Source organism: Callithrix jacchus, chromosome 7 (assembly GCF_049354715.1).
Source record: "Callithrix jacchus isolate 240 chromosome 7, calJac240_pri, whole genome shotgun sequence".
NCBI classification, from domain to species: Eukaryota; Metazoa; Chordata; class Mammalia; order Primates; family Cebidae; genus Callithrix; species Callithrix jacchus.
Window position 1 is genome coordinate 56,565,283 of NC_133508.1, and position 288,358 is coordinate 56,853,640.

Here is a 288,358-nt window from a genome sequence, read left to right on the forward strand (position 1 = left end):
CTACTAAAATTACAAAAAATTAGCCAGGCGTGGTGGCAGGTGCCTGTAATCCCAGCTACTTGGCAGGCTGAGGCAGGAGAATCACTTGAACCCAGGAGGCAGTGGTTGCAGTGAGCCAAGACTGTGCCATTGCACTCCAGCCTGGGTGACAAGAATCCATCTCAAAAAAAAAAAGAGTCGGAGTCTCACTCTGTCGCCCAGGCTGGAGTGCTGCAGCACAATCAAACTCACTGCAGCTTTGAACTCCTGGGCTCAGGCAATCCTCCTCCCTCAGCCTCTTGAGTGTTGACTGTGGCTAATTTTTTTTATTTTAATTTTTTTGTAGAGACCAGCTTTCGCTATGTTGTCCAGGCTGATTTCCAATTCCTGGCCTCAAGTGATCTCCCACTTTGGCCTCCCAAAGTGCTGAGACTACAGGCATAAGCCATAAATGTGTGTCGAATGAACAAATGAATATACATACACCTGAGCAGTGATCTGGCTCCCATGTTCCACAGCTCTCATTTCTGCTGCCCTCCTCCAACCTTCCCCAGAGCTTGTCAGTCCTTCCTCTGCCCAGACCTTGATTTCTCCATCTGCACAACAGGGGCGCATTATCTATGGCCTTGTCATTCAGAAATTGTGAGAGGAACAAAGAGGAAGGGTCTCATGGATGCAGACCCAGTGGCTTGGAGCTTGGACGCTGGAGTCTGACATATGGGGGCCTGGAATTTGGCTCCATCACTGACCAGCTGTATGGCCTTCAGCAGTTTACCTGATTTCTCTGAGCCTCAGTTTCCCCAAATATAAAACAAAGATAATTATAGTCCCGACCTCATAGAATTGCTGTGAAGGCCAAGTGACACAACCCACATAGCCACTTGGCATGTAGTACGCGCTCAAGAAGTGGTAGCTTATTATTATTTACTGCTGCTGTTATCCCCTCTGTTCCTGCTACAGGAAAGTCTTTCCCAGTAAACTTCATTCTTGTCCCCAGGCCTAATTCACAGCCATACCGAATGCAATTCCGCATGCACTCACCATGCTTTGTCACAGAGCTACCGTGGTGCATGTTGGGGGACCACACTCACATTGTGTCTGTGTGACTAATGTCCCTGGAACTGTACAGTGCGCAGCCTGCGTGGCTGTATGGGGCAGATCAGATTGGATCTCCTAAGAGCAGGAGTGAGCTGCCCACTTTTGCCTGTGCCTGCCCTGCTGCTGCCAGTTGATGGTGTCTGTCAGCTGGTGGGTAGCCCTGGCGTGTGGATGGAAGAGTAGGCAGGCACCTGGTTTTACTTAGTCCAGGGGAGAGGTGGCGTGGGAGCCTTGGGCCCCAGAGAGCCCTCTGGACCTCCCGATGGACAGCCAGACTCCAAAGCTGTGAGAAGTATAGAAAGCCCGAAGCTGGTTTCCAGTCCTGGGACTCTTAACTTGGGCTTGGCTGACTCTGCGGGTCTCTGATGAGGGGGCTACTGCTCCCTGCTGAGGCTCCTCTGGAGACAGGCAGCTTCCCCAGGGTGGGCATGTTCTATCCTCCAAATTCCCCTTACTTCCATTTCCTTTGCCTTTCAGTTCCAATTCCTTCAAATTAGGAGAGACCCGTGGAAACCCCGCACCTCCAGAGCTCCTGGGAGGAAGCCGAGGGTATGAGAGAGCTGCATATGGAGATCAGGGAAGACAGCTCAGGTCCCCCGCTGGGGTCATTCCAGCCCCGGGCTGGGGCCCTGGGTCTTGCAGGCACAACTGGGGCAGCCCAGTGGGTTGGGGTCCATGCCATGGTTGCAGATGTTGGGGCTTTCAGGGCTGGCAGCAGCAGGAAGGGAGGCCCCTTCAGACTGGTCCAGCCCTGCTGGCACCTGGGCTTGGCTGGGGTCCATGGACATGGCCAATTTGGAGGCATCTCTGGATGTGGGACCCTGGGTTTGCCCAACCTCGTGGGTGGTTTCGCCTGATGAGGGGGCTGCTGCCTGATGAGGCTCCTCGGGGGGCAGGCAGCCTGGGGCCAGCGAGAGCCCCTTCTCGTCCCAGCCTGGCTTGGTACTGATGCCCACGGCCTTCAGGATGGCGTCCATGTGCTTGGCATAGTCCAGGTGGCCGCTGACCTGCAGGAGACAGTGAGAGAGGGCCATGATGGGTGTGTGGAGCCCAGTCCTCCCCAGGGACCCCAGCCAAACTTCTGGGCCTCAGCCTTGCAAAGAAAGACTAAAGATGTTTCTCTAAAAAATCTGGATCCTCTGGGGGCAGGAAGGAATCTCCTGATAAGGAGAAAGGTGGGATAGAAGCTCTCATTCTTTGCATGAAATTTTTTTGTTTGTTTTTTGAGACAGGGCCTCACTGTGTTGCCCAGGCTGGAGTGCCAAGGAGCGATCTCAGCCCACTGCCATTTCTACCTCTTGGGTTCAAGTGATCCTCCTGCCTCAGCCTCCTGAGTAGCTGGGATTATAGGCATGTGCCACCATGCCACTAACTTTGTATCTTTAGTGGAAAAGGGGTTTCGCCATGTTGGCCACGCTGGTCTTGAACTCCTAGCCTCAAGTGACCCAGCAGCCTCAGCCTCCCAAAGTGCTGGGATTACAGGCATGAGCCACTGGGGCTGGCAGCTTTTCTTTCTTTTTTTTTTTTTTAAAGAATGGGCTTTTTATCAAAATAGCATGAGAAAAAAGAAAAACAAAAAAAAAAGAGAGAGATGAATTCTCTCTCTCTCATCCAGGCTGGAGTGTAGTAGTACAATCATAGCCCATTGTAGCCTTGACCTTCTGGGGTCTAGTGATCCTCCCACCTCAGCCTCCAGAGTAGCTGGGGCTACACGTGCATGCCACCATGCCTGGCTAAGTTTTAAATTTTCTGTAGTGATGGGGTCTCCTATGTTGCCCGGGTCTCGAACTCTTGGACTCAAGCAATCCTGCTGCCTCAGCCTCCCAAAGGGATTACAGGCCTGAGCCACTGAGCCCAGCCCATGCCTGCAGCTCTAGGCTATCCCAGAAGGGCTCTGCTGCTCACTAGTCATGACACCTTGGTCAGGGCCCTCTACCCCTCTGGCTCTCAGTTGCCTCCACTGTAAAAAGCAGAACACAAGGGTAGCATCACTAGAGGTTGGCTGTGAGGATTTTCCCTGGAAAAGTCCCCAAATTGGAAAGAAAGCTATGGCACAGACTACAAAGTACTGGCTACAACTCACTCTCCTGTTTCTCATTTAGTCACAAGGATCCAAATTTATAGCTGGGCACACTCCCCAGGCTTCCTTGCAGTTAGGAATAGCACTGTGAGTAGTTTTGGCCCATGAATTGAAGCAGTAGTGTTATGTGGTGTTCCTTGGAATTCTCTTTAAGAGGAGGAATGCTCTTCTTCCCTCGTGTCCTCTTTCCGGCTGGCTGGAATTCAGACAAGATGGCCAGAGCTTGAGCAGCCATCTTGGGCCATGAGTCAGCCCACTAAGGAAGGCAGAACAAAAAGCAAGAGGGAAATTTGGTCCCTGAAGACTGTGGAGTGGCACGCCAGCCCTAAATGGTTTATTCTGGTTTCTTTTATGTGACAGAATCAACCCTCATGTATTTAAGACAATTAGGCCAGGCACAGTGGCTCACCCCTATAATCCCAGCACTTAGGGAGGCCAAGATGGCAGAATCACTTGAGCCCAGGAGTTTGAGACCAGCCTGGGCAACATGGAGAAACCCTGTCTCTATAAAACATACCAAAATTAGCTGGGCATAGGAGTGTGTGCCTGTAATGCCAGTGACTAGGTAGGCTGGGGTGGGAGGATTGCTTGAGCCTGGGAGGTCACAGATGCAGTGAGCCACAATCTTGTCACTGCACTCCAGTTTGGGTGACAGAGCAAGATCCTGTCTCCAGAAAAAACAAAAACCAAAACAGAAAACATTAGCAGGGCCTCTGTTCTGTGGGCCTACATCTTAACTAAGTCAAAGGCCAAGAACTCAGAAGTGGCCGCCCCCTTTGTCAGTCATATGTCCATCCCATTTTTGTGCTGGGATGCGTTGGTGAGTGACAAGTGGGGGTGTGACTGAAATGCCTGATGCCTAGCTGTAAAATGGACAATGCCTGACACATAGTAGGTCCTTAATACATTGCACCAAATCAGCTTATTACATGTACTCCTTGGATAGGTGCCGGCTGCTAATTGTAGATGAAGAAATTGAGCCACAGAGAGGTAAAGTGACTTACCCAAGGTCATACAGCTGGAACACCTCAGGGCTGGGATTGAAATCCAGGCCTGTTTCTAAAGCCTATTCTCTTCAGAGAAAATCAGCTCGGGAAGGGATGTTCAAAATCATGCTCGTTTTACAGAGAACAGCAAAGCCCAGAGTGGGGTGGTGTGTCATTGCTTTATGACACACAGCGCATGAGCAGCAAAGCCAGGTGCTGAGCCTGAGATGCTGCCTGCAGAAGCTGCTGGGATCTGCCCCTGAGACGGAGCCTCGCATTCTCCCCAGCCAGTCGACGGGCCTGCTTTGGTGCCAAAGATGCGCACAAGACCGAACTTTCCTTTAAGGCCGAAGGGGAAGGCTTTCTTTTAAAAAAAGGATGGGAAAAACACCGGGGAGGCTTTTGTTGGGAATCTCAGAAAACAGCACAAAGACACTGCTGGTAATATCTGCATTTCCGTTTGAATCACAAATCACACTGCACTATTCAGATGATTTCTCAAAGACACAAAAAGACAATTCCCTGTACAGTTTTGTTATTTTCTCACTACTGGAATCTGTCTACCTCTTGTTCCTTCCCTCACAAATGCTTTTAAACAGATTCCAGTGAAAATACACACGTGTATTCACGCTTCTAAGTGGCTCCCAGGTCCCTGTCAAGGCAGAGCGAGAGCCCCTCTGCGGCAGGAGGTATATTTAGTGGCTGCAGGGCCTGAGAAGGAACCTAAGTTTGGACTTTCTGAGAAACTGGGGTGCCAGCCTTGGCTCTGTCTCTTACTAGTAACTGGGCCAGTCCTCACAATCTCCATCTGTAAAATGAGAGTCATGACCTTGAATGATTGCTGCAAGGAGTCCAAGGGCCTAGCACTCGGGAGCTCAGAGAATGCTGTCCTTTGATATTATGTTCCTAAATGATCCAAAACACTTTTTAAAACAATTTCTTTTTTTGTGATGGAGTCTCACTCCGTTGCCAGGCTGCAGTACAATGGCATGATCTCGGCTCACTGAAACCTCTGCCTCCCAGGTTCAAGCTATTTTCATGCCTCAGCCTCCCAAGTAGCTAGGATTACAGATGTGCACCACCACGCCTGGCTAATTTTTATATTTTAGTAGAGACCGGGTTTCATCATGTTGGCCAGGCAGGTCTCGCACTCCCAACCTCAGGTGATCCACAGGCCTTGGCCTCCCAAAGTGCTGGGATTACAGGCGTGAGCCACTGCACCTGGCCTTTTAAATGTTAAATGTAGAGATGGGGTCTTTATTGTCCAGGCTGATCTCAAACTCCTGGGCTTGAGAGATCCTCCTGCTTCAGCCTCCTAAAGTGCTCCTACAGGCATGAGCCACCATGCCCTGCCCCAAACACTTTTACAGAGACGTTATGCAATTTGAGTTAGTGATACCTACCTAAAGGAGTTGGTGGGAAGAAATAATACAAACCGTGATGCACAGTGCCTGGCACGCAGCGAGTACTCTGTAAATATGAGTTCCCTTACCTTAGTTTCCTAGAAGTGAGGGATGGAGAGTAGGGAGTTAGCTGGGCTGATCCATTTGGGAGCCCAAGATGGCTGCTCAAGCTCCAGCCATCATGTCTGAATTCTATCCAGCAGAAACTTCAGACCCACAGGGATGAACGATAACTGCCTCTCTAAGGACAAACAAGAACTGCCTCCTTGTACCTTTTAATGTTGTAGAGGACTGGGGCCAGTGCTGGGTAGAAACAGGCCAGGAAGGAAGGGAAGTGTTTGTGGCCACTGGCTGCAGCTGATACCAGATGGAAATTCCACTGAGCGCTATCCTAGAACACACAGCTCTAGCCCTCCTTGACTACAAGTTGGTCCAAGTCTCAGGCAACCCTAGTCACCGAGCCACCCCTCTGCAAAGACCCAGGGGAGCAGTTGCTAGGCAGAGGTTCTGTTTTACAGTTAGCTGGAGATGAGAAAAGAGGGGTGAGGTGGGTTGGGAAAGAGCTTCTCAGCACCAGCAAGTTCTGGCATCACTGATACTGGGTGAAGATTCAGCTCCTGACCGTCTCCCAGGCTGTCTGGATTGAATCTGCCAGCTGCCTGGATACACACTGGATGTGATGGGTGTGCAGAAGCCTTTCACGGCTTCCCGCGCTGGCAGGGGCCTCTGTGGACACCCTGCGACAGCACTCATAACCTGTCATCGTCCATAAGTTCATGAGGTTGCGTTCTCTGACAAACTGTGAGCACAGGGGAGCAGGGACCGCTTCTCACTCACCTCCGTGCCCCAGAGCCAGCCCTGCACATAGTGGGAGCTCAGTGGTGACCAAAGCCCCGCAGGTACGGATGGGGCCCAGCCCTTCCTGTTTCCTGCCTCACAAGACACCCCAACTTACCCAATCAGAAGCTGTTATCACCCCCCCCCCTGCCTGCACCAATGACTCCTTCCAAACCCATCAGGCCCCTTTGGGTGCTTGCACCTCTTGGACCTCAATTTCCTCATGTGTAAAATGGGGCTAATAAAGATAACTATACCACGTGGGCTGGCTGTGTGGCTTTGATGAGATAAAACATGTAACAGGCTTATTGGCGCAGGGTTAGAGGTCACTACCTGAAGCCTCAGAGCTGTGTGAATGGAGGCAGTACCCAGGGAGTGGTTAAGAGCCCAGGTTCAGCTGGCTCTACCACTCACATGCCATGATGCTGTCTGCAGCCTCAGTTTCCACATCGGTACAACAGGATACTATAACTATGCAGGATCTCTTTGAGGATCAAATGACTTATCCCCATAAAGCATGTGAACTGTTGGCTACTGTGGTTATTATCCAGTGCCTACTTCATGCCAAGCCTTTTGCCAAGTTCTAGGCCACCTGGCATTTCCTCTGGGACATGAAGAGTCTTGGCGTGGGCCAGGTCTCTGCACCCCAGAAGCCTCATGAGTTGGTCCCTGGAGTGGCAAATCCCCTGCCCACTGTAACTCAGTTCCTACAAGAAGAAACTGAAGGGCAGGAGGGCAGCTTCATTCACCTCAGAGGGGGATGTTCACAAAGGGCCCTGCTGCATGGTTGCCCCAGCAGGGATAAGACAGGTCCTGCAGGTGGTTCCTGTTGGGAGCAGAGGGTGGCCAGCGCTTTCCCATTTAACGGCAGTAATGAAACCTCCCTTGCCAGCAACTTCTCCAGCAAAGCGTTTTCAAGGAAAACAGGAGGCCAGCACAAAGGCAATGCTAATTACCTCTCATTACTCAGAATAGGAAAGCAATGCTTTTGGTGATGTGCTCCTAATGTGATAAAGAGCTATTATTAGGCAGAAGCTGGGAAGCTGCCACGGAGACAGTGTGAGGAGGGAGTGGAGTTTCCAAAGCTGCTGGTCCCAGAGGCAAACAAACAGGGGGTGGTGGCAGGGGCAGGCCAGGAGCGACTACAATTAAAGGAGGACCTACTGTGTGTCAAGCATCTTACATGCACTGCCCTGAAAGTTAGGCGTTTCCACCATTTCCTAGATGAGGACACAGACAGAGAAGTTAAGTAACTGGACCAAGTTCACACAGCCAGTAAACCAGAGGCAGAGCCAGTATTCTAAGCCAGGCCTCTCTGGTGTCAAAGGCTGTGCTCTTCCTACCATATTCCATTCCCAGTAGAAATCAGATCTTGCAAAGGCTTTGCAGCATTAAGAGCTACTTTCTTCCACAGATGCTTTTTATCTCTGATTCTTCCGGCAAAGGGAGACTCCTGGGGTGCTGAGGTGCAAAGTCCCTGCTCCCCTTCACCCCATTCATGGTACAGGGACCTTGAATAGGACACAGAGCCCCAGACACAGGTCAGGAGGCATCAGCTCTGAGTCCTGTTGATAGTGACAGGATGCAGTCAAATGCCTAGGCAGATGGGGCGGGTCACTGGTGAAACTCCACCTTCAAGCCAGAAACACAGCCTGAAGGCTAAAGACGGAACTGCTGATCCCAGATGAAAACCGCAACCCAGAGTGAGAACTTCTGTTCCTGTTTGCCCACCCTCTTCTGAGCACATAAAAGCCCCGAGCTCAGCACACTGGGGTGGCGGAGGCTTTCCTGCCTGTGGGTAGGAGAACCACTCCCACATCTCCACTCTGCAGAAAAGCTATTTGATCACTCAATAAAACTCCTGGCCTTGCCTAGTCTTCAATTGTCAGCGTATCCTCATTCTTCTTGGATGCTGGACAAGAGCTTGGGACCCACCAAGTGTGGGTACCCAGAAGGGCTGTCACCCTGGCCTTCTGCTTCTGCCCTCACCAGCTAAGGACAGCTGCCCCGCTCAATGGGGCCGGGGCCAATACATTACCATTCACTGGGCCGTGGATGGTGGAACTAAAACAGCTAATTAGCACACCAACACCCCCTCTGGGGTTTCAGGGTTGCCACATTCCCCTCGAGGCAACACACCTGGTCTGGCCACAGGCCCCATGGAGCTTGCTCCTGTGTCGGTGCTTGGTGTGGTCAGTCAGACCCCGCACTTGCTCGTTCACATGCTCCCTCCTGCAAGGGGCTGCATGTGGCGGGCTGAGTGGATGGGAGGCCCTGCTGCAAGTGTAGCAAAGGGGCTGAGAGAAAAATCCTGTGTCACTGTGGTTTGCTGGCCTTGCAACTCAGCTGACCTCATTCCCACAGGGAAGTGGAGAGCACAGCTTCCAACCTGGGTTCAGAGTCCAAACCCACAACTCTGGCTATGACTCCATGCTCCTGAGTCTCAGTTTCCCAATCTGTGATTTGGGAATGCTTGATACTTCCTCTAGGGAGTTGTGAGGTTTACGCATGTGAGCCAAGTCTATCTGGGATAAAGTTGGTCTGAAAGGCTTCCTGTGGCTCCGGGACAGACGCCCATACCTCTCCCGTGAAGACTCTAACTAGGAGCAACCAGTTTTATAAATGGATGAGTCTAGAAACGCCTCTTACTCTACCCCAGCTCCCAGTTAGGAAGGTTAGGAAGGCACAGGGTGGCTTCATTTGTGCTCCTCCGGTGGGGTAGGAATTATGTTTTAGGGCCCTGGGAGTTGTTAGGTTTTATTTGGCATGGAGTCTAGTTCTGTCACCCAGGCTGGAGTGCAGAGGCACCATCTTGGCTCACTGCAACCTCTGCCTCCCTAGTTTAAGCGATTCTGCTGTCTCAGCCTCCCAAGTAGCTGGGACTACAGGCGCCCACCACTACGCCCAGCTAATTTTTGTATTTTTAGTAGAGATGGGGTTTTGCCATCTCTGCCTCCTGGGTTCAAGTAATTCTCCTGCCTCAGCCTCCTGAGTAGCTGGGACTACAGGTGTGCAGCACCACATCTGGCTAACTTTTTGTATTTCAGTAGAGATGGGGTTTCACCATATTGGCCAGGCTGGTCTCGAACTCCTGACCTCATGATTTGCCTGCCTCAGCCTCCCAAAGTGCTGGGATTACAAGTGTGAGCCACGGTGGCTGCCAGGGCCCTGGGAGTTTAGGGGTGAAGATACAAGTAAGAATGAATTGGCCCCAGCGACCTGGTGTCAGGCTGAGTGAGAGGCCTGAATGATCTCTGGGCAGGGACATGGCTGATGGACTTCATGGGCAGCAGCACCTGGTGAAGTTTTGATTTTGTTTTTTGTGGAAGAATTCCCCCATGTTATCAAATGCTCAGTCAAGTCTCAAAAAACATGCAGCCTAGTGTGAGCCACCCTGGGGTGGGTCAGGTGCCCAGCTTCATTGGCCATTGAGATGCAGTGGCAGAGTGGTCAGAACAGGCAGCTGCTGATGCTGTACGGGGAAGCCAGAGTGCCCCTCAAGCCAGGGGACTTTTAGCTGCCTAGAAAGGAGTCTAGTCTGTCTTCAGGTAGGAGGTGCTCAAACTATCATTAATGGAAACTGGGTGATACGGTTTAGCTGTGTCCCCACTCAAATCTCAAGTTGAACTGTATTCCCACAAACCCCATGTGTTGTGGGAGGGACCCGGTGGGAGATAATGAAATCACAGGGTGGTTTTCGCCATACTGTTGTCGTGGTAGTGAATAAGTCTCCTGAGATCTGATGGCTTTATAAAGGGAAATCTCTTTTGCTTGGCTCTCATTCTCTCTTGTCTGCCACCATGTAAGATGTGCCTTTCATCTTCCACCATGATTGTGAGGCCTCCCCAGCTATGTGGAACCGTGAGTTTATTAAACCTCTTTTTCTTTATAAATTACCCAGTCTCAGGTATGTCTTTATCAGCAGCGTGAAAACAGACTAATACACAGATAACACTTGATAAATGGCAGCCAACAACATAATAACCACAAACCAAAGATTCTGTTCTCAGGATCCCTTGACACTGCAAGGGTTTGTATGGGCTGAAGTTGGCCTGTGCTTGTAGTTACAGCTTATTCCTGCCCACCCCCGTCCTCTCCCCCTGTGGGGCACCTGTCCCACTGTTTCTCATCCCTGCCTGGGCCGGGGCTACATTCTTTGGCTTCAGACCTGGGTTCGAGTCCTGCTTTGCCATGTTCCAGCAGTGTGACCCTGGAATGTCTCTAAGCCTCAGTGACCTTGTCTGCACAATGGGGACAGTAGTGACTGTAAAAGGCTTAGGGCAGGCTGGGAGCAGTGGTTCACACCTGTAATCCTAGCACTCTGGGAGGCTGAGGTCAGGAGTTTGAGAACAGCCTGACTAACATGGCGAAATCCTGCCCCTATTAAAAATACAAAAAAAAAAAAAAAAAATTAGCTGGGCGTGGTGGTGGGAGCCTGTAATCTCAGCTACTAGGGAGGCCTAGGCAGGAGGACTGCTTGAACCCGGGAGGTGGAGGTTGCAGTGAGCCGAGATTGCACCACTGCACTCCAGTCTGGGCAACAGAGTGAGACCCCATCTCAAAAAAAAAAAAAAAAAGAAAAGAAAAGAAAAGAAAAATTCAAGTGGGGTTTGTGTGGCTGCCCAGCAGGTGCCCTCCCACCCCATTCCCTGCAAGAATTCTTTCTGACCATCTGCCCCTGCACCCCAGCCTAGTTTTAGCTGCATGGCAACCCTCAGGGAGTATGTTTAAAATGTGGACTTATGGCTCTGCCCCTAGAGACTGATGTAGAAGTTTTGAGTAGTGGGACCCAGGGCTCTGCATTTTTTTTTCTTTTTTTTGAGACGGAGTTTCACTCTTGTTACCCAGGCTGGAGTGCAATGGCGCGATCTCGGCTCACCGCAACCTCCACCTCCTGGGTTCAGGCAATTCTCCTGCCTCAGCCTCCCGAGTAGCTGGGATTACAGGCACACGCCACCATGCCCAGCTAATTTTTTGTATTTTTAGTAGAGATGGGGTTTCACCATGTTGACCAGGAGGGTCTCCATCTCTTGACCTCGTGATCCACCCACCTGGGCCTCCCAAAGTGCTGGGATTACAGGCTTGAGCCACCGCGCCCGACCTGGGCTCTGCATTTTAAAGACATTCCCCAGATGCCCCGCTCTGCATCCCATCCTTCCACAGTCTAGGTGGGTGCTTCTGCTTTTGGTCTAGCCTAAAGGCCTCCATCTGTGTCCTCTGCTTGCTCCAGCTGCTTCTGGCGGAGACACACAGTCCTGACTAGTGAGCTGAGACGGGGCTGTTGGGGAGCCCTTGGTCGGGAGGACTCAGGAGTGGGGAATGGCAGAATTACAGGAGCAAGAGTGAGGGCTCTAGAGGTTCTAATCCAATCCTGGTCCTGTTAATTGCTAACTGTGTATCTGTGTGGTTTTTGTTTTTAGAGACAGGGTTGTGCTCTGATGCCCAGGCTGCAGTGTGGTGGCATGATCACGGCTCACTGTAGCCTCGATCTCCTAGACTCAAGTGATCCTCCCGCCTCAGCCTCCCGAGAGGCTAGTAGTACAGGCACATGCCACCATAACCAGCTAATTTAAAAAATTTTTTATAGAGATGGGGTTTTGCCATGTTGTCCAGGCTGGTCTCAAATTCCTGGGCTCAAGGGATCTGCCCTCCTGGGTCTCCCAAAGTGCCAGGGTTACAGGCATGAGCCAGTGCACCTGACTCCAAATGAATTCTTATGATCTCTGTCCTGTGGCGTGGAACAGGCTGGGGCCACTGTCTCCATGGGACAGGGGTGGCTGGGCTGGAGCAACTAAGCAAATGCAAAGCCCCAGGAGGGACAGGCTGATACTCACCACCGAGGTCAGGTCCACGTTCTCCACCCTCCTGTCCTGCAGCAGCACGGGCTGTAGGCCGGCGACGTGGAGCTGCACCGAGGATGTGCGGTACACGAAACTCAACAGCCAGTCTCCCCTGTGGGAGGGCAGAGAAGTGTGCAAACGTTAGCACCACCAGCCTCGGACAGCCCCAGGACAGGATGGGCCAGGCTGCCTCCTGGGGAGGCCTGGCGTGACTGGAGCTTGTGCGGGGAAAACAGGGCCCCCCTTTGCACGGTGGGGATGATGATGGTGGGCAGCAACAGCTGATGCTTTTGGAGTCTGGCCTGGGGGGCCAGGCATGGTGGCTAGGGCTTTGCACAAACACCAGGAAGCTCCATGAAGGCTGTTTGCTTTGTTCCCAGCTGGGTCTCCAGAGCTAGGAACAGTGTCTAGCATGCAATAGAGGAATATCTGTTGAATGAATGAATGATGAATCTGGATAAAGTTCTCAAAAAGTCAGCATGTGGCTCAGAAGAGCTGCTCTCAGCTTGGGAAAGGCGACTTGTCCAGGGCTCCCTGAAAAGCAGAGAAGGTCTGCCTATGAAGAGGGAGGAGCTCTGGGGTCTAGGTGACATATCTGTGTGCTGGAGGGACCAGCCTGGCCTTCCTAGGACAGGCTCAGCCCAGGCTGCAGGTCCTCCCTGCCCTCCGCCATCAGAGGAGGTGAGGGTAGTTGTCTCGGCAGTCACAGCGCTGTGAACATTCCTTTGCTTTCAGATGTGCTGTGACCCCCACTCCCTGAACCTGCCCCCAGCCAAACACTGCCCCTATGCTATCCAGAGGAAATGACTTTGGACCCTCTGCTGCCCATTTCTTCAGGTACAATGAGCACTATCTACAGAGGACATGGTCCGAGGAGCCCCTTGAGGCAGCCTTCCCTCGTAAACCCTTGAACTGTCTTGGGATGTAGCTGGGCCATCCCAGAGCCATGCCCTTGGCCTTGCCACTCAGCAAGTCTGAGCACAGGCAAGCTTCTGTTCTCCCCTCTGCACCCCAGACTCAGATCCAACTCAGCCCGTCCTGCTGTCTCTTATTTGGACTAATTCCGACTCTAGTTTGCATGGTGTTATTTTTGCACATTTGATCTGAAAGAAGGACCTCCCTCACTGCAGGGGGGTAAGAATGGCTGAGAGGTAGAAGGCCGGGGCTGGAGTCCCAGGGGCCCTGTTTATGCGCCCTGCTGTGTGACCACAGGCAAGTCCCCCACCTGTCTGGGATGCAAGGGGTGGTGGTTCTCTCTGGGCCTCTCCAAGTTCTGACCCTCTGTGGTCTCGGCACGTGGGTTCATGAGTGGGTACCACTCTGAAAACCCCTAGGAGGACTGGGTTCCTGAGTTGAAGAGTCCTCTACAGACTCTCCTTTTGTGTCCCAAAATGAGCTCACCCATCCCTAACTCCTGCCCCACTGTCATCTGCCCATTCCTTTAAGTAGAAACCCATGTCTTGGGTGCCTCCTCCCCACGGCCAACTTATCGGAGTTCCGCCAATTCTTCCTCCCCTGGCCCTTCTACTCCAGCCCTGAGAGCAGGCAATCCTCCCTCCCCACACCATTGATGAATGCAACGGCCTCCTCACCCGGCTCCCTGCTCCTGGCCTCACTTACCTTGAGCCACTGGGGCCTTTCTAAAACACCCATCTGACCACCGCTCTCCCTTAGAAGCAGACCATGGCTCTTCATTGCCTGTGGGCTTTCTCATCTAGAAAATTCCTTCACTCTCTCCAGAGAACAATGCTTTCAGGTCCTGATGATCATCTTACTATTGAGGTCCCAAGAACCACTGTCTAAGAATGGACAGTTGCAGGGCACAGCGGCTCATGCCTGTAATCCCAGAACTTTGGGGGGCTGAGGCGGGAGGATTGAGGATTGCTTGGGCCCAGGTGTTTGAGACAAGCCTAGGTAACATAGGGAGACCCCATCTCTACAAAACACACAACAATTAGCTGTGTGTGGTGGTGTGTGCCTCTGGTCCCAGCTACTTGGGAGGTTGAGGAAGGAGGACCACCTAACCCCAAGGCGGTTGGGGCTGCAGTGAGCCATGATTGTGCCACTGCACTTCAGCCTGGGCAACAGAGTGAGACCTTGTCTCCAAAAAAAACAAACAAAAAAAAGACTGGATGGCTAGAGGGAAAAAAGGAAAATCAATTCAAGTTGTTTTATTGAACTTTCCCTAAGAATCCAGAATATCAAATACTGGATATGAGGATGGTCGGGAAATGTCGCAATACAGCTGGGTATAAATGCGCAAAGACAGCGTCATCCCTCCAAAATTATTTGTTGTAATTATGACAACATTTTAGTTAACCTGTGAATTACATGTATTTGCACATGTGTAGGATGTAGGGACAGAGCAGGAACACAGGTTAGAAGGTTCTATACCCTCTCTCTGTGCTGAGCAAACCAGGGGCCTTTATTAGCATTTAAGACCTTCTCCATCCAGCTCTCGACCACACAGAGCCAGGTTCAATTACCCCCTTGTCAATTAGGAGCTGTGTGACCTTGGACAAGTTGCTTGACCTTTCTGAGCCTCAGTCTCATCAGGGTATCTTAGTTCCCAGTGTTGGTGGGAGCGTTACCTGAGGAGGTACATGTTACACACAGGTGCTCAGGGAGCCTCAGGCATGGCTATTAGTGCCTGTGCTGGGCCTGTGGGTGCTGTGCCGCCTCTCTCTGGCTCAGTCTGCGCTTCCAGCCTCTGATGAGTTTCTATATCCATCCTTTTAAAATTCACCTTGGACATCCCCTCCTCCAGGGAGTGCCCCTGGGCCTCTCCACCCAATACTATCTATTTTTTTTTGAGACAGGATCTTGCCCTGTTGCCCAGGCTGGAGTGCAGTGGCACAATCTTGCCTCATTGCAGCCTCTGCCTCCTGGGCTCAAGCCATCCTCCCACCTTAGCTTTCCAAGTAGCTGGGACTACAGGTGTGCACCACCATGCCTGCTAATTTTTATATTTTTTTTTGTAGAGACAGGGTTTTGCCATGTTGTTCAGGCTGGTCTTGAACTCCTTTCTGGGCTCAAGCGATCCTCCTGTCTCGGCCTCCCAAAGTGTGGGGATTAGAGGTGCAAGCCACTGCGCCTGGCCTCCATTCAAAATGATTATATGTTCACCCCTCGTGTGGCTGGTACTTGTTTCTTTTATGCTGTTTGCTACACATCCTCCTGTGTTTCCCCTTTTCTAGAAAGGCAGAGAGCTCCCTGAGGGCAGGCCTGTGCCTTAGTCATCCCTGTATCCTCAGCTGAACCGGGAACTCGCAGCTGCTCTCTCCCAGGCCCTCCAGGCGAAGCTGATATGCAAACTCACGCTGAACCACTGCCACCTGCTGAAGGCAGACATGGCTCACCTACCAGGCCTGGAGCCACCTGCAGGCAGGGGTCCTCCCTGCTCCTTCTTCTGCCATCCCCGCCACACATGGCACCTGCGGTCGAGCCCACAGGGTGGCCTCTTGTCCCTGGGCTCCAAGGAGCCCCGCTGAAGACTCAGAATGCAACCCTCTCACGGTGGGTGAGACAGGCCTGAGCTCATATCCTGGCTCTGCCTGTGGGACCCTGGGCGAGCCACTTGCTTCTCTTTGAGCTTCACTTCTTCAGGGATGTGACAGGCAGCAGTGCTATCACCCCAACTAGCTTCCAGAAGGTTCCTGAATAGCCCAGGTAAGTGAGTGGATTTACAAAGAGCTTTAATAATGTAAATCACACATGAGTAAACTTGTGTAGTTGGGTGGTGTTGGCCTGAATCCCCTTGCCTCTCACCCCCCACGTTTAAGTTCACAGCAACCAAAAGGCCTTTGGAGGCCAAGAATCTGAACTCCTGGCTGGTGCTTAATTTAACCAAGAAACTACAGTTGTTTTGATCTATACTCTCTCCCCTTCCCTCCTTCCCTTTCTTCTTCTTGCTCCTCCTCCTCCTTTCTCTCCATAGAGAGATGCCCCGGGTCTCATAAAATAATTGAAAACTGAGTGTATGCGCCTCAGTTCTCAGCAGAACAGATGAGTTTAATAAGATTTTGCCAAGTTCCCACTGCACACATGCAATTTTAATTCTTTCCCTTTGCTGTTTATAAAAAGTACTAAAAAATCATGTGCTAAGCAAGTATGCCAAGTAATCAACATGACAACTGTTATCATCTAACACCTATTAAGGTGGGCACCCACTAAGTGCCAGTTCTTCTGCTTCATAATGCCATTTAACCTTCCCAGGACCTCTGTACAGGAGGGACTATTATACTTATTTTATAGGTGGGGACACTGAATTCAGAGAAGTTGTTTGTCTAAACACACTCAAAAGGGAAATGGCAGAGGCAAGATTTTTTTTTTATTTTGGACAGAGTCTTGCTCTGTCACCAGACTGGAGTGCAGTGGCACCATCTCAGCTCACTGCAACCTTTACCTCCCAAGATCAAGTGATTCCTCTGCCTCAGCCTCCCGAGTAGCTGGGACTACAGGCACACACCACCAGGCCCAGCTAATTTTTTTTGTATTTTTGTAGAGACGAGTTTTCACCTTGTTGGCCAGGATGGTCTCTGTCTTCTGACCTTGTGATCCGCCTACCTTGGCCTCCTGAAGTGCTGGGATTACAGGTGTGAGCCACCACGCCCAGCCTCAGAGGCCAGATTTTAATCTAAGACTGCCTCACATCAAAGTCTTTGCCTATTCCTTTTATTTTTCTTAATTTTTATGTATATTTTTTGAGATGGAGTCTTGCTCTTGTTGCCCAGGCTGGAGTACAGTGGTGCTATCTCGGCTCACGGCAACCTCCGCCTCCCGGGTTCAAGTGATTGTCCTGCCTCAGCCTCCTACTACACTGCCTGGCCCAAGGTTGGTGCTCAGTGAGTTTGCTGAATGAATATCCCAAGTGACTGATGACGATGATTGAAAAAACTGGGAACATAACCTGTCATTCGCAAAGCATGTATGTACCATGCACACACATGCACATGTGCATGGTACATACACGCAAATACGCACACACGTGCAGCTCTGTAAATCCTTGAAGCATCATCACAGCTCTGAGGACAGTTGCTACCAGTATCCCTCTTTTACTGATGGAGAAACGAAGGCAGGTGTTAGAACCCAGGCCTGTGTGCTTCCAAATCACGAGCCTTAAACATCGCTGCTCTGAAAACACCTTTGCTTCATCCAGAGGCTGGATGCATGGGGCTTCTTAGGTTAGTCTTAAGAGGGCTCAGTTTTGGATTTCATCCTCCCTCCTGCCCCAAAGTCTGGGTCACAACTTTGGCTGAAACCCTGCACGTCCTCCTTCTTAAACCCCAAAAAAGGGTTGCTTCCTTTCCAGCCCCACAGCCGCCAGCCTCCATGGGCCCCCTCCTCTGTTTGGGTAGAGGCTCCTGCACGCCGTCAGCCTCCTGTTCTAGCACCCTCCCCTGCCGCCAAGGCAGCGCTCAGAAAGCTCAGCCTAAGCCCCCCAGGCCCTCCCTTCACTGCCACAGACTAACATAGCAGCCTCCTAGGCCTCGTTCAAAGACCTCCCCATCTTTGTTGTTCTGTCTGTGACTCACTCACCCATGTCCCTTCCCCCAGCTCCAACCAGGCCAAGCCGCCCCAGCCTCTCCAGTCATCCTGCTGCTCTCAGGCCTGACAAAAGAACATCTCAGCATCCCCCTGTTGTCTATCATCCTAGTGGAGAGATGCTGCCCAGATCAGATCACCTGGCCTGGGCCCGCTCCTCACAGGGCTGGTGCCCGACTGGTTCCTGGGATCTTCCAGGACACAGATTGGGGGCACTCAAATATGTATCTCCAACATAGGGCCTGGGCGTACTAAGTGCTCAGTAAGCACTATCACCTCCCGCGGGCACGAGGTTTGGACAGACCTGCAGTAGCCGTTGATGATCCTCCCAGACACCACCTTCCGGAAAGGCTCCCAGTGCTTGGCTTCTCCCTCCACAGGTGCGCCCAGCAGGACCACATCCTCGATGATCCCTTGGCAATCTGGCAAAGAGTCCAGCAAAGGCCATCAGTGTCCCTGGCCACAGAGGGTGCTAGGAGGGGCTCTCCAACAGCAATGGAGGAGACAAATGTCTCACACATACACATGCACACACATGAACATGGACAACCATGTGCATATGTGCACGCACACACGTGCAAACACGCAAACACAAGCATGCACAGGCATGGAGGTTGCTACCTACTGAGTTCCAGACCTTGAGTCAAGCTTCTTACATGCCTAATCTATTCATTCAAAGCTTCATTATCCCCATTTTATTTATTTACCTAATTAAAATTTTTTTTTTGAGATGGCATCTTGCTCTGTCACCCAGGTTGGAGTGCAATGGGGTGATCTCAGCTCACTGCAACCTCTGCGTCCCAGGTTCAAGCGATTCTCCTGCCTCAGCTTCCCGAATAGTTGGGATTACAGGCACGCACCACCACACCTGGTTAATTTTTTGTATGTTTTGGGGTTTCACCATGTTGGCCAGGCTGGTCTCAAACTCCAGACCTCAGGTGGTCCTCACACCTTGTTGGGATTACAGATGTGAGATACCACGCCCGGCTTCACTGTCACCATTTGAGAGTTAAGGAAAACCAAAGCCATCTGCAAGATCACATGGCTAAGTTCCAACACAACCGGAGCTGGAACCCAGGTCTCTCTCCACCATCCATGAAGCTTACACTAGCCGTGGACTATGGATGGATGTCTTCCTTCAGAAGAGACTAACAGGCCCTGCATCATCTTGCATGCCAGGTGGGAGAAATCAGTACCTTCCTCTGCAAAAGGGTCCCTGGGATCTGTGCAGACTGGGTGGGAGGAGGGGGGTAAAGAGGAGATGGTGTGAATAGGTCCCGGGGTCAGGGAGTGCATTCGTCAGCTGCATCAATCTAATGATTCAGGAACTATTCAAAGTGCAATCTGGGCTAGGGGTGGAGGCTCACCTAGTGTTGGTACCCCCAGCATTTTGCAAAGGTGAAGCATAAGGATCACTTCAGCCCAGGAAATCAAGACCAGCTTAGACAACATAGTGAGATCCCTGTCTTTACAAAAGAAAAGAAAAGACAAAAGGCCGAGGCCGGGTGCAGTGGTTTATGCCTGCAATCCCAGCATTTTGGGAAGCCAAGGCAAGTGGATCACTTAAGGCCAGGATTTAGAGATCAGCCTTGCCAGCAGGGCAAAACTCCATCTCTACTAAAAATATAAAAATTAGCTGGGTGTGGTGGCGGAAGCCCGTAATCCCAATTATTTGGGAAGCTGAGGCATGAAAATTGCTTGAACCTGGGAGGCAGAAGTTGTGGTGAGCTGAGATTGGGGCACGGCACTCCAGCTTGGGCCACAGAGTGAGAATCTGTCTCTCTCTCTCTCTCTCACACACACACACACACACACACACACACACACTAGCTGGGCATGGTGGTGCATACCCATAATCATAGCTACTTGGGAGGCTGAGGTAGGGAGATTGCTTGAGCCCAGGAGTTTGAGGCCACAATGAGCTATGATCACACCGCTGCACACCAGCCTGGGTGACAAAGCCAGACCTGGTCTCAAAACAAGCAAAAAAACACCAAAGTGCAATCCAATTGTTCTGTAAGTACAGAAATAGAGAAGCAGCCTGTCTTTTTAAATCCTGCTGCAGATTGGAAACCAGTAGTTCCCAGATGGGCATGTGGACCAGGCTCCAAGAAACGCTGCCCTGGACAAACAAGAAGTGCAAAGGTATCCCTCATCCAGTCTCTGTCCCGTCCTCTGCTTTATTTTTCTCCCTGTCACAGATCATTGTTGATCATCTGTCTCCTCCTCTAACATGGAGGTTCAATGAGGGCAGGGACTCCATCCAGTGCCTTATTCACAGCAGTGTGGCAGGGCCCAGAACAGCACCAGGTACAGATTTGGTGCTCAGTAAAGATTTGAATGAATGAATCAGTGAATAAACATCTCTCTCTATCAGAAAAACCAGTTTACAGGCTTTGACATCAGGTTCAAATCCCAGCTTAGCAACTTCTGAGCTATGTGACTTGAACCAAATCAGGTAATTTCTCCAAGCTTAAAAGAGGATGATGCTGCTAGCCTTGTAGGGTCTTTATGAGGATTAAGTCACGTGGCAAAAACCCCAGCATAGTGAATGCACAGTGGGAGTTCGTGCCCCCACTGGCCTGCCTGGCCCCCTGCCTCCCCCTTCTGGCTCTTTTCTTTTCTTTTTGGGATGCAGTCTCACTCTCACCTAGGCTGGAGTGCAGTGGTGCAATCTTGGCTCACTGCAACCTGCAATTTCCACCTCCCAGGTTCAAGCTATCCTCTTGCCTCAACCTCCCAAGTAGCTAAGACTACGGGTATGCACTACCAAGCCTGGCAATTTTTAAAATTTTAGTAGAGATGGGATTTCACCATTTTGGCCAGGCTGGTCTCAAACTCCTGACCTCAGGTGATCTGCCCACCTCGGCCTCCCAAAGTGTTGGCATTATAGGTGCGAGCCACTGCACCTGGCTGGCTCTTCCTAATGGTCTGAGTTATTTCACACACTGGGAAGCCGCATGCTCAATTCATTTTTGGAAAATGTGCTTGGCTGGGGCAGCTTTGACCATCTCTGCTAATCTTTTGCTGAGTGACACAGGACAAACGGCTTCCTCTCTCTGGGCTCCAACTTCTAACCACAGTGCTTCCCATGGTTTTCCATTCAGGCTTCCACGTCAGAGTTTGTCTGAATACAGGGCTGCAGGCTAATAAGAGTTTGAAAACCCTTGTACCAAGTTCTCTGAGTTCTTCTCTGGCTCTGAGGTTAAAAGACTCCATAGCACAGAATTCTGATTTCACTCCTTTTGTTTCCAGGATGATGATAATCTGGCAGAAGAATATACAACTTCAGTAAGCTGACAGTTTGTAGCGAACAGCAAGGATGGCTCAGATACCCTCCAACATAAGGGATATTTCAGGTGCTTTTGTTGTTGGCAAGGCTGTTGCTAAAAAGGCCCTTAGAGATTAACACTATTTCCCTTGGAAGATGAGGAAACAGGTTCAGAGAGGGGATGAGGCTTGCCCAAGGTCACACAGCCAGTGAGAATGAGCCTGGGACCAGAACCCAGACTGCACCCAGAGCGGCTGGCCTTTCTCTCTGCTGTCTGCAATAACAACGTGCACAGGGATCATACGCGGGTTATCGTAGCTCCCACAGTGCCAAATGGTGTGGACCCAGGGCTAACCATGAACTCAGCAGCTTTCTCTGGGGGCCGGCCATTCAGGACCCCTTCTCTGCCAAGCAGGCTTGCCTGCTAAGAGCTGGGGCTGCTTTTCAAGCCTTGGTGCTGCTGCCTGCGGGGCTGGGACCCCTTGTGGCAAGCGGCAGTAATAGCAGCATTCCTGAGCCATAGTCGGGATCCAGGGACAGCTGTCAGGAAAACCTAAAAAGGGAGTTGCCTGCGATTTTAAACTGAGACTTTTAGTAGAACCACATAAAATAGTCCTGAGGCTGGGTGAGTTGGCTCACGCCTGTAATCCCAGAACTTTGGGAGGCTGAGGCAGAAGAATCGCTTGAATCCAGGAGGCAGAGGTTGCAATGAGCCAAGATCATGCCATTGCACTCCAGTCTGTGTGACAAGAGCCAAACTCCTCAAAAGAAAAAAAAAAAAAAAAGTCCTGAACAGCCAAACCAAGCTGGCAACACATTTACCCATCTCTGAAGCCGGACTGACTGCTGCCGAGCTGGGCCCCTCCCCCTTTCCTCCTTAGACTGCTGCCATGCCCAGATGTAGCCTTAGATTTTAAAGATTTGCTCCCTTCGTGGCTGCAGACCTGGAGATAAGCTATGTGGCAGCCTCTCAGTAATGCATGGTGTTAGCTAAGGGCAGTTGGCAAGAATCACCTTAGACTAGGTTGTCCAATCTTTTGGCTTCCGTTCGCCACGCTGGAAGAATTGTCTTGAGCCACACGTAAAATACACTAACAATAGCTGATGAGCTAAAAAAACCTCATGGTGGCTGAAGCCGGTAATCCCAGCACTTTGTGAGGCCGAGGCAGGGTGGATCACAAGGTCAGGAGTTCAAGACCAGCCTGGCCAACGTGATGAAACCCCATCTCTACTAAACATACAAAAATTAGCTGGGTGTGGTGGCGGGTGCCTGTAATCCCAGCTACTCAGGAGGCTGAGGCAGAGAATTCCCACCCAGGAGGCGGAGTTTGCAGTGAGCTGAGATCTTGCCATTGCACTCTAGCCTGGGTGACAGAGCAAGACTCCATCTTGAAAAAAGAAGAAAATCTCATGATGTTTTGAGAAAGTTTACTAGTTTGTGTTGAGCTGCATTCAAAGCCGTCCTGGGTGCATGCGGCCAGCACGCCACTGGTTGGACAAGCTTGCCTTAGACCCACCCACGGTAGATGTGATGTGGATAGGAGGGCAGAGCCCGTTACTACCTGACTGTTCCTTGAATGGAAACCTACTGGAAAAAGATGATACTGGCTGCTGTCATAGCTGCTGGAAAAAAAAAAGTCAAAATCCACTGTTTGGTTCAAAACCTTATAATACTAGAAGACTTCAGCCTTCTAGGTAAACTACAAAAAATCCTCACTCAGGTACCACTTTTTAATTTAATTTGAATTAATTTTTTTGAGACAGAGTCTCCCTGTTGCCCACGCTAGAGTGCTGTGGTGCAATCATGGCTCACTGCAACCTCAGCCCCATGAGCTCAAGTGATTCTCCTGCCTCTGCCTCCCAAGTAGCTGGGACTACAGGTGTCCGTCACCACGCCTGGCTGATTTTTTAAATTTAATGGAGATGAGGCCTTGCCATGTTGCCCAGGATGGTCTCAAACTCCTGAGCTCAAATAAACCTCCTGCCTTAGCCTCCTAAAGTGTTGGGATTTACAGGAGTGAGCCACGGCATCTGGCATGGGTACCACTTGTAGTCAAGCAAGTCCCTTCCACGGGGACAGAAAATCCTTCAGATCATAATGTGGATTCGGCATAGAATGCCCCCAGTTTTCAAGAGTGACAAAGAAACTGGGATTTAAACATTTTAATAATGATGGATATGAGATGTCACTGCCCTTTTACTGCAGGGACAACGAGTGTTTGCTGAAACATGTTTGGGATTTGTTCCTACTGCTATCATCAGCTCTTCTTCTTGTGAATTTTTAAGACATTAAGAGAGCCCTATATAGCTTTAGAAATATTCAGATTTTTTTTTTTTTTTTTTTTTGAGATGGAGTCTCGCTCTGTTGTCGGACTAGAGTGCAGTGGCAACCTCCGCCTCCTGGGTTCAAGCGATTCTCCTGCCTCAGCCTCCTGAGTAGCTGGGATTACAGGTGCGTGCCACCACACCCAGCCAATTTTGTGTATTTTAGTAGAGACGAGGTTTCACCCTGTTTGCCAGGATGGTCTCAATCTCTTGACCTTGCGATCTGCCCGCCTCAGCCTCCCAAAGTGTTGGGATTGGGATTCCAGGCATGAGCCACCACACCAGGCCTAGAAATATTCAGACTTTTTAAGTAAAAGAGGGCAGGGATTAAGTTCAAGTTCAGGAGTCGAGTCATAGACATATAGAGCGTTTATGCTTGCATTTCCCATTTTTAAACCGTCCTCATGAAGTTATTAATATCCTAGTTTTACTGTTACAGCTGAAGGTCTTTCATCCTACTAAAACTTTGGCATAAAGGCGGTTCCAAACCTGCAGTAGCTGGAAAAGCTTCATCAGTCATGTCTTTACCCCTCTGCTCTTAGAACTCATTGTCATTCACGTATGCCATGAAGAAAAATAGTTTCTTTCCAAAACTTTCTTTGCTTCTACCTCTTATTGCTATTTTTAACACAGGAGCCCAGCTGATCCCTTTACATGGTAAGTCATAGGCATGAGAGGTCTTTTTGGGGTGATGGAAATGTTCTAAAATTGGGTTGTGGTGGCAATTGCACAACTCTGTATATTTCCTAAAAATCATTAAATTGTACATTAAAATGGGTGGGTCTTGTGGTATATAAATTACACTGCAGTCAAGTCAGATCACGTCACCTTCTGTGCTTAAAAATCTCCCAGGGGACCCATGGAGGTGGACCCAGCCAGGCAAGGTGGCTCACACCTGTAATCCCAGCACTTTGTGAGGCTTTGCTTGAGGCCAGGAGTTTGAGACCAGCCTGGCCAACATGGCGAAACCGTGTCTTTACTAAAAACACAAAAATTAGCCCAGCGTGGTGGTGCATGCCTGTAATCCCAGCTTCTTGGGAAGCTGAGGCATAAGAATTGCTTGAACCTGGGAGGCAGAGGTTGCCATGAGCCACACTCTTGCGAGTTGCTCCTCTCTTGGACATCCACCTGCCCTCTCCCTCACCTACCTACTCTCTGCCTGTCACCCACAAGGGTAGGACAACACCTTCCACCCCTGCCAGTTGCCCCACCCCTTTCTCTGCTTTTTCTCCATAGTATTTAATACTGTCTGATCTAAAATCTTATTAATTTTTCATTTTTTTAATTATACAGCATCTTCAAATGAAATTCTTCTCTTTTTTTGGAGACCGAGTCGCTCTGTTGCCCAGGCTGGAGTGCAGTGGCATGATCTCGGCTCACTGTAACCTCCACCTCCTGGGTTCAACCAATTCTCCTGCTCAGCCTCCTGAGTAGCTGGGATTACAGGTGCCCACCACCATGCCCAGCTAATTTTTGTATTTTTAGTAGAGATGGGGTTTCACCATGTTGGTCAGGCTGCTCTCAAACTCCTAACCTCAGGTGATCTGCTGACCTCGGCCTCCCAAAGTGCTGGGATTACATGCGAGAGCCGCCGAGCCCGCCCTTAACCATTTTTGAGTGTACAGTTCAGTACATTCCCAATGTTCTGCAACTATCCTCATTGACTTTGGCCAATCAGAATTAAAAACACTTTTTCACCACTTTAAGAAGCTTTTTTTTTTCTTTTTGGCTGGGTGCGGTGGCTCACTCCTGTAATCCCAGCACTTTGGGAGTCCAAAGCATGTTGATCACCTGAGGTCACGAGTTTGAGACCAACCCAGCCAATATGGCAAAACTCTGTCTCTATTAGAAATACAAAAAATTGGCTGAGTGTGGTGGTGCACGCCTGTAGTGCCAGCTACTCAGGAGACTGAGGCATGAGAATCACTTGAACCCAGGAGGCGGAGGTTGCAGTGAGCCAAGATTACATCACTGCATTCCAGCCTCGGTGATAGAGTGAGACTCAGTCTCAAAAAAAAAAAGAAGCTTCATTTCTAAAATTTAGCTTTCTGACTCTGTGCTTGTGCCTTCAACACTTTCACAACGATTTTCTGCTCCTTGATGAGGAAAGCATGCTTGATCCTGCCACGAACACATTTAGCACACACGGAACCACCACAGACCCTGCGGATGTGTTTTGGGCAATCTCATAAGAGCTTCAGGTCTCACAGCATGAACCCCTCGAAGTCTGCCTAAGCATACACCACATGCAGGTTCAGGTGTACTCCCAGCCTTCTTGGTCATATTAGTCTGTTTTCACGCTGCTATAAAGACCTACCTGAGACTGGGTAATTTATGAAGAAAAGAGGTTTCTTTTCTTTTTGTAGAAAAGAGGTTTCATTGACTCATGGTTCCAAAGTTTTTTTAAAATTAATTAATTTTTTTTAGAGACAGGGTCTCACTATGTTGCCCAGGCTGGAGTGCAGTGGCTATTCACAGGTGTGATCCACCACTGATAAGCATGGGAGTTTTGACCTGCTCCATTTCCGACCTGTGTCGGTTCACCCCTCCTTAGGCAATCTGGTGGTCTCCTGCTCCCAGGAGGTCATCATATTGATGCCGAACTTAGTGTGGATACCCAATTGGCATAGCGTACTTGAACTCCTGGGCTCAAGAGATCCTCCCACCTCAGCTTCCTGAGTCGCTGGGACTACAGGCACACGCCACCATGCCTGGCAGTTCCACAGTCTTAACAGGAAGCATGACTGGGAGGCCTCAGGAAACTTAAAATCATGGCGAAAGGCAAAGCGGAAGCAAGCTTTTCTTCCCATGGTGGAGCAGGGGAGTGAGAGAAGGGGAAGTGCGACACACTTTTAAGCAGCCAGATCTCGTGAGAACTCACTCAGTTTCACAAGAACAGCATGGGGAAATTTGTCACTATCATCCAATCATCAATCACCTCCCACCAGGCCTCTCCCTCAACACATGGGGATTTCAATGCCACATGAGATTTGGGTGGGGATACAGAGCCAAACCGTTACGTTATCACTAGCATAAGGGTAAACAGTTCTACTCTAGGGGTTCGGGACAGCCTAGTTTTGTTAGAGGCCACTGTAGGAAAGCCTATGGTTGTACTGTCACATGCTGGGACCATTTTGAATGCTTCCAGACAGAATCCCCAGAAGAGGAAAAAGACTTTGTGAGTTCAAATGTCAAAGACTCCCCAGAATTCAAATAATTCAGTTTATATCTTGTCAGTTGCTCTTTTCATGTTTTCAGCAGCTCACACTGGACTCCTGAGATGGCACTTTACCACTTGGTACCCCTGAAAGTCTGGAAATTATTTTAGCTTTTCAAAAAAATAAATAAAAATTTAAAAAAAGACCTGAGAGCTGAGAATGGACAGCTTCGTCACAGCAGCAAACTTCAGCTCACACTATAGCCTTGGTCTCGAAAATTGTGCTTAAGTTTTTTGTAAAATGAAACATTCCTAAAATGCACCAAGTGAGGCCTGCCCTTCCAAAGAGCCCCATGGAGAACACTTTCGGAGGGGAGCCTTTGCCAGTGGGAATGAGGTGAGGGTCCCAGCTTCACCTTTGTCATTTCCCCCTTTCCATACGGTGGGATTCCTTAAAGTGAGGCAAACTCTCTAAGAGCTTTCCTGTTACCCCAGGGCCGGCTCCTTTAGCTGCCACTCAGAAGTCTCATCAAACAGCTGGGAAGGCAGCACCACTCACTCCCACATGCCTGTCATGCTGTCAATAATGAGATTCTTCTGGGCTGCAAAGACCAAAGGATTGCAAGTTCAAGAAGCAAAAGAGAAGGATTTTCTCCCTCCTGGAGGGGGCTCGTGTGTGCAGCAAGTGATAAGGTAGGAAACCAAGGAGGAAGTTATCTGCGGGTCCAGAAAAGAGACCTTGAAGGAAGCTCTATGAACTGCACTAACACACAAGAAATCCATTCCAAAGATACGTGCATGCACCTGACAGACACATAGAGAGGAGCCACAGAAGGGAGGGGGACCAAGAAAGGAGAAAGGGCGGCTTTGATTGTACCCCCAAGGTCCACAGTGGAATGAGGTTCACACTGTAAAGAATTGCTTAAAGGAGCCCATTTGGACATAGATCAGGATTTGGGATGAATTCTTTCAGGGAATGACTAAGCCTTCATCTCTCCTCTTTGATTCCCATCTCTTTTATTTGGCCATGCAAAGTATAAGGCTATTACTAACATCCTGGGGGGACCCTGAAAATTAATCTGTACTGCCTGACCTCCCCTCCTTTTCCCCTCTCCTCGCCCCAGGGGAACTAAAGCCTGCTTTATTTGAGGATAAAGCAACTGGTGGATACAATTCCATGCAAGGGAAATAAATCACATCAAATGTAATGTCTTCTGTCTGCTATCATGGAGATGAAAGAGCCAGCTGACCGAGTGACAGTCTATTCTGCATTTCAGCTGGTATCTAGTGACAGCCCAGACATAATTTTCAGCCAAGTGGGAGTTTGGGGGCTCAAGGGTCAGGATGTTTAAATGTATCTTTGTGAGCATATTGACAAACTCTTTCGCCTTGGTTTTATCTTGCAAACATCACGGGCAATAATGTTGGCCTAACTTCATAGAGGCAAGAAATGACATTGGAGATTTTTCTGCAAAGGCTTTTGTTTTGTTTTGTTTTTGTTTTTAAACAAAGCTCAGCAATTCTATTTTTAAAAATGTATTTTATTTTATTTTTTATATTTTGAGACAGGGTCTTGCTCTGTTGCCCAGGCTGGAGCGCAAGTGGTACGATCATAGCTCACCACAGCCTTGACCCCCCAGGCTCAAGTGATCCTCCTGCCTCAGTGTCCTGAGTAGCTGGGACTACAGGTGTGTGTCACCATATCCCAATTGTTTTATTTTTATTTTTTATTTTTAGTAGAGATGGGATATCACTATGTTGCCCAGGCTGGTCTCGAACTTCCGAGCTCAAGCAATCTGCTGGCCTCAGCCTCCCAAAGTGCTGGGATTCCACCACACCCGGCTGGAATTCCATTTCTTAATCCTCGTCCTCCTCCTCCTACCATCATCAGCTTACTTCAGGCTAGGCTTGGACTAAGTGCTTCATCCATCAATTATTTCCTTTACTCCTTGAAATGATCCTAGGGGCTAAGAGTGACTACTTCCATTTAATGATGGGAAGCCTAGCCCCAGAGACGCCAAGTAATTTGTCCAACGTCACATAGTGAGTAAGTGGCATGGTAATTTGGTTATTCCTACATGTTCCCTCCTACTCTCCTGTTCCACATCCCTTTGCAATCAAATAAAACCTCCAACCAAAATATATGTCTTCTGACAACTGACATCTTTCAAAATCGTGTATGAAAGTCAACACACACACACCTGTGAAGATGAACATTTCCGACTTTGTTGATTCAACAGATACACTAGCAGGCTAGAATTTGCTAAAAGATTAACATCCCAATGTATAGACCAGGCCAAGGGCATGTGGCCTTTTGCTTTGGTAATCTCTAGCACATGTGCCAAAACAGAGGTGGGTGAACACATACTGCTGTGAAAAAGAACAGGGGTCATGTGAGACACAATATTCTTGCTTTTTTTTTTGAGATGGAGTCTCGTACTGCTGCCTAGGCTGGAGTGCAGTGGCATGATCTTGGCTCACTACAACCTTTGCCTGCCAGGTTCAAGCATTTCTCCTGCCTCAGCCTCCCAAGTAGCTGGGATTGCAGGAGCCCACAAAAACACCTGACTAATTTTTTTGTATTTTTAACAGAGACGAGGTTTCACTATGTTGGCCAGGCTGGTCTTGAACTCCTGACCTCGTGATCCATCTGCCTTGCCTCCCAAAGTGCTGGGATTGCAGGCATGAGCCACCGCGCCCAGCCAATACGACACCTTTCTAGTTTTTGATGGAGAGTTAGGCAATTGGCCCACATCCTACTATGGGAACTCAATTTTCCCATCAGAAAGACGAGTTTGAATTAACAATGGAACTTAGAGAAATACAGCTGCGGTAAGCTGCAGGCGGTGAGCCAGTGTAGAACAAGAAGTTTCATTATACATGTCCCAGGCATGCCTCGTGTCACTGCGGTTTGCTTTACTGCACTTCACAGAGAGTATGTGTTTTACAAATTGAAGGTTTCTGGCAACCCTGCTTCAACAAAGTCTGTTGGTGCTATTTTTCCCACACTCTGTGATCACTGGAGCAGCACTTTTAATTTCCTTCGAGAAGCTTTCCTTTGCATTCACAATTTGGCTGTCTGATGCCAGAGGCCTGGCTTTTGGTTTGCTGTGCTTTCCACATGCCTTCCTTCCTCAGCTTAATCATTTCTGGCTTTTGATTTAAAGTGAGAAATGTGCATTGCTTCCTTTCATTTGAACACTTAGAGGTCACTGAAGGGAGATTTATTTATTCATTTTTCAGACAGGGTCTCGCTCTGTTACCCAGGCTGGAGTGCAATGACGCAACCACAGCTCACTGCAGCCTTGACCTCCCGGACTCAAGTGATTCTCCCACCCCAGCCTCCTGAGAAGCTGGATTACAGACACGCACCACCATGCTGGGCTAAGTTTTTGCTATTTTTTTGGTAGAGATGGGGTTTTACCATGTGGGCCTGTGCCTCCCAAAGTGCTGGGATTACAGACATGAGCCACCCGGCCCAGCCATCCATCATGTAGGGTTATTAATTGGCCCAATTTCCATACTGCTGTGTCTCAGGGAATAGCAAGGAGGAGGAGAGGGAGAGAGGTGGGGAACAGCCAGTTGGTAGAGTATCAGAACACACACACCATTTAGTGGGTTCACTGTCTTAGATGGATGATGTTTGTGGTGCCCCAAAACAATTACAATATTGACATCAAAGATCACTGATCATCATAACAGACACAATAATAATAAAAAGGGTTGGCCAAGCATTGTGGCTCATGCCTGTAATCTCAGTGCTTTGGGAGGCCGAGGTGGAAGGATCACGAGGTTAGGAGTTGGAGACCAGTCTGGCCAACATAGTGAAACCCTGTCTCTACTAAAAATATAAAAAAAATTAGCCAGGTGTGGTGGCGCCTGCTTGTAATCCCAGCTACTCAGGAGGCTGAGGCAGGAGAATCACTTGAATCTGGGAGTTAGAGGGTACAGTGAGCCGGGGGAGATCGCACCACTGCACTCCAGCCTGGGCAACAGAGCGAGACTCCATCCCCCATCAAAATAATAATAATTAAAAGGCTTGAAACATTGTGAGAATTACCAAATGTGTCACAGAGGCACAAAGTGAGCACAGGTAATAATGAAAAGGTTTGAAATATGGCAAGAATTATCAAAATGAGACATAGGGACATAGAAGGCTGTATGTCTTCTATCAGTTAGTTATCACTGTATAACAAACCATCCCAGAATGCAGTGGCTTAAAATAATCTGCGATTATTTCCCATGAGCCTACAAATTGGCTGGGCAGTTCTGCTAAAATCATGCAGGCATGGCTGATCCCACTGGGTGCACTCATGTGTCTGCAGCCAGCTGGCGGGTAGGCTGAGGCTGGCTGGGATGACCCAGCTTTGCTCATCCCCCCAGGAGCTAACCTGGACCCGTTCTTATGGTGAGGCTCTAGAAGAGAGTGGAATTCATGTGAAAGGCCTTCTGAGGCCTCGGTTTGAAAATAGCATGATATGGGTTGGGTGGATTACAGGCTCACACCTGTAATCCCCATACTTTGGGTGGCCAAGGTGGGTGGATCATGAGGTCAAGAGTTTGAGACCAGCCTGACCAACATGGTGAAACCCCATCTCTACTAAAAATACAAAAACTAGCTGGGCACGGTGGCTCATGTCTGTAATCCCAGCTACTCAGGAGGCTGAGGCAGGAGGATTGCTTGAACCCAGGGAGTTGAGGTTGCAGTGAGCCGAGATTGCGCCACTTCACTCCAGCCTGGTGACAGAGTGAGACTCTGTCTCAAAATTAAAAAAAAAAAAAAAAAGGCATCATGCGATTTCCTGTGCCTTCTATGGGCCAAGGGCAGCCCAGATTCAAGGGGTGGGGAAACAGACTACACTTCTTGATGGGAGGGGTTCAAGGTCACATTGTAAAGTGTGTGGATACAGGCAGGGGTGGGGAATTATGGGCATTTTTTGCCATCACTCTACCACAGATATACACAATATGTCTGAAACACTGCAACATACTCATAGCTCACCTATAATAGGCAACAGGTTAAATCCCTGAAGACACTAGAGCAGAATGAATCTTTCTTCAAATTCTCACCCAGGGAGAAGGGGAAGGGGTAGGGAGAACACTAGGAATGATGCCAGGCTGTTGGCAAGTGGCTGGTTTTTGGGGATGTGGTTTTGGGAGTCCTGGGCTGAGGCAAGATCTGCATAAAGAACTGGAGGAGTGAGCCCAGGTAGAATCCTTTAGGCAAGATCAAAGTGGGCATGGTGGTGTGCACCAGTGGTCTCAGCTACTCAGGAGGTTGAGGCAGGAGGATGGCTTGAGCCCAGGAGTTCAGGCTGTAGTGAGCTATGGTTGTGCCACTACACTCAAGCCTGGGTGATGAAGTGAAACCCTGTCTCTTTTTTTTTTTTTTTTTTTTGAGACAGAGTTGCCTCTTGTTGCCCAGGCTGGAGTGCTGTGGCATAATCTCAGCTCACTGCAACCTCCACCTCCTGGGTTCAAGCGATTCTCCTGCCTTAGCCTCCTAAGTAGCTGGGACTACAGGCGTGTGCCACCACGCCCAGCTAATTTTTTGTATTTTAGTAGAGATAGGGTCTCACCATGTTGGCCAGGATGGTCTTGATCTTCTGACCTCATGATCTGTCCGCCTCAGCCTTCCAAAGTGCTGGGATTATAGGCGTGAGCCACTGCACCTGGCTGGCCCTATCTTGGGAAGGGAAGGGGAGGAGAGGGGAAAGGGGAAAGGGGAAAGGGGAAAGGGAAAAGGGGAAAGGGGGAAGGGGGAAGGGGGAAGGGGGAAGGGGGAAGGGAGAAGGGGAAAGGGGAAAGGGGAAAGGGGGAAGGGGAAAGGGGAAAGGGGAAAGGAAAGGGGAAAGGAAAGCGGAAAGGAAAGAGGAAAGGAAAAAGGAAAGGAAAGGAAAGGAAAAGAAGCTCAGAGATTAATTCTGAAAAATTCCCAGCCAATAGATTATCTCTCTCCCCTATTCTCTCTTTTTTTTTTTTGGATTTCTATAAGCAACTATCAAACCTTAATTTATTTCCTATTTCCTATCTCTTTATCTCTCCATGATGCATTGTGAATGATTTCTTCAAATCGATCTTCAGTTCATTATCAGTATTATTATTGTTATTATTTTTGAGAGAGTCTCTCTCTGTGTCCCAGACTGGAGTGCTGTGATGTGATCTCAGCTCATTGCAACCTACACCTCCCAGGTTCAAGTGATTCTTGCGCCTCGGCCTCCCAAGTAGCTGGGATTACAGGCATGCACCACCACATCCAATTAATTTTTGTATTTTTAGTTGAATTGGGTTTTCACCATGTCCATCAGGGTGGTCTCGAACTCCTGGCTTCAACTGATCCGCCCACCTTAGCCTCCCAAAGTGCTGGGATTACAGGTGTGAGGTACCACGCCCAGCCAGTTCATTATTTTTCTCTTTCGTTTTGTCTAACCCACTCTAATTTATCCAGTATTCATTGCAATGACTATTTTTTTATTTCTAAAAGTTACATTTGATTTATTCTCAGATCTCCCTATTTTTCAATGTCTCATTCCTTCCACGTATTTTCAAAGTTTTAATTTATGTCTTTAAAAACTGTAACATACTTAGGGGGTGGGCAGGGCTTCTTCAGACCATTCTGCTGGGCACTAAGGGTCTAATTTTGATTTTGTTGTTTTTGCAACCTTTCTTCATGGTGGTTTTATACACCTGGATTGAAAACTCATCTTTACAGCTGCTCATATATGGGAATCTGTGTGGCCTAGATTGAGGACCTATTTTCTCCAGTGCAGTTTTCTCTTTTTTTTTTTTCTTTTATTTTCTTTTTTTCTGAGCTCTAGTGTTTTCTCTTAAAAAATCATGTAGGCCAGGCAGGTGGCTCAATCACCTAAGGTCAGGAGTTCGGGACCAGCCTGGCCAACATGGTGTAACTAACCCCATCTCTACTAAAAATACAAAAATTAGCTGGGCGTGGTGGCAGGTGCCTGTCATCCCAGCTACTTGGGAGGCTGAGACAAGAGAATCTCTTGAACCCGGGAGATGGAGCAGTGAGCCGAGATCACACCACTGCACTCCAGCCTGGGTGACAAGAGTGAAACTTCATCTCAAAAAATAAATAAATAAAAAATAAAAAGTATGGCCAGGTGCAGTGGCTCATGCATGTAACTCCAACAATTTTGGAGGCCAAGGTGGCAGGATCACTTGAGCCAGGAACTTGAGACCAGCCTGGGCAATGTAGAAAGACCTCACCTCTATAAAAATTTTAAAAAATTGGCCAGGCACACCTATAGTCTCAACTACTTGGGTGCTGAGGTGGGAGGATTACTTCAGCCCAGAAGAGTCGAAGCTGCAGAGAGTGGTGTTTGTGTCACTGTACTCCATCCTGGGTGACAGAATGAGACTCCATCTCAAATGGAGTATTTGTATTTTATGTATTCATGTTAGAAGCAGGGTCTTACTGTATAACCTAGGCTGGAGTACAGTGGCACAATCACAGCTCAACGCAGCCTTGAACTCCTGGGCTCAAGTGATCCTCCCACCTCCACCTCCCAAATAGCTGGGCTTACAGGCATAGGTTATCAGGCATGGCTAAATAAAAACAGTTTTTTTTACAGACTGGTTTTCCTTGGGAAGGTTCTGGGAGATAATATCTAGAATCACCTGTCACAGCGAATATTTGATAAATATTAGTTCCTTCCCCTCTTTGTATCTTTGGTGCCTAATAAATGCTTATCAAGTCAAATGAAAACAAGAAGAATATAATTGGTGACATGAAAATTTCTCAGGATATAGGAGCACAAGTTCTTAAGGAAAGGCAGTCGGTAACCTTCCCCAGCAAGCGCCCTCTGGAAACTTCCTGGTGAGCTGGGCTTGGGGTAAGCATGAGCCCCAGAGGGCTGCCACCAGGTGGTGCTGTGGCGACCACATAAGCCCCAGCCATCTCCAGGGCAGGGCCCTTCCCCAGGAGCTTCCTGCTATGCCATTCCCATTAGAGAGGGAGGGAGCACCCTGGGAGTGGGGGCTGATCACATCCTAGAGTGCCCACTCCTCCCTGGAGTCCCTGAGATGGAGCCAGGAGTGTGGGACTCTGGGCTTAGCCTGGAGGGCAGGGCCATTTGGGTAAACACTCAGCTATAAAATTAAAGGGACAGGTTGGGTGCAATGGCTCATGCCTGAAATCACAGCACTATGGGAGGCCAAGAAAGGAGGACTGTTTGAGCCCAGGAGTTTGAGACCAGCCTGGGCAACATGGTGAGACCTCTTTCCTATGTTTTATTAAAAAAAAATTTTTTTTAATTAAAGGGACAGATATAGGGTCAGTAGAAAGAACCCTGGTGTGGGTGTCAGGAGCCCACCGTTGGTTCAATCACTTACAAGCTGTGTGACCATGAAGAAATCTCCTGGGCTCCCTGAGCCTGCTCTTTTGAAAAGCAGGGACCATTCTGGTGTACCTCCAGCCAGGCTGGCTGTGAGGATGGATGAGACACTACTTCAGAGGGCCCGACCTGAAAAGGGTACTTCATCCTTCTCTTGGTGCAGTTCAACAGGTGTTCATGGAGGCCCTGCTTCTGGGCATCCATGCTGGAGCTGCCAGCCTTGAAGAAGCTGAGAAAAGAGGAATCCAGGGCTGGGCGCGGTGGCTCAAGCTTGTAATCCCAGCACTTTGGGAGGCCAAGGAGGGTGGATCACCTGAGGTCAGGAGTTCTAGACCAGCCTGGCCAACATGGCGAAACCCCGTCTCTACTAAAAATACAAAAATCAGCCAAGCATGGTGGTGGGTGCCTATAATTCCAGCTACTCAGGAGGCTGAGGCAGGAGAATTGCTTGAACCTGGGAGGTGGAGATTGCAGTGAGCCAAGATCATGCCATTGCACTCCAGCCTGGGCAACAAGAGCGAAACTCCATCTCAAATAAATACATTTAATTTAATTAAAAAAGGGGAGTCCAGGACTAGAAGGTGGCTGTGAGGATGGGTGGTGGCTTCCCTAGCTGCGGGGAGGACTGGCTGAAGGATGGGGTATTCAGGGAGAGGTCTCTTCCCACCCGAGATCACACCTGGTGGGGAATGGGGACTGCGTGATCACTGTTCCCTCTGCGCTCTGAACAGGTCCTGGCATGTCATGGCGTAGGTCCCAGGAGATGTCTTCTGGCTCATGGATAAATTAACTACATCAAATGAAAATACTACTACTAAAGGTTCAAGTCAGAACCTGAGTCCAGGTCTCTGCTTTCTGCTGGATGGCCACGCCCCCTGCAGGTTGGATCCTGTTCATTTCTCCAGCCATGTTTCTCGAAACTTTCTGTGAGAAGTTTCTAGCAACCTCAGCTACAGTCACTGGCCCTTCCCAGCATGCACCTTCCTGCCTCTGGATTTTGGGTATTGCCAGTCCTGGGCCCTCCAGCCTCCCGCCTGCCTCCAAGCCTCTTGAGGCTGACCTGTTCTTGAAAGCCTGCCCTCTCCTCTTCTGGCACCTTCCCTGCCTTCCGGAAGGAAAGCCTCCTCCTTAGAACTGCTGCTGCCCTTAAAGTCTAGGCATTTGGTTCTGTTATTCACCTGTTTGAAGGATGGCATCTTATTTTCTTAACTAGGTTGTAGGCTATTTGAGGGCAGCAAGCTTGTCGGAGAAGGCAGCATAAAAGAAGGGTTAATAGGAAATGGTTTTGACATATATGAATTAGAATCCCAGGTTTGCTAATGACTGGCTATGTGACATTGGAGAAGTCACCTAACCTCCCTGGGCTTCAGGTTTCCCATTTTTAAAAATAGAAAATGGGCTAGGCATGGTGGCTCATGCCTGTAATCCCAGCACTTCGGGAGGCCAAGGTGGGCAGACCACCTGAGGTCAGAAGTTGGAAACTAGCCTGGCCAACATGGTGAAACCCTGTCTCTACTAAAAATACAAAAAAATTAGCCAGGTGTGGTGGTGGGCACCTGTAATCCCAGCTACTTGGGAGCCTGAGGCAGGAGAATCGCTTGAACTTGGGAGGCAGAGGTTGCAGTGAGCCAAGATCATACTACTATGCTCCAGCCTGGGCGACAGAGTGAGACTCTGTCTCCAAAAACATAAAATTAAAAAAAAAAAAGATAAACAAAAATAAAAATGGAAAATGAAGCCAGGCACAATGTCTCATACCTGTTATCCCAGCACTTTGGGAGGTCGAGGTGGGAGGATCACTTGAGGTCAGGAGTTTGAGATTAGCCAAGGCAACATAGCAAGGCCCTATCTCTACAAAAAACTAAAAAATTAGCCATGTGAAAAAAAAAAAAAGACGTCAAAAAAAAAAAATGCTGAACACAGGAAAACGGGACATTAAAAAACAAATTAGCCTTGTGTGGTGGCATGTACCTGTGTTCCCAGCTATTTGGGAGGCTGCAGTGGGAGACATTTGAGCCCAGGAGTTCAAGACTGCAATGAGCTATGATGGTGCCACGGCACTCCAGCCTGAGTGACAGAATGAGACCGTCTTTAAAGAAAAAAAAAAGGAGAGAGAGAGAAAATGCAACACCTGTTTGCCAGTGTAATAATGCCAACACCTTCCAAGGTGACTGGGAAGAAGAATGAGACGGACTCTGTTCCTTTCTGGCACACAATAGGTGCTTAATACACACCAGCTCCCCGTTGTGTTTCTTATTTTGGAGAGGAGCAGGTGTTCTCCATTAAATTTCTGCCAAGGAAGGCGGCGGCACTAACTAGAAACCATGCTTCCCATTTCTCCCTGAGCCTGAGATCCAGGTATACAACAACAATCCCATGAAGCAACTGCTAGATATACTTCAAGTAAAACCACTCAAATGAACATCCAACTTGAGACTCGCCATCTAATTTCAACTTCCAAGTACCCTGGTGCTCATCGAAGCAGAAGAGATGATTAGCTCCCATCTGGGTTCTGAAGAAGTCCCCGCTGCGGCCTTTGTGACACGTCTCTGTTCAATCAGGCAGGCACCTTATAAAGATCATTCCCAACCATGACATTCTCCTCACAGTCCAGGTTTGAACACTCCAGCCCTGACCTTTCCAGCTAGTCAAAGGCAGAGACATCCAGGGCTCCGCTGGGTAATTACATCTGAACCTGAGTTCAGTTCTCAGAAGAAGAGGGTGCACGCACTACAGGTGCCGCTGGCATCACTGCATCCCCTCACAGACAGGGAAATACGCAGTCAACTTTTTCTATTTTTGCTTGGATTGCTGAGGAGCTAGTAGCTCAGTTACAGCCCTGGATAATAACAGATAAATAGAGTAACAACAGTAATAAAATGGTGGCTATTGGATGCCTACTCCTTGTGAGCCATTCTGCTAAGTGCTTTATTCATTTATTATTTACTTAGAGACAGGGTCTCCCTCTGTCACCCGGGCTGAAGTGCAGTGGTGTGATTATAGCTTGCTGCAATCTTGAGCTCCGGGGCTCAACTGATCCTCTGGACTCAGCCTCCCAAGTAGCTGGGACTACAGATGTACACCACCCTATCTGGCTAATTAATAATAATTCTTTTTGGCTGGGCAAGGTGGATCACGCCTCTAATCCCAGCACTTTGGGAGGCTGAGGTGGACGGATCACTTGAGGTCAGGAGTTTGAGACCAGCCTGGCCAACATGGTGAAAGCCTGTCCCTACTAAAAATACAAAATTAGCTGGATGTGGTGGCAGGCACCTGTCGTCCCAGCTACTTGGGAGGCCGAGGCAGGAGAATATCATTTGAACCCCGGAGGTGGAGGTTGCAGTGAGCTGACATCATGCCACTGCACTCCAGTCTGGGTGACAGAGCGAGACTCCTTCTCAAAAAAAAAAAAAAAGGTTTTGTTTTTGGTAGAGATGGAATTGTGTTTTGTTGTTCAGGCTGTCCACACTCCTAGGCTCAAGTGACCAACGCTCCTGCCTTGGCCTCCCAAGGCTCTGGGATTACAAGCATGAACCACTACATCTGGCCCTGCTTACATCTTTAAATGTTATTTATTTATTGAATAGAGACCTGGTCTTACTATGTTGGCCATGGTGGCCTTGAACTTCTGACCTCAAGCAGTCCTCCCACCTCAGCCTTCCAAAGTGCTGGGATTAAGTACGTGAGCCACCACAACTGGCTCCTCTTAATCCTTTAAATTGTCCTATGAAGAAAGTATTACTAGACCCATTTCTCAGGCGAGAGGACTGAGGCATAGAGACTCAGCATGTGGGGTTTGTTTGCTCAGCTGGTAAGTGGTAGAGCCGGAATTCTGATCCAGGCCTGGCTGCAGGGTCCGAGTGCCTTCTGCTCCGGGCCTGCCCCTCTTGCACTGGATCTTCCCAATGGGCTTAGAGCTCCTGTATGTATTTCTGTTTTTCTGGGTCCTGATGTTTTGTATTTGCCCATAAGTTGTTGTTTCAGTGGTTGTATTTCCCGAAATGCCTGAAAATCTTTTGGGGAAAAGTAATGGGGCTTTGCATAAATAAATAAATGGGTGTCTAAGGAAATGAGTCAACAAAAGATAGAAAAATAAAGAACAATGAAGGCCTAGTAGAAACCTGAAAGGTCAGAGTTCACACATGAACACCCTGTGGTGGGGTGGCAAAGACAGGGTCCCCAAAACTCAGGGTCTGTCATTAAAGCACAGGTCCTGCGTATGCACTGACCCACAGGCAGAAACATTTTTATCTCTTGCTCTGCAAAAAAACGGGCCTGGCAATTTTCTGAAAGACAAGTTTTGACAACACTGACAATGTAGGATTGATAATCAGGGAATCTTAGATACAAGGGGGAAAAAAACCAACAGCTTCCATTACAGAGTGCTGGGAACTGAGATGATTTTGTTTTGTTTTGTTTTGTTTTTTGAGACGGAGTCTTACTCTGTTGCCCAGGCTGGAGTGCAGCAGCACGGTCCTGGCTCTCTGCAACCTCTGTCTCCTGGGTTGGAGCAATTCCCCTACCTCAGCCTTCCGAGTTGCTGGGATTACAGGCATGCACCACCATGGCTGGCTAATTTTTGTATTTTTAGTAGAAATGGGGTTTCGCCATGTTGACCAGGCTGGTCTTGAACACCTGACCTCAGGAGATCCACCCACCTAGAGTGCTGGGATTACAGGCGTGAGCTACCATGCCCGTCCGAACTGACATGATTATTTAACGTGTAAGTTAATGAGACTTTGGGGTGTTTTCTTCTCCAGTTGGAATTCCTTCCAACCTCAGAGAAATGTTCCTTTGCTGCAGAGGATCTGGATTCTTCTGTTGTTGTTATGGACTAAGACTCATACATGGGGCCTGTTTATGCAAAGTTCTGACTGAAAGGGAGGCCTGGGAGGGGAGGAAACTGAGAATGGTCCCCAGAGAGGGGATCTCCTTCTGAGACTCAGACAGCCATCAGGGCCCACTGTGGGGGCCAGGAAAAATATACTCCTGCAGACCATTCTCTCCATACACCTGTGCTCGCCACAGAAACTTCGGCAGAGAATTTGTTTCCCTGGAGCTTAGGCAGCGAGTGTGGGCACGTGCTCCATCTGCTTGAGAGTGGCAGTTACTGGTAGACTTTGAGGAAGCAGTCTTCAGTTTTCAACACTGTCTCCTATGAGTTTTCTTAATGGGACTACTCAGCTCTGGGCGCAAAATAGATACAATTCTATTTAGTGGCTGGGTGCAGTGGCTCATGCCTGTAATCCTAGCACTTTGGGAGGCCAAGGTGAGTGGATCGCTTGAGCTCAGGAGTTCGAGACCAGTCTGGGCAACGTGGCAAAACCCTGTCTCTACAAAAAATGCAAAAATGAGCCGGACACGGGGGCAAGTGCCTGTAGTCCCAGCTACTCAGGAGGCTGAGGTGGGAGAATGGCTTGAGCCCAGGGGATGGAGGTTGCAGTGAGCTGAAATTGTGCCACTGCAGTTAGCCTGGGTGATGGAGGGAGACCCTGTCTCAAACGAAACGAAACGAAACGAAACCAAACAAAACATGCACACGCATGCATGTGCACATGAGCGCACACACACACACACACACACACACACACACGTTTTAGAAAAGTCCAGACATGCTGATCCTCCAGGTACTTCTACCCTTGGGACTCTATCTGAGGGGCCAGTGGCCTTCCTGGACATGCCTCATCTCTCTGCATATTCAAACACTAGTAAACTTAACAGATTCTCTGGGCAAGGCCTGATATGTCACAATTTAGTAGCAACTCTTTCAGATGAAATTGATAGGTCCTCTAAATTCCTGACTTATTACCCTTGGCAGAGTAGTAAGTTTCCTGTTACTAGAAGCAACTAAGCAGAGGTAGTAGATAGATGGACGATGTCAAGGGGATCTTGCACAGTGTGGACGTTCGTTTGAACCAGATGATTTCAAACGTCTGTTGGAACCCTAAGTCTAGGAGTCCACAGTCTCATGTTCATGGGACGAAAGAATGAAATGACGCTCAGCATATTGGCCCTGAGATGTTCTAGCAGCGCCTTCTTCAGGAGAGAATGAGCCTTCATTCAGGCTCTACACTGCTGAATGAAGACACCTGCAGGCAGGCTGGCTCAGCTGAGTGTCTTGCCAATCTCATGGACAGGGCCATGGGGCACAGGCAATATGTAATCTGTTAATTCCCTTCAAAGCCTTTTGGATGCAGAGGAGAATAAATGCATGACTAACCTGAAGCGGCAATTGATTTCCTGTGGCCATTTCTTGGCTCAGCCAGCTACTGTGAGTCAGTTGGAATTGAATTTACTTTCCAACTACTTAATTTTTAAAAGACTTTAAAAAGCAAATATATAGAAAAGATGAATACCCCCTTGTGATCAGGGCCCAGAGTCCCGAGGTGACTGCTCAGATGCTGGCTGTTCCTGGCAGCAGGCACCACCTCCCTGCCTCTGCCACGTGCTGGGGCCAGAAATACCCTTCGTCGGGGGTCAGTCACTCCCAAAGCAAATTCATGCATTAGGCTGAGACATGGACTGTGGCTGGAGGGAGGAATTCTGACTATGCTGGTTTTCTGCCCAAAGGCACAACCATTTGGCAGGTGCATCTTTTGTCTTGGTTTCAAGTGGGCAGAATCATTGCACAGGCTGTGTATGTGCCAGCCAATCAAGCTTGATGGACATTCTGGAACGAAGTGGGTTGAGCACAGCTCAGTCACTGGGAAGTTTGGGCAATAGATCAAACAGCTGGCCCAGGCCTTGGGGGCTGAAGAGTCCACTTTGCCAAGGCAGTTTGAGCCTTCGAGCATGGTCCTGTGCAAGCAGCATTCACAGCAAACTTCATGGCTGCCTTCATGTCCTTTATGAGTGAATCAGCTCCTAACGTGTACTGGGCACCTCTACCTGCCAAGGCCTGAGCCAGGAGCTGGTGATACAGAGGGGAGAAAACAGACAGTGCCTGGTGATCATGAGCATGTGTTTTCCCTTTAAGCCGGCCACAACCTAGCAGGGGAGAGAGGCCTGCGAGTAGATGCATCGTAACCCAACATGGTGAGCCTGGAAACGAAGATGGCCAATGCACTGAGAGGGTGCAGGGAGGCAGCTGGACACAGTGCCATGACCCAGGTGTGGATGATGGCTCTGGGTGTGAAGCCCGGCTCGGCCACCTTCCTGCTCTGACTCTGGGAAAATCCCTTCAGCTCTCTGAGTCTCAGTCTCCTTATATCTGTGTAAAATGGGCTGAATAGGCTGGGTACAGTGGCTCATGCCTGTAATCCCAGCACTTCAGGAGGCCAAGGTGAGTGGATCATGAGGTCAAGAGTTCAAGACCAGCCTGGCTAAGATGGTGAAACCCTGTCTTCACTAAAAACACAAAAAAGTAGCATGGAGGCAGACGTCTGTAATCCCAGCTACTCAGAAGGCTGAGGCAGAGAATTGCTTGAACTCGGGAGGTGGAGGTTGCAGTGAGCCAAGATTGTACCACTGCACTCCAGCCTGGGTGACAGAACAAAACTCCGTATCTAAATAAATAAAGGTTGAATAATACCTCACAAGGATGCTGTAAGCATCAGAGTTAACAAGACCATTGCCATCAGCAGTGGCATGTATGTCCCATCCCGCTGTGATGAGTGCCCACATCAAAAGCAAATCCCCACTTCGTTCTCTGAGATAAAGCAAAAATAACAGGGTCATCTTGTCTAGTCTTGTGCCCCAAATAAATGGACATTTCCCATAAGCTGCTGATTTCTTAATAAGAACAGCTTTGTCCCTAGTGTGTGGAATACCGACGTCTGAAGATACTGCAGGCCTGTGAAGCTGGCTTCAGTGATTTCATGAGAAAATGGCTGTTTTCCCACCAAGAACAGACTAATGAAAACTCAGTAACCTTGGTGATCGTGAGTGTGTGTATGTCTCCCTTTCAGTTCCTGGCATCTCTGTGTGTGTTTAATATGACGATCCAGGTCTTTTGAAATCTGACCAGTTTACACCTTTTTGCCAGAAGCGACTTTTCTATCAATACATGTTTCCAAGTCTGAGTCTTCCTGCTACGTGGAGCATGGAGGAGGGGATTTTTGAGCCGTAGCCTGAAGGACTGTCTGAGAAGCTCCATGTATGGACAGGTGGGTGACTGGGGAGAATTCTAGACAGTGAGAACAGGTGCATAGGGATGGGATGCCTAGACTCGAGGAAACAAGAATTGCCCCGAGCCCCCAGGTTTCCTTCTTGTACCCAGGGGAGCTCTGGGTGTGACTCTATGAAGAGCAGTTGATGGTAATCTCTGACTTGCAACCAAAAAAATCCTAAAGACCTACCTAGGTAAATTGCTTTGCCTCACACTGAGCCTCTGCTTCCTCAGCTGTGAAATGGAGACAGTGATCCTGATCTTGGGTGGCTATAAGGATTGGAGATTGAGTCATGAATAAGAACATGGGGTACTTTGGGAGGCCAAGGTGGGCAGATCACTTGAGGTCCAGAGTTCTAGACCAGCCTGACCAACACGGTGAAACCATCTCTACTAAAAAACATACAAAAATTAGCCAAGCGTGCTGGCAGACACCTGTAATCCCAGCTACTTGGGAGGCTGAGGCAGGAGAATCACTTGAACCCGGGAGGTGGAGGTTGCACTGAGCCAAGATATTGCCATTGCACTCCAGCCTGGGCTACAGAGCAAGACTGTTTCAAAAAAAAACCACATAGGGCCAGCCACGGTGGCTCATGCCTATAATCCCAGCACTTTGGGAGGCCAAGACAGGTGGATCATGAGGTCAGGAGTTCGAGACCAGCCTGGCTAATATGGTAAAACTCTGTCTCTACTTTTATACAAAAATTAGCAGGATGCGGTGGCTCACGCCTAAATCCCAGCACTTTAGGAGACTGAGGTGGGTAGATCACTTGAGGTCAGGAGTTCCAAAACAGCCTGGCCAATATGGTAAAACCCCCTCTCTACTAAAAACACAAAAATTAGCTGGGTGTGGTGGCATGCACCTGTGGTTCCAATTACTCAGAAGGCTGAGCCAGGAGATTAGCTTAAACCTGGGAGGTGGAGGTTGCAGTGAGCCAAGATTGCACTGGGTCAGCCACTGTAGATCCACATTCCAGCTTCCTCATGCTAGTCCTGTAACCATGCACCAGTTACTTCACCTCTGTAAGCCTTAGTTTCCTCATCTGTAAAATGGGGATAATTGAAACTCCAGAGGATTTTTGTGAGGATTAAATAATGCATGTGAAGTGTTTAGCTGTGCCTGGCACATAAGTGCTCGGCAAGGCTCCCAGCCTCCTCTGCTCCTCCCACACCTCCAGGCAGGCAGTCTGGGTTTGCAGAAACCAATAATTGTGACCTCGCCAGAGGAGAAGAAGGAGGATGAAGATAGGGAACCAATTGATCTTACAAGCACGTAGTAGGAATCTCAGTGAGTGCCAGTTGAATTTGGGCCTGTTTCTGTCTGAAGAGATGATTCCTTAGCTACGCGACGCATTCAAAATACTCATCCAGAAAGCCAGGGATTCCCATGGGAAATCAGCCCTTTCCCCCTCCTCCTGGACACATCTGAACACGTAGGGGGACTGCTCTGAGAATCTGAATAACAGTTGAGAAAATCTCCTCAGATGCCTTACATATCTCTAGGATGACGCATGGTAGAGCGGGGTTCAGCCCTGGATGGGTTTCTGCAAACCCAAACTGAATGCCTAGAGACGTGGGAGGAGCAGAGGAGGCTGGGAGCCTTGCTGAGCATCTGCCTCTGTGTCCTGGTGGGCTGGCTTCTGTGACTCCTGTTTCCTAGGCCAAGTGCTCTCAGGTTGGGAGTGGTAGAGATGATGGTCTGTTAGGACAGGACATGTAGACAAAGGGATGTCCATGCCACTCAGGGGGCTGGCCTTGAACGTGGTATGGAACAGCAGTAAGCTCCCTTTACCAAGCACTGACTAAGTGCCAGGTGCTCCATGGGATGACTGACATGCACCACTGCTGATCCCCACACCACTGTGCCAGACCTGAACTCATGTTTTCGAGAGGGGAGTTTTTTCCACATAAGCTCTGTGAGGTTGGTGCTATATCTATTAGCTGTCAACTCCCTAAAGCCTAGCCTAGTACTTAGCACACAGTAGGTGCTTAACAAATATGAGCTAGTGAAGTGAATTTGATCTTGATAATTAATTCTCTGTTTAAAAGGTCTCATCTGGGATACTGCTTTGATTGAAAACATCCAATCAGGGGAGGGGATGAAATAAAGTAAGAAAAAAAAAATAGGAGCTCTGCTAAAAATAGAACTACCATTCAATGCATTAATCCCATTAAAGGATATACACACCCAAAGGAGTATAAATCATTATATCATAAAGATACATGCATCTGTATGTTCACTGCAGCACTATTCACAAGAGCAAAGATATGGAATCAACCTAAATGCCCACCCATGGTATACTGGATAAAGAAAATGTGGTACATATGTACCATGGAATACTATGCAGCCATAAAAATGAATGAGATCATGTTCTCTGCAGAAATATGGATGGAACTGGAAGCCATTATCCTTTGCAAACTAACGTAGGTACAGAAAACCAAACACCACACACGCTGTCATTTATAAGTGGGAGCTAAATGATGAGAATTCATAAACACAAAGAGGAGAACAGCGGACACTGGTGCTTACTTGAAGGTGGAGGCTGAGAGGATGAGAGGAGGTAAGGGATCAGAAAAAGTGACTATTGGGTACTAGGCTTAGTGCCTGGGTGACGAAATAATCTGCACAACAAACCCCTGTGACACGAGTTTACCTACACAACAAAACTGCATATGTACCCCTGAACCTAAACTAAAAGGTGCTTGTTTGTTTGTGTGTTTGTTTGTTTTTAAGTAGGAGCTCTGGAGTTGGAAAAAGATATGCCGAAATCCTCATTCTAGGGAGAGCTACTCTACCTTTCTCTAAATCCACTCTTCTCTTCTGAAACTGGAGGCAGAGCTTCTGGCTCCATGGGGTGATTATGAGGGTGGAAGGGATACGTAAAACTGTGTAAGAACTGGGCAGAGAGCTAGGCCTTCACAGATGGTGGCTATTGCTATGCTACTATTGCAATGACTATGATGATTATGTCATTCCCATTTACGCGCAGCTCTGAGTCTCAAGGCATGTCCACCAGGTCATCTCCTCTCACTCTCTGGGCGTGCTCTGAGGCCAATTGCTGTCAAGGAGCCCAGAGCTTTGGCCCAGATCTGCCTGGGCCCTGCTTCCTGCCAGGTTGGACCCAGGCCTCTGTACTGGCCTTGGCTCTGTTGCTTTGCTGGGTAATGTGCTGGGTACCATTCCTACCTCTGTCGGTGTGAAAGCCCCTTGGCTAAGCTCCTGGCCTCCCGGGCACCATCCATCACTGGGGCTCTCACTTAAGCACCCTCAGAGCCTGTCCCACTCTGCCTTTCCATCAAGGTGTACTTCTGTCCTCCAAGCAGGGGAAGAAAGGAATGGTCCCGTTTTTCAGATAAGGGAACAGTCTTGGTGATAACGGTGCCTTGGCTGAGATCTTAGCTGAGGATTAGTTACGGAGGACTGAATTCAACTAAGGCCTTCTGGCTGCTAACTGACTATGAAGTTCTAGTTTGTGTTCAGGAGACAGAAGCTGCCATTTAGTGGTATCCTTATGGAACCATGAGGCCCCATAGTGGATATAAGAATGAGTTGTGGGGATAGTTAGTAGGTACAAGTAGTTAGAAAGAGTGAATAAGACCTAGTATTTGATGGCATAACAGGGTGATTACAGTCAATAATATATTTATATATTTTTTGAGACAGAGTCTCGCTGTGTCGCCCAGGCTGGAGTTCAGTGGCCCAATCTCGGCTCACTGCAACCTCCGCCTCTTGGGTTCAAGTGGTTCTCATGCCTCCACCTCCCAAGTAGTGGGGATTACAGGCATGCGCCACCACACCCAGCTAATTTTTGTAGTTTTAGTAGACACAGCGTTTTGCCATGTTGCCCAGGCTGGTCTCAAACTCCTGGCCTCAAGTGATCTGCCCACCTTGGCCTCCCAAAGTGCTGGGATTATAGGTGTAAGCCATGGTGGCCAGCCAATAATAATTTAATTGTACATTTAAAAATAACTAAAAGAGGCTGGGTGTTGTGGCTCATGCCATTTTGGGAGGCTGAGGCAGGCAGATCACCTGAGGTCTGGAGTTTGAGACCAGCCTGGCCAACATGATGAAACCCCATCTCTACTAAAAATACAAAAATTAGCTGGGTGTGATGGTGGGCATCTGTAATTCCAGCTACTCCAGAGGCTGAGGCATGAGAATTGCTTGAACCCAGGGGCTGAGATTGCACCACTGCACTCTAGCCAGGGTGACACAGGGAGACTCTGTCTCAAAAAAAAAAAAAAACCCAAAAACTAAGAGTATAATTTTATTGTTTGTAACACAAAGGATAAAAGCTTGAGGATGGATACCCCATTTTCCATGATGTCATCATTACGCATTGCATGCCTATATCAAAATATCCCACACATCCCATAAATACATACACGAACTATGTACCCATACACATACACACAAACACCACAAACAAAAAAACTGTGCCTACTTCATGGGCTGCTGTGAGAATTAAACAAAACGATGTCAGTAAAAACATTTAGCAAAGAGAGAAAAAAAGGAATAAGCTGTATGCTATTTGTCAAATAGCTCTAGCTCTCTGTCTCTGAGCACATGGTAGGAAGACATTTACTGGCCCCTCCTTTATGTGAAGAATGTCTCCATGCCTGGCTTTGGCCAATGAAGTGTTTGTAAAAGTTATATTTGTTACTTATGGGTGAAGGTGCTTTAAGGGCCAGTGCATAACTCACCACATTCTCTGTCTCCTACTGAGGAACCGTACATTGATATGGAGCTCCCTCGACCTTGGTGTCTACAACAACCAGGTTCCCCTGGCTACCCAGATAGCATGAATGAGAAATGAACCTTTGTCGTACCACACCTCTGCAATATTGGGGATGTTTGTCACTGCAGCATAACCCAGGCTGTCCTGACTGATACACTGTGAATGTTGATAACATTCAACTTCAAGTTCTGTTTACTTATAGGGCATGTACTCTCTGTCGGCTTTATTCCAGGTATGGGAGGCATAGAAGTGAGTCAGACACAATCCCTGCCCTCAAGAGGCTTGTAGTCTCAACACTCATTTGAAAGAAAGCTGACCACACAGAGCTAGAGGGAAGGGCAGTCCAGGCTATAAGGGGCACCTTGGGAAGGGTGGCGATCCCTAGAGGAGCCACCCCTGGGGTTTGCAGAATCACCCCAAAAGAGAGAGGAAGCTGTGAAGACAGTTAATTCTACAGGTAGCTTTTCCTGGGGAGGGGGGTTAGGAGGGATGAGTATGTTAGGGGCAGTGGAGAGGGGAGGCTGGTGGAAGGATTATGTGCTCTGGGTGACTGTGGGATTTACTGCTCCATTTCCTTACTAGCTCTCAAGGGACTCCAGAAAACAATTAGTGGATTCAAATGCATTACAGTAATTCCTCTTTTACATCCCTTAACTCAGATAATGACAACTATCCTGCAGTTAGGAGACGGTCTTCTCAGTGTGCAGATTAATTGGGTGTTACACAGCAGGGCTGCCTGAACCCAGGCAGTGGAGCCAGAAGGAATTAGATGTGAAATGGCAGCCCTGGGCAAAGGGTGAAGAGTTCACTGACAATCTTGACCATCTGGAGATGTGGACATGCCCCATTGGTAATACAAGGCAAGGACTTGGGAGGGGAATTGTTGAGGAAAAGGGTAGGAGACCGTGTGGCCATGGGAAGGAACAGGAACTGGAGGCCCTGACCCTGGGGGAGGCCAGTTTTTCCTCAGCTGGGTCCAGGGTCCATGCCATCCATGGGGGAGGTGTTGCTATCATATTACATGTCTACTCCCATTTATTAACAGTTTCTAGGAAATGATCACTGCTCAGTGAGTATTTCTGGGTTCTCATTATAGGCCAGCATTTATATGCACTATTGCCTATAACACAATCCTCCTAAAATAAGAACCTGATGTAGATATATTAATGGGTGTGTCTCACATAAGTGGAGTTCAGAGGTTACGTGACTGGCTTCATGGTGGGTTTGGAATTCAAACCAGAGGTCCTGACTCCAGAGCTCACATACTTGTTGCAACTAAGTTGGCAGCTTCTCAGCAGGGAAGAGCCGTGTGACCCACCCTCTGTGACGGCAGAGGCCTGCACCTTGCTGCGTCCTGCAAGTGCCTGACGCTGGGCCAGGCCCGGAGTGTGAGTGTATTTTTGTGATCACAAGTATGTCCCTATGTCCCTATTTTGATTTGTTCTGCCTTGTGCTTTGTGGGGTGGGTTGAGGCAGACTGGCAAGAAGGGCTCTGCTCTGGTCCCCACCAGCTTCCTTGGCCTCAGGTCCCCAAACAGGGGAGGTCACACTCCAGTGCTCGGCTCTCGGGATCAGGACCTTTCTGTTCCCCTCTGCAGGTGGGTGGTGTTTTGTTTAAAACTCCTCACTTCTGTGAAACATCAGGAGTTCCTTTACCCTCTGGAAAGAGAAAGGAAAACTGGGGATATAAATGGCCTTGAGATCTAGCATGAGAGAGATCTCCCTTCCACCTGGAGTTGCTGTAAAGGTCGATGAGGGCAGTGGGGGTTTTAAACTGAGCAGGGCCTGTGTACCCACCTGCATGGTAAGAGCCGCCTTCTGTTCCACAGAGAGAGCCGGACACAGGTCTATGAATGGGTGCACAGCCGCTGCTCACATTTGGCATAAGCCATGGCCAACTAAGGGACAGACCCCTCTCAGTGTGGCTTTTACTCTGTTGCCAGGCTGGAGTGCAGTGGCATGATCATGGCTCACTGCATCCTTCACCTCCTGGGCTCAAGTGGTCCTCCTGCCCCAGCCTCCCAAGTAGCTGGGACTACATGCATGTGCCACTATGCCTAGCTAATTTTAAAATTTTTTGTAGAGGCAAATTATGTTGCCCAGGCTGGTCTTGAACACCTGGGCTCAAGCAAGCAATTCTCCCATCTCAGCCTCCAAAAGTTCTGGGATTACAGGCATGAGCCACTGGAACTGGTTTTAATGTGTTCTTGACCAAGGACAAGGCAGAGGATGACCAGCGTTCTTTCTCATCTCCTGTCTAGATGATGAATGAGACAGGGATGGGAAGTTATGACATAAGGGGGGAAACGATCAGGCTGATTAATAATAAAGACTATGGGGCCCAGTCATGGTGGCTTATGCCTGTAATCCCAGTGCTGTGGGAGGCTGAGGCAGGAGAATCACTTGAGACCAGGAGTTTGAGACCAGCCTGGACAACATAGGGAGTCCCTGTCTTTAAAAAAGTAAAGACTGGGTTTAGAGTTTTCTGGGCCCAAATTTTTCTTCTGGTGACAAAATGGGGCAAATGCCAGCTGTACTTTTGTCCACTGGGTTCACCTCGGAGTCAGATTCCTATCAAATTCTTGTCATTTGGAAAGCTTTGGATCCTAGTTTCTTCTACTTCTTTTAAAATGTAGAGGTTTTCTTTTTTTCTTTCTTTTATTTTCCTGTTTTGCAGACTACCTACTCATCTGTCAAGATCAAGGTTTCCCTGGCCAGGCGCGGTGGCTCATGCCTGTAATCCCAGCACTTTGGGAGGCTGAGGCAGGCAGATCACTTGAGGTCAGGAGTTCAAGACCAGACTGGCCAACATGGTGAAACCCCGTCTCTACAAAAAATACAAAAAAGTAGGTGGGTGTGGTGGCAGGCACCTGTAATCCCAGCTACTCGGGAGTCTGAGGCAGTAGAATTGCTTAAACGTGGGAGGCAGAGGTTGCAGTGAGCCGAGATTGTGCCACTGCACTCCAGCCTGGGCAACAAAAGCAAAAAAAGTTAAAAAAAAGTTTTCTAGACAAAATATTGAAGACCCGTGGTGCTCATGTTAAAAGGATTCCCTTCTACTCTCAAATGTTTGTCATTATCTGTGCCAAGCACTGAGGACACGCGTGGCTGAGCAGGGCAGGCACTGCCCCTGACACACAGAATTGATTCCTCCACTTGGCTCATGGGTCATGTGTCCATCAAGTACCTCATATGTGCCAGGCACTGTGATAGGCTTGGGATATAGTGACAAGGAGAAACAGGACTCCGGGCCACCTTCGCCCTGTTTGTGGGCTGGGCTGCATACCAGAAGTGCCCAGGGGAACTATTTCCAAAATAGGGGTGCCTGATCCCTTCCATGTAAGGGCCTCATGTATGTGTTTGGGGAAAAGAACAGCTACCTGGTGCTGATGTGTGCCTCTAGGTGACAGTTACCAGTGGGCTGGACAGATAAATGAGCAGGGAGGTCTAACAGGGAGATAGACCGCTGGGAAAGACGTTCAGGGAAGAATGGAGTGTGGCTTGGAGAGACAGTCTAGCATAGGGGTGAAGACCACACAATCTCCAGCCAGAATGCCTGCTCTGCCACCTCCTAGCTGTGTGATTCGGGCAAATCCCTAAGCTCGGCATGTCTCTTTCCTCCTCTGTAAAATGGATGTGATAACAGTACCGACCTCACAGAGCTGTTGGAAGGACTCCACGAAATAATACATAAGATGAGCTTAGAAGTGTGTCTGGTGCCTGCAAACACAGTGTGCCACACAGCGTGTGCTGCTGCAGCTACTGCTGCTACTATTACTATTATTATCATTATTATTGGAGGGAAAGCTCCAGACACAGTGAGACCTGAGAAATGAGTAGGAATTACCTAGAAAAGGAGATGATGGAGAGGACGGACCAAGAGGAAACACGGTCTGGAAATAGAGCTTGGTCAGCTGGAGCTGAGCATGTGAGGCGGAGAGAAGCGGGGGAAGATGCTGAAGGCAGATCACGTGGGGCCCTGTGAGTCATGCCGGGACATCTGCACTGGTTTAGAGAAGGGTGGGGATGTTAGAAGCCCTTGGGGTCTGCTGAGTTGCTGCGGTGTGAGTGTGTGCAGATGCGTGTATGAATGTGGGCAGGTGTATGTGTTTGCACATGTGTGCATGTGTGTGAAGTGTAAGATGCCCATACCAGTACCCCCTCAGGTCTTCCTTGGCAGGGTCCACTCAGTTACTCACTCACTCCAGTTTAAAGACCTCAGCCTTTTCCCCAGTGTTGAAACAGTTGTTTCCAACTCCTTAGCCTGGCACAATGCCAGGCTCCCACCCTGACCTGTTAGCATTTCCTACCATCCCACCTGGGGGGCCTCTTACGTAGGCTGCAGAGACACCAGATGCCACCATTTCTAGACACTCCTGAGAACCCCACCTTACCTGTGCTGTCCGACCCTCTGGGAGGCCCTGCCCTAGTCCAGCTGCCCTCTGCCAAATACAGCATGGTCGTTAGGAGTGAGGGCTCCAGAGCCAGACTCCCTGGACCTGAATCCTGGCTCTGGCACTTAGGATTCTTGTGGCTTCACCTCCCAGCCTCAGTTTTCTTGTCTGAAGCAGGGAGACTGGCAGTTTCTTCCTCCTAGGGCTGCAGTGAGGAAGGAATGGGATCATACTTGCAAGTGGTCAGAACAGAGCCTGGCACCCAGTGGGTCTGCACTAGCTCATGGGCACAGCAGCACGTGCCTGATTCCCTTGCCCAAAGTCCAGCTCCTCCATCTTCCCGGGCACTGTGCTGGGCACTGGTGAGGCGGCGGGGCTCAAGGCAGACCCTGCCTACTTGGAGTTCATGTCCAATGTAGGATTGGAGAGCAGACACAAAATGATAAGTTCTGACATCTACACAACACTCACCATGGTTCCCTGTGCACAACATGTCCTCAGGTTGGAATTCAGAGGACATTTACTGTGCTTACCCAAATTGGGGCCAGGACCTTTCACATTCATTATGTCGTCCCCCCATGATCCTTTGCCAAGTGTACAAAGCCCATATCCTTTGAGAAAGTGGAGGCCTAGAGAGGCTAAGTGACTAGCCCAAGGTCCCACAGCTAGTCAGTGGCAAAGCTGGGAGCCAAATCCAGGTCTGCCTAATACAAAAACCCAAATTCTCACCCGTGGGCCATGAGGATCCAGGGGTGGGAACAGCAAGCAGGAAAGATGCTGGAAGGAAGCTGCTTTGGAAACCATCCCCCAAAAGGCCGTAGTGCAGGAACTTCCCAGTATCATACTAACCAGCCCCGTCACCAAGAGGTCACCTGCCTCCCTCCTCCCTCTTTCCAGTTTCCAGCCTCACATTCTCGGGACAGCTGATAGGCAACTTAACTTCCGGTTACCACAACCAAATGGTTAATGGTAATTAATTCAATTTGTTTGGCAGGGGAATTAAAGGCTTGGCTGTACTAACAATCTGATCTTAGCATTTATGCTAACTGGAGGAAGAGACATGCCTTCTCCTCTAAATGAAGAATTGGTTCTATTAATAAGACTACATCTCTCTAGGTAATGTGCCTGGCAGATAAATGGTTTGCTGCTAGGGTGGAGGGAAAGATGACAAGGAAAGAACCAAAATGATGACAGCACAGATGATGGCAACTTTTCAAAGGCTTCCCTGGAAGAAGCAGATTTGGAGAGCAGAGAGGAGTCTGCACTGGCTGACAGCCAGCACCGATGGCCAGATACATGAGTGAGGTCAACCCGGACCTTCTGGGTGCTCCAGCTCTGACTACAACTGTATGTCTAAGCCCAGGCAAGAAGGGAGAACTGTCGTGTCAACTCATGGGATTGTGAGAAATGGTCAGTCATTGCTGCTTTGGGCCACCGTGTTTGGAGAGGCTGTTTTGCAGCAACAAATAACAATCATGGTAGAAGGCAAAGGAGAAGCAAAGGCATGTCTTACACGGTGGCAGGCAAGAGTGTGTGCAGGAGAACTGCCCTTTATAAAACCATCAGATCTCATGAAACTTATCCACTATCATGGGAATAGCATGGGAAAAACCCGCCCCCATGATTCAATGACCTCCCACTGGGTTCCTCCTATGACATGTGGGGATTATGGGAGCTACAATTCAAGATGAGATTTGGGTGAGGACACAGCCAAACCATGTTAAGCTCCAACCCTTCTCTCCCATCCATCCTCCACTCCTGGGTTGAGCAATTTCTCTCTGAGTTCCTTCTCTTGCCTTCAGAGTCCTGTCCCTGCTATGTTCCACCAAGAGGAGGTGAGCCCATGTCCCAGGAGTAGTGAACCAGTCCAAGTGCCCCAGGCTTGGCAACTCACTCCCCCAACCAGCCCTCCCAGGCAGCCCCTGCTGACACATCTGTCCAAAACCAGCATTTTGCCCTGGAGACCTCACCTACCCAAGGGCAGGATCAGCAGCTCTCAAGCTTTTTAACTGCCTCGCACAGAAAGGATGACCTTGGAGGCATGACACACTCCCAAAGGTGTCTGTTTCTGGGTGAATGGTGAACCTCCAGAAGATAGGTCCACCCAGAACCTGTGAATGCAACCTTCTCTGGTAAAACGGTCTTTGCAAATATAATTAAGTACATGAGCTTGAGATGGGATCACCCTGGATGAGAGTGGGCCCTACATCCAATGACTCTGTCCTTATGAGAGAAGAGAATAGGAAAGGCAGAGACTGGAGTGACATGTCTACAAGCCAAGGAACGCTAAGGGCTGCTGGCAGCCACGTGAAGCTGGATGAGACAGGAAAAAATCCTCCCCTAGAGCCTGCAGCAGGAACACGGGCCTGCCAACACCTGGATTTTTAACTTCTTGTCCTCTTCATTCCCTCTTGAGAAAGTGCATCAGAACACAAGCCAGTGTCATTACTACAGGACAGTCCATCTTGCATCTACCCTAATTTATGTACAAAAAATCATTCTCCAAACAGTTTGATGACTATTTTTCTTGATTTTTAAACTATTTTTAACGCTTAACTATTATTCTAAGAACTAGGAACACATTTTGCAAGGCTCATGGTCCCTGGCCCAGAACTTCTGTCCCAGGGAACATGCATGTGAAGGGTTTCCATCTGTGACAATAATCCATGCTCACCTTTCTCCTGAGCCATCTCCTGCAGACAGAAGTAGATGACTCTGGCTCCCAGGCTGAAGCCGATCAAGGTGACAGGTCGCCGGCCCTGAAGGAAAAAAGGACACAGGTGTCTGGAGGGAATACAGCTAGTTCTAGCAAAACGTCAGACCAGAGGAGGGCAGCCTTTGCACATTCCTTACCCACTGCTTCTCATCTAATGAATCATGCATGTGCTGCTCCGGTCCCTGAGCTCTGATGTCTTAATCAGCAGAGTAAGGACCCTCATTTATGCAGGAGTGCACCTGCCGCTGGAATTGGCTTCCTCCAAGGCCAACAGGCAGCCCCTGGCTGGGTTAATTCCCTTTCATCTCAAACCATTATCCAGTCACCGTCTCATCTGTCCCAGGACACAGGGCTAATCAATTACAAGAGCAACTTCCCTTGGACTGATCTGCCTTCTGGCAAATGGCTGCAGTGCTGCGGGACCCCTTCTGGAGCTGGGGAGATTAGGCAGAAGGCACCCCGGGTGTGAGGGGTAAAAAGGCAAAGAGTGACAAGCAGGGGACAACTGTTCCATTTCTAGATAGGAAGGTGGGGCACAAAATATTGGCTCTAAGTAACAAGATAAAGTAGTAAGTCAGATGGAAAGAGGAATTTTCTGACTTAAGGACTTGTAGAAAAGGCAACTCATTATGTGAAGACTCTAAAGAAAATGGAAGTTATCTCAGGGTATTTGGGTACAAGCTTATACGGAAGGAGAGGAGGGGAGTGGATGAGTTCTGAAGGCCCAGCCTGATTTTACCAGTCTATTCCTTTTCCTTGGTTTTGTGCCAATACACGTATTCCACACCCCCACACCACTCTACACTAGAAAATCCTCTGTTAAACAGTCTGAATCCTGTAGGAGCTTTGTGCCAACCCTGCTGGCCGCTGCCCGACATCGTCTCCCCTTTGTCCTTTAGTAATAGAACTCCTGAGCTGGACTGGGCACGCAGCCACCCAGCCAAAGATGAAGTTTCCCTGACTCCTCTGTAGCTTGGGGTGGTCACAGGGCTGAGGCTTAGCCAAGGGACTGAAGGCAAGCAAAAGCTGTGACTTCTAGGCATACTCCTCATCCCTAGTTTCCTACCTCCCACTGTCTGAAACGCACGCGTAACGCTGGAAGATCTGCTGGAAGATCTTGGACAAGAGAGAAGCACAGCCGGGTGCTGTGGCTCATGCCTGTAATCTCAGCACTTTAGAAGGCCAAGGCAGGAGGATCACTTGAGGTCAGGAGTTCGAGACCAGCCTGGCCAACATGGTGAAAGCCTGACTCTATTAAAAATACAAAAATTAGCCAGGTGTGGCGGCAGGCAACTGTAGTCCTAGCTACTTGGGAGGCTGAGGCAGGAGAATCACTTGAACCTGGGAGGTGGAGGTTGCAGTAAGCTGAGATCACACTGACAGTGAGACTCTATCTCAAAAGAGAGAGAGAGAGAGAGAGAAAGAGAGAAGCCCAGTGTGCTCAGGATGAGAGGCCACAAGAGAGAAGGAAGCTGGGCTCCCAATATTATGAAGCTGCCCATGTGGGAGATAGAATAACACCCACCCACGGATGTCTTCATTCTAATCCCTGGAATCTGTGAATGTTGCCTTGTATAGCAAAGGGTCTTTTTGTTTGTTTGTTGAGATGTAGTCTTGCTCTGTTGCCCAGGCTGAATGAAGTGCAGTGGCACGATCTCGACTCACTGCAACCTCCACCTCCCGGGCTCACGCAACTCTCCTGCCTCAGCCTCCCCAGTAGCTGGGACTACAGGCGCCCGCCACCACTCAGCTAATTTTATTTTCATTTTTAATAGAGACAGGGTTTTACCATGTTGGCCAAGCTGTTCTCGAACTCCTGACCTCAAATGATCCACCCGCCTCGGCCTCCCAAAGTGCTGGGGTTACAGGCATGAGCCAGCACCTGGCCTATTTATTTATTTTTGAGACAGAGTCTCACTGTTGCCCAGGCTGGAGTGCAGTGGCATGATCTGGGATCACTGCAACCTCTGCCTCCCAGGTCAAGTGATTCTTATGCCTCAGCCACTCGAGTAGATGGGATTACAGGTACACACCACCTTGCCCAGCTGATTTTTATATTTTTAGTAGAGACAGCATTTCACCATGTTGGCCAGACTGGTCTTAAACTCTTGACCTCAGGTGATCCGCCCACCTTGCCCTTCCAAAGTGCTGGGATTACAGGCATGAGCCACTGTGCCCAGCCAGGCCTTTGTTATTTATTTGAGGTAGGGTCCCGCTCTGTCACTAAGGCTGGAGTGTGGTGATGTGATCACAGCTTATTGCAGCTTCCACCTCCTGGAGTCCAGTGATCCTCCGACCTCAGCCTCCCAAATAGCTGGGACTACAGGTATAAACCACCACACCCAGCTAATTTTTGCATTTTTTTTGTGGAGACAAGGTTTATTTTGTTGCCCAGGCTGGTCTTGAACTCTTGGGCTCAAGCAATCTGCCCACCTTGGCCTCCCAAAGTGCTAGGATTATAGGCATGAACCACCTCGCCCACCAGGCCAAGACAAAAGGTTTTTGCAGATGTGATTAAGTTACAGATCTTTAGATGGGGAGATTATTCTGGATTATCTGGGAGGAGCCAAGGTAATCGCAAGGGTTCCTATAAGAGGGAGGCAGGAGTCAGTTAGATAGAAGGCGATGTGGTGATGGAAACCGAGGAACAGAGAGAAGGATTTCAGAGTGCTACACTGTTGGCTTTAATGGTGAAGGAATTGGGCCTTTGGAAGCTGGCAAAGGCAAGGAAAGGGGAACCTCCCTAAGGCATTCATTTTTGCCTCTGACCTCCAGAGCTGTAAAATAGCAAATTTTTTAGCTGGTAAATTTGAGGTAATTTGTTAGAGTGGCAGCAGGAAACTAACACAGCACCTGGCCCCAGATGCTGACACTCGGGCTGTTACCTGGGGGAGAACAAAATTCTATCTCATCTAAGCCAATGTCACTTTGGCCTTTGCCTTAGAGTCAAGCCTGCCAAAGAACTTCTCTATGTCTTTTGACAAAGACACAGGGATTTTGAAGGGGGTGGCCAGTTTCTCAAGCAATTTACCTACAGGGCAGAAACTGCTAGTTGTCATCCCTCAATATCCATCCTCTTTTTCTTTTTCTTTTTTTTTTTCAGACAGAGTCATGCTGTTGCCCAGGCTGGAGTGCAGTGGCTTGATCTCAGCTCACTGCACCATCTACCTCCCAGGTTCTTGCAATTCTCCTGCCTCAGCCTCCCGAGAAGCTGGGACTACAGGTGCACACTGCCATGCCTGGCTAATTTTTTTTTGTATTTTAGTAGAGACGGGGTTTCACCATGTTATCCAGACTGGTCTCGAACTCCTGAGCTCAGGCAATCCACCCACCTCGGCCTTCCAAAGTGCTGGGATTACAGGTGTGAGCCACCATGCCTGGCCTCATCCTCCCTTTTTTTCTATATATAGTAACTGAATTTCAGCTGGGTTCATCGTCATTCAGAATAAGGACTGTATTTCCCAGCTGCTGTGGCAGCTAGGAATGGTCATGTGACTAGGCTCTGGCCAGCGAGACATCAACTGAAATGTTGCAAGGTTTGCTGTTTCTTCTTCAGTTCTTCCTTTCTCTTACTCCTTAGAGCTCAGATGATGCCATCTTGGATACAAGGTCAAGACCACAGAGCAACAAGGTAGCAGGAACCTGGGCCTCTGCACCACAGCAGCCTATTAGACAACCTTGCTAGACTTCTCCAGGAAAATAAACTTCTACCTTGTTTAAGCCGCCGTTATTCTGGGTTTTCTCCCACTTGCAGCCAAAACAAGTCCTGACAATGCAGTTATTTCTGGTACTATTTCTCAAGCTTTTGTCTCCATTCACTCAAGTTTACTTTGAAGGGGATGGTTTTATTCTCTTGGTAAGTACATCTTTGCTAGATTCAAAATTTAAAAGTATTATGATGATTTCTCTTTCTAACCATTCTACACGGTATTTAGACCACCAGAGATGACCTCACAAAGTAGCTTTACACTTCTGGGAAGTAACACCAGGCCACCAGCATGTGGGAATTCCATCTGTGGCCTGGAATGAGACACCTGGACTCATTCACTTTACTGGCTTTACTGCAAACTGAGTCAGAAATTTCCACTGAAACATTGCCCAAATAAGCCTGATTACCCTAAACTCTTGAATGAAGAGCTGATACACAGGAGCCACTTCTGCTTCTGCCAGAGTCCCCCCAGACTTGTTCCTACCTGGAGACGCCCCTGTTATTTGGTCCTCACCTAAATGCCTGCTAGAGCTGCAGAGTCTTTAATTCTTACTATCCATCCTAGGACACATTCATCACTTGAACTGGACTTCACTTCCCCAAAACCACTGGGTTGCCTCCAAGTGGCCTTGCCTCTAAGGCTGATGTCTGTGCCCAAGTCAGCCCCTGACTTCCCCTTGTGCCCTGTGCCACCCCACACAGCCATTCCCAAGTACCTGCTGCCGGGAAAGCAGGATGTGGGCCAGGTGCTTGCCAACCTCTGCTGATCGATGGAGACACACCCCCCAGGGGTTGTCAATGACATTGGCGACACTGAGGAGTGAGGCTGGCCAGGTCAGGGCAGCCACAATGCCTGGGGAGGTGAGATAGCAGTGATGAAGGGAATGGCTCCCATCCTAGGGTCCTACTAGGGAAGCGACTTGCCAAAAGATGCTCAAATGAATGTATGCAGTCTCTAACCTGGATCCGCAAGCTTGCTGGGTATTGTCAAAATGCCAAACAGCAACCAAATCTGAAACATGAATTTCTGATAGACGGACTTAATCCCTTCTGCTCAAGCCCTTGTCATATGTGAGATCCCAAAGATGGCCCCAATTCATCTCCACACCCCGGACCCTTCTACTTTGTCTCATAACTCTGCAGTGGGGCCCCCTGCCCTGCCCATCCCCTCTAGACTCAGCCACGTGACTGTCAAAGACAGTAGTAGATGTGAGGCTTGAAATGAACTTGTGCATCAGGGCTAGCCTCTCGGGCTTCTATCACTGATGTGGGCTAGCCTGCTCATCCCAGGAGGAGGATGAGAGACAAATGGAGCAGAGCCGAGTTGCCCCAGACAAGACTGGCATTGATCAGTGGACTGACCCACAGGCCCAGATAAGATCCACCAACTCCAGCCTCCTGAGCTACTACAGTAAACATCCCATGGTGTTTTGGGGTGGCTTGTCATGCAGCAATAGCTAACTGACAGATCACGTGATTGGCTGTTTACCTGTCTTCTCTCTATAGGTATCATAAACTTCTCCCAGACAGGAATGTGGCCTTAACCTCTCTCTGTGTTCCTAGGGTCCAGCATGGTGTGTGCCCAGCGGGCATGCAAAACTATGGTACTGCTGTGGGATGAAGGCAGTAAGGACGCTGTTGTCGGGGGGCAGAGGGGAAGCTTACCAGACAACACTGTGTATTTCAGGGCCTCCTGGGCCACCATGTTGGCGAGCCCACTGAGGATGGTCTCCAGGGCGTTGCCGAGCTCCATCAGGTACTTGGCCTCCCAGGCCAGGCAGTACTGCTCGCGGCTGTGGGCCAGTGCGGCCCACGGGGCACTGAAGGTTCCTAGGGGAGATCACAGGTAGCTGCAATCTCTCTTGTCTGTGGCAGAGGATGCCCCACCCACTACCCCAGACAAGCAGCAACAGGACCACTCATCCTTGTGCGGAAGACAAGAGGCCCACCCCCTGCCAATGAGTGGCCACTGTCAGCAGAGCTACTGGAGCTCTGTGTACCCCAGTGAGTCAGCAGGCTGGGACTCGAATCCCAGCTCCTGCATTCATTAGAAGCCGGGTGCCCTTGGGTACATCACTATCCCACCTTGAGCCTTACTTTGCTTCTATGTGAAGTGGGGAGATGATTTATTTCCCTGCATTGGGTAGGTGTAAGAATGAAGTACGTTTGCACTATGATATATGTACAGGGTTATTTTCTCTCATGCTGAAATAATTCTGGCAATTATTTCATTGTATAAGTTGCCCATGACATACAATGAGAGCACACAATGGGACAAGCAGCATGGTGCTGTGAGCCTGAGGCATCTTGATTTGACACACGTGGCCTGGGAGATGTCTAGACATTTGAGGAAGAGGTGTTTGAGCCTGGCTCTGTCCTGATCTTGCTGGTTCATCCAATTTTTCTGAGCCTTACTTTCTCACTGAGGAAATGTAAATATCAAATGATCCACAGAAGGAGGATGAGACGGCACCACTGTAGCAACTGATGCCAAGTCGGAAAGTATAACCATGACACCCGCTTCCCTCTTCCCCTCCTTCCTTGCCCACCTGGCTGCCTTCAGGATAGGAGAACAGAGAGGCCCCTAATCTGGCCCCCATGCATTTCTGCTTGTGGCCCAAGTGACTTTTCTTTTCTGCCAAGAGTTTTGCTCTTGTTTCCCAGGCTGGAGTGCAGTGGTGCAATCTCTGCTCACTGCAACCTCCGCCTCCTACGTTCAAGTGATTTTCCTGCCTCAGCCTCCTGAATAGCTGGGATTACAGGTGCCTGCCACCACACCTGGCTAATTTTTTTGTATTTTTAGTACAGACAGTGTTTCATCACGTTTGCCAGGTTGGTCTCGAACTCCGGACCTCAAGTGATCCACCCGCCTTGGCCTCCCAAACTGCTGGGATTACAGGCATGAACCACCACACCTGGCGCAAGTGACCTTTTCAAAACACAGATCTTCTCCCACTCCTGCGTAAAACCCTTCATCAGCTCCTGGACTGGACATCAGTTCCCCTAGATCACTACCACTTGTCCTTGAGATTCTAGTCCAATTGCCTCTTCTGTGGGGAAGCCTCCTGGCTCCTCTGACAAGTCAAATGTACCCTCCACTTTTCCCCATAAGTTCTTATCACAGACTGTAATTATATGCTATTTGTGCATCCTCTGATGTGTGCCTGTCCTATAGTCTGTTTTGCCAAGCACCGTATTCCCAAACCTGGGGATGTGACACACAGTGAGTGCTCATTAAACACGATGTGGGAATGGAGGGGTAGAGCCAGCTTCCTGGGGGCTGCAGGTTCCGAGCATCAACCTCAGGCCTTCACCTGCCTGCCTCAAAGCTCATCCTTAGTTGCAAGGTGCCACATCTACACAAGACAACCCTGAAGCTGTTCCCCTCCCTCTGTGGGGACCCTGTCTCAGCTCTGCAACAACTTGGGGATCAATTGCCTCTAACTGTGGATAAAGTGACAGTCAGCCCCAAGAGAGGAGACAGGCACAGAATGGGGGGAGCACGGGCTTGATATTGGCCTGGGTTCCGAACCCAGCTTGATGGCTTCTGCTGGTGTGAGTCACAGCAAGGCACAATACCCTTCTGACCCTTGGTTTCCACATTTGTAAGGATGAACTAATGCCATTTGGCTCCCGGGTGTAGCAGGGATCACATGAGATGCTGCTTAAAAGCTGTTGTATAAACTGTAAAGTGCTGTACTGCATTGTGTTGTCCCGTGGCCAAGAATATAGGCTATGGAGCCAGACAGGAGGGGGTGAATCCTGCCCCTGCCCCTGACTAGCTGGGTGACCCTGGGCACCCCTTGTGAGCCTCAGTCTCCTCATCTGGAAAATGGGAGTGGGAATGACACCCACTTCCCTGGACTGAAGTGAGGAGCTAAGTGAGCCAGTGCATACAAAGGGCTTGGTCTGTAAAAAGTGGCTGGCTACAAAGTTTTTATTTTTATTGTACATAATCATGATTAGTAAAGGGGTGGGCCAAAGAAAGTTCAATTATTCCTATCACATGGAAAAGCAACCCTGTGATGATAAGGCTTCTTTCCTGGCTCTCAAGGAGGTAGGAGTATGTGATTTTTTTTTTTTTCCTTCTGAAACTTTATCTAGCTTGGTTATATTTCTTTTACCCAGCCCTCTCCCTGGGTGCCACACCACATCGGACTGCTGGAGATCAAAGACTTTCCTCATCCCCAAATGAACTTGACCTTTAACCTGGAGCAAACTGTACATATTGGGGCAAAATGAAGAAAGGGGTTTGCTTTCCATGCTGACCAGACTTGCAAATTCCTTTACCTGGACTCTTGTTCTTGCTCCTTCCTGTAGTACAGTAAAATGCAAACAAATGAAAAGAAACCCTGGACATTGCATCAGGAGACCTGGGTTTGAATTCTGCATCTGCTGCTCCTCCGCCAGGGTTCCTCTAGGGTTCCTCTTGCGACAGATCAGGGTCAGAACAGCCCCACCTCGGAGGGTGGAAGTGCTTTTTCTAGGAGGTAGCCATACCAAGTTCCTACTGTGCTGGTAAAATGCCAGACTCAGGGTAGGCGTGAACCAGGCGCTCATTGAACATCAGTGACCTCTGTGCAAGGGTGGGGCCTGGCAGTCACACACCAATAAGACCCTGGTGCCTGGTGACACCTCTAAGTATTTCTCACTGGACTTTCTTCTGTGCAGTTTGGCACATCTGCAGCTTCTGTCCTCAGGTCAGAGACTTGGGAACCCAGGAGACTCTGGGCAGGTGTGCCTGAGTGGCCAGGTTGGGGCATTTAGGATTCCTGTGCCCACCCTGCTCTTTCTCTAAGGGATGCACTGTTTGTTGAGCCTCTTGCTGGGCACTTGCAGAGGCGAGTCAGGTACAAGTGGACCATAGTGTGAGTCCTCAATGCCACTCTGGCTAGAATCCCCAAAATATGCATGTTCAACTTAGAACAGCCAAGGGGACTAATGTTTGTGTCACAACTAGACACCACGTAATGTCCACGCATTTCCTAGCTTGATCTTTGCAGCATCCTGAAAAGGCAGCAATAATTTTGTCCACTTTACAAATGAAGTAGCTGAGATACAGAGAAGTTAAGTAACTTGCTGAGGTCACATAGCCAACACATACTGATACGACTCACATGCTTAAAGACCTTTGCTATCTTCCACTTGCTCTGAGGACAGATTCAAACTTCTCACCACAGCTCACATGCTCCTGCGTTGTCTGGCTCCACCCACACTCCTGCCTTCTGGCTGCCTGTTGCAGCCATCCTGTGTTCTCTTGGTTCTTTCAGATTGCTGGGCCTTTCCATATGCTGTCCCTTTGCTTGGAATACACTTTCTGCTCCTGCTTTATTGGGCTAACTCCCAGCCAGCCCTTAGCCTAAAAGTCACTTCCTTCAGAACCTTCCTCAGAAACACCCTGTGCTTCCCTTACTGTGCCATCCATAAAGCTCCCATTTAGTTACTCTGTCTGTCTTCTATCTCGGGTGGTATGTTCCATGGGAGTAGAGGCCATGGTTGTGCTGCTCACCACTGAATTCCTAGGGCCTGGTTCAGTGTATGACACATAGTAAGTATAGCACTCTACAAATACTGCTAGATGGACAGATAGGTGGATGGGTGGATGGGTGGATGGATGGATGGATGGATAGATGGGTAGGTAGATGGATGGATGGATGGATAGATAGTTGGATGGATAGGTGGGTGGGTAGTTGGGTAGATGGACAGGTGGGGTGGGTGGGTGGATTAGTAGGCAAGTAGAAGGGTAGATGGATGGATAGATAGAAGGGTAGAAGAATGGGTAGGTGGACGGGTGGGTGGATGGATGGACAGGTGGGCGGGTGGATGGGTAGATAGGTAGAAGGGTGTATGGATGAGTGGGTGGTGGGTACATGGATAGATAAGTAGAAGTGTGGATGGATGGATCGATGGGTTGATGGATGGGTGGACAGGTGGGTGGGTGATGGGTGGATAGGTAGAAGGGTAGATGGATGAATGAATGGGTGGGTAGGTGGATGGACAGATAGGTAGAAGGGTGGATGGATAAATGGATGGGTGGGTACATAGAAGTATGGATGGATACATGGGTTGATGGGTGGGTAGACAGGTTGGGGGCAATAGGTGGATAGGTAGAAGAGTAGATGGATGGATTGACAGAAGGGTGAAAGGATGAGTGGGTGGATGGGTAGGTGGGTGGATGGGTAGATAGGTAGAAGGGTGGGTAGATAAATGGATGGGTGGGTGGATGGATACATAGGTAGAAGGGTGGAAGGATAGGTGGACAGGTGGGTGGGTGGATGGGTGAACAGGTAGAAGGGTGGATGGACAAATGGGTGGGTGGGTAGATGGACAGATAGGTAAGAGTGTAGATGAATGGATGGGTTGATGGGTGGGTGGACAGGTGGGTGGGCAGATGGTTGGATAGCTAGAAGGGTGGATAGATGAATGGACGGGTGGGTGGATGGACAGATAGGGAGGAGTGTGGATGGTGGATGGGTTGATGGGTGGGTGGACAGCTGGGTGGGCTGATGGATGGATAGGCAGAAGGGTAGATAGATGAATGGATGGGTGGGTGGATGGATAGATAGGAGTGTGGATGGTGGATGGGTTGATGGGTGGGTGGACAGGTGGGTGGGCAGATGGGTGGATAGGTAGAAGGGTGGATGGATGGATAGGTTGGTGGATGGATAGTTAGGTAGAGGTATGGATGAATGGATGGGTTGATGGGTGGGTGGACAAGTGGGTGGGTGGATGGGTGGATAGGTAGAAGGGTGGATGGATGAATGGATGGGTAGATGGATAGTTAGGTAGATGTGTGGATGAATAGTGGGTTGATGGTGGATGAATACATGGGTTGATGGTGGATGAATAGATGGGTGGACAAGTGAGTGGGCAGATGGGTTGAGAGGTAGAAGGGTGGATGGATGAATGGATGCATAGATGGATAGTTAGGTAGATGTGTGGATGAATAGATGGGTTGATGGGTGGGTGGACAAGTGGGTGGGCAGATGGGTGGATAGGTAGAAGGGTGGATGGATGGACAGACAGGTAGGAGTGTGGATGGATGGATGGGTTGACGGGTGGGTGGACAGGTGGGTGGGCGGATGGGTAGAAAGGTAGAAGGGTGGATGGATGAATGGATGGGTGGGTAGATGGACAGATAGGTAGAAGTGTGGATGTATGGATGGATGGATGGGTTGATGAGTGAGTGGACAGGTGGGTGGGTGGATGGCTGGATAGGTAGAAGGGTGCATAGATGAATGGATGGGTGGGTATATGGATAGGTAGAAGTGTGGATGAATGGATGGGTTGATGGGTAGGTGGACAGATGGGTGGGAGGATGGGCAGATAGGTAGAGGAGTAGATGGATGGATGGATAGATAGAAGGGTGGATAAATAGGTGGCTAGATGGATGAACAGGTGGGTGGGCATATGGGTGGATAGGAAGAAGAGTGGATGGATGGGTGGGTAGATGGACAGGTGGGTGAGTGATTGGGTAGGTGGAAAGATGGATGGAGAGATGATGGGCAGGTAAATAGATGCGAGATGAAGTCGCCTCACCTCTCTGAGCCTCAGTTTCTTCCTCTTCAAAATGGGGCTCCCTATACCTGCTCACTGGAGACATGCACAGCCAAAAACTTAGCCTGGGGTCTGGCCTAGCCCACCACTGCCCACCCTCTTCCACTCTGGTCCTCCTGGTACTCACGGTATTTGCCAGATGCGAGCCACCCGGTGATGGCAATGGTGATGTGCAGCTGCCTGCCCTCTGTCAGAGGCAGGAACGTGAACTCTTCAATGGCTCCCACTCGCTTCTTCATCTTGTATCCTAAAGACCCAGATCCGAGAAAGAGAATGGAGGTGACTGGGGCCCCAGGGAACATCAGGGTGGCTGTCTGTGCTCACACACGCATACAGTAAGCGCCATCTGTGTGCCCTACCCCTGGAAAAACACATTTTGTATTTGAACTCATTAAGGTAGGTTCTGTTATTGTCCCTGATTACAGATGAAAGCAAGAAGCTGCCGAGGCTGGCCAGCCCCCAAGTGGTAGAGCTGCTTTTGACATCAGAGCCCAGGCTCTTACCCATCGCTCTATCCTGGTTCTGTTTCTTTTCTCCTGCCCCCACATTGCAGGGGTAGAACATGCTCCACTTAAGAGCAAATCAAACGGACCAAGAGTAGAACACGCTCCACTTAGTAAGAGTGAATCGAATGGACCAAGAGTCTCATCAGGGAAGCAACACTTCTCTTGGGGAGTTGAACAGGAATGTCTGTGTGTGAAGGGGTGGTGGGGAGTGGGAGAGGGGCTGCTGCTAACACATATCACTTGGAAAAACTCCAACCAGGTGATGCTGGTCAGGGAAAGGTAGCCATGTTCTCTCTAAACACAAGGAAGCCCAAGCATGGATACTCCTGGATGGTGGAAGCAGGTTCAATTAGACCTTTTTTCAGGGAAGTACACATAAGGTGCATGGGGAAAAGTACAGCTTCTCAAACTTGGCCCTTACCCTGACCCACACGAGCTCTAAGGAAGGCTGGGACCCAGAGTGAGAAAAGCCACGTCTCTGTGTCTCAGGGAGCCACTGCTGGTGAGAATCCAGGCATGTCCTTTTAGGAACTGGGCCATCCTGGCTGAAAATTCCTCTGAAGCCATCATTCCTTTTGAACCTTACCCGTCAGGCCAGCTCCAGCTGCACCGAAGAGTGAAGTCATGATGGCTATGCCAGCTGCTGAGCCCAGAGCTGCTGCCCCGGCGCTGCCAATAATCGTTGCTGCTCCAGCGGCAACAAGGGGTGCAGCTAGACCTCCGGTCACACCTGTGGGAAAAGCAGCAGTTTCAAGTGGGAGTAAAAATGTGGCTGGATGAGTTCTTACCCTTCAGCTACCAACTGCCTGGCATGGAAGCTCCTGACAGTGCGGAGGAGCACACTGACTACTCACTGGCACCCACCACATGCCAGGGGCCACCTCCCAGCTGAGCCCCTGTGCTCTCTACTCTCACCCACAGTCCGGCATCACTGCTCTGTCTGCAAAACCCAGACCCATGCCACAATCTCCACCTGGACTCACCAATCACCGTTCCGCCTCCGACAGTCGCCAGGCCTATCAGGAGATAACGCTTCCATTTCCTCCGGTTTTCTTTCTTTTTCCGGGATGCCTCGGCCATTCTGAGGGAGAAAAGGCTGGTCTTTAGGGCCAGCTGTGCCCAGGATCCCTTAAGACATCCCCACCACACCAACCCTCAAACAGAGGCCAATGCTGGGTAGGTATTCTGCCACTCAGAGTAAGGCACCAAAGTCACCCTGAGCCCACTGAAAGCCGAAAACTTTCTAAAACCCAGCTGGGGAATCTCAGTAAATGGGAGGTGCTACTTACCCAATGGATCCATCCTAACAGGGTTGCAATTTGAATAATAAAAAGACAAAAAATAATAATAGCAAGAGAAGCACAAAAAAGATCTTTAAGCAGATGGACCCAGAAGAAGCACAGAACAGAATCACGGACTCCATCACCTCCCTCCTCCCCTCCTTTCCTCCCCACCCTGCCATCTGATCCCACCTCCCTCCAGGACATTTGGAAACCAGTTTCCTTCAGAATCATCATTGTGAAGATGGGACACCTTGGCCTCGGAGCAATAGCTAGACTTATTCAGACTTGGAATTTAAATGCTAGAAAATCTAGCAAAAGGAAAACGTTTAGAGTGAACTGGGGTCAGATGAACCCTGAGAACTGCTGTTGTGAGCACTCAAGAGTCATGAAGCCCAATTTTCTTACTCGACATTCAGCCCTTGGCCCCTTTGCTGAGGGTGGGACATACAGGTTATTAAGTTGGAACTCTGAACTGAGGTTGGAGTCTGAACCACAACTCAGTGCGGAGTGATAGCAAAGCATGGTGATAATCAAAGAATAAAATCGTTAATCTTTACTGAGGGCTTCTTATATCTCAGCCACTGGGCTTTGCACTTCACAGGGTTTATCCTATCCTAAGAAGCAGTATGGTTATAGTGCCTGTATTATAGATAAATTAAGGGATAACAGTCACCACCTCCCCAGGGACTGTGGGAATCCAGTAATAGAGTATCTGTAAGCATTTAGCACAGCCATGGGTACACTGCAAGTGCTTAGTGTGACCAGGGATGATGTCACATGATACTGCGCCTCCCCAAGTCTCAGTTTCCTCTTTTCTGAAAAGGCAGATACTATTTTTTACCTCATAAAGTTGTTGGTTTGTAAGGATTAAATTCATTCCTTTTCGTTCATTCAATCAATAACATTTTATTGAGAACGGATGGTGTGCTGTGCTTTTGCATCTCCGGGAGCAGAAAAATGTGTGTGCTCAACCAGTACCTGTTTCCTTCCCATCTCCCTCCTCGTGGTCCATACATTTTATCAAGAAATAGCTCCTTCTCCAGTCATCTTAAAGAAATGGGATTTGGCCAGGTACGGTGGTGGCTTGCGCCTGTAACTCAACACTTTGGGAGGCCAAGACAGGCAGATCACCTGAGGTCAGGAGTTTGAGACCAGCCTGGCCACTATGGTGAAACCCTGTCTCTACCAAAAACACAAAAATTAGGTGTGGGGTCATGCACTTGTATCCCAGCTACTCGGGAGGCTGAGGCAGGAAAATTACTTGAATCCAGGAGGCAGAGGTTACAGTGAGCTGAGATTGTGCCACTGTACTCCAGCTTGGGCAACAGAGTGAGACTGTCTCAAAAATAATGAAATAAAATAAAATTAAATTAAAAAATGAAATGGGACTTGAGCTGGGCATCTGGGGACCTACTGTGCTTTTTGGTTCCCTGACAGCTCACCTCAACAGACTTTTTTCCTAAGCATCTCCTGGGTGTAAAGCCCAGTGCTTCTCAGTCACTGCATTACACGGAAGCAGAAACCAATAGTAAAAATCTCTGTGCACATGATGGATGCTGGTTTTCCACGATTGAAATTCATGTCATCAGTGGTGCGGGATGAGGCTGAACCATGTGCATCTAGCACAGTGGGAGGCACGAGGGCCATCAAGATTGAGGATTCTCTCTCTCTCTCTCTTTTTAAGATGGAGTTTCACTCTTGTTGCCCAGGCTGGAGTGCAGTGGTGTGATCTTGGCTCACCACAACCTCTGCCTCCCAGATTCGTGATTCTCCTGCCTCAGCCTCCTGCATAGCTGGTATTACAGGCATGTGCCACTATGCCTGGCTAATTTTGTATTTTTAGTAGAGGTGGGGTTTCTCCATGTTGGTCAGGCTGGTCTCGAACTCCCGACCTCAGGTGATCAGGCCTTGGCCTCCCAAAGTGCTGGGATTACAGGTGTGAGCAATTGTGCCTGGCCAAGATTGAGGGTTCTAATGTCAGGATTCAGGCTCTGTGGATGCAGGCATGCATCCCAGCTCTGCTGTTGTGGTAGCTGTATCACCATTCACCACATATTCAGTTATCCCTTTCTACATAAAGATTATGCGTGCCTGCCCTGTCAAACTGAGTGGTCATATGACCAGCTTTAGCCAATAAAATGTAGGTGGAGGTGATATGTGTTACTTCTGGCAGAATCTTTTTTCTTTCTTTTTTTGAGACAAGGTCTGGCTCTGTCACCCAGACTTGAATACCATGGAGGGATCTTTGGTCACTGCAACCTCCACCTCTCAGGTTCAAGTGATCCTCCTGTCTCAGCCTCCCAAGTAGCTGGGACTATAGATACATGCCAACGTGCTTGGCTAATTTTTGTATTTTCTGTAGAGATGGGGTTTTGCCATGCTGCCCAGGCTGGTCTCAAACTCCTGGGCTCAAGTGATCCATCTGCCTCAGACTCCCAAAGTGCTGGGAGTACAGGTGTGAGCCGCAGTGCCTGGACAGCTGGCAGAATTTTTAAAACCAGTGCAGGAAGGTGACTCATCTTCTTTCTTTCTGCCCTGAGACCAGCAATGATCTAGATGGTGTCACTCTGTCAGCCTGGGACCCAGAACCAAGACAATGTGAATTTAAGCCACATTGATGTGAATCCAGCCACAATGTGAATTCAGCCAATCTGCAATGGACACGCAGTACGAACAAGAAATATGCCTTTAATCCTGTAAGCTGCTGAGACTTATTTGGAGGTCACTTGTTATGGCAGCAAAACCTAATCTATCCCTGCCATGGACAGAACCATTTAATAACTTTGTGACTATGCACAAATTACTTGTCATATCTGAGTTTCCTCAACCAACAAATGGGGATAACAATAGTACTGAATTGCCAGGGGTATTGTGAGGGCTAAATGGACAGAGACACTGAGACACAGTGACTAGCATCCTGTAAGTATTTAATATGTTTATTGCTATTATCACTCTTTTCATTATTATTGTAATAATTCCCTCCTAAACACAGGCTAGGGATATACTTTGACCCTTAATTGCCTTGACCCATAATTGATAACTCTTAATTCAGTTCAAAGTGGAAGGCTGGAGTTTACTGATTTTCAGCAGAGTTCAAGGCCGAAGAAAAAATTCAAGTTGCTGACGATATACGATGAGAACGTGCAACTAGGCAAGCAGCGTGGCGCTGAGTCAGCGGCATCTTGATTCGACAAACATGGCCTGGAAGTAGTCTGGACATTTGGGGAAGAGGTGTTTGAACTCAGCTCTGCCATGAACTTGCTGGGTCATCTAATTTTTCTGAGTCTTGATTTTTCTCGCTTAGGAAACATAAATATCAAATGACCCATGCATGGATGATGGGATGGCACCACATATTAATAGAAAAATATAATCATGACTACTTGCCTTCCTCTCCTCTTACCTCCTTGCCCACCTGGCTGTCTTCAGGACACTGTCACCTCTCCCCAGTGTGACACTCACACCCTCTGTGTCCTGACCCCTGTCTCCCCGTCTAGCTTCAATTCTCATCATTCACTCACTTACGCATCACCCTTGGGAAATACTGAGCTGCCTCCAGCCACCTTCTGGCTCCTGGCCAATAAGGACCTTCCCACCTTCCTGAGACAAGTTCAACATTACTCAACCTTCAGGAGTCAGCTGAGGTGGGACACATCCTCCAGGAAGACTGTCCAAAAACCCAAGGTTGCTGAGATGCCCTGCCTCTGGGCCCCCTGAACCTCTGTGCCACATTGTCCTGGAATTCTACACCAGTGATTTTCAGAGGGTGGGCACTAGAATCACGAGAGGGTACCTGTTAAAAACACAGCAGAATCTCTGGGTATAAGGACTAAGATTCTATATTGGTAATAAGCTCCTTCTCCAGGGATTCTGCTGTAACTCAAGTTTGAAATTTGCTGAGCTAAGTTCTCAGAGCACAGACCAAGCCATTTCCAATTCCCCACCCTCAGCAGCTGGCCCTGGGCTTGGAAACTAGAGGGCACTCAGGAAATCTTTCTTGTAAAGAGCCTAATTATTCCAACAGGATTGAAGGTGACCACCTTGCTCCAGTGATATACTCCCCAACTCACTGTCTACATCTCTGAAAATCAGAGAGGTACAGAATGGACATGTTAACTAAATAAAAATACCTAGACTGGGCATGGTGGCTCATGCCTGTTATCCTAGCACTTTGGGAGGCTGAGGTGGGAGGATCCCTTGAGCCTAGGAGTTTCAGACCAGCCTGGGCAATAGGACAAAATCCTGTCCCTACAAAAATAAAAAAATTAGCTGGACATAGTGGTGCACACCTGTAGTCCACACTACTTGGAAGGCTGAAGCCCATGAGTTTGAGGCTGCAGTGAGTGTGACTGTGCCACTGCACTCCAGTCTGGGTGACAAGAGTAAGACTCTGTCTCCCCATCTCCCTCCAGAAAAGTTTATAAGCATTTGTGGATTGGAAAAGAAGATATTTTCCCTAAAGTTACTTGGCTAAGGCCCTCTCCTAATGTTCAGCTGAATGGCCAATCTATTTCCCTGATAATTTCAGTATTTGCATATTTTAAATAATTGTTTTGTACATAAAATAGCTTTCCCAGGCATCATTCAATACTGCAGCACTTCACTCTTGCAATTACTTCAATTGTCTGAATCTCAACACTGAAAGTGAAAGGGAGATGTTTGCACTGAGTCAGATTTACAATGCTTCCTTCCTTTTCCTTGGAAGTGAAAACTCAGAGAACACTAAATCTGAATGACAGCCTTGCTCTCATCACCGACTGCTCGCTGATTAGACACGATGGCACCCCACACCGTCATACAATCACGGCCATGCTGAAAAGGCAGAAGCCAACCTGAGTTGCCATTTCCATGTCCGCTGCCCAAAGACAAAGGCTGAAACCACATACAGATTTGGGCCAATCTCAGGCTGAAGCCAGAGACTTCCTGAAGAGCAAGACACCCGCAATGCCCATCAAATAGATCCACAGATCTGTCTTACTCTCTGCCATCTTATCTCCCATGAAAGGGTGTTTCCTGTCCTTATCTTTGCCATCACCTTCTGTTTTTAAATCACTTTTTCATGTTGACAGATAGAGAGAGCTTATCACTGAGAGATCTATAGACACTTTCCTAGTAAAAGCCTGGATGGCCCCATAAAATAAGTATCTTTCCTGTTTTCTTCAGAATTAAGGAGAAACTCTGCCTCTGTCAGCCAAGCCTTGAAGGACACAGTGAGGGCCATTCAGAGTGGACATGGTGGTTGAATCAGATGCTGCTGGTCAGCTGTGTGACCTTGGCTGAGTTATGCCACCTCTCTGACTTTATTTCTTAATGTGTGAAACACGTGGGGGGCTGTTATGAGGATCGAATGAGACAGCCTTTTGCGTCTGCATCTAGTAGGCATTCAAGAAAAATCTGATGCTGCCAACGTTCTTATGATATGAGTGATATCTTTTTTTATTTTTAATTTTCATTTTAATTATTTTTAGACAGAGTTTCATTCTTGTTGCCCAGGCTGGAGTGCAATGTTGTGATCTTGGCTCACTGTAACCTCTGCCTCCTGGGTTCAAGCGATTCTCCTCCCTCAGCCTCCCAAGTAGCTGGGATTATAGGCACCTGCCATCATGCCCAGCTAATTTTTGTATTTTTAGTAGAGATGGGGTTTCACCATGTTGTTCAGGCTGGTCTGGAATTCCTGACCTCAGGTGATCCATCTGCCTCGGCCTCCCAAAGTGCTGGGATTACAGGTGTGAGCCACCATGCTGGGCCTATGTGAGCAGTATCAACTCCAGCAGCTCATTTGCTCATAACTGCTGAGAATCTATTATGTGCCAAGCACGGGTCCCAGGTTTGATATGTGTTCAGTAATTTAATCCTCTCAACAACTCTATGATGGTGATACCACCATTATCCTCATGTGAGACATAAATAAGGGACAGAGAGGAGAAGTGAAGTCTCTAAACAAGTGAGAGAAGCCGGGTGGCCTTAGGGCTCAGACGGAGAGCCAGGAGCAGAGGGGAGGTACGTCATACTCTAGACCCGAGCTGCAAACCGTCGCCTTGGTGTGCCCAGTGATAAGCTCACCTCCCAGAGACACAAAACCTTACAGTTAAAAGAAATCTACATAGCATTCAATCCCCTAATTGTTTATGTAAAAAAAAAGTAAATGGGTGCTGGTGTCCAGGGAGGGAAAGCCATGTGCCCAAGGCCATACAGAAAGCAGAATCAAACAGAGCCAGGTCTCCTGGCTGAACAGTTGCTATGCCTTCCCTGGGTCTCAGATCTTTCCAGAGACCACAGAATCCAAGAGGTCTCCAAAAACAATTAACAATAATGTGTTAATTAACATAAAAAATTATATCTGTGAAACCTTTTTCTGGGGAAAGGATCTATACATGGACTATAATAGGGCCTATAATCATCTATAAAAGGGTCTATAATGACACAATTAGAACAGTATTGTTAACAACAGCAAATAATGTTTATGGACTAGTTATTCTGTCCCAGGAAACACTTTACATATATATGAAATCATTTGGGCCCCTCAAGAACCCTGTGAGGAGGGTGCTACTCTTATCCCCACTTTGCAGGTGAGGAAGTTGAAGCTCAGAGAAGTTAAATGGCCAAGCTCGTGCGGCTGCTGAGTGGCAGAACTGGCCTGTGTTAAACCTTCTTGTTTATATCTTCCCCGACCTGGCATGACTGGTATTATCAGAACAAATTGCTCTGGGTAATATGTTTCTCTCTGATAATAAGATTTCCAAATAATAACTGAGAGGTGTCTAAATTTCAAGGCATATAAGAGCCTGTACATTTCTGACATATCCAAAGAACCTAAGAAGCCCTCGTGATTATGGTAATTGGCATGGATCCAGGTATTTCTATACTGACACAACTCTGGGAGTCAAGGCCAGTACATTAACAGGTTATTTCAACAAACCAAGTTTCCTCCTTTCTCAAAGAAATAACCCTTTCCTTTGCTTCACAAACTCTAGCATAAGGGTAACTCTGGGTCTCAATTTGCTTTAGGATTAAGTTCCCAGGTGAGCTGAACTGGTGTAACCTGGCTGGTCAAAGTACACCACAGCAGCTGAAAACAAAACCCAGAGCTGGGAGACGTGCCTGCTACCAGGAATTTATGATTAGGCTGTGACTGAAATTGATTTATTGCTCTGGGATTAGATCCTGTGTGAGGTGTTCTGCAAAGAGCTGAGCTCTGGCCAAATTACCAGGATTATTTCCTTCTACACACTCTTGACCATATAGAGACAGCAAAGCAACTCTACAACTGATGGCTCTGGGACACGCCGGGGAAGGAGAGGACTCATGTTTACCGAGCACTTGCTGTGTGTCAGCCCTGGGCTATGCATTTTACAATGTGCAGACATTCATTCTCCCCATGACCCTGGGAGGGCACTACCCTTATTTCTGTTTCACAGATAAGAATGTTGTAGCTTGGAAAAGCAAGGCCACCCACCCAATGTCAAACAGTGGACGGGCATCAGAGACAGGAATTGAATCCAGGTCAATTGTGCCCATGGACCAGGTGTTACAAGAGCCTAAGGTGGAACAGGGTGTCAGGGCCCCAGGATGTTAAAGTCACAGATTCAAGGCCCTTAGCAATCATTCATTTCCTTCTTTTTTTTTTGAGATGGAGTTTCACTCTTGTTACCCAGGCTGGAGTGCAATGTCGCGATCTCGGCTCACCGCAACCTCCGTCTCCTGGGTTCAGGCAATTCTCTTGCCTCAGCCTCCTGAGTAGCTGGGATTACAGGCACGTGCCACCATGCCCAGCTAATTTTTTGTATTTTTAGTAGAGACGGGGTTTCACCATGTTGACCAGGATGGTCTCGATCTCTTGACCTTGTGATCCACCTGCCTCGGCCTCCCAAAGTGCTGGGATTACAGGCTTGAGCCACCGCGCCTGGCCCTTTTTCTTTTTAGATAGAGTCTCGCTCAGTTGCCCAAGCTGGAGTGCAGTGGTAGGATCTCGGCTCACTGCAACCACGGTCTCTCAGGTTCGAGTGATTCTCCCAAGTAGCTGTGATTACAGGCACCCGCCATCATGCCCAGCTAATTTTTGCATTTTAGTAGAGACGGGGTTTCACCAGTCGGCCAGGCTGGTCTTGAACTCCTGACCTCAGGTGATCTGCCTGCCTCGGTCTCCCAAAGTGCTAGGATTACAGGCATGGACCACCGCACCTGGCCATCTTTCCTTTTTTTTTTTTTTTCTGAGATGGAGTCTCACTCTGTCACCCATACCATTTTGCAGTGGCACAATCTTGGTTCACTGCAACATCCGCCTCCCAGGTTCAAGCAATTCTCCTGCCTCAGCCTCCCAAGTAGCTGGGACTACAGGTGCACACCACCATGCTTCGCTAATTTCTGTATTTTTAGTATTTTGTATTTTTTGTATTTTAGTTGGGGTTTCATCATGTTGGCCAGGCTGGTCTCGAATTCCTGACCTCAAGTGATCCACCCACCTTGGCCTCCCAAAGTGCTGGGGTTACAGGCGTAAGCCACCGTGGCCGGCCCATTTCATCTTTTCTTCTTGCAAATGAGGTCAGAGGCCCAGAGAGGGCAAGTGGCTGGCTAAGGCCACATAGTGAGTCAGGGCTACAGCTGTGACTCTGTCCACGGTTCCTCCCACCTCACTGCACCATCTCTTAAAAGGAGAAGAGGACTCTGTTATCTGCAAAGTGTACTTAAGTGGAAATCCTTGGATACTGATGGGTGTCTTGGGACTTTCTTACTCAGATTCCTCCTCTTTGATTTCCTTCAGGCTCTCCAGGAATGTCTCTTCTAGGACATCCAGCTCCTCCAAAGGCGCCTGGAGCAGGGAGGTCATGTGGCAAACGAGGACTCGGGCCCGGGCATCATAGTGCCCTCGAAAGACAGAAAACACCAGGAAAGAATCAGTATAGGTTTCTTTTTTTTTTTTTTTTTTTGAGATGGAGTTTCGCTCTTGTTGCCCAGGCTGGAGTGCAATGGCGCAATCTTGGCTCACTGCAACCTCCGCCTCCTGGGTTCAAGCGATTCTCCTGCCTCAGTCTCCCATGTAGCTGGGATTACAGGCATGTGCTACCACACCTGGCTAATTTTGTATTTTTTAGTAGAGATCGGGTTTCACCATGTTGGTTAGGCTGGTCTCAAACTCCTGACCTCAGTTGATCCACCTGCCTCAGCCTCCCAAAGTGTTGGGATTACAGGCGTGAGCCACCATGCTCAGCCCAGTTCAGGTTTTAAGCATAGTGATGTCAGCAGTGTAACTGATAAAACCCCAACACTGGAAACATCCTAAATGCACAAACCCATTGGAGCCAGTCAATGAAAAAAATGACACAGCTGCCTAGACAAAATATTACACAACTATCAAAATATCAGCAAAAGCAAGGTGGGGTTGGGTGTGGTGGTTCACACCTGTAATCCCAGCACTGTGGGGGGCTGAGGCAGGCAGATCATAAGGTCAAGAGATCGAGACCATCCTGGCTAACATGGTGAAACCCCATCTCTACTAAAAAAACACAAAATTAGCTGGGCGTGGTGGCACGCACCTGCAGTCCCAGCTACTCAGGAGGCTGAAGCAGGAGAATTGCTTGAACCTGGGAGGCAGAGTTTGCAGTGAGCCAGGATCGTGCCACTGCACACCAGCCTGGCGCCTCGTGACAGAGCGAGACTCTGTCTCCGAAAAAAAAAAAAAAAAAAAAGGAAGGTGGTATGTCTCATCAGTCAAATGAGCAAAGATTAGTTTTTAAAATTTCAGAGCTGTGAAGGAGACGATAAAAATGGGTGCTTAAAGACACTGCTGGTGGAAGTGTGCATTGGTGTAAACTTTCTAGAGGGCAACTGGATAATATGTATCAAAAACTTTAAAAAAAAATACATTCCCTTTGCCCCAGGAATTCCATTTCTGGAATTCTAATCCTAAAAGAAAACCATAAATGTAGATGATATTAAGTAAATAAAGGCACTACTGCTGTATTTATAACATGAACCTGGAAACAACGTGGAGATTTCCAACATCAGGAAATTAGTTACAGAAACTAACCACACCCATCCAGCTGAAAATCATGGGCCATAAAAAATGATTCCCAAGGAAAGTATGTAACAACTTTCAAAGATAAATTCTTAGCCGGAAGACTTTATGGCTAAGTGCTGGTGTGTGCCTATAATCCCAGCTACTTGGGAAGCTGAGGCGGGAGGATCGCTTGAGCCCAGGAGCTCGAGACTAGCCTGGGCAACATAGCAAGACCCCATCTCAATAATAATAAGAAGAAAAAAAGAGACCGTTCTGTTTGGATATTACACATAAAGAAAAAAGGGAAAATAAATACTTATACGGTGAAACAAATTTTTTAATGGATAGAAGATTGACTTGATAATATGTCACAGGGTCCCAACTAAGAAACAAAACGAAAAACAAACACTACACCGGAAAAAAAAGTGAGGGGAGGCCAGGCACGGTGGCTCACACCTGTAATCCCAGCACTCTGGGATGCTGAGGTGGGTGGATCCCTTGAAGCCAGGAGATCCAGACCAGCCTGGCCAACATGGTGAAACTCCATCTCTACTAAAAATACAAAAATTAGCTGGGCATGGTGGTGGGTGCCTGTAATTACAGCAATTTGGGAGGCTGAGGCAGGAGTCACCACACCCGGCTGGCAATTCAAATGTAGTATCTTACAGCTCTGAAGGCCAGATATTCTAAAATCACAGTGTTAGCAAGGAGGGAATCTGTTTTCTTGCTTTTCCCAGCCTGCTTTCCTTGGCTTGTGGCCCCTCCCTCCAATCACTCCAACCTCTGCTCCCATGGTCACATCTCCTGCTCTGACTTAGATCCTCCTGTCTCCCTCTTATAAAGACTCTGTGACTGCATTGGGACTATCTGGAAAGTCCAAGATAGTCTCCCCATCCCAAGACACTTAAAGTAATCACACCTGCAAAGTCTCTTTTTCCATGTAGGGTAACATATGCATAGGTGCCAGGGATTAGGGTGTGAACATCTTTGGGGGCCATTATTCTATCACTTAACCCTTGACCTGGCTCAACCATCACCTCCTCTCCGAACCCTTTCTGCATCGCTCCTGCCTTTGGGGGGGTCTGTGGTCATGTACACAGGCCTCTCTCAGTATCTTCCCCAGTTGACTGTATTCATCATATCTTAGTCGACTGTGAGCTTAGTCATCTGTTTTTCCAACCCCTGTACCTCCCTGGGACGTGGCACTTAGTAAGAACTCAAAAAATGTTTACACAATGAATGAACCAATGAATAAACTCTTCTGATTTTTAGGTCAAATTCTTTGTGACTCAAGTACTATGATGGGCTTCCCAATTGAATCTTTTTGACAGAGAAAGTCGAAAGAACCTGGCATTCAGCTACTCTGTACCCACCTGCCCTGTGTGCCCTGGCCCTGTGAAGACATGAGTTATCTAAAACTCAAATTCCCCAGTCTAGCTGCCTATCAGCATGATCTGAGAAGCTTGCCAAAAATAGGGTTTCCTGAGTTCTGGTAGAGGGGACCCTCCTTTCCCTGGCCTCATGTTTCCACATGAGAAGCTATTCAACATGATGCAGCCCTTGAAGTCTTGAAGTTTGAGGTTTCAGCTTCTGCAAAAGAAATCAGTTCCTACCCTGACCCAGGGTAGGGTGAAACATGGTCTCCCGGGATGAGGAGCTGTCTATGTGCTAGAGACAGATACCACATGCTGTGTCTTGGGGTTATTACGTTCAGTAAACTTCCATGGAAAAAAAGGAGCTCCTTGCTTCCCCATAGGAGCAAAGACTATTTCGCCCAGGTGATAATAGTGTTGTAGAAACGAAGCTTTGGCTGCAGTGATTAAATGTGGCAATTAAAATTAATTGCTAATACATACTCCATTGGTCAAGGCTGCAGTGATTCATCTCCTAGCATGCCGGCTGCTGGGTGTATGTGTGATTAGCATTCCTGCAGCAATCTCAGGCACGGGTCTTCGTATCTCAGCCTCGTGTAAAGGTCACTTCAAAGACTTAGTGACTGGGATGCTGGTCTTGGAGCCAGGGTTTGTATTTTAAGGCATCTTCCTTCTGGAGGCTCTAGAAACAAATCTCCTCTTTTAGAAGGCAGTAGAGAGGGGGCACAAGTCCTGGGCTACCCAGGATATTGGCATTCTCTGGCCTAGGCTCTACTGCCAACTTGCCAGGGGGCCAACTTGCTCCTTCAGATCCTGTCCCAATAAAAGGTGCCCCATAGGCCAGACGTAGTGGCTCACGCCTGTAATTCCAGCACTTTGGGAGGCCGAGGTGGGTGGATCACTTGAGGTCAGGAGTTCAAGACCAGCATGGCCAGCATGCTGTACCCTTTGTAGTACCCTTTCTGTACTACAAAATACAAAAATCAGCCAGGTGTGGTGGCGCGCATTTGTATTCCCAGTGACTTGGAAGGCTGAGGCAGAAGAATTGCTTGAACCTGGGAGGCAGATGTTGCAGTGAGCCAAGATCACGCCACTGCACTCCAGCCTGGGCAAGAGAGGGAGACTTCATTGCAAAAAAAAAAAAAAAGTGCCCATCCACCCTGGGGCTCAGACCATAAGGCTGAGCAGTGTTCTTAGTTCTTGTTTCCCTGTCCCAATATCCAACCCACCAGCTGATGCTGACAGCTGCATTTCCAAGACATTTCCTGGGTCTGACCACTTCACTCTATCTCCACTGCCACTGCCACAGCCATCGCTCTCCAGCCACAGCTGCCTCACCGCTCTCATTTTTCACTCTTGCCTCCACACTCCATTTGCCAAACAGCAGCCATTGAGCTACTTTAAAGTCACCAATCCGATCGTGTCCTCTCCCTGGCTTAGAGCTCGCTGACACCTCCCCAGTGCACTCAGAATAAAGTCCACATTTCTTTCCATAGTCTGTAAGACTGCACATTGTCTAGCCCCTTCCTGCCACCGTCCTCTTTTTTATGAGTTATTTCTTCTTATCTTTTTTTTTTTTTTTGAGACAGAGTCTCACTGTCACCCAGGCTGGAGCACAGTGGCACGATCTTGGCTCACTCACTGCAGCTTCAACCTCCCGAGCTCAAGTGATCCTCTGCCTCAGCCTCCTGAGTAACTGGGACTACAGGCATGTGCTTCCATGCTCAGATAATTTGTATATATATATCCAGCGATCCACCCACCTTTGCCTACCAAAGTGCATGGTGGGATTACAGGCATGAGCCACCCAGCCACTTCTTCTTATCACTATTTAAAACAACTATATATATTTTGTATTTGCCTACTTGTTTGTCTCTTCTTCCTCTAGAATAAAAAATATAAGCTCCAAATCCACTGTGCATCCCTAGCTCCTCAGCCCATGCCAAAAACAAAGCAGAGCTTCAATCATCTTTGTATGCAAGAAGAATGGAGTATTTGTAGAAATGAATGAATGACTCAGCAGGTGGACCTCCACTGGGGGAGATTCAAATGGCGGGACAGTTCTGCTGGATGAAATGTGTATCTCCTTTTGGAAGAAACATCCTGTGATCAATAATCCTATTAATCTGGAAGCGTCATTTACCAACTACTCCTCTGGATCAGATTCTGCACTACACTCTCTGCACGTATTGGCTTATTGAATCCTTATGACCCTCTGAAGTGGCAGGTACTTTAGAAACTCCATCTTCTCAAAGAGGAAAGTGAGGTGCAGAGCACTTAGGCCCGCTGCCCCAGGTTCACCCAGCCAGTGAGTAGTAAAGTGGCAGCCTGGCTGCAGAGGCTGAACACCTGACTGCCTCCCCTTTCCCACACCGTGATGTGGGAAGCAGGGGCATGAGCTAACAGAACACTGTCTTCCAGCCACACACCTCTCTCCCAAGCCCACCCATGCTTCCAGCCTGTGCTCTTTCCTTCTGGCCTCCTTCTAAGTTTGGGTCAGGCTGTGATCTCCCTCAGACCATGACAGTGGGTGCTGCGAGATCCCCCCAGCTGCTCCTGAGAGCTGTGTAGATTCCAGTCTGGTGCCCAGGCCCGGGCTTTTGGACCCTACTAGAAGGACCAAAGGGGCTGGTCTCCTGAGGTCCTTTCCAGCTCAGAGATCTGAGGGTCAGCCTCAGGGTACCTGTTCCTCCTCACAAGGAGAGACCTTCAAAAGTCCAAGGTCAAATGGACTTGAAACAGCCCAACAGCAACAGGGCCATGTGGAGACTTGAGACTCACAGTGGGACAGTGGTTCTTAGTGTTCGGGAAACATAAAGGTCCCACGGAGCTTGTGGAATTTCAGCGCCCTCAGTCCCACATGCAGGTCTGGGGTGGGGCTTAGGAATCTGTACTTTTAACAACACTCCCGCTCCCAGTGCTTCTGAAACAGGTGATTCCTGCCCCAAGAAACAGAGCAGTGGGCTCCCCTCCTGCAAATGAGCTCTTCCCAGTCTGAGAGAGTCTGGATGTGCTCATGCCTGTAGGCACACATGATGCTTCTCCTGCCACCTCTTCAGGCGAGGGCACCCAGCATCCTGAGCAGCAGGTCTCATGGAAGGAGCTTGCATTTGTGATTTCGAATCCTCCCAATGGTCCTAGCAGGTTGTCACTAGGATGCCGCATTTTGCACATGAGAAAAGAATAGGTAATAAAAAATTTCTCAAAGTCGCACAGTTTAGAGAGTGCTGGAGCTTGGATTATTATAATCCAAATTATCTGATGCTAACATTGCTGCTCATTCCACAGTAACTGTCCTTTAAAGGCAAATCCCCTCCTCTTGAGTGAGTTTGGTGTCCTAGGACAATCCTGTTTGGCCAGTTGTGAATCCTGTATTCTATGCACATGGGGTATACATACAATCTCAGGGGCAGCCCTAGGTGATGGGCCACAGGTGCACCTAAAAGTTACATTATCACAATAGAGCAGTTCTTTGGAAAGAAGGGCGATTGAGGAGGGTGACCCAGGGATCTCAGCTCTGCCACCGGAGGGCAGGAGTGTGCCAGCCACCCAGAATTGCAGGATCAGCCCTTGTGCCCACCCCAGACACAAGACCACATACTGTGGGAGCCCCTGGAAGGGGCTGGTCCCACCGCTTCAGGAAGAGCAAGGGGCATGTCCAGAGCCAGGCTGTGTGCTCACAACAGGACTCCTTCGCCCACCCCAGCATCTCTCAATACAGAAGTAACTGCATTCCGTACTGCGTCACCTAACACTCTTATGCCTCAAAGGACAGCAGCACCCGGGAACTTGGCCCTAAATGCCCGTGGCACCTGGAAGTTTTGATAACAACCCTGACCCTCCCCACATTTTCAAATCCCCCCAATCAGGAGCGGAGGGTAAGACAGGGGAGCTGAACAGCCTCCTGCTGAAAGGCATTGAACCAGCCTGTTCCCAGCAATGCCTCCATCTCTGAGCATGAAGGCAGGGCTGGTGGGTTGGGGCTGACCTCATACCTGCTGGGAGAGCCCACACCTTTGGGAAAAGATCATGGTCAAACCCCGCTCTTTGGGGGCTGCCCTCCAGACCAAAGCGAAGGAACCCAGAAGCAGAAACTTCAGCGTTTGTCACACAGACCTGGGTTTAAACCTTGATCTGAGTTCCTACTAGCTGAATGGCTTCAGTTAAGTCTCTTAACCCTTCTAAGCCTGTTTCCTCATCTGCCAAAGAGGAAATAAGAATATCTTTTTCTTTCTTTCTTTTTTTTTTTTTGAGATGGAGTTTTTCCCTTTCACCAGGCTGGAGTGCAGCGGCATGATCTTGTCTCACTGCAACCTCTGTCTCCTGGGTCCAAGTGATTCTTGTGCCTCAGCCTCCCGAGTAGCTGGTATCACAGGCGCCTGCCACCATGCCTGGTTAATTTTTGTGTTTTTAGTAGAGAAGTGGTTTCACTGTGTTGCAGAGGCTGGTCTCAAACTCCTGACATCAAGTGATCTGCCCAGTGTTGGGAATACAGGCATGAGCCACCATGCCCAGTCAAGAATATCTTTTTGATCTGGCTTTTGTTGAGGGTCAATAAGAGGATGGATGTGGTAAGCTTGGCTGGCACCTGGGACACAGGAAACGCCCGATACAGGGTGGCTGACAGTACTTTATGGGAAATTGCCATGTGGCCTCTATCCTGTACCTGTTAAGAAACCACTCTCTGAGCCAGGGTGCCAGGGCAAGGCTGTGGGCTGCTGTGCCAGGGCAGGAGCCCTTTTCCCCTCTTTCTGGGTCCTAGGACATACCTCACAGGTCACACTAATACAACTGCTTACCTGCCCACCACACTACTATCCATTTACCAACTTTTATTTAATTAATTAATTTATTTTTGAGATGAAGTTTTGCTCTTGTTGTCCAGGCTGGAGTGCAGTGGCACCATCTCAGCTCACCACAACCTCTACCTCCTGGGTTCAAGTGATTCTCCTGCCTTAGCCTCCTGAGTAGCTGGGATTAAAGGCATGTGCCACCACACCCGGCTAACTTTATATTTTCAGTAGAGACAAGGTTTCTCCATGTTGGTCAGGCCGGTCTCGAACTCCTGACCTCAGGTGATCTGCCCACCTCAGCCTCCCAAAGTGCGGGGATTACAGGCGTGAGCCACCAAGCCCAGCCCAATTTACCAACTTTTCTAATTACATACTTTTTCTAGAATATTTATGACATAGTCCCATTCTTACCCTCAATGAATGTTTTCCATATAAAGAAGAAACCACATGGTATTTCAGTTCCATACACCCTATCCATTGCTGAGCACTGGGTTTAAGCCCCGTTGTGTGCCCAGGGTCCCCACTTTGAGAGGCTGAGCCTGGCTGCAGAGCCCTCACAGGGCAGTTTAATTGGGATGTCTTGGGGTTGATTCCTGCCTTTTGTCCTCACGGCTTAGGACAATTAAGGGCTTTAAGGAAGCCACAAGCTTACTTCAAGACCAGTAGTCTTGGAGCAGAGGGGAGAGAGGAGGGGCTGCTTCTGAGACCTTCTCATCTCCACCTTCTTGGATGCAGATCAGTAAGATTGGCTGCTCCTCTGTTTCCTGCTGCATGGGCACCTGCCCTTCATTCAGGCCTTTTCCACCCTCTTAAAGTCAGCTGCAGGGGTGAGGTCTCCACTTATCCCCATGTGGGAAGCGGAACAGCAGGTAAGAGGAGAACTCAGGATCCACAAGGCCTGGTTGGAATCCTAACTCCTCACTTTCCAGCTTGGGCAGGCTATTTCATTCTCTGCTGTAAAATGGGAACAGTAAGAGCATCTACCTCCAAGGGTCCTTGCGGGATTTAAATGAATTGGTTCCTATAAAGAAAGCACTGAGCTCAGCGCCAGGCATACAGCAGGCATTCAATAAACATCTGCTATTAGAATTACTCCCAGTGCCTTGCACGGGGCGGGGCACACACAGCAGGTGTCAGTTCTTATTAGTGGAATGGATGGACCAGGCTGTTTGGATATGGATAATAAACTGTATGACTCTCAAGGATGCTGATGGAGAACCCAGCAGCCAGGTGACAATACCTGCATTTACCACAGCTCAAGCCTCTCTGATTCATCAGGGAGGCAAGGTTTGCAATCCAGCAATAAACACCAGGCCAGAAAGTAGAGCCAAGTCCGTGGTAGAGAGTGCTGTGGCTCAAGTGCAGCGAGTGCCTACTATAGTTCCACAGCCTCGGGGTGGTCCTCCCTTTGGATTCAGAGAGCAGAGGGCAAAAATCATGACACAGTTGAAGTCACCCAGGGACCAATATGGAGTTCACGGTGAGATACCTTGGCCTTAAATGGAGTTTTGAAGCTGACTTTGAAAGGTAATCCTAAGCTATTCACTTAACCTGCCGAGCCTTCATTTTCTTCCCTGTAAGGGCGGGTAACAGTACCAGCCACAGAGGCAGATCTGACCATCATGCAGTCTGCAATAACTCACAGTCTGTGTGAGCAGCCTAGAAGAGCAACTAGAAGAACTTAGGAAGATTACTAAATGCAAATAAACCAGCGCCACCTGAGATGGACATATTTTCAGTTTTGCCTCCTAGAGGACATCTGGCAATGTCTGGGGACATTCTGGTTATCACAACTCAGGAATTTCTACTGGCACCTGGTGGGTAGAGGCCAGGGATGCAGCTAAACAGCCTGAGTCACACAGGGCAGTCCCCCGCAACAGAATGATCCAGCCCCAAACGTCAATAGTGCGGGGGCTGAGAGTTATCAGCTCAGATTTAGTTTGACTTTCATCATGTAAAAGACTTATGTTTTCAGCTGTGTGGGCAAAGTGTGTCATGGGTTGCTACTAGGTGAGGAGACGGAAATGATTAGCACACGCAAAAAATTCCACCCAGCTGCCAATAAGGCATCGTTCCATGACTAAGATCCTAAAACTCTCAGTAAAGGTCAACCTTCCAGGAAGTTCTGAGAAATGCAGCTTTTCATGCTGATTTCCTGGGCTGACTCCATGACTAATTAGCCCGTCTCACACCCAGGGAGAAATCCAGCAGCCCAGAGAGCCTCCTCCTCTGCCCCCGTCAATCTCTGCAGAAGGACGACATTCAGCAAACCACGCTGCTCAGCATCTAAGCTCATTCTCCAAAGAAGGATCGCCCACCCATCCTTCTATTGCTCCCTCCCTCCTTCCCTCCATCCAACAAATACTAAGGGCCCACCATGCGTCTGTCCTCTGTGTTGCACTTGCTGGGATGCAATGGTAAACAGCCCCAACAAGGGCACTGCCCTCATGGAGCTTGTAGGGAAGGAGCTGGACAACTGGCCCAACCACGACACCAACCTTTTCCTTACAAGACCTGTGTAAGGATCTTGACATGACTTACAAGATCATGTTCTTAGAACCCTAGACAGTTTAAAAAATCATGTTTTATGGAACATTTGGCTCTTGTCCCTTATTTGCACTTGAAATTGCAGTTCAGAGAGGTTAAGAGACTTGATCAAGGTCACATGCAAGAGTCTCAGAGACGGAATGAAAATCCAGGTTCCCCGACTCCAGGGTTATCCTATTTCACCATGGCCACCATCACCCCAGCAACACTCATGGCCTGCACCCTGCCTGCCAGCTCCATGCTGGGACTCTACACAGATTCACTCATGTGATTCTCACTGCCACCCTTTAAGGTAGAGACCACTGTTACTCCTCTGGACACATGGGGAAACCAAAGCACAGAGACATTCAGTAACTTGCCAAGGTGGGGCTTGAATTGTAATATAATCGACGCCCAAAATGCTCCCAATTCTTGGTCCCTGGCTATTCATTAGAACAGATAAAGAGGTTAGATATGACAACTGTCAGCAAGTCACTCCCCTCTCTGAGCCTCAGTTTCCCTATCTACATAAGAGGGTGGTCTAGGTGATTTGAGGGTCTACCTACCTCTGACCTCTGGGGACCTTTGGAGCCCTGGCACCTGCTCCATTGGGTCCCAGTGTGCCACTAAAGCCATTCCTGCTACCTGCTGGCGCCTGGTGAGGCTCAGACCAGGGGCCTGTGTGGAGATGGGAAGGAGCCAGATTCAATCGTTACTTAGGAGGTAAAACCACAGGCCTGTTGTGAGGAGTAAGTGAAATAAACTCAGAGAAGCACCAAGCAGTCCTGGCATGAACGAAGGGCTCGCCAGCTCACCAATGACTTGAGGTTCCTTTTCCTTCCTGAAGTCAAAAAACCACGGGAGACCTGGCCCCAGGTGGCGGCACCTCTCACTAGCTTCTAAAGCCAAGGATGAAGATGGGAACCCAACATTTACAGAGCTTAGAAAATCAACTTACCATCCTTGAGTGAGAAGCTCAGAAGGTCCTGAAGGAAAAGGTAACAGGCATCAGTAACAAAGCTGATGTAAAATCAGCCCACTTGTTTGACAAATATTGACTCCTACCAAGTGGTAGAGCAAGACAGGCAAAAAGCCACTGCCCTAGATTCTAGAGGTGAGCCAGATTATAAATAGGCAAGCATAGAAAGACAGAAATACAGGAGGACTTCAGAGAGTGAGGTAAGGAGGGGAAGGGGCTATTTTAAATCCATGTACGTTCCCCACCAACAGTCTGTGTCACAAGCTTCTATCTGCTTTAGCCGCATGCAGAGCTGGTAATGCTCAAGGGCACACAGCAAAGCTTCAGCTTCTGAAAAGAGGCGCCACAGCTTAGGAGAAGGCGGGCTCTGGAGTCACACTACCAATGTTCAAATCCTGGCTCTGCCACTCCTCAGCTGCGTGACCTTGGGCAAGTTACAGAACCTCTTTGTGTCTCTGTTTTCTCAACTATGAAATGGGGGTGGTCTTACTACTTACCTCATGAGACCACTTTGAGATTTAGATGAGTTAGTTTTTGAAAAGGCACTAGCACATAATAAGCACTGTATGCACATTAAGTCAAGAGTAAATATTCAATAATGATAATCAACATCAGCTATGATCATGATATGATATTATGATGACTTATTTTATCTTCCAACTGCTCCCCGCCACTAGATGTGATTTTTAGGCTGCCACTAAAAGAAAATGATTTGTTCTGCTGTCCACAGCAGCCACCACCAGGTGTTGAGTGTACCTGAACGATCAACATCGGGTTGTCCTTCAAGATGGGGTCCTTCAGTAAAATCTGAACAAACACATCTGCTCCTTCACCTCCCAGGCCGCTCGCAAAAGCAGTCATGGTTGGCAAGACGGCTTCGGACAACTCCAGCCACTTCACCAGGCCTGCCATGAACTCTGTGCAGAAGGAGCTGAAAGGCAGACATGGCTTAGTTCCCATGATCCTCGGAGCTCAGCCACTGGGAAGTGTAGATTCGTTGTGGTCATGGATGTGAATGGCTGGCACGTGCATGACTTAGTGGCTGTGATCCCTCAAACATAGAGACAGTCAAAGACCTCATCATGGGTGATGTGTATTTTTTTCCTTTTGAGATGTAGTCTTGCTCTGTTGCCCAGGCTGGAGTGCAATGGCACAATCTCGGCCCACTGCAACCTCCACCTCCAGGGTTCAAGCTATTCTCCTGCCTCAACCTCCCAAGTAGCTGGGACTACAGGTGCCTGCCACCACACCTAGCTATTTTTTGTATTTTTAGTACAGACAGGGTTTCACCATGTTGGTCAGGCTGGTCTTGAACTCCTGACCTCAGGTGATCCACCCACCTCTGCCTCCCAAAGTGCTGGGATTACAGGTGTGAGCCACCGTGCCTGGTCTGGGTGATGTGGATATTGGTTTTTTTTCTCTCACCAAAACATTTATCAAAGAGGCTGTAAGCCACAGCAATGAGGGCTATGGATGGTGACTGGTTGCATGTCCTGGACCTAGGCTGTGCCAGGGGCTCAGGAATAAAGATGACAAAACCTGGTATCTAAGGAAGCTCACAGCAGGGTGGACCCTCAAGTAACCAAGTGACCCTAGTGCCGTGTGGTACCCTGGGACAGAGGTGGAGTCAGTTCAATGCAGCCCATAGACAGAGCCCTGAATCCACCTGTAGAGGTGACGGCAGCCACCAAAAAAGGCTTCCCAGAGAAGGCCATCTGCTCTCCTGGACATCGCCAAGGATGTGCTTTCTGGAAAACACTGGCTGCTGCAGAAGTGGAAGAAGTGAAGAGAAGAGTGCCCTCCATGTGCACTGCCACTGCTGGTCTCTGTCCATAGTGGGCATTTGAGTGCAGTCCTACAGGGTCCCCAGGGGAGGATGGATGGGGCTGCTCTAGGGGAGAAGGAGGCATTTGAGTGGAGACACAGAGGTGGGGAGCCCAGAGCATTTGGGAGGATGATGGCAAAGTCCACACCAGACTTCTGACACAGCCACCTCTGTGGAGCAGGTGTGAGCCGGGTGGCAGGTGGGCTAGGGGATGTGGGCCAGGAGAGTCACTTAAGAGGTGATTATACCACTCCCTGGAAAAGGCTGACACCCAGATGCCAGGTCTATCTCCAAAATCAGAGTCCCAGCCTGCCTCAAACTGCACTGCCTTGGGACTCCAGCATTGGGTTCTGCCCTGTAGGGCATACGTAGACTCAGGCCTCTCAGAAACAAGCAGAGCTTCCAGGTGATAGGGGCAATGTCAGGAGCCCCCTGCCCTTCACTACGTGGTCCAGCTATCACATTCCTTAGAGTGGGGCCTGGGCCTTGATGGAAGTGGTGAAGAACCTGGGATCAAATCCTAGCCTCGGCTGGCCACAGTAGCTCATGCCTGTAATCCCAGCATTTTGGGAAGTGGAGCCAGGTGGATCACCTGAGATCAGGAGTTCAAGACCAGCCTAGCCAACATAGTGAAATCCCATCTCTACTGAAAGTACAAAAATTGGCTGGGCATGGTGGCATGTGCCTGTAGTCCCAGCTACATGGAAGGCTGAGGCATGAGAATCACTTGAACCTGGAGGCAGAGGCTGCAGTGAGCTGAGATCGCACCACTGCACCCTAGCCTGGGTGACAGAGCAAGACTCTGTCTCAAAAATAAATAAAAATAAAATAAATAAAATAAATCCTGGCCTCAGCATTGTTATGGTGGGTTCCTGGGAAGCTGCCCTGAAATGGAGATGATGAGGGTTTCCCTTGGAATCCACACCTGGGGGAGGGAAGGGAGGAAGCAGGGCTGGGCAGAGGGAGCAGCCGAGCCGTGATACGGTCTCGAGGGAGGTCTCAGCACACCTTGCAGGGAGTTCCAAAGATGGGATGACCCTTCGGAACTGCCCCCAGTGGGGTGAGAGAACCAAGGCTTTACAGCTGTGCATCAGCCAGTTACCAGATGCCCAGGGAGGGGGCAGAACCTTGGGCAAGGGGACTCCCTTCAGCTGAGGCAGGCCCAAAAACGTACAGACAGCTCAGAGCTGTGTGGGCAGCCTTGCCAGCAGCTGGGAGTGAAAGTCCTTCATTCTTGAAGGGGAATCTGAGCAGAGAGCATCTTGGGAAAGTGTAATGACCTCTCTGTGCCTCCGTGTCCTTATCTGCCAAACGGGTTCAAGAGACCAACTTCTTAAGTTTGGTTGGGGATGAAGTGAGATGACAAATACAAAGCGCCCAAAGCGAGCTCAGTGTATAGAAGATGTCCAGCTAATGTCAGCTAGCATCATTATTTTGATTTACTAGGCAACAGAGGGAGGCAGTGGAGGATGAGGTTGACTCGGACTCTGAAGTCCAACCACCTGGGGGAGTCCTGGTTCTCCTAGAAACTGGCTTTGTGTCCTCACTTTACCTCTCAGCTTCATTTCCCTCTGAGATAACATGTGGATAATAACAAGACCTGCCTCACAGGCGAGTTGGGAAGATTAAATGGCATAATAACACTGTCTAGGACCAGTAAACCCTGGATAAATATTAGCTACTGCTACCATGGTGATTATAATTTGCCCTGCTGCAATTTACTGGGATTACCTTGGGGTGGTAATGCAGTACGTATTTGGGGAGGGGATGGCTAAGTGAACTGAGTATCACTTAGAGGCAAATTTATACACAGAAAGGGCTCAGGGCCGAGGGCTAGAGCATGGCCTGGCCCTCCTGTCCACGAAGAAAGTTTTGGATACAGAGAAGCATTTCTTAACAGGAGTGCAGGGGCAAAGAGCATAGATTGGTTCAAATCCCAGCTCTGCCACAAGCTGTGTAATCCTGGACAAGTTACTTCACCTCTCTGGCCCTTAGTTTACTTATCTGTAAAACAGTGGAGATGATGAAACCATTTCACAGAGTTGTTGAAAGGATTAACTAAGTAACTAAGTATCTGTCATGTGCTTAGAACATGGTACCTACAAAGCACTAGATAGTAATGTGTTTCTCTCCAAGGACAAATGAATTAAAATATATATATATATAAAGTGCCAGCACAGCAATTTATCAGATAACAAGCAGCGTTTTAGATCGGCAGGGGTTTGGTAATTGCTACTGATGTGTTTGTTGGTCTAGTGGAAATATAGGAAAATCAACAGCAACAATGACAACAGATAACAATCGGAGCAACTGTCCGTCAGTCCCTGTGCTGAGGAGCTTCGTACACCTGGAGTTGCTTAATTCTCACCATGACCCCACAAGGAAGGGAGGTACTAGTTTACCTCTACTATAGAGATAAGGCATCCTAGATCCAGAGAGGTTAAGTGACAGCTCCAGATTCAAGCCTACGTCTCTAGGACCCCAGAGGCTATGCACACCTGCTGCATAGGTTACCCCTCTCCAGTGGTTATATCCCTGAGTACTGACCATGCACAGGCCACTCCCTGAGCAAGGGCATCACACACCCCTCTTCATCCTACCCCATCTTACACATGGCGCACCTGGGCTGCTGGGTTTTTTTTGTTTGGTTGGTTGGTTTTGAGACAGAGTTTCACTCTCGTTGCCCAGGCTACAGTGCAATGACGTGATCTCGGCTCACTGCATCCTCTGAAGTCCAACCACCTCTGCCTCCCAGGTTCAAGCCATTCTCCTGCCTCAGCCTCCTCAGTAGCTGGGATTAAAAATGTGTGCTGCCAAGCCCATCTAATTTTGTATTTTTAGTAAAGACAAAGTTTAAGTGATTCTCCTGTGTCAGCCTCCCGAGTAGCTGGGGTTAGAGGTATGCACCACCGTGCCCTGAAAATTTTATATTTTTTGTAGCGATGGGGTTTCTCCAAGTCAGTCAGGCTGGTCTTGAACTCCCAACCTCAGGTGATTGGCCCACCTTGGCCCCCCAAAGTGCTGGGATTACAGGCATGAGCCATCTCGCCCAGCCCCCTCTAGAATTTTTTAAGGTCCAAACCCATGCTCTTAACAGTTCTGCTATTCTGACTCCTAATATGTGATTTAAACACACACACACAGGAGATACTGTCAATGACAGACAAGAAATAGAACAATATCATCCTTTTGCTCCCATGATCCCCTGTTTAAACCCATCACAGCACTCACTCATCTGTATCTGTCCACTGCTACAATCAGCCACCTGGGTACCCCCACCTAGATGTAAGCATCTTGAGGGCAGGAGCTGGGCCTTGCTTGTCTTTGTTTCCTCCACAGGGCCATGTGCTTCACCCAGCACGTAGTACTCAACAAATGTATGTTTCATGAATGAATGAATATTAATATCTTATCCCCTCCTGGACAGTGTCCTACTTGATTGGGGGATGGTATCTGTCTCATTCACATTTACCATCCATGTACTTCAAATCATACCTGGCATACAGTAGTTGCACAAAAAATGCTTGATAAAGGTATAAATGAGTGAATAACCGAAAGAGGGGACGTCTTATCCCCCTACCAGATTGTGAGTTTCTTAGAGCAACAGTCCCCAGCCTTTTTGACACCAGGGACTGGTTTCAAGGAAGACCATTTTTCCACCGACCTGACACAGGTAGGGGTCAGGATGAAACTGCTCCACCTCAGATCATCAGGCATTAGTTAGATTCTTAGAAGGAGCGTGCAACCTAGATTCTTCACATGCACAGTTCACAAAAGGATTTGAGCTTCTATGAGAATCTAATGCCACTGCAACTCAACCTCTCTGCACTTAGATTTCTTCACCTACAGATGGGACTATCCAGTATCTACCTGGAAGAGCCATGTCAGTTGCAAAGGACACAGACCATGTGGCTTAGAATTCATAAAACACTTAGAACCAGAGGCAGAGGTCAGGCAGTAATGCTTGCTTGCCCACTGCTCTCCTCCTGCTGTGTAGCCAGATTCCTAACAGGCTACAGATGGGTACTGGCCCACGGCCCGGCGGTTGGAGACCCCTGCCTTAGAGGGAAGGACAATGACTTGCTCCTCTCTGCATCGCCCCGTAGTGCTTGGCAGGCTGCTGGGCTGTCTGTAATTGTTCCCCTGAAGAAGCATAACCTTCCCTCTGGGAGAAAGAAGAACTCACCTGTGCTCAGGTTCAGAAAATAGTTGGGACAGGGAGATGCCACAGAGGGCAGCATAGGCGAAGCGGTTGGCCTCAGTCAGCTCCCGGCCTGTGGGTAGGTGTGGCTCCCCCTCTGCAGTGGGCTCGACTACCAGAGGAGGCTGAGGCAGCCTCTGACATGGCCTGTTCCACGTGGCCATTCCAGCCCCTGCAGGAGAAAAATCCCAGTGAGAAATGCTTGAAGAGGTAGGCAAAGGCTACTTAAGCATGACATAGAACTTACAAACTGTAAAAGCTGAAAGAGTAGGCATCATTAAAATGAAGAACTTCTTTTCATCACCTTTAAGAGAGTGAAAACACATTAGAGACTGGGATCGAGGGAGGGATCTTCACTATGTCTCTCCACAGAGGTTTCTAGACACAGTATAGAAACAACTCCAATAAGTCATTAAGAAAAAGAAATGGGCCAGGCGCGGTGGCTCATGCCTGTAATCCTAGCACTTGGGAGGCCGAGGTGGGTGGATCACAAGGTCAAGAGATCGACACCATCCTGGTCAACATGATGAAATCCCATCTCTACTAAAATACACAGATTAGCTTGGCATGGTGGCATGCGCCTATAGTCTCAGCTACTCAGGAGGCTGAGGCAGGAGAATTACTTGAACCCAGGAGGTGGAGGTTGCAGTGAGCTGAGATCATGCCACTTTACTCCAGCCTGGGCAACACAGCAAGACTCCATCTAAAAAAAGAGAAAAAGAAAAAGAAACAAATGTAAAAACGGACAACAGACTTGAAGAGATACTTCATAAAAGGTAGCCCTCAGGCCCGGCATGGTGGCTCACACCTCTAATCCCAGAGTTTTTATACACTGAGGTAGAAGGATTGAGTGAGCCCGGGAGTTCAAGATCAGCCAGGTCAACATAGTGAGATTCCATCTCTACAGAAAAATAAAATAAAAGAATTAGCTGGGCATGGTGGCACATGCCTGTAGTTCCAGCTACTTAGGAGGGTAAGGTGAGAGGATCACTTGAGCTAAAGAGTTCGAGGCTGCAATAAGCTATGATCATTGCACTCCAGCCTGGGCTACAGAGGGGCTACAGAATGAAACCCTGTATGTTTAAAAAAAAAAAAAAGGATAGCCCAATAGCCAGTAAGTACAAAAAGATGTTCCAACATCATTAGTCATCAGAGAAATGGAAATTAAAATCCTAATGAGACACTACCTCTCACCTATCAGAATAGCTAAAACTAAAAAGAAAATGGTTTGACAACATCCACTGAAGCTAAACATATGTCTTCCCTATGCTTTGGCAATTCCACACCTGAGAAATGAGGACTTATGTCACCAAAAGACACATACATGAGTGCTCACAGCAACTTCATTCACAGTAGTCCCAAACTGGCAACAACCCACAGGCCTATCACAGTAGAATGCGTAAATGGTCATATTCACACTGTGAAAATCACACAGCAATGAATAAAAGGATGAACTACAGCACACCACAACACCATGGCTGAATCTCAGACAAAACGGTACAAAGAAAGCCATTCACAAGAGAGTACCTACCATGGGATTCCTTTTATGTGAAACTGAAGAATGGTGTTGGAAGTCAGAAGAGGAGTTACATGTGGGAAGGGGTATTGGCTCAGAAGGGGTACAAAGGAGGTTACTGGGTGAAGGAGATGTTCTCTATCTTGACCTGGGTGGTTGTTACATGGGTCTAAATATATTTAAAAAATTCCCTGAGCTGTATAGTTAAGATTTATGTACTTTGTGTATGGTCTACCTCAAAGGAAGGAAGGAAGAAGGAAAAAAAAGAAGAAAGTCTCCCTTTGTTCTCCCTCCATCTTTTTCTTCCCTCCATTCTTTCCTTCCTTCCAAGGGGAAGAAGAGAAAGGGAGGAGAAAAGGAGGAAGAAGAGGGAAGAGAGGAGGAGAGAGGGGACAAGCTGAGCAGGCATCCAAGAAGCAGAAAGATCCCTGGGAGCCACCAGAAAGAGTACAGGGAATGGTGCCAGCCTCAACTACAGGGCATCAAGGATATGAATGTAGGCTCAGGACCAGACAAACCCAGGTGTGAAAACAAGCACTGCCACTTAGTAGATATAGGACCCTGGGAAACTCAACATCTCTGTACTTAGATTTCTTCAGCTACAGATGGGACCATCAGTATCTACCCAGAAGAGTTGTGTCAGTAGCAAAGGACACAGCCCATGTGGCTTAGTATTCATAAAGTGCTTAGAACGGAGCCTGGCACAGGGTTCATGCTATATAAATGCTTGTTTAAAAAGTAAATGCATAAAACGATCAACAAACAAATAAATAAAATGTTTGGTATGATGCCTGGCACACAGCAAAGGTTTGATAATAACAAGACCTAACATTACTGAGCGATTACTGGGTGCGGGGCACTGAGGCTGCAATTTTAACGTGCATTGTCTCAGTGGACGCTATGAGGCAGGTAGGACTGTAATGTTCAGTTTGCAAATCAGGACAGAGGCTCAGAGAAGGAACTGGGCTGCGCTCACACAGCCCCTCAATGGCAGGCAGACAGAGCCCAAAGGTAGAACTGTTGGCCACCAGCTCTGTTTTAAGTATTCATCGCCCGGCCAGGAGCCTTCTAGTCTAAAAACCATGCTCCATACTGTTCTTGGTTCCTAAGTTTGTTCCCATCTAGCTGAGCAACATTTTTGTTCTCAAAATATTACTTCTGCAGAGGAGTTCTTTAAAAGTCTGTCCACAACAAGTATTTCATTAGTTTTCAAAACAACCCTGAGGTAGTTAAAAGCAACAAACCAACACTTTTACAATGTTTGCAAAGCATTTTCCAATCCATCTAATTCTTTTTTTTTTTTTTTGTATTTTTAGTAGAGATGAGGTTTCACCATTTTGGCCAGACTGGTCTTGAACTCGTGACCTCAGGTGAACCACCCACCTTGGCCTTAATTCTTTTCATCTCAAAGTGCTGAGATTACAGGCATGAGCCACCACACCCAACCTTAATTCTTTCTCTTTCTTTTTCTTTTTTTTTTTTGAGACAGTGTCTTATACTGTTGCCAGGCTGGAATGCAATTGGCATGATCCTGGCTCACTGTAGTCTCTGCCTCCCGGGTTCAAGCAATTCTCCTGCCTCAGCCTCCCAAGTATCTAGGACTACAGGTGTGCAGCACCCCATCTGGCTAACTTTTTGTATTTTAGTAGAACAGGGTTTCACCATGTTGGCCGGGATGGTCTCGATCTCCTGACCTTGTGATCTGCCTGCCTCAGCCTCCCAAAGTGCTAGGATTACAGGTGTGAGCCACCGTGCCCAGCCCTCAATCCATTTAATTCTTACAACTACCGTGTAAAGTAGGACATGAACCATTATGAGTCCCTCTTACAACCAAGGAATGGGTTCAGAAAGGCCAAGCAATTTCTCCAAAGTTACACTGTAAATGATGAGATCCAAACCAGACTTTTGACTCCAAACCTGGAGCTCTTTCCTCTATAATAGCACAGGGATCTTCTTTTCCCTGTTTCAGATGGAGAAATGAAGGCCCAGAGAAGTTAAGGCACCTTGCCCAAAGTCATCCAACAAGACTGTCCTCAGTGGTTGCTCCAGGAACCCACAATTGAGAATCGCAGCAAATTTCCCTGGCTCAGAGGGTCAGTGCAGAACATGGTGGTGGAGACAGGGGGAACAGCATAAACCACGAACTGAGGCCAGTGCCAAGGGCAGCCCTAGCCTGATGTCAGCAAGTCAGCAATTTCCACTACATTCAGTCAACTCCATGTGCCACCTGGAGGCTGTGTTAATTGCACCTATTACACAGAGGAGCCCAAGGTAGTATTTTATTGGGCTGGTGTTTGGGGAGCCCCACGCCAGTTCTTAGCTCAATAATAAACAGCCTTCTGATAAGAGAAGGGTGAGCTGGCCTGCTTCTAACCACAGGGGTATGAAGATGTGTCTAGCATACAAAATGCTAAGCTCAGGCCAGCCACAGTGGCTCATGCCTATAATCCTAGCACTTTGGGAGGCTGAGTTGGGTGGATCACTTGAGTTTGCGAATTTGAGACCAGCCTGGCCAACACAGTGAAACCCTGTCTCTATGAAAATACAAAAATTAGTGGCCAGGCACAGTGGCTTACACCTGTAATCCCAGCAGTTTGGAAGGACAAGGCAGGTGGATCACTTGAGGTCAGGAGTTCAACAGCAGCCTGGCCAACATGGTGAAACCCTGTCTCTACCAAAAATACAAAAATTAGCTGGGTGTGGTGGTGTGTGCCTATAATCCCAGCTGCCCGGGAGGCTGAGGCAAGAGAATCACCTGAATCCGCGAGATGGAGATTCTAGTGAGCTGAGATTGTGCCACTGCACTCCAGGCTAGGCAACAGCGCAAGACTCCATCTCAAAAACAAACAAACAAAAAGGCTAAACTCAGACCAGACTCATTCATTCATTCAACACAATTCCTCCTGATCCCCTACAGTGCATTTTCTATATAGTGGTCTCAGTGGCCTTTTGGTCACATAGACCAATCATGTCACTAGCTTGCTTAACAGTCTGCAAAGTCCTCCCATTACATCAGGATAAATCCCAATCCTGGTTTGATGGCCTAAGAAGGGTGTTCAATCTTTTGGCTTCCCTGGACCACACTGGAAGAAGAATTGGTTTGGGTCTTACATAAAACACACTAACACTAATGATAGCTGATGAGTTTTAAAAAAAATTGCAAGAAAACCTCATAAGGTTTTAAGAAAGTTTATGAATTTTTGTTGGGTCACATTCAGCCCACAGGCTGAAGACTGCACAAACTTAAAAGTCCTGTGCAGTCTGGCAGCTGCCTGCCGCTGAACTCCATCTCATGTCCCCACGACGGTCTTGTTCACTACGCTACAGCCACACTGGCTGGCTTTCTGCTTGCTCCCTCCAGGCCTTTGCACTTGCCATTCTCCCTGCCAGGAACACCCCTCCCTGACCATCACATCGTTCTGGCCTCAGCGCAGAGGTGACGTCCTCTGAGAGATCTTTCCCTGACCGCCCGGGCTAAAGTATTATGTTGGTGCAAAAGTAACTGTGGCTTTTGCAATTTCATAGCAAGACCCACACTTACTTTTGTACCAACCTATCTCTGTCTTCTATCCCAGCACTCTGCTCTATTTTTATAACACTCATTCTTATCTAAAATCATGTTTTTTTAACTTATTTGTTTACCTGTGTATACAAATGGTATAGAAACTTCTTGAGGCAGTTCCCTGGTTGTTTTCTCACTGCTGCATCCCCAGCTTTCGGAACAGGTCCTGGCTCACTGTAGGCATTCAGGAAATGCTTGCTGGATGAATGTAGAAGGGGCTAGGATGTGGGAAGCCCTATTCTGGGCCTTAGGGCAGATCAGAGGACAAAACTGACAAGTTCTCTGCTCTTAAGGGGCTTACATTCTGGTGGGAGACAGGCAATAATATGCCAATACATAATGACAAAGCGATCTAAATTGGTCAAGGTCACAGAGCTAATAAGCAGTAGAACCAAGACACACACTCAGGAGGTCTGGCTGCCGAATCCATGCCCTGGCAGCCCTCAACATAAAAGTAAGCATCCGTTCAGGAAGTGGTCAGGGGGAGGAAGAGTTAGGCAGGGTGAGGGGATATGAAGTGATGGGGTGAAGCGGGGCTGGATACTAAATGTGGATGAAAGGTGTCATTCCAGCAGGGGCCTGCAGAAGTCACAGGATGGGTGGAGAGGTATTCCTTAGAGGAAACAGTATGGTGGTAGAGACAGACAAATAAACAGACAGTGGTGGCGGGAGCGGTGGCTCACAGGTGTAATTCTAGAGCTTTCGGAGGCCAAGGCAGGAGGTCTGCAGGAGCCTGGGCGACAAAGTGAGACCCCGTCTCTACAAAAATAATAATAGTTTAAAACTTAGCCAGGCATGGTGGAGCATGCCTGTGGTCCCAGTGACTCAAGAGGCTGAGACAGGAGGACTGCTTAAGCCCAGGAGTCTGAGGAAGCTGAGGCTTCAGCAAGCCATGATCACACTATTGCACTTCAGCCTGGTGACAGGGCAAGAAGACCCCATCTCTCTCTCTCTCTCTCTCACACACACACACACACACACACACACACACACAACCAGAAAACACAGACAACAACAACCCGTGTGATAAACACTGGGATGGGAAAACATGAGAGACAGAAGGATCGACCCTGAACCCAGCACTGGCTCCCTGGAGAAGGTGAGGGTACAGTTGAGACCTGAACAAGGAATGAATCAGACAGGGGTGGGGTAGGCATGTCTTTGGCAAAGGGAAGAGCACGTGTCAAGACCCAGAGGTGGAGGAGAAACACTTTTGAAGAACCAAAAAGATATTTGGTGCAGCCAGTGCTTGGACAACGGGTGGGTGTGAAGAAATGAGGTGGGAATGGAAGTTGCCAAGGGCTGCTCCCGCACGGCCAAGTTCGTCTAGCTAAGGAGTTAGGCTTCCTTGTAAAGGCAATGGCTGTGCGGAAGGCCGAATGAGGGTGCATGGAACCTCTTGGTACTATATTTGCAACTTCCTGTGAGCCTATAATTATTTTAAAATAAAAAGCTAAAAAAAATGACTAGTGACTGGGCGCTGTGGCTCACGCCTGTAATCCCAGCACTGTGGGAGGCCAACGCAAGCGGATCATCTGAGGTCGGGAGTTGGAGACCAGCCTGACTAACATGGAGAAACCCCTGTCTCTATTAAAAAATACAAAAAAATTTAGCCAGGCATGGTGGTGCATGCCTGTAATGCCAGCTACTTGGGAGGCTGAGGCAGGAGAATTGCTTGAACCCAGCAGGCGGAGGTTGCAATGAGCCGAGGTCACGCCATTGCACTCCAACCTGGGCAACAAGAACAAAACTCTGTCTCCAAAAAAAAAAAATCTTTACAGAATTCTTAAAACATTTTCTTGAGGCAAAACTAAATTACAAATGAATACTGATCTGTTAATGGGTTAATGAATCTAACAAACACATATTAGCCCTACTACAGTGGTGCATAAGACAGACACATAAAGACCCTCCCCGCCCCGCTCCCCCCCGCCACCCCGCCACTGGGGAGATAATAGACAATGTAAACTCAGAAAGAAGACCAGTTTAAACAATAACAAGGGGCTTCTGAAGGAAAAGAAACCTTTAGTACTTACCCAGATTTCAAGAAACAACCATGGGCCTCCCCTCTTTCTGTCTGAGACAGGCTGTTCAGGTTCTGGATGGTTCTTCAGAGAAATATGCAAATTGCCCTGCAGAAGCAAACCAAAAAACCAGCCTGTGAGTTCACAGAGTGTGAGATCTGGGGGAAGCTATAGCAGAGGGAGCCGGCTGCTCAGCTGAAGCTCAGAGGAGCCTGGCACTGCACCTTCGCTCCCCTGGGCCCCTGCTCTGAGTGTTTCTACACGTGGTATGTTCTTCTCAGCAGGGCGATAGGGCAGGCAGCTACCATCGCTGAGCACTCACATGTGCCCAGCACAGCCCTGCCACTTTCCAAGGATTGTCTCATTTAATGCCCTTGTTCAACTCTTTGTACCCTGAGCTGTGGTCACTGCATCCGGCTCCTTGGCAGGCACCAGTTGCCTCCACTTCTGTACCTGGTGCCCAACCACAGAGTGGGTGCTCAGGAAATGCCAGTTATGTGAACTGAGGAATGAACTAGCTTTTAGGTTTAAGCAAGAGCCAATTTTCCTATTTTTCTCCCTAAAGGCACTCCTGTTCTCACATGCCAGCGGAGCATCAGATGGGTAAGGGAGATGGAAGAAGGGCCAAGCATCTGGAATTACCCAAAGGAGGTCTCAGGACCCAAAACCTGGGTGTCCCAAAACTTCAGATAATTTGAGCTTTATCTTTACTGCCATTTTCTTTTTCTTTCTCTCTCTGTCTTTTATTTATTGTTTTTTGAGACAGAGTTTTGCTCCATTGCCCAGGCTGGAGTGCAGTGATGCAATCTCAGCTCACTGCAACCTCCGCCTCCCAGGTTCAAGTGATTCTCGTGCCTCAGCCTCCCGAGTAGCTGGGATTACAGGCACACACCACCATGCCTGGCTAATTTTTTGTATTTTTAGTAGAGACGGGGTTTCGCCACGTGGCCCACCTGGTCTCCAACTCCTGAGCTCAGGCAATCTGCCTGCTTCAGCATCCCAAAGTGCTAGGATCATAGGCATGAGCCACTGTGCCCAGTCCTTAGTGCCATTTTCAATGCCAGTGGAAATAATATTTTTTACCTCTTTAAGCTTCAATAGGGTTTTTATTAAGTTATCAGTGGGAATGCCCTTCTCCTAGACTATGCCTTCCTCCAGGGCATGAGAATGTACCTGTACTGTGTCTAAAAATTGAATATTCATACTATGAGTCTAATCATGTTAAAGTAATGTAGAGGAGAAAAATGACTGGAAGAACTTCCTTGAAAATTATCTCTGAATTACCATTCAGAGATATCAGAGACTTTTCTGTATTTCCCCAAAACTTGCTGCCATAAATTCTCATTGCTTCTGAACTCTCTAGAAAGTTATTTTGTGCACATCTCTTTCCATAGAGAGGGTACTGTTAGGACACACACCAGGATGCTGGCAGTGGCTAACTCCAGGTGGGCAGGAGCCCAGATTGGATTCTGCATGATTTTAATTTTTTCTTTATATATCTGTGTTTTATGAATTATTGACAATAAGTATTGATTTTGAGATTGGAAAAAAAAATTTTAATTACAACATGCTGCACTGGAGCCAGCTCATACCAGTTGGTGACAATCAGTTCTGGGCTTCTTCCAACCCTGTGTCCAGCGACACTGGTGGCCCAAAATTGGCATGTTAGGGATATTTACATCACAGAAATTGGCAAAGATTACCAATCAGGGGTAATTTTATTCTAGAGAGGTGGTAGACCAGCATTCCACCAAATATATGACTCTAGTTATGTTTTTAAAACATGTTTCAGCTGGGTGTGGTGGCTCACACCTGTAATCCTAGCACTTTGGGAGGCTCATACAGGTGGATCACCTGACGTGAGGAGTTTGTGACCAGCCTGGCCAACATGGGGAAACCCCGTCTCTACTAAAAATGCAAAAATTAGCTGGGTGGTGGGGCATGCTTCTAATCCCAGCTACTTGGGAGGCTGAGGCGGGAGAACTGCTTGAACCCAGGAGGCAGAGATTACAGTGAGCCGAGATTGCACCACTGCACTCCAGCCTAGGCAACAGAGTGAGACTCTGTCTCAAAAAAATAAATAAATAAAAATAAAACATGTTTCACAGAACAAAAAGATCAGAAGGAAATATATCAAAATGTTCATGATCATTGTCTTTTGGTTGGTGGGGCTGATGGACTAGAGGTGATTGATTTTTGTTCTTTCTATTTTTCTGCATTTTTGGCATTTCTGAGCTTATTGGTGCTTTTATAATATACATGTTAAAAAAATCTTTTAATTAGAAACAATTCTGCCTTTTGATCCTTACAAGGGGAGTGTTTTATCTCAGGAAGCCCTGGCCCAATGTGGCCCACCAGCCAAGCCAGTGGGGCTGAGTTCACAGTTAAGTTCTGTACATTTGACTAATAGGTCTTGTCGGTAAGAAAAGGAGGTGGGTGTGGTGACTCACACGGGTAATCCCAGCACTTTGGGAGGCTGAGGCAGGTGGATCTCTTGAGCCCAGAAGTTTGAGACCAGCTTGGGCAACAAGGCAAAACCCCGTCTCTACAACAAATGCAAAAATTAGCCAGGCGTGATGGTGAGTACCTGTATGTAGTCCCAGCTAGTCGGGAGGCTGAGGTGGGAGGATCACTTGAGCCGTGGGGGTTGAGGCTGCAATGAGCCAAGATCCTGCCACTGCACTCCAGCCTGGGTGACAACAGAATGAGACCCTGCCAAAAAAAAAAAAAAAAGAAAAGAAAGAGATTCCCTATTTAATAAATGATGCTGGGAGATGGGAGAACTGGCTAGCCATATGCAGAAAATTGAAACTGGACCCCTTCCTTATACCTTATACAAAAATTAACTGAAGATGGATTAAAGACTTATATGTAAAACCCAAAACTATAAAAACCCTAGAAGAAAATCTAGGCAATACCATTCAGGACATACGCATGGGCACAGATGTCATAACTAAATCACCAAAAGTAATTGCAACGAAAGTGAAAACTAACAAATGGGATCTAATTAAACTAAAGAGCTTCTGCACGGCAAAAGAAACTATCATAAGAGCAAACAGGCAACCTACAGAGTGGGAGAAAATTTTTGCAATATATCTATCTGATAAAGGTCTATTATCAATACTCTACAAGGAACTTAAACAAATTTACAAGAAAAAAACCAAACAACCCCATTAAAAAGTGGGCAAACCAGCCGGGCATGGTGGCTCAAGCCTGTAATCCCAGCACTTTGGGAGGCCGAGGCAGGTGGATCACGAGGTCAAAAGATCAAGACCATCCTGGTCAACTTGGTGAAACCCTGTCTCTACTAAAATTACAAAAAATTAGCTGGGCATGGTGGTGCATGCCTGTAATCCCAGCTACTCAGGAGGCTGAGGTAGGAGAATTGCCTGAACCCAGGAAGCAGAGGTTGTGGTGAGCCGAGATCGTGCCATTGCATTCCAGGCTGGGTAACAAGAGCGAAATTCCATCTCAAAAAAAAAAAAAAAAAAAAGTGGGCAAAGCACATGAACAGACACTTCTCCAAAGAAGACACTCATGTGGCCAAGAAACATGAAAAAAAGCTCAACATCACTGATAATTAGAGAATGCAAATCAAAACCACAATGAGATACCATCTCACATGAGTCAGAATGATGATTATTAAAAAGTAAGGAAACAAAAGATGCTGGTGAGGCTGCAGAGAAAAAGGAATGCTTTTACACTGTTGGTGGAATGTAAATTAGTTCAACCATTGTGGAAGATGGTGTGACAACTCCTCAAAGATCTGGAACCAGAAATACCATTTGACCCAGCAATCTCATTACTGGGCATATACCCAAAGGAATATAAATTATTCTATGAAAAAGATACCTGCATGTGTGTGTTCACTGCAGCACTATTCACAATAGCAAAGACACGGAATCAACCCAAATGCCCATCAATGATAGACTGGATAAAAAAAAATGTGGTACATATACACCATGGAATACTATGCAGCCATAAAAAGGAATGAGATCATGTCCTTTGCAGGTATATGGATGGAGTTGGGAGCCATTATCCTCAGCAAACTAATGCAGGAACAGAAAACCAAACACCACATGTTCTCACTTACAAGTTTCTGTTCCTGTGTTAGTTGAGCAATGAGGACATATGGACACTTGAAGGGGAACAACACACACTGGGGCCTGTCAGCGGGTGGTGTGTGGGAAGGGAGAACATTAGAAAAAACAGCGAATGCATGCTGGGCTCAGTACCTAGAGGATGGGTTGCTAGGTGCAGCAAACCATCATGGCACATGTTTACCTATGTAACAAAACTGCACGTCCTGTACATGTATCCCAGAACTTAAAATTAAAATTTTAAAGAAAGAAAATAAAAAGAAATGGACAAGCGTTGGTGGGACAGACAAGGCAATTCCCAGCTTCTTAGCTCTCCGTGATGCTGGAATGGGGGAGCCCATGGTTCCAACTCTATGGATTGTCCAACTGGACAGGATGGGCCCCAAACTCTTCCAGCTACAAGGGTGTGGGGGCAGCTGTGGGGTGGGAGATATGCCACCTGCTGTGTATACTGGTCCTTGGGGGCTTCTACCCCTTGATCTGATTTAGGATCAGGATCCAGTCCAAGGTAAAACTGGATCTCAAGTGCATCTGAGAAGTTACACTGATTCCGAGAAAGTGCTGGATTCCTGCGACAGAAAAAGCCCCTTCTGCCAGGACCAGCAATATCTCTGTACCCTGGGGTCACCTAAGACACACAAGGCTGGTCCAGCAGCACCCTGGGCTCAGGAGTCACTGACAGAAGGAGGAGCTCCCTGCTCCCAGTAGCCTCCTAAGGGTCTTGTGTCGGGTACTGTGAAGACACAAAATGATATAACTTGGCTGTGTGTTGACCCAAATCTCACCTTAAATTATAGCTCCCACAATTCCCACATGTTGTGGGAGGGACCTGGTGGGAGGTAACTGAATTGTGGGGGTGGGTCTTTCCCGTGCTGTTCTCGTGGTAGTGAACAAGTCTCATGAGACCAGATAGTTTTATAAGGGGAAAACCCTTTTCACCTGGTTCTCACTTCTCTTGTCTGCCATCATGAAAGACGTGCCTTTCACCATCGTCATTGTGAGGCCTCCCCAATAACATGGAACTATGCGTCCGTTTTTCTTCATAAATTATCCATTCTCTGGTATGCCTTTATCAGCAGCATGAAAATAGAATAATACACCAAGGAACTCCAAGAAAGACCCAGAAGAGGATGCACTCTCCAGAGAAACAACAGATACAGAGTGAGAACAACAGGGCAAACCCATGCCTGCAGCTCAGCTGCACAGCCCAGACCCGGGATGGGCAGAGGTCATTCTGGAATGGGACCTCATTTTGATGCCCTATGATTATGGCTTATGTCTAGCCAGTCACATCATCTATCACCAAAGAAAATGCTGACTGGGTCATTTTTGTCAGTAGTGGGGGCAGAGAGACATTCCATAAATATCTGACCTTAGCTCCACAAGCACCCACAGTGGGCACTCAGTGAATATTTGTCGATTGACACCATAAACAATACCATTGGATTTCTTCTTGGAGAGATGAAAAATTCTTTAGAGTTTTTTTTTTGACTTTAGTCAGCACCAAGGAGAAACTCAAATACGGTCAATACTGTAATCTTTGAAAAATCTCTTAAATTGTCCTTAAAACTCCATGACCTGAGCCTTTAGACGACCACATGCAATAATGAACTTTTGTTTTTCTTTACATGCCAGCCAGCTGTGGCCTTTTTATTCCCGTTGGAGCAGTCAGTGAAGCTCAAGGTCAGATATATTTTTTTTTCTTTTTTTTAAGACAGTCCCACTCTGTTGCCCAGGCTGGAGTGCAATGGTGCGATCTCAGCTCACTGCAACCTCCACCTCCTGGGTTCAAGCTAATCTTCTGCCTCAGTCTTCACAATAGCCAAGAGGTGGAAGCAACCCAAATGCCCATCTACAGATGAACAGATTAACAAAATATGATATATATAGACAGTGGAACATTATTCAGTCTTAAAAAAGGAAGAAAATTCTGACACGTTACAATATGAATGAACCTTGAGAAGTTATGAAATAAGGCAGTCACAAAAAGATAAATGCTGTACAATTCCAGTTATGTGAGGTATGAGGAGTAGTCAAATTCATAGAGACACAAAGTAGAATAAACGGTGGTTGCCAGGGGGCTGTGGGGAGGAGGAGCAGGGGAGGGAGGTGGTTGTTTAATGGATGTGGAGTTTCTGATCTGCCAGTTGGAAAGTTCTGGAGATTTGATGCACAATGATGTGAATATACTTGATGTTACTGAAGTACACACTTAAAATGTTTAAGATAATTAATTTCATGTATGTGTATTTTATCACAATTTTTACATTTGAAAAATTAGGGCTGGGTGCAGCAGCTCACTTCTGTAATCCCAGCACTTTGGGAGGCCGAGGCAGGTGGATCACCTGAGGTCAGGAGTTCGAGACCAGCCTGACCAACATGGCGAAACCCCATCTCTACTAAAAGTACAAAAATTAGCTGGGCATGGTGGCGGGCATCTGTACTCCCAGCTACTTGAGAGGCTGAGGCTCGAGAATCTCTTAAACTCAGGAGGCGGAGGTTGCAGTGAGCCAAGATTGCACCACCGCACTCCAGCCTGGGTGACAAGAGCAAAACTCTGTCTCAAAAAGTAAATAAAAAATAAATCAAAAATTAAAAGTTAAAAAACATTTAAAACTTTTTTAAAAAATTTCAAACATTTAAGAATCATGCTGGGCATGGTGGCTCATGCCTGTAATCCCAGCACTCTGGGAGGCCGAGATGGGTAGATCACGAGGTCAGGAGTTGAAGACCAGACTGACCAACATAGTGAAACCCCATCTCTACTAAAAATACAAAAAAATTAGCCAGGCACGGTGGTGGGCGCCTGAGCTACTTGGGAGGCTAAGGCAGAAGAATCACTTGAACCCGGGAGGTAGAGGTTGCAGTGTGCTGAGATTGTGCCACTCCATCTCAAAAACAACAACAACAACAACAAAATCAATAGTAAATACTTGGCAAAGGTTAGCCACGTGTCTCCCCTTTCCACACATCATCTCATTTTCTCTCAACAATCCTACAGGGTGGGTGCTATTACCACCCCTCCACAGATGGAGACACAGAGGCCCTGAGAATTGAAGGTCAAGGTCACTGGACGAGCAATGTATTTAAACTTGTGCCTGGGTCTTAGCCCACAGGCAGTCACCTTCACGATGATGCTATTCCACTTCTCTTTGGTCTGGTTTGCACCCCGAGGTGGCCAAAGATTTCCAACACAACTTGAAAACCAGCAAATTAGATGAATCTGACAGCTCCCATCTATGCACAGGTTCACATCCCACTTCTGAGCTCCAAGCAGCTGTGGACAAGCCTAACCTGCCTTTCCCACTTTTGTTTTCTTTCACTGGCTGCTTCCAGCTCACCCTCAGCTAAACTGCACTCCCCTGCTTCCAGCCCACCCTGGGATCCCACCTTGGGCAGGCCTCAGCTCAGGCTGTTCTCTCGATCTGGGCACCCCTGTCCAAATGGTGCCCTTTTCCAAAAGCACACTTTAATAATAAAATCCAGCTTAGATTTTCTGGGGCCTACTTCCATGGTCCCATTTCAGCTTCCCAACAACCTTATGAAGAGGAGATGATCACTATTCCCATTTTACAGATGAGAAAACTGAGACTCACAGAAGCAAAGGTCACACAGCTGGCAAGTCCTAAGATGCTCCTTCCAGGCCTGTGTGACCTCAAACCCCAAGTCCTCCTCCACTTTACTAAGTTGGGGGGTCAGGGGTTGCCATGTACTTTCCTAGATTTGTCCATAGAATGTGAGACCTGCCACCTCTGAAGCCCCAAAGACTTCATCTGGGCCCCTCGACCTCTTCTTGGACATAATGGCCAGTTGCCAATGTGTCTGTCTCTCTGACCAGGAGGGTCAGGGTGACAGTGGATGAAGAGCCCAGGGCACCAGGGCTTCCCAATTAATATTTTGGTTATTCATTCCTATTTAAAACAGCCAGCCTGTCCACTCCCACCTCCAACCCGACCCTTTGTGATTTTTTATCAAATTGGTCACCACCTGACAATGTATTATAGGTTTATTTACAGTCTGTCTTCCTTACTAGAGGAAGCTCCATGAAGGTAGTGGCTTCTGGGTCATGTTCCCTGAGGTATCCTAAGACAGCACGTGGCAGAGCAGGGGCTCACTCCCTGTGTGCTGAATGAAACAACCCACAACTGAGAAATGACTCAGCAGATTTTTTTGAAGGATAAAAAAGTGAGGTCCCCAATGTGCTCAAGACGTCCTCCCTATAAGGAGACGTCATTACTGAGCACTTACTAAGCAAACTTAGCCCTGGTCCTAGAGGTCACATGGGTTACAGTCAGGGTGGTGTACAGGGTACAGGCAAGAATGAATTCCAGCAATGAGTGTATAATTCCACCCTCTGACATACCATAGAAGTCTTGTGGCCTGGGGCATTTGGAGTACAAGCCTGAGTAGGGCTAAAGTGTGAAGAATGAGGCTGGGCATGGTGGCTCACGCCTGTAATTCCAGCACTTTGGGAGGTCGAGGTGGGTGGGTCATGAGGCCAGGAGTTTGAGACCAGCCTGACCAACATGATGAAACCCCATCTCTACTAAAAATAAAAAAATTAGCCAGGCATGGTGGCACACACGTCTGTAATCCTAGCTATGTGGGACACTGAGGCAGGAGAATCACTTGAACCCAGAGGGAGAGGTTACAGTGAACCAAGATCACGCCGTAGCGCTCCAGCCTGGGCAATACACAGAGCAAGACTCAGTCTCAAAAAAAAAAAAAAAAAAAAAGGCTGGGTGCGGTGGCTCATGCTTGTAATCTAGCACTTTGGGAGGCCGAGGTGGGCAGCACGAGGAGGCCGAGGTGGGTGTTCGAGACCAACCTGGCCAACATGGTAAAACCCTGTCTCTACTAAAAATACACAAAATTAGCCGGGTGTGGTGGCAGGCACCTGTAATCCCAGCTACTTGGGAGAATGAGGCAGGAGAATCACTTGAACCCAAGAGGTGGAGGTTGCAGTGAGTGGAGATCACGCCATTGCATTCCAGCCTTGGCAACAAGAGTGAGACTCAGTTTAAAAAAAAAAATTTTTTTTTGAAGAGTGAGAAGATGTTGCCTGGGAAAAGGGAGGCAAGGGGTCAGGGTGGCCTGGAAGAGCAGGTGCAAAGTTCCCAAGGAGGGAGCATGGGGTGCCTGGGTACAGGGGGCTGTTGATAAGTGGTCACAGATACAGCTGAAGGTGTAGGCCAGGGGACAGGGGTGCACACGGCCTTCTGGTCCATGTAAAAATTTTCTGCTCTTTTCCCTAAGAAAATGGGAAACCAGAGCAGGGTTTTAGGCAGAGGGTGATACGAGGATATCAGAGCAGCTTGAAGCGGAGGTCGGCTAAATGGAAAATGGACTGGATTCCACTCTCACCCCTTCTGCCTGCTGTCACACATTCCAGAGAGTCAGTTCCCCACCCCTCATCAGCAGCCCTGGTTTATAACGTACAACACTGTTTACAAAACACACAGACCAAAAGAGAACACAGTGAGAAGTCACCCACTGACACTTCTCAGGTCCCACATTAGCCAGCCCGGGTGACTGATCCAGCCTTTGCAGCCCAGTGGCACCAGAGTAGCGAAGGAGAGTTTGAGCCTTCTGAGGAATTCTCCAGACTCCAGCCTTTACGGGCGCTACACGCCGAGCAACCTAATAAGTCAACTGTACCTGTCCAACTCCTCCTAGGGCCTTAGGCCTAAAAAGTATAAAGTCTCCCAAAAAGTATAAAGTGTCAGACCCTGCACTGGGCCTTTTATGGCTTCAGTCTTTAATCCTCATGACAACCTTGGCGATGGGTATATTACAGATGAATAAACTGAGTCACAGAGAGGTCATTTTACTTCCCTGATCACTCAGTTACAAAGCTGCCAACCTAGCACCTGAGCCCATCTCTATCTGACGCTGCACACGAGGCTGCAGGGGTCAGAAAAATGGAAATGCTGACGGTGACACGAGCATCCCATTTCTGGCGCTGGGCAGGGAGCCTCAGCCTCCCGGCCTGGAGCCCAGCCACTTCCATCTCTGCCTCTTCCATTTCTTTATTAGGAATAATAACAGTAATTATCAACAGAATCACCAGACCTCTAAATAAACACACCCTTGCTTATGTTTGATTAGGTAAGGCCTCAGACATAGCTCATACCATTTATGAAGCAGTTTCATCCACACTATGATAGTATGATCTCCAAGTTGTGTGATAGAGACACAGAGGCCCAGAGAGGTAGAGTGACATACTCAAGGTCACACAGCAGGAAGTGGCAGTACCAGTTTTCCAACCCAGGTCTCCAGGCTCTGTGGTTAAAGGAATGCTTTGGAACACTCGCTACTCGCCTACCCTTGCCCCCCAAATCCTTGGGGGTGGGAAAGCTCAGGATGGCAGAAGCATTTTCAAGGAGGCCGGGCGCGGTGGCTCAAGCCTGTAATCCCAGCACTTTGGGAGGCCGAGGCGGGTGGATCACGAGGTCAAGAGATTGAGGCCATCCTGGTCAACATGGTGAAACCCCGTCTCTACTAAAAATGCAAAAAATTAGCTGGGCATGGTGGCACGTGCCTGTAATCCCAGCTACTCGGGAGGCTGAGGCACGAGACTTGCCTGAACTCAGAAGGCGGAGGTTGCGGTGAGCGGAGATCGTGCCATTGCACTCCAGCCTGGGTAACAAGAGCGAAACTCCGTCTCAAAAACAAAACAAAACAAAACAAATCAAGGAGGCCCATGGCCCAGAGGGCTTGAGGCCACTCTAATATCACCCTCTTCTGCTGTCTTCACGCACTTCGCAGCTGGGGAGACTCCAGTGGTCTCCCCTGTGCCCAGCCCTCCCTCCCCAGGCTGAAGGGAGGGCTCTATTCCACCCTCTGGAGTGTACTTCCTGAGGGCAGGGCTCATTTTGTTCACTGCTGTATCCTCAATGCCTAAAGAACGCACACAGTAGGTGCTCAACAAATTATTTGGTGAATGAACAAATGCATGTTTAATATTTTCTGCAATGAAATAAACACTGACTTCGGAAAGAGGGCTCCTGAGCTGACTCCTACTTCGAGTTAGGTAGTAGTCTGGGATTCTGGCCTGGCCCTGCTCCTAACTCCACGTGCGACCCCAGGGAAGGGCTGGGCTGGTCAGGGCAAAGGCACTGTGGAGGCCAACTCTGTGCCAAGAACCGCGTCAGGCTCTCCAGGCAGGTAATCCAGGTTTTTATCTCTTGCTTCCTAGCTGTGTGGTCTTGGGGAAGTTACTTCACCTCGCTGAGCCTCAGTTTACCGAGCTGCAAAATCCACTCAAAAGTCAGCAGCCATAATTTTTCCCTCCCGTAACTTCAGGCAGAAGACATGGCCTCCTTGTAACATGAGGGGCCTGAGCTTTTCTCCAGAGGCTCTCCAAGCCCCCCTGGTGTTCTCTGTTTGAGAGTCTGCAGGGAGATAGGGAGAGAGGGGGCGAGGGGGTCCGAGGCCTTCCTGACGGGGGCGTGGAGGGGCCACGTGGGGCAAGAGGAAGGGCAGTGACCCCTTGTGACCTTGGGCAAGCCCCCTTCCTCTCTGACCCTGACCAGCGTCCTCCTTCGTCAAGGGAGCGGCTGGGTGACCTCTAAGAACTAGGAGCCGGAGGCCAGGGTCCCCCGAGTGGCCCGCCCGGCCGCAGTTTCCCCGTCCGCCGCCCCACAAGATTTCTAAAGGCACTTCCGGCTCTGAAAACAACCGCTAGCAGGCGGCCTGGGCTCCAGGCAGGCAGCGCGGGGAAGCGCCTGCTGCTTCCTGGTGGGTCCGGTGCCCGGGACGGAGGGCGGGGCGCAGGGCAAAGGGCTACCGGGCCGAGCCAGGCTCCGGGTGCCCCGCGTGGGGCCGGCGGGGAGTGGCCCGGCGGGGTGCGTGCCTCCGCGGCCTGGCGGCCCCGGGGGGCCTCCTTACCTGTAGGCGGTGGCGGCGGAGGCGGCGAAGGCGAAGACAGAGGCGGCGAAAGCCGCTCGGGCTCCTCCTGCCCGGCCCCTCCCCTCCCCGCCGCGTCCCGGTCCCGGCCGGTCCCGCCGCCTGCCCTGAGCGCGCCTGGTCGCCGCCGGTCGGGCGGAGCACTCGGGAGCGCGTCGCGGCGGGGGCGCGGGGCCTTCCAGGCTCGGACTCGCGAGCAGCAGGTCCCGACCTGGCCCGTCCCGCCTTCACCACCCACCGCAACAGGGGCGCTAGCCTCTGCAGGTGACCGGCCAGGTCGCGGCGCCACCTCTGTGTGTGGGTCCATTTACCCTCCAGGAAGCAGCGAGGCCGCGCGGCGCGGGAGAGGGGCCCTGCAAGGCTGTTACTTGGCAGAAACTGGCCACGAAGGACTCGTCCCCGAGAGTGGAGTGCCCTAAAGTCACAGGGATGGAAGTCTTCAAAAATGTACAATGTTATCAAAGAACCAGCCACAGAAACCCCCTTCCCGCACGTCTATGCAGCACTTTGTAGTTTGCAAAGTGTTCAGATATCCAAGTTCTTCCTGATTCTTCTTTCATTTTCCCTAAGTTTGGCCCTGTCTCAGGGCCTCTGTCTGGAGGCTCCCGAGCCCGGGACTCTCTGCCTTCAGACCTCCCTTTTCCCCAGTCCATTTCCCGCTTTCCATTCTGGTCTCCTCTGGGGATGGCATCTGAGAGTCTTCCCTGACCACCCAGCACAGTCATTGAACAAATTTGCTGAGCACCTACTAGCCGACAGTAACTGTTCTAAGGGCTGTGGAATCATGCACCAGGCTTCCAGTCCTGTTCTGTTTTAATCGTAGCCATTTATCACTCTGAAATTATTTTGTTCATTTTTCTGTTTGCTAGTTTATGTTCTGCCTCTCCAACTTTTTTTTTTTTTTTAGACAGAGTTTCGCTCTTGTTGCCCAGGCTGGAGTGCAATGTTGCTGTCTCAGCTCACGGCAACCTCAGCTTCCCGGATTCAAGCGATTCTCCTGCCTTAGTCCTCCCAGTAGCTGGGATTACAGGAACTGGCCAACACGCCCAGCTAATTTTTGTCTTTTTAGTAGAGTTGGGGTTTTACCATGTTGGCCAGGCTGGTCTCAAACTCCTGACCTCAGATGATCCGCCCGCCTAAGCCTCCCAACATGCTGGGATTACAGGTGTGAGCCACCGTGCCCGGCCCCAACTACATTTTAAAAGCCCTGGGAACAAAAAATAAAAAAAAATAAAAATAATAAACAAAAATTTAAAAAAAGCCCTGGGGGTGGGTGGGTTTCAGCTCCCTTGCTCTCTGCTGTATGCCCGGCTCCAGGGACTGTGCCTGGCACTCTTAGGTGCTCAAAAGAAGCACTTAATGAATGGATCTCTTTCCCCTAGCAACCCTGTGAAATTTCATCACACCTATTCTACAGGAGAGGAAGCTGAGGCTCAGGTCCTGACAGCGCAGAAACCACAGAGGTAATGAGTGTCAGGGCTAGAGCATGAATCATCGAGGCCTCAGAGGCTGTTGCTCTTTCTCCCAGTGAAGACAGTCTAGGGCTATGGGAGGAAAAGGTACTGATGTGAGTCAGAGACCAGCATCCCAGCTCAGAGCCTGGGACTCAGGTACCGGTAGAATGGAATGTTCCATCCTCCATCTGCTTATCTCCCCAATGGCCAATCAGGACCTGGGATTCTGGCCTGGCCCTGCTCCTCTAAGAACTAGGAGCCGGAGGCCAGCATTCCCCGAGTGGTCCGCCCAGCCTCAGCTCTACCCACCCATGAGGTTATTGCGAAGGTCAAATGTGTCAATCATGTGCAGGCTTTAGGGGAATAAGGGGTTATATCTGTCAGTCCCTTCCAGCCAGATTGGTTTTGTGGGACCAGGCACTGCTCTGCACGCCTCTGCTTTGCCCTGTTTCTAATTTGGTTAGAGACCTTGTGCTGAACACACTTGTCTTTGGATATTGGATCTTGTTTAGCCATTGCCCAGCACCCAAGCCTCACCCTGCTCACCCCCGCCCCACACAGGCCCTAATCCCATCATTGAGGCTATGGACAGGAGAGATTGAGAAAATATGTTTACCTCTTTTGGTGTATGCTTTTGAGATTTTTTAAGGTTTGGTATTGGACACTGAAGAATTTAGTTTCCTCTAAGTAATTCTCCCCCAAAGGAATGTTTAGGGAGTCGTGGGAAGGGGTTATATCTGCCTTCTGATGAAACATTGACTAATTCAACCGGGATGTGCGGAGTGGCTGGTGGGGTTCTAGACACTGAGGACATAGCAGGGGAAAGAACCGAAGTGTTTCCAGCAAAATCATGGAACTTACATTCTGCTTTGGGGGATGGGTAGAGGGAGATGGACAGTAAACAAACTGGTTTTATTATTATTATTTTGTAATGAGACAGTCTCGCTCTGTCGTCTAGGCTGGAGTGCAGTGGCATAATCTTGGCTCACTGCAACCTCCACCACCCGGGTTCAAGCGATTCTCATGCCTTGGCCTCCCAAGTAGCTGGGATTACAGGCTTGTACCACCACGCCTGGCTACGTATTATTATTATTAGTAGTAGTAATAGTAGAGACGGGTTTCACCATGTTGGCCAGACTGGTCTTGAACTCCTGACCTCAGGTGATCCGCCCGCCTCGGCCTGTCAGAATGCTGGGATTACAGGCGTGAGCCACTGTGCCCAGCCAACACACTGATTTTAATTTGTTTTACAAAAAGAGTAAAGCAGGGAAGTCATGCTATAGAAGATGAAGCAGTCAGGGAACCCCTGAAGGCGATCTTTGAGGGGGCTATCGGGTTACAGGGCAGAGCATCCAAGGTAGACCCAACAACTGCAAAGGTCTTGAGGTTGGAGTGTGGTTGACTTTTATAAGAAAAAGGTGCAAGAGAAGAATGGAGAGTGCTGGGGGAGAGTCCTGGATGAGATGAGGTCAGACAGGTGGTGGGGGCCATATCACTGTGAGCTTTTTAGAAATGCTGATGAGGGCTGGGTGCCCTGGCTCACACCTGTAATCCCCACACTTCGGGAGACCAAGACGGGTGAGTCGCTTTAGCCCAGGAGTTTGAGACCAGTCTGGCAACATGGTGAAATCCCGTCTCTACAAAAAATACAAAAGTTAGCCGGGCATCGTAGGGCAAGATTGTAGTCCCAGCTCCTTGGAGGGTGGAGGTTGCAGTGAGCCATGTTTGGGCCACTGCACTCCAGCTTGGGCAACAGAGGGAAACTGTCTCAAAATTAAAAAAAAAAAAAAAGCTGTTGCTTAGCCCTAGGGTTGCCAGATTTAGCAAATGAAAATAGAGGACTCTCTGATACATTTCAATTTCAGATAGACAATGAATAATTGTTTAATATGCGTATGTCCCATTACTGCACAGGATAGGCTTATGTTAAACAATTACTTATGGTGTATCTGAAATTTAAGTATAGCTGGATGTCCTGTATTTTATCTGGCAACCCTACTTGGACTCTGCTCTCAGAGATTCTGATTCCATTGGTCTGGGATCTGGCCAGGCATAGGTGTTGTTCAGAAGCCTGTAGGCATTTCTTTTCTTTAAAAACAAAACAAAACAAAACAAAAAAACCAAAATACCTGCCTGGGAACGATGGCTCATGTCTGTAATCCCAGCACTTTGGAAGACCGAGGCGGGCAGATCACCTGAGGTCAGGAGTTCAAGACTGGCCTGGCCAACATGGAGAAACCCCGTCTCTACCAAAAGTAAAAAATAAAATAAAATAGAAAAACTAGCCGGGTGTGGTGGTGGGTGTCTGTAGTCCCAGCTACTGGGGAGGCTGAGACAGGAGAATCGCTTGAACCTGAGAAGCAGAGGTTACAGCAAGCCAAGATGGCACCACTGTACTCCAGCCTGGGCAAAAAAGCAAGACTCCATATCAAAAAATAATTTTAAAAAAACTTTTAAGAAAGGTTTTAGGTTTAGGGGTACATCAATTGCTCCTGACCCTGTGTAGGTTTGTTATGTAGGTAAACTTGTGTCACAGGATTTTGTTGTACAGATTTCATTACCCAGGTATTAAGCCCAGTACCCAGGAGTTGTTTTATCTCCTCCTCTCCTTCTTCCCAACCTCCACCCTCAAGTAGGCCCCAGCATCTATTGTTCCCTTTTTGTGTTCATGAGTTCTCATCATTTAGTTCCCACTTATAAGTGAGAACATGCAGTATTTGGTTTTCTGTTCCTGCATTAGTTTGCTAAGGATAATAGCCTCCAGCTCCATCCATATTCCTGTGGAAGAGGTGATCTCATTCTTTTTCATGGCTGCATAGTATTTCATGGTATATATGTCACACATTTTCTTTATCTAGTCTGCCGTTGATGGACATTTATGTTGATTCTATGTCTTTGCTATTGGCCCACAGGTATTTCAAATGTGTGATCAGGATCAGGAGCCACTGATGTAGGGTCGTCTACTCAGTTAGGGCTGTGGATGGAGAGTTGCAGACGGTTGGGGGCAGTGAACTGACATGATCTCACCTTTTAAAAGGATCCCATTGGCTGCTGTGTGGAGGGCAGAGAGGCAGGAGTGGACAAAGGCAGCTGGTTAGGAAGCTATTGCAATAGTCCCGGGCAGAAAGAGGCCTGTATTCATTGGGTACCTACTAGGGGTAGGCACAAGAGCGTATAATGGAAATAGAGGTTACTGGGCCCTCTGTTGGCCCTACCCCATTTAGAATTTCTCAGGGATGTGGGAGCCTAAGAATTTGTATTTTTAATATGCTCTCCTGGTGATTTTGATGATCAGTCAGGTTTGGAACAACTAAATTATTGAATTTAATTTTTGTGGAAGTTCTAGAAATCACCATGAATACTGCTTAGGGATCACTGTTCCTGTTACTGGCTCCGTGTGTCTTCCATACATACCTTATATCCTTCAACCCTATGCACTGTATGTGATTATTAGCCCTATTTCTCAGAGGAAGAAACTTAGGCCGAGAGTTTAAATAACTTGGCCAGGATCACTGAGCTAAAAGGTAGCAGAGTCAGGATTTGAACTGGGGTCTGGCTGATTCTGCTATTCTGCCCTTGATATTTATACCTATTTAGATGAGTGGTGGATAATGGATCCTCAATGGGAGAAGCCTGCTTTGCTATGTCCCGCTGATATTTCTCCTCCTAGAACCAACGTGAGGCCTGGCCTGGCCTGGCCTGGGTGTTTGTTGAGTGGAACTGAATTCTAGGGGGGCTGTCACTGAAGGCAGCCCGTATCCTTTCCCATAGAGGATCCCTACGATGCTGTTGTGCTGAACTTCAGACTGAATGAACCAAAAGGCCATTTATGGTCATTTCTTTCCTTACCACACTCAGAAATAAACTGAGCCCTCCTGTGGAGGAACTGGACACTCCCTTAGGGGAAGGCCAGGGTGGAGGTTGCTTCAGACGATGTGTGGTTACCATGGATGTGACATTGCTGAGCAATCTGTTTGTGTTTCCAAGCCATCTTTGACCCAAATAACTGAATAACTATGTTAATTGGACCATCAACTGGAATTGGCAGAGCTAAGTGTGGGGGGTTTGGAGTCAAAGCCATTTGGGTTAATATTTCCCCTTACTGTTTTCTTTTCTTTTTTTTTTTGAGACTAAGTCTTGCTTTGTCACCCAGGCTGGAGCGCAGCGGCACGATCTCGGCTCACTGCAACCTCCACCTCCTGGGTTCAAATAATTCTCTTGCCTCAGCCTCCTGAGTAGCTAGGATTACAGGCATGTGCCACCACACACTGATTTTTGTACTTTTAATAGAGATGGGGTTTTGCCATGTTGGCCAGGCTGGCCTCCAACTCCTGACCTCAGGTGATCTGCTCTCGTTGGCCTCCCAAAGTGCTGAGATTACAGATGTGAGCCACCATGCCCAGTCACCCCTCACTGTTTTCATGTTAGGTAATAATTATGTAGTTTCCTGCCATATCACTTACACAGAGGCTTGAGTCATGACCTCTCCCTGTTTCTTATCTAAGAATGTTGCACTTGCCCCCGGTCTGATATTTTCTAATGTGTGAGACCTGTATCGCTGGTGGTACACGAGGTACCTCTAGTTGGTACCTGAACGTGCAGTAAATCACCTTGAATCACACGGTAAGAAAGCGATTCCCTTTAATCCTTATTCTGTTGGGATTGTTTGATGCTATTGAATCTTCAGAATGCTAACATTTGCTAATCTTTGGTGTTTTTTTTTTTTTTGAGACGGAGTCTTGCTGTGTCACTCAGGCTGGAGTGCAGTGGCTTGATATCAGCTCACTGCAACCTCTGCCTCCTGGGCTCAAGCGATTCTCCTGCCTCAACCTCCTGAGTAGCTAGGACTACAGGCACATGCCACCGCGCTTGCCTAATTTTTGTATTTTTAGTAGAGATGGGGTTTCATCATGTTGGTCAGGCTGGTCTTGAACTCCTGACCTCATGATCCACCTACTTTGGCTTCCCAAAGTGCTGGGATTACAGGCGTGAGCTACCACACCAGGCCTAATCTTTGTTTTTTAATGTAGGAAAATAGGTTTCAGCCCAAAGCCTAGCTTTAGATAGGATTTAATTATGTTGTTTATTTATTTAGTAAACTTTTTATTTTGGAAGGATTTTAGATTGACAGAAAAGTTGCAAAGAGAGTTACAGAGTTCTTATGTAAGAACCATATACCTTTCATCCTGTTTTTCCCCAGCGTTAACATCTTATATAAACAAATGGTACATTTGTCAAGACAAAGAAACCGGTATTGGATATTGGTACTTACTGTTAACTGAAGTATGGAATTTATCCGTTTTCCATTAATGTCCTTTTACTGTCCCAGAATCCAATCTAGGACACCACATTGCATTCAGCATTATTTATTTATTTATTGAGACAGGGTCTTGCTCTGTTGCCCAGGGTGGAATGCAGTGGCACGATCACAGCTCACTGCAGCCTCAACTTCCTGGGCTCAAACCATCCTCCTGCCTCAGCCTCCTGAGTAGCTGGGACTACAGGTGCACACCACCACACTAGCTTATTTTTATATTTTTTGTAGAGACAGAGTCTCCCTATGTTGCCAAGGCTTGTCTCAAACTTCTGGACTTTAAGTGATCCTCCCATCTCATCCTCCCAAAGTGTTGGGATTACAGGTGTGAGCCATCCTGCCCGGCCAGCATAATTTAATTAAGGAATGCTGGGGGCAGGCAGGGAGAAGTCAGGCCCAATATTAAGAAGAAGCCAGGTCCAGGAGGCCTTACTAAGAAGGGTGTGATTTACCTTGAGTGCAAGGAAGAACCACCAAATAGTTTCAAACAAGGCTGAAATTTGTTCTTTTCCGAAGGCCCCTTTCTGGCTGCAGTGTAGAGAGTGAATTTACTGAAGGGCAAAGCTGGAGGCAGTAGTGATCAACAGGGCTAGATGAAGGCTTTCTCTCCAGGGCAATTCACAAAGCTCTGAAACCCTCAGTGCAGCAAATGTGGACAGAGCAGGTATCTCAGCATAAGACTGAACAGACACCAGAGTCTCAGACCAAGCTCTTAGACGCTATGGTATTATTATATTGAGTATGACTTTTTAAAAGCTATGATGTATGTACAGAAAAAGCACGTAGAAGATGTATGCATGGTTTACGAATAATTATAAAGTAAACACTCACCTGTGTAACTACCACCTAAGTCAAAAAATGGAATAGGCCAGGCAGTAGCTCACGCCTGTAATCCCATCACTTTGGGGGGCTGAGGCAGGAGGATCCCTTCAGCCCAGGAGTTCAAGACCAACCTGGACAACACAGGACACAGCAAGATCTTACCAAAAAAAAAAAAAAAAAAAAATTAGTTGGGTGTGGTGGCGCACGCCTCTAGTCCCAGCTACTTGGGAGGCTGAGGCAGGAAGATCGCTTGAGACTGGGATTTCAGGGATGCAGTGAGCTATGATCGCACCACTGCAGTCCAGCCTGGGTGACAAAGCAATACCCTGTCTCAAAGAAAAAAAAATAGAACATTACCAACATTACCAGCATCCCAGAAGTCTCTCCCTAGTCAGAACCTGCTTCTCCTCCAGAAATACTCTAACGTTGTTATTCAGGTTTCCTTCAATTTTTTTACTTTAGTAAATATGGGTAGATCTTGTTTCCCCAAGTTGCGTGATGGTGATGGGGGTGAGAGTGGTCAGGAGTGTCCCTTAAATTGTACACCTTGCCAGGCAACTGACAGGCTGATGGGGTAGGAGGGTGCCCACTCTGTGTTGAGAACCGTGCCAGGTGTGGTACATGTCAGCTAACTGAATTCCTATAAAATCTGTATCAGGCAGGCCTGATGAGCCTCCATTTCTAAATTCAGGGAAAGCACATACCATACCCAAGGTCACAGATAGCGTAAACAGTAGACGTTGGGTTTTTGTTGTTGTTGTTGTTGTTTGTTTTTGTTTTGTTTATTTTTGAGACATAGTCTCACTCTGTCAGTTAACCTGGAGTGTACTGGCACGATCTTGATTCACTGCAAGCATAGCCTCCTGGGTTCCAGCTCTTCTCCTGCCTCAGCCTCCCAAGTAACTGGGATTACAGGCATCTGCCATCATGCCTCACTAATTTTTTTGTGTGTATTTTTCACAGAGAGGGGGTTTTGCCATGTTGACCAGGCTGGTCTCGAACTCCTGACCTCAAGTGATCCGCCTGCCTCGACCTCCCGAAGTGTTGGGATTATAGGTGTGAGCCACTGTGCCTGGCCCTAGAAGTTGGTTTTGACCCCAGGTCTGTCTTGACCAAGGTCCCTGTTCTTTCCTTGGCTTGTTCTGATGGGGGTAGGGGAAAGTGAGGAAGGATGGGAATGATTCGGGGTGGCAGGGGGATGGTAGGTACGGGGGCTAAGAGGGGGATCTATAGCCAGACTGGTCTGCCTGGCTCCACATCCCAGCCCTGCCTCTCGGGCACATTGCCGACCTTCTCTGACCTTCTCTATGCCTCAGTTTCCTCCCTGAATAGGAGTTTTGTGTTGATTGTATGAGAAGAGAAGATGTGTAAAACGCCCAGCACAACGAATCATCACACTTACCTCATGGGGTTGTTGTGAAGAGTACGAGAGTTAAGTTTAGTTCAGGGAACTTTTAGAACAGAACCTGCAGGCAGGAAGCGCTCATGAGCATCGACCACGAATATTGTTCTTTTTCCTTTCCCTCTCCTTCATGGGTGTGCACTGAGCTGCGGTTGCTTTGAAATTGCTGCATCTACAGTGACTTTGCAGATGGTTTTCTTCTGCAGACTGACCCCAGTGATATGCTCTTGCTGGGTGTCTGGAGAACTACAGCTTGTTTCCTCTGGGAATCATGAGACCAGTGGAGTGGAGGCTAGCTAGTCTCCTCTAACAGTGGCTGGCCTGAGCTCCACACCACGTTTCCTGTCGGACCCCACTTGTAGGCAGAGCTAACATGGGCACTGCCCTCCTGGGCCTGATGTCAGGGAAACCTCCCCACAAAGTCAGGCTGGCTCTTAGAAGGGTGGGGACATGTAGTAGGAGGGCTCCCGACCACCTGACCTGTGGCGTTGCTTCTTGCCTGGCATTTTGGAGGGGCTGAGGCCCATGGTGGGATTTTTCAGCAGCCGGGGTCCTGGACAGCTCCTGCATTCATCCAGGGATATTGGTTGCAAGCAATAGAAACTGATTCAGGCTATCTGAAGAAAAGTTAACTGTAGAGAAGGAAACTGAGGCTTCACTGAATCAACCAGAGGGGAAGCACCAGATGTGGGGATGATCTGGTTTGCTGCAGCCACATTCAAAAGCTCATTTCTCCTTGGATCACTGGCTCTAGCTTGGAGGTTCTGGAAAAGAGCATCTTATTGGAATAACGTGGATCAGGGGTTAATAACATGGGAACCAGGCTGCACAGCAGGAGGTGAGCAGGAGGCAAGTGAGTGAAGCTTCATCTGTATTTACAATCGCTCCCCATTGCTTGAATTACCACCAGAGCTCTGCCTCCTGTCAGATCAGTGACCACATTAGATTCTCATGGGAGCATGAACCCCACTGTGAACTGCGCATGTGCGGGATCTTGGTTGCATGCTCCTTATGAGAATCTAATGCCTGATGATCTGTCACTGTCTCCCATCACCCCCAGATGGGACCTTCTGGTTGCAGGAAAACAAGCTTAATGCTCCCACTGATTCTACATGATGGTGAGCTGTAAAATTATTTCATTATATACTATAATGTAATAATAATAGAAATAAAGTGTACAATAAATGTAATATGCTTGAATCATCCCTAAACCAACTCCCCATCCTGCCCCCACTTCCCTCTGTCCATGGAAAAACTGTCTTCCATGAAACTGGATCCTGGTGCCAAAAAGGTTGGGGACTGCTGATTTAGATCATGTCACGACTGCAGGTGAAACAGGGTGGTGAGTTGCAGGAGGATCAGGGCCCCACTTTGTGTAGTAGTTGCTGGTGGAACTCTCCCTTCAACAAGATTAAGCACAGGGTGGTTTCCTTAGAAAGGGAAATCAGGGGTGGCTGAATCAATTCAAGAGTTGAAGGAAAGAAGAGAAGACAAATGTCCACTGTAGTCCTGTCTTCCTTGAGCAAACAGGCTCTTACAGTGGGTACCTCAGTGTCCTGAAAGAGAGGCTGGCCTGCTTCTCACTGCAGACAGGCTGCTGAGAGAAACCGTGGAGAGTGGAAAGTGCAGATGTAGCCCTGGAGTCAAACAGTCGGGTAAAATTCTAGGACCTCACTCACTGCAACCTCCACCTCCCGAGTTCAAGAAATTCTCCTGCCTCAGCCTCCCGAATAGCTGGGACTACAGGCGTGTGCCACCATGCCTAGCTAACTTTTGTATTTTTAGTAGAGACGGGTTTTCACCATGTTGGCCAGGATGGTCTTGATCTCTTGACTTCACTATCCGTCTGCCTTGGCCTCCCAAAGTGCTGGGATTACAGGTGTGAGCCACCGTGCCATAATTCAGCAATTCTTAGGCTTCCTGCCTGACCGCACATCCAGGCGGAGGTGTGGACTAAGGATCACTCAGGAACTGTGGGCTCTGATTCTTACTCCATCTACAAGGTATTGGGCATTTTTGGGGGTAATCACAGGGCTTCTCTGAGCATTGATTTTTTTCATCCACAAAATGGGAAAAGGAAGTATGACCTAGTTTTGGGAGTCAACCAGACTTGATTTTGAGGCTGACACTGCTACTTACCTGCTATAAGACTCTGGGAAAGTGACTTAGCTGAATTCGAAGTAGCCCGGTTTGATGGGCACTGTGCAAGCACAGGCACAGAAGAGGTGCTGTATTGGCTTCCTAAGGTGCCACTGACCGCTTAATCAACAGAAATGTCTGGTCTCACACCGTTCTGGAGCCTAGGAGTGCAAGGTCAGGGTGTCATCAGGGTTGGTTCCTGCTGAGGGCTGAGACGCAATCTGTTTTGGGCCTCTCTCCTTGCTTCTAGTGTTTTCCCGGCAATCTTTGTCATCCTCAGACCGGTAGATGCACCACTCCGATCCCTGCCTCTATCAGGGCCTTTTCTCTGCATCTTCATACCGTCTTTTCTCTATACATGTATGTCTGTGTCCAAATGTCCTTTCTTTTTAAAGACACCAGTTATAGTGGATTAGCACCCATCCTAATGACCTTATTTTAACCCAGTTATCTCTGTAAAAACCTGTTTCCAAAGAAAGTCACACCCTGGGTGTTAGGACTCTAACATATCATTTTTGGGGAAACACAATTCCACCCATAACAGGCTCAGCATTTATTAAAATTTCCCTACCTCACTAAATAGGATTGCATAGCCTGCTCAGTACCTGGCACAGAGCAGAACCTCAAGAAATATTTGTTGAAGAAATGAATGGATGGATTCTAGATTTCATGATGTGGGTTTTTTGTTGTTGTTTGTTTGTTTGTTTGTTTGTCTGAGACTGAGTCTTGCTCTGCCACTCAGGCTGGAGTGTAGTGGCACGATCTCAGCTCACTGTAACCTCCGCCTCCTTGGCCCAAGCAATTCTCCTGCCTCAGCTTCCCAAGTAGCTCATATTATAGGTGCATGCCACCATGCCTGGCTAATTTTTGTATTTTTAGTAGAGACAGGGTTTCACCATATTGGCCAGGCTGGTCTTGAACTTTTGACCTCAAGTGATCCGCCTACCTCAGCCTCCCAAAGTCCTGGCTTTACAGAAGTGTCACTGTGCCCGGCCTCCATGATGTTTTGAATTCTCTAGAGAGAGAATTCTTCCAGAATTTTGAATTCTCCCAGAGATACACCCTCCCCTACTTTAAAAATGTGATTTCAAGATATTCTAACAAAAATATAAAGTTCTTGAGAACACCTCCAGACACATTCAAGAGCCTGGATCTGACTTCTCTTTTTAATGTGCAAGAAATCGTGGGAAAGTTCTTTCTTCCTAGAATGGCTCTGCTTTGCCACAGATGAAGAATTAATTATTTTAGGAAAGCTTGAAAAACTTCCTCCAGTCATTTGAAAACGGGTTCTAACAATGAACAGGAGTCCCCAGCAATAAATCAGGTGAGGCAAGGAAGTGGCTCTGGGCGGTGGGACAGGTAGACTCCCACAACCCTCTGTCCCATGCACCCACTAAATCAGGAAGCTGGCACTGAATGGGAGGATGCCAGCTCTTCTTAATTCTTCAGTCTTAGGGGCAGGAGACCCACATACCTTGATTACTTATGATGTGCTGGAATGTTCTGTCTCGTACAGCAAAGCTACTCAAAGCCCAAACTCTGGAGTTAAACTCCTGCAGTCTACTCATGGCCCCACCACCATCGCACTGTGTGACCTCAGGCATGTTTCTTCACCTCTCTGTGCCTCAAAGTCCTCACTGATAATTTGCGAACAACAGTAGTACCTCCTTCAGAGCATATGTGATGATATATGTAATACACTATTCAGGGTGCATTTACAAAATGTCAGCAATTGTTATCATCATATTATTGAGGATGCTGCTGGTACTGAGGTTGATAATGGAAAAGGTGAATTCTAGTGCCCAGGTTTATTAAATATCTGTTCTCATCATTCCCGTTAGGGCTTTCTAGAACTCAACCCCATCTCTCTGTCTCTTCCTGTCTTTCCCTCTGTAGTGCTCAACTGTGGATTATTTCACTGATTGCCCAGCAAGCCTAGGAGGTATGCATCATAACCTTGGTTTCGTGGGTAAGAACCTGAGACATAGTGACTCGTGAGTGGAGAACTGGAATTCAAGCCAGGTATGTCTGCCTCTAAGGCTGCTGCATAGGGAGATGGGCCTCCTGGGAATGAAATTTGGCCTTCCCCTATAATTTCTCTTCATCACTAGGACTTCCCACTAGGTTGTAGGCTCAGATTGGCCTGCCCTGAACAACGCTTCTCATTTGACTGGCTGCCCCCTGCTGGTTGTCAAGCTGAACAGGCCCCAAGAAACCCATTTACCCAAGGAGGTCAGAGGTGGCGGATAAAAGCAGTCCCTTAGACTCTGGATGCTCACCCAGCAGCATCCTGAATCCTCATGGAGGCCCTGGGAGGAGTGTGTCCCCCACCTGCCACTTTGCAAGTGGCAAACTAAGGCTCAGAGAAGCTGGGATTACAGGTGCTGCCACCATGCCAGGTTAATTTTTTTTGTGTTTTTAGTAGAGACAGGGTTTCACCATGTGGCCAGGCTGGCCTCAAACTCCTTACCTCAGGTGATCCACCCACCTTAGCCTCCCAGAGTGTTGGGATTATAGGCATGAGCCACCACCCCTAGCCTATCATTCTCTTTTTTTCTCTTTAGCATGGATGACGGATTCTAAAATTCTCTGGCCTCTCTGAGCAGCTGACTGCTAGAATTTGGAGGCTCCTGAAATTAGTTTCCTATTCTCTGTGCACCTCTCAAAAATCCTCAAGTGCTGACTAGATTCCCACTTATTTTGGAGTTGCACACAAAGGAAGCAGCATCATGAGGCAGAAGGAGCCCTGGGTTCATTCTCAAGGGAGCTCTGGCATTGACTGAATGGGCAACCTCATGCAGGCGAATTCACCTCTCTGATCCTCAACGTCCTCCTCTGCAAGAGAAGGATAATACTGGCCTGTATTTCATAAGGTTTTTGTGAAGATTAACTAGATAGTGCATGTAAAGCAGTTAATGCAGTACTTGGCACAGAGTAAGTATTGGATAAACAAGTACCCACCATTATTATGGTAGAAATGGTGCCATTAGCAACTGAACCCTTAGGGGAAGTTTTGATCTTGGTGAAGGGGCAGAGAAATATTACAGATCGAATAGGAGTGGAGGAGTGAGTGGGAGGGAATGTTCCTTGCCTATCCCACTGGCAGCCATCCCAAACTGACATGCCCAGGGCCAGCTCAGGCAGTGACCCTCCTCCTCTTGGGAGACAGGGTGTTCTTCAGGCCCACTTGGTCTGGCTTAAAGGCGTGGGTCTGTGCATGCCCCCACACTCATACACTCTCAGCTGCAGTTGTCATTAGAGCCAATGGCATGGGTGTCAGAGTTGCCCTGAGACACCAGCACTCCTGTGAGGTTTGAAGTCTGTTTCCCATTTATGGGGCCTTTGGAAGGAAATTGTGTGTGGCCTCCCAGCCTCTGCTCACCTGCACTCCTATATAAGCCCCTGTCTGAGGCTGCCCCGGCAACCATGGAAAGTCATTTCCTCCAGCGGATGCCTCCCCTGTGTTAAGAAGCAGACACGGTAGAGAGAAGGCACAGAAAACCTTGTAACTCGTCGGGTGAGGTGGGAAAGGTGGGGTTATTGGTGAGGACCGTTGCATTTATGGGTCCTCTTATCTTTATGACGAAAGGTCAAATGGGACTTGGGATGCAATAACAAAGAAAGTAACATCCATAAAGATCTTGTTCTAACGTGTGGGACTATGAAATAGATGGGTAGCCCGACTCGCTGTATGTGGTTTGCAGTTCTGGTAATCCTGAGATTTGCTGCTAAGTCAGGGCCTGGTGGCGCTGAGTGGGGAAGTAAAGATGCTGGGAGCTATTCCCAAACCCTGCCCTTTCCACCCCTCCCCAACTCTACCAGCTAAATGTGGTACTCCCCCTGCAGCTTCAGAAACACCATCCCGTCACATACATGTTGTCTCTTCAACACTAGGGTGGACTCAGTGGGAGACCCAAACAACCAGGATATTTGCCGAGGCTGGAATGGGCACGAGATGCTCAGAGGAAGCGGAGTGGGCCCTCCCCGTGGACTCCAAGCTCCCAGGAGGGAAAACGTGAAACAACTGGAAATGTGAACCAACTGCTGCCCCAAACACACACACACACACACACACACACACCCAAAGGAAAACAAGAAAATAAACCAGCTACATAAATTGCAAAAAAATGGAATTCCAGTTCTATTCTACAATAGCATCAATACTGCAATACTTTCATCAAGTTGTATAACAAAAAACCAGGAACATTGGAATAGGAGGAACGGGCGCTCCCACCATCTAGTCGTGTTCAAGTAGTTTGTGTCTCCGCCCCTACCCCCAACAGTTTAGCTATGCTATCACAAGGGCAGGGGCAAGCCTGCCATCCAAGCATGTAACTCTTGACCCAGGATGGCCATCTTGGCTTTGGCTTGCAAGCCCCCTGGCATGTGACTTCCCAAAGGAGCCAGTCTTAGTCTGTCATCCCTTACCCTGTTCATTGTGGAAGTCAGGCGGCCCAAGAGCAGAAAGGGCTGCAGGGGCAGCCTCATCAGAGGGGGCTCAGGCAATGGAAGAGATGTGGCTGTGTTTCTGCTCTTTGCAGAAGAGAGTCCTGGAGGAGGGCTGGCAGCTGCCCCGGGTGCTGGGGAGACAGCAGAAGAGGGTGGACATCAGCAGGGCCAGGGCAATGATGAAGGTGAGCACCCACCGTAAGACACCAGGGTAGACGAAGGGCCCGATGAGGATGATGAGCAAAGCCAGCAGGAGTAGGTGTGCGGCCAGGCGCCGAGCTGCCACGTGGTTGGCACTTAGTTCATCCTGCTCATCCTCTCCCACCAAGCTGGGGTGCCCTGCTGCCAAGGTGGCAGGATCCGTCAGCTCCTGAGGACAGAGCGGTACCTCTGTGCATGGCTGGGCCAGCCGCCCCACCACCGCCTCGTGGTCGCGCAGGCTGCAGATGAGGCCCCCGGGGATGGCGGTAACCTTGCGGCACAGCGGGCAGGTGATGGACCAGGTGTTGTCCTGCACACACAGCAGGAGCTTCAGGCAGATGGCGCAGAAGGCATGCTGGCAGGCCAGCAGCTTGGGGGACCGAGCACAGCTGTAGGGCTCCCGACACACCAGACACTCCAGGTCACATTCTATGGAGCCATTATGATCCACAGTGGGGCCAACAGCGGTGGTTGTTGTGGTGGCTCCTGCGGAGATGGGCTGGGGCTGCTGTAGGGTCTTGGTGCAGGCCATTGTGGGCACAGAGGCTGGGGGACGCTGTCTCTCAGCACCTGGGCATCGGCAGAGAGTGTTTCACTCTGGCCAGGTGCCTGCTGACAACAGCTGTCTGTCACTCCTCTCTCCCAGAGCTGCCCAGCTCGTTTCTTGGCTTACGTTGTCCCTTCAGTTATTGTTATTTATTTTCTCAAAACCTAGGGTTAATCAGTAACTTGCGGGTCTAGAAACTTTGATTGACTGATAGGAGGGCAAAGGGGGTGGGGCCTAGTGATCAGGACTTTCCTATTGGGGCTGGGTGCCTGGTGGTTGCCCACAGGACGGTGGCTCCAGCTTTGGGATGTATCAGAATCCAACTCTCTCACCCCCATGTCCCTGGTCCCTGAACCTTTTATTTATTTTTGTTATTTAACTTTTCTTTTTTTTTCTGAGACGGAGTCTCGTTCTGTCACCCAGGCAGGAGTGCAGTGGTGCGATCTTGGCTCACTGGCATCTACAAACCTGCACAGTTAATAGCCCTGTGAGTCGGACCTAGGTGGACTGGGGTAATCTCACTTTCTCAGACACAACCTTTTGGATGTCAGGGTGAACGGGAAAAAGTTTGTTTGCACTTGGAGCACATTTACAGCAGGTGGCCTTGTGAAGAAGACAGGAGTGGTGAGAACCGTGAGTGGAAGGGGGACAAAGCCCAGCCCAACAGAAAAACAAAACCACAAACAGCCCACAGGTGTTCAGCACCTGCTACTGTCTTCCTTTCTTTAGAGTAACAGCAGTTGTATTCACGGTTACAGTTGTATGAGCCTCCCATCTGGCCTGGCTATGTGCGTCACACACCTGATCACAGGTGTCCTTTGTGTGCTGGGCATGTGGACTATCCAGTAGTATTAAGAACAGCTGTCATTTACTTGGGCCTACCCTAAGCCAAGCCCTGTGCCAGGGGGTCCAGCCCCCATTTCCCAGAACCCTGACACAGCCCCATAGGGAAGGGCAGGAAGCAACGGCAGGGTGTGGTCAGGATAGACTGCTGGCTGGCTGCCAAGGGGCCCTCCATGGGGCAGGACCTTGTGGAATCTACCAGCGTCCAAGGTCTGGTTGAATCAGTCTCATCAGTTGGTTTAGATGCAACTGGCCTCAGCCAGGTGACGTAGGCTAACAAGACTCGTGTGAGACCGGCAGATATTAGCAGCACAGCAGTTAGGAAAACGTGACTCCCTTACCTTGCCCTGAAGGGCAGAGGGTGGGGTGGCCTGTCCACTCCCTCAAACAAATGTCTCATTCAGGTCACTCTGAACCCAGAAGCCCATGTGAAGGATCCTTTGGTGCTCATGTCACCTGTCGAGGACCACACAGAGTCCTGTGACTCTGATTCAGCTCTTTCCCTTACCCCAGCAGCTAGCACTGCAGGCCATCCTCTGTGTCCTGGAGTCACCAGCCCCACAGAGGCTCCCCCTGGGTCCTCTGTCCCTGAAATCCACATCTCTCACCATCCCACTCCATTTCTTCTCAACCTGTAGCCAGACCACCAGTTATCTCTGTGAAAGGAAAATAAACCTTGGGATCCCCAAATCACTAAGCCAAAGGGGAAAGTCACGCTGGGAACTGCTTAGGGTCAACCTGCCTCCCATTTATTCCAAGCCATCTCTCTGATCCCTGAGACAAAGGCTTCTGTGATTGCCTCCTTTGGAGACGCTAATCAGAAACTCAGAAGAATGCAATCGTTCTTATCTACCTATGACCTGGAAGCCCCCTCCCCACTTCAAGTCTTCCTGCCTTTGCTTCAAGTTGTCCCACGTTTCCAGATGGACAACTTGAACCCAATGTTCACTTTACATATGTTGATTGACGTCTCAGGTCTCTCTAAAATGTATAAAACCAAGCTGTAGCCCGACGTGATGGTTCACGCCCATAATCCCAGCACTTTGGGAGTCCGGGGGGTGGGGGGTGGATCACAAGGTCCGGAGTTCGAGACTAGCCTGGCCAAGATGGTGAAACCCCATCTCTACTAAAAATACAAAAATTAGCCAGGCGCAGTGGCATATTCCTGTAATCCCAGCTACTCAGGGGGCTGAGGCAGGAGAATCGCTTGAACCTGGGACGTGGAGGTTGTAGTGCGCTGAGATCATGCTTTTGCACTCCAGCCTGAGTGACAGAGTGAGACTCTCTCTCATAAAATAAAAAATAAATAAATAAAACAAACAAGAAAACCAAGCTGTGCTCTGTCCACCTTGGGCACATATCAGGACCTCCTGAGGCCGTCACTCAATCTCGGCAAAATAAACTTTCTGAATTAACTGAGACCTGTCTCAGATATTAAGGGTTCACATCTCTATCACGTTTTCCCCCAGATCAACCTGAAAGGACCTTGGATGTAGTTCTGGGAATCTGTTTTTTTCCTCATGCCTCGCATTCTTTCCACTTTTTTCAGTTACGGTTTTCTCTTTCATGTTGGGCAACCACTGCTTCCCACTGTCATTCTGTGTGTGCATGGTTAGGGTGATCTCTGGCTCCAGCTCTTTGGAAGTGGGCCACTGGTGCGATTCAGGGTGGGCCAATCAGCGTGCTCTGCTCTGCAGGCTGCAGTCATTGGTTTAGGCATAGGCATGTCATCTAAGCCACGCCCATGATATTCAATTCTGGAACTTCTGTTGGAACTCTTGAGAAGTTTCTCTCCTGGGTTTCCAAGTTAGAGGATGAAACCCTGGGGCTGCCAGGACCACAGCGTGCAGAGAACCTGCTCAAGAGTAAGGTCAGCACAAAAGAAAAATGAGGCAAGAATCAAAGAGGCCTGATTACATTATTTGAACACCTAGATCCAGCCACGCCTGAAGTTGGACACCTAGCATTGGATTTTTCACAGATATTAACCTATAAAATCTATCCTGATTTTTATTCTTAAGTCAGTTTAAATTAAACTCTGTCTCTTGCAAGTGAAAACTTCTAAGTATCACAGCAATGGATGAAGAAAAGAAGCCTTTGCTTGCTCTCTGACAAAGGGTCAGGCTTTGATGAGACAGCCAGACTTTGTACATGGCCAGGAGTGACCTAACCCCTTTGTTTTAGGATGCTAGAAGAGATTCTATGTTTTGACTTGCATTGCATAATGTTCTTTTCTGTTTGTGAGACTCTAGGATGGATTAGGGATGGGAGGAGAAAAATGTGTTGAGCCACTTTCATTTATAATAAGAATAGAAAATCAGGTGGGCCACACAGTGATGTTAGCTTGGCCAATGCCCCTCTCTAATTTTTCTTTCTTTCTTTCTTTCTTTCTTTCTTTCTTTCTTTCTTTCTTTCTTTCTTTCTTTCTTTCTTTCTTTTTCTTTCTTTCTTTCTTTCTTTCCTTCCTTCCTTCCTTCCTTCCTTCCTTCCTTCCTTCCTTCTTTCTTTCTTTCTTTCTTTCTTTCTTTCTTTCTCTCTCTCTCTCTCTCTCTCTCTCTCTCTCTCTCTCTCTTTCTTTCTTTCTTTTGAGATAGAGTCTTGCTCTGTCTTGCCCAGTCTAGAGTGCAGTGGTGCCATCTTGGCTCACTGCAACCTCCATCTCCCAAGTTCAGGTGATTCCATCTCCCAAGCTCAGCCTCCTGAGTAGCTGGGACTACAGGCACGCACCACCACACCCGGCTAATTCTGTACTTTTAGTAGAGACAGGGTTTCACCGTGTTGGCCATGCTGGTCTCAAACTCCTGACCTCAGGTGATCCACCTGCCTCGGCCTCTCAAAGTGCTGGGATTACAGGCATAAGCCACTGCACCCAGCCAGCCAGTGCCCCGCTCTCTAGCCAGCTTAACAGGAAATCAAATTGTCAGAAGGTAGCTGAGTGAAGTTGAAATCAGACCAAGGGAAGTTATTTGGGGTTAGAGTTTGCAAAATAACCTTTGACATCATTGGGTAACCACCATTAAGAAAACATATTGACTGCAACAATGCAAGCATTTCAGAAATAGATAAAGTAGAATGTGAAAGTTCCTTTTGCTACAGCCCCTGAGAAATGACCACTGTTAACAGAGCATTCCTTCCTGTTGTCCTCCTCCTACCATCTTGGCTTAAAAATAACTTTGTTTATTTAAAGTGCCTTGCCTAGGCGGGGCACGGTGGCTCACACCTGTAATCCCAACACTTTGGAAGGCTGAGGCAGGCGGATCATGAGGTTAAGAGATCGAGACCAACCTGGCCAACATGGTGAAACCCCGTCTCTACTAAAAATACAAAAATTAGCTGGGCGAGGTGGCATATGCCTGTAATCCCAGATACTCATGAGGCCGAGGCAAGAGAATCACTTGAACCCGGGAGGCAAAGGTTGCAGTGAGCCAAGATAGCGTCACTGCACTCCAGCCTGGTGACAGAGTGAGACTCAATCTTGAGGAAAAAAAAAAGAAAAGTGCCTTGCCTTAACTATCATCAGCACTGACTCTAGCTGGAAATCTGGCTCCTGTCACTTTACCAGCTGTGTGAATTTGGGCAAGAATTTCAACCTCACTGAAGCTCAGTTTTAAAATTGGACAAAATAGAGGCTGGACGCAGTGGCTCACGCCTGTAATACCAGCACTTTGGGAAGCACAGGCGGGTGGGTTGCTTGAGCTCAGGAGTTTGAGACTGGCCTGGGCAACAAGGCGCAACCCTGTCTCTACTAAAAATACAAAAAATAGCTGGCGTGGTGGCGTATACCTGTAATCCCAGCTACTCAGGAGGCTGAGACAGGAGGATTGCTTGAACCCAGGAGGTGACGGTTGCAGTGAGCCAAGATCATGCCACTGCACTCCAGCCTGGATGAGAGAGTGATACCCTGTATTAAAAAAAAAAAAAAGTAAAATAAAATAAAATAAAATGGTGACATTAACACTTGAGGAAATTGTGGAAGATTATTTAAGCCCTCCACCTCTGACTACAACCTGCTCATGAGAGGCTTAGTAATTTATGTACTTCGGGTTGTAACTAACCTGGGTGAAATTAATCTCTTCCAGGGACATGAGATAAGACACTTCGGTGATCTGTTTCACCTGCGCTTCTTCAAGAGGAGTGAATATGGGCAGAGTGTGAGGTGTAGCCTGAAGCAGATCTATCCCAGGGGAAGTAAAAAGTGTCTCTGGAGACTTAAAATTCATCTAGGTTTCACATTCTTCTCCATTGCTATATTTGTGTTACCACAACATTAGAGGCATACATGAATCCTTCCAAATCTCCAAATAAAACATATTTTTTAATTGCTGTACAAACATGACCCCATTAATCTTCAGTTTTTTTTTTTTTCATTTGAAATTCAGTTTCTTCCATCTTCTGGCTTCTCACAGCCCTGAGGTCATATGGACTCCCGCTTGAGAAGCACAGCCTCATGTGGGGGTGAAATTTCACGCCCAGCTGCAGGTCCGGCATGTGGAGCGGGTCCTGTTGAGGGAGATCTACCTTTGAAATCACAGGTGCTAGGAACCACACAGCCCTGTACCCTGCAAAGACATTTCTGATCTGAATTTTTGGCCTCCCATCAAGTCAGAAAGGAGTCTGATGGCAGCACTGTCCTGAGATCAAACTGTCCAATCATCCCTGGCCTCTGTGCTGATCGGCTCACCCTCACCCCACACTCTGGTGGACACAGGAAGCCAGGTCCCAGCCAAACGCCCCATTGCTCTCCACTCCTCTCTGCCTTGGGCTGGTTGTCAACCGTCTCAGCTCATACTCTTGTCCCAGAATTCCTGCCTCTGTACTCCTTAGAACCCGGCAGGCTCCATCCCTATTCCCCCCCACCCCACCTCCCCCATCCCCACTGTGCCCCGCCCAGGAGAGAGAAGAATGGGATCTGGAACCAAAATGATGGTAATGAGAAACCTACGAACATTTAGAGAGAAAGACAATGTAACAGATAATGAATGCCTAAGGCATAAACTGTAGGAAGCTGGAAACAACTACACTGTTTTTTTCTTTTTTTTTTTTTTGAGAGGGAGTCTTGCTCTGTTGTTCAGGCTGGAGTGCAATGGCATAATCTCGGCTCACTGCAACCTCCACCTCCCGGGTTCAAGCAATTCTACTGCCTCGGCTTCTCGAGTAGTTGGGACTACAGGCATGTGCCACCACGCCTGGCTAATTTTTTTGTATTTTTAGTGGAGATGGTATTTCATCATGTCATCCAGGCTGGTCTCGAATTGCTGACCTCAGGTGATCTACCTGCCTTGGCCTCCCAAAGTGCTGGGATTACAGGTGTGAGCCACCGCACCTGAACTACACTGTCTTTTTTTTCCTGTTGTTTAAAAACAATTACATTAAAAAATGTTGATTGTTTCCAGCGGTGGGACAAAAAAATGTTGATTGTTTAAAAACGGGATAATTGATGAACAAAAAGAAGAAGACATCTGTAATCAGTAATCTCACAGTCCACAGAGAAGGAGAATTAATTCTGAATATTTCTGTTTAGACTGCTTTCTTTTTTCTCCCTCCCTCCCTCCCTCTTTCCCTCCCTCCTTCTTTCCCTCCCTCCCTCCCTCCCTCCCTCCCTCCTTCCTTCCTTCCTTCCCTCCTTTCTCTCTCTCTCTCTCTCTCTCTCTCTCTCTTTCTATTTTTTTTTATGGCGTTTCACTGTAGTTGCCCAGGCTGGAGTGCAATGGTGTGATCTTGACTCACTGCAACCTCCACTTCCCTGGTTCAAGTGATTCTTCTGTCTCAGCCTCCTGAGTAGCTGGGTTTACAGGATTCCACCACCACACCCAGCTAATTTTTGTATTTTTAGTAGATAAGGGATTTTGCCATGTTGGCCAGGCTGGTCTCAAACTCCTGACCTCAAATGATTCATCCCCCTCAGCCTCCCAAAGTGCTGGGATTACAGGTGTGAATCACTGTGCCCGGCAGCCCTAGAGTTCTTGCTGACATTTCAGACAAAAGGAAAGATGTGAGAATTGAAACATAAGAGAAGTTAACAGAAGACAAAGACAAAGGCCAGGTGTGGTGGCTCACACCTGTAATCCCAGCACTTTGGGAGGCCAAGACAGATGGATCACTTGAGGTCAGGAGTTCAAGACCAGCCTGACCAACACTGCAAAACCCCGGCTCTACTAAAAATGCAAAAAAATAGCCGGGCATGGTGGTGCACACCTGTAATCCCAGCTACTAGGGAGGCTGAGGCAGGAGAATCGCTTGAACCCAGAAGGCAGAGATTGCAGTGAGCTGAGACTGTGCTGCGGAACTCCAGCCTGATGACAGAGCAAGACTTCATCTGAAGAAAAAAAAAAAAACAAAACAATGGAGAGGCTGCTGAATGTGTCATCTGAAGACACAAGGGTCAAGCAGAGTGGTTTTAGGATAAGGGGAGGGAGAAAGGTCTCCATGGCAGTAAGGGAGCAATGAAGGCACCTGTCCCGCCTGCAGGCCCAGCAGTGCCAGGGCTGTGGGAGGAAAAGCAGCCTCTGCTGGAGAGGGCAGCAGGCCAGAGTCCCAGGGGGCTGGGCTTCTGTGAGAGGCAGAGAGTGAAGGGAACTCAGAGAAGTCAGCATGTGGGGATTCTTGCTGATAATGGAGGTGAACTCCAGAGGGCAGTGTGAAGGTTGGCAGAGAGGGACATGGAAGGGGACTGAATAGAACATGACAGAGTCTTCTGGAGATTCGCAAGCCCAATGTGAGGAGTGACCGGGAAGGCTGGGGTTCTGAGGTTATTGTGAGGCAGGAGTACTGGGAGTAGCAAAGGCTGGGTGTCTGGGGCTCCCTCTATCCTGAGGATGTATGATCACTTTCATGGCTTGTGGTCAAAGGAGAATTGAGCTCAGGGTGCTGTGCTCCATGTGAACCCCACTGAGTATGTTGCTTCTGGAAGGCGCTGTGACACCAAGCATGGTCCCCTCTTCACCCCAGATGACAAGGGTCAGACTTAAACAAAATCAAGTAGGTTTTTTAACTGCTGGGTTTCTAAAAGCTTTAATACTCTAATTCCGTTGTGAACCTCCAAGGTAAAGTGAAGGATGCATTATTTCTCAAACTGATTTCTTTAAGGGAACCCTCGTCTCCACCCACCCCTAGTTTTTTTCAGAAGTACCTTTTAGAAGCTCACAGAAAACCAGAGATGGACGAATCACATTTTGAGAAATACTGAGCTAGAGGAACAGGTGAGCTAAATTCTTACTTGCCTGCAGAACTCTTCATACAAACCGCTTTTTTTTTTTTTTTTTTTCCACAGACGGGGTTTCACCATGTTGGTCAGGCTGGTCTTGAACTCCTGACCTCGGGTGATCAGCCTGCCTTGGCCTCCAAAGTGCTTGGATTACAGGCGTGAGCCACCATGCCCAGCCGCAAACCGCTTTTTAATGCTGTGTACAGCTCTGAGATTCTGAGAAACAATGTTTAGGAAATGCTGTTGGATCAAGCTAAGCCATTAGAAAGGTGCATTTGACTCTGGGCTTTCTAAACACTCTCACTGAGTTGTATTTTGTTAGCTTCCTTCAAAGGATGTGTCAGGAAATAGGGTTAAGAAAACTCTTACTGCGTTTGCATCTGGGATGCGTCCAGGGACAAGATATGACAGGATTCAGTGTCACCTATACACAGCATGTGAACATTTTCTTTTGGAGCTAAGTATTGGAAAAAGCTTTTTGCTTCCTCTGATGGCAGATTGTGTCTGTCCACACTACTCAGATATTCTGAACTACATCATTGACTCTGTTTTCTATTTTTGCTTTGGCCACCAGGAAGCTCAACCATAGTTACTGTGAAATATCACATTTGGCATGTGGCACTGCATTCTGTCTTCATCCTCAGTCTATATTTTCTTCTTTCTTTCCTTTCTTCCCTCGCTCCCTCCTTCCCTTTCTCTCTCTCTCTCTCCTTTCTTTCTTGATGGAATTTTGCTCTTGTGGCCCAGCCTGGAGTGCAATGGTGCAATCTTTGCTCACTGCAATCTCCACCTCCCGAGTAGCTGGGATTACAGGCATGTGCCACCATGCTAGGCTAATTTTGTATTTTTAGTAGACATGGGGTTTCTCCATGTTGGTCAGGCTGGTCTCAAACGCCTGACTCAGGTGATCCACCCACCTTGGCCTTCCAAAGTGCTGGGATTACGGGCGTGAGCCACCACACCTGGCCTATATTTTCTATCCTAGTTTATCGTTTACCCTCTCCTGATGCCTGATGATTGATTTTTGTATTTATATTTCACTTGCATATATTTCTTTCCTTTTTTTTTTTTTAAGACAGAGTCTCACTCTGTCACCTGGATTAGAGTGCAGTGGCATTATCTTGGCTCACTGTAACCTCTGCTTCCTGGGTTCAAGTGATTCTTGCACCTCAACCTCCCAAGTAGCTGAGATTACAGGTGCCCGCCACCACACTTGGCTTATTTTTGTATTTCTAGTAGAGATGGGATTTCACCATGTTGGCCAGGCTGGTCTCGAGCTCCTGGCCGCAAGTCATTTGCCTGCCTTGGCCTCCCAAAGTGCTGGGATTACAGGTGTGAGCTACCGTACCTGGCCTCATTTGTGTTTATTTTTTACAAACAATTGTAGAAAGAGGAAAGGTAGAAAAAAAGAAGAAAATAAATAAGGAAGGCTGAATGTGGTGGCTCTCCCTTTAATCCTGTCACTTTGGGAGGCCAGGGGCCGGCGGGGGGGAGGGGCAGATTACCTGAGGTCAGGAGTTTGAGACCAGCCTGGCCAACATGGTGAAATCCTGTCTCTATTAAAATGCAAAAATTAGCTGGATGTGGCGGCACAGGCCTGTAGTTTCAGCTACTCAGGAGGCTAAGGTAGAAGAATCGCTTGAACCTGGGAGGCAGAAATTGTAGTGAGCCCACATTGTGCCACTGTACTCCAGCCTGGTGACAGAGCAAGACTCTATTAAGAAAGAGAGAAAGAGAGAAGAAAGAAAGAAGGAAAGAAAGAGAAAGAAAGAGGAAGCAAGAAGGAAAGAAAGAGAAAGAAAGAAGGAAAGAAAGAGAAAGAGAGGAGGGGGGGGAAACTCAGAGAAAGAATCAGCAAATACAGGACAGCAGGCAGAGGTGGCAGGAGAGTGTGGGTGTGTAATCTGGCACCCTCTGGCTTTCTCAAGATTAAATCCCTGGGCTTTCATCCCCTTCAACTCATGCTGTCCTGGATCTGAAAGCTTGAAGACAGCATGTACCTTTCTGAGAACACTTCTGTCCTCTGCTGCCACATTCCAGGGAGCACAGACCTGGGGCCTGGTCCACTGGACCATGTAAAAATTAATCCTCCCAAGCATGGTCTGTGATCCATTAAATGGCTCTCCATGGTGAAATCGGCCCAAGGACAGGACGTTGCCCAACTGACCCCTCTTTTTTCCCAAAATGTCCAGTCTTGGCCTTTATAGAGTCCCCCTGGGAGGAAGAGACTCAACTCGAAATAAGAGAGGGTTCTGAGCCCATGGGCTCTGAGCGGAGGGTGGGAGGCTGCTTTTGAACAGACTAGCATGTTGGACAGACCTGCGTTCAGATCTTTGCTGTGTGTCTTCGAACAACCAACTTATTTTGTTTCTTCACCTGCCCAATGGAGATCAAAATTGTGTTTGTGTCAGGAATCTTATTTTGGTTATAAGAGTTGGAAAATTCCACTCAAGCTGGCAGAACTCACAGAGAAAGGGCATTTCTTGGCTTGTGTGACTGAGAAGTCCATAGGTGGTTTAGCTTTGGGTAGATTTTGACCACGTGGCTCTCGCAAGGCTGCGGTTTGTTGAGTGCTTCATGGGTTAGTCATTCACTCTTCGTTGGTGAGAGGCGACTCCCCGTGGCTCTTCTGTTATTTTCCTTCCTGCCTCAATTTCTCCATCTGTAGGAAGGGGATAGTATTATCTACATTACAGAATTGCATGAGGCTTGGAGATAACGTATGGGAAAAGCCCCAAACACAGTGCTTGGTGCGTAAGAGTTTCTCAGTCGATGCCAAGTTTCTGTATTATTCAGGGTCAAGAAGAAACCTTGAAGGAGGACAGTGACCTCCCTTCACTCTCTGCCTCTCACAGAAGCCTAGTCCCCTGGGACTCTGGCCTGCTGCCCTCTCCAGCAGAGGCTGCTTTTCCTCCCACAGCCCTGGCACTGCTGGGCCTGCAGGTGGGACAGGTGCCTTCGTTGCTCCCTTACTGCCATGTACAGACCTTTCTCCCTCCCCTTATCCTAAAACCACTCTGCTTGACCCTTGTGTCTTCAGATGACACATTCTCCCACCCCTCCTTGTCCTTGTATTTTTCTTTTTCTTTTTTTTTTTTTTTGAGATGAAGTCTTGCTCTGTCACCCAGGCTGGAGTTCAGTGGCACAATCTTGGCTCACTGAAATCTCTGCCTTCTGGGTTCAAGAAATTCTCCTGCCTCAGCCTTCCAAGTAGCTGGGATTACAGGTGTGCACCACCATGCCTAGCCTTTTTTTTTTTTTTTTTAAATATTTAGTAGAGACATGGGTTTTGCCATGTTGGCCAGGCTGGTCTTGAACTCCTGACCTCAAGTGATCTGTCTGTCCACCTTCGCCTCCCAAAGTGCTGGGATTACATATGTGAGCCACCATACGAGGCCTTTGTCCTTGTCTTCTGCTGACTTCTTGCTCATTCTCCCTCATTCTTCCATGGTATGGACTCCCAGATCACCGTTGCTTTCTCCCAGACTCCAGCCTTAATTCATGATGATTTCACATGTGGGTGATCTCCAAACTCCAGGCCCTCATTTCTTTCCTTCCCCACCTCTCCCCAGGTGATCTCGACCTCCACTCAACCTCAGCCCCTTGCCCCCATGAGCATATTTTGTTTTTACCAATAAGTTGTAGTATCAGTTTCTTTTTTTCTTTTTCTTTTCTTATTTTTTTGAGATGGAGTTTCACACTGTCACCAGGGCTGGAGTGCATTGATGCGATCTCGACTCACAGCAACCTCCGCCTCCCAGGTTTAAGCTATTCTCCTACCTCAGCCTCCCAGGTAGCTGGGATTACAGGAGTCTGCCACCATGCCCGGCTAATTTTTTGTATTTTTTTAGTAGAGATGGAGTTTCACTATGTTGGCCAGCTCTTAACCTCAAGCTCTTGACCTCGTGATCCGCCCACCTCGGCCTCCCAAAGTGCTGGGATTACAGGCATGAGCCACTGTGCCCAGCCTGTAGTATCAGTTTCATGCATCCAGCTCTCTACCTGCTTCTTCCTATCCTTCTAGCCCATTCTCTTTAGTCCTCAAACTCTGACAATCCTTGGACATTGGCACCCCCAGTGTTGTGTGAAAGTTTCACGGCCCCTCATCCCTCAACTTCTTCATCCTTTGCCTTCCCCAATATTTAATTATCCCAAATGATACAATCACCAACTCTTTGATACAAACCAATTCTCCACACTTTATTTATTATTTTTGAGACAGGACTGTTTTTATTATATTATGTATATATATTTTGAGGCAAGGTCGTGTTCTGTTGCCCAGGCTGGAGAGATGTGGTGGATCATAGCTCACTGCAACCTCGACGTTCTGGGATTAAGTGATCCTCCCATCTCAGCCTCCAGAGTAGCTGGGACTGCAGGTGCACCACTATGCTCAGCATTTTTTTATTTTTAATTTTTTATAGAGACAGAGTCTCACTGTGTTGCCCAGGCTGGTCTCAAACTTCTGGCCTCTACCTTCCACCTCTACCACCCAAAGTTTTGGGATGATAGACTTGAGTCACTATGCCTGGTTTAGTCTCACTTTAAAATCTCAACTGGGATCTTCCAATGAGCCTTCAACACTGCCAGGCAAGCACCCACGATGTTCCTAGACTGTTCACTGTCCCTTCTCCACTTTGTTTTTTCACCCTCTGCTCTCTCCTCAAAGCCTCAACCCCTGAGAAGTGACTAGTGAGATAAGAGAAAAAGATGGTGTTCTGGGGGTCAAATAAACCACGGAGGTTGCCGGGCACGGTGGCTCACACCTCTAATCTCAGCACTTTGGGAGGCTGAGGCCGGCGGATAATGAGGTCAAGAGTTTGAGACCAGCCTAACCAACATGGTGAAACCCCATCTCTAATAAAAATACAAAAATTAGTGGGGCGTGGTAGTACATACCTGTAGTCCCAGCTACTCGGGAAGCTGAGGCAGGAGAATTGCTTGAATCTGGGAGGTGGAGGTTACAGTGAGCTAAGATCTCAACACTGCACTCCAACCTGGATGACAGAGTGAGACTCTGTCTCAAAAAAAGAAAAAAGAAAAAAAGAAAGGAGGGAGTGCCTGGGCACTGTGCCCAGCACTTTGGGAGGCCAAGGTGGATGGATCACGAGATCAGGAGATCAAGACCATCCTGGCCGACATGGTGAAACCCCGTCTCTAATAAAAATACAAAAAAAAAAAAAAAATTAGCTGGGTGTGGTGGCGTATGCCTGTAATCCGGAGGCTGAGGCACGGGAATTGATTCAACCTAAGAAGTGGAGGTTGCAGTGAGCTGAGATTGCACCACTGCACTCCAGCCTGGCTGCAGAGCAAGACTCTGTCTCCAAAAAATAAAAAAGAAAGAAAGAAAGGAGGGAGTGATCAACTAGGTCAGATGCTGCTTATATTGCATAAGTAGATCAAGGGCTGAAGATTGCCCATTCGATTTAACAACATGGAGGAACGGTGGGGACGAAAGCCTGATTTAATAATTTTAAGAGGAGTAAATACCCAGAATTTGTGCATTTCGTTGTATGTAAATTTTGCCTCAAAAGAAAAAAAATTTAAACAAATATTGTATAATAGGTAATAACATACATACTAAATAATTAAAAGAGAAGTGTATTGGTATCTACAATTTACTTTGAATCACATAAAACATAAGATGAGTTGATAAATGGTTAGAGGATGATCAGCTAAGCAATGAAGCAAGTATAATAGAATATTGATGGTAGAATCTAGGCGGTGGATATACTACTATGCACCATAAACTTTTTTTTTTAGGTGGAATCTAGCTCCATTGAGCAGCCTGGAGTGCAGTGGCGGGATCTTGGCTCACTGCAACCTCTGCCTTCCGGGTTCAAGCGATTCTCCTGAGCCTCCCGAGTAGCTGGGATTACAGGCGCGTGCCACCACACCCGGCTAGTTTTTGTATCTTTAGTAGAGATGGGGTTTCACCATGTTGGCCAGGCTGGTCTCAAACTCCTGACTTCAGGTGATCCACCTGCTTCGGCCTCCCAAAGTGCCGGGATTATAGGTGTAAGCAACTGTGCCCAGCCAAACTTCTTTTACCTTTATAGTATTTTCCTCCTTTTTTGTTGTGATAAAATACATGTAACAGAAAGTTTATCATTTTAACCATTTTTAAGTGGCCAGCTCAGTGGTATTAAATACTTTCATAATGTTGTGAAATCCTCACCGTCCTCCATCTCCAAGCTCTTTTTCATCTTGCAAAAAGGAAACTCTACCCAGTAAACAATGACTTCCACTCCCCTCTCCTCCCTCCTCCTGGAGCCACCACTCTACTTGCTGTCTTTTATTTATTTATTTTTGAGACGGAGTTCTGCTCTCATTACCCAGGCTGGAGTGCAGTGGTGTGATCTCGGCTCACCACAACCTTTGCCTCCCCACAGGCAGAATCAAGCGATTCTCCTGCCTCAGCCTCCCAAGCAGCTGGGGTTACAAGCATGTGCCACCATGCCTGGCTAATTTTGTATTTTTAGTAGAGACAAGGTTTCTCCATGCTGGTCAGGCTGGTCTTGAACTCCCGACCTAGGTGATCCACTCGCCTCGGTTTCCCAAAGTGCTTGGATTACAGGTGTGAGCCACCGCACCCCGCCCTGTGTATGATTTTGACTATTCTAAGTGCCTTATATATGTGGAACCATATAGTATTTATCTTTTTGTGACGGGCTTATTCATTTCACATAACATCCTCAAGTTTCATCCACATTTCGACATATTGCAGAATTTCCTTCTGTTTTAAGGCTAACATTCCACTGTATGGATATATCACATTTTGCTTTTCTGTTCATCTGCTGGACCCTTAGGTTGCCTCTACATTTTAGCTGTTATGAATAATGCTGCTGTGAACATGGGTGTACAAGTATCTCTGCAGGACCCTGCTTTCAATTCTTTTGAGTATATACCTAGACATGGGATCGTGGGATTGCTGGATCACATGGTAATTCTATTTCTTTCTTTTTTTTTTTTCCTTTTTTTAGATTCAGGGTCTTTCTCTGTCACCCAGGCTGGAATGCAATGGCGCAATCATGGCTCACTGCAGTCTCGAACTCCTGGGTTCAGGCCAGCAACCCTCCTCAGCCTCCCAAGTTGTTGAGATTGCGTGTGAGTCACCATGCCCAGCAGTAACTCCATTTTTAATTTTTTTTTCAAAGGAAACCCCATGCTGTCTTTCACAGCAGTTGTATCATCGTACATTTTTGCCAACAGTGCCCAAAGGTCGAATTTGTTTACATCCTCACAAATAAGCTGCTTTCTGTTTTTTTTTTGATAGCCACCATCCTAGTGGGTGTGAGGTGGTATCCCATTGCAGTTTTGATTTGCATTTCCTTAATGACTGGTGCTTAATGATTCATTTCCTCCTGACCACCCTCCCCACCCCACCCATCAACCCTGGCAACCTCTGATCTTTTTACTGTATTCATAGATTCGCCTTTACCAGAATGTAATATAGCTGGAATCATACACTCTGCAACCTTTTTCGACTGACTTCTTTCACTTGGTAATGTGCATTTTAGGTTTCTCCATGTCTTTTCGTGGTTTGAAAGTGCATTGCTGTTTAGCACTGAATAATATTTCAGTGTTTGGATGTATCACAGCTTATTTATCCATTTACCTGCTAAAGGACATCTTCGTTGCTACCAACTTTCGGCAATTATGAATAAAGCTGAAACAAACATCTGTGTGCAGATTTGAAGTTCTCAACTCCTTTGAGTAAAAAATACCAAGCAGCATGGTTTCTGGAGCACGTAGTAAGGGTATGTTTAGTTTTTTGTAAGAAACCACCAAACCATCTTCCAAAGTGGTTGTGTGATTTTGCCTTCCTATCAGCCATGAGTGAGAGCTTCTGTTGCTTCATATCCTTGTCAGCTTCTGGTGTCAGTGTTTCAGATTTCGGCCATCCTAATAGATGTGTAGTAATATCATACGTTTTAATTTGCATTTCCCCATGCCATGTGGTATGGAGTATCTTTTTATATGTTTATTTGTCAACTATAAATGGTTAGGGAGCTGTTAAAGTCTTCAGCCCATTTTATTCATTTATTTATATATTGAGATGGCATCTTGTTCTGTCACCCAGGCTGGAGTGTGGTGGTGTAATCTCGGCTCATTGCAACCTCCGCCTCCCTGAGTTCAAGCGATTCTCCTGTCTCAGCCTCCCAGGTAGCTGGAATTACAGGCATGCACTACCACACCTGGCTAATTTTTGAATTTTTGGTAGAGATGGGCATCGCCATGTTGGCCAGGCTGATCTTGAACCCCTAACCTCAGGTAATCCACCCACCTCAGCCTCTCAAATTCCTGGGGTTACAGGTGTGGGCCACCATGCCCGGCCTTTAAAAAAGTTTTTTTAATGAAGTCCAGCTTATCATTACTGCTTTCACTGATTTTGACTCTGTTGTTGTATCTAAAAAGCCATCACCACACCCAAGGTCATTTAGGTTTGCTCCTATATTGTTTTCTAGGAGTTTTATAGTTTTGCGTTTTACTTTCAGATCTATGTTTCATTTTGAGTCAATTTTTGTGATAGATGTAAGGTCTGTGTCTAGATTCATTTCAACCTTCCCCTTTTGAGCTGATGGCAAGTTCATTCCTCAGGTTGCTCGGGTGTAAAACCTTGGAGTTGTCCTTGATTCTTCTCTTTCTTTCACACTCTATAGCCAATTGGTCAGAAATCTAATTGGCGCTATCTTCAATATATCTCCTGAATTTAATTACTTCTCACCATTGTCATTGCTACCCCCCTTGTAGGAGCCACCATCATCTCACACCTGGATTATTGGCGATGGTCCCCGATAGGTCCTCCTGCTACCACACTTGTCCCCCTACAGATTCTCAACTCACCAGACATTAAACAGCAGTCCTTTAAAAATAGAAGTAAAGACCTTTGAAAATTCTCTCCTCCATAAAAGCAAGAATAAAATAAGCAAAAATAGAATAAACTCTTCAGAACTTTAGAAATTAATCAAAGGCTTGCAGCAATATGGGGGCTGGAGTGCAGTGGCACCATCTCTGCTCACTACAAACTCTGTCTCCCAGGTTCAAGGGATTCTCCTGTCTCAGCCTCCTGAGTAGCTGGGATTACAGGCATACACCACCACGCCTGGCTAATTTTTGTATTCTCAGTAGAGATGAGGTTTCACCATGTTGGCCAGGCTGGTCTTGAACTCCTGACCTCAGGTGATCCACCCACCCCGGCCTCCCAAAGCACTGGGATTATAGGCATAAGCCACTGTGTCCAGCCTGAATCTTCATGAGAAAAGCAAGTTCTATGGCATTTTAACTTGCACTATTTTTATTAACCTCTCTCTAGCACTGTGACAGTCATGAACATCAACAGCCCACAATGATGGTAAAAACCAGCGGCAGCCAGACAGCCACAGAAGGGGAAAACTAGGGTTGGAGCATCTTCAAAATGCCATTCTCAGAGAATTGTCATTATTTGCTTTGTGTGGTGGTTCACTGGAAGACACCCCTTGCAACACTCTCTTTATTTGTCTTGACTTGGAGCTCACCCAATGTTTAAAGCCTTTTCCCCAGAGGCGTTTGTCAGAAACATTTAGAAGAAATTATTTAACTTTGTGGTTGCCTGAAATAGTGGGTAACAGTTGATGCAAACAACATGCTATTTAAAAAGCTTGAAAGGAAAAGGATACAGGAAATGAGGTCTTCACAGGGGCTATGAAAAACTCAACATATACCTGGGACTCTAGAAAAGCACACACATGTGTACAGCTGTGAGCATGCCAAGGGCTACGCATGTACTCAGGAAAAACCTGGGAAGACCCTACGCCTTTAACTCTGTTTGGCCTTGGGGCTCTGCACAAGTAGGAAGTGAGGACTAAGGCAGAGTTTTTAAGCTATGTGGCTGAATGGTGAAAGAATGCCTCAGTACACATACACAGAGCCCCTTGACAAAGATTGGGGAACTTATATGTTCTTGGTGTTTAAGACAATCTCTGTCCAATATTGACTGATTGCTGAGCTTACCAAGGAAAGGCTTTAGTGACTACATACAACAAAGAATACTGACTTTACAGAATTCGCTCAGAAAAGTCATGAAATAGGTAACAACTGCAATAACAACACCACAAAGCAACCCTGGGGAGGGAGGAGAAATCCGATGCACAGAATTGTCACATTATATTGCCTAAAATGTCCAGTTTTTAAACATAAATATGAGACATGCAAAGAAACATACACAGAAAAAAAGCAATCACTAGAATTCTTCCCTGAGGAAAACCCCAGATTTTGGACTTAATAGACAAAGACTTTAACTCAACTATTGAAAATATGTTCAAAGGACTAAAGGAAAACAAGTCTAAAGAAATAAAGGACAGTATGAGAACAATATCTCACCAAGTAGAGATAATTGATATAAAGATAGAAATCATAAAACAGCCAGCCAGGCGCGGTGGCTCACGCCTGTAATCCTGGCACTTTGGGAGGCTGAGGCAGGTGGATCACCAGGTCAGAAGTTTGAGACCAGCCTGACCAACATGGTGAAACCCAGTCTCTACTAAAAACACAAAAAAATTAGCCAGCCGTGGTGGTGCTTGCCTGTAATCCCAGCTACTCTGGAGGCTGAGGCAGGTGAATTGCTTGAACCCAGGAGGCGGAGGTTGCAGTAAGCTGAGATTGTGCCACTGCACTCCAGCCTGGGCGACAGAAAGAGACTGTCTCACACATACACATGCGTGCGCGCGCGCGCACACACACACACACACACACACACACACACACACAGAACTAACAAAGGAAACAAATAGATATTCTGGTGTTGAAAAGCATAATAACTAAAGTTCAAAATTAATGAGGAATGTTCAACAGCAGATTTGAGCAGGTGGAAGAAAGAATCAGTGACCTTGATGATAGATCAATTGAGATTATCCATTTGGAGAAACAGAAAGACAAAAATGAAGAAAAACAAACAGAGCCTCAGAGAGCTATGAGATACCATCACATGTACCAACATATGCATAAAGAGGGTCCAAGCAGGGGGAAAAAGAGAACAGAAAAAATACTTGAAGAAAAATGACTGAAAACTTTCCAAATTTGATGAAAAACTAGAATCTACATATTCAAGAAGTTCAACGAACTCCAAGAAGGAGAAACTCAAAATTCCACATCTCCACACATCATAATCAAACTTGCAAAAGACAAGAAGAAAAATCTTGAACGCAGCAAGAGAGAAGCTACTCATTAAGTACAATGGACCTTCAACAAGTTTAACAGCTGATATCTCATCAGAAATCATGGAGGCCAGAAAGTAATATAATGTACAGGATCTTTAAGTACAAGGAGAAAAAAGACATGTCAACCAATAACTCTATATCTAACACAACTATCTTTTTTTTTTCCTTCAAAGCTACTGCAAATCAAAAGTACAACAAAATCAAAGGTGAAATTAGAGCACTCTCAGCCAGGCATGGTGGGTCATGCCAGTAATCCCAGCACTTTGGGAGGTCCAGAGAGATGGATCACCTGAGGTCAGGAGTTCAAGAGCAGCCTGGCCAACATGGTGAAACCCCATCTCTACTAAAAATACAAACATTAGCCGGGTATGGTGGCAGGTGCCTATAGTCCCAGCTACTCAGGAGACTGAGGCAGGAGGATTGCTTGAACCCAGGAGGCAGAAGTTGCAATGAGCTGGGATCATGCCAGTGCACAGCCTGGGTGACAGAGCAAGACTCGTCAGAAAAAAAAAAAAAAAAAGAAAAGAAAGAAAAGACTGGGCACAGTGGCTCATGCCTGTAATCCCAGCACTTGGGAGGGAGGATCACCTGAGGCAGATGGATCACCTGAGGTCGAGAGTTTGAGACCAGCCTGACCAACATGGAGAAACCCTGTCTCTACTAAAAATACAAAATTATCTGGGCATGGTGGCACATGCCTGTAATCCCAGCTACTAGAGAGGCTGAGGCAGGAGAATCCCTTGAACCCAGGAGGCCGAGGTTTCGGTGAGCCGAGATTGAGCTATTGCACTCCAGTCTGAGCAACACGAGTGAAACTCCATCTCAAAATAAAATAAAAAAAAAATCGAACTGGCTTTATTTTTGCAGAAATTGACAAGCTAATCTTAAAATTCATATGGAAATTCAAGGGTGCCAGAGTAGGAAAAGCAATTTGGAAAAAGAAGAATAAAATAGGAGAACTCACACTTCCCAATTTCAAAACTTACCACAAGGAGCTGAGTGACCAAGACCGTGAGTCATTGGCATAAGACTAGATGTATAGATTACTTGAATGGAGATGGAAGACCAGAAATAAGCTCATATCTTTATGGTAACTGATTTTCAACAATGATGCTAACACAATTAAATGAGGGAAAGAATAGTCTTTTCAACAAATGGTGCTAAAATAGCTGGTTATCCACATTTAGAAGAATGAAGTTGGACATAATTTGCCAAAATTAGCTCAAAATAGATCAAAGCCCTACATGTAAGAGCTAAAAGTATAACATTCTTAGAAGAAAACATAGGTGTAAATCTTTATGACCTTAGAATAATAAAAGGCTACTTAGATGTGACACATAAAGCACAAGCAACTGAAAAAAGAAAATACAATGACTTCATCAAAATTAAAAACATTTTTGGGCACAGTGGCTCACCCCTATAATCCTAGTACTTTGGGAGGCCGAGGTGGATGGATCACTTGAGCTCAGGAGTTTGAGACCAACTTGGGCAACATAGTGAAACCCTGTCTCTACTACAAGAAATACAAAAAGTTATCCAGGGGTCGTGGTGCCTGCCTGTGATCCCAGCTACTTGAGGCTAAGGTGGAAGGATGGCTTGCTCCTCAGAGACAAAGGCTGCAGCGAGCCGTGATCCATTCCCCTCCAACCAGAATGACAGTGTGAGACCATGTCTCCCAAAAAAAAAAAAAATTTAAAAACTTTTGTGTTCCAAAGGCACTATCACAAATGTGGAAAGACAACCCACAGAATTAAAGAAAATATTTGCAAATTTTATATCTGAAAGAGTCTCATATCCAGAATATATAATAAACTCTTATAATTTAACAGTAAAATATAATCAGTTCAATTTAAAAATGGGCAAAGAATTTGAACAGACATTTCTCTCAAGAAGATATGTAAAGGACCAGTAAGCAGGTGAAAAGATGCAACTCCAAACCACAGTGAGATATCACTTCTCACCCATCAGAATAACTATAATTAAAAAGACAGGCAATAACAGGTATTGGGGGGAAATGTGGAGAAACTGGAACTCTGGCATCATACATTGTTGGTGGGAAAGTAAAATTATGCAACCACATGATTTGGAAAACATTTTGTTAGTGCCTCAAAAAGCTAAAAATAGAATGCCCATATGACTCAGCAATTCCAATCCTAGGTATATACTCAAGAAAACTCAAAACATGTTCATATAAAAACTTGTACATGGATGCTCATGGTAGCATTATTCAGAATAGCTGGAAAGTGGAAACAACCCAAATGTCTATCAACTGATGAATGGACAAACAAAATGTCATCTATTTACAATGGAATATTATTCAGCTATAAAATGAACGAAGTATGGAAGCGTGCAACAACGTGGATAAACCTTGGAAACGTTGTATTAAGTAACAGAAGGCAGACACAAAAGATCCACACATATGATTCCATTTATAATGTCCAGAATAGTCAGGAAGTAGCCTGGTGGTTGCTGGCGGATTAGTGAATTAGGCTAGAGAGATTCTGGAAGTTATTGCTAATGGGGTTAGGGTTTTTTTTGGGGGATGGAGATATTCTGGAATTAGATAGTGATGATGGTTGTACAATCTTGCAAATATACTAGAAAATGCCATACTGTATACTTTAAACAGGTATGGGAATTATGTCTTAATTTTAAAATGGGTCTAATGTTTCACTATTGGAGAAGGACAAGTATGGAAAGGGAGAGATCGCTAAGAAACTCTGGTTCTGAATTGAAATTGGAGCTCTGTGAGTGAATTCACGGCTTTCAATAGACATGGATAGATCTGGAAATTAAGATAGATTCAAATGGGTGCATGCAAGTGTGTGTGTACATTCCTTATCACTGTCCTCTGGGACCTGGGAACAGTGATATCAGACATGAGCACAGAACTTGGTTTCTAAATTCCATTCTTGGCTGGGCGCGGTGGCTCACACCTGTAATTCCAGCACTTTGGGAGGCCGAGACAGGCAGATCACCTGAGTCCAGGAGTGCAAGACCAGCCTGGCCAACTGGTGAAACCTCATTTCTACTAAAAATACAAAAAATTAGCCAAGTGTGGTGGCGCGTGCCTGTAGTCCCGGCTACTCAGGAGGCTGAGTCAGAAGAATTGCTTGAACCCGGGAGGTGGAATTTGCAGTGAACTGAGATCGTGCTGCTGCACTCCAGCGTAGGCAACAGTGAGACTCTGTCTCAAAGACAAATAAATAAGTAAGTAAATTCCATTCTCTACCAAGGATTCTATAAAGGAGTCCAAGGAACCAGGACAACACAGAAAAATAGCTGATTCCAAGGCTACAGTGGAGACAGTGCATAATGAATCTGAAACATGTTGTACTAGAAAGTAAGGAAGTACTTGAATAATTCTGTCCCACTGTTCAGATCAGAAACAATTTGGTATCAAAATAAGTAGTGATAATAATGGACTCAAACTCATGGCATAAAGTAGAAAACCATGAGTCTATACACATGTAAGTCAATAAGATAATACATTGAAAAGGTCAGGAGAAATAGGATGTTTACACAGTTTCAAAGTACTTCTCTACACAATACTTACTAATTACAAAAGGAAAAAGAATAACATCATAGTCAAAAAGTCAGGCAGACAGAAACTTAGTAATAATGAACATCATAAATAATGGGATGGATCTAAAAATTACTCCATCTAAGAGGATACAAGGAGAAGAACTCAACATTGCTTCTGTGGCATTCCTGCCAATGATGAAAACCTAAATAAAATCATAAGAAACATCACTCAAACCCAAATTGAGGGACATCTATAAATTAACTGGTACGCTGTCTTCAAAAGTGTCATGTCCGCGCAAGCCAAGGACAAACTGAGGAACCGCTCCAGGTTTAAGGAATCTAGAGAGACTTTATTGCGAAACACAACATGAGATTCTGAACGGGTCTTTTTACTATAAAGGACGTTGTCAGGACAGTTGGTGAAACTTGCATGAGGTCTCTGGATTAGATGGTGTTCATGTTAATTTCCTGATTTTTCAGGGCTCCTTGGGTTGTATGGAATTGTGGAATGTCTGTGTTTGTGGGAACTACATACTCCAGTATTTGGGAGTGATGTACCAGGTTGGTAACTTATTCTCAAAGGGTTCAGGGATGAAAGTTCTTTGTGTCAGTGGTGCATTAAAGTTGGTTATGCTCCACATCTTTCCAACTCTGCCTGCAGTGACCTACTGTTGGCAGCGTGAAATTGCCTTTAGTAGGAGTATTTACACCATGGAAATTGGCAAATGTTATAATTTCAGCCTTTTTTCCTCTGACAGCCAGTTGCTAAACATTCACCAGCACACTGTTCTTTGTACCATATTTCCAAATTTTTAATAAATTTGTGATTGTTTCAAAAAATTACTAACTTGGCCAAACATGGTGGCTCATGCCTGTAATCCTAGCACTTTGGGAGGCCGAGGCAGGAGAATTGATTGAGGCCAGGAGATCAAGACCGGCTTGGGCAACATAATGAGATCCTGTCTCTGTTAAAAATATATTAAACTAAAAGTAGAAAGAAGTTAATAAGTACTACTTTAAGTTAATACATACTACTTTTTAACCTTCTTTTAAACAAGGCTTACAATACATGTATAACAGGCATTTGTGTTTTATAAGTTAACAAACCTATTTCTATGCTTTTGCTTAATATTCTTTTTTGTTTTTGAGATGGGGTCTCACTTTATTGCCCAGGCTGGAGTGCAGTGGCGCCATCTTGGCTCACCACAACCTCTGCCTCCCAGGTTCAAGCCATTCTCCTGTCTCAGCCTCCTGAGTAGCTGGGATTACAGACACATACCACCATGTCTGGCTAATTTTTTGTATTTTTAGTAGAGATGGGGTTTCACCATGTTGGCCAGGCTGGACTCGAACTCCTGACCTCAAGTGATATGCCCACCTCGGCCTCCCAAAGTGCTGGTATTACAGGCGTGAGTCACCACGCCCAGCCCAATTTTTTTTTTCCTTGAGACAGAGTCTTGCTCTCTTGCCCAGGCTAGAGTGCAAAGGCACCATCTCGGCTCATTGCAACTTGCGCCTCCTGGGTTCAAGCAATTCTCCTGCCTCAGCCTTCCAAGTAGCTGGGATTACAAGTGCCTGCCATCACACCTGGATGCTTTTTGTATTTTTAGTAGAGACAGGGTTTCACCATGTTGGCCAGGCTGGTCTTGAACTCCTGACCTCAGGTGATCCACCCACCTGAGTGTCCCAAGGAGTTGGGATTACAGGTGTGAGCCATTGTGCCCGGCCACCCAACCCTATTCTTGATAATCCTGTGAAGTTGAAATTATCACACCCCTTCTAGAGATAAGTAAATTGAGACTTGTATAAATTGCCTGGCATATTCCTTGGCATGTAGTAGTTGCTCAATAAATAATGGCTGACCATCTGAAAGGGGAAAAGGCAAATCATACCAGCATTTATGACTCTAAATCACATATATTTACTTTTTTTTAGATACACTTTTAAACATTAGTTTTAATCACACAAATATTTCATGAATATATATTCAATCATAAAATTTAACATGGCAGGCCAGATGCAGTGGCTCATGCTTGTAATCCCAGCACTTTGAGAGGCTTAAGCTCAGGAGTTTGAGACCAGCCTGGGCAACATGATGAGATCCTGTCTCTCTTTAAAAAAAAATAAAATTAATGCACTACAGAGAAGCCTAACTTATCCTTTATCACATTTACCAGCTTCTCCAAGGGCCCAGTCCCAGTCCCCTCTACAGGAGCAGCCTTCCTCACCAGTCCCGTGTTCTCCAGGCCTTTTTCTGCGCATTTGTGTTTTGCTCTGAACCACACTGATGGCAAGTTCATGGTGGCCAGCTTTGACAATCTGGAGCAGTAGCATTTTCCCTGGGAATGAGCTCCACCACCTTCTCCTTTTCTTTTATCGGCAGATTGTTGGCCTTGATTTTTATTCCCTCTTTCATAAAAAACACATAAAGTCATCTCACCAGCAATCGAGCCACCCTCCTCTGCACAGAGGTCTTGGGAGATTTATTTTCATCCCAGAGTAAAGTCCTAGGCTGTGGTCTTGGCTCCAGCCTTAGCCCTGTGTTATAGGGAAAAAAAAAATTTACCACATTTGTTGTTTTTCCTTGACAGTGACCTCCTGCTCTAAAATAAACAACCATGACTGATAAGAGGAGGAAAGAAAGAATGTTTTCCAGATGTGATAAAGAATTCAAGGGTAAGAAGATGAGAAGGTGAGGGAGTGAGGGGAGGAGCTTGGAATATTTTCCTTTCTTTGTTAATCTTCTGTGGGGACTGTCTTTACCCTATAAAGTCAGCATTACCCATTCATCTCCAAGACATTTGCTTCCTGAAACAGCTGAGTCAGCAACAGAGAGACCTTCCTTCAGTTAGTGCTGAGACCTTGGTCAGAGCTCGTGGTCGGCAGTATCAGTTTTCTGCCAAAACCACGATTGGCTTGAAAAACGAATCTCTTGTTTGTAAGTATACAGAACTAACATAAAATAGAATTCCATTTGAAAAATCGAGTAGGCTGAGTGTAGTGGCTCATGCCTGTAATCCTAGCAGTTTGGGAGGCTGACGCAGGTGAACTGCCTGTGGTCGGGAGATCAAGACCAGCCTGGCCAACACGGTGAAACCCCATCTCTACTAAAAAGACAAAAATTAGCTGGGCATGGTGGCACATGCCTGTAATCCCAATTACATGGGAGGCTGAGGCAGGAGAATTGCTTAACCCCAGGAGGGGGAGGTTGCAGTGAGCTGAGAATGCACCACTGCACTCCAGCTTGAGTGACAGAGCAAGACTCCATCTCAAAAAAAAAAAAAAGTCAAGGAGAACTCAGTTCAAACTAACCTTAATTATACTTTGTTTAAGGGATGTAAAGAACCTACTACTTATTGAACATACTGCAAGTTGAGCACATTACTTGTATAACTTACTGAGATATCAAATTGTATTTTTATTCCCATAATGGTGGGCTTGTCTCCTTCATCCCAAGCAGATAGCCAGAAGCAGGGGTTTCTAGGACCCCTTAAATCAGAGCCCTCCCGTTCCCGTGCCTAGGAGTTGGGTTCCCCTGGATGACCAGAGTGGGATTGTATGAGAGGGAGCAGGGATCAGGGCTTCTAGGCTTGGAAGAGATGGAACAAGCCAATGAAAGCCCTTAGTAGAGAAGGGGGAGAGGAGAAATTTGGGAAAGCTTTCCAGAAAGTAGAAAACGTAGAACAGAGAGAAAAGCGGAGCTAGCAGGACCTCTGAGGTGGATGATAATGGGCTGAGCCAAGGGAGTTCTGATCCCAGGCACAGAGAGCTCTGGCCTGGGCAAAGACCTCCTGGTGCTCCAGTTTGGTTTCAAGGAAGCATAAATACCATCTTCAAAGTAGGCTGGGACAGTGGTCCAGTGCGGGCTGCAGATGGAGGGTCTCTCCCTGAATCCTGTAGATGGCAAGGGCTTCACAGGACTTTTGCACAACCCTAGAGAAAATAGTGCCTCCCAAAATGTGACTGAGATGGAATTTTCCAACACCCAGGAAGGTGGGGCTCATTTGCTGTTACAGAGAACGAGCATTTTCTCCTGATGGTGAAGGAATTCAATGCACACTCATTACATAAACATCAACTTTGATCCACATAACAATTTTTATGTAACTTTTACTTTCAAATTTTATCTGTATGGGTATATTCCATTTAATACAAGAGGCCAATAAAGCCCTGTCCCATGCAAAACCTCATTTTACCTCACAATCACACCTTGACGGTGTGATTGTATATATTGCCTAATTTGCTGGGGCTCAGAGAGAAAGCAGAGCCACTAATAGGTCTTTCATGGTTCTTTCCTGTGTCCTGGGAGGCCTTGGTTGGGCCCCGTGCTCTCTCATTCAACCCCAAGGTTGGCTATCAGCACCTCCGGCTTTAACATTGGCCAGAATTTTGACTCTAACTCCCATTCCTTTGATCTGCCTTGCCCTGTACATACAAGGGAACCCTGTGTCTGTTCTCCCTCCATCAATACTCCATACTTGGAGTGTGGATGATCCCGATCAATTCTAATCTTCTCAGTATGGGACACTCCTGCTTTCTTTGTTTCAACTGTTCAGATTAAAAAACATAGAATAAGCATCTCGCATGTGTCAGGTATGTGCAAGGCACTCTCATACAGTACCTCGTTTACTCTTATGTAAGAGGTTAACAGTGCCTGATTTTTACATGTGGAATCTTAAGGTTCAGGAAGGTTAAGGAATGTGCCCAACATCACCCAGCTAGGAAGCAGCAGGACAGGGACTCACACCTTCCTTCTCTGAGTCCAAGTCCCTGCTTGTGCCTAACTCCACTGGGGTGCCTCACTCAGTTTCCAGGTTCTCCATCCATTCCAAATAGAAAATAAGGTGCATGTTAAAAGAAAAGCTACGCTGCATTTCTCTGAATCCCAAGTTGCATGTTGCTATCTGCCCTGACTTTAAGTCACCCCAGGAGTAAGAACTCAGTTGTGACTGTTATCTTAGACACATGATTAGAAGAGCAGCCCTAGTGTTACCAGAGGTCTGATCCAGACCCCAAGAGAGGGTTCTTGGATTTTGCGCAAGAGAGAATTCAGGGTGAGTCTGCAGTGCAAAGCGAAAGCTAGTTTATTAATAAAGTAAAGGAATTAAAGAATGGCTGATCCATGGACAGAGCAGCCCCGAGGGCCGCTGGTTGCCCATTTTTACGGTTATTTTTTGATGATATGCTAAGCAAGGGGCGGATTATTCATGTCTCCTCTTTTTAGACCATATAAAGTAACTTCCTGACGTTACTTGGAGCGCTACTCCACTCCAGCCTGGGTGACAGAGTGAGACCCTGTCTTAAAAAAATAAATAAATAAATAAATAAATAAGTTAAATAAATAGCTTGACCTTAAAGCATTCAGCAAATCTGATATTTAACCTTAATTTAGACTAAATGTTTATATTTTAAAGACATTTTGTTTTACCAATAATTTTAAAAACTGTCTTTATTTTTAAGAGATTACTAAAGTCATGTGAGTAATAAGGTATTAAAGTTTCTATTCTTTGACAATATATTTGAGTGCTTGTTTTTTTAACTCAATTAATTAGAGCTTTTAAAAAATATATAAACATACAACACATATGAATACATAGAAGATTCAGCACTTGTAAGAGTTTTCATTTGCCAGTTTCTTAATTGGATTCCTGGCTTCAGGGTGGAGCCCTTGGAGGAACAGGGGCTGGAAAGCTTGCGTTTCTCAGGCCAAATAAGCAGCTAAAGGAAAAGACAGATTCTCACAATTAAGGGTGGCATTTATACTGGATCCCGGATCCCTAGAAGGAGGGAAATACTATGGGAGAGCACTGCACAGCGCTTCTACTTTGCATTTCATTGCAAAGCAACCCAAAGCCAATGAGTCCCTTTTGTAAGCAACCCATCCCTCACCGCAGTTTCATCTCCCACTGGAGGTGGGAATGTTCCTTATCTTCCAGGTGGGTAAGAGCACGCTTCTCTGATTTCAGTGTGTAAAGAGTCAAGTATCCCTCCACAACTACTATTACCATCCCTTAAAGTCTGTTTCCTATCTAGTTATTACCGACGCAAACTCTCTTAGAATGCTAAGCAATTTTTGATTCCCCCAAAACTCAAAACCATCAGATGACACAATGCAAAACAGAACAAAGCCTTTGATTTTGAGAGGAATCTATCTGCTTTTAATTCCTGGGGTTTCATGAGGAAAACAGAGTTTTTTTTTTCCAAAACAGGGTCTGTGGTGGCTCTTCTGTTTTTCCCAGGAGTCCCAGGCTACCACAAGTTGTCTTAGGGCCTCTCATGTGTGCATTTAGAGTGGCAGGGAAAAAAAAAATGGAGAAAAATAATTTAGTTGGTTGAGAAGTAAAAACCTTCTTCATGACATTTTGGGCTGGATGATAAAAAAAGAAAAAAAACCCATTTTTTCAGAAAAGTTCCAAGAAGAGAAAAACAGAGGCCTTTTAAGTATATTTATAGTTTTCTAATTGACTTTTGATTAAGCTGACTTTTAAGCATAGTGCTCTTTAAAAAATAAATCCTTTTAGATTTCTTATTACTTGACTTTAGCCATGCCAAGCAACCAATATTCTTAGCTTTTGAACTTTACCAAAGGTAACCTCCTAAGTGTTTAGAGAAAGAAACATTTAAGACAGCCCACAGAGAAGAGAATAGACAGGGCACACAAACATTAAACCAGAAGCAACTTAATTCTTAGGTGGGGAACTGAACCCACACTGACACTGTGAAAACCCTAGCTACTGAACTGCGCAGAGGATGGGGCAGTTCCTGCCTTATTTCCCAGAGGAAGTCTAGAGTACTTAATTTTGAGATTGCAAAGGCTTTTAACTATTTAATGTGATTTTTAGAGCTAAATATGATATGAACCCTTAAAATTTGTTCCCTGAAGGTGGCGACCAAAAGAAAGTATTACCACGTGGTTAAAAGGTCAAGCTCCCAAGGGCATAAAACTACGTGGAGACTTCATCCAGTTTTTGTTTGTTTCAGGGACATGCAGCCAAGTTCGTTACTGACCGTCTTGCTGGGTCATCTTGAAAAGTGAGCTTACAGGTGTTCTAAGCCCACGTTTTACCTTGAAGTACCCCTGGACTCAGAAAAACGAATTCATGGCGCAGTTTCAGACTAGCCTTAGAATTGTTTTTCACATTAATTAAAACTTTACGGAAGAGGTATACACTGATATTTATTTATTTATTTATTTATTTTTACCCTTCGAATGAAGGGTAAAACCATTTGCACAGAGAGAGAGAAGATAGAAATTTGACTGGTAAGAAATTCTTACCCTTTTGCCAGTGTGCCAGGTTTCTGGGCTCCCTTTCCTCGATCGGCCCTAGTGATCCGGCTTACAACACCAACCCTCTGAGGGCCAAGCCGCATTATAAAGGAGAATTTTTGTTTGTTTGTTTTGGCCAGAGCAAAATACATGTGATAAAATGTAGACATTAGTCACTTTGCTTAGCACCCAGTATTAAACTGGCAAGTCTTACATTTGCCCCCAGCTGGGCCCCATCATCTTTAATCCAGCCTCCTACTTGGAGTTTCACCATGTGGACTCTGGGCAAGATGGTTGCCCCGAGTAACAGAAAAGATTAAAAAAAATGAAAGGAGAAAGAGAAAAGCATTGGATGAGGCAGGGTGTGGAAGTCGAAAGGGTCTGGGAGACTAGAGAAAGACCCACCCTTTGCAGTGGCACTGAAAATTGCAGGCGGCTGCAGCTGCTTCTAGGTAGCAAAGGGATCCTTTCCAGCAGTCCCATCAATTTTCAAGTTTTCCCTTTTAGGGAGGAGAAAGCCCCCTGTATCCCACGATCTTGTACATGCCAAATCCTGTCACCTACAGCCATTAGTAAAGGGTACAAGGCAGATTAATCCAAAGAGAATAGCAGTTAACACCCCGTAGTACCAAATCTGTTCTTTAAAGGTCTTAAGAGGGGCCTCTAACTCCCTAAATTTTAGAAGGGACTCTAACTCTCCTAAATTGGGCCTCTAACCCGAGGTTGGTCAAGCATTCTTGCCTTTTACTAAGAGAAGCCTCTAAGCTACTCTATCTTAGGAGAAACTCTAACTCCCCTCAGTTGGACCTTTAACCCCATCCCATTTTTTACCCGGGTGCCCCATTACTTACCCAAAGTCGTCCAATCAGTGCTGTAGCCTATTTCCTTTGGGTTGGGGGGGTCTCCTTAGTACATGTTCCAGGACCCCAACACTTACCCAAAGGTAGCTGTTGGCTCAGGGTTTCTGCACTATAGTCCCTTCTGTGGTTACCAGAAATATGTTGCAGGAAGGGGGTCCTGATTCAGACCCCAAGAGAAGGTTCTTGGATCTTGTGCAAGAAAGAATTCAGGACGAGTCTGAAGTGCAAAGTGAAAGCAAGTTTATTTAGAACGGAAAGAAATAAACAATGGCTTCTCCATAGACAGAGCAGCCCCGAGGGCCGCTGGTTGTCCATTTTTACGGTTATTTTTTGATGATATGCTAAACAAGGGGTGGATTATTCGTGCCTCTCCTTTTTGGATTATATAGGGTGACTTCCTGATGTTGCCATGGCATTTGTAAACTGTCATGGCACTGGTGGGAGTGTAGCCTTGAGGATGACCAGAGGTCACTCTTGTCGCCATTTTGGTTTGGTGGGTGTTGGCCGGCTCCTTTGCTGTAAGCTGTTTTATCAGCAAGGTCTTTATGGCCTGTATTTTGTGCTGACCTTCTATCTTATTCTGTGATGTAGAATGCCTTAACCATATGGGAATGCAGCCCTGTAGGTTTCAGCCTCATTTTACCCAGCTCCTATTTAAGATGGAGTTGCTCTGGTTCACATGCCTCTGACACTAATTCTTGGAGCTCTGCGTCCTGAAGTGTCCCATAGAGCAACCATTGCAGGAGATGTTTTGCAAACGAGATTCTATTGGAAAAGCCCAGGAAATGACCCTCTAAACAGGATTTGCTATTGCATTTCTTTTTACACATGCATTTGAATTCCCCGGGAGCATGTGGGATCAATGTGTATTATATTGTTTCCCAAATATATTTGATCATAGAACCTCCTCTTCCCCTTTTAGGCAGAGCATTTTCCATGGTTAAGTGGAAACAGAAAGTTTTCAGAAAATCATCTGTGGTTTCGTTACAGCTGAAGACATCCCAGATTTTCACCACAAGATTGCTGACCACCACGACAGTAATCCTGGTCTCTGAAAGCAGCCAAAGGGAAGGGCTACAACTCCTTCTCAAAGCCCAGTACCAAGGGATTAAGCCTCAGTGAAATCCAGAAACTTTATAATCTTTATCTTGCTTAACTTTTTTCTTTTTTTTTGAGATGGAGTCCCACTCTGTTGCCCAGGCTGGAGTGCAGTGGCACAATCTCAGCTCACTGCCACCTCAGCCTCCTGAGTAGCTGGGATTACAGGCACCCACCACCACAACTGTAATTTTTGTATTTTTAGTAGAGATGGGGTTTTGCTATTTTGGCCAGGCTGGTCTCGAACTCCTAACCTCAGGTTATCTGCCTACCTTGGCCTCCTAAAGTTCTGGGATTACACGCATGAGCCACTGTGCCTGGCTATCTTGCTTAACTTTAAAGAAATACATGTACACAGAGTTTCTGCACTCTTCATTTCATGGCACTAGCAACTGTCTGTAAAAGAAGGGTTGCCAGATGAAATCCAGGGTGGCCAGTTAAATTTAAATTCCAGATAAGCAACAAATAATGCTTACTCTAAAAAACTATTCATTCATTTCTTATCTGTATTTTTATTTGCTAAAGCTTACAGTCCTACATGGGTCCAGAGCCCTTAGGAAAAATTTAGCCATGGTGTCGTGAAAAGCATGGAAAAGATTTTGTTTTGTTTTGTTTGAGACAGGATCTGACTTTGTTTCCCAGGCTGGAGTGCAGTGGTGTGATCATGGTTTACTGCAGCCTCCACCTCCCAGGCTCAAGTGATCCTCCCACTTCAGCCTCCTGAGTAGCTGGGACAACAGGCATGTGCCACCATACCAGATAATTTTTAAATTTTTTGTAGAGTCAGGGTTTTGCTATGTTGCCCAGGCTGGTCTTGATCTCCTGGCCTCAAGTGATCCTCCCACTTTGGCCTCCCAAAGTGCTGGGATTACAGGTGTGAGCCAAGGTGCCGACGCAAAAAGTTTCAATATTGGGATAACATTCTAATTTGGCCACTTACAGATTTTTGGACCTTGGACAAGTTACTTAACAACTCTGAGCCACAAAGAGTTGTAATAAAAATTAATTGAAACATATGGGAAAGCTCCTAGCACAGTGTCTGCATGTCATTGGCACTCAAAAATAGACATTATTATTATTATTATATTTTCTTAGAATAACTCTCCTGGACAGGCCCTTGTCCTGTTCAAAAAAACGTAAGTGTGGATCGTAAGGGAATGAGTCGGAAGTGTGCACTTACTTGACTGGGGCAACCAACTGTCTGCTTGACCCTGTCTCCCACTGCAACCAGAAAAATCCATATCAAAATGGACAATGTGGGCTTTGGCCTGTGTGGCAGGCACTGTAGATGCCCACCTGGGGTAAAATCCAGGTTTTGTGGAACCTGAAATTTGTGCAATTTTGGGTGGGTGGGAGGAGAAAAATAATGTACCCTTAAGTATATACAATTAGATATAAGGCACTGGAAGGGGCCTGACAAGCAAGATGTCCCGAAGCTTGAGCTTTATTAGCTTTTCTGTTTTCTTTTTTTGTTTTTAAAACGGAGTTTCACTCTTGTCGCCCAGGCTGGAGTGCAATGGTGCGATCTTGGCTCACTGCAACCTCTCCCTCCCGGGTTCAAGTGAGGAGTCCCTTGACCTCCGGAGTAGCTGGGATTACAGGGGTGCACCACCACACCCAGCCAGTTGTTGTATTTTTAGTAGAGATGGGGCTTCACCATGTTTGTCAAGCTGATCTTGAACTCCTGAGCTCAGGCAATTCACCCACCTCGGCCTCCCAAAGTTCTGGGATTATAGGTGTGAACCACCATGCCCGGCCAGGCTTCATTAGCTTTTCAGTAAACCCATTCTAATGCCTACCTAATACCCATTCTCCACTGCTTAACTCCTAGCAGAACACAGATTTTCTTTGGGTGGCACTATTTCCAGCTTTAAAATAATAATAAATAGCCCTCTATTTTCCAGGTTCCCTTGCAGTGAGACATGGCCAAATGACCTACTTCTGGCCCAGTCAATGTTAACGGAAGTCTATTACAACTTACAGAAAAACAAATGCTTCCCCAATTAAGAGGCACAGGCTATCCTGGCGCTCTCTGCCTTTGCTCTTTTCCTTTCTCCTTTCTTGGAATGATGACAGATTCCAGGAGATGGCAGCCATCTTGGTACTATGAGGACAAAAGTCACAGCTTGATATGGTTTATTAGAAAGATAGAAAGCACATGGATCCCGGGTGGGTGGCTTATGGGGCCACCATACCTGTACCAAATGGCCCATCTCTAGAAATCTTGCTATATGAGAAAAATAAGCCCTTTTGTTCCAGCCATTATAGTCTGATTTCTGAAATGTGGAGCCAAGCACAAGTCTAACTGGTACAGCATCAGACATACCTGGGTTCAAATCATGACTCTAGCACTTACTATTTGGTGACTTTGGGCAAGTTATCCAAATTCTCTGCAATGTAATTGTATTTATAAAACAAGGGTTACTATGATGATTAAATATTAAATTAATATAATACATTAATATACTAATATAATAAATACATTAAATATTAAATACAGAACTCAGAAGCAGACTTGTTTCTATGAAAGATTGATATATGATAGAAGTGTCTTCACAAATGAGTAGAGAAAGGACAGGTTGGTTATTTAGTAGATGGTGTTGGGGAAATCAATTCACTCTATAAGAGAAAAAGTTAGATACCTAATTCCTACAATATGAAGAAAAGTCCTTAAGTAGCTTAAAGACCTACCTAGGAAAGATAAAAACTATAAAGCTAATAGAAGAAAAATGCAAGATCCTATCTTGGACATTTTGACATGAGTATGAGTTTTAAAAACAAGAGTTTGAAACACAAATTTTAGGGGAAAAATTAATGGACTCAGATACATTAGCATTAAACATGAACAATTTTTAATTTTGATATGGAGTCTCACTCTGTCATCCAGGCTGGAGTGCTATGGCATGATCTCAGCTTGCTGCAACCTCTGCCTCCTGGGTTCAAGCGATTTTCCTAGCTCAGCCTCCTGAGTAGCTGGGATTGCAGGCAACAGCCATCACACCTGGCTATTTTTTGTATTTTTAGTAGAGATGGGGTTTTGCCCTATTGGCCAGGCTGGTCTTGGACTCCTGACCTCAGGTGATCCACCCTCCTCAGCCTCAAAGTGCTGAGATTATAGGCATGAACCACCGTGCCCAGCCTAAAAATTAACATGTTTTTTAAACAAAGGATACCATAAGCAAAATTAACAGATGGCTGGACCAGAGAAGATATTTTCAAGCTAAAACCAATAGGGAATTCATATCTAGAGTTTAGATTCTAGGCCTGCACTGTTCAGTATGGTTGTTACCAGCCATATGTAGTATTGAGTACCTTATAATGACCCAGTCAAAACTGAGATGTACTGAAGTGTAAAGCATATGACCAAGTTTCAATGTCTTAGCGTGCGTAAAGGACTGTAATGTAGCTAACAATTTTTTATACGGTGTATATGTTGACATGATAGGTAGACACATTAGGTTAAATAAAATATATTGTGGTTTTTTTTTTTTGTTTTTAGAGAAGTTCTCCTTCTGTTGTCCAGGCTGGAGTTCAGTGTTACAATCTCAGCTCACTGCAACCTCCACTTCTTGGGCTCAAGCAATCCTCCAGCCTCAGCCCCACTATATAGCTGGGACTACAGATGTGAGCCACCATGCCTGGCAAATTTTTGTTTTTTTGTTTTTTTGTTTTTTTTTGCAGAGACAGGGGTTCACCATATTTCCCAGGCTGGTTTTGGACTCCTGAACTCAAGCAATCCACCTGCCTCGGACTTCCAAAGTAATAGAATTACAGGCATGAGTCACCATGCCTGGCCAAAATATATTAAAATTAATTTTATGTCTCTTTTTATATTGCAAATGTAGCTATTAGAAAATTTTTTATTACATATGTGGCTCACATAATATTTCTATTGGACAGCACTGTTCCAGACTATATGAGAAACTCCTAAATATCTGCCGGAAGAAAAAATGGAAATGCAAGAGGAAAACGGACAAAATGCATGAACAGATGGTTCACAGAAGGGGAAACCTAAATAGCTAATAAGTATATGAAAAATATTCAGTCTTGGCTGGGTGTGGTGGCTCATGCCTGTAATTCCAGCACTTTGGGAGGCTGAGGCAGGTGGATGGATCACCTGAGGCCAGGAGTTTGAGACCAGTCTGACCAACGTGGAGAAACCCCGTCTCTACTAAAAAATTACAAAATTAACTGGGCGTGGTGGCACATGCCTGTAATCCCAGCTACTCAAGAGACTGAGGCAGGAGAATCGCTTGAACCTGGGAGGCGGAGGTTGCGGTGAGCCCAGAACACGCCATTGCACTCCAGCCTGGGTAACAAGAGCAAGACTCCGTCCACCTCCCCCCGACACAAAAAGAATATTGAATCTTATAAATAACCACAAGACTACAATACAATGATGAGATTTACTTGACAGCCAACAAACTGGTAAAACTTAAATATAGTTCCAAATGGTAACAAGCACATGAAAAAAGAGGATCTTCATGTACTGCTGATAGGAGTGGAGACTGGCAAAGCCATTCCTGACTTATTCCAGTTGTACTAATGAAATTCGTGTGGGTGTGCACAAGGCAGATATTTGGTAGGTGTGTACTAGTACAGCACACCAGGAATGCCTGTTCCAAGTGGTCAGTGCTGCACCTTGATGGTTATTAATTTTTTTTTTTTTTGAGACGGAGTCTCGCTCTTGTTGCCCAGGCTGGAGTGTAGTGGCATGATCTCAGCTCACTGCAACCTCTGCCCCACTGAGTTCAAGCAATTCTTCTGCCTCAGCCTCCCAAGTAGCTGGGATTGCAGGCACGCTGCAGGCACGCGCCACCACACCCAGTTAATATTTGTATTTTAGTAGAGATGGGGTTTCACCATTTTTAGTTGGCCAGGCTGGTCTTGAACTCCTGACCTCAGGTGATCCACCCGCCTCAGTGTCCCAAAGTTCTGGGATTATAGGTGTGAGCCATTGTGCCTGGCTGGTTATTAAATATTTTGAATATCCTATGAAACAGCTGTCCCACTTCTGAGAATGTACCCCAGAGAAACTGTCTCACATATGTCTGTAAGATAACCAGAGAAATATAAGTAGCTACAATAATGACTTGACATTCATCAGATGTGCACACAGTTTAACCCAGAATTGTCTGTGGAACCGGAAGATGGAGGCTAGCTAGGTGTCTGTTAAGTAAAACCTGACCTATAGATTCAATGAACTGTTTTATAAAATCCTCAACTCGTGATCCAGATATGCATGTCATGACATGGATAGATCTCAGGAAGAAAATGTTGAGGAAAAAAGTAGGAACAGAATGAGGTTTATAGTATGGTTCTGTTTGTGTGAATTTAAAAAGACACAAAAACTAATACCATACATTTTAAAAAAATGACATATATATCAAAATAGACAAATGAAAGATGAGTTAGATGGTCTTAGTTTAAATAGAATCAGTTTGAGGATTTTTGGTGGGGATGAAGGGCAGAAGTGGAAATGGAGGGTGAAGGGGAAGAGAAAAAATAAAGCAAAAGAAGGATTGTTCACTCAGGTTGCCATATTTAGCAAATAAAAATATAGGACTCCCAGTTAAATTTGAATATCAGAAAAAGAACAGAGAGCATTTAGTATAGCATGTCACCACACTTAGACATATAAGTATGTCTATAATATTGACAGTGGTTAACAAGTGACTAAATTCAAATTTAACCGGATGTCCTGGATTTTATGTGCCAAGCCTAGTCTCAGGACATTGGCAAGCTCTCTACTCTGCCTGGCTGAGCTGTCTGGGTGGTCATAAGAGTGATACTCACCAGATCACAGTTATTGCCAGTTTGGTCCTGCTTCCCATCGTGGCAGCCCTGCACGGACGCTGGCGCTACTCACATCTCTCTGATTGGGTCCCTGGAGATCAACAGGCTGTCTCCTCATCAGAAGGGCAGTAGGAATCAAGGGTCTCTTGGGCCATTTACAGCAATTACCACACCTTGCCCTGTGTTAAACACCAGTCTTCAGGATTCCCTGTGAACATGCAGCCCTTGTCCCCTCACTTATGTGATACACTGAAGAGCACCTGGGAAGGAGGGCGAGAACAGGTGAGGGCTGAAATCACAGGCATTACTGCTAGTGTGGCTTTGGGTCAAATTCCAGCTCTGCTGTATATTAGCTGTCTGGTATTAGACAATTTATCTCCTGAGCTTCTGGGTTTTCATCTATAAAATGGGAGGAAAAAAAATCAAAATATCACAAGTCTGCTGTGAGGATAATCTGAAAAAAGAAGAAGAAGAATAAAAAAAGTATATGTACAGGGCACAGTACAACTACTCAATATATATATTTTTCTATATATGCTATATATACACACATACGTATATATACATATATTTATAGCGTGTTTTAAAAATATATGTGTAGTATGTATAGGAAAAAAACTTGGAAGGAACTCTAAAATGTTAACAGTGGTTACATAAATATTAATGAAATAGATCATGTAAAGTTATCGCATGATATTCGCTCAATAATTATTAGTTGTCATTTTCTATTACTGTTTCTTGGGGATGGGATCACGAATAATGGTTATTTTTTCTTTATACTTTTTTGTATTTTCCTCACATTTCCTAAGATAAAAGCATAATTATGTTTGAACCAACACACATTTGTGGGGTAGCTACCATGTCCTCGGCACCATGTTGGCTGCTTGGCATAGACCCTGAACAGACAAGGCTGTAGTAGGAAATACAGGCGGAGATGACAGGATGAGGTCTTTGTGGTCACTCTTCTTGCTCCTGCTTTTTGTGTTGTAAAATCTGTAGACTACATACAATACATGGGATAAGCAAAATAGCCCCTCGGGGCTTGGTGTCTTTATTCGGGTTTTCAGATTATTCCTCACCTTCATTTGTCCTCTTTCTTTCCTCTTTACTTACGAGCACTAGAAAGGGGTATTAAAAACCATCCAGCACACCCCATCAACCTTAGGGAGAGAGAGTCAATCTGTGGCTTCTCTCCTCTCCCACTCCCACTTCCATTTCTTCTTTCTCATTGATCTGTCTTTCTTCCTTTGTCATCCGACTTCCACTTTTCTCTTGGCTGTTCACAGGAGTTTTGAGCTTGTGGTGTCAGAGAAATTTCTGGTTGATGCTTTTCCACCTGCTGGTTTGCTGTGAGCTCTGTGCACTCTTGCTGCAGGGAACCTACCCCCAACCCCTGTGTGGAGGTGTTTACTACCTCTCCACCAACGCTCTTGCTCTTCAAGAGACAGAATTGGGTAGGGTAAAGTACCCTGGACCAAATGATAAGAATCCCCAAGTTCAAGTCCCTAAATACCAATAATACCGACTGCAGTTTATTCTGGGCTTACTCCAGGCTCTGTGCCTTTGGTATCTTTTCTTTCTGATGCTACAGACATCCCGGAAGAATGTTTGAAGAAAGGTAGCTTCACAAAGTAGTTTACTGTAATGTATGGGTGACGGCTAGCAGGACCCATCACCTGAATCTAAGGATTTTCGAAATTGTTTAGCTACAAAAGTACTTTTGGTGATAGTGCTCTTTATGGAACATCATGAAACATTACATACTTTCCTCTGAAGAACAAGTTAATGTGGCTCACACCTGCAATCCCAACACTTTGGGAGGCCGAGGTGGGTGGATCAGTTGAGGTCAGAGTTCAAGACCAGCCTGGCCAATAGGATGAAAACCTGTCTCTACTAAAAATACAAAACTTAGCCAGGTGTGGTGGTGCATGCCAGCTACTTGACTCAGGAGGGGAGTAGGAAAATTGCATGAACCCAGGAGGCAGGGGTTACTGTGAGCCGAGACTGTGCCACTGCACTCCAGCCTGGGTGACAAAGCCAGACTCCATCTCAAAACAAACGAACAAACACCAACAAACAAACAAAAAACAACAACAAAGAACAAGTTAATGCAACGATGTTATATCTGTGTTCAACTCTGTTTAGAAAACATGGAGGGAGTGGTGACTCATGCCTGTAATCCCAGCACTTTGGGAGGCTGAGGTGGGTGATCACCTGAGGTCAAGAGATTGAGACCAGCCTGGCCAACATGGTGAAACCCCATCTTTACTAAAAATACAAAAATGAGCTGGGCGTGGTGGCTCTCATCTGTAGTCCCAGCTGTTCAGGAGGCTGAGGCAGGAGAATCGCTTGAACCCGGGAGGCAGAGGTTGCAGTGAGCCAAGATCATGCCATTGCACTCCAATCTGGCAACAGAGCAAGATTCCGTCTAAAAAAAAGGAAGAAAAAAAGAAAGGAAAAGAAAAAAACACAGAGGTTAGACTAAGCATGGCTTTCTTTGCATTTTCTCTCTAATCTGGGGCTGCTGCTTGTTTATTTGTGTAGTCCTTTTTAAGCATTCGACAGATATTATATTTATTGGGGGCTTTTTATGAGTCAGACTCAGCAGACAGATGGAAGGAAATTCTAAAGTCTGGGAAAAAACATCTTTATGTGAGAAAAAATTACAGTTGACAAACATCAAGTACCTTTCTGGGAGTGTTTACATTTAGAAAGAGGTTTCATTTCTTTTTATCTGAAAAGAACAGCTCAATGGTGGAATTTCAGCCAGCGTGATATGTTGGGAGAGGAGGTCTATTTGGGGACAGGAATACCCTTCCAAAGTCACTCAAATCATGCAATTGAGGAACCGCTTTCATTGTCCTGGCAGAGGTCTTTCCAAAGGGTGGGCCCCAGTGCCAAGATGCCTTCCAGCTTCATCTTGAGATAAGATGGTGATGGGGCCCTTGATAGGACTTGACCTTTGTATAATTCTGCAGAAAAGAGAAGAAAGCAACAGTGGGAAGAACGTGACCCAGCTGCACATGCCCCATTCATGGCCATCAGGGTGGTGGAGCAGGTGTTTTCAGGTGTGTTCAGATTGCCATGTCAATACGCACGTCAGCCTGCACCTACCCTGTTTCCAGAGAAACACTTTCCTCTTCCTGGTGTCCTTTGCTCTAGGGTTCAGCTTCCTCAACCATGACTTTGAGTGAGCACAGATCCCACAGAAATCCTCGCCCTGGACTCTTTCTCTTAATATTCAGAAGCACATCTGTAGGTGGGAAGAAAAGACAGTGGGAAGGAATGTCAGATGACTGACTTCAAAGTGCCAACCCAAAGGCCTGTTGCTTCCTAAATAGGTGGCCATGGCAGATGCTTTACCTTCCCAGGCTTCAGTTTCTTACTCTGAATGTGAAGATAATGATAGAATCTTCAGGGGGTTATTGGAGGATTAAATGAAATCACACATGAAAATGCTTTAGTGCAGTGGTAAATGCTTAATTAATAGTAGCTTGGATCATTATCCATGCCCTGAAAATTCAGGATATGAGACCAACCAATTCTTAGGGAAACTCATGGACCTGGCATACACCTGTCTCCCACCACTGGCTTCCTGGAGGCCCAAAGTCTACTTTGCACACTTCTTAGTAGAGAAGAGAAGTGGTTTTATCTGTGGGGTAAAGTCCCCCACTGCAGGAGGGAATTCAGGGGGGTGGAACAGAATGGCGTTGGATTCTGATCTCTGAGGATGACTCACCTGCTTTAGCTTAGAACTTGCTTTTGCAAAATGGGGATAATAAAGCATTTCCCACTTCACTGCCACAACCTGGTCTCCCAATTTATGAGGCTGGCAGGAACTAACTAGCTTGTAAACTGTTGCTGGTCTCCCTTGGAGAAAAACATCTGATGGAGGCGGTGAGGATGGTTACAGTTTACAGGATTGAAGATTTCAAAGCAATGCTTCCCAATACTTGGAAGTGAAGACTTTGTTCTATCTGGACTTAGCCAAGTGTAGGATAGAAACAGTATGGAGCTCAGTCTTGGAGAACCAGTGGTCCTAGGGTTAACATCTGTGCCTGAATCTATGTGGTAGGATCAATGATTCTACAGCCCTTGGCCACAAGAAACTTTTATTCAAAACTTTGTGGTCAGGGCACATGTTCTGTGTTGGACTCTTAGGTTTGAATTCCAGCTCAACTGTTGCTAGCTGTGTGACACTGGGCCAGTTTGCTAATCTTTCTGAGCCTCAGTTTTCTCATATGTAAGATAGAAGTAATGACAATACCTAACTCAGGATTGTTTTCAGTATTCAATGAGTTTAAAAAATCTAAAGCTTAGGCTGGGCATGGTGGCTCATGCCACTTTGGGAGGCCAAGGTGGGCGGATCACCTGAGGTCAGGAATTCGAGACCAGCCTGGCCAACATGGTGAAACCTCATCTCTACTAAAAATACAAAATTGGCCTGGCATGGTGGTGCACACCTGTAATCCCAGCTACTCAGGAGGCCGAGGCAGGAGAATCACTTGAACCCGGGGGGCAAAGGTTGCAGTGAGCCAAGATCTTGCCATTGCACTCCAGCCTGGGCAACAAAAGTGAAACTCCGTCTCAAGAAGAAAAGAAAGAATAAAATTCTAAAGCTTGAACAAAATGCTGGACATAGTAACAGCTTGGTAAGTAAGTATTAGCTTTTATCCATCTGTACATCAGCCTATCCATCTATATCATCATAATGTGGACTGAGCAGTGCTGTGTAGAAGTCAGAATCTGGGATTTGAAACAGTTATACCCTGAGTTCCAATCGTGCTTGACTACTCAGAAGTTTTGTGACCTCTGGGCCTTGTACATACTGTCCCTCAATTTCTGTATCTAATGGCCAAGAGATGATGATACCTAAATAAGCTGTATAAAATATAAAAACATCGTTAAAGTGCCAAAGAGCTAACGAGATACTGAGGAAGCCTGGCTGAGATCTGGGAAAAGACAGGCTCTCAGAGAGGATAGCCTAATACTCAAGGCTGTTTTTGTCCAGGAACATTGGCTGATGTTGAATAGGCAGCTAAAGGACTGAGCTGTAACTTTGTCAGCTCAGAGGTCTGAAAGGAAACTAGAGTAGGATTTTGAATCGCATAAAGGGTAGGGATTCTGATAAACCATCCTAATTTTTAGCTGAGAACCAGAAAGCCCATGCTTCAGGAGAAAGGGGGTGAAATGGAAGTAAACCAACTCTAGTTTGGACTGTGGATGGTCTTTGAGTCATCAGGGTGGCCCAGAAAACCTCAATGTTTTGAATTTGATTAAATCATCTAAGATAGTCAGTAGCCTCAGGTGTTTGACAGAAGCTAATGGCAATCCCCTTTGGAAGAACAGAACATCATCCTAGTCTTCAAATTGTTTTGATAATTATCTTTTAAAATACAGTATCCAATAAGCAATGAAAGATATCTGAGCACATGAAAAAACAAGACATTGTCTTGTCATATCTGTAATCTCAACACTTTGGGAGCCTGAGGCGGGCGGATCACCTGAGGTCAGGAGTTTGAGACCAGCCTGACCAACAAGGTGAAATCCATCTTTACTAAAATATGCAAATTAGGCAGGCGCAGTGGCACATGCCAGCTACTGTGGAGGCTGAGGCAGGAGAATCACTTGAACCCGGGAGGCAGAGGTGTAGTGAGCTGAGATGGTGCCATTGCATTTCAGCTTGGGCAACAGAGCAAGACTCCATCTCAAACAAAAACAAAAACAAACAAATAAACAAACAGAAAAGACAAGACACCACAAACAAGAGTCAACAGAAACAACTGACAGCAGAAACAGATCCATAGAAACTACTGTTGATGGAATTAACAGAAACCAATAAGAAAATAACCATGCTTACTCCATTCAAGGAGATACAAGTTGGAAGATGTTGTCAGAAAATGGAAAAGTGATAAAAAGTGATAGCATATTTGAAAAAGAACCAAATAGAAATTCCACAACTGAAAAATATAAGAACCAAAACTAAGAATGCAATGGATGGTTTTAATATTGGATTAGACACAGCTAAAGAAAGAATAGCAATGAACTATACACAGGTCAAAAGACAATCTTTTAAAACAAAGTATGGGGAATTAAAAAGGCAGGAAATATAGAAGAAGTAAATGACACAGAATGTCTAACTTAAGATTTTAGAGTCTCAGAAGGAAAAAGTCAATGGAACACAGGTTATATTTGAAGATAATGACTAAAAAATGTGCCAGAGACGAGAATACATCTCTTCACAGACACGAGAATCCCAACAATTCTCTTTTGTTTAAAGAAGCCCAAGAATAAACAGGAAGAAATCCCCACCTAATGATGAAACTACCCCAGCGATTCACTATGCTTGGAACATTCTTTCACAATGCCCATTCTGGCTAAATCTTATCCAAGGGCACATCTTATCTTACATCTAACATAAACTAAAATACTTCACGTTTCTCCTCTTCCCAATTCTGAGTTAGTGGCCCCTCCTCTTTGGTCCCAAAGCATCCTAGGCTTACTTGGATTCTCTAGCAAATCATACATGACATTGGCTCTTTTTTTTTTTTTTTTTCTGAGACAGAGTCTTGCTTTGCTGTCCAGGCTGGAGTGCAGTGGTGTGATCTTGGCTCACTGCAACCTCTGCCTTTTTCAAGCAATTCTCCAGTCTCAGTCTCCTGAATAACTGGGATTACAGGCACATGATACTGCACCTGGCTAATTTTTGTATTTTTAGTAGAGACGGGGTTTCAGCATGTTGGCCAGGCTGGTCTTGAACTCCTGACCTTGTGATCTCCCCACCTTGGCCTCCCAAAGTGCTGGGATTATGGGCATGAACCACCATACTCGGCCCAACGTTCCCTCTTTATCTTGGCTCTTACACCAGACTGTGAGCTCTAGGAGGGTAGGGAATGTGTCTTTATTGTGGTTCCTCAGCATCTCAGCATAGAGCCTGGCACACAGAAAAGTACTAGAAAATGTTTGTCCAGGAATGAAAGTTATCTGACTTCTTTGAGCCTCGGTTTTCGCATCTACAAAATGGGGACAATAATACCAATCTTATGCATTCTCTATATGATTGCGAGAATTAAATTAGATGAAATTTATGTATCAGACATTTCTTGACACAATAATGCTGTATATTTGAACTCCCTAAGCCTCTGTTTTTTTTTTTTAAATTTGTCCAATGGGGATAATAATACTCATTGGGTCATTTTTGTTATGGGCTAAGACAAGCTATCAAGCACGTCATAGTTGACAGTGAGGGTTAAATGAACTAAAAGGATGCCCATTTGTTGAATTCTTATGATGTGTCATTGGCTGTGTTAGGAGGTTTATATTCTTTATCTCACTTTCAAATGGATGAAAACATGAAGCATATAGTTCTTTTCTTCACTCTTAGATGCCTGAGAACTAAACGTCTTACAGAGACCTCATCATAGAAGAACTGTTCTGGAGGAAGAGGAAGGAGAAAGAGAAAAGGTGTTTTATGTCCTGGGAGAAGCTCTTGATTTTCAAGCTCTGCTCCGAGCTCTGGCCTGAATTGGAGAGCAGTGACTTTGTTGAGCAGGATTATCTCCTCTTGTATGCTCAGGCAATTAAAACATTTTTCTGGATGATGCACAAGTCTGCAAGGCCATAAGGCCATAGGGATTGTATATTCCTCTTCCTGTAATCAATAAACTTCCCAGAAATAAATATCCAGTTCAGTAAAAACCATCCCTTTCTAGAAAGACAAGAAGGGGTACATGGTCAAAATCTCATGAGGCTGATTTGAGAGGATCCAAAGCCCTATCCTCAGTTGTTTTATGCTGGCAACTGCTGGTGCCCTTTTTTGTGTAGGCATTGTGTGACACACTAATTTGATTATTATGACACTTAAAGGTTGTATTAATTCATGTTATGCTAGATGCTAAAGTTTCAGAAACCCTAAATTTTCAGAAGTTTAACACAATAGAAGTTCATTTTTCTCTCACTTAGTCCAGTGAAGTTGTTATTGGTCAAGGGATAGTTTTCCTCCATATGGTGACTCAGGGATCCAGTCCTGGTACACATCACTTCTGTTCACGTCCTGGTGGCAGAAGTTATTCACATCTTCTTTGGGATGCTTTTCATAACAAAAATTACCACACTAATAACATTTCAATGTCTCAAATGTAGAAAAATACAAACACGCCTGTAATCCAAGCACTTTGGAGGCCAAGGCGGGCGAATCACCTGAGGTTGGGAGTTCAAGACCAGCCTGACCAACATGGTGAAACCCTGTCTTTAAAAAAAATAAAACAAAAATACAAACATGCAAAAAATGCAAAAAAAAAAAAAAAACACAAAGTAAAAATCATGTCCATTTCTGAGAGCTCAGAGGTAATCAACTTAATTTGATGCCTATTCTTTCATTGTATACATGTGTCTCCAAAAACGGGAGCCTTACCTCTTTGCAAACTTCTGTTTTCACCCAATAACACATTGTATATACCATTTCATTTCTTTTGATATATCGTGGTCTATGAGACTGTTTTTATTGGTTACTGATTATTCTATGATGAGGTGGCATCCTCCTTTATTTGAAAAAGCCCCTCTAGGGTAGAAGTTGCTTATCATCTTTCCCATGAAAGTACATGCCTAATGATTACTTCTGAGGCTAGGTATTGAGTCAAATGGTGTGCAGCTTTAATTTATTTTAATTTTTTTGAGACAGAGTCTTGCTCTGTTGCCCAGGCTGGAGTGCAATGCCACGATCTTGGCTCATTGCAACCGCCGCCTCCCAGGTTCAAGCGATTCTTGTACCTCAGCAGCCCAAGTAGCTGGCATTACAGGGATGTGCCACCATCCCCAACTAATTTTAGCATTTTTTGTGGGGATGGAGTTTTACCATGTTGGCCAGGCTGGTCTCGAACTTCTGACCTCAAGGGATCTGCCTGCTTCAGCCCCCCAAAATTCTGGGATTACAGGTGTGAGCCATCATGCCCAGCCTGGTATGCACCTTTTAAATCATGCCACTTTTTTTCACCAGCAAAATGGAGAAACTCTAGTAGTTTTAGCTGTGCAAATTGAAATAAAGGTTAATTTAAAGTGTGTGTGGGTGGACAGGGTGAGTGAAATATTGTGATTAGCTGTAAATACAAAAATTAAATGCTCTTTCTTTGAATAGATCTGTAAGGGGGTCATTGTGACCTCAATTCTTTCTTCTAATGGAAAACAATAGAGGTATTCGTCTGGGAAATAGTAGGTGGTGGAAACACCGGATTTCCCCTCCTTGAAGGATGCTTGGGTTTCTGCTTTTGTATGTGAAAAATTTTCCGAACTTTTAAGAGGACTTGGAAACCTTCTGCTTTACTTGAGAGATCCTCTCTCTAGGACTGGGTGTCTCCCAGACTTTACTGTTATAATACACACCCCTTTATTCCTTTCATCTTCTACAAAAAGAGAAATGGACACAGAGCCAAAGCGGTTCCTGGGCTATCAGCAGATGTGTCTCCCGCTCCCCCTCCCCCCCCCTCCTCCTCCTCCTCCTCCTCCTCCTCCTCCCCCTCCTCCTCCTCCTCCTCCTCCTCCTCCTCCTCCTCCCCCTCCTCCTCCTTTATTTTTTGAGATGGCCTCTCACCCTGTCATCCAGGCTGGAGTGCAATGGTGCAATCTTGGCTCACTGCAATCTCTGCCTCCTGGGTTCAAGTGATTCTCCTGCCTCAGGTTCCCGAGTAGCTGGGATTACAGGCACCTGCCACCACGCCTGACAAATGTTTGTATTTTTAGTAAAGATAGTGTTTTGCCCTGTTGGCCAGACTGGTCTTGAACTCCTGACCTCAAATGATCCACCCGCCTCAGCCTCCCAAAGTGGTGGGATTACAGGCGTGAGCCACGGTGCCCAGCCCAGATGTATCTTCTTCACAGGATAGGTGTGTTCTTGAGGAGGGCTGAAAATGATTCCCAGCTACTATACAGGATGAGTGGCTTATATCAGCAGTCACAGTGAGATGCGGGGGTTTCATGGCTATGAGGAGTTCACCCTCTCAACAACCATGTCCACCGTCAATAGTCAAAGGCAATTCCCTGGCAACCCTATCTGATCATAGGATTTCCTCCCACTCATAGGATACACACTCTATGCCAGGAAGTTTACATCCATCAACTTGCAAGGTAGACATTTGTGTCTCTATTTTGCAGATGGAGAGATAGAAACTGGATGAGGTGGATGACTCGCCCAGGGTCGTACATTTAGGAAGCGGAAGAGTCAGGATTCTGACTCAGTGCTATCTGATTCCAGAGCCCCTAAATTCTTGTCTCTATGCCTTGTTGCCACTGTGGTTTGTTACTATTCCTGTAACTTTAAGCTCATCAGAAGTGGGTAGATTTTGACAAAGGAATTGTTATTTTTCATTGTCTGTGTTTTATGGCTTCAGCAATGCCATTTTCTACCAATCATACTTGTTAATGGTCTAAAAAACTTGGTTTAATGGATATAACCAAAGAATACTGAGAACATGTAAGTAAATGCCTTTATTTAAAATGTGAGTCGGGGGCAACGACTCACATCTGTAATCCCAGTGCTTTGGGAGGCTGAGGTGGGAGGATGGCTTGAAGCCAGGTGTTTGAGACCAACCTGGGCAACATAGTGAGACCCTGTATCTACAAAAAATTAAAAAATTAGCCAGGCATAATGGTATATGCCTGTAGTCCCAGCTCCTTGGGAGGCTGAAGTGGGAGGATTGCTTGAGCCCAGGAATTCAAGGTTATAGTGAGCTATGACCTTGCCACTGAACTCCAGCCTGGGTAGCAGAGTGAGACCTTGACTCTCTAAAAAAAATAAAAAGTAAAAAATAAATCTGGGCTCTGCTTCTCGTTGCCATGATGAGAGGGACCTATTCATTTTTCAGCAGTGAGCTCTGAACTCTCTGGAAGCTTTTCCTATTGCTCCCGTTCTCCCCTCCAGTTCTGGATCAGATTCCTTAGAACTCTAAATCTGTCACATGAGAGAAGTAACATAATGAAACGTTCAGCTTTGATATCTGCCTCTCCCAGATATAAGAGCCTTCTTATCATCAGCGCTGTCTGCCTTGAGTACCCAACAGGTGAGTTTGGGCTTATCTGGCACAGTGATTTTCAGCTTTTCACTTCCTGCATCTGTCCATTTCACTCAACGCCCATTTCTGAGGCCATTTCTGAGGACTCTTGGGTGCTGTGGATAACGAAGACAGAGTCCCTCACATGGAAGAGACTGTCTAATGGAGGCAGGCAGATAGTAAATCTGAATATTTAAGAGAAAAAATTGAAAGGGAGGGAACAAAAGCTACCTGGATCATCAACATGAATAAGTTTCAAAAATATATAATTCAGCTGGGCACAGTGGCTCAAGCCTGTAATCCCAACACTTTGGGAGGGTGAGGTGGGTGAATCACCTGAGGTTAGGAGTTTGAGACCAGCCTGGCCACCATGGCAAAACACTGTCTCTACTAAAAATACAAAAATCAGCATGGTGTGGTGGCATGTGCCTGGAATACCAGTTACTTGGGAAGCTGAGGCAGGAGAATCGCTTGAACCTGGGAGGTGGAGGTTGCAGTGAGCAGAGATCATGCCACCAGACTCCATCCTAGACAACAGGGTGAGACTCTGTCTTAAAAAACATATATATAATGCTTAACAAACAATAAAAGTCATGGAAGATACATCTACCTTGATCTCATTTGTATGAAGTTAAAAATGCTAAACGATACTGCATATTATTTAGTGTTACAAACCAATGTGTGATAAATACCAAATTGATGCCGATGGTTACCTCAAGGTGAAAGGGAGGCCCTCCTGTTGGGGAGAAGTGGATAGTGGGCTTCAACTGTATATATGACATCTTATTTCTCAGGGGAAGAGTGGGAGACATGTGAGTGTATGTGGCATTATTCTCTTTATATGTTTGTAATTACTAATATTTAACTTTAAAAGGTAGGCTCTAGGCTGAGCCAGATGGCTTACGCCTGTAATCCCAGCACTTTGGGAGGCCAAGGTTGGTGGATCATGAGATCAGGAGTTCAAGACCAGCCTGGCCAACATAGTGAAACCCTGTCTCTACTAAAAATGCAAAAAATTAGCCAGCTGTGGTGGCGTGCGCCTGTAATCCCAGCTACTCAGGAGGCTGAGGCAGGAGAATCGCTTGAACTCAGGAGGCAGAGGTTGCAGTGAGTGGAGATTGTGCCACTGCACTCCAGCCTGGGTGACAGTGCGAGACTCTATCTGAAAAAAAAAAAAAAAAAAAAAAGGTAGGCTTTAAACAAATACATACAAATATACACATGTATGTAGTCTCATTTTGTGTCTTAAAATGGTTTTATGTTCATGGTGGAGAAAAGGTGGGAGGAAATGTTAGCTTAAACCGTATGAAATTATCCTTTTTGTAGATTGAATGGTCAAATATCAGCAATTTTTCATTTTGATATTCAACCTAATACATCAAAATGGAAACAATCATTATCTCTGAGAGTGCAAGCATGGGTAATTTTGTTTTCTCTTTAAATTTTTAATGTCTTTTTCGATTTTCTATCATGAACATGTATTTTTCTTCTTTTTGAGATGGAGTCTTGCTCTGATGCTCAGACTAGAGGTCAATGGCTCAATCTCAGCTCACTGCAACCTCCGCCTTCCAGGCGATTCTCCTGCCTCAGACTCCCGAGCAGCTGGGACTACAGACACACATCACAACGCCTGGCTAATTTTTGTATTTTTAGTAGAGAGGGGGTTTTACCATTTTACTCAGGTTGGTCTTGAACTCCTGACCTTAGGTGATCCACCCGCCTTGGCCTCCCAAAGTGCTGGGATTGTAGGCATGAGTCACCGCTCCCGGTCAACATGTATTTTATGTATCAGAAAAATATCCCTGTTTATTATTTAAGAGAACAGAGAGAAAGTTGTTGGGGCCACCCTGAGGATGGGACTTCATGCCCAGCAGTGTGGGATGATGAGGGGACAGGGGGCTATGTTCGAGTTCCTGCTCTGCTAGTAATCAGCTGATGTGACCAACAGATCACATCCATTTTACCTTCTTGGGGGCCTCAGTCCCTCCCTCTATGATACAGTAGAGTTGAAATAGGATCATTTCCAATGTGCTTTTCGGTTCTATAAACCGTTTCTTCTCTAAGCTGAGTCTATTCCCTTAGACGTGGAGGAAAGTTGAGTTGACAACTGTTCATCTCCGCATCACAAAATGTCTTTCTGCTGCCCCCTCATGTGCCGGGCAAAACAGGCTTCCACTTCCCTTCACCTCCCTGGTGAGTTCATTTGGGCCCCAGGGTGGGGTCCTGGCGCAGGTGCTGATGATGCAGCTGTAGGTAATGAGTTTACACAGGATGACGATGACTGCAAATACTGTGGGTCATTAGAGACACAAAGATGTTGCTATGGAGCTGTAAGAGATAAATTCTGCAGCTCGAGGTCCAGCAAGTACACTGAATGAGCATGAGGAAGAAGAGGAGTCCTCCACTGCCACTCCATGACCCTATTTTCCCCATTAAAGGCCACTGATGAAATGGATCAAGTGAGGGTCGCATACAAACAATAGCTGATTTTTTTTTTTTCAAGACGGAGTCTCACTCTGTCGCCCAGGCTGGAGTGCAGTGGCGTGATCTTGGCTCACTGCAATCTCTGCTTCCCAGGTTCAAGCGGTTCTCCTACTTCACAGCTGGAGATTGTCCTTGAGATCAATGCAGAATGTTCTATTTCTAAATATTTCTAGCAATCTTTTTTAAAATTTTATTTATTTATTTATTTGAGACAGAGTTTCATTCTGTTACCCAGGCTGGGGTGCAGTGGTGCGATCTCAGCTCATTGCAATCTCTGCTTCCCAGGTTCAAGTGATTCTCCTGCCTCAGCCTCCCAAGTAGCTGGGATTACAGGCGCCTGTCACCATGCCCAGCTAATTTTTGTATTTTTAGCAGAGATGGGGTTTCACCACATTGAGCAGGCTGGTCTCAAACTGCTGGCCTCAGGTGATCCGCCCACCTCAGCCTCCCAAAGTGCTGGGATTACAGGCTTGAGCCACTGTGGCCAGCCAGGTTTCCAGCAATTGGTAGTGGCTAGGAAAAGGAATGATGAAGGGTATTAAACTCTTCATTTTACACGTATGAATAATTTAGTATATGTAATATAGTTTGGTCTTGTAGCCATTTAGGAGAAAGTAGAGAGAGAGAATGGGCAGTGGTGAGGAAGGAAAAAAACACCCAGAAGTTAAGGGAAAGAGGAGGAGGGAAACTAACACTCATGGTGCCAGGCACTTTACTGGAGCTGTGATATCAACACCTTACAACAACCCGGAGAAGAAGCCCAGCTGCTCTCATTTTTCCACACAGAGAAACTAGAGCTTGGGAAGGTTCTGTAAAACACCACTCGCCACACAGCTCGTAAGAAATGGGATTTGGACTCAATGCTGTCTGACCACCCCAAAACTGGTTGTTTTTTGATTTTGGTCCACCCTCTGCTAAGTGGATGAGACAAAAGGAGCACTGGAAATGCAGAGGAAGAGGACGAAGTTGGAGAGGGAAAGTGGGACAGACAGAAGCCCATGGAGGAGGACCAATTGCCACCAAGAACAGGAACCACAAGCAGAAAGAGATGGAGGAGTCTGGGCGTGGTGGCTCAGGCCTGTAATTCAGCATTTTGGGAGGTTGAGGCAAGTGGATCACCTGAGGTCAGGAGTTCAAGACCTGGCTGGCCAACATGGTGAAACCCCATCTCTACTAAAAATACACACACAAAAATTAGCCAGGTATGGTGGCATGTGCCTGTAGTCCCAGCTACTTGGAGGCTGAGGTAGGAGAATCACTTGAGCCCAGGAAGCGGAGGTTGTGGTAAACTGAGATTGCGCCACCGTACTCCAGCCTGGGTGACAGAGTAAGACTCCGTCTTAAGAAAAAAAAAAGAGAGACATAAGAGTCACAGAACTCCACGTATGTGTGCGTGCATATGCAAACACACATGCCCTTAATATCACTACCTCCATCACCACCACCACCATCATCTAAGCATATGCAGAAACACAGGATGACTGAAAGAGAGAAAAAAAGACTTTGGTTGAGTAACATTCTTCCCTGTGGCCTACTGCGATACTGTCATAGGTGGTAGGCTCTGTGTCCCCACCCAAATCTCATCTTGAATTGTAATTAATCCTCATAATCCCCATGTGTTGAAGGAGGGACCTGGTGGGAGGTGATTGGATTGTGGGGACAGTGTCCCTCATGCTGTTCTCATGATAGTGAGTGAGTTCTCACAAGATCTGATGGTTTTATAAATATCTGACAGTTCCTCCTTTGCATACTTTCTCTCTTTCACCTACCACCAGGTAAGATGTGCCTCTTCCCCTTCTGCCATGATTGTAAGTTTCAGGAGGCCTCCTCAGCCGTGTAGAACTTGCAGAACTGTGAGTCAATTTAACCTCTTTTCTTTAAAAATTACCCAATCTTGGGCAGTTCTTTACAGCAGTATGAGAATGGACTAATATAGTAATCAAACCATGTTGTGTTTTCCCAACATTAGGAGCAAATGATGAAATAAAAGTCCTGGCCTTGGCTGGACACAGTGGCTCATGTCTGTAATCCCTGTACTTTTGGAGGCCAAGATGGGAGAATCACTTGAGGCCAGGAGTTTGAGATCAGCCTAGGCAATACAGTGAGACTCCATCTCTACAAAAAATAAAAAGATCAGTCAGGTGTGGTGATGTGCACCTGCAATCCCAGCCTTCTGGGAAGCTGAAGTGGGGGCATTGCTTGAGCCCAGGAGCCTCAAGGCTGCAGTGAGCTGTAATCATGCCACTGCACTCCAGCCTTGGAGACAGAGCAAAGCCCTGTCTCTAAAATAAAACAAAATAGAGACCTGTCTTTGGTACTAGAGACTGCCCTCCCTGAATTTATCCTTCTTACAAGTTCTGCCAGCTAACCACTTGCACTGAGCCCCCCCATCCCCTAACTGTGCTAAGTCCACTTGTGGAGTGGGTTTGGTGGTGAGGTGAGGGGATGTTTTTTGTCCTATTATTTGATGTCTACATGTGTCCCCTGTGCCCATCAAATAGAGTGAAATATTATGAATTCAGATTCTAGTAATCCTGGCTGGGCACAGTGGCTCACGCCTGTAATCCCAGCACTTTGGGACGCTGAGGTGGGCAGATCATGTGAGATCAGGAGTTCGAGACCAGCCTGGTCAACATGGTGAAATACCATCTCCACTAAAAATACAAAACCAGCTGGGCATGGTGGCACCTGCCTGTAATCACAGCTACTTGGGAGGCTGAGGCAGGAGAATCACGTGAGCCAGGAAGTGGAGGTTGCAGTGAGCCGAGATCATGCCATTGCACTATAGCTTGAGCAACAAGAGTGAGGCTCCATCTCAAAACACAAGAATAAAAACAAAAAACCCAACCAAATTCTAGTAATTCTTAATCTGCTACAGTTTGGACATGGCTGATTTGATATTTAATTTTGCTTAAAGAAGCTTGTCTCAGAAGAAGAGCAAATTAACAATAAAAATCAAGATTAATTAGAGGTTGATATGGTGAGAAGGGCAGGAGAGCAAATGCTAAGAACTCTTAAAGACTTAAAAAATGTCTGTTTCTGGCCAGGTACGGTAGCTCACACCTGTAATCCCAGCACTTTGGGAGGCTGAGGTGGGCGGATCACGAGGTCAAGAGATCAAGACCATCCTGGCCAACATGGTGAAATCCTGGCTCTACTAAAAACACAAAAATTAGCTGAGCATGGTGCCATGTGCTTGTAGTTCCAGCTACTCAGGAGGCTGAGGCAACGGAATTGCTTGAACCCAGGAGGCGGAGATTGCAGTGAGCTGAGATCACACCACTATATTCCAGCCTGGCGACAGAGCAAGACTCTGTCTCAAAAAAAAAAAAAAAAGCCTGTTTCTAGGGGGAAGCTTCATGCTTACTGCAAATTCCTTTTTGCTGATAAAGTAGACCCCAAGAGAACTCTATAGGGCTTCAATGTGAGGGAAAGAATAGATTTAGTTAGACTGGTAAAAATAATTTTTTTTGGCTAGGTGTGGTGGCTGATGCTTATAATCCCAGCACTTTGGGAGGCCAAGATGGGAGGGTTGCATGAGTCCAGGAGTTTGAGACTAGCCTGGGCAACACAGTGAAACCTCATCTCAAAAAAAGAAAAATTAATAATTTGACTAATTTTGCTGGGTGTGGTGGCTCACACCTGTAATCCCAGCACTTTGGGAGGCTGAGGCAGGCAGATCACCTGAGGTCAGGAGTTCAAGACCGGCCTGGCCAACATGGTGAAACCCTGCCTCTACTAAAAATACAAAAAATTAGCTGGGCATGGTGGCAGGCGCCCTTAATCCCAGCTACTTGGAAGGCTGAGGCAGGAGAATTGCTTGAACCCAGCAGGCAGAGGTGGCAGTGAGCCAAGATCGAGCCACTGCAGTCCAGCCTGGGCAAAAGAGCGAAAATGCTGCCTCTAATAATAATAATTTTATTAATTTTAATGATACACACAATACATGAAAGCAATACCCTTATTTGAAAATACATATGAAATAAAGATAAGGTCACTTTCACTCTTTTCTCTCTCCTTACTCCGATCCATTTGATATATATCTTTCCAGACCATCTTCTACATATCTAAGTATGCAGGTAGAGGCGAGAAGATTGCTTCAGTCCGGGAGTTGGAGGCTGTAATGAGCCATAGTGGCCTCACTGCACTCCAGACTGGGTAGCAGAGTGAGAGCCTGTCTCAAAAAAAAAAAAAAAAAAGGTACACACATATACTTGCAGAAAACATGTAATTCTTCTGTTGTGTTTTATGTTGTTGAGTTTTACATAAAGGCTGCACTGGGTGGATCATTCTGTCCCATGCTTCATTTGACCACATGCCTAGGAGAGCTAACAATGTGAGTCCATGTAGACTGACCTCATTTTCACCATCTCGTTCTTTTTTTAATTTTGCTTTTTATTTTACTTCAAGTTCTGGGATACGTGTGCAGAACGTGCAGGTTTATTACATAGGTATACACATGCAGTGGTGGTTTGCTGCACCTGTCAACCTGTCATCTATCCACCACCTCATTCTTTTAAGCTACTGCATAGTATGTTCCAGAATTTAAGAAGCCATTTCTTATTGATGGATATTTAGGTTGTTTCTAGTTATTTGTTTTAACACACTATCATGCCTTAAACATCCTTCTGAGGCAGGATAAGTAAGGTTAGGAGGCCATGTTGACTTGTCCCCTTGTGTGAAGGTCCGAGGGCTCCTTCCCTTTCCTTTGTACCCTCTTGCACCAATGCCTAACTTTTCTGCAAGATAAGCAGTACTACTGGATACCAGCGGACCAGGTTACAAGTTCCTGCTATTTGTCCCAGACAGCCCTGAAAAAAGAACAAAAAACCCCTATTCTTCTTGTAGCTTCCCCAATTTCCAGCCAATCAGCTCCAAAACCCAAGAAGCTATTAGCTGCAAATGCTGCCCTGGGGGAGCTAGGGACTTCTCCAGGGTCCCACATAGGCAGCTAGGCTTATAGGTCCCTATAAGCTAGATTTAGCTTATAGTGACCCTTTCCTCATTTTAAGGGTAAAAAAAAGGCCAGTCACAGTGCCTCACACTTATAATCTGAACACATTGGCAAGCTGAGGCAGGAGCCGCCTGGGCAACATAATAAGATCCTGTCTCTATAAAAATTAAGAAGAAAATTAGCCGGGCCTGATGGCATGTGCCTGTAATCCCAGCTGCTCGGGAGGCTGAGGCAGGAGAACCTCTTGAACCTAGGAGGCGGAGGTTGCAGTGAGCTGAGATCAGAATGAGACTCCATCTCAAAACAAACAAACAAACAAAAAGGCTGGGTACAGTGCTCACACCTGTAATCCCAGCACTTTGGGAGGCTGAGGCAGGTAGATCACTCTGTCACCTGAGATGGAGTCTCGCTCTGCCACCAGGCTGGGGTGCAAGGGTGTGATCGCAGTTTACTGCAACCTCTGCCTCCTGAGTTTGAGACCAGCCTGACCAACATGGAGAAACCCCCTCTCTACTAAAAACAGTAATAATAATACAAAACTAGCTGGCGTGGTGGCGCATGACTGTAACCAGCTACTCTGGAGACTGAGGCAGGAAAATCACTTGAATCTGGGAGGTGAAGGTTGCCATGAACTGAGATCCTGCCATTGGACTCCAGCCTGGCCAACAAAAGCAAAACTCCCTCTCAAAAAAAAGTTACCAAATATAGTCCAAATTGCCCTGTAAAGTGGCTGGATGAACTTACCTCCCAACAGCAGGGTTCAAGAGTTCTCATTTTCCCACATTCTTGATGTTATGTTCTCGAAAGTCCTAGAACTGCATTTCTTCACTAAAACTCTGTTAGTCACACTTTTTACTAATTTGCACTGCCATCCAACGAGGTTGGATTTTTTTTTTTTGAGACAGGGTCTTGTTCTGTCACTCAGGCTGGAGTGCAGTGGCACAATCACAGCTCACTGCAACCTCAAAATCCCAGGCTCAAGTGGTCCTCCAGCTTCAGCCTCCCAGGTAGCTGGAACTGGGGGCGTGCATTTTTTTTTTTTTTTTTGTAGAGATGGGAAATCTCACCTTGTTGCCTAGGCCAATCTTGAACTCCTGGGCTCAAGCGACATCCCCACTTCAGCCTCCCAAAGTGCTAGGATTACGGGCATGAGCCACTGTGCAGGCCAATGATTCTTTTTTTTTTTTTTTGAGGAAGTCTCTCTCTGTCACCAGGCTGGAGTGCAATGGTACAATCTCAGCTCACTGCAACCTCTGCCTCCCAGGTTCAAGCCATTCTCCTGCCTCAGCCTCCCAAGTAGCTGGGATTACAGGCGCATGCCACCATGCCCAGTTAATTTTGTATTTTTAGTAGAGATGGGGTTTCACCATGTTGGCCAGGCTGTCTCCATCTCTTGACCTTGTAATCTGCCCATCTTGGCCTCTCTAAGTGCTGGGATTACAGGCATGCACCACCATGCCCGGCCTCCAATTATTCGTATAATTAACTCTAGTGAAGTGGGAAGAGCATTCAGTTTTTTCACAAGTACTATACTTCTTCCCTTTGGCCTTTAAATATAATTTATAGGCAGTATTGATTTGCACTTAGAGACACTGTCTAACCCAGGTCTCTTCTGAGAGAAGAGAAATTATCCCATTCAAAATCTGTGTGTGGGCTAAAAGGCTAAGGGTTTATGCAAGAAAAAAAAAAATATGTATTTTGAGACAGACTTTTGCTTTTGTTGCCCAGACTGGAGTGCAATGGTGTGATCTTGGCTCACTGCAACCTTTGCCTCCTGGGTTCAAGCGATTCTCTTGCCTCAGCCTCCTCAGTAGCTGGGATGACAGGCTGGCTTCGAACTTCTCACCTCAGGTGATCTGCCCGCCTTGGCCTCCCAAAGTGCTGGGATTGCAGGCGTGAGCCACCACGGCCCACTGAAAGATTTTTACAAGAAGGGCAAGTGTTGGCTTTTCTATCAATATGTTAGCAGTCTGTATTTCCACATGTGTTGCGGTGAGAAACCCTTCTTCCCTGGTTTCTAAGGTTTGGAATGTCAGTCTTTGCCCCTGAGCTCATGAGATTTCCAGAGAAATGATACAAACAACTTCATTGAATAGGTACTTACTTTATGCCTGGGGCGTTACATTTTTATTCAACCTTTACAACTCTCTTTCCCATTCTTATTGTATCAGAAGAACATGAATCAAAACCACAATGAAATACCATCTCTGGGCAGTTAGAATGGCTTTTGTTAAAAAGAAAAATAGCAAATGTTGGTGAGGCTTCGGGGAAAGGGGGAACATTTTTATACTGTTGGTGGGAATGTAAATTAGTTCAGCCACTGTGGAGAGCAGTTTGGAGATTTCTCAAAGAACTAAAAGTTGAACTACCACTGGACCCAGCAATCTCATGACTGGGTTATACCCAAAGCAATATAAATCTTTCTATCAAAAAGACAGATCCATGCGTATGTTCATTGCAGCGCTATTCACGATAACAAAGACATGGAATCAACCCAGGTACCCATCAACAGTGGATTGGATAAAGAAAATGTGGCACATATACACCATGGAATACTCTGCAGCCATAAAAAAGACGAAATTATGTCATTTGTAGCAATATGGATACATCCTGGAAGCCATTATCCTGAGTGAACTAACACCAAAACAGAAAAACAAATACTGCGTGTTCTTTTTTTTTTGTTCTGTTTTGTTTTTGAGATGGAGTCTCGTTCTGTCGCCAGGCTGGAGTGCAGTGGCCAGATCTAGGCCGCAACCTTCAACTCCAGGGTTCAAGTGATTATCCTGCATCAGCCTCCTGAGTAGCTGAGATGTACCACCATGCCCAGCTAATTTTTATATTTTTAGTAGAGATGGGGTTTCACCATGTTTACCAGGATGGTCTCTATCTCCCGACTTCGTGATCTGCTGCCCTTGGCATCCCCAAGTGCTGGGATTACAGGCGTGAGACATCACACCCCCCCAATACCTCATGTTCTTGTAAGTGGGAGCTAAACATTGGATACACATGGACACAGAGATGGGAACAGCAGACTCTGGTGGATACAAGAGTATTCCGATTGTGTACTTTGCTCAGTACCTGGGTGACAGATTCATTTGTACTCCAGACCTCAGCATCACGCAACACACCTTTGTAAGAAACCTGCATGTGTACATGTTGATTCTAAAATAAAAGTTGAAAACAAAAGCGAGACAAACAGAGGTTCAGAAGTCCAATAATTTGCCTAAGGTGAAACAGGGATGAAAATGCAGGCCAATCTGGCTTTCAATATTTGTGATCCACTTTAATGCAGAGAAAGTTAAACAGAAAATCAGTCATGACATGAGACAACAGAGACGGTAGAAAGACAGCAATCAGTAAGGGCTGTGTAAGATAACAATGGCGTTAATGTATGCATTATGTAGAACGCACTGCAGTTTATGGAAAATCACATGTGGAGAGGTTAAGAGCACACACCCCGAAGCCAGATGGCTTGGCTGCAAATCTGGCTCTGTCACGTACTAGCTGTGTGACTTGGGACAAGTTACTGAACTTCTCTGTGCCTTGGTTTTCTCATCTATAAAGTGGCGATGAAAGTAGTACATTTTTCTTTTTTAAAAAAATTTCTTGGCTGGGTGCGGTGGTTCATGCCTGTAGTCTCAGCACTTGGGGAGGCCGAGGAGGGAGGATCACTTGAGGTCAGGAGTTTGAGACCAGCCTGGTCAACATGGTGAAACCCGGTTTCTACTAAACACACAAAAATTAGCTGGGTGTGGTGGCAGGATCCTGTAATCCCAGCTACTTGGGAAGCTGGGGCGGGAGAATCGCTTGAGCCTGGGAGGTGGAGGTTGCAGTGAGCTGAGATTGTGCCACTGCACTCCAGCCTGGGTGATAGAGCAAGACTCTGTCTCAAAAAAAAAAAAAGAAATCTTTTAATCTTTTTGCCATAATTCCTCAAAATAGTATATTTTCCATTGGGTTGTTGTAATGATTAAGAAGATAGTATTGGCCGGGTGCGGTGGCTCACGCCTGTAATCTCAGCACTTTGGGAGGCCAAGGCAGGCGGATCACAAGGTCAGGAGATGGGGACCATCCTGACCAACATGGTGAAACCCCGTCTCAAAAAAAAAAGAAGATAGTATTTGTAGCACATGGCGCATAGTAAACACCATAAAGCCTTGTGATGATAATTGTGTTTGCTGTTCACTGTCATTATTCCCATCTTACAGATGAAGAAACGGAAGCTAAGAGGTTCAGCAACTAACCCAAGGTCAAGGAGTCATCACTGACACACCTGGACCAGAACCTAGGTCTCTGCCACCCTGTCTAGGGAGTTTTTCATTCTCAGCACCGCCTCCCAGTTTTACTAAATATGAGCTGAGGGTCAGTGGAGGTCTCGGATGTGTGTGCAGAAAAGGGCGAGGCCAGTCACGATGCACGCTCTCTCTTTCTGAGAACAAGGGAAGAATCTGTAGAGGAGGAATTTCAGAAACCATGAAGCATGTGAAACAGCCAACGATTTAGTGCAATTTCGTGAACTTTCGTGAACTGTGTTTTGTGAACTTTTACTCACACGTGATATCTGTCTTTCCAATCGGCACTTCTTCTCCATTCCAGCCCAAGTTGTCATGATCACGCGTCTTTGGACACCTACAGGAGCTTCCTACCTTGCATTCTCCCTTCAACCTGATACTGGACAGGTTAAGTCCCCAAATTTGGGTTTAGTCAGGGAGGGTTCTTGGCTTCACCCAGGAAAGAATTCAAGGGCAAGCCAGTGATGAGAGAAAGCAACTTTTTTTTTTTTTTTTTTTGAGACCGAGTCTTGTTGTTGTCACCAGGCTGGAGTGCAATGGTGCAATCTTGGCTCACTGCTACCTCGGCCTTCCAGGTTCAAGTGATTCTCCTGTCTCAGCCCTCAGCCACACGAGTAGCAGAGATTATAGGTGCCCACCACCATGCTTAGCTAATTTATATATTTTTAGTAGAGATGGGGTTTTACCATGTTGACCAGGCTGGTTTCGAACTCCTGACCTGAAATGAACTGCCAGCCTCAGCCGCCCAAAGTGCTGATATTACAGGCATGAGCCAGAGGGCCGGCTTAGAAAGCAAATTCATTGAACTGATGCTGCTCGTTGTAGAGCAGGGCTAACCCGTAGGCAGTGTGCCCAAAGTTGGCAGCATAGGGGCTATTGACTGCTATATTTATACAGTCTTTAAATTGTATGCAAATTGATAAATGAGTTATTCAGAACCTTCTGGAAAATGTGCAGAGAGTTTCCAGAACCATATAAGGTAACTTCTGGGCCATTGCCATGGTATTTGTAAACTGTCATGGTGCTGATGGGAGTGTCTTTATGCTGATGAGCAGTGAGGGCAGCTACAGGTTACTTTGTCACCACCTGCTGGTTCAGCAAGCTGTCTTACTGCACTCTGTTTAGACTAGATCCTGCTTCAATCGGGGTTGGGATGGGAAAACAAACCCTGCTGGTCTCCTACCTCTAACCCATTCTCCCTACTATAGCCAGAGTCATAGTTCTATCAATGTGATGTGTCAGTCTCTTAATTAAAACTCTTCTATGGCTCCCCATGGCTCTAAGGACTTGGGCTAACCCCCTTAATATGGCCTGCAAGATCCTGATAGATCTGACCCTTTCTTTCACTTCCTGCCTCATGGCTCAAGCCCCTTGTGCCTGTCCATTAAAACTTCCTTCTGTTCCTCAAAACCGGCTCTATCGCTGGAGACACAATCTCCTCTGCTCTGAACCTTCTTAGTCTAGCCAAATTCTACTCATGCTTTAAGCCTCAGTTTAGGACCCAGCTCTTCTGGGAAGCCATTTGCATTTTTTTCTTTATGTTTTTTTTTTTTTTTTCCGAGACAGAGTCTCGCTCTGTCACACAGGCTGGAGAGCAGTGGTGCAATCTTGGCTCACTGCAACCTCCACCTCTGGGTCCAAGTGGTTCTCCTACCTCAGCCTCCCAAGTAATGGAATTATAGGCATCTGCCACCACATCTAGCTAGTTTTTGTATTTTTAGTAGAGACGGGGTTTCACCATGTTGGTCAGGCTGGTCTTGAACTCCTGACCTCAGGTGATCCACCCACCTCGGCTTCCCAAAGTGCTGGGATTACACATGTGAGCCACCGCGCTCGGCCGACAGTTGCATTTTTCACTCCACTTTTCACCTTCCCCTAACACACCGTGCTCCTGGATAGCATTTGTCAAGCAGTATTGTAACGGCTTTGTCTTTGCCTGTATCCCCCACTGGACTCTGGGCTCCTTGACGGCAATCATTAGGTCTCTCTGGTTGGGTGTTATACCTGACACCCAGCACAGGAAATGAGAGTTATGTTATTTACATATTGATGATAGAGATGCTAGCTGAAATTGAGAAAGTGGAGGCTATTGCCAAACGGGAACTTGTAGGCAGAATGAGAGAATAAGATTTTTTTTTTTTTTGAAATGGAATTTCACTCTTGTTACTCAGGCTGCAGTGCAATGGTGTGATCTCGGCTCATTGCAACCTCCATCTCCTGGAGTCAAGCGATTCTCCTGCCTCAGCCTCCTGAGTAGCTGATTACAGGCATGTGCCAACATGCCCAGCTAATTTTGTAGAGACGGGGTTGTTCCATGTTGGTTAGGCTGGTCTCGAACTCCCACCCTCAGGTGATCTGCCCGCCTCAGCCTCCCAAAGTACTGGGATTACAGGAGTGAGCCACCGTGCCTGGCTGAGAATAAGATGAATAAGGGCAAAAACATTGGAAACATTCCCAGGGATGGTAAGATTGGTTAGAGAGCCAAAAGGAGAAGAAGGAAGTGGCATTACTATGGGAAAAGAGAGGGTTAAAAAGAAAGAAACAGGATGAGGGAGCAGAGGGGACCACTGATGGAGGGAGGTTCCAGAACAGGGGGGTATGGATTAGGCTGACAAACCATCCTGGTTTTCCTAGGACTGTCTCAACTTTATTTTATTGTATTTTTTTAGACAGAGTTTCACTTTTGTTGGCCAGGCTGGAGTACAATGGCATGATCTCGGGTCACTGCAACCTCCACATCCTGGTTCGAGCAATTCTCCTGCCTCAGCCTCCTGAGTAGCTGGTACTACAGGCGCCCACCACCAAACCCAGCTAATTTTTTGCATTTTTAGTAGAGATGGGGTTTCACCATGTTGATCAGGCTGGTTTCGAACTCCTGACCTCAGGTGACCTGCCTGCCTGGACCTCCCACAGTGTTGGGATTACAGGCGTGAGCCACCGCGCCCCGCCTGTCTCAGTTTTAAAACGTAAAGTCCTGCATCCCAAGAAAACCCTTAGGCCAGGCAAACCCAGGTGGGTCACTCTAGAATAGACCTCTCCCTTGAGTTATGAAGGAAAGTGGAGAGATGAAGGTCAAGATGAAATAAACAAGTGTGCGGGCTTTGGAGCCAGGGCAAAGCACTGCCTCTTAGCTTTGTGATCTTGAAATTATCTAACCTCTCAGATTCAGTTTCCTGTAATGTGGGGATTATTAAACAAAAATGAGCCATGTGAAACTGCCTATCCAAGTAGTAGGCTACAAGAGTTTAAATCGTTTTTATTCATCTCCCGTCCTAACTTTTGCCGCTGCTCTGTGTTCCACTCTTCTATCATCTTTAATTTCTCTCCTTGAATTTTTCTTTGCTTTGTTCGCTCCGGTCCCTCTCCTGTCGCTCCTGCCACTTACATTGTGTACCACCCACCGCTAGAGGTCGAAATAGAACAAACCAAGATGGGTGTCCCTCTAGCTCTCAATGGCATCTGCTCGCCGAGCCCCCGCGAAGGAGGCGGGGATTTTATCACGTGACCGTGGTGCCGGGGCACCGGCGCAGGCGCGGTGGCCGCGTCGTCGTCGCCGGGCTCCATCGCCCGCACTGTTTTGCGTTCTCGACACCTGAAGCGGCCGCCGGTGGGTCCTGCGGCTTTCCCTTCTGGGGACTGGGGACTGCGGGCTAAGGCCATGTCCCGAAAGCAGGCGGCCAAGAGCCGGCCGGGCAGCGGCAGCCGGAAAGCCGAGGCCGAGCGCAAGCGGGACGAGCGGGCGACGCGCCGGGCCCTGGCCAAGGAGCGGCGGAACCGGCCGGAGTCCGGCGGCGGCGGCGGCTGCGAGGAGGAGTTCGTCAGCTTCGCCAACCAGCTGCAGGCCCTGGGGCTGAAGCTGCGGGAGGTGCCGGGGGACGGGTGAGGCGGGCCGGGAGCTAGGGAGGCGGCGCCGGGGCACGCGCCGGGCTTGGCTTGGCCACAGTCGCCCGCTCGGGTCTGTCCGTCCATTCATTCCGGCGGCCCGGGCGCCTCCCGCGAGCCAGCCACGCTCCGAGGGCAGGGCGTCCAGCTGCGAGCGAGGCGGACAAGCCCCTCGCTCCGAGGTGCTCTCTGGGATCGCAGAGGGTCCTAATCGTGGCAGGCGCCGCGAGCTATGAAATAGAAAGTGGGTCCTAAGAGCGTATACGGGAGCTGACCACTGGATTGCAGCCAGGAAGGGCTCTCTGAAAGGTGACATTTAAGCTGAGTTCTGAAGGAATGAGATGGAGCCAGGTATTGGAAAAACAGTCATCATGACGATAAGATCAATCGAAGGAGAAGCCAGCCCCTCTTGGTGGAACGCTTTGACTCCTTTGAGTCCTTGTTGGTTGTGTGTTGCCCCCATTTACATTTGTGAAATTAGGTGTGTGAGGGCCTGTTGTTTACTGAGCTGAAGGCAGCTTTTCTAATTCCTGCTTCCATGGGCCTCAGTTTCCCTCTAAGCAAAGGTGCTTACCCAAGCTTTCTTGGGACTTAGACCTAATCCAGATCCAGCTTTCTTTAGGGAACGCGGAGGGAGAAAGTGGAGAGGAGGGGGAAAATTAGCTTCAAGAAAGGGGATATGGCTCCAGGAAATGGACCGAAGAAAGGAAAGGGCCAGAAAGAGGGGAGAACAGTTAGGATCCCATTGCAGGGGCAGGTAAAAGGGGATCTGATTGTCAGATATGTCAGTTTGGAAGAGTGTTAATAACAGCCTAGCCTTTGTTTTTTTCCTCCCCATATCTGAGTGCTCAGGTCCAGCAGAGGGAAGACTGAAATGAAATTAAAGATCTTAAGGAACTGCCTTAGTTCATTATTATTATTTTATAGAGACGGGGATCGTTGCCCAGGCTGGTCTCGAACTCCTGGCTTCAAGTGATCCTCCTGCCTCGGCCTCCCAAAGTGCTGGTATTACAGGCATGAGCTGCCACCCACCGGCTAGGAATGGCCTTAGATATTAACTGTGGAAGAAAGTGTTCTTAAAAATTTCACATTACATTGCAGCTTACTGTTTAAGACTGTGAACTGATCCTAATGTAAATTTCCCACCTTTCCTATATATGCTCATTGCGTCAGGCAAATTGAATTTCTTTTTGCTCACAAAGAATTCACCACACTGCTGCGTTGCTGTTTTTGCTTAAGATGCAATTGGAGCTTGATTGCATTTATTCACCGTCACCTGGCATAGTGCTTGGTACATAGAAGGCAGTCGGGACATTTTTGCTAAATGAAATATAAAAATAGTCCGTGCGCAGTGGCTCACGCCTGTAATCCCAGCACTTTGGGAGGCTGAGGCGGGGGGATCATGAGGTCAAGAGATGGAGACCATCCTGGCCAGCATGGTGAAACCCTGTCTCTACTAAAAATAGAGAAATTAGCTGGGTGTGGTGGTGCACTCTTATAGTCCCAGCTACTGGGGAGGTTGAGGCAGGAGAATCGCTTGAACCTGGGAGGCAGACGTTGCAGTGAGTTGGCCACTCCAGCCTGGCAACAGAGCGAGACTCCATCTTAAAAAAAAAAAAAAAAAAAAAAAAAAAAATATATATATATATATATATATATATATATATATATATATATATAATAGAGGGAGGCCAGCTTGCCTAAGCATAAGCACAAGACGCTGTTATATAAGCTAAAATACCAATTGAATACAATGGAATTAGCGTGGGACATGGGAGCTTTTCCTTGCTAACGAGTGGATTGCTCGTGTCTGCTATACTGGGTACGGTATTCTTAATGTCAGGGTGCCCAGGAAACTGAAGTGCTCAGCAGACGATTACTTAAGAGGAGGAATCAGCACAGGGAGTTGTAAACTCTTGAGGGGGCTTTCATAAGGTTATGGGGAACTTTGGGGGTACTGCTTCTTCCTATCCCCACACCCCCATACACACAGAGCATACTTCTCAAGTTAATTTAGCACACCTTAAGTAGGGTGCTGGGAATATGTTGATGACTAAGATACTTGAGGAATTCATATATAGCCTAAGGTAGAAACTTGTAACAATGGGTCTCAGCCTTTTTGGTCTTAAGATCTCTTTGCATTCTTAAAAATTACTGAGGAACCCAAAGAGCTTTTCTTTATATGGGTTGTAGCTATGAGTATTTATTAGAAAGTAAAAGTTTTAAAACACAAGAATACACAACACATTCCATTAGCTGTCAGAGTGATAACTTCATATAGCAGGTAGCCTCTGGAAAACTTCATTGTGCACCTGTGAGAGAATGAGAATGAAAAGGGTAAATTACGTCTTAGTTTTCAACTCATAGATACCCTGAAAGAGTATCAGAGACCTTCCCACATCTCCAGTCCCTTGGGCCACACTTTGAGAACAAATGATACAAATAATTACATTTTTAGGAGCAGTGACTGATTATAGTGGTATTACTGAGAAGGAAAAGGCTACCGCTCTATGAATTGGTCAGGAAGGCCTTCTCATTCATTTGGTAAATATTCATTGAATATACTGCTAGATGCCTCTCAAAGTGGATCATACTCTGATTGGGTCCTGAAGGACCAATAGGAGTACACCAAGAGAATGTTCCCATCTGAGGAGGAGTATATACAGAGGCACAAGGACACGTTATTTTTGGGAGATCCACAGGTTGTTCAGGGTGACAGTAGTGTAGGGCACAAGAGTAGAGGTAATGGGCAATGAAGCTAGGCTGCAGAGACCAGTTTGACTGGAGTGCTTATGTCTCTCTTCCAAGGTCCCTGTTCTTTGGACAATGTTAGATAAAAACGATAGTGATACTTCCTCTTGTGTGGGCTTCATGAAGCTAACCACCTTCTGTTCACAAGTGCCTCACCTGAGTACCATTAGATGGACTGTGGTTCAGCCCTCTTCAGTATCCTAGTCCTTTCGAATGTGGTGATGACAGACTTTATCACTGCTGGGGATGGTGTTTCCCATATATGCGGTGGGTTGGCAGGTGTCAACAGATTCTTTTATTAATATTTATTAAGGACTCAGGGTGAAATATAATGAAGTTAAAGACTATTCAAAAATAGTTGGCATCTCCAGCCTTCCCTCTTGTCATTCAGATCTGTGCAGTCTGGAGTGGCCTGGTATGGTATCTGGCTATGGGCATCTTCACTGTTGGCAGAATGGAACCTGTAGCATTCTGGAACCTGAGAGTAAGTTTAGGGATGAATTAGCCAGTATCTTGTAATATAGCCTTTACGTGAGTTGAGTCAGCTTAGCATAGATTAATTAGGGCGCTACTTAGAGGGTTTTGTAATGTGTCCTGGACCAGCTTCGTATTTGGTGTGTTGTCTGGAGGTGGACCCACATAAATTGCATTCATTTTTCAAAACAAGAACTAGTTTAACCTTGACATTGTCCTTGAAAACATGATTGGCCGTAGTGTGAAAAGAATGTATAACTGTATTAGGCAGGACGATATTATCCCTCTGAACTATATCTAGTTGTGTCTTACTAAACGTAGTTCTAAATTACATTACTCATTAGCGGTGTTCTAAAATTAAAACGTTGAAGAGTCACTCATTTTTAGCTATTTATCTCAGTTATTAAGTAGTTTTATGTTTTTATTTTAGTTTTGTTTTTAATATTGTAGGGTCATAAGAGTAGAAGGGCATTCACATGTCATCTTGTCTAATTAGTGCTTATATCACCTGAACAGCAGTGGTCTCTTTTGTGCCTCGCTCAGTGGTTTTCAGTTGGGTGCCATACTAGAATAACTGGGGAGGAACTTTTGAAAAAATTCTGGGCCTGTGCTCTCCTCTAGATCAACTACATCAGACTCTTAGAGTGGGGGCCTGGTTATTGATTTTTTTTTTAAAGGTTCACCATGATTCTTATATGCATCCATAATTGAGAATGACTGATTTAGAGTCTAGATTCTGGACTAGTGTTTCTTAAACTTTAGCATGCAACATCACCACCTGGAGTGCTAGGGAAAACACCTGAAGGGCTAGATTGCTAGAATGTCTGATTCAGCAGGCCTGGGTGGGGCCCCAGAATTTTTATTTCTAACAAGTTCCCAGGGGATACTGATATTCCTAGTCAAAGAACACACTTTGAGAATCAGTGATCTAGATCAGCGCTGTCCAGTGGAAATGGAATGTGAACCACATCTGTGATTTAAATTTTTCCAGTAGCCACATTAAAAAGAAACAGGTGAAATTAACTTTAATGTATTTTATTTAAGCTGTTATATCTAAAATATTACTATTTTTGTCATAGAATTCAGTATAAAAATGATTAATGATTTCATATTTGCTTATATGAGCTCTTCAGAATCTAGTATTTTACACTGATAGCACGTCTCACTGTGGAATAGCCACGTGTGGTGCTCAGTAGTTACATGTGGTTAGCAGTCACAATTAACACATATCTAGACAATTGCTGTGAATTGCTAGTTATAGAAATTTGCAAAATCATGAGTCTATATAGTCTACCTCTATAGAGCTAAGGTAAAATTACCTTTTATTTGCCAAAGTCTATGTCTCCATGGCTTCCAGGTTTTAGTTTTATTATACAAGTATAATTTTAATTTCACCTTACAGTTGGAGGTATTGATAGTGTCCCCCTGGGCCTTCTTTAGGCTAAACATCACTTATAGTTCTTCATACTGTATTTAAAGCCACATAATCTTATCTGAACATACCGCTCGTAAAATACAGTAGCTAGAATGGTACTCAGTACCCTAACTATGGTCTGGCCTCAAAGACTAGAACAATACCTTCTTCTTTTTCTGCACGTTTACTGTTATTACTGCAGCCTAGAGAGCACATTAGGTTTTTTGGTGCCTGTTTTGCAAGATTGTCTAATACTAAATTATCGTGCACTCAAAACATTTGCATGCTCTTTATGTAATTGGTTGTTTTTGTGAACTCAAATGCAAGACCTGACATATATCCCTATAGCACAGTGCTTCTCAAGCAGGGATGATTTCATGTCTGATAGCACGTCTATCAAATTGCCCTGCAGGGGACATTTGGCAATGTCTGGAGACATTTTTGGTTTTCACAGCTGATGGGGAGGAAGGTAGTGATGTGCTGCTGGCAGCTAATGGCAGAGGCCAAGTATTCTCTTAAACTTCCTGCAGTGCATAGGATGGCCTCCCATGACAGAAAATGAGCCCGGAACATCAGTGGTGTGGAGATTGAGAAGCCCTGCTGGAGGTTGTGGGTGAGATGGTGAACTCAGGAAGTGGCCCAGGCAGTGGTGCCTTGTTCTCATGAGTTTCTTGAGTGCTCTTGTTAGGCTCCTCTTAGGAAGCCCAGGTCGCTGTGGCATTTGTTCATTACCTTGTAATCCTGTCAGAAAAGGAAGTGATTTGTCTATTTTGACTTGCTTTTAGTCATCTCAAGGTTTGGGAAGTATGGAAAAGCATATTAAAAAGTGTAACAATTACTTTTAAACATTACTCTTCATTCTACTATCCAGGGGCAACTATGGCTGTCATTTTGGGGTTGACATTTGAGTGAGAGTCAGGTTGTTTGGACTTGGATCCTGGGCCTACCACTCACTGGTTTTGTGACCTTGGGCAGGTTTCTCCTGGGAGCTGGTAATAGGACCTGTGTCAGAATTGTGAGGACTAAACATGTTTAATGCATATAATGTGTTTAGAACAGTCCCTGGCACGTTGTAAGAACGATTTAAGTGGTTGTTTCTGTGTATTTTCTTGGCATAGATTTGTGTGTGTTTCTATGCCTGTGTATGTATATAGCGTGTTAGATGAACATGGTTGAGCTCATGTGGCATATACAGTTTTACACCTACTTTTTTGGCTTTTCTGGAGAACATTTGCTCGTGTTGTTAAAAGTTCTTAGCAAATGTGTAACTGTAGAATACCATGAATTTTGGTACATTAAATGTAAAACAACTAAATAGGTGAATTTGTGATAAATCACATCTCTTAAACTAGATTTGAGAATAGACTAGTGGTGACATGCTAAAGGTTTAAGAACAGTTTGAGAGAAAAGCTTGAAATTGAAATTGTTTTATCCGTTCGCTTACTTTTCTCCGTGGTTGAAAAAAGACTGCCATTATCAGATTTTAGCAGGACACCTCTGTGTAGCCTATAGAACTCTATGTTCCTTCTAGAATCTTATCTTAGATTGTTGCAAAGCTTCTTGCTTTTTAATTTACTGAATCTGTCTTAATTCTCCCTTCCTCTGCCAAAAAAAGTGTATATTCTCATATATTAGAAGAGATTCCCGCCTTTCTATAGCTTTCTGTTGAAATTTCACTTTTCTGAGTTGAAAAACAAAACCTCCTTTTCTTCTACACATTTAGACATGAAATCTTTCTGAAAGTGATGAGTTTATATTTTGGAATTAGAGTATCACCGTTTTTCATTTGGAAGAATAAACAGTTTCGTGTAAAACCTAGGCAACTGTTTGGCTTCAGAATTGTTTATTTCTGTAGTTTTAAGGATACCAGATTGTATTTGTCTTGTTTCAGTCTCTGTATCTGAGCTTCTGTGTTTGTGATATAGTGTGGAATTCAGAAGCCTTTGAGGGCTTTGAAAGTAAAGATAACTCTTACTGTTTATTACCAGTATTTTAATTTGAGAGAAACAAAATATGGTGTTTAAAGTTTTCATTTGCAGGAATAACAGTGGCATTGTTGCTCTCTGGGTGACAAAGGCGGCGAGGAGGAAGTGTCTTTCCACAGTACAGCTGCTGTCCAAGTACTTTCCTTCTCCTGACTTTCTCCACTATGTTCTTAGGACCCAGAGTGTTGAGTTCAGTTGTTTGTATCGGGAGCTTGACAAATTGTTGTTTTTTGGGTACTCTTTGTTAAATGAATGATTACTTAGCTGGGCAGCTGTAGTAGAACTTGTTTTATAAAAGAGGCAGTATTAAGACATCATTTTGGAAGAGGATCTGTTCCAAAGGGAATCATAGCCCTTAGACGTGGACTGGCCTGTAAGGGCTGGACCTTATAGACAGGTGGTTAGTATATCACCAGCTCCACTATTAAAGCAGCTGAGGCCTGGAGAAGTTTAATGACTCTCCTGAGTCAGCCAGCTGGTACATGGGGAATAAAATCCTTGTTTGCTCCCTCTCAAGGAGGTAATATGGTTGAATATGCCCTTGTGCTGTCCACCTGGGTCTTGGAAGAATCCTGGGCTATTAGAGTTGAGGCTTTACTTCTGTGTGCACAAAATATTTCCATGGATAATTGGCATGAAGCATATTTTAGATGAACTACGTTCATATTTGAAAGGTCTTGACCCATGTTGTTGTTTTGACAGCAATTGCTTGTTCAGAGCTCTTGGTGATCAATTGGAGGGACACTCACGAAATCATCTCAAGCACAGGCAGGAGACGGTGGACTACATGATAAAGCAGCGGGAAGATTTTGAACCCTTTGTAGAAGATGACATTCCTTTTGAGAAGCATGGTAGGTTCACTGTGGGATATTGGATCCTTCAGCAGTCATGCATTGGGGAATTAAGTCCCCTAGCATCCTCCACACTCTCAGCCAAGTGTTTGGTTATGTAAATCATGACATTCATTTATTCAACAAATATTTATTTGCCTACTTGATCATTGGCGGCATGGTAGGTAGTTGGGGATCAGTAGGTATTACTGTGTTTGCCCTTAATAAACATGGTGATGTTAATTGATCTGAAAAGCTTTTGATGACTTCTTAATGGGGTGGGAAGAGCAGGCTATAAAATAGTGTGTACAGATTGATCCTGTTTTTAAAAGGTGTACACATACAGGCACAGTAGAAAAAGTCTGGAAGATACTAACTTGTTTGTTAATTCTTAGCTTCACTTATTTTTCAGAAATTACTCATTCTCTTTAAATTTCTATAGAAGGGAGATAATAATAGCGTCTGTCTTATAGGGTTTTTTGGTGAAGATTAAATTAGATAACAGAATTAAAATAAGCTCTTAGTAAGCGTTAGCCATCTGGGGATGGTGGAACTATGGTATTTTAAATTTCTTCTGTAGACTTTTTCTGACTTTTAGATGATCATGTATTACTTTTAAAATTAGAAAAACCAATAAAGTCATGTTAATTTCTCACCAAAATCCCAAACACAATCTGTTTTCTTTGAGGCAAATCAGTCATGATTTTAATTGGTTCCTATTTAATAGGCACAGATTTTTATAGAAAATGCATATGAACTTGTAAACTTTAATTTCAACAAATATTTACTGAGGATCTACTATGCTTACTGCTGATAGGTTTTACAAATGGCATTTTCATCACAGGGCTTATAGACTTTTCTGTCTCTTATCAGGAAAGAGAATTGATCCTGTGTTTTAGAGAGCTAACTCTGGAGGCCATGTCAAGAATGGATGGGGAGAGACTGAGACGGGAGACTAGTTAGAAGGCTCTCCACATTGGCCAGATGAGAGTAGAGGAGTTCTCCGTCAAGGCAGGATAATGAGTAAGGCCCAAACCAAGCCACACTGTGGCAGTGCAATTGACGGGATGCATTGGAGGTGAGGAGAGTAGAGGAAGGAGACAAGGCAAGGGTCCTTCTGAAGTTTCTGCCTAGGGAATGGGTAGGTGGCTGTAAGCAAGAGGGAGGCCAGCAGGTGGGAAACATTTGGGAGGAAAGCTATCAGTGATCACAAAGCCTTTCCCATTCCTCACTAGGAAATAACTTACTCATTAGGCACCAGACACAGAGCAGCAAAGCTTCCAGTGGACGGTTTGTACCAGTCACTGAGTTCAGGTGGTCCCTCTTTCTGGGATTACTTTGTGGCTAGCAGATGGACATAGTTTACCCGAGAGTCAGCAGTTTAAAAATTAAATGTATGTATATGGGACAGATTTTGTAGTTTAGTGCTGTATGAAATGAATTGTGTCATTAATTCAATTAAAACATCATTTTGGATGAAACAGGGTTTTAGTTTGTGATGTGACACTCCACTTTGAACACTGTCAGTGAGGATGACATGGTGGATTTGGGGGTGTCACAGGATCGGGAACTCACATCTTCAGTTGCCAAGGTGATAGTCACTTTAGATGAACAATGAAAGGTGTTTTCTTGAAATGTCTCTACGCATGCCTGTTGCTTGGAGCTGCATAAGAGTTTTAGCATCACAGAAGTGAAAAGTGGCTTTGATGGCCAGAGCAGAAATGAAAAGAAACCTGGAAGTCTGCACATTCTCTTTGTGTGTCAGTTAAAGGCTTGGCTTATTACATTTATCAGTCTTGAGTCATAGTTACCTGTTTTTAATGTCAGTCTGCCTACCTTGTACTGTGAGATTCTTGAGGGCAGTGCCCGGCATCTGATAGGCATCATAAAGTATTGTTGAATGAATGAATAAACGAATGGTTCACTAGACTGGTGAGGACCTGGTCGCCCTTGCATCTGGCTGTATCTTTAGGATTATTCTTTGTTTGTAGACTGTGGTTTCAGAGAATCAGCAACATCTTTCCCCCAACTGTACAGATATCCAGATCCGAACCTGAGTATTTTTAATGCTCATCTTCCTCCCTCCTCAAACCCGTTCGTTACATCTTATCATTCTCAGTAGTTTTTCTTTGACTGCTTCTACCTTGAAAGATCAGACCTCTGTGGCCATTTGCTTAGATTTCCTCAGTAGTACTGTTTGGTATCATTGTCTCTTGATTCTCTCAGTCTGTTTTCTGCATTACAACCAGAGTGGGCTCTAAATGTGTTTTTCCTCTGTCTAAAACCTGTTGGTGGCTCCCAATTGACCTCAGGATAAAGTGCAGACTTTTTAGTTCTTCATGACCTGGGATTTTCTTATTTCTCTGTCCTTAGCTCTTGCCATTCCCCCCAACATTTCTCACTTCCTCCACCCTTCCATCTCAGCATGCCCAGTCCTGCCATACTGGAGTTTCTCTCTCTGTCCCTCCTGTCTGTCTTGCCCCTTCTTGGAACATCATCCATTTCTCCTGTCTTAACTTTTCCTTGTCTTTTGAGTATTAGCTTATTAGCTTATTTGTCTCAGCTGAGAAGCTCATCTGCTACACCTTACCTCCCCCTCCTCACTTCCACTCTGGCTCATGTTCACCACCTGGAATTAGGCAAACTGCAGGGTTTTGAGAGCACAGTCCTTTCAAGACTTCCCTCAACTTTTGATACCATCTACCAGTTGGGAGTGTCTCAGAACCACCCTTAGGTTCCATAATATGATAATAGGACTCACAGAACTCACTGAAAGCTGTTATGGTTTGTTACAGGGGAAGGATACAGATCAATACTAGCCAAAGGAAGAGATGCATAGGGCAGCCTGGAAAGGTTCCAAACTAGAAGCTTCTGTTGTCTTTAGGGAATATTCTCCTGGCATCTGTGTGGGATGGTACATGCAGAATATTGTCACCTGGGGAAGCTCACCCCAACGTTGGTGTCAAGAGGTTTTTGTTTTGTTTTGCTTATTGATTTTTTGCTTGTCTGAGTGGTTGAACTCAGTCTCCCCTCTCACCCCATCACCACCACAAAGGGCTGATACCAGGTGTGGTGGAGGGGCCCATCATGAATAGCAGACACTCCTGTCACCTTTGGGAATTCTGGAGGGTTAGAAATGACCTCCCAGGGGCCCAGGATAAAGGCCAGACCTCTCTTTGGGCAACAAGGCCAGATTCTTACCATACATGCCCTTCCCGAGGCACTTGTGCATCATTAGTGCCTATCTTGTTTGCCCCTCACTGGTTATAAACTCCATGAGGGTAAATTGATCGAGTGGCCAAGAGCCAGGACCTTGGCATTAGGTTGCCTCAGTGAAACCTCACCTCCACTGTGTACCAGCTCTGTGACCTTGGCACAGTTATCAGCTATTCTGCATCTGAGTTTCCTCATGTATAAAATGGTGTGTATAATAGTACTTGGCTATGAGACTTGATTAGACCAGTGCTTGACACATAATAACCATTCTCTAATGCAAGCTGCTAGGATTATTGTGTTCGTTATGTTTCCACTGCCTTTTATTGAGTTAGCACATTGGAAGTAATCAGTAAACATTGAAGGAATGAATAAATGGGTCCTTGCTTTATGAATGACTAGTGTTCTTCTGAGTAGCAGTCTTTGTTTTGTTCAACTAGCTAAATTCCTAGACTCTGACAAAATTAATGGACTTTGCAGATATATATCCTTGTCTGTCATTATTTGGAACATAAGTAAATACCAAAGCATGTTTGCATTTGGATTTTTCCGCTATAAAGACTTCATTTTTCTTTTCTATTTCCATGCAGTGGCCAGTTTGGCAAAGCCTGGTACTTTTGCTGGCAATGATGCAATTGTAGCCTTTGCAAGAAACCATCAGTTGAATGTAGTGATTCATCAACTTAATGCCCCTTTGTGGCAGGTAGGTCACCTATTTAAACATTCATCTTAAGCTCGTATTTACAGATCAGCTTTGGAATATCCAAAGATGATGGGGCTTGACCTGTGACATTGAATTATGCAGAGCAACCAAAGACAGGAATCTTGTGATGGCTCCGAAGTAATCCCTGTGCTATGTACAAATGGAGTCTGGAATATGATTTAGAAATCTTTATAGATGCTCTAAATATTATTCGACAGGCAGCTAATTGGGCAGGTTGAGGACAGAGAACCTAATGTGGAAACACAGGCTACCGCCCCCTAAAGTCAGAGTGCTGCTTGTTGCTTTGTACCTCAGCTCCTAAAGATGGCATGTGATTTCAGCTCATCTCCCACCCACCCTGCCCTGCTCCACCACTCCCCCATTTCTCACTTTTTCTAATTAAAAAAGTTAAAATACTGTAATTGTAGAAAAGTTAGAAAATTGAAAAAGCTCATAAAGGCAAGAAAAATATTTTACTAAAAATTATATTTAAAATTTTACTCAATCACCCAGAGGGAGATTATTGCTGTTAATGTTTTAGTGAGTATTCCTGTCTTTCACATACACTTAGCTATAAAAGTGTTGATACGTAACTAGAAAGGAACATACCACAATGTTTTTATACACATTTAAAACGCATACACACATGTATCCATGTTCACATATATACACACACTTCTTTGTCCTTATATATTATTATTAGCATAAAGGTAACAGTGCCTTTTTTTTTTTTTTCATATGGCACCTGCATATATTCCTTTGTAAACTGCTCAGTCACAGCGTTTGCTGATTAAATATAGGTTTATAAGGATAAAATTTACATGTAGCAAACTTCATCCTTTTCCAAGTGTATAGTTCTATGTGTTTTGACAAACGCAGTTGTGTAACCACCACCACGATCAACACACAGAGCAGTCTACTCTCCAAAAAGTCACTTCCAGGCTCTTTGTAGTCACGGGCCCCCTCCCCCAATACCCAGCCTCTTGTAGCCGTTCTCTGATTTGTCCTTACAGGTTTGCCTTGCCAGAATGTCATATTAAACTTGCCTTTTGTCCCTGGCACAGTGTCCTTTTAACAAAATTATGCCGCGACAAAATAAGATACTCCAGGGATGGTGAGAAGTTTTACCTTATGGGTATAGAATAAGCAGGACTGAAACAGTATCTGTGTGTGCTCTTTGGGGCAGTGTTGTGGATGTCCCGACACCAGGTAGAGCTATCATTTTCCATGGGGCTCTCTTTTCTAAGGGTGATGTTTGAGCAAGAATACTGGTTACCCCTTTGTTCTAATTTTTTGTCATTAAACCTACACTCTTTGGCACATACCAAAATCATTTGAATACACAGCATAGTGATCCTCATTTTGAAGGAAAATAGTACCAACTCAGTAATCGGCTTGCCTTTTCCTCCACTGGTGACTTTTTCCCCAAAGTTTCTTAGTTACCTAGGTAGTTGTGGAAGACAATTCTGCATAGGTAATTTTTTTTTCAAATTTATTTCTGTAGTGTTCTCTTTCATAAATTCCTGAACATTGAAAGTATATATTTTTAAAATAAATGTATTAATATTTCCATTGGTACCCCCTGTGTCTTCCTACCCCAGTGAAACATCTCATAAAATTTAAGAACTGAAACTCCATTGGTTGCTACTGTCATGGTTATGAGCTCTTGCATTAATGAAGAGTAGACTTATACCCACATAATGGAGATATAGAAACCTACATTTCTTTCCTGGTTATAATTGGAATATGTGCTCCTGTGAACAGTCTAGCTGTGTGTAGCATGGAACATGCAAGTCCTCTGTAGTCTGCCCATGAAAGTCACAGTAAACAATTTGGTGAATATTCCTCCAGTTATTTTTTCTATTCATAATATATGTATATTATTAAGCATGTAAGTACTTTAGAGATTATGTCATTCAAAGATTCTAATAAACTGCTTCCTTTCCCATTGCTCTTCTGGGAGACAAATGGTCCTCTCTCTATTTTGTATGTGTCTAAACCAGACCCTCTGGAGGCTTGAGGTCTGTGTAGTCTACTGGAAAAACCTTCCATGCTACTGACATCTAGCCTTGTGTAGTTCCTGTTCCATAGTTTTTGGTTTGTTTTTAGACCACAGATACTGTTTAAATGAAGGGTAGTATCTTACTACCTGTGACTTTCGGTCAAAAGAATGTGCTGATGTTTTGGAGTTTAAACAAAGTTACTGGGCTTTCTAAGGGACAAAGTCAGAATGAGAGTTTCTCTGGAGCTGGCGGTTTTATTTAGGGTCTGCCCAGACCTTAGGGCTTTTGTACTGCAGGACTTTAGGGAGCCCCATTCCTGAGTGCATCAGGGGTGTAGTTCACATAGAATATCTTGTGAGTGGTGCCTGCAGGGTTGAGCAGTGCAGCAGTACTACTTTACTGTATATAATTTTGTTTCGAAGTTGATGTAGGTAGGAGATTTGGGTTTGTTGTTGATAATGTTTCTCACTTACTTGGTTAACAGAAAATGCTATTTTCGTTTTAATGAAAGGGGTGGATTTACCTTGAAGCCAATGAAGTGTCAGGTCACTCATTTGTATGACTCCCTTTCTAGGTCTTGGAAGATGTTCCACCACTTTTATATTTGTAATTTTGCATTTATTTCTTCAGAGAGCCTTCACATAGTTAGGGCTTCAAGCTCAACAAATCTGGATCTGCCCCTGGGCCTTCTGCCCTGGAAGGGGCTTGTGCATTAGAGGGGCTAAGAGGTACTAAAGCCTCTGAAGCTTAAGCTTATTTAACTCATTGCAAGTCTGCCCCTGTTTTTTGGATTTCTTACATGGATTTATTTCCATAGAATTACATATTAAATAAGCACATAGAAGCCTACAGGCGTAGGAAGGAGATAGTTTGGAAATTGCTTGTGACATATCCCAGGCATGTTCCTAATTCGTCTCTGCATAGAACTGCTGACTGGGCTTCCTCAGCAGTCCAGGTGGGCATTTCTCTCCAGAAGTTGGCAGTGTTCAGATCCTCACTGGCATGGCCCCTTCTTTTTGTCTACAGATTCGTGGTACAGATAAGAGCAGCGTGAGGGAGTTACACATTGCGTATCGGTATGGAGAGCACTACGACAGTGTTCGGAGGATCAATGACAACTCAGAGGCACCTGCACATCTCCAGACGGATGTGAGTGAGGCCTCGGTTTTCTTCCTTATTCTCAGCCCTACAGGAAACAGGTCAAGAGCTGTCTGTTTGGAGCTAAACGCCAGTGATGTTTTTGTGGAAAGTTGGCATTAAGAATCTGTGGGCCTGATTTTAAAAATATTTGTTTATTTTTTAGTTTAGTTGAGAGTGACAGATAAAATTTCTTCTTGTTTTTTTGCTTTCCTTAATAGCTGATAGTTACGATTGTGTGCTTATAAGATACATAGAATTTAAAATTATTTTTATGTTTTAAGATTAATCATGCTTTTTTTCTTTGAGATGGAGTTTCACTCTTGTTGCCCAGGCTGGAGTGCAATGACTTGATCTTGGCTCACTGCAACCTCTGCCTCCTGGGTTCAAGCGATTCTCCTGCCTCGGCCTCCCAAGTAGCTGGGATCACAGGCATGTGGCACCACGCCTGGCTAATTTTATATTTTTAGTAGAGGCGGGGTTTCTCGATGTTGGTCAGGCTGATCTCTAACTCCTGACCTCAGGTGATCTGCCCGCCTCGGCCTCTCAAAGTGCTGGGATTACAGGCGTGAGCAACCACGAGTGCCTTGATCCATGCTTCTGATCTGAAATCTAAAAAATATAGTAAAGGTAAAGAAGAAAATAAAAAGCACACAAAGTCAACTCAGCTACCTGAATGTAAATTTTGTTACTGTTTTGGTAGATTTCCTTTCAGTTATTTAATCCATTAAAATATGGTTGACATTGTATTTATATAGGTTTGTTTCCTGTTTTTAAAAATTAACATTATCACATAAACCTTTTCTCATGTTTTTACACACTATCCACAGCCATTGTTTTTTAAGCAATTTTATTTATTTTTTGAGATAAGGTCTCGCTCTGTTGCCCAGGCTAGAGTGCAGTGGCACCATCGTGTCTCACAGCAACCTCGTCCTCTTGGGCTCAAGTGATTCTCCCACCTCAGCCTCCTGAGTAGCTAGGACTACAGGTGTGTGCCACCATGCTTGGTTAATTTTCTAATTTTTTTGAGGGGTGAGGTTTCACTGTGTTGCCCAGGTGGCCCTCCAACTCCTGGGCTCAAGTGAACCTCCGGCCTTGGCCTCCCAGCGTGTTGGGAGCCATGGTGCCGGGCAATTGTATTTCTTGAATAGGCCCTATCTGTCCATGGATTAGAATTCAAAATACATAATGGGATATATTGTGAAAGTCACTCTCCTACCCTTGTCTTTCAGGCACACTGTTCTCCCTGGATACAGTCAGTGATATCAGTATATCATATAATCTCCCGTAGTTCCCATACCAAGCAAGTATGTGTGTATGTGCACATATTCCACTTTTGCCGTTTTGCACTTCCCCACCACTAGTTGTAGCATCCTACACATACTGCACATCCCACACATACAACCTGCACTGTGCTTTTTAAGTTTAACATGTCTTGGGATTTAATTCGTGGTGGTATGTAAGAAACTTCCTATATCCTTTTTAAAGGCTACATAGTGTTCTGTTCTATAGATGCATTGTAATATTTTTGACCAGTTACTTATTGATGGACTTTTAGATGGCTTCCAACCCTTTGGTATTACAAGTAATGTTCAGTACCTTTGACCTACCTCCTTCCACACACATGTCTGTGGGACACGTTCCTAGAAGGTCCTTGCCGCATCAGAGGATGTTGATAGGTATTGTCAAATTACTTTCTAACAAGATTTCACCAGTTTAAACTCCCACTTGGAATATGTGGCTCTTTTCCTGTCCCTTCCACAACATAGTGTTACCAAATTTTTGAATCCTTTTCATTGTTAAGGGCAAAAATTGTTTACCTTACCTAGTTTTAATTTGCATTTTTCTTATTTATGCATCTTGTCCTGTGTTTAAGGTATATTTCTATTTTCTTTTTTGTCAGCGGTATTCATTTTCTTCCCTGTTAAGTTGTCTTAATGATTTTGGGGAGATGTTTATATATTAGGGAAACTAAGCTCTGTCTGTGATATGAGGTGCAGATAGTTTTTCGCACTCTGTCATTTGTCTTTTTGTTCTTTCTCCTTCGGTCTTTGCTGTGAAAGAATTTTAGATTTTTATGTGGTTAAATTTGTTATGATTTCTTATATGCCCTTTTGATTTTGGGGCATAACTAGGAAAATCTTTCCCATTCTGAGGTTAAAAAGAATTCTCCCATAGTTTATTCTATTACTTTCATAGTTTGACTTAATTATTAATTTATTTTTTTTTGAGACTGGATCTCACTCTGTCACCCAGGCTGGAGTGCAGTGATATGATCATGTTTCACTGCAGCCTCAAGTTCCCGGGCCCAAGGGATCCTCCTGAGTAGCTGGGACCACAGCTGTGTATCCCTGTGCCTGGCTAATTTTTAATTTTTTTGTGGAGACAGGGTCTTGCTTTGTTGCCCAGGCTGGTCTCGAACTCCTGGACTCAAGTGACCCTCCTGCCTTGACCACCCAAAATGTTGAGATTACAGGTGTGAGCCACTGTACCCAGCTCATACTTGCACTTAAAAAAAAAAAATTACATTTTGGCTCCATTTGGAATTTATATTCATGTAAGGGTATGAGGCTATGGATCCAGCTTTATATTTCCCTTGTGATTACCTAGTTGTACCCAAACCATTGATTAATTATACATCTTTTCTCCACTGATTGAAAATGCCATTTTTTCTTTCCCCATATACTAAATTCCCATATGTATTTGGGTCTATTCCTAGACATTTAGTTCTGGTCCACTGATCTCCCTGTTCACATGTTGATGCCTCATTGTTTTAGTTAGTATATTTTAAAATCTGGCGGAATTGTTTCACTCATAATTAATTTTCTTTTTTAGAGTTTCCTCATATGTTCTTGCCTTTTTTTTTTTTAAATGAATGTTAGAATCAATATGTAGTTCAAAATAAATCCTACTGAGCTTTTTTTTTTGAGACAGAGTTTTCCTCTGTCACCAGGCTGGAGTGCAGTGGCGCGATCTCAGCTCACTGCAACCTCTGCCTCCTGGGTTCAAGCGATTCTCCTGCCTCAGCCTCCGGAGTAGCTGGGATTACAGGCACTGGCCACCATGCCTGGCTAATTTTTGTATTTTTAGTAGAGATGGGGTTTCACCATGTCGGTCAGGCTCGTCTCAAACTCTTGACCTCAAGTGATCCCTGGTCTTCCAAAGTGCTAGGGTTACAGATGTGAGCCACCGTGCCTGGCCCTATTGAGTTTTTAAAAATTGGAATCTCATTAAGTCAATAGAATAAGGAAAAGCTGACATCTTTTTGATGTTGAGTCTTTTATTGTTTAATTGACTTTGTCATCCATAGGAACATTTTCTTCATACAGATCTTGCCCATTTTTTGTTGAGTTTATTCTTAGGTGTTTTGTGGTTTTTGTTTCTATTGTAAAGAGATCTTTTATATTTTCTAGCTGGTTATCATGTTCAATGAGAGCTGTTAATTAACAAAATGTTAATCACATATTTAGGTATCCCACCGAACTCCCTCTCTTTTTAAAAATTAAGGCAAAATTCACGTAACATAAAATGAAGCACTTGAAAGTATACAGTTGAGTGGTACTCAGTACACCCACAGTGGTGGATGGATAACCACTTCCTCTGAACAGTCCCAAAATATTTTCATCACCCCAGAAAGAAAACCCCATACCCATTAAGCAGTCACTCCCAGTTCCCCCTCTCCCCTCTCAGTCACCAGTCTGCCCTTTTTTGCTCTATGAATTTGCCTATTCTGGACATTTTATGTAAATGGAATTATATAGTATGTGACTTTTTCTCTGTGGCTCCTTTCACTCTGTATAATGCTTTTTTTTGTTTTTTTGAGACGGAGTTTCGCTCTTGTGACCCAGGCTGGAGTGCAATGGCACGATCTCGGCTCACCGCAACCTCCGCCTCCTGGGTTCAGGAGGCTGCCTCAGCCTCCCGAGTAGCTAGGATTACAGGCACGCGCCACTATAAATGCCCAGCTAATTTTTTGTATTTTTAGTAGAGATGGGGTCTCATCATGTTGACCAAGATGGTCTTGAGCTCTTGACCTCGTGATCCACCCGCCTCGGCCTCCCAAAGTGCTGGGATTACAGGCTTGAGCCACTGTGCCCGGCCCACTCTGTATAATGCTTTTGAGATTCATTGGTGGTGTAGCATGTATTAGTACTTCATCTTTTTTTATGTCTGAATAATATTCCGTTGTATGGAGAGATGTTTTTTTGTGCACTCATTCATCTGTTAATGGGTGTTTAGGTTGTTCCCACCTTTGGGCTATTGAGAATGGTGCTGCTGTGAGTATTTGTGTAGAGATTTGTACAAATAACCTGTTTTCAGTCTTTTTGGATATACCTCGGAGTGGAATTAGTGGGTCGTATGATAAATCTAAATTTAACTTTTGGAGGAAATGCAAAACTGTTTTCTACAGCAGCTGCACTCTTTTACTTACCACCAGTAATATATGAAGGCTCTGCTTTCTCTTCATCCTCTCCAACACTTGTTTTTTGTCTTAAATGGTCATTCTAGTTCGTATCTTAAAGTTTTGAACTGCATTTTCTTAATAGCTAATGACATTGAACATCTTTGCATGTGCTTTTTGTCTATCTGTATGTCTTTGGAGAAATGCCTATTCAAGTCTTTTGCCTGTTTTTTTTTTTTTTTTTTTCCGAGATGAAGTCTGGTTCTAGTTGCCCGGGCTGGAGTGCAGTGGTGCAATCTCAGCTCACTGCAACCTCCGCCTTCCGGGTTCAAGTGATTCTCTGGCCTCAGTTTCCCAAGTAGCTGGGATTACAGGCATGTGCCACCACACCTGGCTAATTTTGTATTTTTAGTGGAAATGGGGTTTCACCATGTTAGTCAGGCTGGTTTCGAACTCCTGACCTCGAGATCCGCCTGCCTTGGCCTCTCAGAGTGCTGGGATTACAGGCGTGAGCCACCGCTTCTGGCCCTTTTGCCTGTTTTTGAGTTGGGTTCTGCCTTTTTGTTTTTGAGTTGTAAAAGCTTTTAAAAATATATTCTAGATTTGGTGGGGTACGGTGGCTCATGCCTGTAATCCCAGCACTTTGGGAGGCAGAGGCAAGTGGATCATGAGGTCAGGAGTTCAAGACCAGACTAGCCAACATGGTGAAACCCCATCTCTACTAAAAAATACAAAAAAACTTAGCTGGGTATGGTAGCTGGTGCCTGTAATCCCAGTTACTTGGGAGGCTGACGTAGGAGAATTGCTTGAACCGGGACCTGGGAGGCAGAGGTTGCAGTGAGCTGAGATAACGCAACTGCACTCCAGCCTGGGCTACAGAGCAACACTCTATCTTAAAAAAAAAAAAAAAAAAAAATACACACACCCACACACACGCACATTATATATATTTTAGTTGCTAGATTCTTATCAGGTATATGATTGCTGCAATGCTTTTGGTTAGCAGTTTTTTTGTTGATTGTCTTGTTTCAGTTATAAAATTGTATCATCTATAAAGAGATTACTTTTCTTTTTTCTTTTTAATCTTATAATTTATTTTGGCTAATTGCTTTGGCTGTTACCTCCAAAATACTGTGAAGTAATAATGGTGGGAGTGATTATTGTGCTACTTCCTTTAGTGGGAACGAAGACATCATTCCATGTATTTAGAGTGGTTATTTAACCACATCCATATTATAAAGCCTTTGGGTGGTTTCCAGTTATTCACCACTATAAGTAACACTGTTGTGAGCACTTTTACATAACCCTTTTCCTTCTTTTTCTTTTTTTTTTTTTTTTTGAGACAAGGTCTAGCTCTGTTGCCCAGGCTAGAGTGTAGTGGTGCGATCTTGGCTCACTGCAACCTCCACCTCCTGGGCTCAAGCCAGCCTTCCACCTCAGCTCCTGAGTAGCTGGGACTAGGTGCATGCCACCATGCCTGAATAACTTTATGTATTTTTTTGTAGAGATGGGGTGTTACTTTGTTGCCCAGGCTGGTTTTGAACTTCTGAGGTCAAATGATCCACCCCCATCAGCCTCCCAAAGTGCTGGGATTATAGGTATGAGCCACCGTGCCAGGCCCATAAATCTTTTCTCTATTTGATATTATTTCCTTTGGCTAAATATCAAAGCTGTGAAACTGCTGGGTCAAAGACTCTTGTAACTCTTTGTTAAATTGTTAGTGTTTAATTTTATAATAGAATGCTTTGTATTAACATTGTAAGGAATATACTGCACATTGCTGGACTCCACTATACTTTTACATTCGAAAAATAGAACTGTCTTTGCCCGTTTACCTATTTCCCTGCATTAATGGGAAACAGAAGAAGAAGGTGGTTGAGCAGCTACAGAGGGATGATTTTAGCTTTTCTGATTTAAGGCCCAGGTTGTAAAGGTGTCCTGGACCCCAAGTGAACTGTTCTTTGTGGCTTTAGGATTTGGATTGACAAGTTTCCCTGAGTGTGGTAGTATGCGCCTGAGGTTAGATGAGATGCTCACCCTTGGCTCTCCAGCTGAAACAAGAGCTTCAGTATCTCTAAGTGTGCTGATGATCAAATAAGGCTTGGGAACCAGAGGGAAGTTGTATGTAGGTTTCTTCAAGACCAGCACTGTTTTTGTGCAAAAGTTCATCAGGTGCGAGTATAAAGGATCCTCTTCTGTGAAGCTCACGGCTCTGAAAGTCAGCTGAGACAACTGTGTGCTGTCAGAGGCCGCAGTCACTGACAGTGTTGACATCTAGAAACCTTGGGAGTGCTAATGCCTTTCTTGCTGAGCAGTTATTCTGTCTTTTGGGTCTTTCTTTTCAATTCCTCTGTTGTGACTTGAAGCACAATGAGTGGATAAAATGTAGCCTAGTCATTGCTGTTCTCTTAAGGTTGTTTCGAGATGTTTTCCCCTATATATTTGAATTTTTTGAGATTAGAGTGTCTTAGGTTGAAGATTTTTTTTTTTTCCTTTTTTGCAAGTAGGAGAGTGACATTGCTCTTTTGACATTTGAGAAGATCCCATCTGGCTATGGTGGGGAGGAGGAACTGGAGAAGGTAAATGAGGAGACAGGGACAATAGGAGACACTTGTAGAAGTAATCTAAGGGAGAAAGGATGGTGATCTGAATTAATTAAGGTAATGACAGAGCAGGTGGGAGAAGTAGACTGATTCAAGAGTAGTCTTCTTTATGGAGAGGTCCCTGAGAGTGAAGCCGTTTAATACAGGGCCCACTCTTCAAGGAAATAGTGGGACAAAAGACTTGATTAGAACTCAGCTTAAAAAATTAAAGTAAATTTAGTTTTTAACCCCCTATATTATTATCAATGATTTTGTAGGCTATAATCACGATTATGAACTAAGGTTTAAGATGAAGAATGAATAGGAGTTGGGGGTATAATCTTTCAACACAAATTTGGTGGTAGCATGATAATGCCATCTTTCACTTCCTGATTAAGTTCAGCAGCAAGTTCATAATAAAGGTCGTTTTGAGAAAAAAATCAGTATTTCCCCAAGTTTCTTCCTTCAATATACAAATCATTTTCTTGATAAGTACTATTTTTTTTTTTGGAGAGAGGGAAAGAAAAAAAAGGAGTGAAGGAGAGGAAGAAAAAGAGGGAGAGAGAACGGAAATGTTGCTTTATTCTAAAAATGGGTATTAATAATGGCCGATCAATATTTCATTTAAACCTATGAGTAGGTGTGATGTGGTATTGACAAGAATGTATATTTTGTATATTTAAAGTGGAGAGCTCTATAAATATTTATTAAGTTTACTTGTTCCGGATCTGAGTTCAAGTCCTGGATATCCTTATTAATTTTCTGTCTCATTGAGTCTAAATCTCTTTATAGGTCTTATGTATCTGGGTGTTAGGGTCGTTAGCTCTTATTGTATTGATCCTTTTACCACTATATCTTTGTTGCTTTAAAATCTATTTTATCAGATGCGAGAACTGCAACTCCTGCTTTTTATTTATTTATTTATTTATTTATTTTTGTTCTTCATTTAGTTGGTTAATCTTTTTCCATCCCTTTGTTTTGAGTCATTTTGGTATATTTTTAGAAAGGCTAATACTGGTTATTTCTTTCTATGTATAATGCTTCTTTCAGAAGCTCTTGTAAAGCAGGCCTGGTGGTAATAAAATCTCTGAGTACTTGCTTGTTCATAAAAGATTTTATTTTTCCTTCAGTTGTGAAGCTTAGTTTGGCTGGATATGAAATTCTGGGCTGAAAGTTCTGTTCTTTAAGGATGTTGAATATTGGCCCCCACTCTCTTCTGGCTTGTAGGGTTTCTGCTGAGAGATCTGCTGTAAGTCTGATAGGCTTCCCTTTGTGGGTAACCTGATCTTTCTTTCTGGCTGCCCTTAGTATTTTCTCCTTCGTTTCAACCCTGGTGAATCTAACGATTATGTGCCTTGGGGTTACTCTTCTTGAGGAATATCTTTGTGGTGTTCTCTGTATTACCTGGGGTTGAATATTGTCCTGCTTTGCTAGGTTGGGAAAGTTTTCCTGAATAATATCCTGAAGAGTATTTTCCAGCTTGGATTCATTCTCTCTGTCGCATTCAGGTACACCTGTCAAACGTAAATTAGGTCTTTTCACATAGTCCCATATTTCTTGGAGACTTTGCTCATTCCTTTTTATCCTTTTTTCTCTATTCTTGTCTTCTTGTTTTATTTCATTAAGTTGGTCTTCAACCTCATTGATATCCTTTCTTCTGCTTGATCAATTCGAGTGTTTAAACCTGTGCATACTTCTCGGAGTTCCCATATTGTATTCTTCAGTTCCATTAATTCACTTATATTGCTCTCTAAATTGTCTATTCTCATTAGGATTTCCTCAAACCTTTTTTCAAAGTTCTTAGTTTCTTTACATTGGGCTACAACATGTTCTTTTAACTCACAGAAGTTTCTTATTATCCACCTTCTGAAGCCTGATTCTGTTAATGGAATGCACTTGTTCTCCATCAAGCCTTGTTCCCTTGTTGGTGAGGAACTGTGATCCTCTTTAGAGGGAGAGGCATTCTGATTTTGAGTATTCGCCGCCTTTTTACGCTGGTTTCTTCCCTTTGTAAATTTATCCACCTGTCATCTTCGTAATTACCAACTTTCAAATTAGGTCTCTGAGTGGACGTCCAAGTTGTTAATTCCCAGGGCCGAAATATGAGCAACCCACTGCACCGGCCAAAACAGTGGGGTTAAGACTGATGGTGCTTTTCTGCCTGGGAATCTCCAGTCTGGCTTCCTTCTTGAGTCTGTAATAGGCGACTCTGCCTTCCCAGAGCTCCAAACGTCGGTCAGAAGGGGAACCAGTCCTGTTTACTCTGCACCAAGAGCTGTCACGCCGAGGTGCTGGCAAAACCGCTGTGCCGGCCACAAGAGTCGTGCTGGCGACCCGTGGGGCTCCTCTGCTGGGAATCTTCTGGTCTGTGAGCAACAAAAATTTGTCTGAAAGTGTGGTGTCCTCTCGTTCTCTGCGCTTTCACTGGGAGCTGCAATCCCGAGATGTTAGCGATCAGCCATCTTGGATCCTCTCCCGAAGATTTTGAACATAGTTTGATTTTCAATATAGTTCCCTGATTATTATTTGTTTTCTTTAGTTTCAGATGCTTCATCAAGATGAATCAAATAAAAGAGAAAAGATCAAGACAAAGGGAGTAGACTCTGAAGACGACCTGAGAGACGAAGTGGAGGATGCTGTCCAGAAAGTTTGTAATGCCACTGGATGTTCAGTTAGTATTTCTGTTATGTAGGAGTGATTTAGAAGCAAGCGTTGCTGTGTCTAGCTTACGTCCTAGTTTCATAGCATCTCCAGCATATTAGCACCTTGTGGGCCAAAACAGGCCCATAAAATTTGTAGTTCGATTAGCTTATATGCTTAATGAGAGCTGTTCGTTCATTTCCCTCTTGTTTGCTAGATTTCACCCAGTACTGCTCAAAATTCTCAGGAAGTTTGTGGATTTAATTTTTCCTGACTAGTGTTCACAGTAGTACAAATGCAGTCTTATAAAGGGAATTCATTTATAAATGTACATTAAATCGTTATTTCAAGGGACCACCTTATTGAAAATTGACATTTTCTTGTGTCGATTCTCACTATTCCATTTTATGTTTATGATTATTGAAGTAGAGCTAGGTAGAAAAATATACCCAGAGTTTTGAAGTGATTTTTTTTTTTTATTTCTTGGATAGGATTTTAATTTAATAGTCCAAAACCTGGAAGCTGAAAATTATAATATTGAATCTGCAATAATTGCCATGCTTCAGATGAACCAGGGGAAGAGAAATAGTAAGTCCATGACTAATATTTATAAGCCTTCAAAATGGTTGTGTTGGTAATTTTACAAATATTTATTTTTAATCAGGTCACACAAGTCACAGATGGTAATTGTTCTGTCATTCATTTAGGAGCTGTTTATTGAGCACATTGTGTGTGTAGACATTTTTTACTAGGTCCTGGCCCTGCTTCATGGGGGAATATGGTTTAGGGGTGGAGGGTGGATGGAAAAATGGTGTGATAGTACATAATGGGGTGGGAATACAAGGTGCTGGGGGAACCCATCAGGAAAGAATTATCCTGTTTAGAAATAAGATCCCCTTAGACGACCAAAATGATAACCAAAACAGAGAGAGAAATACCTTGTTTTTCTGATAGAAATATTTAGACTTCTATTAACTTGTGATAATTTAGATTTTATTTTTTAACTTGAACCAAGTTTAATTTGTGACTCAGTCAAAAGAAAAGAAATGTAATGGCTGGGCTGGGTTGGGGGCCAATGCCTATAATCCCAGCACTTTGAGAGGCTGAGGTGCGAGGATCACAAGGTCAGGAGTTTGAGACCAGCCTGACCAACATGGTGAAACCTGTCTCTGCTAAGAATACAAAAATTAGCCGGGCGTGGTGGGACACACCTGTATTCCCAGCTACTCAGGAGGCTGAGGCAGGAGAATTGCTTGAACCCGAGAGGCGGAGGTTGCAGCAAGCCAAGATCATGCCGCTGCACTCCTGCCTGGGCAACAGAGTGAGACTCTGTCTCAAAAAAATAAAAAAGATGTAACATCTTGTTAATTTCTCAAGTCATTTATTTAAAATGATATCAATAAATACTGATTGCCAGATATTATATGCCAGATACTATTTCTGGCATCATAGTTCTCCATGTGATTGGGTTCTTTATTATTTACTATGTATTGGCTGATACTTTCTTAGAAATCTGTAAGTAACTTGGTCTTTATGACTTTAAACAGCACCCGCCAGTGATCTGTGCTGTTCAGTATAGTATGTACCTATCACGTGTGCAGTGAGACTGGGGAGCTACATTTTAAATGTTGTTTAATTTTGATTTAAATGTAAATGACCACATATAGCTGGTGGCTAATACATTGGATAGCATAGCTTCAGAGCCTGGGTTTTGGGTGCAAATGGAAGATTTTCCCGTAAAAATTCATGTTAAAACCTAATTTATCTAATAAAGCACTCTGCTGGTAGGAAGCTGATCAAAAGGCTGGTAAGTGGGTTATTTTAAAATTTATCTTCCAAGTTTTACCAGTTTTTTCTTCCTATGTTTACTACTGTTTTGACATTAGAATTTATCTCAAGGAAACTTACTTGCCATTTGACTTAACTAGGGACCCAGGTAATTTTGAAATCATTAATACAGTAATCACCCTGCGTAACTCTCTTTGTTTCTCAATTTTAATGAAACATCTTTCTTTGGAAGATGCAGAAGAGAATCTTGAGCCCAGTGGTCGAGTGCTGAAGCAGTGTGGCCCTTTATGGGAAGAGGGTGGCAGTGGTACCAGGATCTTTGGAAATCAGGGCTTAAATGAAGGCAGGACCGAAAATAATAAGGCACGGGCCAGCCCTAGTGAAGAAAACAAAGCAAATAAAAAACAAGTCCCAAAGGTATGTGAGATGGGGTCGAAAGGGCAGGTGGTGGGCCAGGGTAATTCTGTAACAGTGGTGGGAACTTGAGATTCATTTTATTTGTATTTTCCTTACAATTTATAAAAGTAGCTAGTGTGGAAAATCTGGGGAATGCATAAAGATTGATCAAGAAGCAGAATGACCTCAGTTGTCCTGTTTGGTGTATACAGTGACAATTGGAAGGAAATATACCCTAAAATTGTCCTCAGTGTACACATGAAAAGGCTCCTTTTCCCACCTAACATTACTGTACGTGTGGGCTCTTCCTTTGTTTATCCATGTTTTTTATAACTGCCGTGATCTGCAGTGAACACCTTTGTTTATAAATCTTTGGTTTTTGCATTTTTTTTCCTTGGATAAAATCCCAGAAGAGGAATGAACAGGTTAAAGGTCATGGATATCTGATTCTTTAAAGGCTTTTGGTAAATTGTCAAGTGCTTCCCAGAAAGGTACATCTCCCTCCCCGCCCTTCACTCCCATAGGTAGTATGTGACATCTTCCATTTTACTGAATTTGGAATCATTTTAAAGATTTTCACCAGGAAGTTCTGAGCTCAAAATGCCACACAGCGTAAAAAGCCACAGCAGAGGCAAAGATGTAATAAGCTGCTGAGGATTTTGTCCGAATTACCTGGGACCTTAAATTATGTGGGGAAAGGTGTCCTCTGACACGGGGGTGTTAACCTCCTGCTGGATAAGGGCTGGCTTCTTTAGGTCTTCTTGAGTTGGTTTATGAGAAGAATGGAATTGATTTTGTTTGCTAGTTCAGCAAGGAAATACAAATTTCAATGTAAATTTGAGCAGCAGTGGACAGTAAATCATCTTTGGCTTCTTAGATTGGTTTTCCCTGTTCCTGCTGAAAAGCAATCTGTGCCCTTTGCCACCATCTCCATTCTAGCAGTTGGCAGCTCAAGTCCACCGTGCTGCCTACTCATCACCGTAGCCTTCTCTCTCAGGTCACAAACAAACAGAGGCGAGAACAGCAGTGGCTGGAGAAGAAGAAGCGGCAGGAGGAGAGGCACCGCCACAAAGCCCTGGAGAGCAGAGGTAGCCACAGGGACAACAGAAGTGAGGCAGAGGCGAACACGCAGGTCACCTTGGTGAAGACCTTTGCTGCTCTCAACATCTGACTCTCTGGCGTCCTGGGAGTTTGAAGGAGTGCTGCGTGCCAGACTTGCCACTGAGGCCGTCCTTTTATAAACTGAAACACAACCACCAAAGCTCACACATGAGCTCACAACACTAAGTTAGTTTCCTTCGAGCTGCCTCTTTTTTGTTCAAGGTTTTATTAGTGATACGTTTTGTTTTATGAAAATGCAGTGAAGCCATTCATATTCTGTAATACAAAATTAAAATACTAAGTTTTACGGGCAGATAGGTCAGGAAAAACCTTTCAAATGGTGGCTTTATTTGTCCTGAAAAGACTTCAGTGACCCAAGGATCTTTCCTTAACATTTGGGGTGAGTTTTGCTCTAATGGTTCATGAAGTAGTTTAGAATAATTGTTAGAAATTCAGAATGACAAGTTTCCTTAGTTTCTGTTTCATTTTCAAACAGATACTGACATATAGGGTAGCTTACAAATGATCTCCAACTCAGGAATATGTTTAGATTTTACTTTCTTCTAATCCAAGTTACTCAGAAAATGATTTGGGAATTGTTTTCCCAGAGTTATATGAGGGTTGTGGCCTGCAGTCAGGATGGAAATTAAACAGCTGCATTTCTGTCCTTCCTGATTCTTTCAGATGGGATGCAGGTGCTGTTAGTTCATTTGCACTCAAGCCATATGATCAATGCAGCTGACTGTTCATTAGGCCTAGGCCCTGTTGGGAAGTTGACAGTGGTGTTGGGTTTTTGGTATTTGTTTCCTGACAGTGGGAAGATGGCATGTTACTGCTTGTGTTACAGTTCTGGAATTCCGATAGTTTGTAGAGCAGGGTCTGTAGTTGTAACAGGAGAAGAACTCCTGGGGTTTTGCCTAACAGGAGTCTAAAGAATTAAATGTTTTTATAGGAGAAGCCTAGAAGAATACGCTTTTTCATGTTCATATTTTAAATAACGATTTTTTTCCCTTCTATTCTAGACTTAGATGCCTTCAGAGAGATACATGGTAACTTGACCTTACAGGTCGCTAAACTTAGTATTGTGGAAATTAAATCTTATAAAATGCCACATTTATTTCTTTTTATTTAAGCCCTGTTTGGCATTTCAAAGTTGGGAAAACTCCAACATCTGCCAGAAGTTGTTGGACCATCAGGGAAGAGAACATACTTTGGTTAAGACCTTCGAATGACTCTTCAGTTCTGAAATAGACAGACTTGGGCAGTGGAGAGATGTCATTCCTAAAACTGAGTTAGGTGGATGTGAACTTAAAAACCGTGATGTGTGAGGTGGCTCATCTTGGATAGTCTTTGTCTGTTGGAACCTGACACTTGGGCAAATAACCGATGCTGAGTTGATTTTATCTTCTCCACCCCTCACATTTCAAATTATAAAAGTGTTGGCAGGCCCTGGAGTTGTCAGAGATTGTCTTTATCAGCAGGCCATTTGCTTTCCTCATGTCTTTTTTTTTTTAGTGGCTTTTTGTAGTTGGAGCATCAGTAGTCTCTTGGAATTGCTCCTAGGACATTGTGGATTGGGCTTCTCCCTGGATATACTACATTGTAAAATTTAGCAGATTAAAAAAACAGTACAGCGTTTTTTCTGTGCACATCACAGAGTCCTGAGCTTGAGGCCATGTTACTCTGCTTATCCCAAACGAAAGATGTCTGTTGCCTTACTCTCAGGGGTGGGAGCCAGAGCTTTAGGATCTACGGTTGTCTTGGTTTTCAACTCTGGGCAGACTCCTGACTGGCTTGGTGTTTCTGAATGGATACACTTCCCGGTCTGTTTTGTACTGCTTGAGTGCAGAAGGCCAGATCCTCTCATAAAGATAAGATTGTATACCAGAAATTCAGATTAGCAGTCAACTTAAGAGAGACTCATTGTCAGAAGTCATAGAATTGCTTTATTTAACTTGGTTAATGAAGGTGGCCTTGGACCCTGTTGGGTTTTAGAAGTTTTAGAAGCTGCTAAAAAGTTATTAAAGAATATTGGGAACGTTTATTTATAAATTACCTAATTCTGATAATAGCCTTCAGCATTTCTGGAGTATATTAACGGTGGTTTAAAAAACGAATCAAACGGCTTTAGTCTTTTTCTTTTATCACTATTTCACAGCTTTCCAATTACAGTTGATCTGTGTTTAGTGTGTTAATGATTAGGAATGGGGTACATGCATCCAACTTCAGTGATACCTTTAGCTAATGGTTTGAATTTAGACTTCACTGCCTCAGTCTCACTGGAGTACATAAGATAGGTGGCATCGATATGCTTAGTCGCCTCAGTGTGCCCTTGACAGTGACTTCACTGCATCCCGAGTGGAGGCCCGGCATATTTAGTCCTGGATGACTGTTGTCAGAGCTGTTCCTCTAGTACAGGTACTCATGTGAACGCTTTATTAGGAACTGAATGTGTCTTAACCTCTATGTTACAGCTTGGCTGGTAGAGATTTATGTTACATGTTACATGGGATTGTCTTATAGTGTGGTCAGGAGAAAGCGGATGGAGCAGTGTTGCAAAGCTGCTTACTGCTCTTATAAACTGTATATAAAGGTTTTAGGGATTTTTAAATGATTTTTTTTTTTAGAGGTCAAAATAAATTCAATTTTAGTGGCAACAACTTTGAACTAGAGAGGTAGGTGTATTAAAACAACATAGAACTATAACTTCTAGATAATGTAGTTGCCACTAGGAGATACTAGAAAGGTAGAATGTGTATGTATATTTCGTTTTTCAATAATAATGAATATACACTTTCAGGGGCAACGTATGGTTGAGAAATTGTGGCAGAAAGAATTTTAAATGTTAATCGAAGTTGTCTGTAGTTTTTTTTATTAAGCTCTGAAAACACTTCCAATGCCAATTTGATTCTGAGGGCTTGGGAAGTGGAATCTCCCTTGTGGAGCAGCTGGAGCTGGCATGGAGGGAGCAGGTTCTGTGGGTGATTTATTATGCCTGCCCTGCTTCCCCCAGGGAGCTCCTTTGGTGTGAAATGATGAAATGATGTGATTGTTGGAGTGGGTTGGGGGTGGGGTGGGGTGGGATGGGAGGAGGGCCACCATCAGTCAGGGAGAGAGTTGCTCACTATTACATAGTTAATACCAGCTGGACTTTGGCACTGAACTGTACTTGTAGTTGAGTCCCTGTAGTCAATGTGCAATTTCTCTAATTCTGAGAAACTCTGTAGACTCTGCCTGGGTTTTACTGGGTCAGCATAGAATGCTATCAGTTTACTTCTGAAATATTCAGTCAGTTAAAGGAAACCTGGATTCACAGTCAGAGGTGACTAAGAATTACCCTGACCAAAAGGATCTTTGCAGGGGGAAGAGATCGGAACTTCCTGATGTTAGTGTGTCACGTCGGTGGCCCTCTCCGCCTCCCGTTTTGGGTAGATGCACAGCTCTTCACTTTCTTACCTCAAGCTCTGTCTAGCCACGTTAAATCTGTAGACTCAGAGTCGGATGCAGGTTTTCTGTTTTGCCAATCTCATTATTCAGTTTCATTCATCACAGCTTTCAGAACAAGTGTTGCTAAAACTCTGGGGCCTTTGACAGTTGTTCTGAGGTGATGTAATAATGGCACTTTTTATAAGGTGTGTTTTCCTGGCTCTAAAATAAATTGTATTTTTTTAATGACATCACTGAATTGAAGCTCTAGATGGCATATTTAAATTATAATGTCTGCCATCACGTATTAGAAAGGGGACAGTCATTTTTGGAATGGAGAGAACGTGGAACACCAGTCAGCAAGTGCACGTAGAGTGCGGAGCTTACCATGCACTGCTAATGTGGGGCCTCCCGAAAGCTGTGCCTTGTGGCTGGCCCGACCCTCTTCTGTCCCGAGGTGAAATTCCTTTAAAACCTCAGGCTCTGACCTATGTCTTTGAAGCAGCTGCTTTGTAGAGCCTCTCTCTTACTGTCCTTGTTAGGACTGTTTTTTGGCTCCATGAAAATGTTTAGCATCGTTGCAGAATTACTTGAGAAGGGGCTGGTACCGGTGTAGAATATTTCTGTAAAACTACGAACTTTTGCTAGGAGATTTATTCTAAGCAGGGCATAGCCGTGATCCAGAGCAACCTCTGCTCACTGCCAGTCCTTGTGGCTGGTGGTGATTGCCGGACCGACCTTCTGTGGCCTGGCCCTCATCCTCGGCATGTCAGCCTGCAGCAGGCTGCCTACCCTCCATGACAATCATGTGAGCTCAGCCACAGACCTCAGCCGGTGGTTTGATCCCTGGCAGGCCCCTTGAGCAGTGCTGGTGAGAGACTCCCCACATTTTCCCACTCTTATGGTTCACTTTTCATAGCAGGAAGGGCCCTCAGCCTCCCCAGTGACTCTTCTAGCAGCCTCCACCAGCACTAAGCTCAGAGGAGAGAAGAGCCAGGAGTCAGATGTCACACCCGGGGGCTCCCCTTTCCCATGTAGAAGTGTTGGCGTGTGTCAGTCCCCTTTACAGAGGGGCGGCTGTGTCTGTGGAGAAGGGGCCTTCTCTTTTTCTAATTGCACTATACCTGTTCTAGCTTCAGTCTGGAGATAATAAGACCTCCATGGGGTCGTGATCCATAGACTTAGCAAGTCTTGCCTTATCTATGGAGCTCGATGGTGAGAATTGTGACCGTTGTCTGACGTCCATAGTTCCTTCCCCTAGATTGTTTCTTTCCACAGATTGTATTCATCCAAACCATTTTATTTTTTATTTACCAAAGTACTGTACTTGGCTATTTGCAGTGTTTTCAAAACCAAATGTTTCTTTTTTTGTGTTTTTAATCTTCGATACTCGGTGCAATAGAAGCTGCAAAGATGTGCCACTTTATCTATGAAATGGAGTTTTGTATACCAATAAATTCTAGTTTAAAAACAAAGTTTTAAGTAGTTTTTATCAGCATCTGACCACCATTTGAGTGAATGCAGGGAGACTGAGGGGAGTGCTGGGAAGTGTCCTTCGTAGAGACCTTTGTGTGGGAGGTTTGTGTGCACGTGTGCGTGTGCTTGTGCTTGAGTATTCTAGGCGTACACTCCTTTGGGGTCTGGCTAAGCTTGGAACAGCTGATTTTTGCTTTAGTGCAGGGAAGTGCAGCCACCATACACAGTGGCGGGGCCATTCGTAAGAACTGCACACTCAAGATTTCTGCGTAATATCTGAGAGCATCTCTTGATAGTTTGAAACTGTTTGAATGGGGAGCAGTTGTTTGTCAGCAGGCACCTTGAAAGTTCCTCTAGAACTTTTAGGATTGTTTGACCCCATTCCAGGAGGTGGCTCCCTGCCAAGGCACAGATAGCACCGTCTGGGGCAGACTCACCCAGAAGGGTCCACAGGAAACCAGAGCAAGGGTAGTCCCCCAATACATCCAGCAGGGGCCCCATCCATGCAAGGGCTCTGGCCAGTTGAGGTATCCCGGGGCTGGCTCAGCAGACCCACCATATCATGATTTTGACCTTGAGACTCCCATTCTCCGATTTTGTGCTCAACAAGCAGCCTTCTGAATTGGCTCCCTGGTGCCTTGATCCCAAAAAGGACTGGAAAGTTTCCTGGATGAAAGTCAAGAATATTCCAGCTCCTGCAAGCAGATTCTCCCACAGTCTCTCAAATGATCTTCCCTGTGTGATTCTTCTTCAGTCCACAACTGAAGAGACGGATCATCTCTGGGTAGACAGACGCTGTCTGGTTCCTGAGCTCATGAGGCCCAGTTTCAGTCTGGAGATATTAAGGTACGGGGGTGCAATTGAACAGGTCCCATTAACCTAACAGATTCTTTCAGAAAACCTGCTATGGTCCAAAGTGATGTCCCAATCTAGGTGCTGCTCCCACACTGAAACACTTCCATGGCCTTGATTCCATTCCAGGGATTCAGCTGGGGCCAGGTGGCCACTGTTAGGGATTAGAGGGGCTTCCTGCTTGAGCAGCGTTGGACCAGGTGACCCATAAGATCCTGTGTGGGAGACAGGATGAATCTTTAAGGACAGAGTTGTGTTCTTGAGTCAGGGAGGGACAAGTGGCTGTGCCTTTGTCCCTTCTTGATAACTGCTCATGGTCACCTTGGAGAAAGCCTGGCTGAAAACCTGGGTGTTCAGAGTTGCATCAGCCGGACACCACCACAAGCTCCTGGCCTTTCCCTTCCTCCAATGCACAGAAACAGTGTGTATGTCTTGAGATTCAGTTCATAAAAAGCCCTGCTCCAATGTGGTTTTGGCTGGACAGAAAGGTTTTTGCTGACAGAACGGGCACTCTCAGACCATTTAGATGCAGAAATTTAAAACTTGGTTGCAAAGGCTTGAGGCCAGTCTGTCACTTCACAGATTCTGGCTTGGCAGAAGGAAACATTTCCTGCCTTCTTGGAGAAAACTTGTCTGAACCTCACTATGGTAGAAGGACTTGGGTATCCCAAGAGGATTGTTCCTATTCATTTTATTCATCCATCCACACAGCCAAGAATCCATCTGACATCTAATGAGCCTCTACACCGTGTGGGTCCTTATTTCTGGGCATTGAAATAGTCATGGTTCCTGCCTTCAAAAAGCCTTCGGTCCAGGAATGAAAGTGAACATGTCACTGGCCCAGGAGAGATCACATGCCGTAAAAGAAGTACCGACGAGAGGGCTCTGAGTTCAGAGAAATCATGGAAGGCTTGGTGGAGGACGTGATATTTGGATGAGGCATGAAAGGGGAGATGGGATGCAGAAATAGGGAGTGAAAGCATTTTGGACTGAACGGCCAGTGCAAGCAAAGCCTAGGAGTGGGACGTGCCAGGTGTTTACAGCTGAGCTGCTTATTGATGCACAATTAGTTTGGAGAAAGACTGGGAACTTCTTCAAACACCTCTCATGTGCCTTTTGCTACTGGAAGGCTAATGCTGTGCTTGCTGAATGAATTCTCAAGATCAGGCATGGGTGCAGTGGCTCACGTCTGTAATCCCTGAACTTCGGGATGCTGGGGCAGGAGGCTTACTTACACCCAGGAGTTCAAGAGCAGTCTGGTCAATCTAGCGAGGTCCTGTCTCTATGCATGCACACACAAAATTACCGGGGTTTGGTGGCGGGTGCCTGTCTGTAGTCCCACCTACTCAGGAGGCTGAGGCAGGAGGATCGCTTGAGCTCAGGAGTTTCAGGCTGCAGTGAGCTGTATCATACCACCACACTCCAGCTTGGGCGACACAGTGAGACCCCCTGTCTCAAAACCCCAAAACAAAGAGCTTCCTGACTGCTTTTCAGTGTCTGGAGCTGGCCTGTGTGTGCATTCTGACCTGGGAATGTCAGAGGTAGCAGCCTGCCTGGAAAAATGCTGCATCATCTACCTCTGCTTCTGGGGGACATCAGCGCAGGATTCAGTTGGACAGGTACCTGTTTAGCATCTACTGTGTGACAATTGCAGTTGGAGAGCAAAGATATGGAGGGTGGCCAAGCATAGATGGAGCAGCTAGCATGCCCCAGGCACTTTGGATACTTTGTCTCATTTGAACTTGAAAACCACCCTGTGAGGCTGATGGCTCTTCCTGTCTTACACATGCAGGAATAAATAACCAGCCCAAGATCGCAGCTTGGTAGCAGAGACAGGATTTGAACCCAGAGCAGTCTGCCGCCACCATGCAAGGACCCAAATAACAGGATAAGCAGTGCTAGGGAAAGTATAAACACAGTTTGGCAGTTCATGGAGAGTGAAATCTGCTGCAATTGAAACTGCATCATGGAAAAGGTGACATTTGGGGGTGGGCAGGGTGGCTTATGCCTGTAATCCCAAGTTTGGGAGGCTGAGGCAGGATTGCTTGAGGCCAGGAGTTTGAGACCAGCTTGGGCAGCATAGTGAGACCCTGTCTCTAGGGAAAAAAAAAAAAAAGCCAGAATCGATGGCACACACCTGCCATACCAGCTACTTGGGAAGTTAAGGTGGGAGGCTTGCTTGAGCCCAAGAGGCTGCAATGAGCTTTGATGGTGCTACTGCCCTTCAACCTGGGCAACAATGAGGCCTTGTCTCTAAAAGAAAAGTGATGTTTGAGATTCACTTCAGGTGATGAGCCTTTTAGGTTGAGGGAAGCTATTGCACTAGGCTATAAAGGCAGGAAAGCAGAGGAGCTTACTAAATAGATATGGCTGCATAAAAGAGGCTGGAAAAGCAGATGATACTAAGCCTTGAATACCAAGGGCTGGTGGACAGTGGGGAGCCACTGATGGTTCTGGAGCAGAGGAGTGACAATAAAATTCAGGCTCTGGGAAAATGAAGCTGGCATTGTTGGACAAGATGGAGATGCAATGAAGGATGGAGGGTTTAAGAACCATTAGTCCTGATACTGTCTTCTTAGGGGTGTCACATTACTTGCTAGTGTAGAATAATTGCTGTCTTCTGTCTGCTGGTTGATTGTCTGATTCATGTCCATCTCCAGCATCCAGCAAAAAACCAGAAGCACAATTTGTATTAAACGTACTGAAGGAAGAATGAACTTAGTATTCAGTTCTCTGGTGGTGACATTGCAAAGAACCCCAGTGAAGCAGACGAATGTCCACGAAATCCTAATGAGACTCTTCATTGAACTTGAGAATTTCACTGTGATTTCTGATTGCTTATTTAGCAAGTTATTTACTTTTGCATTTGATGTATGGCTTTTGTTAGGTGCTAAATAGGATCAAAAGCAAAACCAATCCAAATCCGTCATCAAAATTGGAGAGGCAAACTATGAAACATTTAGGTGACAATGTCCCCTCCCAGCTCTGACACAGTCCCATTGCCTAGTTCACTTATCCAGTGAATTAGCATACATGAAGTACTTAACCGTGCCTGGCACATGCTGAGTGAACAGCAAATGTTAGCTATTGTTATGACCATTCATTCATTCATAGAACACAAGTGATTAAGTGCTAGTCATTATGTGTGCACTTTCATACCTGCTAACTCAAACCTTGCCACAACCAACCTGCTGGTGGAATGTTCCATCTGACAAATGCAGAGACTGAGCCTGGGACCATTTATCAGCACTTCAATTTTAATGTGCACACGAATTATCAGCGGGGCTTGTTAACTTACAGACTCTGATTTGACAGGTCTGGGGTCAGGTCCAAGATTCTGCATTTTGAACAGGATCCCTGCTGCTGCTGCTGCTGCCACTGCCCATGGACCACGCTGAGTAGCAAAGGTCTAAGCAGAGCCACTGCTGCTAAGTGGCAGGACAAAGCTCTTTCCTGGAACCTCTGACTTCAAGTTCAGGGTTCTCCTTTCCTTTTTTTAGTCCCTTTTGCAAGTTTGCTGCTGGGAGTCAAGTGATTGTTCTCTAGATGCACAGATACAGGCAGATGGGATTTAGGTCCCTTTATGCAGTCATCAAACATTTATTGAGTCCTGGGAAAGCACAGGGTAAAAGCTGGGCTGTGGCCAAAGCTCACAGCCTGGTTTGGGTGTGTTTGAGTGGGTGGGGGCGGGCAGGGGTCCCAGCAGACTGCGCTGGAGTCTTGCTTCTTGGTTTCAATGTTTGTTTCGTCGGAAAGTTACACAACTGTAAGATCATCAATCCCATTGGTGCCTTAAATCCATCATGCCCCAGATGTCACCTCTCTCCAACCTGCCCGCATCAGCTCCTTCTCCCTGTTTCCTGTTTCTGCAGCGGTCATCACCCTCAGATGGTTGTATGGCCTTCTTTGGCATTTTATCAGCACATTTATTTAATGAAAATGTGAGGTGACAAATTTCACTAGCCCAGAAGCACGCTTTGCCCACCTGATGTAGGGAGATGGAGGTTTAAGCCAAGCGCAGATTTCGCCCTAGTGACCTGAATGAAATGGACACCAGAGGGCGCCTCAGGACCGTTTCCCTGCAAACGAGGTTTGCACTCCTCCCCCACACCAGTCGTTTTTGCTTTAAGACATGGTCTTCTGGTGATTCTTGGCCAAGGATTTGGGTAATTTACAACGGCAAAGTGCACATGCCTGTCCTCCCTTTCTTCTCCTCCTTTCTTCTGCTAGCACAGAGCTTCTTCACCTTTTAAAGGTCACGGCGATACATCCCTTTGATTTTCTTTGCTCTCCTCCCTGCCCTGGAAGTCCTGAACGCTGTGCGCAGGCCCTGGGAAGGGTGAAGGGAGTGGACTGTGCAGTGCATTGGCAGGTGCTTTGTGTCATTGAGCCGGCGAATCCCAGTCCCTTAAGAGTTCATCAGCATATAATAGATAATTCCGTCTTTGGAAGTAACATCTGCTGAAATAGATTGCTTCCGGTATAGGCTATGTTCCTCCTGGTGGGAATCCTTGGGTGAACTACATTCTTCACGGCTTCAGAATCAGGAGTTTGGAGTCAGCCCTCGATGCTGAACTCTCCTCCTCCTCTTCCTGTGTCCTCACGGCTGAACTGCCCTGGACACGCTAGTCTTTCCAAGATGACAACCAGCAAGCCTGGCTAACAGGGCCATACCAGAGCGTGGGTGGCTGAGGACAACTTCATGAAGAAATGAAGGGCCAGGGAGGGAGTGAGGACACTCCCTCAGGTAGAACGTCCCCTCTCTGGCCCCCAGGGGCCCATCAAAGAAGGGGTGTGGATAAGACGATCTAAAGCTGCTTCTCACTCTTTTTTTTTTTGAGACGGAGTTTCGCTCTTGTTACCCAGGCTGGAGTGCAATGGCGCGTTCTCCGCTCACCGCAACCTCCGCCTCCTGGGTTCAGGCAATTCTTCTGCTTCAGCCTCCTGAGTAGCTGGGATTACAGGCACACGCCACCATGCCCAGCTAATTTTTTGTATGTTTAGTAGAGACGGGGTTTCACCATGTTGACCAGGATGGTCTCGATCTGTTGACCTCGTGATCCACCCACCTCGGCCTCCCAAAGTGCTGGGATTACATGCTTCTCACTCTTAATCTTTGCCAGTGGTGGGGATTGAGGCCTGATGACACAGTGGGGACAATATTTTTAGGTTGGTATTTTTCATGCTTTTCACATTAAGCCATATGGCCAGAAATATTCCTTCCAGAGACTGCATTATCTTGAATAAGATTGTAGGATGTTAGAAAAAAGAGAGTCACAGAAACGTAGTGTCATGGAAAATGAAGAGAATTTAATGCTGGAATCACAGACGGGGCCACCTGTGTCAGACTTGTTCCCACGGATTCCAGGGCTTAGCACATTGTTGGCACAAGGTAGGTGATGAGAGAAATAATGAATGAATGAAACTGTAGGGAATTAAATCCTAGAACGATGGATAGAATCTAAGAATCAAAGAATATTAGAATTATGGGAAAACATTATTCACTTATTCAGAAGAGGGAGCTGAGATCCCAGGAGTGGGTGACAGTCTCCTGGGTGCTGAAGGGCCCATGGCTCCTGGGGCAGGGTTCTTTCTACAGAGGAGAGGTAGCCTGGAGGTTAGTGATGGTCCAGGCCACATCTCTGAACTCTCAGGCAGGGCTGGGTTTGCAGGAAAGGAATTTTCCAGAGGGAGGGCCTTTGACGTCAATGTTCCCCAGGTCTGGGACTGCAGCAGCTCGAGGTGGGACCTTGAGGGGCAGGGAGGAGGCTGAGCACAGCCTTAGCAGGGTGGGGTGGGTCCGGTGCACAGCTTGTTGGGGTAATGGGCATATTTTCGGTTGTAGGTGCCCAGGTTGTCACGAAAGCAGAGGGCAGCCCTCTTGTCACACTCGCAGGTCAGCCGCTGGCAGGTGGTTCTGCCGGCTGGATGGGACAAAGTGAGTCAGGGACCACAGAGGCTCAGGACACGAATGGGACAGCTCTTGGCTGCTCCTCGGTCCATGTTCTTGACCTGGACCACTCCATTCTGATGGAAGCCCAAGGTCCCGGGTTGTTTCAGGGATGGGTGACAAGAGACAAGGGCAGAGTGCACTGTGGCTCAGGACAGGGGAGACTGGGAGCTTGCCGTCACTGTCCCTCTCTGCTCTCCCAAGCCCACGCTGACTGCTCTTAGCTCTCCCCTGCCTTAGGGACACCACTTGGTTCACTAACTCTCACTGCCCCCAGCCAGGGGATTTCTAGGCAACCCCTGCACCAACCCCTTGTCCATCAAGCAGAGAGGACAGCTACGAAATGACAGCAACTCAATCTGATGGCTATGTGTGCCCCAGAGTGACGTGGGCCCAGGCTGGAGGCCATTGGAACCAAAGCTGGGGTCTGCTCAGGGCCCTCTCTGGTGCTCATCGGAGTGGAGAGAGCCCAGTTGTCTGCCCTTGCCCAGCCTGGGAGTCAGACTTCTGCCCTGACCTGCCCTCCCAAGAGCCGGCTGGCATCAGCTCTGTAGGGGCCCAGAGCTTCCTCCTCTTTCCGCTACAGCCGCCTCTGTCACCTCTGCCCACTGCGGCTCTAGCTCCTCTCTGTCCCCATGACTGTATCTCACAGCTCAGGCCAGGCGCCTCATTTCCCCGCTTGAAGGTTGGCCTTTGCCTCCCACCAGGGCTCTGCCCATGCCTGCTGTGTCAGCAACACTCAGGGCTGGAAGGGGCTTAACGCCAAGTGGGTCAACCTTGAGCGGGTCAACCTCTTTTGAGGGTTCTTTCTAGGAGCTGGACTGAGCTGCGGAAGTGGGTAAGATCCTCCCATTTTACAGATGAGGAAACAGAGGCTTTCCAGGGATTACATCACTTGTCCAAAGTCACAGGCCGGTGGAAGGTGAAGCCCTGGGTAGAATCCAGAGCCTGTGTCTTCACCCACCTGCCTCCTCCTCTAACTCATCCTCTCAGCCTAACCCAGCAGGTGGCTGCTCCTGCCTTGCATGGACTCCCAGCAACAGGGAGCTCACGACATCGCCCTACCGAGGGGACGGCTGCAGAAGAAACGGAGCCAGCTCTGCCGCTGTGGACCTGGTCAGCTCTGCCCCGCTCCCAGGACAGACTTGAGAGACCTGAGTCTTCTCCTGTGACCTCCCGAACCCTTCCGCGCTGCACCACCCGCCCACCAGGCCCTGCCTTTCTCCCGGGCCGCTCCTGGCTTTGTGGCAGGGGGACGGCTTGGCTCTCTCATCAGGGGCCCCTCCACACTCACTTGGTTTGGGCTCCTTCCCTGGGCCCAGGACCAAAGGAAAGCTAACTGGTCCAAGTGGGCATGGGACATGGTAAAGTTGAGCAGATAGGACTGGCCTGACAGTCCCAGTGAGGAGTCAGCCTTTGGAAACCGCGTCTGCTGTCCGCAGTCAAAGCCCCAGCTTGCTCTGTCCTAGGGACTTCAGCTTTAGCTCCTGCTGAGGCCCTGCTGGGCCTTGGCTAGGTTTAGCCCCCTCTACTCCTCTTTCCAGAGGCCAGACCTGGGAGGTGCCTGTGGGTAGGGAGATGCCTGGGCCCGAGGGCTGCACTGGTGGGCCACTGGTTTCTCTGGCCTGGGTACCCGGTGAACATGTGGGTCTCCACTGTTTCATGGTGACTGGAAACCCCATGCCTCCAGCCTGGGGTCTGGGTCTGATATGGCCCAAGGTCACCATCAGGAGGGGCTTCCTGTCTTCAGCTGCCTCTGCCTCCCTCACCACAGGGTGTCTGGGTCACTTCAGGGCAATCCGCTTACCACAGAAAATGCCACGTGTGCTGGCAGAGAAAAGATACTTTTCCAGTTTGGGCTCACAGCCCAGCTTCTCCAGACGCCCGTAACAGCAGTCGTGGGCATGGCAGCACCTGTAAGGGTCATGGTCGACCTGGAAGGACCTATGAGCCAGGCTGGGCTGGATCAGGGGCTGCCGGGGGCCCCAAGCCCAAAGCCCAGAGGAGGGGTCAGCCTGCATTTCCCAGGTGCTTCCCAGGTCCCCCCTTCTCTCAGGATGCTCCTCCAGCTCCTCCATTCCCAGGGAGGGCCCCCTGCAGTCCGCTTCCTCACCAGTCAGTCTGGTCCACTGGCCAGTGGGAGCCTCCGATGCCGCAGTAACAGCCGTAGTCGTTGTACTGCAGGGCAGACTTCCCTGTCATCTTCTCGATCATCACCCCGAACTGGACAAGGTTCCCGGTGGCCAGGGCCACTGTGGAGAGGGAGGGCCCCACCCTCTGCAGCCAACTTCCCCTCATGTCCCCTCAAATCCAATCGCAGGCATTTCTCCAGTTGTGCAGTTAAGCTGATCTCCCCAAAGTACCCCACTCTCAACAACAACCGTAGTAATAAGTAATAATATTGCCAGTGACATCCTTTGCACCTCACCTCAGCTGACCTCCCCGAATTCTTCCCTATGCTCCCGACTTAGCTGTGGGGCTGAATCCTGCCCACCTTGGCAGGTTGGAGCCAAAAATGGAAGCTAGGGTAGGAGAGGGAGCCCAGGGTGTGCTGTCCAGGACGTGCCAGCTCCTGGCCCATGCCCTTCACCTCTCCCAGGCTTCATTCTTTTCCCTTCTGCTCCTGCCACCACTGGCTCAGGCAAAACTGGCTTCAGGGTCGCCCTGGTGGCAGGAAGGGGGCAGCCTCCAGTGCTTGGCATCCACCATGCCCTTGGTAGGGCCAGGCTCAGGGGCATCCAAGGAGCTTGGGGTTGCCAGATGGGGCAGGAGAAGGCTGAAGGTCATGGAGGTCACTTACCCAGGAGGCAAAGGAACATCAGCACGTGGGGAGGTTTCATCCTGAGCTGGTAGGGAAGGGCGGTGAGGGGCTGAGGAGCACACGAGGCAGCAGAAGACTGCAGCAGGGGCACCTCTGATCGCAGGACGCCTCCCAATTAGTTAAATACCCAGGTCCCGTCCACTCCCTGTGATTAACCCCTGAGTGCCAGTGATGCAATGATTCCTCCAGGTCTGACAGTTTGGCCAAGTCCCTGGGGAGGGGCCAGCTGGGGCCCGTGGGCTCTGCTTCCAGGCAGTGTGGGGGGTGGCAGGCATTCTCATGGCTCTTTCTTCTCACACCCTTTCCAAAAAAATCATCCATTGACTGAGCTGTGAGGTGCGGGCTGTGCCAGGTGCTTGTCATTCTTGGTGTCTTTTTCTCATTCCCACTTGACCGAGGACCAGAGAGGCAAGAAAGTTCAGTCCTCACAGCCTGGAAGTGCCCAGGGCCAAGTCCATCCTGTTTCTGAGCTTCCACCCAGGCAGATCCGCCCTCCTGCTCTGGTCTGCGACTGGGATCACTGACTGTCCACTTCTATCACTGTTCTGGGCCAGGGAGTCACGGTCTGTGGCCTTGGAGTCCTGATTCTACGGCACATTAGGTGGCCTTGGGCAGGTCCTTTCCCTGGCTTGGAACCTCGGTTTTCCTGCCTGTATTGCAGGAATAGAAGGCATCCCCTTGCCTCCTGCACAGGAGGATGGAAAACTCAGATGCAACCAAGCCACCGGTCCAGTACTTGCTGTGCACCAGGCCTCTTTCTAGCAGGACCACAGCCCCATCCTGTGGGCTCTGCAGTCATCCCCTTCTTACAGAGGAGGAAACTGAGGCACATGCACATGTGGTGAGCCAGATTTTAAACCCAGCAACCCGAAGGGCTTAACCTGGGCCAACTTACCCAGCGTGAAGTGGAGGCGGGGCCTGGCACACATGCCACTTTTAGCAGCCCCAACAGAATGCTTTAGTTTCTTATCAAGGTAGGAAAACAATGAGTACCATCTAACCTGGATTATATTTGTCTTCAAACTGTTTTTATATGGAGGAAGGGTCTATGCAGGCCAGGGTGCTTAGGGCCTGTGACAGGGTTGTTTCGCAGCCCCAGTGTAGTCAGCGGGCCCCAGGCATCAGGAGCTGGTCTGGGGCCCAGGGCCAGCCTCCCTTCCAGGGGAGGAGACTAAACCCACCGAGTCTGGGTCTCACCCTACAGGCTGGAAGGAATCCTGGCACAAATTCCCGGACCCCAGCCAGCCGGAGGATAGAGGCCCGGGGAGGTTTCGCCCTGGAGTAAGGAAAGGAGGGCTGACTGGGAGGGATCCCACAACTGCGATTTGTGATAAAAGCTTTCTTTCTTTTTTTTTTTCTTGAGATGGAGTTTCACTCTTGTTGCCTAGGCTTGAGTGCAATGGCATGATCTTGGCTCACTGCAACCTCTGCCTCCCAGGTTCAAGCAATTCTCCCCCCTCAGCCTCCCCAGTAGCTGGTATTATAGGCATGCACCACCATGCCTGGCTAATTTTTTTTTTTTTTTTGTATTTTTAGTGGGGATGGGGTTTCTCCATGTTGGTCAGGCTAGTCTCGAACTCCCAACCTCAGGTGATCTACCACCCTCGGCCTCCCAAAGTGCTGGGATTACAGGTGTGAGCCACCACATCTGGCAGATAAAAGGTTTTTAACACAAAAGTAAAACCCAGGAGGCTGGGTGCCGTGGCTCATGCCTGCAATCGCAGCCCTTTGGGAGGACGAGGCAGGTGGATCACTTGAGGTCGGGAGGTCGAGACCAGCCTGGCTAACATGTTGAAACCCTGTCTCTACTGAAAATACAAAAATTAGCCAGGCGTGGTGGTGCATGCCTATAATCACAGCTACTCAGGAGTCTGAGGCAGGAGAATTGCTTGAACCTGGGAGGCAGAGGTTTTAGTGAGCCAAGATCATGCCACTGCACTCCAGCCTGGGCGAAAGAGTGAGACTCCGTCTCAAAAAAAAAAAAAACAAAAAAAGCGTAAAGCTCAGGAAATCCTTGTCTCCTGCCCCTTCCGTTCATTTCCTATTCATAACTCCTCCTGGGACTCCTTTCATGCTGGGGTCTTCTCACCCTGCTTCAGAGAAGCCTTGCGGGGAGAAGGGGTCAGAGAGGTGAGTCCACCTGCTCAGGATCACCAGGCAGCTGTGAGTCATGGTCTCCTGAGAAGGGAGACCTTTGTTCACGATTTCTTTTTGATCTTCTGGCAGCTCCTGGCTCTCCCGGCCTGGGTTACAAGAGCCCAAACAGTGAATCACTGAGGAGTTACCTTCTAAACAACTGAAAATTAGCGTCGATTCCCTAGGAGGTTTGGCCGACGGCCATTCCTGTGGCATAAGGGGTGTTTCCCAGGAAGGGCCAGGTTTTTGAGACGATCCCTTTTGTGACCCATTTTGAATCTTGGCCTGGCCAGGAATGGGCTTCTGCAAGTCCCTGCAGGTCTATACCTGTAGCAGAAAAGTGAAGACAGTAGGGCCAGAGCCAAGCAGAAAAAGCCAGGCAGGCTTCCAGGCAGAGGTGCTCTCTGTTGAGGTTTGAGCTGGAGTGTTGGTAGGACTTGGACTTGGAGGATAGTTCAGTCATTTGGGAAAGGTAATTGATTTTATGGTCTCCACCCATTGGCACAATGCTATAGAAAGCATCAGCAAGACCAGGCTTGAGTGATGGCTCCTGCACTTAGGGACTGTGTGATCTTGGCCAGTCCCATCACTTCTCTGAGTCCAGCTTCATCATCCATAAAATGGAGATAACCAGACGTCCTTTCAAGGTCACAGACCAGAAGAAAAGGAAATGAAATGTGTAAAGACTTTGGCCTTGCCCGGGAACCATAAATATTGGGTCCCTCATTTTCTACTTTCCCTGGCCACAGAGGAAGCAGGTGCTGTCCCAAGAGCTCAAGGCACTTAATCCCACTGTGGTATAGTATGCGGCTGGACCAGGGTTCCCAGCACTTTGAAGGGATTACTATCCATACTTGACTGGTTTTATTCATGATGGAGGGTTGTTAGGGTGGAGGTAAGTGGAGAAAACAGGGCCAGCCTTTCAGTGATACCTTTTTCCACTTGGTATAAACTTGTCTCTTTTAGCTTAGACGTCACCATCAGCATTATCATCATCATCATCATCATCATCATCACTATCACTATCATTGTCATCATCCCCAATATTATCATCTTTATCACCATCAATATCACTAATATGGGTTGGATCTCTGTCCCTACCCAAATCTCACATTGAAATGTAATCCCCAATGCTGGAGGTGGGGTCTAATGGGAGGTGATCACAGGGCTGTTTCTAATGGTTTAGTACCATTCCTCTAGTGCTGTTCTCCTGACAGAGGTCTCATGAGATTTGGTTGTTTAAAAGTGTGTAGCACCTTCCCTCTCCCTCTATTCCTCCTGCTCCAGCCATGTAAGATGTGACTGTTTCCCCTTCACCTTCCACCATGATTGTAAGTTTCCTGAAGCCTCCTGAGAAGCAGAAGCCACTATACTTCTTGTACAGCCTTCAAAACCTCTTTTCTTTATAACTTACTCAGTCTCAGGTATTCCTTTATAACAATGTGAGAATGGACTAATAAAATCATCATTGTCATCATCATCATCACCATTATCACCATCACCATCACTAACATCATCATCACCATAATCATCACCATTAACATCATCATCATTGCCATCTTCATCATCATAATAATCACCATTAACATTGCCATCATCATCATCATCACCATCACCATCATCATCTTGACCATCACCATCACCATCACCATCACCATCATTTCACCATCACCATCATCATTATCACCATCACTATCCTCTTCACCATCACCATCATCATCACCATCACCAACATCTTGACCATCACCATCATCATCACCATCACCATCATCATCTTGACCATCACCAGCATCATCTTGACCATCACCATCATCACCATCACCATCATCATCTTGACCATCACCATCATCACCATCACCATCATCATCTTGACCATCACCACTACCATCATCATCACCATCACCATCATCATCTTGACCATCACCATCACCATCATTATCACCATCACCATCAAATCACCATCATGATACTCACCATTACTATCACTGTCATCACCATCACAATCATCACCACTAACACCACCACCATCATCATCACCACTACCACCACCACCATCATCATTATTACCCTAACAATAAGAATGGCAGAACAAATGAGTCACATTTGCTAATGCCCTATACATGGTGGCCCTGTGCTGAGGGCCCTTATCTGCTACATCTCATCACTTGCCACAGACTTGTATTGCTTCCCTCAGACCTTCAGGGATTTCTAAGCAAAATGGGATAAACTTATTCCTGGAAGAATTAATTGCTTCTTCAGTCAATAAACTATATTGAGGACCTACTATGTGCTGGGATTCCATCAGAGAGCAAAACCAGATGTGGTTCCTGCCCTCATGGAGCTTATAGTCCAGTGGGGAGACAGATATTACTCATTACATACTGAATGAACACTTACAAATAGAGATAAGTAGCTTGACAGAAAGTTCCATGGGGCTATGAGAATGTTTTATGGGGCTGTCTTATTTGGGTAGGGGGTCAGTGAGGGCTTCTCTGTGGAAGAAATGATTGAGCAGGGATCTTGAAATGTTCCCTGCGTGGAGAAAGATGTCACCTCTGAAGGTGGGGAGTAACAAAATCATGTTACAAAGAAGTCTACATGCTGGGATGGGAGGCATTTGTGGCCATGAAACTATTTGTCACACACTGATGGAAAAAGCACCATTCTCAAGGTTGGCTTCAAAATGACTTATACCAGGCATTGGCAAACTTCTGTCAATGGCCATATAATACCTATTTTAAGCCTTTATGGGCCGTGTGGTCTGTTGAACTACTCAACTCTGTCCTTGTACCTCAAGAGCAGCCATAGACAACAGGCAATCAAAAGGGCATGACCATGTATCAATAAAACTTTATTCATTATAAAAACAGGTAGTAGGCTGGATTTGGCCCATGGGCCATAGTTTGCCAATCCCTGACTTACACACACATTGATGATTACCCTGGAAGCATCTTGAGGGCAGGAACAACGTTTCTTAGAGATTCGTGTTCCTCCTTTTAGACATGATAAGTTCCTGGAACCCATGTTGTTTCAGCATATTCATTCATTCAGTAAATATTGAGCACTTACCATGTCAGGTGCTATTCTAGGCACAGGGCAAGGAAGACAGATAGTTCACTTGCTTTCTCAGAGCTTACATTCCACTGGTTGTAAGGAATAGAAAAAAAAGAAAAAGAAAGAGAATGTCTTAAACCATACAGGGAGTTTTGGCTCAAGTAAGTGAAGAGTTCATAGGTAGGTCAGCCTCCAGGTCAGTTTTGATCAGGACTCAGGTTCAGTCTCTCTGTGATTTTCCATTTGCTTCTACTTCCCTCTACATATTGGATTTGTCCCCTTTATTCTGAGTTTTATTTTGCCCGCAGTAGTGATATGAGCACCACCCAGTGGCTTCCTGGGGCTACCTGCTTCCTTGTTCTCATTCAAGAGAGAGGCCTCTCCCTTCACCATCAGCAAGAGCCCTATGGGCTCACCTTAGGTCCTTTGCTGACTGACTCAATTCTTGTGCTTGGGAAAATAGACAGTGTTAGTTGGCTTAGATTTGGATTACCAGGGCCAGTGACCCCTGATGGATTATACCCATCAGAGCCCACTTTCTGGGATTAGACCTGGAGCCAGTCCCATTTCCTGCTGCAACAATGGGTGGAGGACAGAATGTATGTTAAAGAGGCCATCACAGTGAACAGGAGCCATTGCTAAGCACAGGTCACAATCTGTCTTCCTCTCACTCCATAGGAATCAATGCATGAGGGGTCAAAGCCCAAGCAGTGCAGTGGGTTAGGTGGCATCAGAGGTGCAGGGCAGCGAGGCATGAATTCATAGCGGGAACTGGCTTCTGTGGATGGGCCTTGGGTTTGCCTCAGAGATTATGTCATCCAAACCTCTCAAAGTATATAAGGGGAAACTGAGGCCTAGAGAGGAGCAGGGGTTTGCTCAAAGTCACTCAAAGAGTTAGTGGCCAAATGGGAGGTAAAATCTGGGTCTCTCGCCTTTCTGCTGCTTTGTTTCTCCCTCACATTGAGCACAAGCCCTGCAATGAGCAGGCACTCAGTAAAGATGTTGATTTGCTTTGCTTCCAATTATGGCAAATATATGCATAGGGAGGGGTATATTCACAGTAGATGTATCCCAAGACACTCATGAATCTCCAAATTTATGATCAGCCAATACCAGGAGGTAACAGGCTGTATATTAACATACCATGATAACATGCATGGACTTTGGACAAACAGACCGGAGTTCAAGTCCCGTTTCTCCCACTGAGAAGTTCTATGACCTTGAATAAGTTACTCAGCCCCCTCTGAGATCGCTGCACACTCAGCACCTGCCCATTGTACATACATGAGGTATAACTGAAAACCATTAAGTCATCCCTCACACTGAATAACTTCCCAAGCAAAAGACAGGTAGAGAAGAAAGAGCCACATTGCAGTACAGACGCTGGGGACTGGCTGGGTGGGTTGCCCAGCACAGCATATGACACATGGTAGTTGTATATACCAGCCTTCTTCTAAATCCTCATCTGCACCCTGTTCCTTTCGGGACAGGAACGGTTCCCTGGAATGCTGTGGCTCACACTATACTCTCTACCCAGGTAACTCCTTCCTGTCTCAGCACTGATGTCACTTCATCAAAGAAGCCATATTAGTTAAGATAAGGCTAGTGGCTGCAACAAACAACTCCCCAAGTTTCAGTGCCTTAACACTGGTTTATTTCTCTTTCATGTAACAGGAGAATGCAGGTTGGCAAGGGTTGAAGTGGGGGCATGGGGTCGGGTACTCTGCCCATGCCACCTTTCAGGGATCCAGGTTGATGAAGGTTTTTCCATCTTTACATGTGGCTTTCAAAGTCACCCTGAACACTGACATCAGCCAGCAGACAGAGAAGAGAGAAGGTGGGGGAAAAATCCACTTCTTATTTATTTATTTAAACTTTTAAGTTCAGGGATACAAGTGTCGGTTTGTTACATAGGTCAGCTCATGTCATGGGGGTTTGTTGTACAGGTTATTTCATCACCCAAGTATTAAGCCTCCTACCCAATAGTTATCTTTCCTGATCTTCTCCCTTCCCCCATCCTCCACTCTTTGGTAGGCCCCAGTGTTGTTTCACTCTTTGTGTCCACATGTTCTCATCATTTAGCTCCCACTTATAAAGTGAGAACATGTGGTGTTTGGTTTTCTGTTTCTGTTAGTTTGCTTTTTTTTTTTCCAAAGGTAAACTATTATTTTTCTTAAGATCTCAAAACAGAGACATTTGGTATCCCCAGTGGCAGGATAGAAATGAATTATGTCAACTCGGGCATTATATGCACAAACAATTAGAAGAACCACAAGTCCTTTTACTACCCAGGAGAAATATGTTGCAAAATAAAATCATGTTCATTTTCTTGTCCCAACCTGAAGATGATACTAAGAAAAAAAATAAATTTTCTTTTTTTTTTTTATGTTCTGTGTTAGTTTGCTAAGGATAATGGCCTCCAACTGCATCCACGTTCCTGCAAAAGACATGATCTCATTCCTTTGTATGGCTGGATAGTATTTCATGGTATGTACATTCCACATTTTCTTTATCCAGTCTACCACTGATAGCTATTTAGGTTGATTCCATGTTTGCTATTGTGAATAGTGCTGCAATGAACATATGTAAGAAACACTCACTTCTTAACCATTTTAGCCTAGAAGCCATAGCCATCACTTCTGTTCACATTCTACTAGTGAGAAGAAATCACATGACCTCACTCAGAAGCAGAGGACACTGGGAAATGTAGTTGCTGTCCAAGCAGTTGCGTTTATTCCAGTAATAATCTCCCAATGACCAAGGCAGAAGAGCCAGAATCTTTGTTGTCTCTGCCCCAGAAATCTATTCCATGTTTTTAAGGCATTTGTACTTTTCTCTCATAGCACTCATCATAGTTTATTTAGCATTGAAAAGAATGTGATGAGTGTTAGATTCTCTCTTCATTTGCAGATGCTGAGCTCCATGAGAGTAAGAGACTCATCATTATATCCTCTGTGCTTCACACAGAATAAGTGATCAACAAATGTGTGCTGAATGAAGACGCATATTTATTAAATGAATGACTTTTTATATGACAATATTTATTTACATATTGGTGCTTTCCATTGCAAGTTAAAAAAGAGCTGATTTTCCTAAGTTAAATAATAAAGTAGATTATTGGCTCAAGTCAGCGAGGATTCCAGAGGTCTGGGAGCTTTCAGGTGTGGTTGGATCATGGCTCTGGCTCTGTTTCCTTTGCAGTGCTTCCTATCCTGCTCTGTCCCACTGCCATCTTTGTTCTGAAGTCAGTTCTGTCAAGCTTGGAAGATGACTGCATGTGTCACCATGACCTCCTACTTCCTCATGGAGAGAACAGAGGAGGCACAACTTCCTGAAGACATTGAATAAAAGTCTTCAGCTTTGTTCTGATTAAACCTAGCCAAATCTTTGTTGCAAAGGAGATCATATGGAAGCTGATTAACTTATCCTTTGGGGCCCACCATTGGGTCTGAGGGAGGGGAAATATTTCACCCAACTGCACAATTGCTGTGCAATATGGAAGGAGTGGCTCCCCAGATAAAAATATGGATTCTGGAAGGAAGGTGTTAAGAGGCAAATGGATGCTGCTGAAACAATCCGAGCCTGTCCCTCTCACTACCGTGTTTCCAGAAACAAGGACATTTCTAGAACCATTTATAGTAAATCCAGAAATGCCTATTACATTGGAAGTGGGTTGAGAAGAAAGGCTTACTGTTTTGATCTTGAGGAGAAAAAACAAATCCAAACCAATTTAATAAAATTGTGGAGCTGAAACTGCTCTCAGAGAAAAATCCAGAAGAACCTCAGCTGGATTTGGGCAATTCTGGAGATAGTTGCTCTAGGCTCCAGAATCTTAATCTTGGGCTATGAATTTCGTTGTCATAAGTTTCCAGAAGATACATCATGATATCCAGGAAAGCATACCAAGGCCCAGGGTGTTGTCCTATCAGCCAGAACACAAAACAAACAATAGAAGTCCCTTAAACAAAGAAATGACAACCAAAAGAAGAAAAACCAGCAAGATAAGATGCAAAAACAAACAGCACATCTCAAAGACAAAGCAAACCAGCTCTGGTCCTCCCGGCAAATTTGCAACACAAATAGAGACACTGCCAGAAGTCAGAAAGAAACTGCCAGAACAGGAGCAACCACCCCAGTGTTGCCTGGAGATGCTCAAAATAGGTACAAATTAATGATTACCAAGTCCTTATAAAGAGAGAAAAGAATCCAACACATTCTATTTAGCAAACATTTACTTTTCTAACACTCTACTGATTGAAAAGGTGACAAGACTAAGTGCTGATCCCGGTGGATACAGATAAGCAAATGTGTGAGCAGCACAAGGAGGGGACAATTAATTCTGCCTGCAGGCTTTCAAGGAGAGCTGCAGAGATGAGCTGTCACCTGAGCTGACCCTTGAAGGATGAACAGGGTTCAGCTGATGGTCAAGGAGGAGACGCAGTAGGAGCTGTGGGTACAGAGGCCCTGCAAACTCAGAAGCCCTGTGGACATCTTTGCATTTCTCTGCTCAGCATTCCTTCTCCCTTCCTTTGATGCCATCATCCCACTTCTCCTTTGGGAAAATCCCTCTCATTCTATGCGGTCCTGTTGGAACTGTCTTTCACAATGAGGCTCCACTCCCACAGGCAGGTACATGACTCAAGCCAGCCAATCAGCCTTTCTGAGACTGGGACTCTGCATATTTAGCAGAGTGATACACTAGCCTAATGCCTTTGGAGCAGAGCCATTCTGTCCTTGGTGTCCTCAAGAGACTATCTGTGAGGTCATGCTACTGATACTCCCTGGGTTCTGTCCTTCCCAAGGCCTAGTGGATCAGCTCTTCCTTCTATTTCATGAATCACCCAGCTTTCTTTTTGGCTTTAGTTAGCCAGAATAAGTTGCTATAGCTTGCAACCAAAGAACTTTAATTGATATGGAAATCAGTACCAGGATGAGGGTTGCAGACAATAGCCCCTGTGAGAAACAAGGAATCCGGCAGAGAGGAGACTGTGATTGAGTGCACTAACTGCCCATGATACCCACAGTCACTAAACAGCCACCTGCTCATCATGGGCGAAGCTTGGGGGACTGGGTGGTTGCTAACATACAACAATGGAGAGGCCACATGATGGGATGGTTGCCTTGGCAACGTGAGTTTAATTAAAGAGGGAAATACTTGTCATCCCTGGCACCACCCGATACGTTATGGATACCATTTCTTTGTTTATTTCTCCTGTTTCCCTCCAAGTCCCCCAGTGCCTAGAATGATGCCTGGCACAGAAGAGGCACCTAAGCATTTGGTGAACAAACGTATGTGTGAATAAACAGCAAGCTCAAGCTTAGGATTGCCAGAATACAAAACAGAACATTTATCCCAGAAAGAATGGAAGGAATTTGCTGATTTACATTCTCAAAAATCAGGGGAGAAGTTGTGAGAATAGATACTGAGCCTTCCTAATGAAGAATAAAATTTTGGGTCAGGTTGAATTTATTGCTGTGACTGCCCTTACCTGAGAGTCTGCAATTCAACGTGCTGATTTGGACAGCCCCCGTGAGCCTAATGTTGCCTAGGTTGGTGAATTCAAGTGCTGGTTCACATCACATGATGTGGAAAGCCAGCCTCTATTGTCAGAACAATGACAATAGTGTGAAGGGAGGAATGAAACACTTAGGAGACATGAATTCCAGAGGGTATTTTTCCCGTGCATGCTGCCTCCTGTTCATCCTCTCACTATACCCCTGAAACGGTCCGGATTCCACTCCTGTCCTTCCTGCTTTGAGAACCAGGTTGAAGAGGGGAGCATAAGAATGTTTTAAAAACCTTATTCCTGGTTTCTCTTTTTTGGCCAGGGATGACAGCGGGAAGGGTTGCAGCTGAAATTCTTTCAGTAGGGTTGAGGGATGCCCAGATTGGTATAGCCTGGAGGCAGTAATCACAGGGGCAAAATGGGCGTGGTCTTCGTAGATGAGGCCATCAAATCTTGGAGCATGGGCTGAGCCACGTGGGAGTCCCCAGAAATGAAATGAGCAGGCAACCCACTAAAGTCTTATTTGATTTGGAGGTCAATGACATGAATATGCAGGACCTCATCTTCAGTAGACTTCCTAGAGTTCCTTAGAGTCCATCCCATAGGCTGCGCTGTGTCTGGATATCCTCTCCAAATTAAAAGGTAAGACTCAGACTGGCATTAGATTTCTATTAGGTACAGCTGCCATTGATTTCTTTAATCCTGGAACTTCTTTGTGGGTTAGACCCAATGTTCTTTATACTCAATATCTTCATCTTAGCTTATCTTCTTATGTTAATAAACTGCATTGTCAGGTCATTTTCTATGAAAAAGAAGCAATGTTCTAAATCTTCACTGTCCAAAAATATCTTGATTGCATCATATTTTCACTGAATATATACATACTTCTTAGACCAGGACTTGGCAAACTATGGCCCATGGACCAAAGTCAGCCTGTCATCGGTTTTTGTAAATAAAGTTTTATTGGAACATATCCATGAACATTCTTGTTCATAAGGTCTATAGCTGCTTTTGTACTGTTTTGGCAAAGTGAAGTAGTTATGATGGAGGCCTTTTCCATAAAAAGTTTGCTGACCTCTGCTTTAGACTAAAAGTAGTTTCTCTTAGGACTTGCAAGGTATTCCTCTGTTGCCTTCTGTCAGCTGGTGCTGATGACAAGGAGTCTGGTGCCAATCTGATTCTTATTCCTTTGTAGATATCGTGTTTATTTCCCCATCTATTTCTGGAAACGTATAGGATCCTTTCTTCATCTTTAGTTTTCTAACATTAATGTGACTAGGCATGAACTTTTTTCCCCTTCTATTTTTCTGGGGACTTAGTGGGGCTGTTGGATCTGAGGACTTATTCTTCAGCTCTGGGAAATTCTCATGTTTCTTTGAGATTTTTTTTGTATTTTTTTTCTTTTTGCTTTTTGGATTTCCTATCGGTTAACTGTTGACTTCTTGCTCCTCGAAATCTCTTATCTTTTCTATTTTCTCTTTTATACTCTTTTTCTTCTACTTTCTGAGATTTTCATGACTTTATCTTTTGACTTTTCCTTGATATTTTAAAAATTTCTCCAATCATATCTATTTTTAGTTTTGAAGAGCTTTTTTTTTTTTTAATTTTTTTTGAGATGGAATTTCACCCTTGTTGCCCAGGCTGGAGTGCAATGGCATGATCTTGGCTCACTGCAACCTCTGTATCCCAGGTTTAAGTGATCTCCTGCCTCAACCTCCCAAGTAGCTGGGATTACAGATGTGTGCCATCATGCCCGTCTAATTTTGTATTTTTAGTAAAGACGGAATTTCACCATGTTGGTCAGGCTGGTCTTAAACTCCTGACCTCAAGTGATCCACCTGCCTTGGCCTCCCAAAGTGCCTCACCCAGCCCCAATTATTGTTTTGATATAACTTCTTATAGTCATTCTTTAGATGTGATATTTTCTTGAATCTTTCTGAGGGTTGCAATGAGAGATTTTTTTTTAAAGTGTCTACTCCCTGAACCTTTTTCTTTATTTCTTCTGGGTCATTCCCCAACTCCCTTATTTGATAATGTTGGCCTTCTTCATTTGCAGTGTTTCTCCCCATTTCCAGTGGTACTTGATAGTCAATTTGTATTTATAAACAAGACAATAAACATCTCCATACATGTAGGTGGGGCTTGCTACCCAGTGAGTTCTGTTTTATAGTGAACGTATGACAATGCTGGGGGAGACCTTTTATCTTGTGCATTAAAGTCCACACTAGTTGCTCTAATTATTCCCCATTTGTTGAAATACTTGAGAATTGGGGAGAGATAACACGGGGAGAAATGCCAGATAGAGGTGATGGGGGGCATGGAGGCAGCAAACCACCTTACCACGTATGTACCTATGCAACAATCCTGCATGATCTGCGCATGTACCCCAGAACCTAAAGTACAATAAAAAAAATACTTTAGAGGAAAAACCCTTTGATTTTTCACCAGGAGTGTAGTGGTGATGGTATAGCCAAGGGCGGGGAGATTGGATGCCCAGGCTCTATACATTCTGTGTGTGTGTGTGTGTGTGTGTGTGTGAGAGAGAGAGAGAGTGTGTGGGAGGAGTTTGTGTCAACACATCCTTTTAATTTTGTCGGTATTAATAAAAATCATTGTGATGGTTAATACTGAGTGTCAACTTGAGGATTGAAAGATACAAATTAATGATCCTGGGTGTGTCTGTGAGGGTGTTGACAAAAGAGATTAACATTTGAGTCAGTGGGCTGGAGAAGGCAAATCCATCCTTAATCTGGTCAGCACAATCTAATCAGATGCCAGTGACTATAAATCAGGCAGAAAAATGTGAAAAAAAGAGATAGGCCTAGCCTCCCAGCTTACATCTTTCTTGGGTGTTGGATGCTTCCTGTCCTTGAATATCGGACTCCAGGTTTCTGTTTTGGGACTGGGACTGGCTCTCCTTGCCCCTCAGCTTGCAGACAGTCTACTGTGGGACCTTGTAACTGTGTAAGTTAATACTTAATAAACTCCCCTATACATATTCTATTAATTCTGTTCCTCTAAGATGATCCTGACTAGTACAACCACTTCTTACTTTGAAAAACCATCCCTCTCCTTCATTTCATGTGGCTCTGAAGGGCTATGTGCTGTCATGGTGTCCTGCCCTTTTCACCACAGGGGTAGACTTACGAACCGGGATGCCTAAAAACTTTCTTCCATTTTCCCTGGCCACATGCATATTTTTAGGAATAGGCACCCAACTCTAACTGGACCAATCAGAGTCGTTCATTAGATGTGATGTATAGGTCTATCCTTTCTCTGGGACCTTGAGCTATGAAGATCCTGCAAGTCTGGGGCTGTCAGTGACCACTTTTCAAGATTGTGTGGAAGAGGCTGCCTGTAGAATGAAGCCAAAATGCTAAGGGAGGAACACACACACACACACACACACACACACACACACACACAGAGAAAGAGAGAGATTTTGGATCCAACTTTGTTTGACTTCCACTATAAACCTTCAAATTACGTGAGCTGATAGTTCTATTTGTGACGTAGGCTCGTTTGAGTTGGGTTCTGTCATTTGAAATGGGAAAGGATCCAAACTAACCAGGTTTCAGGGGTGACATCTGGTCCTACTTGTGCTTAGGAAACTCTTGGATAGGCACATCCATGAGAAGTACATGGAGGTGAAGATGAATTCCTGTGCTGGTCTTTGGGAACTTCATCAAAGATCCCTGGGCCCAACCTTGACTTGGAGAGAGTTGATCCCCACCCTTCAAACATGCCAACTGATCACCAGGAAAGGCAGCCACGCTGTACAGTGACCCTTTCCCAAATGTTCTAGGCTGAGAAAATCCTCAGGACTCCCACACAACTTCAAGGGAGGAGGAAGTGATCACCCCCAGAACACGATTTAAATTGTCCACCCATCTGGGTTAGGTGAGTCAAACTGTTTTACTTGGAAAGTCAAAGCAATGTGACATTTTTTGTGTGTTTGAATGTCATGGAAGCAATTCATGCTTGTGACTCCTCCTTCTCCTCCTAATCATCCCAATCGTCCTTATCACCACCATCAGCATGTTTCCCAAGGCTAGACTACACAGTGTTAATCACACCACGTGTGTGGTATTGCCAAGCTCAGGCCCATCTCTTTCTCATTTCTCCCTGCCACGGGTTAAAACAGCATGAACTAATTTACGTTCCCACCAACAGTGTGAAAGTGTTCCTAAGACAGTCCTAGTTCCTCAAGGACCTAGAAATAGAAATTCCATTTGACCCAGCAATCCAATTACTGGGTATATAGCCAAAGGATTATAAATCATTCTACTATAAGGACACATGCACACGAATGTTCATTGCAGCACTGTTTACAATAGCAAAGACCTGGAACCAACCCAAATGCCCATCAATGATAGACTGGACAGGGAAAATGTGGCACATATACACCATGGAATACTATGCAGCCATAAAAAATGATGAGTTCGTGTCCTTTGTAGGGACATGGATGAACCTGGAAACCATCATTCTCAGCAAACTGACACAAGAACAGAAAATCAAACACCGCATGTTCTCACTCATAGGCGGGTGTTGAACAATGGGAACACATGGACACAGGGAGGGGAGCATCACACACTGGGGTCTGTGGGAGGTAACTAGGGGAGGGACAGCGGGGGTGGGGAGCTGGGGAGAGATAACATGGGGAGAAATGCCAGATATAGGTGATGGGGAGGAAGGCAGCAAACCACATTGCCATGTATGTACCTATGCAACAATCTTGTATGTTCTTCACATGTACCCCCAAACCTAAAATGCAATAAAATAGATATAAAGATGAAGTAAAAAACAAAAAACAACCAATCAACCAACAAACCAACCAAACAGACAAAAACCAAAAAACAGCTTGGAGTCTTTTCCTACCCAGGCTCACCTTGTGAAACATTGACAGACACAGAACATTTTCAGATCAAGCTTTGAAATAATTTGTTAAGTTCTTAGCTGTTGAGAGAATGAAACAAAGGTGATCCAGGAACAGACGAAAACAAATAAGATAAGTGGCAAAAGCTGGCAGTGAAGTACATAAGGGAAGAGCAATCAGTTAGTTAGACAACATGGCAGAAGATCTGTAAGACAGCGTTTCGGAGTTCCAGTAGGTGGGAGGGGGTCTGATCAGAGTGGGCTGGTCCACAGGCTAGGCGCTGTGGCACACCTAGAAGGAAGCTGAAAGATAACTTAATTCATACATAAAATGGATGAAGCAGCATGGACAAAACAGTAATAATCATTGGTTTAAGTGTTTATTGATCATCTGTTATACACAAGGTTTTGTCCAGGAACAAAGACGAATCAAATGTGGAGCCTATCCTATGTGTTCCTTGTCCTGGAGAGGAGCTCACAGGCACAGAAATAACTTCATCACACAGAAGAAAGTGGTAAGACACATAGGAGAGCTAAAGATAAAATTCTATAGTATTTGTGTTAAAATGTTTAAAAAGTGAGGCAAGTGAGATATGATGTTCTTCTGGATCTGGGTTAATGAGAGAGAGCTTAAAGTTCACTACAAAAGCTGCCTAAATGAAAAACAAAAGTAGAATATACTAAGAATTTAACTCAAGGAGAAGTGGTTGTGGGCATAAGAAACAGGATACACTGACAGAACAATGCAGCACAGCTCAACTGTGCATGTTATGACTTTGAAAGTGAACTATCTTCCCTTAAACAGAGGGGGAAAGCAAAGTGAAGTCTCACGATCCGTTGCTTATAAGAGCATGATTAAAACAAAAAGCTGTAACCAAAAAGGTATTATATGATGAATAGAAGTCTTTGGAACTTTTACGAATGTGAGAAATGGAGGACTTACTACCATTGGTTAAAAAGACACAGAAAAAAGCATTAAGGGGGATAAAGTCACTCTATAACAGAGAAAGATACATAGCAGAGAGCAACCTCCCATGGCTTGGCACTAACTGTTCATTTTCCAGAAATTCACCATGAAATCTGATACTGAAGTACAAATGGATGACTGCCAAGGAGGTGGAGGATGCTCATGTCCAAGAAATAGAGCAAATGGTCCTCAATATGTTAACAGAAGAAAAAGGAAAAATTGCTGAATATTTGTGATAAAAAGGCACATGGCACTTCTGGCTTCACTGGAGACTTTCAAACATTGGAAAGATAAATACTTATTTTCTCTGCAACCTCAACTTTTTCACTTTTTCTTTTTGTTTTGAGACAGAGTCTCACTCTGATGCCCAGCTGAAGTGCAGTGGAACAATCTCAGCTCACTGCAACCTCTGCTTCCCGGGTTCAAGTGATTCTCCTGTCTCAGCCTTTTGAGTAGCTGGGGTTATAGGTATGCACCACCACACGCAGCTAAGTTTTTGAATTTTTAGTAGAGATGGGTTTTGACCATGTTGGCCAGGTTGGTCTTGAACTCCTGACCTCAAGTGATCCACCCTCCTTGTCCTCCCAAAGTGCTGGGAATATAGGCATGAGCCACCGTGCCTGGCCTTATTTATTTATTTACTTACTTGAGATGGAGTCTCACTCTGTCACCTAGGCTGGAGTGCAGTGGCATGATCTTGGCTCACTGCCGTAATCTGTACATCAACCCCTGTGACATGAGTTGACCTATGTGATAAACCTACGCATATACCCCGAACCTAAAATAAAAGTTAAAAAAATTCTTTTAAGTAGATTGTTTCATGTTACAGAAAAGGACAGGCATTCTTTTTTTTTTTTTTTTTTTTTTTTTTTTTTTTTTTTTTCAGACGGAGTTTCGCTCTTGTTACCCAGGCTGGAGAGCAATGGTGCGATCTCAGCTCACCGCAACCTCCGCCTCCTGGGTTCAGGCAATTCTGCCTCAGCCTCCCAAGTAGCTGGGATTACAGGCACACACCACCATGCCCAGCTAATTTTTTATATTTTTAGTAGAGACGGGGTTTCACCATGTTGACCAGGATGGTCTCGATCTCTTGACCTTGTGATCCACCTGCCTCGGCCTCCCAAAGTGCTGGGATTACAGGTGTGAGCCACTGCGCCCGGCCTCAGAAAAGGACAGGCATTCTTATGGGGGAATGCTTATGCCTTGATCCTGCTGTTTCCTTCTGACATATGGAACATCTATTGTGTAACATTCCCGATCTCCCTCCACCCATTCCCTCATTCTTCTCTGGAAGAGTCTTCCTGATTGACAAGCTTAGGAGAAAAAAGGGGGCATGTCCAGTTCAGCCCTTTTTTCTCTTTCATGTTTGAATGCTGCCTGCCTGCCCAGGGTAGGTGCTATGGTTTGCTTCTGGCTGGGTGGCTGGGTGTCCAGCTTAGCTGCAAAGGCTTTGCCCCTCTCGTTGTTCAGCATTGCCCATGACTAAGTGGGTTAGTCATCTAATTCTGGGGAGTGGAATTAGGAAGCTCATTGTTTCCATAGTCATAAACTACATCCTTCAATTTAGCCCTAATCAATTTTTTTTTTTTGGACAGAGTTTTGTTCTTGTCGCCCAGGTTGGAGTGCAATGGCACGATCTTGGTTCATTGCAACCTCCACCTCCTGGGTTCAAGAGATTCTCCTGCCTCAGCCTCCTGAGTAGCTGGGATTACAGGCATCTGCCACCACACCCAGCTAATTTTTTTGGTAATATTAGTAGAAACGGGGTTTTACCATGTTGGCCAGGCTGGTCTCAAACTCCTGACCTCAGATGATCTGCCTGCCTCGGCCTTCCAAAGTGCCGGGATTATAGGTGTAAGCCAACGACGCCCGGCCTGCTTCTCAAACTTTAATGGGGATTTGTTACAATACAGATTCTGATTCATTTGGTCTGGGTTGGGAACTAAGATGTGGACCACACTTTGAGTACCTCCCATAGACCTCCTGAAGCAGGATCTGCGTTTTAACGAGATTTCCTGGGTGACTTTCTGGCATATTCAATTTTGAGAAGTGCTACTCTAGACCCCTGGGGTTTCAGTGTTTGGCATTAAAAGCCAATGCAGTTGCTATAGAGGAACTGCCCAAATTCCATTTCATTTACATTGTTTTGCGTGGCATCAGTCAAGAGACTCAAATGTAGAGCAGTATTTTCAATCAGGGCTGATCTTGGCCCCCAGAGGACACTGGCAATGTATGGAGCTGTGTTTGTTGCAACTGGGAGGATACTGCTGGCATCCAGTGAGCGCAGGCCAAGATGCTGCCAATCATCCTACAGCGCCCAGACCAACCACCCCACAATAAGAATTATCAAGCCTCAAATGTCGATAGTGGTGAGGGTGAAAAACCCAGTTATGGAGGGATCAGCCTTGAGTTTCAATGGCATGTCTACACATGGTCAATTTCACTCCAAGTCTCAATTTGGCTCTGGATTTCTTACAGAAGTCACATCATAGCCAAATATTGGATTCACTCACGGAAGGAAGGTAGATTTTATAACAGAGAACAAATGAAAAAGAAAGCTGAGTGCAGTAGGTCATGCCTGCAATCCCAGCACTTTGGGAGGCCAAGGTGGAAGGATTGCTTGGGCTCAGGAGTTCAAGACCAGCCTAGGCAACATAGCAAGGCCCCATCTCTACAAAAAAGAAAAAAGTACCTGGGCGTAGTGATGTGTGCCTATAGTCCCAGCTACTCTGGAGGCTGAGGTGGGAGGATTGCTTGAGCCCAATAGGTCAAGGCTGCAGTGAGCTGTGATTGCAGCTTGGGCAACAAATTGAGATACTGTTTCTCAAAAAAGAAAAAAAGGAAAGAAAGAAAGCAGGCAGAAAGCAAGAAAGGAAGAAAGAAAAGCAAGCAAGAACACAAGCAAGCAGGAACGGGCACTCTTATTATAACTATAACACAGCAGTTACCTATATTGAGGCATAGAAATGATGCAATTTGATTGCTATGGACTCGAGGCTTAAGAAGGCATTAGAGTGACTTGTGTTTTGTAATGTAGTACTTCGTCTCTAGGGATCAAGATTGAACAGGGAATTGAAAAAGGAACCAAAATCATTTCAGAAATGTGACTCAGTTTTTGTTTTTATGGTTTTTAGAATCTGAAAAAGAGCAATGGAAGAAGAAAAACAAAATAAAGGAAGATAGGAAAAGAGATTTCCTTAGAATAGTGATTTTCAAAATGTAGTCCCTACCAGTAGTATTGGCCATACCTGGGAACTTGTGAGATCAGATTTTCAGGCCCCACCCACACCTACTGAGTCAGAAACTCTAGGGATTGGGCCCTGGAAATACTTTCCACAAGCCCTCCAGGTAATCCCGATGCTTGCTTAAGTTGGAGAACCACTGTCTTAGGAGAAAGGTTGAAAGATTAGTGGACCGATCAGATGAGATCTTGATGATAAGGCGTCTATAATGCTCTAGCTGGAATTGAAACTGGGAAGAATAAATCTTGGGTCATAATCCCCTTGGATTTCAGTTTGCAAGGTAATACACTACTGTTTTCTTTAATCTAATATGCTTTGATGTTGGTTTTAAAAAACTCTTATCTGAAGTGTCACTGGAAGGTTTTTTACAAAACTAGGTCACAGACGCTACCCGTAAGACCATGGTAAGATGACATCGATTTTAAGATGCCTCCAGATTGCAGAGATGTTAAAATGAGGAAAAGACATGCACTTTAGAATAAACGATCAGGGCAATTCTCAGACTTTACTTCCTGAGAATTTGATAATGGGGGGAAGTTTGTATTCAAATGAAGGACACACTGTTGAAACTGTCTTTTGGAGTATCCCTCTGATCCATTTGAGCTAACTGCAGGACCTCTGATCAGTTGTACTGGACAATGAGGCTGAAATGATTAGAAATTGGAAATAGAATGTGGAATTAATTTTCAGCTTTGGTTCGGTGGTATTCTTAGGATTAGGTTCAGCTGTGAATGATAGAAATAAAAAACGATGGTGGCTTAAACAAGGTGGAAGTTTGTTCCTCTCTCACAGACATCTGGAAGCAGACAGTCTTGAGTATAAAGGTGAGTTCGTAATCATTAGGGACAGGGTGTCCTCTAACTTGTTGCTGTGCCATTCTGAGGATAGTACCTCATGGGTCAATATGGTTGCTAGAGTGCCAGCCATTGTGTCCATATTCCACGTTGTAAGAGTATTGGGAGAGACCAGGACCAAGGGCTAAGCCTGGGGGAACTGGGGTCAAGTAGAGGAAAAGTCCAGCAGTGAAGACAGAGAAGAAATGGCCAGTGAATTGGGAGAAAAAAAAAAAACAGCAGAATGTGGGTCAAATGGGAGGAGGGAGTTTGAGGACAGAGGGTGAGGACTGCTTTTTCTGGCTGGGGCCACCATGTTCTTTTCTTGTTGTACAATTTGTTCTTTGCTCTTTAGACACATTCTGTTGAAAGATTCAACCTACAGGAACAGGAAACATTCTCATGACCCTATCATTTCCTATTTAAGAAATTATTGTTCCTTCCCTTTCCATCATAATTTTATACTTCTTTCTCTTGTAGCCATTGCACACACTGGGCACAGGAGGGTTAACAATATTGGTGAAATGCCTCAAAATTCATCATAATCACAGCAAACACAATTCTCTCAAAACTACTCTGTCTTGGATAGTCTCCACGTGTCTGGCCAACTCTGTTCCCCACCCTGCCCCGCCTACCTTGTATGCACCCCAGGAGGCTGACCTGTACCACTGCATTAACAGGTCCCCTTGCTCTCTGGCTTCTGGTTGGGTTTGGCAACAGGAAGGACCAGCAGGGTAATCAGAGGGAGGGAGGGGAGTGAGACTGGCGCATTTATTCCCCTGTGGGCTGTTTGTGTCCTTCCACTCAAAATCACAGTTCCTGTGTCTGTCGTCACCATTCTCTCTGCCTTCCAGTAGCCACTTCTTTCCCTTGACTTTTCAGGCCAGGGGATGGTAATGTCTACCACATGGTTAGAGATTCTGTTACGGAAACACCAGGGGTTCCATGTAGGTCCTGCTGCTTGCCAAACAGAAAGCCAATCACTAAGATGACAAGTATTCCAAGGAAGAAGGACTTCATTGGGTGCTGCAGCCAAGGAGATGGGAGCTGAGTCTCGAATCCACCTCCCCTATTACCAAGGGTTTATATAGGAGGGAAGAAATGTTAACAGTGTGTAAGAAAACAGGAACTAGGGAGGGGCAGGGAAGCAGTCATGATGAATGAGGGGTTCAGAGTCTCACTGTCTGAATGTGGCAGTCTGGTTTCAGCTCTCTGACACTTTTTTTCTGAGAGACCTAAAGGTTCTTTCCTGAAGAAGGAACTCAGAAAAAACAAATATAAGTTTCAATCTTTAAGATCAGAAAGGTCATGTTTATCTTTTGGATATGTTTATCCAGAAGAACTGTCTATGAGATTATTGGGTCAGTTTGAATTCCTTGGGATTTCCCTATACCTGCCACACCTTTGCCACACTTTATCAAAGTCTCCCTGAGTTACCCAATTTGAAGGGGCCACCTTTTTTCAATCTAGACCTTCACTGAGACACACACTCCAATCCTTCAATCTCACTTCCAGAACTTTGCCATGATGGCTCTTCTGAAGATCACCAATGACCATCAATCACATTGTCAGGCCAATGCCTACCTCTCAATTCTCATTTTATTAAACCTATCAGCAGTATTTAATGCTCTGTGCCTTCCTCCTCCTTGACCCATTGCCATTACTTGTCTTCACTTCCAGGACCTCTCAATCTCCTGGCTCCTCCTCTTCCTTCCCGGCTCCTCCTCTTCCTTCCTGGCTCCTCCTCTTCCTTCCCAGCTCCTCCTCTTCCTTCCTGGCTCCTCCTCTTCCTTCCCAGCTCCTCCTCTTCCTTCCTGGCCTCTGCCCAGTGTGGTGTCCCAGGGCTGTCTTTGGAGCTTTTCTCTTTTTCCTACTTTTTGAGCCATGTTGTCAACTCTCATGGCTTCACATACCATCTATTGGCTGATGATTCCTAAGCTAATCCCCGCAGCTCAACCAACTCAAGATGCACTTATTCAACTGTCTACCTAATATCTTCATTTGGATGTCTGGGCTATATGAAGGGACACTGTCCCTGGACTGCTCCTCTCCACACTCTGCCTGTGGGGTAGCCCTGCTCTGGAACAGTTGCAGAGCCGTAACACTGCTGCCTCAATAAAGCTGTTTTCTTTGACCACCAGCTGCTCCCTGAGCAAAGCCAAGAATCTGCCCTGCATCAGTCGTTCCCTCCGCCTGGCTGGCTCTTCCCCAGATATCTGTGTGGTTGACACCCTCCTGTCCTTCAGCGTTAGTTCAAATGCCACTTTCTCAATAAGGTCCTCCCTGACCACCCTATTTATAATTACAAGCCCTCCTTCTACTCCTTTTCTTCTTAACCTGTGGCACTTTCCCCATAGCATTATCACCTTCTAAAGTATTATATAATTTACTTATTTGATGTGTTTATTGTTCATTGACTGTCTTTCCCTTCTTCCCCACACCCACCCATCACCCCGGGGCAGAGATCTTGGACAGACATCTGTGTTATCTCTTTTTTTTTCTTTTGATGGAGTCTCACTCTGTCTCCCAGGCTGGATGGAGTGCAGTGGTGGATCTTGGCTCACTGCTACTTCCATCTCCTGAGTTAAAGCAATTTTCATGCCTCAGCCTCCCAAATAGCAGGCTAATTTTTTTTATTTGTATTTTTTGTAGAGACAGGGTTTCACCATGTTGGCCAGGCTGGTCTCAAACTCTTGACCTCAAGTGATCCGACTGCCTCAGTCTTCCAAAGTGCTGGGATCACATGAACCACTGCGCCTGGCCCAGACATCTGAGTTATCTGACATTAATCTGGAACAAGCTGGAACACAGCAGGTGCTCAACATGTGTTTATTGAAGGAAGCTAATTGGTCTGAATCTGTGCCCTGTAAATATAGGCTAGTCTTTCTAGTCAAGTGTGTGTGGGACTCAAAAGAATCAATTAAAAAAGTAAAAATAATACAGACTGGCTTTATACACAACAAGAAACAGTCAAAACTGGAGAGTGAGGACTCAAGATGGCGCTGTGAGAACAACCCAGGATTGAAGCTCTCGGTGAATGCGCAGAGAGGTGAGTCAGCGCTGCATTTCCAGACTGATCTTTGTTGCCCACAGAACAGGGAAATTCCCAGATATAAAGGAGACGTGGGACACCAGGCAGAGGTTTTGGTTGGTGCAGCTGGTGCACAGGGCGCGCTTGTCCGGGTGCCCTGTTGAACCGGCAACCTGAGACTTGAGAGGGCTGAACTTGAGACTGAACGGGACTTGGACAGTGGGCCAGCCCAGGGGATTGCAGGGACACAGCGATTGGGGTAGAGCAGTGGGACGGACAAAACGGCGATTCCAAACGCTCCCTGTGGAGACGTTCCCTGAGATGCTCCGTGGGGGAGGGGCGTCCACCATTACCGAGGCAATCCGCCCCTACTGAGATACACGCCCACTGCTGACGCAGCCTGCCATTGCCGAGGCAACCCGATACAACAGAGAGACTCCACTGCAGGGCGTAGCCCATGGCAGCAGGGCGGAGACTGCAGCAGAAGAGCAGAGCCTGCAGCAACAGGGAGAACCTCACCACAGCATGGCGGAGCCTCGGCAGGCAAATAGTGACTAGACTGCCTCCTAGCTGGGCAGGACACCTCAACGGACATCCAAAAATAAAGCCCCAACCCCCCAAGACAGAGCATCTGAGAAAAAAAGGGGTTTTTAATGAGCTCTGTTGCAGCAGAATTAAACATAGCAGCCTAACAGCCCTGAATGAACAACAGAGCTCACAGCTCAGCAATTGAGCTCCTATAAAGTACAGACTGTCTCCTCAAGCAGCTCCCTGACCCCTCTATATCCAAAAGACTGACATTTGGCAGGCATCATCCTGGGACAAAGATAGCAGAAAAAGAAACTGGTAGCATCCCTCACTGTTCTGCAGCTTATATAGATGCACCCCAGACAAGCAGGGCCTGGAGTGGACCTCAGCAGTCGTACAGCCAAGGGGCTAGACTGGGTAGAAGGAAAACCAAGTAACAGAACTACTTCATCACCAACAATCTGGGTGTCCATTCAGAGACCCAATCGAAAAGTCAGCAACTACGCAGACGACAGGTGGATAAATCCACAAAGATGGGAAGAAACCAGAGCAAAAAGGAGGAAAACACCCAAAACCAGAACACCTCACCTCCTAGAAAGGACTGAAACTCCTCACCAGCAAGGGAACAAAGCTGGATGGAGAATGACTGTGACAAAATGACAGAATTAGACTTCAGAAGGTGGATAATGAGAAACTTTTGTGAGCTAAAAGAACATGTTTTAAATCAATGCAAAGAAACTAAGAACCTTGAAAAAAGATATGAAAAAAGATTTGAGGAAATGATAACAAGAATGGATAACTTAGAGAGGAATATGAATGAATTAAAGGAGCTGAAAAACACAATACGAGAACTTCGCGAAGCATGCACAAGTTTCAATAGCCGAATTGACCAAGCAGAAGAAAGAATATCTGAAGTCGAAGATCAACTCAATGAAATAAAATGAGAAACCAAGATCAGAGAAAAAAGTGCAAAAAGGAATGAACAAAGCATCCAAGAAATGTGGGACTATGTGAAAAGACCTAACCTACGTTTGATAGGTGTACCAGAAGGAGACGAAGAGAATGAATCCAAGCTGGAAAATACCCTTCAGGACATTATCCAGGAAAATTTCCCCCACCTAGCAAGACAGGCCAACACTCAAATGCAGGAAATACAGAGAACACCACAAAGATATTCTGCAAGAAGAGCAACCCCAAGGCACATAATCGTCAGATTCAACAAGGTTGAAATGAAGGAGAAAATACTAAGGGAAGCCAGAGAGAAAGGTCGGGTCACCCACAAAGGGAAGCCCATCAGATTCACAGCAGATCTCTCGGCAGAAACACTACAAGCCAGAAGAAAGTGGGGTCCAATATTCAACATTCTTAAAAAAAATAACTTTCAACCCAGAATTTCATATCCAGCCAAACTGAGCTTCATAAGTGAAGGAAAAATAAAATCCTTTGTGAACAAGCAAGTACTCAGAGATTTTGTCACCACCAGGCCTGCTTTACAAGAGCTCCTGAAAGAGGCACTACACATAAAAAGGAACAACCAGTACCAGCCATTCCAAAATCACTCTAAATGCTAAAGAGCATCAACATAATGAAGAATCTACAACAACTAACGGGCAAAACAGCCACTTAGCATCAAAATGGCAGTATCAAATTCACACATAACAATATTAACCCTAAATGTAAATGGACTAAATGCACCAATCAAAAGACACAGACTGGCAAATTGGATAAAAATCCAAAACCCATCAGTGTGCTGTATCCAGGAAACCCATCTCACATGCAAGGATACACAAAGGCTCAAAATAAAGGGATGGAGGAAGATTTACCAAGCAAATGGAGAGCAAAAAAAAGCAGGAGTTGCAATTCTCATCTCTGATAAAAGAGACTTTAAAGCAACAAAGATCAAAAGAGACAAAGAAGGCCATTACATAATGGTAAAAGGATCAACATAACAAGAAGAGCTAACGATCCTAAACATATATGGACCCAATGCAGGAGCACCCAGATACATAAGGCAAGTTCTTAAGGACTTACAAAGAGACTTAGACTCCCACACAATAATAGTGGGAGACTTTTAACACTCCACTGTCAATATTAGACAGATCAACCAGACAGAAAATCAACAAGGATATCCAGGGCTTGAACTCAGACCTGGAGCAAGCAAACCTGATAGACATTTACAGAACTCTCCACCCCAAATCCACAGAATATACATTCTTCTCAGCACCACATCACACCTACTCTAAAATTGACCACATAATTGGAAGTAAAGCACTCCTCAGCAAATGCAAAACAACTGAAATAATAACAAACAGCCTCTCAGACCATAGGGCAATCAAGTTAGAACTCAGAATTCAGAAACCAACCCAGAACCACACAGCTTCATGGAAACTGAACAACTGGCTCTTGAATGTTGACTGGGTAAACAATGAAATGAAGGCAGAAATAAAGAAGTTCTTCAAAACCAATGAGAACGAAGACACAACATGCCAGAATCTCTGGGACACATTTAACGCAGTCTCTAGAGGAAAGTATATAGCAATAAGTGCCCATATGAGGAGAATGGAGAGATCCAAAATTGACACCCTATCATCAAAATTGAAAGAGCTAGAGGAGCAAGATCAAAAAAACTCAAAACCCAGCAGAAGACAAGAAATAACTAAGATCAGAGCTGAACTGAAGGAGATAGAGACACGAAAAACACTTCAAAAAATCAATAAATCCAAGAGCTGGTTTTTTGAAAAGAATAACAAAATAGACAGACCACCAGCCAGATTGATTAAAAAGAAAAGAGAGAACAACCAAATAGATGCAATAAAAAGTGATAAAGGGGAAATCACCACAGATTCCACAGAAATTCAAACCATCATCAGAGAATATTACAAACAACTCTATGCACATAAACTAGTAAACCTGGAAGAAATGGATAAATTCCTGGACTCCTGTGTCCTCCCAAGCCTAAACCAGGAGGAAGCTGAAACTATGAATAGACCAATAACAAGGTCAGAAGTCAAGGCAGCAATTAAGAGCCTACCACACAAAAAAAGCCCAGGTCCAGATGGGTTCACAGCCGAATTCTACCAGACACACAAAGAGGAGCTGGTACCATTCCTTCTAAAACTATTCCAACAATCCAAAAAGGGAATCCTTCCCAAATCATTTTATGAGACCAACATCATCCTGATACCAAAACCCGGCAGAGACCCAACAAGAAAAGAGAACTTCAGGCCAATATCCATGATGAACATAGATGCAAAAATCTTCAATAAAATATTGGCAAGCCGATTGCAACAGCAAATCAAAAAACTTGTTCATCATGATCAAGTAGGATTCATCCCGGGGATGCAAGGCTGGTTGAACATACACAAGTCTATAAACGTAATTCACCACATAAACAGAACCAAAAACAAAAACCACATGATTATCTCAATTGACGCAGAGAAGGCATTTGACAAAATTCAACAGCCCTTTATGCTAAAAACCCTCAATAAACTCGGTATCGATAGAACGTATCTCAAAGTAATAAAAGCTATTTACAACAAACCAACAGCCAATATCATACTGAATGGGCAAAAACTGGAAGCATTCCCTTTGAAATCCGGCACTAGACAAGGATGCCCTCTTTCACCACTCCTATTCAATATAGTACTGGAAGTTCTAGCCAGAGCAATCAGGCAAGAAAAAGAAATAAAGGGTATTCAGATAGGAAAGGTGGAAGCCAAATTGTCTCTATTTGCAGACGACATGATAGTATACCTAGAAGACCCCATCGCCTCAGCCCAAAAACTCCTGAAACTGATAAGCAACTTCAGCAAAGTCTCAGGATATAAAATCAATGTGCAAAAATCACAAGCATTCCTATACACCACTAACAGACTTAAAGAAGCCAAATCAAGAACGAACTGCCATTCACAATTGCTACAAAAAGAATAAAATACCTTGGAATACAACTCACAAGGAACGTAAGGGACCTCTTCAAGGAGAACTACAAACCACTGCTCAACGAAATAAGAGAGGACACAAACAGATGGAGAAACATTCCATGTTCATGGTTAGGAAGAATTAATATCGTGAAAATGGCTATACTGCCCAAAGTAGTCTACAGAATCAACGCTATCCCCATCAAGCTACCATTGACTTTCTTCACAGAACTGGAAAAAACCACCATGAACTTCATATGGAACCAAAAGAGAGCCCGCATAGCCAAGTCAATTCTAAGCAAAAAGAACACAGCGGGGGGCATCACACTACTGGATTTCAAACTATGTCTCAAAACAGCATGGTACTGGTACCAGAACAGAGATATAGACCAATGGAACAAAATAGAGGCACCAGAGGCAACACAACATATCTACATCCATACAATCTTTGATAAACCTGACAAAAACAAGCAGTGGGGAAAGGATTCCCTGTTTAATAAGTGGTGTTGTGAAAACTGGCTAGCCATGTGCAGAAAGCAGAAACTGGACCCCTTCCTGACTCCTTACACTAAAATTAACTCCAGATGGATTAAAGACTTAAACATAAGACCTGGCATGATAAAAACCCTAGAAGGAAATCTAGGCAAAACTCTCCAGGACATAGGAGTAGGCAAGGACTTCATGAACAAAACACCAAAAGCATTGGCAACAAAAGCCAAAATAGACAAATGGGACCTAATGAAACTCCACAGCTTCTGCACGGCAAAAGAAACAGTCACTAGAGTGAATTGGCAACCAACAGAAGGGGAAAAAATGTTTACAGTTTACCCATCTGACAAAGGGCTGATATCCAGAATTTACAAAGAACTCAAACAGATTTACAGGAAAAAAACAAACAAGCCCATTCAAAAGTGGGCAAAGGATATGAACAGACACTTTATGAAAGAAGACATATATGAGGCCAACAATCATATGAAAAAATGCTCATCGTCACTGGTCATCAGAGAGATGCAAATCAAAACCACGTTGAGATACCATCTCACGCCAGTTAGAATGGCGATCATTAAAAAATCTGGAGACAACAGATGCCGGAAAGGATGTGGAGAAAAAGGAACACTCTTACACTGTTGGTGGGAGTGTAAATTAGTTCAACCATTGTGGAAGACAGTGTGGCGATTCCTCAAGGCCTTAGAAATAGAAATTCCATTTGACCCAGCAATCCCATTACTGGGTATATATCCAAAGGACTATAAATCGTTCTACTATAAGGACATATGTACACGAATGTTCATTGCAGCACTGTTTACAATAGCAAAGACCTGGAATCAACCCAAATGCCCATTGATGATAGACTGGATTGGAAAAATATGGCACATATACACCATGGAATATTATGCAGCAATCAGAAATGATGAGTTCGTGTTGTTTGTAGGGACATGGATGAATCTGGAGAACATCATTCACAGCAAACTGACACAAGAACAGAAAATGAAATACCGCATATTCTCACTCATAGGTGAGTGATGAAAAATGAGAACACATGGACACAGGGAGGGGAGTACTAAACACTGGGGTCTATTGTGGGGAAAAGGGGAGGGCCAGTGGGAGGGGGAGGTGGGGAGGGATAGCCTGGGGAGAAATGCCAAATGTGGGTGAAGGGGAGAAAGGAAGCAAAACACACTGCCATGTGTGTACCTACGCAACTGTCTTGCATGTTCTGCTCATGTACCCCAAAACCTAAAATGCAATAAAAAAATTAAAAAAAAAAGAAACAGTCAAAACTAATGAAAGAAGAAAGGCAATCCCCAACCCCTTGAAAAAATAATTATTCTAAACAACTCTCATATAAATGCGAACTTTTTAATACTGCAGAATATTGAAAACATAATAATGAAAACATAACACTTCACACTTACAGGTTATGAATTAAACTGTGCTCCACTGAACACACAGTCTGCTTCCTGCTTCACTCCTTTTCCCACAGTTACTGTTGTTCCCATTCTGGTCTTGGGTATGGGCTCAAATTAAGATCTAAGGGAGGGGGCTTGCCAATTCCCAAAACTAATGAGCAGGTGCCTTAAGTCTCCCAAAGACATCACTGGGTTCCCACCACAGGTGTTGTGTCCCCCACCACCAGTGTCCCTCCATCCACCCCTACCTACCTTCTTGTCTGTGAGTGCAGATGGGGGGTTCTCTTTGGCCTGGCTCAGAGCTTGCCTGTTTATCTGGCTCTGGCCCAAGGCAGACCTTGGGTTGGGTGGATTTCCCCCAGCTTGTTAAGGAGGTATGGAGGGTGAAGGAACCTGGCTGTGTAATGGAAGAGAGGTAACACCTGAGGTGGGAATCCAGCAAGATTCACCCTTCTCAACTTTGGGGGAGTTCTGGCTCAAAATCCATTAGAACTTGGTGCAGCTGCAAAACCGCTGGCCAGTTCACGTCCAGTCATGGTTCAGTACTTCCAAAATTCTCAGCAAGGCCCAATCTCTGAGCAGCTGGTCCAGGAACTTCCTCAGGTGTTAACACCACCTTCCTTTACACATGTTATTCTGAGTTAGGAGTCGGCTCAGCTGTGCACAGGGAAGGCTCTGGTCTTTGAGCTAGTACTTTTCATCCACTCTTCCTGCTCTCCTGTCTCTTCCTGCTCTCCTGTCTTGCACATTTGAATATCACCTGGTTCCAAATACTATCTCACCACGATGTGCTCTCCTGTTTGTGTTCCTGGATCTGATTTTTGATTACCTTGATTTTCTCTTTTTCTACTCAAATCAACTCCCACGGCACTGAGGTTGCTGTGGACCTTGGGCCTTTGAGGACTTGAGCATGGGGCAGGTGTTGGGCATGCTCTGAATGAAGAGACCACCTAAACAGGCTTTGGGTGAACAACAAGGCTTTTATTCACTGGGTGTGAGTGGGCTGAGTCTGAAAAAGGAGTCTGCAGTGGGCTGTGGGATAGGAGTTGGTTTTATAGGTTTGGGGTAAGCAGTTAAAAGTTAGAGTTCAGGGTGTTTTTTTGCAAGCCGGGGGGGGGTGTCACCTGGGGGGGATATCACAATGGTCCAAGGTCCATTGTCACAGGTTGGCTTATCTGTTGATGCAGGAATGGTTGAGGCAGGAACAATAGCAGAATGTTGCAAGGCATTGCAGGAGCTAACCATTCTTCTTTTGTGGTTTCCCTTTTACTTCAGACTTTCTGGCTCCTGGAGGTCATCTGGAGGTGTATGTGTGGGTTAAGGGGTCACCATGGCTTGACTATGGTGTTGTCTATGGTGCAGTCAAACAATCTTACAGCAGAGACATACCTGGTCCTGCAGGCTCTCGGCTTGCTTCCCTGGCCTGTCTCTCAACCCCCACCCATCCACTAGAAGGCCTGGCTTCTGCTTCCTTCAGCTTCTCCCTGCCCAAGCCCTGCCCTTGCGCCAGCTGCCAGTCTAGTGCAGGCATCTCCCACCTCCTTCCTGGTCCTCCAGGATCTCCTTAATCCACCTTTGTGTGTCAATCTCTTAGTTGCCCAAGCCTGCAAAACAAATTGTCACAAACTCAGTGGTTTAAAATAATACACATTTATTATCTTACAGCTCTGGAGGTCAGAAGTCCGAAAATCAGGTTCACTGTGTGCAAATCAAGGTGTAGGCAGGGCCACACTCCCTCTGGGGTTTGTGATTACATTTAGGGCCTACTTGGATAATCCAGGATAATCTCCTCATCCCAAATTCCTTGATTTAATCATACTGCAAAGTCCTTTTGCCACATAAGATCACCTTCACAGGCTGCAGGAATTAGGAAGTAGGTGTCTTTGGAATATTCAGTCTACCATAGTCTCCATGGTTGTAGCTTCTCCCAAGGATGTTCAACCCTTAAGGAGGCAAGTTTTTCTTGTCCTGATACCTGCCCTGCATCTCCCATGAGTCCCCAGTTGTTCAAACCTAGGGGTGCACAGTGCAGACTATGCCACTTGTCCTGTTCTTGTACTGGGCTGTGGGCCTAGGATTTTTGTGTGGGTGGAACCAGGTCTCAGGCTGGTTGATGTCGTCCCGCCAGCTCTATTGTATCCCATTCCTGGAACTCTCCTTCCTTCAAAGAGAAGGAAACCCATAAGATTTACCACTCCCAACTTCGTGGGAGTTCTGGCTCAGTGTCCAACTGGACTTGGTACATTGTTCTTATTGTTTTTCCTCTAGCCTTGAACTTGTACATCATTCTTCCTCCAGCCTCCTTGGAAACACTGCCCCTATCCCTGCGGGGGGCAGGGAGCACCACTCCCCCACCCCCTTTCTGCCCCAAAACCCCATGCAAGGACCTCCCTGAGTGGCGGGGTGGGGGGGGGATTGCTCTTCCTTATCAATTCAGACTGTAAAGTGGAGCCCCTGTTCTTGGTTGAAGCATCCATTCTGGAATCTCCCCTGCTCCTAGAGGATCCCTGCTGTCACCACACCTGGACCTCTGCTGTTCTTGTCTGGCTGAGAAGGCATTCCAACTTGCTGAGGGTTGGACAGGACTCTCACCCAGCCGTGGCACCCTCCTGCTTTCAGATGCCCTGCTGGACAGCTCCTGGCTCATGTCTAGTGGTGTTTTGAGTCTATGGGTGATTTGCTTTGGGCATGGCTGGGTTCCACTCATCAGTTCTGAGGTCTCCTCATGGGTGCCTCCTTTCAGCCTCCCTCCTTCCCTCCCTTTCTCCTCAATTCCAGCCCTCTGCTGCCTGTGGCATGGCCGGCACTATGGGTGTCCTCTTGTCTGAGGCTGGTGCTATCTTGGGACCGCAGCAGCGGATGTTTGTATAGCTCAGAGCAAACCATCTATGGGACAAATCCACCCCTCTCATGTCTTCTCATAGCACCATTACATGTTTTGTGCCAAGTATCCTCTCTGGAAAAGGCTGAATGAGAAGGAATTAGAGGGAGGTCCTGCAAGCCCACCCCTGGTCAACTGATGTGCCCCTCAGTCCCACTGCTTTAGAGGCTCCCTCCTTCCACAGGAAAGGGGTGGTATTGCGTGTTATTCTCACAAGTCAATGAGCTGTTACTGTCTTTCTGTTCAGATAGGAAATTGGAGGCTCAGAGAAGTTCAGAAACCAGCTCTGGGTGGCCCAGCAGGTGGGTGGCAGTGCTCAGATTGGAGAGGTCCCTTTGCTCTTCACCACAACAGTCTCACCAGTCTTTGTGGAGTGAGAGTAGGTGTGGTGGAGAGTGTGAGAGATGGGAAAGTTCTTCTTCAAAGTTTATATCTTAAACTACACTATAAGGAGTTACAGTCTCTTGCTCTATGGCCATTATCTGCTATTAGCATAAACATATACATGTGTATATATATTCTCTAAATCAGCTAGGTCTTAAATCAGCTGTCTTGACTCACACCAGCATGTCTGAACAGAACTAGGCAAGCTCCAAACCCTGGTGCAAGCCACTCCTTATTTGGAAACCCTCCTGACCTTCTCGTGATTAGCTTCCTCTCCTTCCTTGTCTTCTTTCCCCCTTATCTACTCAGGAAATTTACAAGTTCTTAGCCAATCAGGTCAAGCATAGAATGTGAGATTCCATGCCAGTCAATGGAAACTGGACACAGCAGTAGGGCAACTGCATGAGGCTATGAAAGTTATAAATGCCCTGTCTCCTTTGTTCAGGTGTGCTCTCGTGGTGAGACTGCTGGCGAGTTGCACCCTTTCAACTAGCATTGCTGAGCGATCCACTGTCTCGGTGTGGATTCTTCCTGATGTTATAAACCTGTTTCCAACAGAGAGACATAAAGACATGACCAAAATCACAGTCCCAGAGTGTTGCAGGAGTTATTAAGAAATTATTTTAGGCAGATAGAGAGGAAAAGTGGTCCTTGAGAAGTTTTTGTAAGGGTTTGAATGAGGCAACTGAGGCCAGTTATTGAAATAAAGAAATTTAATTGGCTCCTGGGCAAGGTTCCATGGTCACAGGAAGCAGCCAGAGAAGTCAAGCCTGACTCCTCTCAACGTGGGGGGTTTTATAGGGAGTGAAGGCGTTTGATTGGCTGTGGAGAAACAGGACGTGGATGGGGCGAGCTGCTATTGGTAGGTAGGCAGGATTTCCGGTGAGCGGGCTGTGCTATTGGGCAGGTTTTGGCGGGGCTTCTTTTAAATTTTGGCGGGGTTTTCCAACAGCTAGGTGCTGAGTGCAGAGTTTAGTGTTGAGTGCAGAAGTGGGCGTGTGTTGAGTGCAGATTCTGGTGATGTAGTTTTCAGGCGTGGAGAGGGATGGGCATGTCTGAGCTCCTGGCAAGGCAACCAGCCTTACAGTTTTCATTTTTAAACCATCCCCAGAAACCTGTCTTGTAAAGCCCTGCTCTTAGAGCTGGGCTGGCCACCTTTGATATGCAAATATCTGTCATTAGAAACAATCCGCTCAAACATGGCAGTTTCTGACGCCTTCTTCTTGCTCTTGCCCTACATGTGCCTGGCAACATGGCCACCCCCACATATCCCCATGTGTGTAAAACATCATGGCACCCTGCATTTGCATATTAAAGACTCTGGTGGGAGGGCCAGTTTTTTTGTGGGCTACATGAATGACATGCCTAGTCAGACCAATCCCCTATGCAAATCAGACACCACCCCCTCCAGCCTCTTTATATACTTGGCTGGCTTCTGCCCCACTGGGGTTCCCTCTCTTAGCTTTGGAGCCCCCCCACCGCTCTGTCTCTGTACAGGGAAGCTTCTTTTTTCTTCCCCCTTCTTTCTTGCCTATTAAACTCTCTGCTCCTTAAAACCACTGCACGTGTGTCCATGTTTTTTCAATTCAACTCAAGACGAAGAACCTCGTGTTCCTCCACTCATCGGAACCATATCAACAGGACAAAGCTCTCTCTTTCTGGAGTGGAGGAAGGAAAGAGACCCACAGGGCAGTGGCAGGCCTGAGGGGTCTCTGAGTCTCCATAATTTTGTGAGTCTCCATTAGAAGCCTGTATGAGTTAGGCCTCTTTCAATCGCAATTGACAACAAACTCACTCACACTGCCTTAGGCCATAAAAGGGCCTAGACAGGCTTAAGTAGCCAGGAAAACAAAAACAAAAAACAAAAAAAAACCCGTCAGACTCCATCTTCAGCACGCCTCCTGCTGTTGCTTCCTTGAGAGGTGGCAAGATGGGCACAGCAGCAGGCTGGATCCCCTGCCTCGCTGCTTTTGCTCCTTCGGAACAAAAGCCCAGGTCTGACAGCCATTGGTTCATACTGGCTCATATGGTCACCCCTGAGCCAGTCACAGGAGCCAGGGGGACGGATCAGCCAATTGCCTCAGGCTTGGGGCACAGACTCCTCCTGCAGGGGTGAAATGTCCCTGAAGCAGTTGGAGGGAGGGGAGCTGGCTCTCAGAGGTGGTGGGAGGAAGTGAACGGATGGTAGGGGAGATGATGGTCACAAGCTGTGTTCTAGTTTTTGGGGGTCTTGAGCTTCCAGACTAGAGTGAAGATTTTTAGCTAGAGGAACAGGTAGGGGAGACCACAGCAGGGAGAATGCCTCAGTACCCAGTCCGCCCATTTTATGTATGGGGAAACTGAGGTGTAGAAAAGGAAAGTGACTGCCTTAAGGCTCTGAAGCTGCTTTGCTGCAGAAGTAAGACAAGAACCTGGGGATCTTGACTCCCAATCCATTGTAACACCCCTCCTATTACTTAAAGGTAGTGGTTTTGGGGGGTGGGGAGTAAATGCCCAGCCCTCTCATTAATCCGGAAGAGATCTTCTTGTCTCTGAGTGGCAGAAACCAGGAAGATTCTCCCTAGCCTTCCAGGAGGATGGATGGGCCTGTGTGTGTGGTGGAGGCTCAGCTGAGCTGTGGAAGTGACTGGACAGGTTGGCAGTGAGAGACTGGGTCTGATCCCTGGTGGTGCTTGTCTGGCTGGTTCTCTGGAGGATAGCCTGGGGTTTGGAGCAGGTGGCAGCAGTATACTCCACGCTTTTTGGGTCTTAGACTGCTGAGTGGAGGAGTCCGCCCCTGCCACTGCAATCGACCACACGTGGCCACCCTCCTACTCTATATTGGTCATCTGTATGGTTTTGTGGAGGGCCTGAGATGGCCAGCAAAGCGGGGAGATGACATTGGGAGCAGGGAGGAGAGGAAGGCTCACTATTTCTGAGGTTGGACCTACAGCCTGCCCAGACCAGGTCCCTTGTGGTGGGGGAGATGAAGCCAAGAAGGGGCTTGAAATCCCTAAGTCTGAAGTCATGTCATTCTTAGAGAAGGTCTGTCCAGCTGTCTGAGACTATGAGCTCTGCATTGGTGTATGTGTGTGCGAGTGGGGGCTGGGGGTGGCATGGGGCTTCTTGGGGCCTATGTTTGTGATGCTATGTACAACAATGTGGGAGGGAGCTGGTTAGCTGTGTGAGATTGTGTGTGTGTGTGTGTGCACGCGTGCATGTGCGTGTACTCAGGCACTGTCCAGGAGGCTGGTCAGGTGTATTATGAGCCTCGCATTACTCTGCATGTGTCTGTGAACCCATGGGGTCTGGGAGGCCCCATGTGGGAGTCTGGGTCACAGGGTATGTGAGTGTGTGTCTGTGTTTGTGTGGCATGAAGGTAAGTGACCCTGGGCTTGATCCTGGGGCAGGGGGCCCTGCCTGCCCCATCCCCACTCCTACACCTGTGACTTGCTCTTCCTGCCTGTGCAAGCATCACCCTCAGTGGCCCTTTCTCCAGGGCTAGCCCAGGGCTGGTGCCTTCTGGGAGGGAGTTCCTACAGCTCTGTGCTTCTGCCTCCACCGAGTTTATCTTCAAAGAATCAGTATGTCAGTATGTTCAGTTTCCTTGTTCTTTATTCTCCATTTTAAAGTTTAACTTCCTTGTTCTCTTCATCTCCTTGCCCCTAGTTTCAGTAAACAACCCTCCCGCCAGCTCTAATCAGTAGTTCACATCCGTACCCCTGGTCATCTGCTCTGACCTGAGTCATCTTCAGTCACCTGTTCTGTAACCATCTTTCCCACCAAAACTGCTCACCCCACCACTCTGGCTTATACCCCTGCTCTCTTTAAAATAGCCAATCAGAATTAGCTTAGACTGTGTGATCCAACCCCAGCCAATAGGGGAACGACACAGCAGTGGGGGCTACCTTCACGAGGGATAAAATCCCCCTCCCCTCCCTTGTTCAGGTGTGCTCTCACCATTGCTCCATCTGTGAGATGCATCCTTCTGTAGAAGTAAATTGCCTTGCTGACAAAACTTTCACCTGAGTGCTATTTTCACTTTGCAGCACTGATCATTTACCTCTAACAATTCTGGCAGCTTGTCCAGGATTCCCATTCTCCTCTGGGAAGGGTCTAGACTTCTCCTGTGAGGAGGCATGCCCTGCTGCCATGTTGTGGCAGCCTCAGGGGTAAGGAATTGAGACTCACCCAGTGTGATGAATAATCCCGTACTCTCAGCAATGCAGGAAGAAACAGACCAACAACCTGGGGAAAAAGATCATCACATACTTTCGTGACCAGGTAACTCTGTGTACAGATCAAGGTAAAAAACATCACAAAAGCAACAAAGTATTTCCTTGGTGGTTGAGACCAAAGTAAGAAAAGCCGGGGTGGGGGTAGGGTGAAGTATTTCTTGATAGGAGCATACCAAGGCAAGAAAAGCTGCGGGGGTGGTGAAGTATTCCTTGGTCAGTGTATCTTGGAGGTTAAAAAGAAGCAAGAAATCTCCATTGGGGGGATTGAGCATCACACAAACCTCCAGTAGTAGGGAAGGTGAGAAATTACCAGTAGGGGAAATTAAGCCTCACCCTAAAAGATGAGAAATTTCCAGTAAGGGAAATTGAGCCTCACCCCAAAGTCATCAAATGGGAAATACCCCATAAAGTAAGAGACAAAAAGAATAAAGCTAGCAACAATTTTCCCCTAATAGTTCCCTAGGCCTAATGTTAAAATGTTAGAAGGATAATGAAAAGACCTATAAAATTCCTAGAAAGACTCAAAGAACAAATGAGGAAATATGCAGGTCTAGAATTAGAAGATCCCCTCAAATGAGGGCTATTAAAGCGTGATTTTGTCACCAATAGTTGGCCAGATAGTAGCAAGAAATTACAAAAGATAGAGAACTGGAAAGACAGACCTACAGAAGAGCTTCTAAGAGAAGCCCAAAAAGTATATCTAAAAAGATGAAGAAAAACAAAAGCAGAAGGCACAAGTTCTGCTCTCCACCATACAACAAAGTACCCAGAGGGCCAGAACCTGTGAAGAACCTAGACCCCCACTCTCCAGGTAATATAGAGTATGAAAGAGTAAAGCCAGGAGACTCAAAGGTAGAAAAATAACAAAGGACAGAATGAATGTTTCAATTGTGGAAAATTGGGTTATTTTAAAAGACAATGTTCTGAATGAGAAAAAGTCATTGTACTTATAGCTTTGAGGGGGAATAAGGAAGTCAGGGGCTTTTCTTTTTTTTTAATCTTAAGTCCCACCAAAGCCCTTGATAAATTTAGAAGTGGGACCTAGACTTAAGCTTACTACGTTTTTAACAAACTCAGAAGCAGCTCACTCCTCAGTTTGCTATCTTCCATCTAGTGTAACTTGTTCACAAGAAGAGTTTAAAAAAAAATCTTAGAGCAGACAGAAATGAAATATATAAACTGATCAGCTCGCATCAAATTTCTGTTAATTCTGGAAACAGGAACAAACCTATTAGGAAGAGATTTAATGCTAAAATTAGGCTTAAGCCTCCAAATCAATCATAGAAAATTCCTCCCTTCCCTAAACTTGCTTACCACCACAGACAAAAAACACATTCATTCTGAGGTATGGTCAAAAGACAGGAATCAAGGAAAGTTGCAGATTCCTGTGATTCATGTTAAATTAGAAACCCCTAGGAAAGTAGTAAAGAGAAGCAATACTCTATTCCTTTAGAAGCCAGGGCACATTTAAAACCTGTAATTGAAGGTCTTCTCTGTGATGGCTTTCTTAAACCCTGTATGTCTCCCTGTAACACTCCAATATTGCCTGTAAAGAAGCCAGACAGGTTATACCAGTTAGCGCAAAGACCTTAGAGCTATTAATCAAGTAGTCCAAACTACACACCCTGTTGTTCCCAATTCTTACACTATTATCAGTAGGATCCCAGACAGTCACCAGTGGTTTACAGTAATAGATTTAAAAGATGCCTTCTGGGCTTGTCCATTAACAGAGGACAGCCAGGACTTGTTTGCCTTTGAGTGAGAAGACCCTCACTCCAGTCAAAAACAGCAATAATGATGGACAGTCTTACCCCAAGGGTTTATGGAGTCTTTGAATTAATTTAGTCAAATATTAGAACAAGTCATTTAATTAGCAAAGGTAAACGGAAAATTGAGTTTGAATGAATTGAAGGCATCGTATCCTTGCTCCTGCCGGAGACTAAACAAGGACTTAGAAAATTTTAGGATTAGTCAGATACTGTCGTCTATGGATAGACTCATGCCCTAAAAACAAAACCCTTATACAAAAAGTTCACACAACACAGGCCAAACCCTTTCATTTGGCAATTACTAGAAGTCCAACAGGTGGAAAGGTTAAAACATCTATTAGTTACTGCCCCTGTCCTAGCTTTACCCTCCTTGAGCAGCCATTCCATCTTTTTGTTAGTGTAAGCACGGGCATAGCCTTAGAAGTAGTTATCCAAAGGCACGGAGGCCGTTGGCAACTTCCTATCAAAAATCCTTAACCCCGTAATTCACAGATGGCCCAAATGCTTTCAGTATGTAGTGGCAACTGCTTTGCTAACAGAAGAAAGTAGAAAAATAACTTTTGGAAGAAACCTCATTGTGAGCACACCTCACCAGGTCAGAATTATCCCTAAGTCGCTAGGCAGAAAGGTAGTTTACTGACTCAACAATCTTAAAGTATGAAGCTATTCTGTTAAGAAAAAGATAATTTAACATTAACTACTGATAATTCACATAACCCAGCAGGTTTCCTAGCAGAGAATCCAAATCTAAAGGGAGAGCACACATGTTTAAATTTAATTGATTACCATACAAAGGTCCAGCTAGACCTAGAAGAAACTACTTTCAGGACAAGATGACACTTATTTATAGATGGTTTCTCATGGGTGATTGAAGGAAAGAGACACAATGGGTATTCAGTGATTGGTCGAGAAACTCTTGAAGATATAAAGTCAGGAAAATTGCCCAATAATTGGTCTGCCCAAACTTGTGAGCTGTTTGCACTCAGCAAAACCTTAAAGTACTTGCAGAACCAGGAAGGAACCATTTATACCAATTCTAAGTACACATTTGGAGTGGCTCATACATTTAGAAAAATTTGGACTGAATGAGGTCTCATCAATAGTAAAGGTCAAGACCTTGTTCATAAGGAGCTAATCACCCAAGCACTGAATAACCTCCAGTTGCCAGAAGAAATAGCTATTGTCCACGTCCCCAGACACCAGAAAAGCCTTTCTTTTAAAAGCTGAGGAAATAACCTAGTGGATGAGGTAACCAAACAGGCGGCCATTTCTTCTAAAATGCCTATTTTTCTCTTAACTCCCTACCTTCCTCCTCCTACCGTGATCCCTGTTTTCTCTTCCACTGGAAAAAAGAAAAATTAATAAAAATAGACGCTAAAGAAAATTCAGAAGGAAAATGGGTGTTTTCTGACCAAAGAGAAATGTTATCTCAACCCCTCATGAGAGAAGTCCTCTTTCATCTGCATCAAGGGACCCACTGGGGGCTCCAAGCCATGTGTAATGCAGTCCTCAGAGTTTAAGGGTACACGGGAACTTATACCCTGGTCAAACAAGTGACAGAAAGTTGCTTAGTATGTTAAAAAAAAAAAAAAAAACACCTAACAAAGCAAACTGCAAAAAGATTACCCCTTGGGAGTCCAGCCTTAAGGCCATTTCAGAATATCCAGATTAATTACACAGAGATGCCTCCAATCCGTCATCTAAAGCATTTATTAGTACGAGTACTCATAAGGTAAAAGTGATTCCCTTTTCAAGTACAACTCCTAATAATGTCATCAAGGCATTAGTCGACAATATTATACCCAGGTTTGATTAATAGAAAACATTGATTCAGATAATGGGACTCATTTCACTGCACATGTCATTAAAAAATTAGCCCAGGTACTGGATATAACATGGGAATATCAGACCCCCTGGCACCCACCTTCATCAGGAAAAGTGGAAGGAATAAACCAAACTCTAAAAAGCTGCCTAGCTAAATTAATCTTAGAGACTCGGCTGCCATAGACTAGATGCCTTCCCGTTGCTCTGTTGAGAATCTGAACTGCTCCTCGGAGAGATGTTGGCTTTTCCCCTTATAAAATGTTGTAGAGGTCACCCTGTTTGCACTCCACTGCTGACATTCCCAAGCTCAAAACCAAAGATCAGTTTCTCAGGAATAATATACTTGGTTTATCTTCCACTTTCTCTTTGCTCAGAACTAAAATTCTTTTAGCACAGGCACCACCCCTGGAGTTCCCAGTATATCAACATCAGCCTGGGGATCATGTTCTCATCAAAAGAGGAACATGATCCCTGGAAGGAGGGAAAGTTCAAACTGGCTTGGGAAGGCTTATGTAGTGCTCCCAACTACTGAAACTGCAGTCCGGACAGCAGAAAAAGAAGGGACCCATCACACCTGAGTCCACAGAGCACTGTCCCCTCCAGAGTCATAGGCCATAGTTCCAGGGGAAACCCAACCAAACTAAAGCTAAGAAAAATTTAACCCTCTTTCATCTATTCTATTACTCATTCTTCTTTCCTATTCTATTGCTGATCAGCTTGTTATTAATGTAACCAAGTCAATTTCACCTCAAACTATTACGTTTAATGCTTGCCTTGCTATACCCTGTGGGAATTTGTCAAATCAAAGACAGCTCTCCACTTCAGAAAAGTGCCTCTGTCCTTCCTTGCTCTCCTCCGACTGGACATTAGTGAATTGGAATCATTTAGTTGGGGGAGATTTCGATGAAGACCTCAGTGTCAACTGGGGGTCTTGCCCTCCTGAAACAGAACTTTTATGCTGTAGTTGGTCCAACGTTCTGTGGGCCATGAAGGAGCAAGTATGAACTGCCCCGACCAGTAGTTGTAATTTCCTAAAACCATACGTTCATTTTAATAAAAAAATGGCTTCCCCAGTTAGTTAAACCACTGCAATCCAGTGCAAGTTATTATCTCAAACCCTCAAAGGTCTCCCCCTTCTCTAAGCTGGTTCCCTTCTTTAAGCCAGTTTTATGAAATGAGGGCCGAGGTTTCAGGAGCAGACCCTGTCATATCCTTTGAAATATGCTTCAGTGCTCCCCCACCACCTGCACCTTCCACTAAGCCCTCTTCCAGAACTTCCCACAACGAACTGTTGTTCTTCCTCCATCTAATGACAAGGCCAAGGGAGCTATCATCCAAGTCTGAGACGTAAAACAAACTTTAGCAACGGGGACAGGATATCAAGGTGCAAATGGATCAAATATTCCATCTGCACGTTAAACAAAAGCAATTGTTATGCTTGCGTGCACAGCAGGCCAGATGCCTGGATTGTCCCCTTTCTGCTAGGACGGTCCTCCAGTTGACCAGGCATGGACCGTATGGTGGCTATTTTCCAGGATTCCACAGCCTGGGGTAACAAGTCATGCCAAGCTCTCTCTCTGCTATATCCCAAAGTTCAACACCCTGTGGGTCAGTCCCTGAGGGCCATCCAGTTATGTCTCCCGACACTCAGTTCACTTCATATCTCTCATGACAAGGAGGAAACTTAGTGTTCCTTCGAGACCTGAAAGGATGCAGTGAGCTTAAGACTTTTTCAAGAGCTTACCAATGAGTAAGCCCTTGTTCATCCCCCAGCAAATGTATGGTGGTATTGTGGTGGACCTTTACTGGACACTCTGCCAAGTAACTGGAGTGGCACTGTTACTCTAGTCCAGTTAGTTATCTCTTTCATCCAGGCATTTCGTCAACCAGAGAGAGGAAAAATACAACATCATAAAACAAGGAAAGCCCCTCATGGGTCTTTCAACTCTCACGTTTATCTTGATGCAACTGGAGTCCCACAATGAGTACTAGATACATTTAAAGCCTGAAATCAAATAGCTACAGGATTTGAGTCAATATTTTGGTGGGTGACAATGAATAAAAACATAGATTAGATAAATTACATTTATTAGAACCAACAGTGGTTTATTCGTTACACTAGAGATACTGTTAAGTGAATAACTGAGCACTTAGGGGCTGCGAGCCAGATGGCTTGGAAAAATAGAACAGCCTTAGACATGATATTAACAGAAAGAGGAGGAGCTTGCATCATGATTAAAACTCAGTGTTGTTCCTTCACCCCAAACAGTACCACCCCTGATGGAAGTATAACAAAGGCACTGCAAGGTCTAACTTCTCTGTCCAGTGAGTTAGCCGAAACGCAGGGGGTAAATGACCCCTTCACAGGGTAGCTGGAAAAATGGTGGGCCGGGCGTGGTGGCTCAAGCCTGTAATCCCAGCACTTTGGGAGGCCAAGGTGGGTGGATCACGAGGTTAAGAGATCGGGACCATCCTGGTCAACATGGTGAAACCCCGTCTCTACTAAAAATACAAAAAATTAGCTGGGCATGGTGGTGCGTGCCTGTAATCCCAGCTACTCAGGAGGCTGAGGCAGGAGAATTGCCTGAACCCAGGAGGCAGAGGTTGCGATGTGCCGAGATCGTGCCACTGCACTCCAGCCTGGGCAACAAGAGCGAAACTGTCTTAAAAAATAAAAAATAAAAAAAAAAGAAAAATGGTTCGGGAAATGGAAAGGAAACATAGCCTCAATGCTTCCTTCTCTCGCAGCCGTGGTAGGTGTACTCATTCCTGTCGGGTGTTGTGTCACACCATGCATCGTGGGCTGGTGCAAAGACTCGTAGAAACAGCGCTTACTAAAACCTCCCTTAACTCTCCTCCACCTTATTCAGAGAAGCTTCTTCTATTAGAGAATCAAGCAGAACAACTAAGCCAAGACATGTTAAAGAAGTTTCAAGAGAAAGAACTGTAAAAGTCAAGAGGAGGAAGTTGTTAAACACAGTGAGTTCGAAGTTTCTCTTCAAAGAATCAGTATGTCAGTATGTTGTTTCCTTGTCTTTGTTCTCCACTTTAAAGTTTAACTTCCTCGTTCTCTTCATCTTCTTGCCCCTAGTTTCAGCAAACAACCCTCCCACCAGCTCTAATGAGTAGTTCACATCTGTACCCCTGGTTGCCTGCTCCATCCTGAGGCATTCCTGGTCACCTGCTCTGTCTGAGTCACCCCTGGTTACCTGCTATGACCTGAGTCACCTTTAGTCACCTGTTTCATAACTGTCTTTCCTGCCAAAACTGCTTGCCCCACCACTCTGGCTTGCACTCCTGCTCTCTTTAAAATAACCAATCAGAATTAGCTTAGACTGTGCAGTCCAATAGGAGAATGACACAGCAGTAGGGACTATGTATGTCAGGGATAAAAATCCCTTCCCCTTCCTTGGGGTGTGCTCTTGCCATTGCTCCATCCACGAGATGCACCCTTCTATAGAAGTAAATTGCCTTGCTGAGAAAACATTTGCCTGAATGCAATTTTCACTTTGTGGCACCAAGCATTTACTTCTAACACTCCTAGAGCCCTTGGCATAAAGACACTCCTGCTGCTGGCTGTTCTCATGACCTGGGTAAAGAAATGACCCATGACCTCAGATCCCAACCATGACTCAACTGTGCTGGGAGGCTATGATGGAGGCAGTGGCTGACTGGGATGGGGAGGGAGGATCTGGGTCTGGGGCCTCATCTGTCTCTTCTAGGCCTGCAGCCAGCATGTGGGAACCTATTAGACTTCCAAAATACAATCGGAAAGGTGACTGGCAAGTTGGTCTTTTGGCATTATGGCTTCTACAGCTGTTACTGTGGCTTGGGAGGCAAAGGAGACCCAGAGACAGGATGGATTGGTGAGGATGCCCTGTATTTCCCCAGGAGCAGCCAGGGTGGTGGGGAATGGTCCCATTGTGGGGGTCCTGTATGGGGACAGGCTCTAGCAGCACAGACCTCTGGAAGTGTCCAGCCAGATATGCCTCTTATAGACTGCTGGGTCTACCCAGTACACACCCATTATACAGATGAGAGCCTAAAGCCTAAGAGGAGAGGGGACCTTCACAGGCCCACAGGACAGTAATGACAGAAATGGAAACTTGAATTCAAGTGTCCTGACTCCAAAGCAGCTCATGGCAGGTTCTTTGTCTGTCTCTTCCCTCCTCCAAGGAAACCCTTCATTCAGCCAGTCACCCAACAGCAATGATTGAGCACCCACTGTGTTCCAGACACTGCACTTGGCATTAAGGATACAGCAGTGAGTGGCAGCCCCTGCCCTCAGGGAGGTGACCTTCTAGTGGGGCTCCCAGTGCAGAGGGAGCTCAGTTCATGTGGTTGACTTTCTGGCCCTTTATTCCCTAAACAAATACTTGTTGATTCCTGCCCCATGCAGGACACTGAAAATATAGGGGGGACCAAGATGCCGAGAGAGCTGCAGCATAGATTCTAGACACACACCATCCAATAACTGTCTGATATATTAGCCTCTAGTGACAGGCATCTCTTTCAGTTTAAATCAATTAAAATTATATACAATTGAAAATTTAGTTCCTCAGTCACACTGGCCACACTTCAAATGTTCAGTAGCCACCTGTGGCCAGTGGTGACCATATCGGACAGTGCAGACAGAGAATGTGTTCATTGTCACAAAAGTTCTCTGGGCTGTGCTGGTCAAGACCATTCTGAAAGGACTAGCTCTGTGGCACAGGTTGGCTTGATGAAGAGGGACCGGGGTGAGCCATGGGGACTAGGGTTTGCCCAGGAGAAGCTGTCCTGGCCAGGGCTCCTCTCATAGGCACTGTTTTAGACATGACTGTTGCTATGACCACCTGGAAACAAAAGGTGCCAGTCCCCAAAAAGTTTGATTGTGAAGGGGAGCAGAGAGACACTGGGGGCTTGCTGGAGGAGCTACTCAGTCTGAGACTGATGATCTGGGGTCCAGGTTGAAGCTCTGAGCTAAGCCTTACGGGTCTGCTCCCTGACCTCCAGGGCCTCCTCCATCAGAGCGAGGCTCCCCTAGTTCAGGGGGTGTTCCCTTAGGATGTGAAGCATGTCTTCTATCAGACTGAGAGCTCTTTCAGAGCAGCAGATGCCTCCCTTTGGATTGGGAGCTCCCCAGAAGCTGTAGTTGTGTCTCCACCATCAGGCTTGGAGATTCCTGGTGAAAGACCATGTATCCTACAGTGGACCGAGAGATTTTGGAGGGCAGAGGCTGGGTCTCCCTCATCAGAATGACAGCTCCCTGAAGCCAGGAATTTTGTTGGCTTCCACTTGGTTGGGAGGTCCTGAGGGGAGGTAGTGGGTGTTCCCATGGGTTTAGGAGCCCGAGAGATGAGGGCTGAGTTTTTTTCATACTCTGTCACTCCTCAAGATGTCCAGAAACAAAAACTGACCAGTGTTTTTCCCTCCCCACCCTCCCATGCCTGTTTCCTGTGATTTCAGAGAGAGGTGACTTCTTCCAGGAGGCAGCCTGATTTGACAACCTCCTCACCTACAGTAAAACCACGTGCACCTACCTCCCCTTTTCACCCTTTCCCGCGTCATCCTGTTTGTTTCCTTTTTGGCAGTTGTCAGAGTCCTGAGTTACCTACTTATTTCAGTGTTTTATTTTTTGGTTAGCTAAAGGAAGGGTGAAAAGTGGAGATCTATAGGCTTCTTGGGTAGGGAGCTTAAAGACTTCCCTTCTTTCTCCACTCATCTGCTTGCTTCCCCCCGAGAGATGATGTGTGAGTTCAGATCCTCTGGAAGCAGATGCCGAGATGCAGTTGGAAGTGCAGATGTATGGGGGGAAGCGCCTCCAAAAGACAAAGGAGGCAGGAGAGGAGTAGGGAGAGAGAGTGTTCAGATCACGAAGCAGGTCTGATACCGCTGAAGGGAGAGAGGAAAGGAAGGAGGATTGGGCAGGAAGAGGCTCAAACTGGCACAGCTCTGAGAATATCTCAGCAATCTGATGGGGAGTTCTCATGTGAACAATGCCCATTACAGGAGTCCTGCACTGGGAAACAATTGCCTGGCTCTAGTCCCCCATGATCACCATCGTGGGAATGGCAGTGGAGAACACGGCTTTGTCATGAATACTGTGGCAGATCCCAAAGGAGCATGGGCTTGGAGCTGTCCACTAAGTACACTCCTTGAACAGGTTCTCATCTGAAGGGAGCGCTGAGTGGTGCTGTCCAAGGTTGTCACAGGAAGAGTTACTTTGGGTTGGTTGGACTTGAGGATATTGATTGAGCCTTTTTTTTTCTCCTGGTGGATGGGTCATTGTGCATTAAAAGGTTAAGAATAGATGGTGAAGCAACTAGAACTCTCACACTTTGCTGGTGGGAATGTAAAACGGGACAAGCACTTTGGAAAGCAGTTTGACCTGACTTTGTAACATTAAACATACCCTTATCCATTGAGCAAACATTTCCAGTCCTAGGTATTTATTCAAGAGAAATGAAAACTTAATGTTCACACAGAGACATGTATAAAAAATGGTCATAGCAGTTTTATTCAAAATACCCAAATACTGAAAATGGCAAAATGTCCATACAAGGAGAATGGATAAACAAATTGTAGCACGTGCATGCTATAGAAAGCTACTCGGCAATAAAGAGGAATAGATTACTGACATAAGCAACACCATGAATGGATCTCATCATCATTACACTGAATGGAAGAGGCCAGATGTAAAACAGTACACATACAGGAGGTGGAGATCACACCACTACACTCTAACTTGGGTGACAGAGCGAGACCCTGTCAAAAAAAAAGGGCACATAATATATGATTCAATTGATAGAAAGTTCTAAAACAGGTAAACTAAGGCAAAAATAATCAGAATAGTGGTTTTTCCATGTTATGAGCCTTGTGATTCCCCAAAAGTCCATATGGTGAAGTCTTAACGTCTTAATACCTCAAAATGTGACTGTGTTTGGAGACCAGCCCTTGAAAGGGGTGATTACGTTAAAATGAGGTCATTAGGGTGGGTCCTGTGATTGGTGTCCTTAAAACAAGAGGAGGTTAGAACACAGACACCTGAGAGAGAAGACCATGTGAAGACGAAGGGTGAAGATGGCATCTATATGCCAAGAAGAGAGACCTCAGAAGAGACCAACCTGCCAATGCCTTGGTCTCAGATTGTGAGAAAATAAATCGCTATTGTTTAAGCCCCATAGCCTGTGGGACTTCGTTATGGTAGCCCAAGCAGATTAATTCATCCAGAGAGGAGGTTGACAGGGAAGGGATGTGAGGGAATTTTCTGGGAGATGAAAATGTTCTCGTGATGGGATGTGGGTGATGTGGGTGTATCCATTTATCAAACTTGTTCAGCTGTAATTTGTGCCTTTCAATCTACATATACTTTACCTTTAAGAAAGAACTAAAGGTGATGATGGTGACGATGATTATGATTGATTGGGGGTGCAGAGTGGTTGCAGGTGTAAATAATAAAAGAATGCAGAATGTTGATAAATCTTGAAGCTGGTTGATGGATACAGGTGAGTTTATGATATAATTTTTTTTACTTTTTACGTGTTAGAAATTTTTGCAAATTGGCTGGGCGTGGTAACTCACACCTGTAATCCCAGCATTTTGGGAGGCTCAGGCAGGTGGATCACGAGGTCAGGAGTTCAAGACTGGCCTGGCCAAGATGGTGAAACCCCATCTCTACTAAAAATACAAGAAAAATTAGCCCTGTGTGATGGCTGGTGCCTGTAATTCCAGCTACTTGGGAGGCTGAGGCAGAGGATGTCTTGAACCCAGGGGGCAGAGGTTGCAGTGAGCTGAGATTGTGCCACTGCACTCCAGTCTGGGCGACAGAGCGAGACTCCATCTCAAAAAGTTCAAGCCCATGGGAGTGAAGATTTCGTCTCTTACTAGCTGTTGTGGGACTTTCTGGCTCTGTCTTCTGTTCAGGTACTTGGGTAGTAGAGTGTGAAAAGATTCTGAGATTTCAAGGTTTCACAGACATGGTGTATGTAGCACTGGAATTAGGAGCTAGTCTTTGGAGCTCTGGGGTAAAGTCCTAACTACCAGGTAAGAGTTTGTGTTAATTATTTGATCTTTCCTAACCTCTGTTTTCTCAACTATACAAGGAAGTTAATAATGGCTATTTTATCAGGGAGGTTGAAAAATAGGACACTTTTATTTTATTTATTGTTATGTTTTTGAGATGGATTTTTGCCCTTGTTGCTCAGGCTTGACGTGCAATGGTGTGATCTCAGCTCACTGCAACCTCCACTTCCTGGGTTCAAGGGATTCTTCTGCCTCAGCCTCCCAAGTAGTTGGGACTATAGGCGTATGCCACCATGGCTGGCTGGTTTTTGTATTTTTGGTAGAGATGGGTGTTGCCATGTTCACCAGGCTGGTCTCAAACTCCTGACCTCAGATGATTCACCCACCTCAACCTCCTGAAGTTCTGGGATTACAAGCATGAGCCACTGTGCCCGGCCAGGACACTTTTAACATTAAACAACAGAAGACCTAACTCAAATTGGTTTAAATAATAAAATAAATTTATCGACATGTGTAATGGAAATGACCGGAGGCTTTCAGACATGGTTTGATCCAGAGGCACATGTTTCCTCCTCCTCCTCTTCCTTTTCTTTCTCTTTCCCAAAGCCTCAAGAAAGCTGTGCATACCTTTACATATATTTTATTCCAGAATCCTAGAATTGGTTTTTTGTTTTGTTTTGTCTTTTTAATCTGCCTCAGAAGAGATCTCACACATAAGCCACATTAAACATCCAAGACTTTCTCATTTTCTATGCTCTCCTGCTTGCTAACTGCACCTTCTTTTGGCTTCTTGTTTTGTTCCTGTTCTGCAGCACAATTTTCTTCTTTTTGTCCTCAAATATGTCAGGCTCAGACCTGCCTCTGTATCCTTGCCTTAGCTGTTCCCTCTGCCTGGATCAATTTTCTCCCTGGTTATCTTAGGGCTGGCTCCTTCATATCATGGATGATGTTGCTTCAGTGCCTTTTCCTCTCTCTGCAGCACCTCTCCTGATCATGCCATCTGAAACACGTGCCTTGCCTTCTTCCTGCCCTCTCCTATTCTGCTGTTTTGATTCTCTTTATATGACTTACTACTGCCTCTTTTCTTGCCTGAAATTTGTTTATTGGCTACACCTGCTCCTCTCAGTGCCTTGTAAGTGCCAAGAAGCAGAGGCTTTGCTGGCTTTGGTGGTGTTCTTAGTGCCTGGTTCTGTGCCAGAGATGTTGCGTGTACTCAGTAGATGTCCCCTGGAATGAATGAGTGGAAGATATGAATAGCGATATTATCACAGGAATGTTAAGAGGATTGCATGAGAAGACACATTTAATGTGCTTGGCCGATCTGCCATGAAGTCAGTGTCCAGTAAGTGGGAGTAGTTGACACATGCTTTTGCTGCTGCTGTCATTGTGTTGTTCTGTCCTGGCTGTGGAGTACACCATGCTCTCATTTGGATGAAAGTTACTCCCAGGTTGTGACCCATGTGAGGAGTGGGAACATCCCTTGGTCTGCCAGCTGGTTCTTTTAACCCCTCCATGCTGCATAAAGTGGTTGAGATGTAATTTATTCCCTCCAGGGAATGGAATTCATCTGTAGCTTTGGCTGGATTTGATCTGCATGTGGGAAGCTCAGATGGTCTGGATTTGGCTTCCAAGGTCTTCAGAGACCAGTAACAGCTTCAGCACCTCATGGACAAATAAAATAACTGGAAATCGGCTGGGCGCGGTGGCTCACACCTGTAATCCCAGCACTTTGGGAGGTGAGGCAGGTGGATCACAAGGTCAAGAAATCGAGACCATCCTGGTCAACATGGTGAAACCCCATCTCTACTAAAAATACAAAAAATTAGCTGGGCATGGTGGCGTGTGCCTGTAATCCCAGCTACTCAGGAGGCTGAGGCAGGAGAATTGCCTGAACCCAGGAGGCAGAGGTTGCGGTGAGCCGAGATGGCGCCATTGCACTCCAGCCTGGGTAACAAGAGCGAAACTCCGTCTCAAAAAAAAAAAAAAAAAAAAAAGTTGGAAATCAAACTAAAGGGGAGCTTGTGGAAAGTGACTAGAGAAAAGGTCATGTTTTCTCAAGACATAGCCTTTCTCTGGGAATCCATTCTTGAGATAAAAAAAGGAGCAGCACCATCCTTGGACCTGGGAACTAGGACCTCTCCCCTAGGGTGAGGATTCTTAGGCCAAGGAATGTGCCTGCTGGAGCCCTTGGTCCCCCTTCTAAACCATGATCTGAGTGTCTGTGACTCTGGAATTTCTTGCCCAAATGACCATGAATCACTTCCAGGACCTAGCTGGGTTGCCTGCCCAGGTTTATCCTATTGAGTGAAGATGATATTTGCTACAGGAGCAAGAAATAAGCTGTAGTGCTGATGGAAGGGGCAGGACATCTGAAATGAGTGGGGAGGAAGGAGATGTTGAGTATCAGTTAAGAGCGTGGAGGCAGCTGTATAGCAGGCACTGCAGCTCCTTCCCTTCCCTTCTAGAGTCAAGTCCTTCAGGCCATCTGGACTAGATGTTGAAGAGGACCCTGTGATCCCTCGGCCTTGCACCTCCCTCTAGGGTGAAGTGAGGGAACGTGCTATCACAGGATGGTAGAGGACCCAGGTAGTGTTTGGGATCTAGGCACAGTGAAACGGCATGGGAACATCTGAGAAGCCCACGAGGTAGCCTCTGTGGGGCACAGGATGTGCCTAACAGATTCTTTGTTTTTTGGAGTTGGAATCTTGTTCTGTTGCCCAGGCTGGCGTGCAGTGGCACGATCTCAGCTCACTGTAACCTCCATTTCCTGGGTTCAAGTGATTCTCCTGCCTCAGCCTCCCAAGTAGCTGAGACTACAGGCATGTGCTACCATGCCCAGCTGATTTTTGTATTTTTAGTAGAGACAAGATTTCACAATATTGGCCAGGCTGGTCTCAAACTCCTGACCTAGTGATCCACCCGTCTTGGCCTCCCAAAGTGCTGGATTTCAGGCAAGAGCCACCGCGCCCAGCCCAGATTCTTTTTACCTCACAACTTCAGCAGCTTGCTGTGCCCTAGGCCAGTCCTGGGGCTAACAGTGAACCACACTTGGTTTCTAGTCTATCATTCACTCATTCCATGACTTGGTAAGTCTCCTATTTGATCATCTATAGAAAACATTCACTCTCAAAACAGCCGTCTCTCTGCTACCCAGTATGGATCTGACTTGATTTCCCTAGTAACTAGGCAGGAGGTGGCAGTTATCTCCATCTTAAAACTGAGGACGAAAGTGAAATACAAATGATGTTTGGATTATCTGTGATCACCGTTCATCTAGCCAAGCAAAGGCAAGCATTGAGAAATGGGTATTTCATTCTGGTCCAATGGTATAAACTAGGACCCAGAGGTGCAACTGGCTGGTTTGTCAGCTGACTCTCAAGGTGGAAAGACCAGACCTTAGATAGAGACAGCTCTGGGTTTGAGTCCTCACTCTCTCTCTTACACACGATACACGATGCACTCTCACGCTCTCTCTTACACACTGCTAGTGTATCATGCATTGATAGGGTACATTTCCAGAGGTGGGTTGCTGAATGAAAGGATAAGTGCATTCATCATTGACCAAGCCTTAATCCGTGTGCACCATGGTTTCACTTCATAGCACACTGTTGTTGTTGGTTTGTGTAAGGTATCAGTTTTCTTTTATTCACCTTCATCTTTCATTTCCATTACCAATTTATTCTTCCTGTGTTTATTTAGAGATATGGTTTCTTGAAAAATGTTTAGTGTTTGTTTGACTCTCTGTGGATGCTTTTAAACTGGTACACAGATATTGTGCTATACATTTTCCTTTTTTTCTGCCAAGTTTGCAAATTAGCATAGGCACTGACTCTGTGCCAAAACCTACCTAACAAATATATGCCTGAGAGAGAA

At 46.1% G+C, this 288,358-nt stretch overlaps 4 protein-coding genes across 13 annotated transcripts; 1 reads left to right on the top strand and 3 right to left on the bottom strand.

Moving 5' to 3' along the window:
- Positions 1 to 889: 889 nt before the first annotated feature.
- On the bottom strand, positions 890 to 112,709 carry TMCO4 (transmembrane and coiled-coil domains 4). 8 transcript variants are annotated; one of them, XM_078330609.1, is made up of 18 exons: positions 112,672 to 112,709; positions 103,269 to 103,393; positions 100,694 to 100,789; positions 98,738 to 98,831; positions 97,851 to 97,930; positions 93,565 to 93,751; positions 88,310 to 88,484; positions 87,533 to 87,560; positions 76,618 to 76,750; positions 67,586 to 67,683; positions 67,189 to 67,332; positions 66,224 to 66,343; positions 60,205 to 60,369; positions 59,256 to 59,392; positions 54,789 to 54,873; positions 18,072 to 18,189; positions 12,218 to 12,335; positions 890 to 2,084 (listed from the first exon to the last, which is right to left on the bottom strand). In XM_078330609.1, the coding sequence occupies exons 6-18, from the start codon at positions 93,741 to 93,743 to the stop codon at positions 1,683 to 1,685; spliced, it is 1,902 nt and encodes a 633-aa protein (XP_078186735.1). In that variant the 5' UTR covers positions 93,744 to 93,751; positions 97,851 to 97,930; positions 98,738 to 98,831; positions 100,694 to 100,789; positions 103,269 to 103,393; positions 112,672 to 112,709; the 3' UTR covers positions 890 to 1,682. The 8 variants fall into 8 exon arrangements, with proteins under 8 accessions (XP_078186735.1, XP_078186734.1, XP_035163873.3 ...); XM_078330608.1 differs by lacking the exon at positions 97,851 to 97,930; XM_035307982.3 differs by lacking the exons at positions 97,851 to 97,930; positions 103,269 to 103,393.
- On the bottom strand, positions 100,694 to 129,141 carry RNF186 (ring finger protein 186). 2 transcript variants are annotated; one of them, XR_013519829.1, is made up of 3 exons: positions 128,249 to 129,141; positions 120,289 to 123,981; positions 100,694 to 100,789 (listed from the first exon to the last, which is right to left on the bottom strand). XR_013519829.1 is itself a non-coding variant. In XM_078330613.1 (1 exon), the coding sequence occupies exon 1, from the start codon at positions 129,000 to 129,002 to the stop codon at positions 128,319 to 128,321; it is 684 nt and encodes a 227-aa protein (XP_078186739.1). In that variant the 5' UTR covers positions 129,003 to 129,141; the 3' UTR covers positions 127,938 to 128,318. The 2 variants fall into 2 exon arrangements, 1 of the variants encoding a protein (XP_078186739.1); XM_078330613.1 differs by lacking the exons at positions 100,694 to 100,789; positions 120,289 to 123,981 and having other exon boundaries at positions 127,938 to 129,141.
- A 63,948-nt stretch (positions 129,142 to 193,089) lies between these two features.
- On the top strand, positions 193,090 to 225,782 carry OTUD3 (OTU deubiquitinase 3). Of its 2 annotated transcripts, none has more exons than XM_035307987.3 (8): positions 193,090 to 193,459; positions 200,789 to 200,937; positions 204,720 to 204,832; positions 207,862 to 207,984; positions 217,496 to 217,627; positions 218,088 to 218,184; positions 219,617 to 219,801; positions 220,778 to 225,782. In XM_035307987.3, exons 1-8 carry the CDS (start codon positions 193,239 to 193,241, stop codon positions 220,949 to 220,951), a joined length of 1,194 nt encoding a protein of 397 aa, XP_035163878.1. In that variant the 5' UTR covers positions 193,090 to 193,238; the 3' UTR covers positions 220,952 to 225,782. The 2 variants fall into 2 exon arrangements, with proteins under 2 accessions (XP_035163878.1, XP_035163879.1); XM_035307988.3 differs by having other exon boundaries at positions 217,496 to 217,603.
- Positions 225,783 to 232,301: 6,519 nt separating this feature from the next.
- PLA2G2E (phospholipase A2 group IIE) lies at positions 232,302 to 235,501 on the bottom strand. Its single transcript, XM_078330614.1, has 4 exons — positions 235,386 to 235,501; positions 234,699 to 234,837; positions 234,393 to 234,499; positions 232,302 to 232,559 (listed from the first exon to the last, which is right to left on the bottom strand). The coding sequence occupies exons 1-4, from the start codon at positions 235,423 to 235,425 to the stop codon at positions 232,417 to 232,419; spliced, it is 429 nt and encodes a 142-aa protein (XP_078186740.1). The 5' UTR covers positions 235,426 to 235,501; the 3' UTR covers positions 232,302 to 232,416.
- Positions 235,502 to 288,358: the final 52,857 nt, after the last annotated feature.

Coding starts and splice junctions, on each gene's coding strand:
- TMCO4 (XM_035307980.3), bottom strand. CDS start 93,743: ATGGCCACGTGGAACAGGCCATGTCAGAGGCTGCCTCAGCCTCCTCTG. Junction 67,333..67,585: donor CGGAGGCGGAACGGTGATTG/GTGAGTCCAGGT, acceptor CTTTTCCCACAG/GTGTGACCGGAGGTCTAGCT. Junction 59,393..60,204: donor GAAATACACAGTGTTGTCTG/GTAAGCTTCCCC, acceptor TCACCTCCCCAG/GCATTGTGGCTGCCCTGACC.
- RNF186 (XM_078330613.1), bottom strand. CDS start 129,002: ATGGCCTGCACCAAGACCCTACAGCAGCCCCAGCCCATCTCCGCAGGA.
- OTUD3 (XM_035307987.3), top strand. CDS start 193,239: ATGTCCCGAAAGCAGGCGGCCAAGAGCCGGCCGGGCAGCGGCAGCCGG. Junction 200,938..204,719: donor CATTCCTTTTGAGAAGCATG/GTAGGTTCACTG, acceptor ATTTCCATGCAG/TGGCCAGTTTGGCAAAGCCT. Junction 219,802..220,777: donor ATAAAAAACAAGTCCCAAAG/GTATGTGAGATG, acceptor CTTCTCTCTCAG/GTCACAAACAAACAGAGGCG.
- PLA2G2E (XM_078330614.1), bottom strand. CDS start 235,425: ATGAAACCTCCCCACGTGCTGATGTTCCTTTGCCTCCTGG. Junction 234,838..235,385: donor GATGTTCCTTTGCCTCCTGG/GTAAGTGACCTC, acceptor CCCTCTCCACAG/TGGCCCTGGCCACCGGGAAC. Junction 232,560..234,392: donor CACACGTGGCATTTTCTGTG/GTAAGCGGATTG, acceptor TGTCCCATCCAG/CCGGCAGAACCACCTGCCAG.